The 288,358-nt window shown below is 43.0% G+C and overlaps 1 protein-coding gene across 13 annotated transcripts; it reads right to left on the bottom strand.

Annotated features, from left to right (window-relative positions):
* Positions 1–103,422: 103,422 nt before the first annotated feature.
* Positions 103,423–274,610, bottom strand: Agtpbp1 (ATP/GTP binding protein 1). 13 transcript variants are annotated; one of them, XR_005091536.1, is made up of 29 exons: positions 274,491–274,598; positions 259,263–259,327; positions 247,769–247,893; positions 243,275–243,342; positions 242,451–242,514; positions 241,555–241,701; positions 238,986–239,117; positions 236,033–236,126; positions 225,531–225,650; positions 224,579–224,616; positions 220,990–221,198; positions 219,013–219,190; positions 209,502–209,599; positions 205,367–205,483; positions 201,986–202,674; positions 196,868–196,951; positions 195,411–195,497; positions 195,181–195,329; positions 183,047–183,134; positions 169,528–169,672; positions 168,005–168,158; positions 166,780–166,960; positions 165,877–166,006; positions 158,512–158,643; positions 154,493–154,669; positions 151,342–151,502; positions 118,227–118,376; positions 116,939–117,050; positions 103,423–103,576 (listed from the first exon to the last, which is right to left on the bottom strand). XR_005091536.1 is itself a non-coding variant. In XM_037205672.1 (28 exons), the coding sequence occupies exons 3-28, from the start codon at positions 259,292–259,294 to the stop codon at positions 140,056–140,058; spliced, it is 3,777 nt and encodes a 1,258-aa protein (XP_037061567.1). In that variant the 5' UTR covers positions 259,295–259,327; positions 265,108–265,240; positions 274,491–274,597; the 3' UTR covers positions 139,520–140,055. The 13 variants fall into 13 exon arrangements, 9 of the variants coding, with proteins under 9 accessions (XP_037061567.1, XP_028718930.1, XP_028718905.2 ...); XR_003733793.2 differs by lacking the exon at positions 103,423–103,576 and having other exon boundaries at positions 116,617–117,050; XR_003733795.2 differs by lacking the exons at positions 103,423–103,576; positions 116,939–117,050; positions 118,227–118,376 and adding exons at positions 118,472–118,563; positions 145,721–145,866.
* Positions 274,611–288,358: the final 13,748 nt, after the last annotated feature.

Here is a 288,358-nt window from a genome sequence, read left to right as displayed (position 1 = left end):
AAAAAACCAAGCAGACTGGAATTGAGGGGAGGAAGAGAGCAGAGAGGAGAACGACGTGATGCCTCTGTGCCAAGCACTGCATCGAGTACTTGCCACTGATTGCCTCTTCCTAGTCTTAGAGTCGATACAGTTGGAATGCACCTTCCCTTGTTATGAGTGGCACTGGACAGCTCAGCAGTGGCTTCTTCACACTGGCCAGACACAAGGACTTATGTCCAGGGAACTGATGTTAGGAAGTGAGCAAGAGCAAATGAACAGGAGTGTAAGTGCCCAGAAGTGAGAAGCCAGTGTGCTTCTGTTACTGCTGTGGGAGGGGGCTCCATCCTGCTGGGGCCCCACATAAGAACTCAAGCAGCCGTTTTCAGCATTACAGTACCAGATGGTAGAGAACCTCAATATGTAAGCAGGATTCCCTCCAGGACATCATACAGCAGCCAGGTCATGCCCAGAGGGTGAAGCAAGCCTCTCACTGCCTGGAGAAAACTCTTTGGCTTCTAGAGAGTAGACCAGATATGTGAGATGGGAAGGGCCACACTGGTAGCCAGGATCACCTGAGATTGTCCATAACCAATCTTCCTTATTTGACACCAGGAAGAAAACCAGATGCAGAGGTGGAGTATCTCACTCAAAGTCCATAGCTAAAAGGCATGCCCCTGCTGGAATCTTTACCCTCATCCTGTCTCACATTCCTAACTGTTTATCTCACATGAGTAATACCAGAGATGCTAGCCCACATGTTCATGCAAGGTGACCTTCCTTATACATGCAGTCTTGACTGACAGACAGCAGTGTCTGAACTCTGCAGTGAGCTTTCTTCCACGGACACGCTCCCAAGACTGTGTTATAGCTGAACACCCTGCTGTCCTGAAGCAGTTTTCTCTGGATGCCCATAGGAGTTAGTGAAGTTCCTTTTCCTAATGGATGATGGCTGAGCTTCTTTTTATGGCCCAGCATTCTCGCTGTACTTCTTATGATCTAGGCGTCTGATACCTGATACCCAATGCCATCTACTTACAGGAAACACATACTCTCTCTCTACTATTGACAGCCCCTGCTGTGGGCTTTCTCTCTGAGTGGCTACCTTAAAAAATAAGCCATTATTAGGAAATAAATGGGTAGGCAATGTGTTACTAGGCAGTAGGCTAATAAATCTTGGCCTCCCTTTCCCAACTTTTTCTTCTGTCATATGGCTCCCATTGGCCTCAGTGCACAGCAAGGGAAATAATGCATCAGCTGATCAATTAGAGACTCAGTGGCCCTGTTCGGACATTCTACATTAAGCAAGAACTAATTGTCTGATTTCAGATGCTTTTTAAAACACATCTCGGTAATCAATAGGCCTGGAACAATGTTGAAATAGAAGAGTTTCATCTAATTGGAGGAGCCATGCATACATGTCCTGGTCATAGAGAGTCACTCCAGCCTGCCCTAGTGAGTTCTTCCTCGGTCACCACACCCCAGTCAGTGCTTCTCACCAAGCCTAACACCAGGAGCACAGTCCTCAAAGGAGCCCTCCAGGCTTGTATAGTTAGGTTAAGAGGGAAGAGACACCTGGCCTCTTAGAGCTTGAACAAAGGTTAACCACAGTTTAACAGGCAGGGCTGGAGGCTCTTCCCCACTCAAGAGAAAGCAAAAATCAATAACTGATGGTGCTTTTGTGGAACATGATAAAGTATTTTCCAGAAAGCTTGGGGGAAAAGTGCCAGAACATCTCAGAAGGCCCTGCAGGCTCCAGCCTCCCTCTTCATCCCCCCATACCTCCTCACCCTGGAGTCATCCTGCTTTTAGAGAACACTTCTAAGTCTAAGGTGCCCCATGTCTGGAGCCTCCTAGGCCTGACACCTGGTCTGTAACCCTTTGGGGATGGAAATGCACCAGAGACAAAACCAATCTGCAGAAACAGAAAGGTCTTGCTTTCCCTTCTTCCCAGGGCCCCACATAGACCCACAAGAGCTATCTGACCCCCCAGAAGCTGAACCTGCCAATCACCTAGACAGACATTGTCTCTAAGGCCACGTGCCCCCTGGTGATAAGTAATCACCACACAAGGAGGATAAGTGAGTTTATATTTGAAACTCAGGAAAGGATGGCACCACCATGTCCTGCTCAACTGCCTTGGAAGGAAGAAGAGACAGGATTTCCCTCCAAGGAGTCATTGCTCTGGTTCCATGGAGTCTGAGTGGGAGGGCCAAATGCTTTGATAGCTAAATGCTCCATCTCTTAAAATCCAAACACTTACATCTCTGCGCATGGCCCAAGTAATGAAGTCTGGATGAAAACTGATAGAATCTTGGTCTACACAGCCTTCGTAAGCAGAATCCTCTCAGCTTTTACTCCCCAAGACCCATCCTCTGAGGAAAAGCCAGGCAGACATGGATGAACAGTATCTGCAATCTGATGCCTTCTGTACATTTCTGAAAGAGGACAGCCACTTTCCCCACAAACAGAGAAAATCCATTTCCTAGAAGAGCAGTTTATTGTCTTTGGTCTTCCCTATCTCCTCTACCCAGACTCCTCACTGCATACAACTGCCAACCTTGCTCAGAGTCCAGTGGCCTTCACAGCTCCCATGGGAGGTCCTTGAGGTCTGGAGAGTGCATGTGACCACAGGTGTGAGAGGGGCAGCTCTGCCAGTGCTTACACAGGACCTCCCCAAGCCACACCCACTGCCAAGAAGTACCAGAAAGGTCTCATGAACATCACCGCAGTTAATCATCCTAACCCTCCCGCCAAGTACGTCACCAACCACAGCTGATAGAGGAGGATCACAGGGTGACAAAAAGTTAGACTGTTACCAACCACAGGTACTAGAGGAGGATCCCAGGGTGACAGGAAGTTAAACTGGCCAGAGTCACAGTGGGTGGTGGGATTTAGGAAATCAAAGCCCCTAGCTCTGGTTGCCATGACTGCAGTGTGAGGTGTGGCCACTGGTGATCTGGCACCATCTCTGGGCTCCCATGAAGAGGGTGCTGGGAAACACAGAAGGAGACCCTGACTTCAGCATTCACCATTGCCCTGTGTTCAGGCCCGCCTCCCGAGGTGACCCCTGCCATAGACAGGGAGTGGAAGTTCCATCCTTTGAAAGACGTTATTTAAGAATGTGTCTAAATTTACCACACATAGCTTCCTTCAAAGTCTCATGTGGGCACAAGGCTGGTTACAGGATCTACACATTTCCTTTCAGATTCCTTGGTCCAAAGCAGAAGCTTGGCTCTGGTGGCTTTGATTGGCATGCAGAGACTCAGTATCCTGTCGGATCACAGGCCCTGTCCTCAGTTTTCTTCAAAACAAAAGAACATCTTTATTTCATAAACACTTTCCTTATAAAATGTTCTGTTTGTTTTATGAAGCATATCAGTGACCTACTGGAAAAAGTTCTGTCTTCAACATGTGCCTAAGAGCTCCAAGCTGGGTGTTTGGAAACAGGCGTGTCAGATTAACGAGGGTTCGAGCTGGCTTTCTGTTGCTGTGATCACACCATGACCAAAGCCACTTGGGGAGGAAAGGGTTTATTTCATCTTATGCTCCCAGGTCATAGTTCATTACTGAGGGAAGTCATGGGAAGGAATGTTGTAGAATATTATTTTAAGATGTGTTACATTTGTTTATGCTGTGGAACATTAGTTTAATAATAAAGACATGTTGCTTTCCTTTACATTGCATTTGTTTAGCTGTGAAGCTGTGTTACTTTGCCTGCCTAAAACACCTGATGGTCTTGTAAAGAGCTGAATGGCCAATAGTGAGGCAGGAGAAAGGGTAGGTGGGGCTGGCAGGCAGAGAGAATATGTAGAAATCTGGGAGGAAATGAGGAAAGAGCAAAAGGTCAAGGAGTGAGAAAAGAAGGGGCCAGCCACCCAGCCACCCAGCCACCCAGCCAGACATGGAGTCAGAAGGAAAGAAAGGGTATACAGAAACAGAGAAAGGTAAAAGCCTGGGCACAAAAAGTAAGCAGGATAATTTAAGTTAAGAGAAGCTGGCAAGAAACAAGCCAAGCTAAGGCTGGGCACTTATAAGTAATAATAAGCCTCCGTGTATTTATTTGGGAGCTGGGTGGTGGGCCCCACAAAGAGCCAAAAGAGCAAAGAGTAAAAACAACCAACTACAAAGGAACTCAGGCACAACACTGAAGCAAGACTACGGAGGAATGCTGCTTACTGGCTTGCTCAGCTCGTATCCTTCTCATACAGCCAATCGCCTGCCCAGGGGTGATACCACCCTGAGCCCTCCTTCATCAAAGCAACTAAGAAATGCCCCACAGACATGCCCGCTGGCCATTCTGGTCCAGGCAATTCCTTCAGTTGTGTTCCCTCTCCCCAGGTGACCCTAGGCCTGCATCAAGTTGACAACTAACTGTGACAAGAGTCATCGGTGAATGAAGAAGGATCTTGTGGCTTCAGGGTATATCTAACTTTGAAAACAAGAGAATATAACAGCAAGCAAGCTTCTACTGAGGTCTATTTAATTTTTACATTTCTTTTATTGTTATTTTTGAGAACTTCATACATGAGTACTAGGTTTATATTATTTTCACCCTACCTGTAAAGTTAGCCAACTTGCGGTGACTGCTCCTTGAGTCATGGACCCTAAGCCAGTGTAACCCCTAGCTACATTCTAGACGCTTGCCCTTGTAGAGGTAAGTGTAGCCATCACTTCTCATGAAAGAAACTTCCTTCTGCAGCAGACACACACCATCACAGAAATCCACAACTGGTCAAAATGCAGAGCACAACTGACTGGGACGCCCACAGCAGACTGATGGGTTGACAGCACAGGCCCTGAACCTAGGTCATGGAAGAGGTAGCAGGAAGATTGCAGGAACCAGAGGACCAGGATGCCTGCTGTGAGCTGCTCATCAGCGACAGTCCTTGACCGCCTGAGGCTTGATTTACTGTCAAGTAGGGAAATTTTAAGACAACAGTAAGAGACCACACTGTCTCACAAGAGCAGAGGTGTCAGAAGTGGGGATTGTAAAACGTGTGTGCAGAATGACCTGCATTCTCTGGACAGTGAGTTCGGTCACAACTTTCATGTAAACGTCTGCAACTGTTTCCCAACATAGACCTGACACCCTTGGAAAGAACTCTGAGTTATTAGGTACACAGAAAACCTGATGGGGGAAGATGGGATATTTTATTTAGGCTTCATACAAATGGAACGCTTTAGAAGCCTGAGATATTATTTTTGATTAAACTTCTTAAAAATACAGAGAGCTAGATCAGTTTGTAATGGAAAGGTGATCTCTAGCTCACCTACCTGCCAAAGTATGCATTCCATGGGGACAGGGCACAGAGCTGATTTACCTGCCAAAGCATGCACTCCATGGGGACAGGGCACAGAGCTGATCTACCTGCCAAAGCATGCACTCCATGGGGACAGGGCCACAGAGCTGATCTACCTGCCAAAGCATGCACTCCATGGGGACAGGGCACAGAGCTGATCTACCTGCCAAAGCATGCACTCCATGGGGACAGGGCACAGAGCTGATCTACCTGCCAAAGCATGCACTCCATGGGGACAGGGCCACAGAGCTGATCTACCTGCCAAAGCATGCACTCCATGGGGACAGGGCACAGAGCTGATCTACCTGCCAAAGCATGCACTCCATGGGGACAGGGCCACAGAATTAGAAATCTGACCTTGCCTCTGCCTCAGTTGAGATTCATCCCAGAAGGTGAGCTCGTGTTTTCCCTCTCACACAAAAGCTGGAGTTTCTGGGGGGAAGAGACGGCTCAGCAGTTAAGAGCACTGAGGGCTCTTCCAGAGGACCAGGGTTCAATTCCTGACACCCACACAGTGGCTCCCAACCACCTGTAACTCCAGTTCCAGGGACTCTGATGTCTTCTTCTGGCTGCATGCACATGGTGCATGCACATACATTCAGGCAAAAACAAAACCAGCTATATACACAAAATTAATTTTTAAAGAAGCATGTCTCAGAATCCTGGAGCCCCTTTTGGTCGGAAGCACAAAGGCTTTTCTTATGCTGAGGCATCTGTCAACTGTCTACTCCTTTGCCTCATCCCCAAATCTTGAATTAACCCAAAGCCTCCATGTTCTTCCCTTTTCTCAACATCGGTTCATGAAACTACTAACATTTACTGAGCAGGGGCTACGTGCCAGAGGGCCTGACCCTGCCTGGGTCTGCAGAGTGGACAATGCTACCAGATGTCACACTGCCACCCGGGGCACCCCAAGCTGGCCTGACAGTCAGTTCCTTCTCAGCTGGCATTCTAACCCCACTGGGCTGCCATCTGGTGGTAGAGGCCCAGTGGGGTTAGACTCACCTGTGCCCTCCCAGGAAGGTCACTCTGGGGCATGTCTGTGTAACAAATGATTTCCCAAAGCTTTAAGTGGCCACTTTATTTAGTTCATGACTTTGTGATTCAAGAATTTGGGAATGGCTAAGTTTATTTTCCCTCAGCTTCCCATAGGGCTGAAGTTGGATGTTGATTCAGGCTTTGGACATGTGGAGACCCCACTGGGTGAATGTCCAAGATGCCTAGCATATGGCCTGCAGATGAGCCTAGGTGTTGCCGCGAGCTCAGCTGGACTGAGGACCCAGAAACAGTATGCATCTTCTCCCTCGTGACAGTCTGGTGACTGGATTTTCTCCATGTGGCTTCCTGCCTAGTGAGCATCCCAGGAGAACCAGAGACCAGCTGCATAGCCTCTTCCCTCTTTGTTGTGGATGCCAAGTAATGTCACATCTGCCACCACCTCTTGGTTTTTAGGAGAGTCGCATGAGGAGCCAGCCAGTATTTGAGGGGAGAGAAAAAAAGACCCAGCCTCTTGAAGGCAAGGTCATACTGTAAAATAGCACAGATGTTGGGGATATCAGTAGCCTGACTCCGATTCTGCAGAATACCTAGAGTCTCATGGTCTGGCACCACAGTGGATGGTTCTTTAGGTTCAAATCCTCAGAGATGAGAAAGTGAACAGCTCTTGCTAACTGAGCTGAGTCATGGGGCTCAGAGGCTGTAGCTCCCTAAACCACGCGTATCTTCCTGAAATTCCCTGGCCAGTCTCGGGGCTCTGCCATGGAAAAAGAACCGTCCTGAATCTCGCAGGTGTTTATGCCCCTTTTGATGGGAAATATTTTTTCCCTCTCTTGAGAGGACACAGGAATTCTTAAGTGAGTTGAGACATCAAACAAAACCAAGCTACATGCTGTTCTGAGGAGACACAGCTTCCTGCCAGTCACCGCCTCAGATCCGTCTTGAGACAGAAAGCTGGGATGGGAACAGGAGCATTGTCAAGTACGAGATCACAGGAGGAAGAGGAGACTAGAACAAGATGGCTGCGTCCACCACTGAGCGACCCTGTGGGACAGCCCATATGGCTTCCAATGCCTCCATGTTACGTAGGAGGGAGGAAACGCCTGACTTTGTAGTTTTCCTTGAATATTTGAGAAGCTGTAGGAAAACAGCCTTATCCTTGCTCTGCCCCCAACTGTAACATCAAAAGGAAGGCAGAGAATGTCCCTGTTCTGGTTTGTTTTGTGTTGCTATAACAAAGGATCTGAAAGTGTATACTTTATAAAGACGATGTTTATTTAGATCACAGTTCAGGAAGCATTCGTGGTATAGAACATCAATGGTGTGTGTGTGTGAGAGAGAGAGAGGAGAGAGAGAGACAGAGGGTGGGGGGAGAGAGAGGAGAGAGAGAGAGGAGACAGACAGACAGACAGGCAGACAGGCAGGCAGACAGACAGATAGACAGACAGAGACAAAAACAGACAGAGAAAGAGAAACCCCAGGGAGGGACCAGCTTCCCTCTCATAGCAACCTGTTCTCCTCTGAGAAGAAGTCATCTTCGGAGAGACCTAATCCAAATTTTTTGAGACTAGCATGAATTCTTTTACAGGACTGTGGTGACCAGTGACCTCCCTGTAGACTCCACCCCTCAAAGGTCTCCTCATCTTTGAATATCGTTAACTTAGGAGACCGAGATTTCACAAGATGGCGATTTTGGAGAAAGCATTCTCAGACCTTGGTAACTCCCAGAGCAACATGGCTTCTACATTTAGTGTCCCAGAGAACATGGGGTCACTCAGACATGTTGAGGGCCCCAGAAGTGCTCAGCTACTTGCAGCTCAGTGAGCAGGTGGTGCAGGCCAGAGTGAGGAGAGCTGTGGATGCTGATGACGTCTCATAGTGCTCTGCTCAGCTCCGCAACAGAGAAATAGTTGATTCAAAAATATAAATGGGAACAACACTGAGAATTTTCCATATAGAATAAAGAAATCTTTTCATCAAAGAAGGTTTGTTCCCCAGAGTATTTGAGGTAGTGGTCTATGCTAGAAACCTGCCTTCATAGGCAGGACCCTAAAAGTGTTTTCAGCTACAGCCCAGCATTCCTGTGGCTCCCCCATGCACAAGGGTCTTGACCAATCTGAGAACTCTTCCCTGTTCCAGCTCTGGCCAAACTTTCTTCCCTGCCTTGTTCTCATCCATCTTGGAGGCAGGCTCCTCCTTTCTCTCCTTCCTCAAGTCCTGATGTCAGGTGGTAGCTGTTGTCTGTTAGTCTGTGCTCTTGATGCACAACACTGTCAGATGTCCTTAGAAAAACAAGAACTGCAATCCTTCCCTTACCATTCCTGGTCTCACCTCCTATCCTTGCTCTTCCTGCCTGGACCAGGTTTTCCTTTCTTAGGGCGGATGAACTCAGGAGTTCTTGGGCTTTGTGTCAACCTTTCCTTCCAGCTCAGCCATGTCTATAGGACACTCTCACAATACACTCACACTCTTATGTTGGCACCAAGCAATTTTGATGAAAAGCAGATTGTCCCAAGTGTTGTAATAAAGTGATGCTCAGAAGATAAGGTGAGGGGTGGTGGGAAGGGACGAAGTCAACAGGAGTGACCCTCCATTGCTGGGGACAAGAAGCAAACGGCTGCCTTGCAGAGTTGCATGTGCTAGGTGGTCCAGTCCTGGTTTGTGTTAGTGAATTCGCTTTCTCAGACCACCAAATGGCCTCCTAATGTCCTGGGAGCTTTGAAAGAGTTCCAAAGGCTCCACAGTCTTCTTTCCTCAGTCCCTGGGAAGTCTGGACTTCAGGCCTTCTGTTGGCCAACAGCCAGAGGGTACCGACTTAGAAAGACTTAGCTGTGCAGATTCTGTAGTATGTGTTGGGATGACCTGGGGGTCACCACGTGCTTTCTGCCAACACTGTAAATTCAGATCCCTCGAACAGGCACGGAAGCCCTGCAGCATATACATGACAAACTTCCCCTCTTACTATACATCTTTCTAGTTTGTCTCTCAGTATGTTTCCATTTCTGTCAAGGTGTTGCCAGATACCTCTTAAAAGCTCATTTGGCACCTATTTATACAGAAGTTGTACACCTGAACCAACAGCTGTGGCTTCAGGCTATATCTTCATTGTTGAAAGAAACTGTATTTTGGATGGTCTCACTCCGTCCAGTTGGGAGTAAGCTATTTCCACTTGGCTTCTTACTGGACTATAAAAACATCAAAGACTAACAGAGGAAGAGGAGCAATAGGCAAAATGTCAAGAGCAGGGAAAACAGAATTAGAAAAACTTGGATCCTAGAGGAAAAAATTTTCTGGAGTGCAATAAGAAGCCAAGTGGAAATAGTTTACCCCCAGCTGACCCTCGGGCTGCTGTCCATTCACAGCCATCCATCTGTCCCCAGTCAGATGGAAATTAAGCTTAATCTGGACCTTAAGAAACATGGCCCAGACATTTTCCCTCTTCTACCTGTACAGTCGACTAGGGGAATGAGATCATAGAAGGGAAGACCTGCCACAGGAAGGTGACAGGTCAAGGACGTGGTGTGGAGCACCTCACTGACTGAGTGAGACTATCCAAAATACAGCTTCTTTCAATGATGAAGATACAGGCTTCATTCCAGCTCTTTGGAGAAAACCACAGTGTAGCTGGAGTTTTTTCTCCGGGTCCTGCCAAGCCTCGGCAGTCCGACAACCCACTTATAAAATAAACACACAGACGCTTTTATTATTTAAAAACTGTATGGCCATGGCAGGCTTCTTGCTAACTGTTCTTATATCTTAAATTAACCCATTTCTATAAATCTATACCTTGCCACGTGGCTCATGGCTTACTGGCATCTTTACATGCTGCTTGTCATGGCAGCGGCTGGCAGTGTCTCCCTCACTCAGCCTTCCACTTCCCAGAATTCTCCTCTCTCCTTGTTCTCCTATACTTCCTGCCTGGCCACTGGCCAATCCGTGTTTTATTTATACAGAACGATATCCACAGCACCACAGCTCATTAGTAATCTGGTTCCTTTCTCCATCTCCTTCACTCATCCGACTCCCCAGTCTTCAGTTTTTCTTGACCTAATTTCCCTCGGTTCCATTTAATTTCTCAAATCTATCTACCTCAAGGGCTAGGGATGGGGTATAGCTCAGGTGGTAAAGTGTCACATATATGAGACAGAAAATTATTGTTTTATTATTGTTGTTGTTGTTGTTTCTACTTTAAATGGGATTGGGATCAAATATCTATATGCATGCCTAATTTCTACTTCCAAGAGGGTCACAGACTGATAAACCCATCCTAAGTTGAAAATGTCACCAGTCAACAGGACCTCTACAGTCATGAATGCACAGCAGTTTTGTACAGTGATTGCCTGCACAAAATCAAAGCAGTCGATATTCTAACATGGAATGGTAAGGGATTCACAAGCTCCCACCAGCAACTGGGAAGCTGTAGACACTTGATAGCTTTCAGGGGAGGGAGATCAGTGTTCTTCAAAGGTATAGCCCCTGGTAGGTTGACTATACTCCTGCAGATAGACAACACCCAGGAGTCTATGGGCAGTACAAATTGGAATTGATAGGTTATGCAGGGGGTGGGGGGGGACCACAAAGTTTGGAGAATAGGAAGGTAAGGTGGATTTAGGAAGAGTTGGGGGTAGGGTGAAGATGAAATGCTCAAAACACATTTTATATAATTCTCAAGAATTAATGAAATTTGTTTTTAAATGTCTGCTATCTAAACATATCCAACATGTGTAACCTGCTGAACTCCAGCATGCTGGAGTGTCTCTGTTTCTCTAGTGCTTGTGTGGTGACTGGAAACTGGCCCTCCCTGTCAACACCCAACACCATGACAGCGTACACTAGGACCTACCACCAGATTTGGAGGTGATCTGGACTCAAAAGTCAAACTACAGTTTCTATTGAACGTGCACTTCATACGGCTGGAGTGGAGAAGACCCTGTTGTTTTGGGGTCTGTGGTGGGCAGCATACGAAATGGGACTCTCATGCCAAGGAAAAAAGAAAGGTGAAAAAGTGCCATTCCTATGCTGTAGAAGGCCTTCCCTGATGGCTGCCTGCCCAAGTCCCAACATCACTGTCAGTTTTCACTCCCTCAAACCCTGCCCTGGACAAATGCTGCGTTTGGACTTTAGCTTCATCCTATTTGCTCTCAAATCCACTTGGAATCTGGGCTCCCTACTTCCACCAGGAGATGGTGGGCTTCCCATCCAGTAAACCCCCCATGGGGTGATACATATAGTTCTATTGACCCACAGAATTCCCTTGGCAAAAATGTGCTTTACCAAGGAAGGAGTGGGTGCCGTCATATCTAAAGGCATCTAAAATACTTTACCTTAGTATATTGTGTTGCTGTGATGACATACTTTAGACTAGACAGGTTATAAAGAAAAGAACCTGACTGGTATTTTAAATCGATAACCCGACACTTAGGAGACCAAGGAAGATATATTTAAGGTCATCCTGGGCTACATAGTGATTCCAGGGCAGTGTAGGCTGTGAAGTAGAATCTTCTCTTAAAAACAAATGGGAAAATAAAAGCAAACCAGGCTCATGATTCTGGGAGACAAGAAAGCATTATCGTCAGGCTTGTAGTAAGGACCACGTGATGCTCCACAAGCAGAAAAAAAAAGAGAAGAAGGAAAGAGGAAGCAGAGAGAGAGAAGAGGCTAACCTGATTTATAGCGACCAGCTCTCAATATAACTGGCCTGCTCTTCTGGGGACTACATCAGGCCCTTCACTGAGACAGCCCCTGTGTCTAATCACATCTCAAAGGTCTTGGCACCATTTAAAATCATACACTAAAGGCCAGGTCTCCAATGCACAAACCAGGGAGGGGGGCAGGCCATATTCAAACCATGGTAAGGGCAGAAGACAATTCTGTTTGCATGAAACTTTCTTGTACAGGCAGCATGGAACACTGAGGGCTGGTTGATGTTCAGTCAGGGAACAGGCTTCCAATTCCATGTTATGTCACTTTACAAGTAAACTCCGGGTCTCATCACTCAACACTGAAAAACAAGAATGTCAACATATATCTCAAAACATGTGGCTCCTACATGATTGTGTGTCTGTAAAGGTTGTAATAGATAGAGGTAGACTTGCCTCACGGCACTTGCCTGTGAGATGAAGGAGGTGTCTCTACAGACAGAACCAACACTGCATTGGCTCACATGAAGAGAGGCTGAGTAATCCCATAGTATTGCTCAAACCAAGGAGCCTCAAGCTATAAAATAGAAGAGAGATAAAAGTCAATGATGCAGCCTCAGCCTGAGGCCAAAGGCCTGAAGCCTCATCATAGGCTGCAGATCCTTCAAAGGAGTCTGGAGTCTGCTGTCTACAGGTGACAGTGTGGGTCAAAACACCCACTTAAGAAGGACCTGCCTGTGCTTCCAGTGTGTCCTCTTCTTCTGCTTTCTTTCAGTAGACACACTGCTGCTCTCAATCCAGGACAGATCTCTCCTGTTCAGTCTTGATGCACAGGCCAATCTTCCCTGAAGATACCCCACATCTAGAACCAAGGTGTCAAGTTTTTTTTAACATACTTAGCTCTAGTCTAGTTGACAACCAACATTACCTGTCAGACTAGAAATGTCATATACGTTTTCTTTATCAAAACTCAATGGATCTTGTGCTAACTAGGGAGACCCTGAGAAATTTAATGCCAGATTCTAATTTAAGAAATACCCCAGGGGCTGTAGAGACAGCTCAGCAGTCAAGAGCACTGATTGCTCTTCTAGGGAATGTTTCCAGCACCCACACCATGGCTCACAACTGTCTGTAACTCTAGTCCCAGGGAATCCAAGGTCCTCTTCTGGCCTCTTCAGGCATTGCATGCACATGAAGCATTCACATATGTAGACAAACATTCATGCACATAAAACAAAAATTATAAATAAACGTTTAAAAACTACTCAAGTGGCCGGGCGTTGGTGGCGCACGCCTTTAATCCCAGCACTCGGGAGGCAGAGCCAGGCGGATCTCTGTGAGTTCGAGGCCAGCCTGGGCTACCAAGTGAGCTCCAAGAAAGGCGCAAAGCTACACAGAGAAACCCTGTCTCGGAAAACCAAAAAAAAAAAAAACTACTCAACTGGACTGAAAGTCCTCAAACAGCACAGAAAACTAACAGCTGCTTCAGATGATTGAGGATTAGCCTATGTTTCTATTTTACAGAATAAAATATTACAGAGAGAAAGGCACAAAAATGGCAAAAGAAACAGAAAAAAAGTGCTTCCCTTAGTAGGGGCATGGCATGCTGGTAATAAGCCAACACATGAAATAGCTCTTACTATTGTGTCTTTTAAACTACTTATATATTTCATAGTTGTAGAAAATCCATAGACTAGTTTCTATACACACAAAGACATCATTATACCTGTTATCTGAACTCAGTTAAAAATGGTGGAAAGTCTCAAAATGCTTCTTCGTGCTCCAGCAAACAGAAACATAAAAGCCATGAATCAGGAAGCTTGCCCATGAGCTTCTCCTGCACTGCTGTCCCTAAGTGTCACAGCAACATCACTACCATCCTTGTCCAAACTCTATCATCAACCCTTGGGTTCTGGACAAGCTGCTTGACTTCCAAGTGCCTTTTCTCATTATCTGTATTGTCAGTCCATTTAAAAAGTTTCTTGCTGGCCAGTGGTGGCACACGCCTTTAATCCCAGCACTCGGGAGGCAGAGCCAGGCAGATCTCTGTGAGTTCGAGGCCAGCCTGGGTTACAGCGTGAGATCCAGGACAGGCACCAAAACTACACAGAGAAACCCTGTCTCGAAAAACCAAAAAAAAAAAATTTCTTCCCCAATCATATAATTCCTTCATGGTAGCTGGCTATAAAGATGGAGATAGAAGATGAGTTTTTGATGACTGATTTGTTTTTATGTGTATAAGTGTTTACCTGCATGTGTGTCTGTGCATCATATGTGTGCAGTGCCTGCAGAGGCCAGAAGAGGGCATCAGATCCCCTGGAACTAGAGTTGTAGATGGTTGTGAGCTGCCACATGGGAAATTACACCAAACCCAGGTCTTCTGCAAGAACGACCATTGCTCTTAACCACTGAGCATCTCTCCAGGCCCAGAAAAAGGTTTGGAAGATATTTTCAGGACACCAGCACTGGGAGTGAATACAACTCAATGATCTGTGTCTGCACTGCTTTTCACAACCATTGTTGGGTATACCATGAGGGAGGGGGAAAGCAGACGAAGGGAGAGAGAGAAAAGAAGAGCCAGAGAGAGAGGAAAAGGGGAGAGGAAGAGCCAGATGAAGAAGGGGAGGAGAGAGAGAGAATGTGAGGTGTGTGTGTGTGTGTGTGTGTGTGTGTGTGTGTGTGTGTGTAAGACAGAGAGAGATTATGTGTCTATGTGTGTATGTGTATGTGTGTGGTTGTGTGTCTATGTATATGAGTGTGTCTGTCTGTGTCTGTTTTTATCAATCAATATGTGTGTGTGTGTGTGTGTGTTTCTGTCTATCTATGTAGTTCTGTGTGTCTGGGTATATTTATCTTTGTGTCTGTGTGCATGTATGTGTGTCTGTTTGTATCTGTATACTTGTGTTTGTGTGTGTCTATGCATATATGTATGTGTGTATACATATATGTATGTCTATATGTCATTGTCTATTTGTGTATTTCTGACTGTCTGTCCATCTGTGTACAGTTCCAGGTTTTTGCCATTCTGTTCCCTAAATCCTCGTGATATAAAACTGTCACTATTTGAGGACCTCAGACAACCCCTGTGTCTTGAGAAAAGATTCCAAGGCAGACACAGCACAACATTGTGGGGTCTGCAGATGGCTCATAAAACACAAACTGAGTCACTAACCCAGAGCCACAGCAAGAAAGAAATCGGCTTGAGTTGGGTGTTTCCCAACTCTTTTCGGGAAAACTAAGAACCTATGGCCACTGAGACTAAGGATCCCGTCTCCTTGTTTACTCCACATTGAGGATTCAGGAAATCTTCAGGACTTCCTGCATCTACAATGCAGAAATCATCCCAAATAATTTGAAGGAATAAGGAGCCCAATTTTCTTTCACACTGCATTACACCATTTAAGAATCTGTTCCATGGAATTTGAAAATTACTATGTGGACAAAATTTATAGAGGGAATGGTTATTTCAGAGGAGGCTCAAACATCTTAAAGGCATCATGAGAGCACTGTGTTTTTAAGTTAAGCGTCTTTGTTTAAAATCTTGTAAACCATGTTTTTTAGTCAAGTTTCCTTTATAAGACTAATGTTTTGCTGCTACAGCAAAGCTCATCCTGAAGTAATTCCTTCTCAGGTTTGCACCAGGATGCAGCCTTGCAGAACAGAACCATCCAGAGATGGAAGGGACCACTCTAACCAACCAAAGTCTCTCTCCACAAGGCTGGTCACATTCTTCCCTAAGGCAACTTCTCCAGTGTCTCCTCCCACTTCACAGTTACTCAGGGAACAGTGGGCCCTGGCTCCCTGGCTCCTTTAATAAACACATTCCTGAACTCTCTGCCCTTTTGTCAAGTTCAGTCTTCCCTGAGATGGCCCATCCGGCACAGCCCAGCTTGAGGTGTGGGCCACTAACAGCTTTAGCTCCTTTAAGTAGCTTTTGGGGAATATTCACCTTTATACAGAACACTAACAAGGTGGCTGTCAACTATCCATAACCCTTGTTCCAAGGGATCTAATGCCCTCTTCTGGCCTCAGCAGGCACTGCAGGCATGTGATACACACACACACACACACACACACACACACACACACACACACACACACAGGCAAAACATCCATCACATAAGATAACTAAACCGAAAAAGCAAAGCTCCACACCACAAAGAAAACAATTCCCAGAGTAAAGAGACACAGCCTTAAAGAAGAGGCAGGGGATCTTCATCAGCTGCACAGAGGATGGTCATGTGACCAGGGATTAATGCCAGACTGTAAGGTGGAACTCAGAAAGTCAGACAACAAAAGAGGAAAAATTTCAGTCAATAAGTGGGCAAATGTACTGAACTGACACCTTTCAGATGACACACACATGGCCAACAAATACATGAGAAAACCTTGACATTTTCATCCCTCAGGGAGACGCAAATCAAAATTGTTCTGATATTCCACCTCACCATAGTCATAAGGGCTATCATTGAGAAAAATTAGTAAATGTTGGCAAGGCTATGGGGCAAAGTTGGCCCTTAAACATTGTTGCTCAGCATGTAAATTAATGAAGCAGCTATAGAAGTTAGTATGGAGGTTGCTCAAAACTAATTACAATAGAACTCTTATGTGTACCTGCTTCTGGGTACAAACCCCCAAGAATCCAAGTCAGTTTACTATCAAACCTGCAAACATATTTATCACTGCCCTATTCATAATAGCCAAGTTATCAGCTTAGGGGCCCTTCAGTAGTTATGGTTGGGCCTTTATGGCTAAAGACAATGTCTACAATGGAGTTTCATTTGACCATAAAGAATCTAGCCATGTCATTTGCAAGAAAATGGATGGGCAGAGAAAAGTCAAATCTTGAGGGCCATCATCTCATGATTTCTTTAACATGCAGAATTGGGACGGGGTTGTTGAAAGTAAAAGAGGAGGTGATGATGTGGGGGTTGTGAGGATGAGAGAACTAGGAAGAAAGAGTAAATATGATCCAGGTATATTGCATTCACACATGGAAAGATCATAACAAAGCCCTGACTACACAATTAAATCACACTAATAAAAGCTCTATAGTCTGGAGATGGGAAACATTGCTTCTTACTAACAATTAAGGTCCAGACTCATTATGTTCGGCCAATAGACTTGCAACGTGTTTTACCCAACAGAACAGATAATCCCTTGGTCACATGCTCACTATGTTTTTAACTTATTAAAAGTTATACTTTGTCATTTCCCTTTCATTCTAAAGAATGGCAAAATATGAGCAAGGAGGGTAGCTTGGGTCATCTTTGCTCTCAAGTGGCCCCATGAAGATCCATGCAGAATGGGGTAAGACACAGAGCCCTGCTGGCAGATTCCATGAGCACCACCTCTCATTATCCCTTCTAACATCATACAACCTTGGAAGTCTTTATCTTTTATTAGGGAATTGGAAATTAAAAAAGTAATTGACTTTTATTGGAGTGAACATCATTCTGTAGTCCTTCAGGACTCCTATAACTCAAACATCCATATTCTTAAAATCAAAACAAGTTTTTGGACTTCAAACTCTAAGGAACTGACACTCCCATCCCCAACCCCATCCCACCTTACCACTCCCCACCCACCCCCATCTCCTCCCCAGCCCTCCCCACCTCAGCGAACCCTCCCATGCTCACCCTCTCCTTATGATGACCTGTACTGAAGGTAGGATGCCTTGAGGTCTGGTGGGCAAAGGAAAAGGCCAGAGGGTAAGGAGGACCTGCCGAGGGAAAGCTGCACAAATATGAGACGAGGAAGATTAAATTGTGTTGACATACTCCAAGTCACTGCTGCGTGACTCCGGGGAGTTGTTGGGATGTTTAAAGAGGTGCAGGCAGGGATCCTCACAAGGGGGGCTCAGAAGACTTTGTGATGCCATGGCTGATGCTGCACATCACATGACTGGTTCTTTCAGTATTGGCCAAATGAGAGCACTGGGAGAAGACAGGTGTGTCCCCTCTTTATCCATGCTGTGTCGTTTTCTCGGCTTTACCCAGCAGCAATGAGCAGGCAGCATAAAACACTGTTAGTCAAAGATGTCTTTTCCTTCTTGGTCTCTCAGAAAACAGCTGATTGGTAGCATCCTCTAAAGAAAGTTTTGTTGACTACCTCATGTCTGCCTTCCAGTTCTGTCTTTTCCTTCTAGTACCAGCTACTTCCCTTATAACACTTCAAGTCAATGCTGTCCTCACAGGAATGTGCCTCTATGAGGCTACCTGATGGTTTGAAATGTCAATAAGAATCTAACTTTCACAGTGGTGTGTGTGTGTGTGCGCGCGTGCGTGCGTGCGTGCGTGCGTGCGTGCGTGCGTGCGCGCCTGCCTGCCTGTCTGCCTGCCTGCCTCTTAATGATGAAGGCTTTGGAATCAGGGTACAGTATCTCAAACCTTTTTGAGGTTTTTTTTTTTTTTTTTTTTTTTTTTTGGTTTTTCGAGACAGGGTTTCTCTGTGTAGCTTTGCACCTTTCCTGGAGCTCACTTGGTAGCCCAGGCTGGCCTCGAACTCACAGAGATCCGCCTGGCTCTGCCTCCCGAGTGCTGGGATTAAAGGCGTGCGCCACCACCGCCCGGCACCTTTTTGAGTATTTAAGGATGGAGCTAAGACGGATTTTGCTCTTTTGGAAGCAATGGGAGTAACAGAGGACCACGAGAGACTCCAAATCCCCCGAGAACGATGCAACATTTGCAGCCTCAAGTCTTGGCATGTATGTTAAATTCTTGTAATTCTAACAGAAATCCAAGAACATCCAATTCCTCTGGTCCTTTATGGCACAAGCATCGCTGTTGGGGAAGTGCAGTAGACCCTCTGGAGACAGGGCTGTAAAATGAGCCCCTCTACAACTCTACACAATCATCTTTCTTCCTCTTTCACAGGAAAAAGAAAAACCACAAGGTCCCTCACAAGCATATGTGCTTATGTCTTCTCACAAAGAGGAAAAAGATTCTCGTTATGAACTCAATGGTAATAACGACCTTTGATACATTTTACTCAGAGCATATAATTGTCTCACTGACATGGTGGGGAGACAAACAGACAAGGAAACACAATATAATCTGTTGGGCCCACATGCTGCTATATGTCATATCTGAGCCCAGTCGCTTGGACTGATGGCAAAGTTACAGAGCAAAGCCAGATTTGAGGCCTATCTACACTTAGACAGCAGAAGAATAGAAGAGAACATGTTTGTAGGCCAAGCAGGTATGCTTAAGAAAAATGAGAAAGTATATTTGGATAAATGATCTATTATCTTTCCATCACACCAAAGACACTCAGGTCCCAAGGGAGAAGATGGCTTTTGACTCAACAAATTCAGGGGTTCCAGTCTGTCTGATCTGTGGGGGGCCCCGGTACCACGGTCAGTGGACATAGCAAAGAAAACTGCCTACCTCCTTCTGTCCCAGCAGCAAAGACAGAAAGACAGAGGGACAGAAAAGACGGAGAATCTAACACCCCTTTTGAGGGCTTGCTCCAGTGACCTGACTTCCTTCCACTAGACCACATCTCCCAATGGTCCCCTAAGCGGAGAGCAAATTTGTAGGGAGGGGGACACATTGAAGACTCATTAAGCCATTGGTCGAAGCCAGTGGAGTCAAAGCTTCCAAATCCTCCAGAGTTACGACTTAACTGTGCAGCTTCAGCAGCACTAATGTGGACATTGTTACAAACACAGAGTTTCTGGACTCAACCTGACCTCCTGAGACAGAACCTACCCTAAAGCAGATGTCCAGGTGAATCATGTATATGCTTATCATGCAGATGTAAAGCTTTTAAAGCCACATTGAATAAAAAAATATTTTAAGATCTATATTATATTCTTTGTTTTCTTGTGTTTTTGAGCTACTAACCTGCCCAAGAGTCTTCCTTGAATCCCTCTGATGATGATGAAATAAACCCCACACATGCTACCTCTGATTCCCAAATTCTCCACTATTCTCATTGTATCCCCCCAACTTCACTGTGGCCATCCTAACTGCAGAAGTGTAGAGAGAGACAGACTCTGGGTCTGACTGATTCCACTGTGTGCCTTCCTTTTTCAATGTATTCATAACAAAGTTTTGATTATTTAAAAATGTAGATAAAGATGAGAAAAATATTCTCATTTTAATTATACCAGTATAAAGTAGAAGAGATCGCATTGGCGAGGCAATTGGAAAGACAACACTTCAAATGAACTTTACTCCAATCTGCTAATCTGCTAATATCTACTGGCTTCTTCTCAGATTCCACCACTCTTGTGGGAAAAGACACATGTCCTGCAATTCATTCTCTCTCTCTCTCTCTCTCTCTCTCTCTCTCTCTCTCTCTCTCTCTCTCTCTCTCTCCCTCCCTCCCTCCCTCCCTCCCTCCCTCCCTCCCTCTCTCTCCTTTGCGGCCCCCTCTGTAACGTCTGCATCTTCTCAATGTCTGCAACACCATCCCAAGTCCATGTTCAAGTAAGTCTCTGTTTTTCTACTTATCTCAACTTCTCCTATCCTAGCAACAGGGAGGTGTCCCTGGTCCATGCTTTCCCCATGCACCTCCCTTGTGGTTCTGTCAACAGCAACAAGGGCAAGGCCTTCCCAGGGACACTTCCCAGGCATTCCTTCTATTGCAAATCACTCCCCTCCACTCTCAATAGGGAGTTTGAGGGTTATCAATAGGCTCAATGATTGTGATGATGAATATGGCCAATAAGGGAGGATCTAGACTCACTCAGGAGACACACCTCTGGGCATGATCATGAGGGATTAACTGGTTTAAGTTCATTTCTGAGAATGCCTGTAAGGAGTTATCTAGGTTAGGCAAACTGAAATAGAAAGACCTACTTTGATTGTATGCGGCACTACTCCTTTGCCTGGGGTCCTGGATGAAGATAAATGACAAACAGCTGCGTGCACACCATCGTCTCCCTTTGCTTTCTGACTGTGGATGCAATGTGACCAGCCACTGCAGGCTCCTACTGAATGACTGACACCATGATAGCCCGCACTCTGGACTGTTAGCAAACAAGCCCTCCTTAAGTTGCTTCTATCAACTGTTTTGTCCCAACTATGTGTAAAGTCACTAAGACAGTGGTGAAGCATGTACTTAGCATGTGTGAGGCTCTGCTTGAGAAAGTGGGGGAGATAGCGGGTGAGAGAGAGAAACAAAGACCACCAATAACAAAGCCTTTAGTCCAGACCTGTCTCCACACAGAGCAGTCCCGCTCCACAGTTGGTGAGCGCACACTCCCCTCCCTGTGTCATCTGCTCTGTGCACGCAGAAGCACAGCCAGCCCCCAACAGGAGCTCCAGTGGCGGCCATCAGCCGCACACTGAGAACTGGACTGCTTGTTGGATGTTTCTGCTTGGACCCAGCTCTCTATAGAGCTGCAATCAGCCTGACATAGGTTCAGGTGACTGATGTGGCGAATGGATCATGCCACAGGATGGTCAACTTCAGTCCCTCAGAGTCTAAAATACTGTGAGTCCAGTTAGTCTTGCCATCCTAATTAACAAATTAAGATTTTTAAAAAAAAAAAAAAAAAAAAAAAAAAAAAAAAAAACGACGCTTCTGCTCAACAGAGCAAGCATGAAGAGAATCACGAGTATCCAATGCTACCAGCATGTTCTGCTGAGAACAACGCAAAAATCACCCACGAATTGATTTCTCCTTAATCACAAAAAATGCAAGTAGTGTTAAAATACAAAAGCTAAACAGGGAGCATAGAAATATGAGATTACATATTGAAATGGGTTTTTTAATAAAATGAGCAGACTGGAGAGAAGGCTCAGTGGTTAAAAGGACTGGCTGGTTACCCAGAGGACCTAGGTTTAATCCCCAGAACCTACATGGCAGCTCACACTATCTGTAACTCCAGTTCTGGAGGATCTGCTGCCCTCATCTGGACTCTGAGGGTACCAGACACGTAAGTGGCACACAGACATACATGCAGGCAAAGCACCTATACACATAAAATAATAAAGTGAATATTTATTCCAAGTTTCATCCTTGAGAGAACTCTGGCATTCCTCTTGCCCTGGTGGGGAAACATTGTCCAGTGTGGACACTGGACAGCAGAGGGCTTGGAAGAGAAAAAAGTGCAAGGTTAACTTCACACACCCTCAAGCTGTCAACCTGGAGGCCCCTCCCACCTCACAGTACCGGGAAATAAAAACCAAAGCACAAAACTTCCATGATAAGCACCCAGGAGGGGTCTCAGAGCATCCCTGCCCTGGGGGGTAAGGAATGCTTATACACTGGAATGAAAAACCAAGTATATTGCAGATGGAGGGTGTCAGGCTTCTCACCAGAAGAGGAGAAGACTGTACATAAAGAAGAAAGCTGTCTTGATTCACCTGACAGGGACAGAGTTGGAAATATCAGTGTGAGTTCAGATTTAGTTACTATTACTATGCAGTGCTGTAGGCTCGTGTGTGTGTGTGTGTGTGTGTGTGTGTGTGTGTGTGAGAGAGAGAGAGAGAGAGAGAGAGAGAGAGAGAGAGAGAGAGAGAGAGAGAGGTCTGAGGAACAGCATTGAGCATTCACTAGCAATGGGTACCCTTCCCTTCACCCAACCTCCACCACTTACATCAACAGTCCTAACCCTCTGAGACTCCCAGGGACTGGAATCCCTCCTTGTTGATCTCTGAATGTCCTGCTCACCTCATCATCCCTTCCTGCATCCTGAGATGGTATGTAAATTTCTTCTCACCCACTCATCAGTAAGTTCCCGCTCTGTCTCGATCACTGTACACCATCTCTGCACACAGTTGTGGTGTTTGCATTAATGGAGAAGAGACTGTTCTTGACAGCTTCATCCTAATTCCTAGTCATCTTCAAGTCTTCCAGCCTCAGTTTGAGTGTTAACCGCGTCTCTGCATTCCAGATCATGGGAGCTGGCTCTTCTACTCACAACTTTCTCAAAAATCAAAAGAAACAGTGTTAACAATCTGCCACTTAAGCAGGAAGAGACACGGTGCTTTCAACCAAAACAAGTAATTACACTGATAGGAACACTACAAACTGGCAAGGCTTCCATCCTCTGATGGCTTTAGCAGGCTCAAGGTCTCACTGAGATTCTTCCTCCTCCACCTCTTTTTTTTTTTTTCTTTTTATTGTTTTCATTTGCAAACCCTAAGAACCCAGACCTGTCTCTTGAAACACAGACAAAACAGAATCTCAGAATGGAGGGCTGAGATGGAAAGGGGAGCTCAGGGGTTTGCCCCTGATGTTGGTGACTATGGTGGTCAATTTGGCTGGATTTGCACATAGGAGACACTTCTGGGCTTTTCCAGAGAATTTTAACTTGAGAGAAAAGCTCTTTGAACATAACATGAACTGTGGTTCCAGACTGAAAACAAAAAAGGAAAAATGAGGAAGCTCACAGACTGCCAGTGCTCAGCTTTCTGCTTCTAATTCTGACAGAGAATGGCTGTCCACTTTCCACCACCCTGATGTCCCGCATGTGGTAATATTCTATCTGTGCACCCCCAACAAAGCTTATCTGAGCATCAGAAGAAAAAGACAGCCACTATATTAAACATAGAAGTCAGGCAATGATAGCACACGCCTTTAATCCCAGCATTCGGGAAGCAGAGATCCATCTGGATCTCCGTGAGTTCAAGGCTACACTGGGAACAGAGCCAGGCGTGATGGCACATGCCTTAAATTCCACCACCACTTAACCATAAAGGTCTGGAGGTCTGTACAGAGAGACAGGAAGTGACAGAATTGGGCAGAAAGAGGAAGTGATGTAGCTGGGCAGGGAGAGGAAGTAAGAGGGCAGGAACAGAAAGGCATACAGGCATGAGTATACAGGAAATAGGTCCCTTTGGAGACTGAGGGCTGGTAAGGTGAGGTTGGCTGTGGCTTGTCCTATTCCTCTGATCTCTTGGTTTTAACCCCAATATCTGGCTCCGGGTTTTTTTTTTTTATTAATAAGACCGTTTAGCAATTCATCTTACACCTACATCCCCTCAAAACATCGACAAAAGCAATCCTTCCTTAAGTCTTCTGTGTCAGGGATTTTGTCACTGCAAGAGAAAAAGAACTAATGCAATGCTTGTAACCGTCTCTTCCAAAGGATCATTTTTGTGGTTTCAAAACAACCAGAAAGCTGCCACTCCAAAAAGACAAGCTTATTAATTACCCAGTGACAAATTCCTTCACCACTTGGTAGCAATCAAGAGGATGATGAAAGTTATTAATGCATCTCTGCTCTTCTCTCACCAAAATACATCTGCTGCCTCTCCAGGCTGAGGACAACAGCCCTTCTCTCCTTACAGAGTCCACTGACTGATGTCCTAGGCTCTTAGACTGGCGGGTATAAAGTGGAGAATGTGTATGCCAAGTACCTAAAGCTACCCTCAGAGCAGCCATGAGTACAGGTGAGACCCAGTGCAGTCACCTAGTCAACATATGAATGGATGGGTGAGCTGATCCTTTTGCCTGTCATTAAGTCAGATGGGCATAAAGAGTGTATTCAGGGGCAGAAAAAGAAATCACATTGGAAGAGAAAGGCTCCCATTGATTGATTCCATCGGAAGGAAAAGATTACATTGATTAAGAGTGGATGCATATCAGACAGTGAGTTGTTCGAGAGCTGGGAAAGTCCCACACTCACACTGTGAAGCAGAAAGAAGTGCATGTTAGGCTATGGTAATTCTCCTGACAGTTGCGAGATCAGGAGGGTGGCCTTGAGGCACAGAATAGCTCTCAATGTTTTAGAATAATCTCTAGAAGGAGGGAATTGGTCCTGAAAGCCAAACCCTTCTTATATGCAGTACCATCCAGCCACAGAGCTGAGACAGGAAGATAGATGGTTAAGCAGCACCCGTTAGGGAACATCAGCATTCAGACCTGCCTCTTGGGGACCAACGCAGCATCCTGACCGGGCATCTTAGTAAAGTCCCCTTGGAGAGAAAACCCCTCCCCTTCTCTCTTCCTTCCTTCCTTCCTCTCTCCCTCTCTCTCCCTCTTCCCCTCCCTCTCCCCTCCCCCTCCCTTTAATAATAAAACTTTCCACATGGACGCCATGTCTGCATGGTGTGAGCAGCTTTCCACCGCCAGGCTCGCGTCTCCCTTTCTCAACACTGTGGGACACCTTGACTCAAACCTGCCAAGGCCACCACGAGCCAGTTTACAACAGCAGCTGCTGCCTGTTTAGTCTCCTTTAAAGTTGTTAGTGGCCTTTTTTGTTTGTTTTAGATGCCAAACATGATTTCCATACAGAAATCTCCCAGACTCCTGTTTACTCTACAGTCCGCGTAGACTGAACAAGGTTGGCTGCCTGATGATGCCAGAGAAATTTCCCTTGATTTCGGTGCATTTAACTTTTTGGTTCCAACCCCAACATTAACCAGAGAAATCTCTTGGTCCTGCCGCAAATGGACATTTTTTTCCCCTCTTTGCCTTTTCCCCTTGTCCCATCCTAGTTGGTGGACAGGAAGTTATCTTTAGACTGCTTAACTTGAGGACCTTCAGCCTAGTTGTGGCTCATATCACTAATTATCTGTCCTTAAGAGCAACTCACATCTGAGGTCCAATTACTATTCACTATGCTCTAATGAGAACGTGGATCTCTTCAGTCTGTGCCCCTGAGATGACTTGACAGTGACTGAATTTTGACACTGTCTGACCCTGTATGAGCAGAGCCTGGCCCTCAGCTCTCACCCGCTCTCTGCCTCTAATCTCCCTCTCATCGTTATAATCTACTAGCTGCTCTTTACCACAAATTGGCTTAAGAGAAAAATGTAGAGTGTTGACACTATCACTCTTCTTATATAGAAGACTCTAGCGTTTAGCAAACTTAATTAGAATGCAGAAGCCAAGCCCTCGCACTAAGCCTGTTAAGCTACAGTGATTGAGTTTTGGACTCAGAGAAATCTCTCTTAGGTATTTAAGCGCTTTGGTTTCATGAGAAGGATTTAAGCACAAAGTGGCCTGTATATTTCCATTCAGTCACTCTGTGGTAAGCTTGATCACTTTAATGTTGCAGGCAATGGAGTCACTCGGGATGAGTAATGAGATGCATTCAAACAACAAAGCTTAAATCTATATCTGACCACAAAGTTTCCCAGACCCCAAGGGCCAGCTTCCTCTGCATTGTGGCCACACTGGCTCTCAGTTGCTGTTATAAAACATCGGTTTCACATAGTAAATAAGTTACAGCTTCACAGCATGGCCTAGAAAAGTGATTGATGGAGCAGCAGCAGAGTTCTTCTGGCTCTATGCTGGTCTGGAATTCAAGATGCCCGTTTCTTTGCAGCATGTTGGGAGTTTAGCAGTGACCAACCGGATGGTCATGCAATAATTCATGATAACTCTGATGAGGAGAGACTAGATTTCAGTAGAAAAGATTATTAGAAGGCCAATGGCAGCACAGATGTTCCCTTAGCTAACAAAGTTCTCCACAGAAAATTAGAAATACTTAGCCTTCTTAGTCCATTCTGTTGCTATGACTAAAGTCCACAGCCTACATAATTCATTAAAAGAAAATAGCTATTGGGCTCATGAGTCTGAAGGCTGTCAGCATGGAGTCGACACCCGTTGAAGGCCTTCATGCTACATCATTATACATATCACATGTTAAGGTTTCCTGGATGACTATGAGAACATGTCTGTTTGACTAAGATAGACCAGAGGGATGGTCGCACTTAAGTTCAACCTGCAAGCCAACAAGTTTATACATTATTACACACAAGAGGTTACACATAGAAATATGGGTGACCCCAAAACAGACGTGTCGCTAAAAATCCCCACTCTCACACGGATGAACCCTTCCTTTTAGCGGCATAGGTGGAGTCCCTCCAGTGACCATTGCAGCTGGGATAGAATTGCATTCTACTACAAGTGGCCTCTGCAGGGAGGGAGAGAATGGCTGGGTTCTCAGGCAAGGGTCTGTTGACTCTAAGTCTCTCCTTTGAGGGAACACCCACAGCCTGATCCTGCCGACTTCCTGTGGGTAATCCCAGCTGCTCTTGGTAAGATGGCAATGGCTGTAACTCTCAGAGGACAGTGTCCCACAGCGACAGCAGAGGGGCAGCAAACACAGCCAGCGCATGAGAGGAAGCACAAGGAACAGACTCACTGTGACAATCCACTCTGCAGACGAACATCTGCTCCTGAGATGATGGCAGTAACCCCTTTGCTCTGCCCTCAGGCCCTCATCATGAGGCCTCATCTCTAATGAGGGCCTGGCTCCCATCACAATTGCCCTGAGGATTATGATTCCAACACATAGAGCCAGAGAGCTGGCTCAGCAGTTAAGAGTGCCTGCTGCTCTATCAGAGGCCTGGGTTGGGCACCCAGCCTCCACATCAGGCAGCCCACAACTGCCTGTCACTCCAGCTCCAAGAGATCTGACACTCTCTTCTGGCCTCTGTAGCCACCTACACCCACATACACACATAGGTGCATAATTTAAAATAAAATAAAAATTAATTTTAAAGAAGATTCTGACGTAGATTTTTGAGAGTAGTACTCGAAGTGCATCAACAGTTAAAGGAAATCCACATCCATTCCCATTCAAGCCAGAGTGTCCAGATCAACAAGCAAATAAGAAAATTCCATGACTGGAATCTATCAAAGACACTATCATTTGAGACCTCTCAGCCAAAATGACCATGACATGTCTACAGGTGAAAAACATAGAACTGTGGGTCCAGGGCTAAATAGAGAAGAACTCAGTTACCTCACTTTAGAGGTACAGGTTTCTGGAAGTGTGTTCTAACCATAGGTTTGCACATTACATCAGATTAATGCTGTATTTAGAAAAGTCACCAACATCAGAACCTTTAATTATATGGATGTAATAAAAGCTTCACTTCTAGAGGAACAATGCCATTGAAACTCTTTTTCCTACAACTCTGATTCCATAGGCAAACAGGGCAGAATGCTGGCTTTTCTGCACCCTTGAACTGTGAGGAAGAGATGGTTACCTCTGTCTATGAGCCTTGGAATCTTTGGGCCAAACTATCCTGGAATGTGTCCTGATCTCATCATATCCCACATTCACTACCCCAGCTGTCCCTTCTGGCTAAAGAAAAATGACTGACTAGTTAATGACCTGAACTGGAGCAGAGGCAGGAAACCATGCCAATGACGAGGACCCCCATCTAATGGACATGGCAGTCGTATCAGAGCTGAATACCAGCCACACAGTGTGTGTGGATCCACAAGCCACAAACATTTCCTATCGAGTCTTTTTAGGGCTTGCTAGCTGCTGGAAGGGAAAGGACTCCATTGTGTCACTAATCGCCCGGCAAGGCTGAATTGATGTCCTTCAGGAAGGAGGGCACATCCCCAGCATCAGCCACAACCTACAAGCAGACACACTTCCAGACCAGAAAACCTCATCGGGAGACATGGGCTATGGGGAAAGAAAGGATCATATCCTGTATGCCAGGTCTAACAGGTAAGCTGTAACTGTCACTTCCCCAGTGGACTGGATTCCCTTCTGGAAGGGACAAGTTGTGTGACTCTCCAGTGGTCGTTCCTACCAAACTGCCACCACCGTTACAGGACAGAGAGTCATGTAGAGAGTCTGCCTTCTGACCTACAGAGCTGTTATAGACATACCCTAGCAACTAGAGAAATCACCACAAACTGTGTTCAGAATCTCAGAGACCCTACCATATGGAGAACAAGTGGGCTCTACTTACAGTCAGGCCCCAGAGTGCCCACTGGACAACCCCTTCCTGGGGTCTAGGAATCAGACTCAGGTTTACTAGCCGTCAGCCTAGATCTTTACCTTTGCAGTTCAAAGTTCCTAATACATATTGGCAGCCTCTTTGGAGACTAGGAGCAAGGAGCATTGTGCAAACTTGTGACAGGGTCTGTGCTCTGAGGCTGGCTCCCTTCTCTCGGGAGAATGCAGACACATGCTCCATCATTTGGTACGTCCTCATATTACTGTGCTTTTCAATTTTCTGTGTCTCATGATGTTTGGAGATCTTAAAAGTCTTGCTGGGCAGAGAAGACTCCCCTTTGCAGGGCAGGGAAGCTCTCAGAAACAGCAGACCAGGGGATGTCTTTTATGCACAAAGCTGTAAGTTATGAATCTAAGACTCCAAACACCCCATAAACTTACTCTCATGCACAGCAAACTTTCTATTGCCCTAAGTCAACCCAGAACTGGGCACCAGGGAACTAGAAAGCCTTCCTGGAATCCCTCAGTCAGTCCTAAATGGTTGGGGAAACCTCAGGGGGCTCAGGCCTGGGCCTTCCCCTCCCCTACCCAAGGCTCTGGTCTGAGCACCTTCTGGTGTGAGCCTCTCCAATGTGACTCACTTTATCTCTTCAGACCTAGCAGGAAGCAGGGCTGAGACCACTCTGAGCTCAATCAGGTTAACTGTTTGAATAGCTGTATAAAGTGGATAAAACTAAGGGACTCATTTACACTCCAAAATCTTAACTGCAGAGACGAGACTCAGAGGATTTAAAAAAGAACTGCCTTTTTTAACTTCTTTTACCAATATCCGTATCAATGGGATATAGTTAGGGTGTACAGATTACATGGGCTATATCCACTCACACCTTCTCATCTTCAAAGAGTTTGGATTTCTTCCTCTATGAAAAACTAAGAGAATCCTGGCAAACTTTCTTCACTCAGCATGGCCACCGTTGGTGCCAGATTCCAGACACTAAAATAAGCAACCAGCTGGAACCAGTTCCCATCCCTGGACGAGCACATTGAATCCAGGAGACTTGCTAAGAGATGCATTGACTCCATTCAGCATCAGGGCCTTCTCAGAGGAAGCTTCAGGCTTGGGCACTTCTGCAGACTAGACCTGACTAGCAAGTGAGCTTGTAGGCCTTGAGGCCTATTTGGATTTTTACAATCTTTAGCCCCAACCCAAGCATATTTAAAACTCCAGCTTCCCTTTTACATCTTAGAAAGTCACTTGCTTACAAATTTCTCCTAGTAGGAGGTTAGAAATCATTCAAGTTTCTCCATGTAAAAATAACAGTTTCAACTCTGGCTGACATAGACAGGAAAGAAAAGACAATTACCAAAAGACAATGGCTCCGTGGATAAGGGTTCTTGCCACAGAGCTTGATGACCTAAGTTTGATTCCCAGGACCTACATGGTGGAAAGAGAGACATAACTTTCACAAGTTGTTCTCTAACCGCCACATGTGCATATACACGTGTACACACACACACACACACACACACACACACACACACACACACACACACAAAAGAAATTAAAAAAAAAACCTTAGGGCCTGAGACTTAACTCAGTGGTAGAGCACCTGACTAACATGTATAAGGTCCTAGATTTGAACCCCAGTACACACACACATACAAACAAATAAACAAAAAAAACACAATGCCTAGATCTGGGCATGGTGGCACATATCTATAATCTTGGGAGGTTGAAGCAGGAGTTCAAGGTTTGCCTGGGCCATATGATGAGACCCTATTAAAAAAAAAAAAAGCAAGGTGTGGTAATGCATGCCTTTAATCTCAACACTTAGAAGGCAGATCTCTGTGAGTTTGAGGCCAGCCTGCTCTACATAGTAGCCCAGGACAGCCAAGGCTACAGAGAGACACTGTATTGAAGAAGCCAAAAGGAAGGAAGAAGGGAGGAAGGAGGGAGAAGAGAGGAGAGGAAAGCAGAGGAGAGCAGAGCAGAGCAGAGGAGAACAGAGGAGAGGAGAACAGAGGAGAGGAAAGCAGAGCAGAGGAGAGGAGAGCAGAGGAGAGGAGAGCAGAGCAGAGGAGAGGAGAACAGAGGAGAGGAGAGTTTGCAAAACTCCCCAAATATTTAGAATGGCTGGAAACAAAATTTAGGGATTCACAAACTAGGAAGTTATGATTCAGACTGCTGGAGAGGACTTCCCTGCCCACTGCCCAAGACAATAAACTGCAGTGCCCAGCAGGATTACCAGCCTGAGCCCGAGGACACCACATTCTGCCCTCACTCATGCTATGGAGTGAAGCTGGGTATAAAGGAATGATGATGGCCAGACACATTTTTTTTTAGTCCCTGAGAATATTACTTGAGTGTGACATATTATAAATTTAAATGATGCATGAGTAAGTTTTGTTGGTGCTGTGTGAGTGACAGATGCCATCGTCCTCTGTCACCCTGAGCATTCAGGAAAGCAACACAGAGCCACATCTGCACTGTGCTCAGTTCTCCTGGGGCTGAGACTCGGCTTTATCAAGTTCGGGTTGCCAGGTAATGACTTCCAGTTTTTCAGACTCAAAACATATGTCACTCCAGGGTGTCTTAGTTAACCATAAAAACTGATAGTGGTTGGTTCATATTGTAAGTTAAATAACTATTTATCAACCTGTGAGTGTTTAAAAAATAAAGCCACATATGTGCACCTTGATCTGTCCCCATAATCAGACCAAAAGGACTCCATACTGCCTCTGTAAAATCTGTTTCATTACCCTGCCTCTACTGCTCCAGCATGAAAGCCCCAGAGGCAGCCCGGTCATAAATGCCAACCTAAGCCATGGGCAGATCACAGCAGGGGCTGAACTCATCGTGGAAGGAGAATGGATGGAAGGAGCTGTGAGCTTGTGAAGAACTGCTTATGGGCCCCATTGTGCATGGGAATTATCTTTACTCTCAGCTACGACAATAAGACCCAGAGGAAGGAAGACCCAGCTTCAAATGTACCCAACAAAATATATTAGCATCTTTGCTGAAACTCAGAGGTTGGGCCAGCAGGATTCCCAGCGTGCACTGCAAGCACCCAGTTAGCTTGCTGTGGTGGTGACTCAGGACAATGCCCTGCACATCCAGCTATGATGCTTTGCCCCATCCCTCTGCTGAGCTCACACCGTGGACCTCGTCTCTGTCTCAGATCTCTTCTTCTTATGGTACAAAGAAACAGTTTCCAAATTTTGTAAGGAAAATTTAACATTTAACAGAATTTTGCTGTTCACAGTGCGGAGGCTTGGGAAATCCGAGATGAAGAAAGTGGCATAGGAGCTGAGGGGAGCTCAGTGGTTAGCGGCACCCCCACACAAGCACACATACAGACACACAGTGTTTTCAAGACAGCAGCAGATCACATGCCAATGAGGCCCTTTCCTTAGGAATGGCCTTCATGTGTTCTCGTGTGTCGTTAAGGGAAAGAGGGTGTCAGCACACTTCTCAGGGCTCTTCTGTGAGGACTACTTCCACAGTGACCTGTGAGTGATAAGGGTGACCTAGTTTCTGGCCACAAACCCCATCTGTTACTACCATCACCTTAGGGGATGGGCTTCAACACAAGCTTTTTAGGGCCATGAACATTGGTCATAGTACCCAATCAGACCATTACAGTTGTTATTCATACTTCTGGCAGAAGTTGTGGACCAATGCTTATTCCTCCAGCACACTTTTCAGTAAATACCAGAATAATGGCAATGTTAATCAACCTACAATGTTTTCCTATTAAAGCATTAGGAATAGATGCTGACATGTGATAATCTAATTAAAAGCAAAGGGTGTTCAAATAGATATTGTTGGCAGACAAAAAGAAAACTGTAATTCATTGACTAATACCTTCACATACCATTTTTGGCACAGAAGGAGAAAATTAATTAATGTTTGCCTTCACAAAGTTTAATTTTTGTCGGCCTCTGGTGAGTTCAGAATGGCTCAGGGGAAGAGACCGGTACATCACTTTCAGAGTAAATAAAGGAACAAAACCCCCTTGAGAAGCCTTGACCGGGTTGGCTGACTGTAAAGCAGGTGGTTTTGGAGACTCGAGATAAAACGACAGATGATATGTTTGGCCTAGCGGAGGGTCAATGTAAACTCGCCAAGGTGGAGGCCAGAGTTTACATGTGTGTGTTCATTTTTAAACATTTTTACTACATGACACAGTTTTTGTGCCGTTTTCCCTTTTAGATCTTACTTCTATTCTTCATGTTATACATGTGTGCGAGTATGGGTTTGTGCACATGAGTGCACAGTTCACAGGTGCCAAAAGATGGCATCAGATCTCCCGAGATTGGAGATACAGATGTTTGTGAACCACCTGGTTCCTGGGTGCTAGGAACCAAACTTAGGTCTTCGAGAAAAGCAGTAAGTACTCTTAGCTACTGAGCCATCTCACCAGCCCCCATGACATCTTATCATCCAAACATGACCCTGGCTCTGATGAGACCACAGTCTCCAGTGATGTGTGCAAATCAGAGACCAGAACGCATGCATATCTCCAACCCTGGCTTGACCTGAATGGGAACTAGTGCCTATATCAGATGCTTCTCACAGCAGCTATCAGCACGAATACAACGGTGGTTCTCACAGTTGCCACTTTTGCTTGTTTGAGACTATGAATATAAACCTTTTTTTTCTGAATAGAAGCATGTTCTAGGACATTGAGAGATGTGCTGTGGGATGGTCTATATGTCAAATCTGTTGCTCTGATTGGTCAATAAATAAAACACTGATTGGCCAGTGGCCAGGCAGGAAGTATAGGCGGGACTAACAGAGAGGAGAATTGAGAGAACAGCAAGGTGGGAGGAGTCACTGCCAGCCGCTGCCATGACAAGCAGCATGTGAAGATGCCAGTAAGCCACAAGCCACATGGCAAGGTATAGATTTATGGAAATGGATTGATTTAAGCTATAAGAACAGTTAGCAAGAAGCCTGCCACGGCCATACAGTTTGTAAGCAATATAAGTCTCTGTGTTTACTTGGTTGGGTCTGAGCGGCTGTGGGACTGGCGGGTGACAGAGATTTGTCCTGAGTGTGGGCAAGGCAGGAAAACTCTAGCTACAGAGATGTGCAAGTTAAGGCAAGAATCAAACAGGACCTGTCCTTGCCATGGCACGTGCACCTCAGAAGCTCACAGGCACGGTGAAATGGGGAAGGAGGCAAGTTCTGTAGGGTAAAGGGGAATTTTCCTGGGCCAAGAAGGAACTCCTAGCCTGGCTGCTGTGTCGGTCAGCAGGAGCCCTCCTGGCTCAACAGCCAGCATCGTCGCTCTGTTGATCCCACGATTTCACGGGTCCTGATGTCAGTGCAGCTGCTTGTCGCACTCCTCTAGCGAACTGTTCTTGACGAGGATGGTGCTTCCAGAGGAGCAGCTGTAACAGGCCCCAGACCTTAGCAGAACGGATGCCATGATGGAAATATAATTCAGACCTTGGAACCCAGCACATAGGCAGCACCACCTGCCAAAACAAGAACGGAGGCCTAATCCATCAAAGTCCTTGGTTCTGAGAACGTCCCTAAAAGTGCTTGTCCTGGTGGAAGCTCCGCCTCAGTGCCTTGGCAGAAAGGGGCTTCCTCACCACCAGGGGCACTCCCATAGCTAACTGACCTCTTATATCCAAGCTCTTGGAAGCCCTCCAGCTCCCTGCAGAAGTAGCTATAATTCACTTCCAGGGACATCAGTCCTCCAAGGACCCAGTGGCCTTAGACAAAGCCAAGGCTGACTCAGTAGCCTGGGGACCAGCCTCCAGCTCCTCTGGACCAACAGAATATATTTTGTTTCTGACACCCTCCTATCAGCCCTGTTTTCAACCAGAGGAGAGGGACGAACTCCTGAAAAGTGAGGCCACACAGGCAAAGGATGGATGGTTTTACTTAAATAACTGCCTCATCCTCCCTCAGGACCAGGCACTGCCCATCATTTCAGACATCCACCAGACCTTACACATAGGCCCCAAAGCCTTGTTCCACTTCTTAGAGCCCCTCTTTGACCCCATTCATCTTCGAGCTCATATTTCACAGGTCCACTCCTCCTGCCAGACATGTGCCAAGGCCAACCCACAGGGGCCCCTCCATATATGTCAGCCTTTGCACCAGCTTCGGGACACCAACTGGGCAAGGACTGGCAGGTTGATTTCACTCACATGTCTACCCATTTAAAAAAAAAACTCCTTTATCTCCTAACTCTGGTTGACACCTTTATAGGATGGATAGAAGCCTTCCCCGCCTCCAGGGAAAAGCAGATGTGGTGGCCCAAGTTCTTCTGGACCACATCATCTTTAGATTTGGCCTGCCACAGACCATACAAATGGACAATGGGCCAGCCTTCCCTTCCAGGGTCATGGAGCTCATGTTGGAAGCTCTCAGCATTTCCTGGAAACTTCACATTCCTTATCACCCACAATCCTCAGGAAAGGTTGAGAGTCAATTCATCAAACAACAACTCACCAAGCTCTCCATTGAACTCAGGTTCTCTTGGGTCTCCCTTCTCCCATTGCCCTTACCCACCTCTGGGCCACCCCATGCTCTCCTACAGGTTTGAGCCCTTCAAAAGGGCTCCTTTATGAAAGGAACATCCTCCTCAATCACCACCTCCTAGCCCAAACTCCCCCACTGGACAGGTACCTCCCCTACCTCTCTCTTCTGAGGTCCCTTCTCCATGCACATGCTGACAGCTATCTGCCTGGCCCCCAACCAACAGACCCAACTGCCCCTGAGCCTGCTCCACTCTTCCTGAGGGGCAGAATACTCCTCAAACAGCTAGTTCCTAAGTCTCTTGAGCTCCAATGGACAGGACTTTATACTGTGATCCTCACCACCACCTTGGCTGCCAAGCTCGTGGGATATCCATGCTGGTACCACCTCCCCAGGCTTACGTGGGCACCTATTCAGGATACATGATCTGTCCAGCAACCGGGACCCTCCACCCTCCAGTTTCCCAAGATGTTCCAATGAAGGGCCTATCTGCTCTTCTGCCTTGAGCATTCATCTTTACAGTACAACTAGGGCAGGTGTTAATAATCCATTTTTTCCTAGCAACTTGTCTTTTCTGCTTCCTCAAGAAACAAGTGCCTGAGTCTTCAGGATGGCAGTTAACTGGCTGCTGCTGTGTGAGCCCACTGACTCCTGACTCCACTTCCCGACATCATCCCATGCCCATAGGAAGCAGACAGATATGAACTGGCATTCATATACCCAAAGAGTCTAGAACGTTCTGGTGGAAGCTCCACCTCAGCCCTCTCCCCCATCTCTCTCTCCCCAAACCCTGCCTCATCTCAGAAAGACTGCTAAACATGGCTCCTCCCTCAGAGGTGCTCAAGACAACTCCTGCAGAGTATTTAAAGTGCCCTCCAGAAAATAGACAAGTGGTTTTTTGGTCTCTCTTTCCCATCTCCTCACTGGGGGGCCAGAAAATCATCCAAGAGCATTTTACCTATTAAACCAGTGCTTTTTCTTAATTTTGTTTGATTTGGTCTGATTTGGATTGCTGTGTCAGCAGAGAAGTGCTGTGGGATGGTCTGTATGTCAAATCTGTTGTTCTGATTGGTCAATAAATAAAACACTGATTAGCTAGTGTTTTATTTATTGACACTGCCAGCCGCCGCCATGACAAGCACCATGTGAAGATGCCAGTAAGCCACAAGCCACGTGGCAAGGTATAAATTTATGGAAATGGATTAATTTAAGCTATAAGAACAGTTAGCAAGAAGCCTGCCACAGCCATACAGTTTGTAAGCAATATAAGTCTCTGTGTTTACTTGGTTGGGTCTGAGTAGCTGTGGGACTGGCGGGTGAGAGAGATTTGTCTTGACTGTGGACAAGGCAGGAAAACTCTAGCTACAAATGGCGCCCAACATGTTGGCAAGAGTTTCCACCTAAAACCTGAGTAAAAAGATTCTAAAAGAGAGCTAAAAACAGTTCCTAGTTGTCTCTTTCAAGCTAGCAGTAGCCTGTGCGTTTGAGCTACTATGGTGGGTTCCTGGCCTGTGTGCTTGACCTGCAGTTTGGTGAGAATGAGGCCTCTGCAAATGGCACATTAAGCTGCGTGGTGGATTTAGCTAGTACAAAACAAAACAACAACAAAAAAAAGATGTTTCTGGGCTACACGCTGCTTTGATAGAAGCATAGACCCACTATTTCTGAGAATTGATGACTCCCAGAGCTGACAGAAAACGAACCACTGTCATGTTGGGAAGCTGAAGTGGGCGGAGCCAGCAGCCACAGTGCCGTTTCAGGCTTAAAAGGCTGCAGTTTAAAGTAATAAGTCAAGGTAATATAAAAAAAACAAGCCACGTAAAGATGGCTACCACACAGAGAATCTGGATTATGTTCTCTTTGATATTTGTAACTGAAGAAAAACATTTGATTGAAAAGCTGTTGAGTTATGCCAAAATGTATATTTTAAAGGTACCTTGACTTCAAAATTTGGATATAAGGATATGTTGCTTTGGAAAGGAGGCTCTGCTTTTGTTTCTACAGAAAGCCAGAGGCTATGGATTTGTTCCAGATTAAGATACATCAGGTTTGACCAGCCAAGACCCCCTGAAAGGTTTCCAATGACACCATGGCACAGATGATCCAACATCCAGAACCGGTTCAAGGCAACTGGTTCAGACAATACAGCCTCACGGACTACTCCATGATCCTAAAATTTTCTTTGTGCCCCCATAAGATACAGTGCCCCCCTCCAGCAAGAAGTAGTAAGAGAAGCTATGCCCAAATTCCCAAATATAGCAAGCTGGCTTTGGAGATGTGTAAAAGTTAAAACCTTCCTTTTTGAAAAAAAAAAATAGGGGAAGTGCTGTAGGATGGTCTGTATGTCAAAGCTGTTGCTCTGATTGGTCAATAAATAAAACACTGATTGGCCCATGGCTAGGCAGGAAGTATAGGCGGGACTAACAGAGAGGAGAAAAGAAAGAACAGGAAGGCAGAAGGAGTCACTGCCAGTTGCCGCCGTGACAAGCAGCATGTGAAGATGCCAATAAGCCACAAGCCACGTGGCAAGGTATAGATTTATGGAAATGGATTAATTTAAGATATAAGAACAGTTAGCAAGAAGCCTGCCATGGCCATACAGTTTGTAAGCAATATAAGTCTCTGTGTTTACTTGGTTGGGTCTGAGCAGCTGTGGGACTGGCAGGTGACAGAGATTTGTCCTGACTGTGGGCAAGGCAGGAAAACTCTAGCTACAGAGAAGCTTATTGGGGTGTAGAAACTTTCAGTACTACCTTTTAGTCTTCTGTAGTTCTGTTTCTGCTAACTGTTCTTGCTAACTGAGGTGTGTCAGCCCAGGATGTGGCTGTTGTACTTATAAACTCACCCCAAGAAAGGGTTGGGACGGCACTGGGGTCCTGAACACCCAGTGTAGCTGCTAATATAGACTTTCTATTGGCTTGAATTCATGTCCTGGAGGTCTTCTCTGGTGGATCACTCACAACAGGCTCTGAATGCTTGCCTCTAATCTCTTTTCCAGAAGCCCTGTTGCATTTGAAACACAGAAAAAATCCCTTGTTTTCTCCTAGAAACACATGCGTGGTTTCAATAGCAGGAATGCCTACAAGTAAATTCCAGAAAGGAACCTTCTACCACACCCACGGGACCATGTGCAGGAGAATGGTGAGCACTGTGTGAATCACTGAGGCAAACAGCTCTCCATAAACACTGTCCATTTTCCTACTAAGATCACAGCTTCTCTCTGTGGCCTTTCTCGGTCTTCTAGGACACACAGAGTGCCCCTGTGGCCTTCCTCTAGCCCCCAGGACACAGAGTGCCAGCAGTATTACGGAACACTCATGTTGAGAAGCCAGGAATAGAAGGAGTTTTGCATTCAGTGACAACTGAGTGGCACAAGACACCAATGCTTTTGACATTGAAGACCTCTTGTCCCCTTGTACCACTGAGAAAATCTTTACAACAAAAATGCAGCTTCGATTGGATTGTTAATTTGCTCAAATCACTGAGCATTTTCCATTCACTTGGCTCTGAGATAGACATGGGGCTGTGGGAAGTAGTTTTTAAAAGGTCTAACAAGTGTCCCAGTCTGGTGAAGAGTAGGGAGGCATGTTCTTCAAGTGGTACTGTAAAAATTCTCTATCTACTTTTTTCCAAGGGCTACAGAATAAATCCCTCACAACCAGAGAATTTTAGTAAAGGGAGAAAGGGATTAGAGATCATTCCAAGCTTAGGGGTTTAAGCAGTTTTCTTTGTATTTCAATTGTCATGACCATGTAGGCCTTCTAGAAAGTTCCTCCAGACTTTCAGTCATACAAAGACAAGGCAGTCCATGGTCACAGCCAGCCATCAAGGCATAACATTCTGCAACAATTGATTCTGCTAAGGAATAATCCTTCTTTTCACTGTGTGAATATATGTCACTATGATTGGTTTAATAAACAAGCTGAACAGGATAAAGTTAGTCAGGAAAAGCCAAACTGAGAATGGTGGGATGAGGAAGGGTGGAGTCACCAGCCAGACACAGAGGGAGCAGGAGATGAATGTGCCATGCTAATAAAGGTGCCACCCTGTGGCTAAGCCTAAATAAGGAATATGGGTTAACGTAAAGTGTAAGAGCTAGTTAGTGACAAGCCTGAGCTATTGGCCAATCATTTGAATTAATATTAAGCCTCTGAGTGATTATTTAAGAGCAGCTGTAGGACAGGAAAACTTCCACCTACATGATCCCAATTGCTACTTAGAAACTCTTTAATATGTCACACTCTCCTTCTCATTTGCACTATAGTGTTAATAGCTAATTGTCCAATTCTAGAAAGCAAAAATAGCCCCACAGACTTTGGCCAGCTCTTAGATGGGAATGAACCCTGAATGTTTGGGCAGAAGATCCCCAAGATGTGCTTCAGGAAGAAGGGGTGCGATGGTTTGTCATGGCGTGAACTTGGTCTTGTTTTTACAAGACCTGCCCAATCAGTCCCATCTCCACTGCCTTTCTAATGTTTCAAGGGGGCCTCTAAGCTTTCTGTACTGGAAGAAACTTATGTTCTTTGGGATTTTTTTGTACCAGCCAAGTAGAAGCAGAAATTGCAATCAGGTTTGATTTTTATCTCAGGCAAATAAAGTTTTATGACTGGAATTTCATGCCTGCCTGCCTTTACAGATCAAGATCCATCCCTACTACATTTTAATATTTTATTTCCCACTCTGTACTTTGTACAACTAAATAGTTAATTGCCTCAATAGCCTATCAATATGTCTTTCTTTAATTGTTAAACATGTGTTAATAATTCAAAAATTGGCTGGTGACCTCCCAGCACTCCTGTGGTTTCAGCCTCTGAGCTCTTTAAAGAGGGGCTGTCGCTCCTGAAGTCACCATCAACTAAAAGCCTCTTTCTAGAAGCATCTTACTTGCCAATAAGGTCTTGAGGTTAAATGGGAGGCAGAGTTCAAGGATTCTGGGACTCTGATTCAATTAGGGCAGATGAGTATAGGAAAGCCAGACATGTCACTCCAGAGTGCATCCACCCAGAGCTGAGGGACATCTTTTTTTATTATTCTTTTTTTTAACCTGAAGATCTTTGTCAATGAAGAAATCTCAGAAATTAGAGTTATACTAAACTTGCTACCCAGGTTAACTCCCATTTCAACGAGAAAGATGATAATAGATGGGCAGTGTAAGCAAGGGCAAAGAGAAGCCACCAACTTGACTGGTCTATGGATGGGAAGGTTTATTTTAGATAGGAGAAAGAGAATAGCCAGAGGCCTTTGGGGAAATCCAAAGCAGCCATGGCTACTTCTCTGGGGCAGAGAGGAGATGTGCAGACTGGCAAGACCCAGAGCTGTCTCTCTTAGGAGCAGAGAAAGGAGAGATACCAGGGAAAAAAAGAAAAGGGTGGGGCAGGGCAAGGGAATTCGGTGAACTGGAAGAGCCATGGAGTTTAGGCTAGCAGGGAGGGGGCGTGGGGGCCGGGTGGCTTTGGTATGCACCACAGGCACCTGGCAATAGAGAAGTGGCTCCTGGCAGACACAGCCTCACAGGTTCCTGAGAAGTGACGGGAGTGACCTGATGGGAAGAGGCTTGGGTATAGACTTCCTCGGTCTGTCTGTCTGTCTGTCTGTCTGTCTGTCTGTCTGTCTGTCTCTGGTGCCAGCATTAGAGTTGTTGGTCTGCAAGTTGCTGAAGGCCTTTTTGGTGGTTTGTGATAGAACCGAACCTTCTAGAATTCAAACTCTCCCATTAAAGGCTCCCAAGTCCTTGGCAAATGCATAGAATATAGACAACATCAGCAAACTTTCTCCTCATAGGTACAGAAATTGTGGACTGGAGTTTTTTCCAAGGGCAGCTGGTATGGGTAAGCAGATAGCTGGGCATGGGCCCATTGTCTCCTCAGCTCTTCACAGTGCACTGGACTGTGTTCCACACACCAAAAGCTGAATCTCAGGGCTTTTTGATTTTTTTTTTTTGCTTGCATCTAATTTTTCTCTGTGGCATTTTGGGAGCCCTCCAGTAACTGCACATCAGCAGGAAGATTATTTTAAGCTGAAAACTCTTGGTATTCATCAAGTTCTGAATATCATTAATTCCCATATGCTCTGGTGACTATTGAATGCTTGGCTTGTGTCTTCATCCTGGGATCATTTTCTTCTTCTGTCCCCTGCTAATTGGGCCAGTGTTGCCGCTGCAGGAAAGATGTTCTATGGATTTAGTGTTCTGCCAGTCTTAAATAACAATTGACAGTTGATATCTGGCTTCTATGCCTGCTGCATGGGTGGCTCTGGGCCAGTCTATTGTGTCCCCCAATATATTGTGCATCCTAATAAATTTATCTGGGGATAAGAGAACAGAGCCATGCGGGGTGGTAGTGGTGCACGCCTTTAATCTCAGCACTTGGGAGACAGAGACAGGCAGATCTCTGTGAGTTTAAGGCCAGCCTAGGCTACAGAGTGAGTTCCAGGAAAAGCACAAAGCTACACAGAAAAACCCTGGGGAGAGAGAGAGAGAGAGAGAGAGAGAGAGAGAGAGAGAGAGAGAGAGAGAGAGAGAGAACAGAGCCAGCCACTAAATTAGTCATAGAGGCCAAGTAGTGGTGACACACACACCTTTAATCATATCACTCGGGAGGCAGAGATCTATGTGAATCTTTGTGAGTTCAAGGCCACACTGAGAACAGAGCCAGGCATGGTGGCACACACCTTTAATCTCAGCACTTGGGAGGCAGAGGCAGGTGGATCTCTGTGAGTTCTGGTGTACAGAGTGAGTTCCAGGACAGCCAGGATTGTTTCACAGAGAAACTCTGTCTCAAAAAAAAAAATTCAGTCTGAGGATTTGTGGAAACAGGATCAGCTGAGGATTTGGTGAGGTGAGGCTGGCTGTGGCTTGTTCTGTCTCTCTGATCTCTCAGCTCAATATCTAGCTCCTGGGTTTTTTTTTATTATAAGACCTTTCAAGATTCATTTTATAGCTGGTGCCCAATGTGGGGCATGAACCCACAACCCTGAAATTAATTTATAGCTCTCATCAAATTACCACCTTTAAAGTTAGGGTATCCAGTGCCACTCATCTGTGATGACATTGCACTCCATAGAATGTTAGAAACAAGATTCTCTAGACGTTAATGACTAGGAGCACCGTCATCGGATGCTGAAGATTGCCAATATCAGTTGTGTTGTTGGCTGCTGAAATGGAGTGATGCCTAATTCTGGGGGTTTCTCCAAAAACTTGACTCTCACCAACTATAAGACTAGAGAAGTACACATCACAAAAGACCAGACTCCCATCAGGACACTGAAGACATTTCACAGGATTTGGTCTAGAGATAGCACCAACAGGGTGGCCGTTCCTCGTTGGGTCAGCAGAAAGACTATGAAGACCAGACAATAGAAGCATAGAGACATGGCAGTTTGCTTTTGAAGAAAAAGCACATGGTGAATCCTTGAAGGCCTGAGATATAAACCACCTTAGCCAGAGACAAAGTAGGCCAATGTTGAGCTTCTGGATGTGAGGCACAGTCCTTTGCCTCTGGTGTGGGCAAGACACGGTTCAGAGGGTGCAGCTGCAAAGCATTTTAGTTCTCCTATTGCAACCAACCAGGCCCTTTCCATGCTATGAGACACAGACATCTGAAGAAAACAGCTTTTAAAAAGTCACCGCCAACAGCATTTGCTTGTTAGTCCTTACCTATTTACAGGATCCGCAGAACAAACCCCAGGAGAGTGTCAGGGATGCAAGGGGAGAGCTCACCTCCAGATGAACCCAGGTGTGTTCTTCTAGGTGTCAGGGTTCAGTTCCTCCCTGCTTTAAAGTTTTGATTGCCTGGGAACCTACTGCTAAAATTAGCATCAGCTATTATTAGGCTGGCTTCTCTCTGTACTTGACAGCACCTCTAACTTTTTATCCTTGCTAAGTGAGTTTAATTACTTTTGTTTCTTTTATTTCAGTTACAAAGATGCTGTAGGAATGCATGAAGTCTAAGTTATCAATGCATTTTAAAACATGAAATGTGGTGCATTAACCCCATCCTATTTTCACTTCTTTCATTCATGCTGAGTACAAACAGCCTCCGCATTCGTGCCCGTGAAGCAAGTCTACCTGGTTGGACGGGTTGAATAGCTAGTTGCGGTTAGTGTGCCATGAGAATCCTAGCCAGCCAGGGAGGGGGATGAGTGAGGAAGATGACAGAAGGGGACACAAACTTCACTCAAGCCAATGTGGGTACTCACTGAAGCTAAAGGAAGCAGCCAGGGTCGGACAGGAGCCACCTCATCTGCACGGGAAGATTTCATTTCAAAGTCACTCATTTTAGAAACATTTAAAAACCCATGGCTGAAGGCCCCTGGGTGCATGCTGCTGCCCACAGTGTAGGACGTGTCTGAAGGAGTGGTGTTTCCGGGGTGGGATGGGGTGATTCCTCCCTCCACCAGTCATGTTCTCATTACTTACAGAATTTCTACTTGAAATGTTCTACAATTTACAGTCTGCCTGCCTTCTTTCCCATCTCCTTTCCTTTTCCCTTTAGATAGAGCCAAACACCACTGAGATGGAACTGTGGCTGGTCTCCATCACAGCCCTGTGGGTCTCAGGATCCTAAGCAGTCTGGACAATTTGTGACCCAAGCATCAGAAACAGCACTGGTGTCCAGTCGGGATGACTGCAAACGGAAGAGGTTCTTTTCCAAGGGCACAAGAGAACCATCCAACCCAACCAGCAAGCCCACAAAAAGTCACAAATTCCACAAATTCATTTAAAAGCATCAACCAAACTGGGGGAAAAGTAAAAGGTGATAAAGTCTCACATTCAGGCCATTCTGATTAGCCTTGATAAGTGACTGTGTCCCTTGAAAGGCATCTTTTAATGGTCCTGTCATTCTTTCAGCAAGTTTGCTCAGGTCTCCCCCACTTACACTGTGCATTCAGTGGCACAGAGGTGCTCCCGCCGAGGAGGAAGAGGACATCGTTGTCATTCCCCGAGCTGGATCTGGAACCTCTCACCCAGCACTTATCTGTAACAGAATGCATCCTTTTCTCCTGAGAAGTCACGAGTGCCGTCTCCCTTTCAAGGCACTCAAAGTGAGCAGAAATTGAATAATCTTTGCAATTTACTGTGGCTGTTTCCCCCTGGTATAGAATAAGGTCAGAAATGCAGGAACTCAGAGAATGAAGGAGGAGCCCAGCATCCTCTTCACTCTGTCTAACCATCCACCTTCAGGCCAGATGAAAGAAAAGTACACAGATAATCTGAATGACTTCTGGGAATTTGAGTCACTTACATGAAACAGATGGGGAAAATGCACTGGTATGAGGAGGAGCCAGAGGGAGGAGACTACCCACCCCACTGAGCTGGATGAAATGCAAGGCTCCTCAGGAAGCCTCCCCCTGTCCCTCTTATCCCTGACAGGCCCTCAGTATTTACAAAAGGCAGTCTCTCTTCTATATGGTTTTAGAACATGCTGCTTTGAAGAAGATGGAAGGGAAATCCAGATCTACAAATGTGACTACAGTTCTAGGATTTGGAGAACTAGTGTTTTTAACTAAGTTGATTACTCTAACCAAACTGAAAAGGATCTGTCAAATGTTCACCTGCCTTGGTGGGTGTGGTTCAGCCCTGGGCTCCCAGATCTCCACTTAACTCCTACCACCAGAAAGTTGGATCAAGGCTCTAAATTTGTCATGATGATGTCATGATGATAACTGCTGGTCCACGTTCTGTGACACAAAAGAAATTATTCTATCCGGTACCATGATGCCATCCAAATTCAGGAGGGAGCTCTTATACAGCACATGGCTGTTTCTGCACAGTGTTGACTTGTCCTCATGACCTCATGACCTTGCAGAGAGAGACATGCTCTGTCTCTGTCTGAGAGAAAAGTGGAAGGGAAGTCGCTTAAGAAGCCAAGAACTTGGGGCTCTACTTTATTAATCTTTAATTCAAATTCTCAGGAGCATTTGGTATAGCTAATTAAAAAGCCAACTGGTCAGCTCCCTAAAAATCACACTTGTCCTGCCAAACCTGCCTTTCCTTCACCATCCAAAACCTTCCTGTTATAGCTTTAAACATGTCATGTTTTGCTTCATGTCCTGCCTCTCATACAATCACAGTAATAACTGACATCAGGAGCAGAGTTCAACACACCCTTCCAAATGTCTTGTACACATTAACCCATTTACTGATCATTCAATACACACAACAGCCTGAGAAATAGGTAGTGTTCCCTGAGTGAAGTTCAGGGGAACTTAGCAGCCCTCCTGAGCTCCACAGCCACTCAGGGGTGGGACAAGGGTTTCAAGGGTTCTGGGGTGTGCCCTCCAACCACTACACTCCTGCCAGTTGTTATGATTATCCACATCACACTTGCTACCACCACGTCTAGATGCCTTTATGCTCTTTAGACATCACTACCTGCTTCCTGGAATGCAAGCCTTTTGAAGACTGTGTGACATTAAGTTTTAAATGAGTCCCCTTCACACTTCATTCGAAACTATAAAGTGGAAGGTTCCCGTGTCGACATCTGATCGTGCTCCTGGATTTAGATTATGTTTCTCCTACAAATTCACCTTTGCCCACTACTGGTCACTAAGCCCATCCTCTGCTCTACCCAGGGAACCTCCCAGAACCCTCCTTTGTTAGTAACAATCTCCATGATCTGGCATCACCATTGTCCTCACTTCCTCCTCTTGGGAAAGAACAGGCAGGGAGAATTGAGACCTAGCCTGCAGATGGAGAAAGCTGCTGCCATTATTAAGATGTATATGTTGACAGAGCTGTGGCCCTAGCATGTCTATTTCTGCAAGGTCATGAGGTCATGAGGACCAGTCTCTGACATTTCAAGCACAACCATCCCAAACTGTTGTGTCCCTTTCTAAAATCACCTTAGTGACCTTCTCCAGTAACCCACTGTGGTGGTCTGAGTGAGAACGGCTCCCATAGGCCCATACGCTTGAATGCTTGGTCCACAGTTGGTGGAACTGTTTGGGAAGGATTAGGAGGTGTGGCCTTGTTGGAGGAGGTGTGTCAGTCAGGGTGGGCTTTGAGGTTTCAAGAGCCCATGCCAGGCTCAGTCTCTCTGTCTTGAGGCTGCAGATCAGGATGAAGCTCTCAGCTACTGCTCCAGTGCCATGCCTGCCTGCCACCATGCTTCCCACCATGATGATCACGGACTGACTAATCTTCTGAAACAGTAAGTAAGCCCCCCTATTAAATGCTTTTTTTTTTCCCCTAAAAGTTGCCTTGGTCATGATTTCTCTTCACAGTACTAGAACAGCAAGTAAGATACCCGCCATTTGATATTAAGAAATTATCCATTACAGGGCTGGGGAGATGGCTCAGCAGCTATGAGCTGTATACCGTTCTTGCAGAGGATCCAAGTTCAATTCCAAGCACCGGTGTCAGGTGGCTTTCAACCACCTACAATGCCAGCTCCATAAAACCTAACACCTCTGGCTAGTTGCTGCACTCATGTGCATATAATTTACATATAATTCAAAATAAAATAAAATCTAAAGGGGAGAAATCATCCCTTAAGCTGATGGAATTTTTAGTCATTGTCCTATTTCTCTTGCACTGTAGGATGGAGAAGACATGGGATTCAGTCTAATTTAATCATCATGTTCTTCCCCTTATGAGAAAAAAAAGGACAGCTCAGGTCCTGACACTCCATGTGTGTTAGACCTCAGGCTCTGTGTGACTCTGGCAGTCACAGGCTAGTCCTAAAAGCTGTGTTCGCCATCCTTAGTCTTCCTCTGTCTTCAGAGGCTGGAAGCTGACACACCAGCTTTCCAGGACTCCGTTAGCCACAAGTCAAGGCCACTACAATGTGAGCAGAAATCCCAAGGAAAGGAAATGACTACTAGGGTAGAGCTCTTGCTCTGAGTCCACTTTACTACTTAAAATTCAGGTCCTAGAGAGGGGTGGTAGCAGCCACACTGAACTATAAAATGATAAGCAAGAAGAGGAAGGCCACACGGTGGGACAGGCATGCCAGATGAGGAAAGGAGCCTTTAGAGCCCCACACGGCCTGGACTGCACAGCCTTTACTTCCGTCAGCCAGACATGCGCACACCGGTTCTGCCAGTGCAGCAAGGCCTGCTGGTCTCAGATAAAATGGGAAGAGACTGAGCCCAGAGAAACCCTTTGCACCTGCCTCTCTCCCTAGAGGATAATTTCATTCTTCCAAAGTACAGACTTTGGACATCTTCCTTGACACTCCCTCGCTGTGTCCACATGCAACCCATCATTCCTTAGACATCTATCCATCCATCATCACCTCCAGTGCTGTGCTCAGCACTAATGTCCCTCATCACAGTGACCCCAGAAGCTCCCCTGCTTGTCTCCCTATTCATGTGCAGTCCTAGGTGCCACCAATTCCCTCAGAATAAACATAATCACACACACACACACACACACACACAATACACACATATACACATGCACCATAATATACACAAACACACATACATATACACATGCACCATAATACACACAAATACACACATGCACGCACATACATATACACATACACACACTACAACACAACACATACAATACCACACAACACAAACATACACAACACAATATACAAAGCAATATACACACATGTACACACACCCCTGTTTAAATTCTCCAGTGACCCTCTTTCATCCGATGGTCATGATGTAAATACTTTGCCGGTCTAAAACACCCTTAGGGCTTGTGCTCACCCCTCTGTGTGAGCTCAGCCTGTTCCACCTTCCTCAACATACAGCTGTCATGACCTTCATTTTAAGAACACAGTCTGAGCCGGGCGTTGGTGGCGCACGCCTTTAATCCCAGCACTCGGGAGGCAGAGCCAGGCGGATCTCTGTGAGTTCGAGGCCAGCCTGGGCTACCAAGTGAGCTCCAGGAAAGGCGCAAAGCTACACAGAGAAACCCTGTCTCGAAAAAACAAAATAAAAAAAAAAAAAAAAAAAAAAAAAAAGAACACAGTCTGCTTTCTCCTCCCATGACAGCGGTTCTCAACCATGGGTCATGACCCCTTTGGCAAACCTCTATCTCCAAAAATACTTACATTACAGTTCATAACAGTAGCAAAATTACAGTCATGGAGCAGCAGTGAAAGTAACTTTATGGTTGGGGTCAGCACGACGTGAGGAAGTGTGTTAAGGGTCTAAAGGGTCACAGCATTAGGAAGGACGAGAACCACTATCCTAGGAGGTCATCACAGACTCTCTCCTGTGGTTTCAACACTGGCCGGCTCCTCCTCCTCCACCACCACCCCCCTTCCTTCTCCTCCTCAGAGCATGGCCTTGGCCTCTCAGTCTCAGCAAATGGCTCCCCGACTCAGCTCTCCTCTTCCCAGAACTCCTGGCTGTGATCAGGCACCCAGTGGGATTACTTGTCTAATAAGTTCTGGGACAGTCTCTGCCTCTCACTGAACAGAGTTCACCCGTTAGGCACACTGGCCAACCAGTGAGCTCCAGAGACCTGCCTGTCTCTGCTCCCACAGCAATAGGTTACTGCACTTGTCTTCTATGTCAGTGTCAGGTCCTCAGGCCTCTGCTGTGGACCCTTCACCCACTGAGCCATGTGCCCATCCTCAAGGATGACATCCTCTCATTTCTCAGTGTCACAAGGTATGACACCGATACCCAGAATTCTCACTGCTGGATAATCTATTGCTCTACAAGACTTCTGATTGTAGGGGTCAAAAATAAGCCAATCAATCTCAACCTTATCATTTACCACTCTCAAAATAGCTCTTGCGTCTGAGGTTGATGAAGGACACAAGATCTTCCCCCTGTCTAGCAGCATGTCCTGGGAGGACTATCCCAGACCAACCCATGGGAAGGCTGTAATTCTGAGATTGAGAACACAGAAGACTTTGGATAGCTTAGGGTGCTAGAGTTGGCCTGAAGCAAATGAGTGACCCCATTCTCTGCTTGCATGAGTTGGATTCTGAGACCTGGGTCAATGCCAAGAGGCATAGTCTCCACTGGGCCAAGCTAGGTCCCCGAAACTTAGGTATAGTAAGTGCTTACCAGAGCCTGGCTTCTGAAGACTCCCTCCGTGATATGCTAGACACTGTCCTTTACCACCCCATGCCCTCATCAAGAGTCTGGCTTTGTAACCCTTTATAGAAGTCTATATTGGAAGAATATTGTGTTAATATTCCTTCTTTCCAAACACAACCAGTGTAACTAGGGCAATGTTTTCTGAAAGAACACCATGTCGGCTCTCTCAGTCACTGAGCCTGATTTGCCATGTCTGAGCCAAGTGGGTTTTTCACAACTGAGGGAGACTTCTTAACTTGAAGAATGTCTGGGGACCGGAGAGCTGTCTCAGTGGCTAAGAGCACTGCTGCTCCTGCAGAGGACCCAGGTTCAGTTCCCATCCCCCAGATGGTGGCTCACAATTGTCTGTAACTCCAGTTCCAGGGGATCCAGTGTCCTCTTCTGACCTCTGTGAGCACCAGGCACTCATGTGGTACAAATATACACATGTAGGCAAAACACTCAAGCACATCAAATAAACTAGCAAGACCGGTATACCATCATGCTTGTGAGAATAGACTCCACCCACACATCCTGCACCAGCCACCAAGCTCCCAATCAGACACCAGTGGACCAGTAAGTGGAAGGCTGTCTGACAGTCTGACAGACAGGAAGTCTCCTTCCTGATAGAAGGATGAGGAGAGAGAGAGAGAGAGAGGGAGAGAGAGAGAGAGAAGAAGGAGGAGGAGGAGGAGGAGGAGGAGGAGGAGGAGGAGGAGGAGGAGGAGAAGAAGAAGAAGAAGAAGAAGAAGAAGAAGAAGAAGAAGAAGAAGAAGAAGAAGAAGAAGAAGAAGAAGAAGAAGAAGAAGAAGAAGAAATAGCCATGCCATTCCAGTTGGCATGGAGATAAAGGACTTGAGAGCAGCCACAGGGCAGGGAGGGAGTTTTAGAGAAAGGATAAGGCTTGTGCTCAGGGCGAGGAAGCCCAAAAAGCTGGGAAGCCCAAAATGTTAAGGAAAGTGTGCTTAGAAAAGAGACAGAAGAGGGATCAGACTTATGAAGCTACGTGGCTGTGGCCTGCAAACTCCTGCACTGAGGTGGGATTCTGGGAAGGAAAAGTATAGCCTCTCATTAAAGGAATAATTGTTCTGCACATCTTTTTAGTATGACTTAAAGTGAGCCTATCTTCTTTGGGGTGTCCCTTGACCAGGTGAATGACCCAGCACATCTGGAATGTTAAGTCTCCACCTAAACCAGAGATTTTAGTCTCCTGACCAGGAGGTTTTTTGTTTGTTGTTTTTGTTTTTTAAATGAGCCTTTTTTGCTACTATAACAGAAATTTTAAAAACAAGAAATCAACATGTGACTCTTGGTGTGTTTGCCTATCTGGAGATATGCAAGCATTCCTATGTGCTACAGTACAAGTTCACTGTCTTAGAGATGGAATGCATTCCCTAGTTTAAATTTCTTGAAATTCTTCGAAGCAAAATAAAAAAAAAATAAGGCTGACTGTAGGAAGTAGCATTTGGAGATGCTCCACACAGGGGACCCATGGCTTGTGCTCAGGGGTGAGGACATTGCAGTGAACCAGCTGTGAGCCTCTTGTATGAGGCAATGGGAGTACACAAAGGCCCTGGCTCCCTCCTCTTCCCCCTCCCTCAGGAGCTGTGGGTTCTGAGCAGTGACTGTGAATCATGGGCACAACTGACAGAGGCCTCCAGGAAAAGAAAGCATGGAAATGATTGATATTTGGAAATCTTGACTAAAGAAATCGTAAGTGTGCCAGTCAGCATTGGAGAGTGGTCTTTCTAATAGTGACTATAGGACCCAAGATATGCCCTGATTTTGAGGCAATTAAACAGTGATGCTCAGAGGACCCCAGCCCAGGTGTGCATGATGGTATTTAACAGTAAGTATGCAATGAATGCAAATGTATTCACCGTAGAAATGCAGCAGCATTGGTCTTTAACCACCCTAATGGCTGTTTTACAAACGTAAATGACAACACAATATATTGAAGTTGTTTCCTGATTCCCCCCCCCCCAAAACGAATTGCAAACTTAAATGACTTAATCTGTAAAAGACCAAACTAGAAGTTACAGTGAGTAAGTTATATGGTCTGAGAGTGGAGTGTTGTGGGCTATCTGTGCACTGCGTGAAGGTGTACTGCTGTGATTGGTGTAATAAAAAGCTGAGTGGCCAATAGCTAGGCAGGAGGTGTAGGTGGGACTTCCAGGGAAAGAAAGGAAGAGAAGGAGGAATTTAGGCATGCAGGAGATGTGAGGAGACACAGAGAGGAAACAGGAGGTGCAAGATGAAGAGAGTTAATGTCACGTGATAGAACACAGATTAATATAAATGGGTTACTTTAAGTTATGTGAGCTAGTTAGGAACAAACCTAAGCTATAGGCCAAGCTTTCATAATTAATAAGAAGTCTCCATGTCATTATTTGGGAGCTGGCTGGCAGGAGAGAGAAAGACTCGTTATGGTGCGCGGTCTTCTGCTCTGGTAGCAGAGGCAGGAATTGCAGCAGTAACACACTGCCTAAAACCAAACACAGCCAAGCAAATGCAGAGTCTAGAGCAGCCTCCAAATGTACCAACACAGTAAGCGCATGCGCCACGCCTGAGGCCAGCAGCCAGGACAAACGACAACACAGAGGACAGTGAGGCGGCTCAGGTTCAGACTGGCTGAAAGAAGCAAGGTGAGGAGGCTGCCAGCACCGAGGGAGCCAGGCAGGGAGCCGCAAGTCCCAGGCCAACCTGGCTGCGTAGGAAGACAGAAGGAAATCAGGGCAAAGCTGTGCACCCCACACAAAAAATAGGTGGAGGGCTTGACTGGCAGCTCACAGGGACAGAGAGACAGACAGCCAATTGTTTTTGTTTTAAGAAATAATATCCCAAATGATCAGAATGTAAAATTTCTAAAATAGAAATAACTTTTTTTTCCCACATTGGCCATTTAGAAAAGAAATGCAAAAAATATTTCTAGAAAGAAATCCTATCAGCTCTTGGTAGGAGACCAATTGAAATCAATTTTTCAAATTGGATATTTGATACTAGATATTAAAAGGTAAAATCTTCACATTCCAGTTAAACATTGAAATTCCAAATTTTACCAAAATAGATAATAATATAACTTAATGATATTATATAATCATTAATGACATTATAGGCTATTCCTAAGAGGTGAATATTACTGAGTATATCGACATTTATTCAACAAAATACAGGGTAATTCCAAACTATATTGAGAAAGTATTCAAGGACTATTAAGTTTTAAGGCTGGATATAAAGTTATGGTCCTGTTATTTACTCAGTCTCAAGACAGTGAGTTCCTTTTTCTGCCCTGCCATCACTTCCTGGGATTAAAGGGGTGTGTGTTTCTCAAGCATAGGCATGAGATCTCAAGTGCTGGGACTAAAGGTGTGTGCCACAAGACCTGGCTCTGTTCCTAGTGTGGCCTTGAACTCAAAGAGATTTGTCTCACGAGTGATAGGATTAAGGGTGTGCACCACCACTGTCTGGCCTCTATGTCTAATCTAGTGGCTGTCTCTGTTCTTTGATCCCCAGGTAAGTTTTATTGGGGTATAATATATCACAACAAACAGTAATTTTTAATAATTAATTCATATTTAGATGTGTTTATATGTATATATGAATTGTTCTTGGCTTACAATGAGGTTACATCCAATAAACATACATTGGCTTCCAGAGCTCAGCAATACAGCACACTGGAGTGACAGGTGTTTCCTCTGGTGACTGAGTGTCCAACCTCGCACTAAAGTGACCCAGATTCAAAGTGTAGCCTCTGCTGACTGCATGGCTTTCGTACCATCACAAATGGAAAAAGCAAACCAACCAAACTGAGCTGGGGGTGGTCTTTGTGTGCATAGAAATGACGTAATATTTCAAGTGATGATTGTTCAAGACATTACCTTAAGATAGCATGTAACGTTTCGTAAGTTTTGAAACACTGAGGTTTATTAATAACATTTTACAAAGTTAAAGAGAAACAACAACCACAGGCTTAGGCTTCTTCCACCAAACTGAGAAGCTTCCATTGACTATTCCCATGGGGGATTCTGCCTCTCCCTCTCCCACATCTGCGTCCAGCTCTAAGTGACTCCCTTCTCATCTTGAAAGAATTATCTAGAACTCCAAGCTCACTCATTCAGTTTACTCCCTACCTCTCCCTTACTCAATATTCAATTAACATTGACTCATTTTAAGCCTTGCTATTTTAAAACCCACTCTGCTTACTCTGATTTTAATAGGAGCCTCCCTTTTGTCCTCCTGAGGCTTCACACTCATCTGAACACAGAGGGTGTTTGGGAATATCATCCACAAAGAAATGTGCACCCCTTTGGTATTTATTCTGGGAACTGCTAAGTGGACCAGGTAGAGGCTTCCACCTTACACCAAGGTGACCTACCTGCCTTGGGAAGCAGGGCAGGGCATGCTGTGACCCAAACATTAGCAACATAGCCATACTGAACTATTGTTTAGATGCAATCTACGCAGCTGTGGTCTGGGCCAGCACTGGCTCCTGAGATGGCTTACAAAAACAGCTTAACTGCCCTGGGTGCCAGTGATGTCATTTCCAAAGTGTCAACACAGTATCTAAGGTGACTTCTAAATCTGGAGCAGAATGTGTCCTTCTCAACCCAAATCACAGTGTTCTAGTAAAACACTCGAAGTAGGTCCCAGCCCAGAGCCACTACACAGGCTCTGTTCACACCTGCAAATCATTCCAATGTCCAATACACACTATGCATAATGGCTGTTTTTAGTAATTTCCTGTTATCCTGAAACAGAAGAGCAAAGACTTCAGGTGATACCATCTCAGTAAACTTTGGTTTGGATAAATCCCTATAACTCCCTGACCCCGTGATCCAGGACACAGCAATACTAACTCAAAACTCTGGAGAGGGGCTGAAGAGAAGGCTCCCTTACACAGGACCTGAGTTCAGTTCCCAGCATCTACCTGGTGACTCAACCATCTGTAATCCTAGTTCCAGGGATTCCAGTGCCCCCTCAGCCCTGTGCAGATGCTGAGTATACGTGCATACACATGCATACATGCAGACAAGACACTCATAGACATAAAACAAGAGTAACTTTTTTTTTAATGCTGGAGAGGAAGGGGAACTGGGTCACCAGACATCACCAGACAAACACACATCTGAGCAGCCACTTTGGGTGACTGTTTTCCACAAAACTAGGCAGATTACTTGACATGTGACCTAACATTTATGGGCATTTATGACAGAGAAATAGAAGTTTTGACATTCAAAAGCCTGCACATGGTGTTCTTAGCAGCTTTGCTTGTAATCGCCAAAAATAGGAGCAAGCTGTGGTTCCTGTGGTGGGGGATTGGTTAAACAGCTATGCCATGACATCCTGCCTGGTAGAAAAGGGACAAACTGTGGATACACACACACTAACCACAGAGAGCCAAGCTGAGCAGCAAAACAAACCACCTCAAAGGTTGCTTATGTGAGCCTGTACCATGTTGGTGAGATGGTATTACTGTAAGGAATGACGTAAGAATGTCGTAGTTTGTTTCTCTGTTGCTGTGATAAAACACTAACCAAAGGCAACTGGGGAGGAAAGATTTGACTTGGCATACAGGCCACACCCCATTACTGAGGGAAGACAAGGCAGGAACCTGGAGGCGGAAGCTGCAACAGAGACCTTGGAGGGAGCTGCTCACTGCCGTGGTCTCCATGGTTTGCTCAGCCTGCTTTCTCACAGAACCCAGAATCACCTGCCCAGGGGGACACCACCTACAGTGAGCTGGGCCTGCCCACATTAATCATTAATACCCTATAGACTTGCCTACAGGCCAAACTGATGGAGACAATTATTGCTTCTTCCCAGGTAGGTCTAGGTTTGTCCCAAGTGGGCAAAAAACTAATAACCATCAGGAAAGGCAAGAATATGGGCATCCTGGAGGGGACTGCCCTGTATCTTCACTATGGCAGTCACAAAATCACATGGCATAAAATCACATAGAGCACACACACACACACACACACACACACACACACACACACACACACAAATACACACGTAGACATAGTAAACAAGGGTGTGCAGATCTGATGAACCCCCCACCTAGTTACTACATTGTACTGCTATCAATTTCCTGGCTCTAATACCGTATCGCAATCATGCAAAGTCAGAAGGCGGTCGAAAGCGTGGGGCGGGGTGAACAATGCCTTGGGGAGCTGTGAGAGGCTCCAGGAAAAAGGCAGAAGGGCTTTTAACATCAGGCACGTTTTGTTCCCTGGATTGTTCTTAGTCGTGATTTCTCGCCTCCTGGGACAAACATTTACATTTAATCATAAGATCTGTTTATTCTTGTCAGGTGTCAGAACGTAACTACAGAACCCGATCTGGTCAGTGTACCCTGAATCTGGACATGGCCTCTGCCTTGCTTCCATGCTTTCCCAGATATGATCTACAGGACATGCCAGGCAATCGTGTTTAAATCGGTCTGTCTGAGAAAATTCTGGGAAAGGGCTGGCTGCTCTGTTAATATTTAGTACGTGCTTTTTGATGTTTATTTACATGTTTTTATGATCATGTTTTTCTGAATTCAACCTTCCTTAGATCATTGCTTTCTCTGTTTCATTCACGAACAAAAGTAAGTTTGTCTACAGCACTAGACTGTGGTCTGCCCCACTCTTTCAGGTCCTCAGATCCCAGGTCCAGCAGACAGACTCTGCACAGGTTGGCCCAAAGACAATGCAAGAACTGGGGGGAGGGGGTGGTACTAGCCAGACACATATGCCAAGTGAATTGGCCTCAATGTTAGTTTGTTGTTGCTTTTTTTTTTTGTCTAAAAAACTGTCTTATCGGAGGGAAATGCAAATCTTTCTTCTCCTATAGTCCACCAGTTTCCTGGAATCTTAATGACTCCTATTTTGTGTGTTGCCATGGGGATGTTTAAAGAGGTGAGAACTGTACAGCACACAAAGGATCTGATTCCCTCCCAGGGGCTGAAGTAGCATTTCCTCAGAGCAGCAGATGCCACCCATCTCCTAGCTGCCAGGCTTGGTCAATCTCAGAGGTCACCTGCAGACTGGGATGTCTGCAGGCTGACACTTTAGGAGCAGAGGTCAAGAGATGAAGGATGGGGGCGCATGAGAGGTGCCGCACCGGCCACCTCCTGCTGGCATGAAGCCGAGGTGCTCTTGACCCCCTCTCCTAAAGGACCCACAGACTTGAACCTCGGGTGCCCTCAGCAGTGACCTGCTCACAGTCTCATTCTTCTTGGCTCTTCCTGTTCCCCTGTCACCCTTTCCCCGATGGCCCGGATGAAGCCAGTGAGCCTCGTCTCCAGGTTGGCCTTGGTGAGGCCTGATTAGTGGAAGATTTTAAGTGGGTCCCAGGGACGTTTTTCCAGTGCTTGGAGTCTTGCTTTCCCTAATCGATGGCAAACTTAAACTGCATGAAACCTTGTGACAATTTAGCTAAATGTGCTTTTTAAGTATTTGTTTTTGGCTGATGATGATGACCATAGTGCAGGTTTCGGCATTCTGCAACATCTTTTTGCCTGGCCAACAACGTGGGCATTGCCCTTAAGCTGTGTGCTCAACACCTGGCTGAAATGCCTCATTAAATCAGACACACTCTGGGCTCCAGGGACAGCTCAGGGTCAAGAGCACTGGCTTCCACTCCCAGCACCCACATAAGGCGGCTCAGAATCTCTGTAGCTCTAGCTCCAGGTGATCCAACGCCATCTTCCGGCCTCTGTGGGCACTGCATACAGGAGAGCACAGATATCCAGGCAGGCAAACACATAAAAATAAATCTTTAAAAGCTAAAGGACACACTCGCAGGCCACATGTCTCGGGTGGGTATGGACCACAAGTACAGCCACAATCCCTGGAGAGTACAATGGAGATGAATGGTCCTACTGTCTGACACTGTAGCCATGGTAACGTCACATGTAGATGACTCGCCTATCTGAGGATGGATATAACACACCTATTATACTGCCTGGAGGAAAACACAGGCCGTACAGCCTTAAGGATCACAGAGAATGGGCTGCAGATTCCCCGCCACGTGCTGCTACTGTTTTAGAGTTTACTCCATCTGTTATTAAAAGGTGTACCATGAAGCAGTGTGCCGTGTACACAGGCTGCCTCCTGCATGCCTGTGTCTACCATGTCTCTAGCCTAGATCTGGAAGCCATGTCAAGTGGTTGCCCTCACCGCAAGAATGTCAGCACATCAGTGAAACTGACTGAGGACTTGCTTCTCAGAACAGTCCTTCATTAAATGACACTTTACTGTGTTTATGCTGTGGTGTGAGAGGCAAAGAGGACACGATCAAAGGGCCAAGTGTTGAGTTCCTAAAAGGCATCGTGTGAGTCAGTCAACTGGAAGCAAATTCTGGTAGAGCAACGTAAGTGGCAGGGTCCTGAAAGCCAGTCTCAGTATGAGCCACCTAGATGACTTTTTAAAGTACTTTACTTCTTTGAGAATTCTATGCAATGTATTTTGATCGTGTTCACCCCTCCTCCTCCTCGATGGATCCACAACTTAGAAGGTTTACAGCCTCCTCTCGCTTCCGTTTGCTCTCTGCTTCATGCTTGCAGTGATGTCCTAGCTTCCAGGCCATGCCCCCATGCTGCCACCTATGCCATGCCCGCACCCTCCACAATGAACGCTTATCCCCCCTGGAACCACTAACCAAAGTAAATTCTTCCATAAATTTCTTTGGGTGATGGTGTTTTCACAGCCACATAGAGGTAACTAATACATTGTTCTTGTAGGAAGTATAGCCCTGGGGAATCCATGTGGGAATCCAGAGGTGGAGGCTGGGGCTTCCTTTGACTCCAGCTGACTAGCTGGTCAGCAGAGAGCATGGGTTTCACCCAGAGTGACCAGTCCCGCACTGGCTAGCTGTGGATACCATGGTCCTCTGACTAATCAAAAGGTGACAACCCTAGGTGTCACACCCCCCACCCCCCACCCCCCACCCCCGCTGTCTCAGTACTGGAAGCCTTTGCTTCACTGTAGCCCTTTGCTCCTTCTCCCTGTCACAGCCAGCCAGTGTAATCAAACAGCCACTATGGGGAACTTTCGACATTTATTCTCACTCCCAAGCAGTTAAACCCAGTGTCTACCTAGAAAATCACAGCACATAGGATGGACAAAACAAACTGGAAAATGGGAGGCAAAGTTGGAAGAACACATTGTATGTGCTCAAGATTTCCTATAGCCAGATCCCAAGATGGTGCAATGCTGGAAGAAAAATAGGACAATGGAACAGGATAGAGACACTGGGAACAGATCATATGGTTGCTAAAACAATGGAACAGGGTAGAGACTCCGGGAGCAGAGCACATGGATGCTAGAACAATGGAACAGGACAGAGACTCTGGGAACAGAGCACATGGATGCTAGAACAATGGAACAGGACAGAGACTCTGGAAACAGAGCACATGGATGCTAGAACAATGGAACAGGACAGAGACTCTGAGAACAGAGCACATGGATGCTAGAACAATGGAACAGGGTAGAAACTCTGAGAACAGAGCACATGGATGCTAGAACAATGGAACAGGACAGAGACTCTGGGAACAGAGCACATGGATGCTAGAACAATGGAACAGGACAGAGACTCTGGGAACAGAGCACATGGATGCTAGAACAATGGAACAGGATAGAGACACCAGGAACAGAGCACATGGCCACTAGAACAATGGAACAGGACAGAGACTCCGGGAACAGAGCACATGAATGCTAGAACAATGGAACAGGGTAGAGACTCCGGCAATAGAGCACATGGACGCTAGAACAATGGAACAGGACAGAGACTCTGGGAACAGAGCACATAGACACTAGAACAATGGAACAGAACAGAGACTCTGGGAACAGAGCACATGGACACTAGAACAATAGAACAGGGTAGAGACACCAGGAACAGAGGACATGGACGCTAGAACAATAGAACAGGGTAGAGACACCAGGAACAGAGGACATGGATGCTAGAACAATGGAACAGGATAGAGACTCCAGGAACAGAGCACATGGATGCTAGAACAATGGAACAGGGTAGAGACTCCGGGAACAGAGCACATGGATGCTAGAACAATGGAACAGGACAGAGACTCTGGAAACAGAGCACATAGACACTAGAACAATGGAACAGAACAGAGACTCTGGGAACAGAGCACATGGACGCTAGAACAATGGAACAGGACAGAGACTCTGGGAACAGAGCACATGGATGCTAGAACAATGGAACAGGGTAGAGACACCAGGAACAGAGGACATGGATGTGACCCATAGCTTTCAGCCCAACCCACAATAGAAAGAAAGTCAACAAGCTGTTCAAGAACTATTGGATCTATACAAGCCAAAGCAAACAATTTAGTTGAAACCTTAACTTAAAGTGGACCAGGGGTCACAGATGAAACATGAAGCTATAAAACATCAAGGGGGGAATCCTGTGGTCTTGGTTTGAGGAACAGTTCTTTGGATGAGATACCCCAAAAGTGAGTACAAGAAGAATTGTTAAATTAACCATGGTTGTAATTTAAAACTTTTGCTCTCTGGAAACCACTATTAAGAGAATGGAGACACAGAGATTTGTTTGTCACAGTACGCAAAACTCCAGACTACAGAGAGAGTTCCAAAGCCAACAACCAGAAAAGGGAAACACTGAGAAAGGATGTGCACATTCCATCTTCAGCAAAGACAGAGACGGTCCCCTGCATCAATAATTAGTGGGGAAACGTCAATCAAAACTGTAACTAAATGCCCTGTGCACCTGTTATAATGGCTAAAACTCAAAGTCTGCCTAGATCAACTATTGAGCAGACACAGAAGAACCAGAATGCTTGCATACTATTGATAGAAAATTTTAAATGGGCAATCAATTTGGAAAATCTAGGAAGCCTCTTTTAAAAATTAAATATGCAGAGCATGGTGGCCCATGCCTTTAATCCCAGTACTTAGGAGGCAAAGGCAGGAAGATCTCTGTGAGTTCGAAACAAACCTGGTCTATACAATGAGGTCACTCTGGGCTACATAGTGAGACTATGTCTCCAAAGACGAAGAGGAGGAGGAGGGAAAAGAAAAGAAAAAAGCTAAATGCAAGATCCAGCTGTTCCATTCCTAAATATTTACCCTGGAGAGACCTGAGTGAGTGTGTTCATAGCATTCCTATTTGTAAGAGCCAAAGACCAGAGGAAGGCTGTGTGTCCTCCTGAGAGCTGACTATTAGATAAACAAACTGTAGTATACCCATACAGTGGAAACCATTAAGCATTTAAAAGGACAATTGGTGCATACTCTAACATTAATGATTCTCAGAATAATGAGAATACATACACACACACACACACACACACACACACACACACACACACACACCACTGTATGTCTAACTATTAGGACTGAAAGGCCTGAAACATTCACACTCCACTTTTGTACAGAAGGCAGAAGGAACCTTGACCAGCACTTGGCCTCTCCTCTAGAGTTGAGGAAGTTGAGGTGGCTTTTCCAAAATCATGTAGCTCAATGGTGGCCATTCGGGAACGGAAACCTAGAATTCCTGACTTCTGCCTTTGAGAGCTGAGTTTGTCTGGACACTCAACAAACACTAATGGTACTTCTTCCTCTGGAAAACTGGGCAGAATTACTCTGGGGATGGTTTATCTGAGGTCCTTCTGAGCAGCAGAGAGGCTGGAGAGTGTGCCTCACCAGAAGACAGGAAGAATGTAGGGATCATAGCCTTTCCTTCCTGATCTCAGGATGAGAAATTGGCCAAGGGAGCTCAGCTGAGTGTAAATAAGATTTCCATTTCTGATGAGACAGAAGGCCTCGGATTTCCTGGGCATCTCTGATAAAGGTCTTCTTAGGAGAGTCTGCCTTGGCCAAGCATGTATTTGTCAACAGTCAAGTCTCAGTCAGCTCTACAAGGTTCTGCAGGTGTAAAAGACTTCCAGAAGCATCTCTATGGTACAGAGAATGTCAACAATAGTTTTTTCTAATGGAGGGCATGTGCTTAGCATGAGCTAAGGGGACTTAGGCTCATAACTGACCCAACTCTCATGGTAGCATTACAGATGACAATAATGCTGGCTTGTTTACAATCACATATGAGATGCTTGAGACTCTGAGAAGCAATGGTGCATATCTCTCTCTGTGTGTGTGTGTGTGTGCGTGCGTGCGCGTGCGTGTGTGTGCGTGTGCGTGCGCGTGCGTGTGTGTATGTGTACAGAGGCCATAGGACCACACTGAGTGTCCTGTTCTATCACCCTCCACCTCATTCCCTGGAGACAGGGTCTCTCACTGAATCTGAACTAAGCTGGCAGGCTCACAAGCCCCAGCGATCTTCCAATATGCCCTCCCCAACCTCAGGGCCCCAGTGCTGTGACTCCAGGCAAGTGCAGCACATGCCCAGCTTTTTCATGTGGGTGCTGGGATCTGAGCATCCACTGAGCCATCTCTCTGGTATCTAGTGCCACACAGCCATTTCCTCTGAGGGATGTACAAAGGCAGGATGTGTCCCACGTGATGCTTTCACTCCACTCCTGGGCTGGATGGGTGTCAGGAGAAAATCCTCTCACATCGACTCTGCCTTGGCAGGAACGAGTCAACTCACTGAGTTGTCTCCTGTGACTTTCAGGGTGAACAGTTGGTATCTAGTTCTTCTGGGGCATGGACATGGGCAAGGCAGAAGTGAAAGGTTTTCTGTGCCTGAACCCTTGACCTCTGAGCTCTGGGAACATCTTTCTTGAGAGGATGGTATCTGAACACCTTGTTCTTGAGCCTGCATCAGTTGGCCTGGGCAGGTGAGGGCTGGTCACTCAAGCACTGCACGCTCACACTCGTGTATCAACCACCCCAAGGATACCCTAGACCTCAAGGCTCAGGGACAGTCCCTGATGAGCAGAGATATGTATATTGCCACACATTGGAGCTGGAGGAATACAGCTCCAACCACAGCACAGGACAGCCAATGTCTCTTGCCTAGCTTCTGTAGGACATTCTTATGGGAGCTCCCTTCTTTACTAATTTTAAACTTTAGTCTTTAACCTTTTACCCTAGTCAACAGTCCCTGTGAGTATAACACACTCTGGATTCTGGCAAATCATCAGACATGAGTGTGATTCTGACAAGCCCCATACAGCCTTCCCCAGTTCCAGACAGTCAGCCTCAGCCCAGATGACCTCTGAGAGCTAACTGCCTTGTCCTTTTTCCTAATTCTTTATGTTATGTACCTTCTTAGTGCACTCCAATCTACAAAAGCACTCCCCTGCCTCGGAGCTCTGATATGACCCCCACATAACAATAATATTAAAGAAGAAGTCATGAATTTTAAAACGGGGCAGGGGTGGCGGGCACAGAAGATGAGGAAGTGATACAGATGCAGTGGTCATGTATACAGCTCTCAAAAATAAAGTTATTAAATAAAAATAAAAAGATACGTGAAAGCAGAGAAGAGGGTGTGATTCATCTCAGGTAACGTATTGCGACATCTGCTGGGTAAGCCCCAGCACCCGTAATCTTCCCTCCTCCCCTAGTCTAGAACCTGTATACAGCAAACAGGCACCAAGGTAGCTAAAGAATAAGTGTCTTGGTCTTCGACACAGCTTGCAGTGATCATGTGACTAAGTACTGGTCACTGGCATGAAATAAACATGTGACATGGGACTCCTGGGAAACAGCTTGAAAGGAGTATGAACATGGCCAGGAATGGCCAGCTTCTCTCTCCGTAAGAGGAAGTCACGTCCCAAAGATGGTAGAGCAGAGACTGAGGACATCCCTGCCAGTTGTGAGCTGTCTTGACATTTCTCATGAGAAGCCAGTGGCACCAGTGTTTTGAACTACTGTTCTTCTGGGCTCTCTGGCACACACAGCTGGGCCTTTCTGAACCAAAGCAGGCTGTGCCACTACCTCCTGAGGGATTGACCAGGGCTCCCCCATCAGTCTGTCCTTTGCCTCTGCAGCAAAGCAAGCATGAGTCATTTAAAAGCTTCTATTCTGAATACTGCCCTCTCCATTTCCTATAAACCCAATTAGCAAGAGAACAATTGGATTTTTTCAAGTCCCTCAAAATGTTCCCTTCAGATGTTCTTGGTATTAAATAGAAACAGAATTTAAATGGCATCAACGAAACACACAGATGTGATGTGGTGATATGTTACATAATGGAGAGAGAGGAGAACGCGGGACACAGGAGCCCAGTGACTGTGGCCAAGGCGGCAAGGCAGCCCAGAACAGACTGACAGGTCTGCCTCTGGCTGCTAGCTGCCTTCTCACACACAGTCCGCTTCTGGTTCAGGCTTATCATCCCTGTTCTGACAGAGAGTGGCATGCACATGGAGGGAACACAGCCTCCCTGTTCTGAGCACCATGGCTGACAGTGAGTCCTTTTCACTGTCCAGCCAGCTCCTTACTGAGCCTTCTGTCTGCACCAGGCACTCTGCCAACACTTGGATTTCTCTTCTGTCTTTACAGCAGTCCTGTGAAGTATGACTGTCCCCTCCATTGCTTCACCAATAACTAAATGAGCCAGAAAGAAATTAAATCACATCCTCAAATTCCTCACCAACCAAGAGGTAGACTGGGGATTTGAACTCAGCACTTGTAACTCCAGAGTCCATGCACTCAGACACACAGCACTGTGAATGGTAGGTACTGTGTAAGGCAAAAAAGAAGGAAGAGGAAGAGGTGGGGGAGGAGAAACAGGAGGAACAGGAGGAGGAAGTAGAGGGAGGAATGGGGAGGAAAGAAGAGAAACCAACCAGTACTTGACTAGCACACTCTATTCACACAGAGGGCCAGGGATGTGTTCAGTCGGTAAGGCTGGCCAGGGTAAACCCCAGGATGCAAACTTCTGCCTATGTTTGCTTGTGTTCTCCACAGACACACAGCACCTCTGAGCCTCACATCTACATGACAAGTGGAAAGAAGAAAGGAGAACACAAAAGCATCCCCTCAAGTTCCTAGCAGACAGGCTCTCATGGCCACTAATAGCTGCAAGGGATTCTGGGTAAGTGGATGTTTATAGGGCTTCTGTTGGTAAGGTTGGGAGCTGGAGCTTGGGTGATGTGGTAGATAATCTGCATTACAACCTTGAAACTGATTTCTCAAGCCCACCAGCTTCTTCATAGTTTCCAGTACCCTGCCCACAGCCTCACCAAATAAGTCCTCTCACCCTGGTTCCAGCCTTCCTCTCCTGCCAGCCACAACAGAGGGTTCCCAGCACCACACCACGCCCACTAGACTTTTAGAGAAACCATCAAAGAATTTACAACCTAGGCTTCATTTCTAGGGCTTTGGTGAGGCTTAACTTTTACAACTAGAGTTTGGAAAGAATGTTCCAGAACACAACCTTTCTCCAGCTGAGTGTGAGCCACCACCCCCCAGGAGGCTTTCCTCAGTTGTCCTATTTTGCCAACTAGTGGTTGATTCCTAAGCCACGTTTTCAACTCAAGTGGCTGTCGTGACCTAGATATTCCTTCAAGCATCTTGGAGACACCATAAAAGATACAGGGATACTTCAACACAGAGTGAAGAACATACAAACCTAATGTGGTCAAGTCTCTTAGCAGGAAGTACATCCCTTGATGTAGGAAGCGGCCAACAAGAGTCAGACCCTAAAATGACAGTAGGGGCGTCAGACTGGCTGAGCCTTTGGACTCCAGGAGTCAGACTGATCTTCGTGGTCTCCTTTGCTCTCCTTCTACAGCAGCAAAGTGAGTTATGGGGGCCGGGGCTCCCAGCAAGTGGAACGGGAGTCAACCCAGGTGGGAGCTCGGCTTGCGTTTAGGAAAGTGTGGGGAACTCATCTGTAGTTGGTTAGGATAAAATTCTAGATGGTTCTTCTGGGTGCCAATTTAGAAATTCAAAAGGCAAATCCCCTAAGAGAAGGTGCTTCTTGGAAGCCTTGTGAGAGACGGGTAATAGCTTGGAGCTGCAGCTCAGAGCTTAAAAGTCAGAGGTGTTGTCAGGAAAAAGCAGGCTACAGTTATACCTGTAAACAAAACAAAATAAACCTGCCTCTCCTTCAAGTGGGAGGATCAGACTATGGGAAGAAGAAGTTTTACTGAAAAGACAGTACTACTTCAAAATTTAACAATCTTAGCCTAATGGTTTGAGAATCCGAAAGTTCTTTTTAGAAGGCATTGAAGGTCCTATGCACACTAAATCCGATTAAAATTCACGCTACACACATACATGTTGAAATCACAAGGACTATCGGGGGAAATGTTAATAGATAAATAAGTTCTCTTTTTAATTACTTGGAAGTAACAAGCCATATGCAGTGGATTGATTACAAAAAGTATCTGTAGCCACTCTATCATATTACTTCCCAAGAGATGAAGTCTATTTCCCTCCCCTAAAATCCAGGCTGGGGTCCCTAGTTAAGAGAACATTTCAAGAGAAAGCGTGTAGATCCAAGTCTAGTCAGGGACCTTTCCCATTCCCACTTTCCATGAGAAGTACCTCTACCAGGAAGGAGCAGGGCTGCAATAGCCTCCATAGGATGGGCAAGCCTAAAGACAGGGAAGAGTCTGTCCCAGCTGAAGGCACTCCAGGTCAGCTTCCAGGTAGCCAGCCACTAATATGGAGGATGACCAGGCAAGACCAGCCGAGCTGTCTGCCTGCCCATCCTTTGCTTCTGGCCTCTTCCTTTCCGTTCTTAAAGACATCTTTAGGATGTAAAACCACACTTTCCTTGCACATCCTCTAAAAACATACCACACCATAATTTGTCAACTCCTTGTCTTAAACCAGTAAGCCCTGGATGGTTGGCTATGACACAGAAAACCGCTATACCGTGTGGTCTTTTCACTGACCCGGGTGTCCTGTTCACCTGCACACAGATGAAGCATGAGGATTGTCTCCTCCAGGAGGGAAGTCTGATGGCTAACAGAAACAAAAAGGCCACTGATAAGCTTTCAGTTTCAAACCGATTTTCTCACTTTCTTTAATAAAATAATAGCCTAGACAAGAGTCTTTGTGGCTAGGAAGGTATTTCTAAACGTCAACTAATGCTGGTATTACTGGACTCTAGGAGGTAACACCAGTACACAGGCTCCAAAGACAGCCAGGTGGGACTTCGGTGGGACTTCTGGAGGTAACAGGAGCTAGTGTCCCACGGCAGAAGCCGTAAGGGGTTGGGACGGTTGACTCAGCCCTGTCTTCCGTACTGTACTTAGGACCATCCTTCTGAGGAGACCGAGGGAGGAAAGGAGTTGATCTGAGTCATGCCTTCAGGTGATGAGTGGAATTTAAATACCGGCACTGGACTCTGCCTTCTGGACTGGACTAAATTTAGCTTTTCCTTGTTTCTCAGTGAGTTGTAACATTCACAGGAAAATAGATCAATTGTATGGACTGTTATTTATTGGGGGTTTACTGTGTCCCCTTAAAACATATTTCCTACCTGGAAACAAGGTCTTCACAAGGACTACTGGGCGGGATGAGGCTGCTGGGTGGGTATTGATCAATATGACTGGTATCCTAATAAGAAGAGAAGACAGGTGCACAGGAAGAAGAGGCCACAGATGAATGAGGGTCAGGATCAGGACTGGGTAAGCCATTAGCCAAGAAATGCCAAGATTCCTAGACACACAAGAAGCGAAGAGAAAGACAGTCTCCTAGGTCTGCTCAGAGAACACAGCTCTGCTAACACCCCGGCTCCTGACTTCCAGCCTCCATAACCATGAGAAAATCAGTTTCCACTGTTTACTCTCCCAGGTCCTAGAGCTCTATTCCAGCAGCCCAGTGGGGCAGACACAGAGTCCACTTTATTAAAGGGGAAATACTTACACCTTTGATTGATTTGAGTTGATGTAACAATGGTTGTGTCAACACTGCTTGAGTCTCACTTGTAAAATTCAAAGCAGCCCCTGAGTGTCCCCTGAATGGTGATGGGGAGGGGAGGGGGAATGGGTTTGGAGGCCTCAGCGGAAGCATATTCTGGTGGTTCTAAAGACTTCTGTCATGGCTTTGGATTTCACAAGAAAGGCTGGTAGGAGGTGCTTGGTTAGAACAGCGACCTTTTATGGTTTTAGCTTGAGGGCACTAAAATCACCCTGAGAATACGATGGAAACGAAGACCCCATGCTGGCTTGTTTGTCCGTTGACAACTTGACACAACCTAGAGTCATCTGGGAGGGGCCCTCGGCCGGCGACTGCCTCCATCACATTGGCCTGTAGGCAAGTCTGTGGGGCATATTCCTGATTCATCACTGATGTGAGAGGACCCAGCTTACCAGAGGCAGCGCCTCCCCTGGACAGGTGGTCCTGGGTTCTATAAGAAAGCAGGCTGAGCAATGCGGAGCAAGCCAGTAAGCAGCACCCCTTGGCCCCTGCCTCAGTTCCTGCCTTGGCTCCCTTGGATAACAGACTACAACTTGTAAGCCAAATAAACCCTTTCCTCCCCCAAATCGGCTTTGGCGAGTATTTTATCAAAGCAAGAGAGAAACAAACCAGGACAGCGTCTGATCCTCGTCCTTAGAAAATAAAATTTAAGAACATATATTGTTGAGTCCACTCGACCTGTTAAATGGTTCTGAGGGGATGGGTGTGGAATTGGGAAATGATAGCTGTGAAATATAGATGTAGATGAAGAAAAAGACAGAGACACAGGATAGCTTCGGGATGGCTCTCAGACATGAGTTTTATTACTCACAGCCTTTATATACCTGAAGCAAGGGGGGGGGGCAAAAAGACCTCCCCCTTTGAAGAACATCACAGTTCAAGGTACAAAGTATAATCAAATGTAAACACCTTAGTACTCAACACATCTGGTGACCACACCTTATGGCAAAGCATCCTGTAAATAGGCCTTGAAGTACAAGACACCTGGTAACCACATCTTTGGCCAAAACATCCTATCATGCAGCCTTGCAGGGGAAAAGGAGCTCTGACTCTCTGACCTTGAGTCAAGATGAAAAGAAGCCACAAGCTGGGGTCTCTGTGGGCCCCACAATATATCTTAGGGCCAAGGGTGTTACTGAGTGGTAGAGCATATGTCTTACATGTCTTACATGCACAAGGCCTCTAGTATGGAAAGAAGAATGGAGAGAAGGGAAGGAGGATGGAAGGGAGAGGAGGAGGGAGAGAGAGGGGGGAGGGGGTCTTTAAAAAGCAGATTTTAGAAAAGAGAACATTAAGAAAACAAACTAAAAAAAATTTTAAAGGTAAAGACATCAATCACAGCAGAAGCCATGGAGGGACCCCAAATTTCAGGTGTCACGAAACTCCTCACCTATGAGGCCCCAGAGAAAGGAGAATGCTGAAACTCTTCCCTGGCTCTCTCACGCTCAAAGGCGGACCCAGACAAGATTCTGGGAGCTTGGCTCCCCCTGGTGGCCACTCACATACTCACATTCAAGTATCTAACAATGGCACCCAGCCAGGAGCCCCCATTTCTGCACCATAACTGGGCACAGCATCAGTAGCTCAGGGCAAATACCACACTTATTGTGAACCTGACTCAGGGGTAATAAATGTGAAAGCAGAGTGCAGATGCAGGACACCCACAGGAAATGGCAACTGCATTTTATGTCTTAAATTTCAAACCGGAAGAGAAAAAACATTCCAATCCAAAAATCTGGAAACAGGGCTCCCCCCACCCCTGAAATCTATTTCAGAAGAAAGCAAGACAAAATTGTAGAATACAGAGATGAGTTGGGTAGAGCTCAGGGGGATTGAAGCCATTTGGAAAAGCTCTTTGGAAAGAAATTCTGAGTAGATTTTTAGAGGAATAACTTGAGAAATTTAAATTTAAAAAAAAAACAGATTTTAAAATTCATTGGATTATTTAAATCAGCCAGTATCTATCACAAATAAATTGCTTTATTCTTCTCACCCCATTCCATGGCTTAAGTTATAAAATGGAAGTAAATGAACCCCAGAATTCAGTCCCCCTATACCTAATCAATTTCTATTGTTTGCAAGCATCTGTGTACTTGTACTAAAATGGTTCCACGATGTCACAAAGATCTATGTGGCAGGCAAGTCCTTTGCACTTGTTAGCTGTGATGATCCAAATAACCCTACAAGGTAGGTATTATTAATCACTCTTGTCGGCTGAACATCTGAAACAGTAAAATAATTAAACAAACATTAAGATTTGGAATAAGGATTAGTATTTTCCCAAAGCCAAACCTCTGTGTAATCATCTCTACTGCTTCTCGGAAGAAAGGGGAACAGGTCTTAAATGTCTGTTTAACACAATGAAGATAATGCTGGGACTGAGAAATAACATTTATGTAGGGACAGGGCATTTTGCTGGAGTCAATAGAATATTTTAAAGCCGGGTTTATAATGACAGATGCACAGCTCGGTAAAGTTATCCAAGCCACCCAGTCTAACTTTGTACTTAATATAGATAAAGATGCAATATGCAAATTCCATATCAATAAACAAATAAAGATGGGATGCACAAGAAGAAATAATAGTATACCAAGCCTAAAAGTAATGTTAGAGATTACAACAAGATACAGGAACTGGAGATGTGTGGGTAGGATGGCTTCCCCACAGGCTGGGAATAGATGGCAGGTAGCTGTGTCAAGGAAGTATCAGCACCATGCAGACCCAGAGCATTCTCCCCATGATGGCCTTGGTGCCTCCAGGCCCTCCTGTGACTGAGTCTCTCTCCCACCAGTGGCAACTCGTCCATCAGCATTTAGAACAGCTCTGATTCCCCCTTCCTACCAAGACTTGTTTGCAGAACTTTTATTTACACTAGTGTATAAGTGGCTGGTTCATATCTAAACAGTTCTTTTTAAAAGGGGATTGTATGATTTTTGAGGCTAAAATTACGTCATTAAACCCCGAAATACTGGGTTTTCAGGGTGATTCCATGGGTAAGGCACTTGCTGCTAAGCCTGATGACCTGACTTCCATCCCCAGAACCCACATGGTGGAAACAGAACCTATTTCTTCACTTTGTCCTCTGACCTCCACACGGCTGATGGACACATGCAAATGAATAAATAATAAAGCAAGAAAAAATTAAGCTTAAATGTTTCACCAGATGTCCACACCATTTTAAAATCAAAAAGCAAAATTTCAATTCATTATCATCATAACCTCCTGGCCATTTCCCCATGCTTAACCTCCCTTCCTTTTCTTCTCAGCCATGTAGCTCTGCTGACACAAGCCTCAGCTAATTCATAAAGTCTCCCAACTCCAAATAACTTGGGTATACCAGATATTATTTATGTCTCACCAGTTTTGGGGTAGCCTGAAGTTGTAACAAAGTGTTTATCGCTGCTATTCTGTTCATTCTCCGTACCCCAGCTCCCAGCATTGTGTGCCCTGCACCCCTGAGACACAAATACCAGTTTACTTTCGGCCCCGACTCCTGCTGTACCATTCTTGACAGGAGAGCAATCTCATGCTATTGGATGTAGCCCACTCAAGGGCCTCTGTTGGCATGTGGTGGCATTAGACAGCAGAGCTATGATGTGGGTACCCAGCATACAGTGCAGTGTGTTAAAGCAGGCGAATGTGATACTCTGTTAAGGTCCCAAATCATTGTGGCCTTCTAACCCTGGTCCCACGAAGGAAATCTGAACTAAATCTGGGAATCTGATCTAGACAAGGCCTTCTGCCCAGAAGGGCTACCTCACAAATTGCTTTCCTGTGACAAATGCAAACAGAGCCAAAGAATTATGTTTAATCTTGATAGACAAACCATCCAAGCACTTTGCAGCATGTTTCCAAGAGTGAATCACACTTGAATCAGCGTACAGCCTCCAGTGACCTGTCCCACTCCAGGGAAACCTTAAATCACCCTGGCTGCCAGAGCCAGGGAGATCAGTCTGACATTGCTTCACATATCCTGAGCACAGGGCAGGATCAGAGCTGGCAAGAGAGGTGATTTAAAAGAATTTATATCAAGGTGCAATTATCAGACAAATGTGCCAATTAATTTCTGAAAACCAGCATGCTCTAAGTGACCCTCCTTGAGTATCTGACTTGCCTTCAAAGCTTTCTCAGCCCACTTTTCAATAGGCTGCTCTAGGGCAGCACTTTAAAATTCAGCCACATTTTCTTGCCAGGACAGAGAAGCAATAAAAATCTGTTGATTTCATTTCTATCTCCAGGGAGTCTAAAGACTTAAAAATATAAAATGCAGCCCTACATCTGAGCTGACTGCTGGACAGTAGGATTTCATAGAAGCATTTGTTGATTTTTCAGCCCCTACTTCTACCACAATCCAGCTTTCATGCAAAGCCCCTGCTCAGATCCCCATGTGTTATGGAGTATTTGTCTACACTGTAAAGATGTGTCTCTGCCTAAGGCACCTTCTGATTGGTTTAATAAAGAGTTAAATGGCCAATAGCTAGGCAGGAGAAGATAGGAGGGACTTTCGGGCAGAGAGAGAGAATCTGGGAGGGGGAATCTAGGCATGTGATTTCTCCAACAGACTTGGAGCAAGACAGATGTGCTGTACTAAGAAGAGGTAACTGAGCCTCATGGCAGAATGTAAATTTTAAAAAATATGGGTTAATTGAGTTATAAGAGCTAGTTGAGAAAAGGCCTCAGCTAAGGCCAAGCTTTCATAATTAATAATAATCTCGGGGTCATTATTGGCAGGTTGGGGGTTGAAAAATAGTCTGACAAGAAAGCTTGCTACAAATGGCATCCAATGTGGAGGCACAAATATCCAAACACAGGGCCTGAGAAAGCTAAAAAAATTTCTGAACAAGGAGCCAGAGCCTAGTCCTACAGTCTCTCAGGAGGACCCATGCCCAGTGAAGCCACTAGCTGTTACCTGTGGGCTTGAGCCAGCTGCCGGCACAAAATCTCACGGTAGATGGACTGGCCCTTTAAGATTTGGCTCTGGTAGAGATGGCCCCTATCCCTCACCACAGGCCTAGGTGAACCAACCCTGAGGGCATGCATGTAGGAGAGTTGACTCCACCCCTTCGCCTGAGGTGGGTAGCCCCAGAGGCCTGGACTGACCAGCTTGGCTACCATCCAGGTCCACAGCTGAGCCTTGGGTTGACCCACCCTAGCATCTACCCCATCCTGGACCTGCTGGAGTGGGTAAAGGGATCGGTCCTGTGGAACAAAAGACCTCCAAATATCCCAGAGGAGTTCTGGTGAGGGTCCAGTGATGATGGTGTACCAGAAACCAGAGGCCTTAAACCAGATCAGTGGCTCATTGCAATAAACACTTGCCAGTAAAACTGATGGGGAAAAGAGATATGCTATATGGCAGACTGAAGTCTCCATTGCCACCAGAATGAATGAAGAGGTTTTGGTGAAGCAGGAAAGAGAAGAAGCAGAGAGATTTTTCTGTTGAAGTGGCTTTTTGTTTTGTTTTGCTTTTGTTCACTTGCTTGCATACTTTGATTTGTTTCCTTGTTGGTGGTGGGGGACGTGGTATGGGTGAGGGGAGGAAATGGTGGGACGAGGAGGTGAAAAGAACTGGGGTGCATGATGTAAAACTTCCAAAGAGTCAATAAAGTAGTAAAAAAGAAAAAAAGATGTGGTTCCTGTGGTCAGAAAACACTGCAGACACACAGAAAATCAGGTCCAGCCTGAGAAAACCTCTAAACAGATGCAGCAGATCTGAGTATGCTTAGGTGCTCAGAGAAACAAAAAGATAATGGGTATAGATACCCAAAATAAATACATAGTTTAGTTTAAAAATAATGAAGTCTTTAAAGAGAGAGTAAAGTAATATAAAAAATGAGCCAAGGAAAGATGGGAAATACACAGGGTGTCTGGATCCTGTATGTTGCTTTGTTGATTTTAAATTTTTTTAAATGCTAACGAACAAAAAACAATAGCTACTGAGAAACACTGGATTATAGAAACTGCTAAATTAAACCTACCTATATATTTTAAGAACATCTTAACTTTAGAATGGAAGTCAGGAAATGTGTTGCATTGGGGGAAAGGTTTTGCTTTTGTTTCCACAGGAAACTTATTCAAAATTAATAAAGACCAGATTTAATTGGGGGAGAGCTCCTGAAAATCTTGGCTACAGACATGAAGGAAAAAAAACTACAAAACAGGTGATATATAAGCTGATCCCTTGACATGGGAACAGCTCTGAGACTGGGTAAGATATGGTAAATCTTGTTGGCCACAGAGTCCTCATGACTTATTATTACATGTCATTCTTTCATATGGCATGGATAGAGGTCTGGTTAAACTGTACAAACAGACTTATAAAGTTAACAGATGCTGTTTACCTGCTCAAGCATAGAACAAAAACCAATCATCTTTAGCTAATTTGTGCATACTGCACATTCCATACTTGTGTTAACACAGATATATATGTTACCTTTAAAAGTTTGTGTGTTTTCAGAAAAAAAGGACCAGACACCAATGAAAACAAGTAGTCTGGGTGATCCAGCCTCTCAGGATACATCCAGAACAACTTCAAAGCTACTAGTTGAGATGATCCAGCCTGACAGACTACTCTAACCAGAACTTCAGATAAGCCTTGCACTTTCCTATCACACAGAGACGAAACAAAAAAATAATACAGTTAGCTCTACCAGGACTTGACCATTGTCCCAATTTTCTCAAGGTCCCCTAGAGATGCCATCAGTCCCAGACAACAAGAAGACATCTAGAGAATATGATGTCCACATTACCAAGAGGTGGGGTGGATGGTTTTTAGTCATTCAATGGATTATGGATGTTTATCATCATTTAGGGGGGTTGGTTACAAGTTGTTGTTAGTCATGATCAGAGAGAAAACTGAGTAAAGAAGATCTTGAGATTTAGGGTTCTTCTTCTAAAAAGAAAAAGGGGGATACAGAAATGGTAGGATAAAAGGGTAGATTGTTGAATCTACTTTTAAACTAAAAAAACCAACTACTAGTCTTAAATATTTTACATTGGTTTGGATTTCTATATATTGATAAACTTTAAGGTTATTTTTGTTATACTGTATATATGTTTCTACTCTTGTTTGAGATATTGTATCTGTGTAGCTCATTTAAAAATGTAATGTATAATTAAGAAACACAGGTTAGTAGTTAGTCATCTATAACAATCAAATCTGTGGCTATGTTAGGTATGTTTTCAAGGTCAAACATAGATATATTTTAGAGAGATGGGTGGTCTTCAAACACTTCAGAGACCTACAGAATATGACATTTAAAATGTTTTAATAACATAAGGCTTTTCATGACAGCGATACATGTCTGCTCTTGGCAGTACCAATTTAAAGATGATAGGCATCAAAGAATCTTCATATGGGGTTTGCTTTCACTGTGGCAAAGCTAGCCATTGGGCAAGAAACTGCCCTTGCCTCAACTGCTGACAGTTTCTGTCCAAACTGGACCAGCAGGACACAAAGAAAAGTGACTGCCAAACTTTGCCAAGACAGGGTAGTCCTTCAGAAATTCCTGCTTTACAGAAAATTCTGTCAGATATTCTAGACCTGTAGGCTAAAGATGGATGCCCCAATGTTACAGAGGAACCCTGGGTGACTATCCAGGCAGCCAGCTGTCTGTTGTTTCTATAGTTTTGGAAGTTGTTTGCTCTGCACTTCCTGCTTACTCAGGTAATATTTATCCTTCTTGGGTCTTTGATGGGGTTGAAGACTAGATAGTTATAGTTACAGTTTTCCTTGTTACCAAATTCAGAAAAGAAATTACAAAAGAGATGAAAAGTTTTTAGGTTGAGAGACATAAAAGCTTAATTTGTTTATCCAAGATATCTTAAGGTCTAAAAAGATATTTTTAGGATGATAATATAAGTTATAATGGAAAGTGGTTTAGGTATAAAACTTTAGACTTGCTGGGTGGTGGTGGCACACGTCTTTAATCCCAGCACTTGGGAGGCAGAGCCAGGAGGATCTCTGTGAGTTTGAGGCCAGCCTGGGCTACAGAGAGAAATCTAGGACAAGCACCAAAACTACACAGAGAAACCTGGTCTCGAAAAACAACAACAACAAAAGCAAAAAACAAAACCAAACAAACAAAAACTTTAGACTTATCAAGATAAGATAGATAATACAGTAATTTCTCCAAATTTGCCAAATATAAATGGACTGGAAATTATAAATGTAATTCTTACTTGATAATTTTTCTTATTATGTATAGTTTTACTTTATTAGAGTTAAAAATCTTTCCTTTTTATTTAGACAAAAAAAGGGAAATGTTGTAGGATATTTGTATACTATTTGAAGATGTTTTGCTATGATTGCAATAATAAAAAGCTGAATGGCCAATAACTAGGCAGGAGAGATAGGCATGACTTCCAGGTACAGAAATAGAATTCCAGAAAGAAGAAGGGTAGAGTCACCAGCCAAAGATGGAGAGGAAATAGGAGATACAAGATGGAAGAGAGGTAACGCCATGTGGCAGAATGTAGATGAATATAAATGGGCTAATTTAAGTTATAAGAGCTAGTTGAGACAAGCCTAAGCTAAAGGCCAAGCTTTCATAATTAACAATAAGTCTCAGTGTTGCTATTTGTGAGCTGGAAGCCCAAAGAAAAATTGGACTCCACTGTGGCTTGTTCTCCCTCTTTGGATGGAGTTTGCATTTGTATGCTGTTTCCTGGGTGGCTTGCATGCTTTGGCTACAATCACCATTCTTTAAATTACCTACTAGAAGATCTTTTTCTCTAAGACTTTAGTGTGTGTGTGTGTGTGTGTGTGTGTGTGTGTGTGTGTGTGTGTACATTAACAAGTGTGCATATATGTGGCATCTCACCAAGAACCCTCTCATCAAGACACTGATAAGACAACTAAGTGCCTGTCCCTATGCTGAGACGCACAGCCTAGCAAGCCATGCAACCTGGAGCCAGGCAGACCTTCCACAGCAGGCGGGTCCTGCACAAAAGAGCACCTTGATGGTCTTTGCCAGACACTGCAGGTTAGAGTCTAACTGAGGAGATTACAGCAGGAGACAGAAGACTGCTAGCAACTAAGGGTAAGCAGGGTGGGGGCACTTATCCTTAGAAAAGTGGGTGCTGGGAGGAAGGGTGGATCAGAAGATGGGAAACACGAGCAGAGTAAGATCGAAATAGGTGAAGTGGAGAGGTCATCCACTGTAGTGCTGAGTGGTCAGCGTGAGGAAAAGCGCAGAGGAAGCCTGCTCAGTGGAAGAGGCAGCCAGCATCAGGACGGGGAAGCTGACTGACTCAGACCTGCATGGAGCAGGGGCCGGGGCGGTAATATGTGACATCACCTTCCAGATGAGGAAATGTCTCTGGGTGAACAACAGTAAGGTGCTGTCATGTGTTGCAAGCTCAAAGGGACCCTAGAGAGGGCCACCTGCTGGCACCCGCAGCTTCTGTGGAGAGAGGCAGCCAGCCCTCCAAACACCTTCCAGCGTGAGGTTTGCCCTAACCACAGTCTCTGAGTTCTCAGCCCGCTGAGGCATGAAGCTGAGACCTATTAAAGGTTACGGGTCTTGAGAGCTAGAGGAGGGTTTCCAGCACCAGGCCGAGGTACGTTTGAAGTACAGGAGAAAACCCACTGCCTCTCATGGGTGATTACCAAGTGGACCAGACTCCCGAACAGGCCAGCCTACCAGGTCTCTTGTCTTCCAGGTCCTTGCAGACTTTAAGGGGCCCCTAAGTCCTAAACATCCTGCTATTTCCTCACCACATCCGTCTGCTGTAAACCAGCATTTGTCTATGAGAGTGGAATACCCCAAGAAGCCCTGTCGTAAGATCAATCTGACAGGTCCCCGCCTACTAAACTCTAGCCTGGAAGAGGGAGTGGTAATAACTCACACAGGCCGCTGTATGCTGAACGCACTTCCAGCCTAGCCTGAGAGCAGGGCATGAAACAGGAGCTGTAAAAGACAGCCGAGTCACCAGTGGCCCACACTAAAGTGACACCAAGAGAGGTATCTGTCCCTCTTCATGGAGAGCAAAAGAAATCCATAGATTTCGTGGCCCAGGCGTTACCCAAGCGCCTCTTTCCTTTGGCAAACACTCAGCAAGTCACGCAAATCAACCTTCCGGTCAGAGGGTCCTGCGTGCCTGTGGATTTGTGTTACTCCCAATCCCTGAGGAAGATCTGGCATCAAACAGTTGGTCAGCATCACTGTTCCAGAATCTGCTTACATGATGCGTGGGCTGCACAAGGCAGCGGGGCACCGATTAGCTCATCTCTAATTATACAGGATTTACATTAGACAGCAAGTTTATTTTGGAATGCTGCATTAAGACGCCAGCAGTGGTGAGGATGAGGGGGCGGAGCTCTGGCTTGGCCTTTAGAATATAATGGCTTGTTGTTGCCATGGAAACCAGCACCCTGTGAATTCTCAGGCGCCTTTTTCTATAATTATAAGAGATCTGATCAGGGGGGTGGGGATGGGATAATTTTTTCCCTTTATAAATTGTATTCAGCGACTGAAAATAGAAGGGCCCAGAGAAGGAAGTCTATTATTAACCACCCGAAATGCATCCTTCAAGTTCTGGGTGTGCGCAGAATGCCAGGACGCAGCCGGGACCAACTCCTTTGGTGCTGTACACCAGGGAGACAGGCACAGCTGGATGTGGCCACTGAGAGAGAGACTCGGCCGAATTTGAGGCGCCTGCTCTAGTTCACCCCTGAGAAACTTTCAGTTTGCAAGATTTTCCTTTGTTAAGGGATTGTGAGGGTCAGAGCTAAGGCCTGGAAGCTAGCCCACACGCATGCATACTTTTAGATCATTTAAATAGACCAAAGACAGTAAAGAGCAGAGAAAGGCCATATACTCAATGAGGTCACATGGGGAAGAGGAACACTGAGGTCAGGTGACCTCCCGCCCCCAAGTCTGTCTTCTTCAGTGTAGAAGTAATCAATCGTCTTATTAAATAAGAAACACAGAGCGAATGTAAAGATAAAAGCCCAAGAGGTCAGAGCTAAGAGCCTTACCATTCCTGCTTCAGCGATCCTCTTCAGCCAAGAGAGACCTACTTCCTGTGTGTTTGTCTTTATATAGACTTCCTGTTCTGCCTTCTCATTGGTTGTAAACGCAACCACATGACCTCCTAGTCATTGCCTGTCTGTACAGACCTCTAGGTCTTCTATGGCATTGAGATTAAAGGAGTATGTCTCCAATGCTGGCTGTATCCTTGACCACACAGAGATCTACCTAGTTCTGCCTATCAAGTGCTGGGATTAAAGGTGTGCACCATGAACGCCCAGCTCCTCTATGGCTTGCTATTAGCTCTGACCCCCAGGCAACTTTATTTATTAACACACAAATAAAATCACATTTCAGTACAAATAAAATATCACCATACTTCAGGGTTAAGTTCAAATAGAGGGCAAGAGACATACATAAGCAAGCAGCCCTGGTAAGATGTGGGCCCTCCCATCATTGGTCCATCAGTGTCTAGGTTCCCAAACTCTCCTGAAAGGTTGCCTGAAGCTGACAGGATTATGTGAGGTGTCTTTTCCTGAGGCACACACGCCCTCTGGCTGACACCAGCTTCAGCCTTCTCCCAGCTCTGTCCTGGGGACTTCAACAGTGTGACAGACAGAGGGGTACAAACATCTCCAGAGTGCCTTCCCTCATGCCAGGACCTTCCTTCCTCTCCAGTCTTCCTCTCTCCTTCATTCCCAGATCTGAAGTTCAGGTAGGATCCCACTCTAGCCAGCAGACCTGGAGCAGATAGATTTTTTTTTAAGGAGGAGGTAATGTCATCCACAGCTGGGCTCACTCAGGAAAAGCTAAGCTAGCTGTGGGACAAAACCGTCATCCTTATCAGAATCCAACCTCCCATTTCAGGCTCGCACTGGGAACGGAAGAGCTGGTGCTTGCAACAATGTTAACTTTCACCTGCCGAGTGTCTAAACACTTCCAAACATTTTGTTGAGGTTGTATGTAGTTTCCCTGGAGTGAGCACTTTCTGCATTAGTTGATTAGTAAGGAAGTCCTGGCATTATGGAAAGTGTTTTTTTTTTCCTAAGGGCTTTTCTTTTTAAATGGGTTATAGGCTTTTAAAACCGAAGCAAGCAGTATGAAGTACAGCTGTGTACATTAAGGGTACTGACACTAAAGTCACAGAAGCTATTTCTAAAGCTATTCAAATACTGCATCTAAAAAGAGTTCATCCAATTGCCCTCAAAAGGCAGGAAATGAGAGAGAAGAATAGAGACTGCCCCATGCTGTTCATGACCACAGTACCCTGTGGCTTCCAGTTAATAGTCTACTCCATAGTATCCGCTGCTGGGTGGGGTTCATGTGGCTACAAGTGATGGAAGCTGAAGATAATTACTAAAACAAGATTAAACTTGTTTGTCTCTTGTTGAGCATGGTAGCACATGCCTGTAATCCTAGCACTTGGGAGGTTGAGGCAAAAGAACGACATGTTCAAGTCTAGCCTAGAATATATAGGGACATTCTGTCTCAAAAATAAATAAATAAGGGCTGGAGAGATTGCTCAGTGGTAAGACCACCTGGGTTCAGTACACAGCACCCACATGGAGACTTACAACTGTCTGGAACTCTAGTTCCCAGGGATCCAACATCCTATTCTAGCCTCCAAAGACACCAGCACACATGTGGTATACTTACATACATGTAGGTGCTCACATATATACATCAAATAAAAATTATATATATAGCATATATATCATGTGTATATATATATTGGTTGTAGTATTAAGGCAACTCCACATAGTTAAAAGGGAGGTTTATTTTGTGGGGTAACTTACAAGTAAAGGGATAGGTTACAGGGTCCAGGAGAAGTGTAACGCAGTCCAGCGTTGTTCTCTAGAGAACTCTGCTCAGTCCACCTCCAGCATCCAGGATCCAGGAACCAAGAGAGCCAGCACATCCAGATCTCCGGTCTTCAGGATTCCTCTCTTGGCCCTGCCTTGTAGGCATGACAGTTACCAAAGCCTCAATGGGGGTAGTACTTCCAGGTCAAAGCTGGAACAGCTACCCACTACATATATACATATGTACATGTATACATACATGTATCATATATACATACATGCCTCATATATACATGCACTCTAGATATATAGCATACAGAGAGGATGTGGGGAATCCTCAGAGACCCAGCTCACTACCCTGTCTTCTCCAAGACTTGGTCTCATCCTCATGATCCACCACTGTAGCTAGAGCACTGCCCTCACAGCTGTGTCCTCTTCCACACAGCAAATCTATACACCCCCAAGAGTCAGAACACAGTCACATGACCACCTTAGCAAGCAATAGAGTTTTCATTAGGTCCCTGGCCCATAGCTGCCGGGTACCACCCATCTGGTCTCTTTAAATCATCTGGTTACCTTGTATAAATCTGGATCTTTTACTCCAGTAATCAAAGAGGTTTTACAAAAACGACCTTTCAGGCCAAGTCAGCATCTCTCTTTTGAAAGATTGGGAATCAAATGTGTCCATTTATGGAATCCAAAGGAAGTTACCCAACTAGAAGAGAAAGGAGTGCATAGAGAAGTCGCCCCTTCTACTCCAGCCTTAACAAAACACCAGTGAGGACCCACCAAGGCGCATGCCTTTGATCCCAGCACTGGGGAAGCAGAGGCAGGCAGATCTCTGAGTTAGAGCAAGTTCCAGGACAGCCAGGGCTAAACAGAGAAACGTGTGTCTCAAAAATCAGGTAGGTAGGTAGGTAGGTAGGTAGGTAGGTAGGTAGGTAAGGGTAAGGTAGGTAGGTAGGTAGATAGATAGATAGATAGATAGATAGATAGATAGATAGATAAAATAGAACAGTGTGGAACTAGAGGTCCCTTTGCTTGGAAGCCTAGGTATGGTGGTATTGTGTTCCCCAAAATATTGTGTACCTTAATAAACTTATCTGGGGTCAGAGAACAGAAAAGCCACTACTTAGGCAGTGATAGCACATGCCTTTAATCCTAGCATTCCAGAGGCAGAAATCCATCTGGGATCTCTGTGAGTTCAAGGCCACATTGGAAACAGCCAGGCATGGTGACTCACACCTTTAATCCCAGGAAGCAAGCCTTTAATCCTAGGGAGTGATGGTAGAAAGCAAAAAGGTATATAAGGCCTGAGGACCAGAAACTAGAGGCATTTGGCTGGTTAAGCATTTGGCTGGTTAAACATTTGGCTGGTTAAGCATTCGGCTGGTTAAACTTTCAGGCTTTGAAGCAGCACAGTTTAGCTGGGATTCATTCTGGATGAGGACTCAGAGGTTTCCAGTCTGAGGAAACAGGACCAGCTGAGGAACTGGTGAGGTGAGATAGCTGTGGCTTGTTCTGTCTCTCTGACCTTCCAGTATTCACCCCAATAACTGGCCTCGGGTTTGGTTTTATTAATAAGAACTTTCAAGATTCCTGCTACACCTAGGGATCAGATGTCAGACATCTAGCCTATATCCAGAGTTGCCTTGGCTGGAAGAGGCCACCTTCCACTTTTTTTAGTACATGGTGAAAGCAAGGTTGACTCATAGCCACAGCATGAGTTTCCTTTTAAAAGATTCTAGAAAGACCAGAACTAAACCTAAAAAGAAAGAGCCATATGTCCTGGCCACATGATTAGGAACTAAGGGCTTCCGGGGAGCTTCTAAGTTCCCCTTAGACCAAGTTAGTACGTTACAGAAAATAAATGAAAAAAAAAATGCACAAGGAATCACCATTTGGTTTCTAGTATCAGTTGGTCCATCCAGCCTAGGAAGAGTTATGAGCTCATTGCGTGGCGATAGGGGCACTTGGGAAAGACTTCCTACCTGCAAGCAGCCACCCGTTCTAAGACCCTGGAGCTGGATCAACACAGGGGTAGCAGTCAGCTGAAGCACGATTGGAGTAAGAGCATGCAATCAAGATCCTGGAGCAGACCCACAAGGGCATCTACAGAGGGAACCAGTGACTGAAAAGGAGCAGAGAGCAGAGATGTCCATGATTTCAACACAAGGAGGGACTCCATGACCTACCACAATGAAGATGAAGGAAACAGAATCATAGTTGGGAAGAAATACCACCTGGACTTCAGCCTGAACTCCCCTCAGGTCCCAGGTCCTTGTGATCTGTCACAGGGCGTGGTGTGGAAGCGTATAGAGGAATACACAACAGAGCAGACTCTCAAAGGTGAGAGTGGACAATAACCAAAACCCCACCCTGTGCATCTTTTTTCAGGCAGGCTTTACACTGCTTCTAGAGGCACTAAACACACAGCCTTTCTTGAGGGGCCTTGTCAGTGCAGGTGGTTTGGTTGGATTCCTAAGGAGAAGGCAGGTGTTTGGCATTGCTTCTTACCAGAAAGCCTCCTGTGGCAAGATAATCTAGTAAAGTTTAAGGTGGCAGAGCTGGGGTTTAATAGCTATCTATTGGAGATTTTCCTAGCAGTTCAGGATGCCAACATCACCTCTTGGGACCAGAGACAAGTCCCATTCTTCTGACTAGTGGCTGGAGCCCTGGAGTTGGATCCTTGCTGCTGCAGGTTGCAGAGAGGAGAAGTACTCCTAATGTCCCCAAGCCTGCTGCTCTCCCGCCAGCTGCCTAACACCAAGACTAACGCAAAGCAGACTAACTGGAAAGGGGTGAGTTAGAGCATCAATGCTGGCACCAACTTAGGAGCTGGGGCAGTGGCTCAGCCCATAAGACGCTGGGCACAGGGCTCACCTGTAACCCCAGAGCTAGTGAGACAGAGACAGGAGGATCCCTGGAGATTCCTGGCCAGCCAGTCTCGTCAAAACAGCAAGTGCCAGGTTCAATGAGAAACAATCCAAAAACACAAGTAGAGAGTGATTGAGAAAGACACCCAACATCAGCCTCTGGCTTCCACACTCGTGCTCACAGCTACACACAGAGAGAAGTTAGGTCTTATTAGAAAGATGTTGGTTTATATTATTGAGGCCTATCACAGACACCTCTCTCTCTCTCTCTCTCTCTCTCTCTCTCTCTCTCTCTCTCTCTCACACACACACACACACACACACACACACACACATACACACACATACTCTCTTTCACACATACATGCATACACACACATACACACACACACACACACCTTTCTTGCTAATAGCATGTTTAAACCATGAATGAGACAATTTGGCCACTTTCAATCCAAAGCCACTTAAGAGAGACACTGACTGAAGCTGTCTCTAGGACAAAGTCAGGAAACAGCAGAGGGACCCTTCGATCCAGCTCAGTCAGATGTTCAAGGGTGGATACACAGGTATGTCCTGATGGGACAAGCCAGCTGAAGCACGTGAATGAAGAGAAAAGCTGTAGCTGGCTGAGCTGATGAACAGAGTATATCTCCATGACAACAGTCATCTGCAAAGCTCCATGACTGATTTCACAACAAAGCACAGCTGTCACTCACATGGCCTTGCTCACTTGTTTCTAGAGCCTCAGTGTATCTCTTCAACCAAAGACGGCTGTCTGCCTACAGGTCCAGATCACAGGTGTGTGAACCTTGTGCTTCATCTGAGAAGACAGTATTTCCATTGTGTGTAGACAGAGCAGAAGGGACCAGATAGGCCAGAGGGAGATCCCACCCTGACAAGCCTGTTAGTTCCTTTGCATAATGCTGCCTTCATAGGGCAGAATGGCTATACATTGTGTCTGTAATACAGAAATGGCCTTAGTTCAAATCCCAGCTCTAGAGGTTTTGGGACAACAGCAGTAACCTCTGTAATGGGTGGGGAAGACTGGGGTTTAGTTTCTGGAGGTTTATCCTTGAGTTGAATCAGCCTCCTTCCTCCAAGATTCTGTGACCCACCCAAAGAAGGCAATTAACAAGAGGCAACCATAACTCACAACGAGTAAAATACCTTACTCTGGAAAATTCACAAAGCATAGTGGACATGCAGACCAGCAGTGTGGGTTCATCGTGAAGAGGAAGTTACTGTTGTCTGGAATATCCAGAGAGACTTCAGATGAGAGACTGCAGTGTGGGGGTGGGAGGGGCTATGTGAGAAGGTGCACACTGAGTTCCGCATTGTGTCTATGCTTAGAGAGTCATCCCCGTCAGCACCTTTGTATGTAACTGTGCTTTCCTGGATGTGCATCACATACAACAGTCAGGTGTGCTCAGCCTGTGGACATTGCTTATGCAACCTTGGGATAAAGGATGGAACACAGGCATGCTGCCCTCTGCTTTACAGAGCATCAACCCAACCTACAGCCTATGGGGCAGGACACAGGCTTCTCAGCACATTCAAGAACAACACAATTGAGTTATAAAAAACATCATTAAAATTCTCATAATTCCTTAATAAGGATGCACGCACACACACAGGATTGTGTTGACCCATAATCATGGATCTCTTCATCACGACCACCTGGAACTTCATGTTAAGATTCCCCTTCCCTTTTGTTTTGTCCTGATGCACACATGTGAGCATCACCCCAGACAAAGCAGTGTTTAGGTTTTCCCACTGAGACCTCTGACATAACCTGAGCATGCTTCACATATTCTTTAGATGTTTTTACACAGTGTTTTGTTTTTTAAATGAATCCATGAAGACATACAATATTACATGTTTAATAACCACATTTCATTACTAGTAGCATGTAAATGATTTCTGACATGCTGCTACTGGAAGCATGAGCATCTTGTGTATGTGTAGATATACATTCATGTGTATGTCTATAACTAATCTGAACCATGATAAGCTAAGACCTGAAATGGTTTTTGCCTCAGGGGAGAATTGCTGAGTTATAAGGCATGCTACCTTCTACTTTAAGAGAACATGCTTCTAAAATTATTTTAATAGAATTGAGAAGAGCTTTTCAGATGTCAAAACAGATGCTATGAAATAATATAGAAAGATGAGATAAAAGAAAGTTGGTTATTAATCCAAAATTTGACAAGCATTTAAAAAGCCTAATCTCACTTATGAATATAGATGTAAAACTCATAAATGAAATATAAGCAATTCAAACTTAAAAGTGCATAATAACACACCATTACCAAGATGCCTTTACTCTGGGGATGCAAGCCTGAAAATTAAGAAAAATGCATGTAATTTACGAAATGAGTCAAAACATAAAAATAGATGAACGTCTGTCTTAATCTGAACAGAAAAGACACTGAGAATATTCAGAATTGATTCCTCTTTTAAAAGCCCCTTCATGAACCAATACTAGAAACACAGGTTCCTAACAGGATGAAAAATATCCGCATTAACTAAATTAAGAATAAGAAAAGATTACTTCAAATGTACTCAGATGAGCTCTGGGGTTTCTAGTCCATATACTTTTAAAGAAAATGAGGTATGAATGTTATAACAACACGAAAGTTAGAAAAGTTGCTTTTGTAGAATTCCAAATGACTTTTCACTTAGACAAAGTAAGACTACAATCTGGCCTCATGAAGTCAGTACTGATTGGCACTGTGGAAAGTCCACAGTGATGCCTGTTAGCATGCACAGCTGACAAGGACACCCACCCCACAGAACTGGTACCCAGTCTGCACTAGTGCAAGAGAGCACGTGGAAGAAGGCATTGGTGAACCACACTGTCTCAAAGACACTAGCTTTTGGCACAAGCAGCATGGAATGGTTAAAGGAGAGACCAACTTCACCTCCCAGCTCTGAGAGGTAACATAGACATCCTAGGGAGTGAGACTACCACTCACCTCACCTCTTTCCCTTCGTCTTAGTCTTCCTCCTTTTTCTCTGCAAATGCTGACGTCTGAGTTCATATGCTTGAACTGCACGCGGGTCTAACGTTATTGTAGATACACCTTTGTTGCTGGTCTAACGTTACTGTAGATACACCTGTGCTGTTGTCTAACGTTACTGTAGATACACCTTTGTTGCTGGTCTAACGTTACTGTAGATACACCTGTGCTGTTGTCTAACGTTACTGTAGATACACCTTTGTTGCTGTTGTCTAACGTTACTGTAGATACACCTTTGTTGCTGGTCTAACGTTACTGTAGATACACCTTTGTTGCTGGTCTAACGTTACTGTAGATACACCTTTGCTGTCTGTCTAACGTTACTGTAGATACACCTTTGCTGGTCTAACGTTACTGTAGATACACCTTTGCTGTTGTCTAACGTTACTGTAGATACACCTTTGCTGTTGTCTAACGTTATTGTAGATACACCTTTGCTGTTGTCTAACGTTACTGTAGATACACCTTTGTTGCTGGTCTAACGTTACTGTAGATACACCTTTGCTGTTGGTCTAACGTTACTGTGGATACACCTTTGCTGTTGCAGGCCAGCTTTCAGCAGCTCAGGAACTGAAGGGGAGGCTTGGAGTCAGCGAACTAATTACTCACATAATTGACTTTTTTAATCTGAGGGAGTAAAACTTAATTCTCTGGGGCCAGTGAAAAAGGGAAACACACACATACACACACACACACACACACACACACACACACGCACGCACACACACACACACGCGCACACACACACATACACACCTTCAGCATGTCAGGGTCCCTCTCATTTATTTCTTTCCTAACCTCTTTCTTTCTGCCTCTTTCTCGATGTTTTCCTTCTATATAGCTTTATTTTTTCCTTACAGCTTATATACCACAACAAAATCTTTCAAACAGTATAAAAATTACAATGTCGTTACATTCTACTTTTTTGTTATTTTTTTGGTTACATTTTATTTTTAAAGTGAATGGTTATGATGAATACAAGTAACAAGCAATACGTTTCTCATTTCCCTTACAGGTGAAAAACAAATTATCACCAAGGACCCACAATACATTCATGTCTAAGCAACTTGTTATAAATTAACAAAGTGTAAGCAAGCAACATATTTTTCTCAGCCAGTTCTTTTACTGGCAGGCTATATTTTTGCTGTCTTTTACAAAGAAAGGATCAATCACTTTATTATTTATCTCAAAAATAATCTTATAAAAAAATCTTAAAAGAATATAAATCTAAACTTTTATACTGAAAAACAATCAGTCATTTCCACTTTAAATCTTCAGGTTGCATAGCCACCCATCAACAGTTTTTTCTGTTTGTTTTGTTTTTTGTTTGTTTGTTTTATTAAATTATGTCAGGAAGCTGAGGACAGAAATGGGTACAAGGAATTAAGCATCACCTTTGATCACCAGCCCATCCTAGCAGGAAAGGAACAACAGCCAGCAGTAGCCAGGCTGCCATGGGTTTTGTTCCCTAACCTCAATGAGTTCCTCGCTCAATTATCCCTCGCTCAATTATTAAAAGTGTGCCTCTATAAACTTTAAATTGTTCCCCAAGATTTTCTACATCAAATCCATTAGCAAAAACATCTTAACCTAATTTTACTAACAATTCTACATGTCTAAATTCTTTCTAAGGGTGATGGTTGAATCATCTGCTCCAGCAGCAATGCTTGGAAAAAGCCAATCACTACTATTGTAAGTACCAGTAACACTGCCCAGTGAAGGGCTAGAAACCCCAAGAGTTTTCATACAACCCACAGGTTATGAGGGATGTGGTCAGTGTGAGGGCAATAAGCAGAACTGTGCTCCATAACAATATGAGGTCCTGGGGGCTCTGCCTCTCCATGGCTCACTCAGGCTGGTTTTGCTGACTGCCCAGCCACATCCTATGCATTCCAAAGCTGTTTGCTGTTCTTCTAGCATGGCCCCGGCAAATTTTCACCTCTTGTTCTCATATATAGATACTGCATTTTATAGCTTGAGTTTTCCTGCCTTTCCTGCCCACAGTCAGGACAAATCTCTGTCACCCGCCAGTCCCACAGGCACTCAGACCCAACCAAGTAAACACAGAGACTTATATTGCTTACAAACTGTATGGCTGTGGCAGGCTTCTTGCTAACTGTTCTTATAGCTTAAATTAATCCATTTCTATAAATCTATACCTTGCCACGTGGCTCGTGGCTTACCGGCATCTTCACATGCTGTTTGTCAGGGTGCCAGCTGTCAGTGACTCCTTCTGCCTTCCTGTTCTTTCTTTTCTCCTCTCTGTTAGTCCCGCCTATACTTCCTGCCTAGCCACTGGCCAATCAGTGTTTTATTTATTGACCAATCAGAGCAATTTGGCATACCATCCCACAGCAGCGTTTTTTATTTCCCGCCTATTTAAAACAGAAAGTAGCCTGTCTACTTATCCACCTAACTACTGAAACAAGACAATTCACCTATGGTGCAGCCAGGGAAAGACATGCCATTGCCAACAGGCAAGGCTTTCCTAAGTGGCTTTCTCCAGCAGCACTAGCCATGAGCAGCCATTGTGCCAAGGATTGAGAATATTTTTGCCCCACATACATGCCCACAGGACAATCTGAAGAAGGCAGTTCCTCAATTAACATTATCCCAGATACACCTGGGTTTGTGTCAAGTTGACAAAAATAAAAATTAAATAGCCAGCACTGTCAGCAAAGGAACACACTGGACAATTAACGAAATGGTGTGCCAAACCTATGTCTGAAAAAAATTAAGTGATGCCCCAAACCAACAACATGGAAGGGACCGTCTTCAAGATGTGAACAAACAATATGAAAGAAGTGGGGGAGGAAGAAGCTGCTAAGAGCAGAAAACGGAGCTCAGGGCTTCTGAGGGAAAGTGGCCTCACATCTGTGCACTGGGTGGTCCCCATGGGCCTCTCTCACCCGTGGCTAACTAGTTTATAAAAGCTATTATTTTGGAAGCTCTAGAAAAACAAACAAAAAGAAAGAAACCTAGTTGACTCTGAGCTTGTTTTAGCATATATAGCTGTGTAAACGCCTTTCCTTAAAAGGTAAGATCCGGGGCTGGTGTTTATTTCTCTTCACAACCAGCAACTAGTGAGATACTGAAGTAGAAGGCCATTCTGTCTTGTGCATGCATCGTTCTGTAGATTGAAGAAGGAGCCTCTACATGAAGCATGTTGAGATACAATGCATGATTGCAATCATGTGTTTAGCATGTCTCAAATGTTTTAAAATGCTTATCTGACCTATTCACATTTTTCTGAGATCTCTCTCTCTCTCTCTCTCTCCCCCCCCGCCCCGCCCCCATCTCCGTGTGTGTGTGTGTGTGTGTGTGTGTGTTGCTTGGAGCCCTATGCAAAGCTTTACCATACTAGGCAAACACTCTACCACTGAGCCCCACGTCCAGCCCAGAAGAACAGTTCATTAAAATGCTACCTTCCAGTCAGGACTCCCTAAGTCAAAACTGAGTGCTTCTGGTGATGTGCTGGGTGTCTGTGCTCAAATCACTTTAGAGCTTTGCCAATACTCCATGACAGATTAAAGTCTCTTATTATGTTGCAAGTATATAAAATCAAGACTCAGTAGGGCTGGAGAAATGACTCAGCAGTAAATAGTTCTGGCTGCTTTTCCAGAGACCCAGTTTCCACTCCCAGCACTCACGTGGCAGCTCACAACCATCTATAACTCCGGCTCCAGGAGATCCAGTGCCCTCTTCTGGCTCAGTGGGGACCACACACATGGTGCACAGACATACATGCAGGCCAAACACACATCTCCATAAAATATTATTTTTATTTCAAAAAGAATTAATGATATTTTAAGTCTAATAAATTACTTATATCTTATGATATTGAACTTGTTCTCCTCCTTTTAAGGACAATTTTCCTTGAACTTTAACTAAAGTGTATGTAATATTTTAGAACAGGACTGCAGCCATTTTGTGCAGAAACACTGGCACTTCATAAGAACTGTTCAGGTTGCTCACACTATCTTTGAATGGATCATGTAGCATGAATCTTAAAGCGTCTTGTTAATAAGATCAAACCTGAGCCAGGTATTGGGGTGAATGCTGGAAGATCAGAGAAGCAGAACAAGCCACAGCCACCTCACCTTGCCAGTTCCTTAGCTGATCCTGTTTCCTCAGACTGGAAGCTTCTGAGTCCTCATCCGAATGGCTCTCAGCTGAACTGCTGCTCAAAAGCCTAAAAGCTTAACCAGCCAAATACTACTAGTTTCTGGTTTTCATGCCTTATATATGTTTCTGCTTTCTGCCATCACTCCCTGGGATTACAGGCTCACTTCTTGGGATTAAAGGCGTGAGACACTGTGCTTGGCTGTATCCTTGAACACACAGAGATCCAGGTAGATCTCTGTCTCTGGAATGCTAGGATTAAAGGCATGTGCTACCACTGCCTATCCTGTATGTTTAATATTGTGGCTGTTCTGTTCTGTGACCCCAGATTAGTTTATTAGCGTGCACAATATTTTGGGGAACACAACACCACTACAGGATCAGATAAAATCTTAATTATAAAGATGATGCTGCCTAGATGCTAATTCCATTGCCTCTGGGACATGTGTTTTTCACAGGGCAGTTAACCTGCCAATTGCTCGAACACGCATGAACTCCATCACGAGTTGTGTGCTCCATTGGCACTATGTGCACTGAGTTTAACTATTATTCAGATGTCTTTTAAAGATTACACTCCAGCCAGCACTGGAACAAAAATCATAACCTATTCATGAAGATATGAAAGCAGAACAGCAGAGTACAAATTTGAGGCAAACCCTCTTCATAGAAGAGTGAGCAGCAGGGTGACCTTTCTTAAGAATAAGCAAGTGTTAAATGAGATTGCAGGAATAAGATGCCTGCAATCATAAAATAACATACTGTAAAAATAATTCAGGTCCAGAAAAGCATAAAGAAAGTAAAAGCCACTGCACAGAGTCCCAAATATGATAGAAACTGATTGAAGCATATACAGTTAATGTGTGCCAGCTGCCCAGTGATGCTTCCAAGATTCCCCTGAGGCCTGAAACTAAGAGGGATGTTCTAAAACTGTGATAAAAGAGCAGCAGTCAGGCCAGGTGGGGTGGGCACAGCAGTCAGGCCAGGTGGGGTGGGCACAGCTACAGCCAGGCCAGGTGGGGTGGGCACAGCAGTCAGGCCAGGTGGGGTGGGCACAGCTGCAGTCAGGCCAGGTGGGGTGGGCACAGCAGCCAGGCCAGGTGGGGTGGGCACAGCTGCAGTCAGGCCAGGTGGGGTGGGCACAGCTGCAGTCAGGCCAGGTGGGGTGGGCACAGCTGCAGTCAGGCCAGGTGGGGTGGGCACAGCTGCGGCCAGGCCAGGTGGGGTGGGCACAGCTGCAGTCAGGCCAGGTGGGGTGGGCACAGCTGCAGCCAGGCCAGGTGGGGTGGGCACAGCTGCAGCCAGGCCAGGTGGGGTGGGCACAGCTGCTCTCTCCCCAGCAGTAATAGTGGAGATGATAGAGGATTGCGGTTGCACTCACTCAGACCCAGACATAAGAAAAGAACATCTTAAGACAGGTTTGGTGGCAGTCAGAGGGGTTTGCATGCTGGAACCCAGGGAAGCCTTCCAAGGGATGTCTAGACGCTGCAGCTGTAGGACACAGGCTCTGCAGATCTACTTACCTGAAATTTGGCCCTTCGGGTGCCTTGTGAAGAGAAATCCCAGGTCTTCGACCCCATAGTGATGAGGGCGATGTGACATGTTTTCCCTGCCCTATTCTATCTCCTTGGGCTCACAGCTACACTACACATCCCTGCTTCTCAGCAAGGGGCTGTCCTGCTGTGCTGGGCGCTGAGCTGTGATTTGAGAGCCATGGGAAGGCAGTGCTTCTTGATCTCACCTGAAAGATCCCGCCTTTGACTCTCCATTCTCCCTTCCTCTTCCAGGGGACACTTGAAGGCCAGGTGCTAAAGACAGTGCCACAGAACAGTGGCCAGAGTCTGATTCTGAGTCCCTACATGAGTGGACTCAGACTCTCTTCCTGATGGGCTGTACTGAGAAAGAGCTCCTAGCTACTGGTCATAGCAACAAGCACCACTAACCCCTGCTGGTGTGCCCAACCACATATTACAGAAAATGAAAGCAGTCCATCCAAGGAATAGAACCAAGAACAGGGTGGGTAGATGAAGCTGTTTTTTTTTTTTCCCTCATACTCAATATTTAGCTTTACAACAGTGTGTTGACATCATTTAAATGAAGATATAAATGACTGGTTTAAAAGGGAGGTGTAGGCAAGCAAGAAAAACAGACACAAACATGGATGATCAGAGAATGCGTGACCAGTGACTTGCTTTGCTTGTTTGACTGGGGGTATGGTGTCCCACGAGGGGTAGAAAGCTCAGGAATAGACTCTCCTTTCTTTCTCTTTTTCAGATGTAAGAAGATATTTTAAACTGTAAATGGTAGAGAGCTGAAATTCAGGACTGTGCCAGCTCATGCAGATCCTTTGTACAGATATTTTCAAAGCGCCTTCTTCTGGAGCCATTCTGGAAACTGTCTTTCATATACTCACCTTGTTAAAATGAGACACTTGGCTGACATCTGGTGGATAAGTGTCAAAATAAATTGTCAAGTGCAGATTTCATATCTGCAAAGCAATATCCCCTCCTTCCACGCACTTTGCTCTGTACACATCCTGTGCAGCTCACACTTCGGGATCTTCCTTCCTGGAGTATCCACTGACTGTCCCAGACTCACAGATCCAGGTCCCGTGTGTGTGGTTGTGTGTGGTTGTGTGTGTGTGTGTGTGTGTGTGTGTGTGTGTGTGTGTGTGTATTTTCCTGTTCAAAACATTTCTCCCCTCAAAACAATAATTCTCTAATTTTTGTTTTTAACTTGTGTGCATGTGTGCGTAGGCACATCCACAACGGGCGTGTGAGGTGAGGGGCAGCTTTCAGGAGTCAGTTCTCTCCTTGCACTGTGGGTTTCAGAGACTGAGCCCATTCATCAGCTGGAGCAGTAAACGCTTTCTACTTACGGTGAGCTCTCTTCCCCACCCTCTCCCCTTCCTTTGAAGATCTAAAGCTTCCGTTGCCACAAACATCTGCTTAGGACTTCACTTACCCAGGGCTAACTCCAACCTCCAGCCTGTGGCTGATGTAAATGAAATGTACTGTTTTCCCCTCCATGCACATGGCACAGGCCATGGCTCAGCCCAGTTTTTGGTATGAAGCTGTTGTATGAAGTGCTTGCGGGTAATCAAAGATAGGTTCTTGCCCTGGCTCTGAGCCACACCATGAAGACCCCACCCTGAGTATCACAGTCTGCTGGCTTAGAACTCATGTTTCCATGGCTGCCCAGACCATCCCCAAGCCCTAAAACTCAGGCAGAGGACAAAAAACACTAGCTGTGTTTTGAGTTTTGAAAAAATTTTCAGATAGTATGATTTAATCCAGAAATACAATGAAGAAGATGAAGAGGCCAGGCTGGGGTGGCTTCAAAGATAAAAAGTGTTATGAGAGTCTTATCACTTGTTTTAATTAATGTTCAGTAACATAGCTTAACATACACGTATTTGTTACTTACACAAGTACCTGGCAACTTACAGAGGACAGATTTATCTTGGCTCATGGTGAGAAAGGCATAGTGAAGTTCATGGCAGCAGGGATGTGTGCTGGATGCTGCTCACTCATATCCTGAAGACTCAGGAAGCAGAGGGAGCAGGACCAGAACAGGAGTCGGCCATCACCGACTTTAAAGGTCCATCCTGAGTGGCCTACTTCTGCCAGAAAGGCCTCATCCCTTTAAAGGGGGCACCACAACCCTCTAAACCAGAGCCACCAATGGGGAGGGGCAAACATTCAAACACGAGACTGTAGGGGGACATTTCAGATTCAAGCCCTAATAATACAGTTATGAGAGATTCAGACAGTGAGGACATCTGAAGTCCACAGGAAAATGACCTGAGTCTCTTTCATGCTTTTGCAACTTAGCCCACACGGCTGATCGCCAGAGATCTGTACCCCGCCCAGGGAAGATCAGTGACCTTGTTAAACAACCAGCACAGAAGGAAAAAAAGAACGCTTCAGTCTCCTAAAAATACCTCTGCATCAGACATTGGGATGCTTTGGGAATGGTGTTGGGAAGGAACAATGGCCCAAATCATAAAGTGGAATGCTGGTACCTGCTCTGCTGCCGTGTCCTGGGTCACAGGTGTGTTAGCATCAGATCAAGTGTAAAAGTCAAGACTACGTAAGCATGGAAGTGAACCATAAGTGCATGTGTCTTGGTCCCTCTAGAATTAAGTTGTTAATAGTATGCTCAATTCATTTTCATAGAACTTGTATCAGGGTTCCAGGTTTCCAACAGGATAAATCAAAGAATACCAAATCAAAGAACCATTTAAAAGTCCACCCAGAAACCATGGGGAACTGTATTGTTCTTTGAGCTAATCTTATGGAAGCTGGACACTGGGAACACAGGGTTTGAAGGGCACAGTACAGAAGAAATGATGCAGACTGGAAAGAGTCATTTTGCGAGATGAAGTCTGCCATCAGTCGGGAGAAGGAAGCCGAGTCCACACAGAGCCAGGAGAAGACACAAGCCAACTTCAGGGTCTTCCTTTCTGTTGGCTGAGGCCAAGAGGCAGCCAGAAGGCAAGGAGGCTCATTGGTTCAGCCCATCTTCACCATGGAACAAGAGCACAAAGTAGAGGTGGGAGGCCAGGGCACTACCAAAGCCCTTAACATTCTCCCACCACAACTTCAGAGAACTCGGGGAGCCAGGGCGATCAGCAGATGGACACATAGCACCCCCAGCTCACTCTGCACCCATGCTCTTTTCCAGCCTTTTATCACTGGGTGCCAATGAGTATTCTTAATAACCCATCTGAAAGCAAAGATACTGGTAATGGTTTAGTAAATACATTTACAGCATCAAGATACAGCCATGACTTGCAAATAGTAAACAGTGGCAAGGAAAAGTCAAGACTCCACTACTTAAAAAAAAGACTATGAGACTTCCAGGTAAGGTGGCAGATTACAAACCATTTCAGAACCATTGGCTGACTATAGCTTGGGAAATAAAAGAACATGAATATTTTGCCCTTCCATACAATTTTTAAGATTTTTTTTTCAATTTCAAAAAAAAAAAAAACAAATGTTTTGTTGTGTATTTTTCAGTTTGGGTCATGGTTAGGAGTCATTGCTACAGCAATGCAGTTAAGATCTGTCACCTTCACAGCTATATTTTAAGGAAATACAATTGTATCAAATTTAGCCCTCACATTATATATATATATATATATATATATATATATATATATATATATATATATATATATCTTGTTTAGCTTGAATAATATTCCTATTGTTTATGAGAGAAAATCCATTCATCTGTCAATGAACATGTAGATGATTTGCATATCTTGGCTATCTTGAACAGGCTGCAGTGAGCACAGGGATTTGTTACTTTCTGAGGTGCTGATATCCTCTTTTAGGAGGGTTGGGTCACGTGGTATTCTCTTTTCAACTTCTTTACAAACTGCCATATTGTTTTCCAGCATGGCTGAAGAAAACACTACTGTGGTTGATGTATTGTGCACCCCAATAAACTTATCTGGGGGTCAGAGAACAGAAGAGCCACTATATTAAACAGGTTTAGGCAGTGGTAGCACACGCCTTTAATCCTAACATTCAGGAAGCAAAGATCCATCTGGATCTCTGTGAGTTCAATGCCACATTGGAAACAGCCAGGCATGGTGACTCACGCCTTTAATCCCAGGAAATGATGGCAGGAAGCAGAAAGGTATATAAGGCATGAGGACTAGGAACTTGGCTGGTTAAGCTTTTAGGCTTTTAGCAGCAGTTCAGCTGAGATCCGTTCCGATGAGGACTCACAGGCTTCCAGTTTGAGGAAACAGGATCAGATGAGAAGTTGACAAGGTGAGGTTGGCTGTTGCTTGTTTTGCTTCTCTGATCTTCCAGCATTCACCCCAATACCTGGCTCCAGGTTTGTTTTTTATCAATAAGACCTTTTAAGATTCATGCTACATACTACTTTAAGGTTAAGGCTTGCTTTCCATGTATTACAAAGAGAGGTGCAGATCAATAGGATGAGACCCACCACTCAAGACAACCAACTCAAATGTACTTTTTCTCTCTCAGATTTGACTGAATTAAAGAAATCCAAATTATAAAAACAAATCCATGAACAATTCCCATAAGCCAGAACATTGCCACTAGAAGTCTAGACAGTGATGAACTTAGAGATAAAACAGGAGGGAAGCAATTGCTGTCAAACTCTGCAGATCTGTAGATGCCATCTGCCCGAAGCCAGCAAAGAGGAGTATCCTCAGATAGTGAGGCATGCTGCCCAGAAGCCTGAGGAATCTTGGGCCAGCTCAAGAGCCAGACAAGAGGCCTTTAGGGCTGAAAGCCTACAATTGGTTCTTCTCAAAATTGTGCTTCTTCTGAGGTGGCAGCCAAGAGTGGGTGCTGGGGCCACCACTGCTGACTTTTAAAAGGGACACCTGTCACCTTGTGACTCTGAAAACAGATCACTCCACACCTGCTTTGTCACCCACAGCCAAGGAGGAGCTCACCAGGGGAACTGGGGACCATGGGCTCCAGGTGGGCCAATCACAAGTGAGAAGTGTGTTCTTACCCAAGGAGTCCAGCAACAGCCATAGATAGCATCGGGCACTATGGCTGGGTGACAGTGGTATTGTATTTCCACAGGGTTGTGATCGTGCGTCTGTGAAATCCTTCACAAAGCTTTATAAGAACTAGAGCCCTCTCTCTTGATGGAGACCCACTTACCTGGCTTAGGGTTCCCTCCAGTCTCACTCGGCTCCTTCTTCTAACGTTTTCAAATAATATTAAATTATTACATATTTATAGACAGTATTGTGGTGTCTGAAACTTCTGTTGATGTGCACACGCAGACACACACACACAAATGTATCTCTTTTAATGTTATTATTAAATATTAACGCATAAATTTTCAGAATAAGTGGATTTGATATCTTACTTTTGTACTTTTGAAAAATAATAAAGCCAGGTGTGTTGGCTCATACCCACAACCCCACAATCCCAGATGTGTGGGCTCACACCTGCAATCCCACAACCCCACAATCCCAGATGTGTGGGCTCACACCTGCAATCCCACAACCCCACAATCCCAGGTGTGTGGGCTCACACCTGCAATCCCACAATTCCACAATCCCAGGTATGTGAGCTCACACCTGCAATCCCAGTACTCAGGAGACTGTGGTAGATTACCATAAGTTCCAGGCTATCCTAAGCTACACAGTGAGTCAAGGCCAGCCTGAGATACATACCAAAACACTGTCTTTAAAAATCATGTTTGTTGTACCCCTAAAGACCAGAAGAGTTTTGTACCCTGGAGTTGGAGTTATAGAAGGTTGTGAGATGCCCGGTGTGGTTGCTGGGAATCAAACTTGGATCACCTGGAAGAATAACATGTGCTCTTAACAGAGCCCTCACTGCAGCCCCTCATGATAATCTATGTAAGGAGCATGTACACCTTTAGTAAGTATCAGATGTCAATTACACTAAGCACAACCTAGAGGGTAAGGATCCCTGGAGCTCTGAGGAAAGAGCCAGATGGGACATCAGATGGAAGGCCATTGGCATAATGGGCAACTTACCCCGAGCCCAGCCTCCACATGCACACCACAGTCACAAAGACCAGGACAGTGCGAGCAAGAGTGAGTGTGCTGAGCCCAGCTGTTAGCACCCAGGTATCCGTGAGCACACAACCATGGCTGCAAAGACCTCAGAGTAGCACTGGGAGGCAGCATGTGACACCCCGAGGTGGCTCTCCCTAGAGCTCACTCTGACACTTTTAAAGACTCAACAGAACACGGAAGGCATCATGTCTTCCATGCCATGCCAGCAGACCATGTTGTTGGTTATTTTTCTTTGGGGGACCCACTACCCAGCTTTCAAATAAATCACACAGAGACTTATTTTTTCATATATAAAGCCCTGCCTTAGCTTGTCTTATTCCTAGCCAGCTTTTCTTAACTTAAATTATCCTATCTTTTGCCTCTGGGCTTTACCTTTCTCTATTTCTTTTCTTTTACTTTTTTCTCTGTGGCTGGCTGTGTAGCTGGGTGGCTGGCCCCTGGAGTCTTCCTCTCTTTTTCCTTTTCTTGCTCCTTGATCTCTCTTGCTTCCCGAGTCCTCTTTTTCTCCTCCTATTTATCCTCTCTGCCTGCGAGTCCTGCCTATCCTTTCTCCTGCCTTCGTATTGGTCATTCAGCTATTTATTTATTAGATCATCAGGTATTTTAGACAGGCAAAGTAACACAGTGTCGTCACAGAGTTAAACAAATGCATCATAAAAGAATGCAACACATCTTTGCATTATTAAACAAATGTTCCATGGCATAAACAAATGTAACACATCTGTGGTGATATTTTTATTTGTGCTTTAACAAATAAAGATTTCCTGAAGATGTGAGGGCGGAACTAGCCACTAGATAACCATAGAGGCTAGGCAGTGGTGGTGCATACCTTTAACCCCAGCACTTGGGAGGAGGAAGCAGGAAGATCAGGAGTTCAAGGCTACCCTGAGCTGCACAAGATTGATCCAGTCTAAAAGAGAAACAGAGCCAGGCAGTGGTGGCACACACCTTTGATCCCAACCCTTGGAATCTCATGCCTTTAATCCCAGCATTAGGGAGGTGGAGACAGGAAGCGACATGGCTGGGTGGAGAGAGGAATATAAGGCAGGAGGAGACAGGAGCTTGGCTCCCTTTCAGGCTGAGGATTTGGTAGAGGTAAGAAGTCTCTCTAGTGGCTGGCTCCTTTACTGAACTTTCAGCATTTACTCTGCTATCTAGCTCTGGTTTTTATTATTAAAACCAATCAGGATTTGTGTTACACACATCTTAAAATAATATTTCACAACAAAACTTGAGTTCAGCATGTGTGTATACACAGCTCTTGGTCCTGCATCAGCTCACAACTTGCAGAAAGCATCCTTGGTAACCATCATCACAACCCACATGGGCCATTCTTAGAAAAATGAGGGTCAGGGGACATGATAGAGGGTGATTCTGGGAAACCCAAAGAAGTGGCATCAGGGAAACACAGATCTTCCTGCAGACCTAAAAGCTGGAACTCAGACATTTCTGAAATCCTGGTATCAGGTAAGAGAACCCTGACCTATTTGTCCGTCTGTCTCATCTGTTCTCTCTCCAGCACGCTGCTCTTCAGCTCTGTCCCTGCATTAGAAGGAAGGAGGAAAAGACACACACACACACACATACACACACACATGTATGTATATATATAATAGGCATTTATATATAAAAAGGATTGCATGTACAAAAGTATATAGACATTTATATATATATTAAGGATTATAGATGTGTCTATGCATATGTATATCTTTGCATATGTTACCATATATCCTTCTGTAAATTACCATTTATCTTTAAATATGTATCTTTGTTAAGTCTTACTCAATCTCTTCATAATTCGTATCCCTCAGTAGTTACTTTGTGTACCTCACCCTTTGTTTCTCCACCTGCTAGCTCACTGGATGTCTCCAGTCATACAGGGAGCTGGGACTGCACTGCAATGGAGAAATGCTGATATCAGGGACTCAGAGCTCCAGGGACTTGAGGCCATGTGCCAGGGACACATCACTGGGCCTGAGTCACTGAAAATGAGGGAGGGAACCAGGCCCCCCAGAGAGGCTGCCTATTGAGTGACCCACAGGCACACAAACCTATCCTTCCCTGAGACATTGTAATCTTAGGTCTATGGCCACAGGAACCTAAGAAACAAATTCCGACTAGCTTTGTAATAAACTTTTGTGAACAGGGAGAACCCTATACCCTAGGATTCTCTTCCTGTGTTCAACAAGACTTGTGTAGGAATGTGGGAGCAGAGGCAAGGCAGCAGCTGAGCCATATAGCATCGCCTCTCTCCTGCTCCCTCCATGCATGAGACAACAACCAGACCAGGAACAGCTCCATGTTCCTCCACCATTTCACTTCACCCGGGGCCAGATGTGTGTGTTCAGCTTCATGATGAAGGTCTGAGAAGGGTGAAGATTATGAGATCTGATAGACTTCACCACGCCCCTGTAGTGGTAGCCATTCCAGCTTGGATCTGGAAGTTCCAACCCCCATTGAGACTCTGGCAACTGTCACGCCTAGAGGCGGGGCCAGGGGAGGTGCCTGGAGACCAGATAGCTGGATGGGCCAGCACTCTCTCTGTGCGCTCTCTCTGTGCCAGGACGCTGAACGGTGAAGGTAGACTATGCAGAGCTCCGGAGAACACCGCTAGACTGCGATACACCTTCCCCAGACCCTGCGACCTACCTTTCACTTAATTTGTGAGTTACGCCATTAAATAAATACCCTTTTAACTACTTGGAGTGGCCAAAATAATTTCTCCAATATCTGGCGCCCAACGTGGGGCACAAACCCATGACCCTGGGATTAAGAGTCCCATGCTCTACGGACTGAGCTAGCCGGGGCGCCTCCCCTGGCCCCGCCTCGTAGGCATGATAGTTGCCAGAGTCTCAATGGGGGTTGGAACTTCCAGATCCAAGCTGGAATGGCTACCCACTACACACCCCCATGGGCTTCTGCTTAGGAATCCAGCCTGCCTTATTCACCTCTTCCCAAACACCTGCCAAGGGTAAAGCTCCCATGTCAGGTGTAAACACAGCTACACACAGCCTGCTCCAACAGCAGCCATGGCTACCACCCATGCGCACACACCACCCCAGGGGTCCAGCGTCTCTGTCTCCTTAGCAACCGTTTAAGTTTCATTTCTTAAGAAGCTATACAAATGACTGAGAGTTGCCCTTTTCTGTTCTTGTAAAACAAAGGTTTCTGGTGAATAGACCAGAACAGCCCGATGACAGAATGGTGGGAAGAAACAAGCTATAGAGCCACTGGAAGGCACAAGGCACCAAGTGAAAGAGGCTTGATTACAGCGGCCACCGTGGATGGTTCCGACCATCCAGTACTCTGGAAAAAGCAAAGTTATGGAGAAGAAAGGCCAAGGTTTGCTAGGGATTGAGAAGAGCAGGGGTGAACAGGAAGTGCGCAGCGCGGCTGTGGGGCAGGGAAACCACGTGACACCTTAACAGGAGCTGCAGGTCATTCCACAGACCGGGGGAGGTGCAGCACAACCACAGACCACTGCAGAGAAGGGTGAGGGGAGAGGGTGTGGGGGGAGGCAGGCGTGGATTTCAGGAAAATCTAGATCCTACAAAAAAAGAGAGACTAAGTTACTCTCTCGTCATGACGGAAGAAAAGCTGGATACAGCCAGCATTGCTGGCTCTGAATTTATGGTTTTCCCAAGGAGGAAAAAAAAGAAAAAGAAAAGCTATCAGTAGAGAAAACTGCAACCACTGTCTCCAGACAAGCTACGGTAAGCGTCACACTCCAATCTCAGGCCAAACTGACAGTGTACTCCACCCCACCCCCAACCCCTCCCTAACTTCTCACCACACCCTGGGGACCCTGTCACCTAACCTGCAGCGCTCCTGGCCAACGGAGCAGATCCCTCAGGGACCACAACTGCAGACAGAAAACTGTCTCAGCACCCATGCCCTTGAGAAACTCAGCAGAAGGGAGTTGCATACGGACAACTGAAGGAGCTGTTCTTCAGCAGTGACGTTGGAAGACCACAGGGCGGGACACGCGTGCCCTGAGAAAGGCGAGGAACACAATGTGGGCAGCTGCGACTAGGACTCCACTGTGCATCTAAGGACAGGACGTGTGGAGTACGACCATGTGGACCTTTCAGGCCAGTGGGTCAGCAGGCTGGGCTGACACACCTGTCGTGGAGTCGGGGGACTGGAAGACTGAGTGGGAGACGGAGCCTCTACAGAGTGAGTCTGTGCTGGCCATCCAAAGCCTCACAGTGACTGCTCTTCCCACACAGCTGAACCCCGGCAGGTCTGCAGCCAGAACACAGAATGCTTCAAAGCAGCTTTGTTGGTGCTAACAATAAGCTGAACTTCAACGTGGAGGGAATTCTGGCTCAGTCGGGTGGAAGCCGTGCTGTGTAGCACAGGTGGCACTCCTGTCTACACGAGCCCTGAAGGTCCCTCTGCCCACAGCTGTGGCCAGCAGAGCAGCCCCGAGGGCACAGGCCACAAGGACATAGTATGTAGAAGCTACCTCTATGGAAAGCTCAGAAGAGCCACTTTGAATTAATAAAAAAGAACAAAGATCCATTTGAGGATTCTGTAAGTGAGAACACTTGAAACAACTTTTGAAAGCAGAGTCCAGTCCTGGCCTTGCAGCTCAGGGGCTGCTAGCTAGCCACTGGCTAGAGTGAAATTGTGTTCTTTGGTGATGTTAAAAATGATTTAAGAATGGAAAGGTAACCCGGGTCGCCTTTTGCCAGCAGGTCCAAAGGACAGTAACTGAAGGAAAGATGAGAATTTACAGCTGCTGTGGTTTGAATACAGTCCAGGCCCTCCCAGGTTCAAGTTGAAACCGGCTGTGACAGTGGTGTGTGAGGGGCGGGGCCTGGTGGTTAGGAAGCTGTCGGTGGACACCTGCTATCATAGCTCCTCCACGGGCTGGAAGTGTTTGCTTGAGCCCAGGGGTTCTAGGACATGAGGGGGACACAGTGAGACCTCCACCTCATGAAAAAACAAACAACAAACCCCCGATGATTCAGCAACAGCAGCTCGGGTGGTCTGAATGAGATGCCCCATATTCTTGGGCATTTAAACACTGGCTCCACAGTTGGTGGTGCTGTTTGGGGAAGCTTAGGAGGCGTGAATCCTGAAGGAAGTTTGTCACTGTGGGCTGACTGTGAAAAGCATCCCACCACCCCCCAGCTCAGCTCTCTGGGTCCTGTTTGCAGCTGGAGACGCATGCTCGCTCTCCATCCTGCACCAAGCCTGTGCTGCCAGGCTTCCTGCCCCACTTGCAGGCTGAGTGTCTGGTGTCTTCAGCAATAGGGGCTTGCCACATATTTATGGTAAGGGCAAGGGCAATGGTGATATCTTGTGTTGTTTTGGTTTCCTCTGGGTCTTCCTGATCCATAATTCAGGGAGGTAACCCATGCCTTGTGTTTCAATTTTCATTTAATAACCCACAATTTCTGGGGGCATCACTGTCCAGCCATGAAGGGTAATTTTGTGCAAACTTTTTTTAAACAGTTGTTTACGGCTTCATTTGATTGCATTTGCACATGTACCACATAGTCTTTATCCCTTCATCCAGTAGTAGCTTAGCTATTGTGACTTTATGCAAAACATATATATATATATTCTCTGTGCAGCCATACACAGCCTCGGTTTTCCCCTCTTCAGACTGCTGTGACAGTAGCATTTTTCATTTCTGCAGAAAGTGACAGCTGTTTTATCCCACTCAAGCCCTCTGGACACCCATGCACCTTTGCTGAGGTCTTACACATGAACACCAGCTCATTTGACATCACGGTTACCTGGGTTGTTGCCAAGATGACTTTTAAACAAAGACAAAGAGCAGGGTAAGTTTGAGGCTAAAAAGGAAATCACCAGGTCACGAGATACTCCATCTACAGTGCTCTTTTCTGTGCAGCTTTGTGCTCAGGTCAGATGGGCTAAGCAAAGGAACTAAAATGTGTTGTGATCATTTGTTGTATACTCAGTACATATGGAACTGCACTTAATCTACACAGCAACCAGCTGAAATAACACAGAACTAACTAACTCTATCAGACAAGATAACTATAGCTTAGAAGAAACAAGGGGTTCATGCAGGAGATCTAAAGCAGAGCCACTCAATCCACATCTAGCTGAGACTCCCCTATGCTTTCTTCTGATATGTCTCCTCAGCAGGATCCCCGAGTCCATCTTTGGCCACAGCCAAGGATACCCACAGGCTGTCGTGTGGCACAGCAAAAGAGCAGAAGCCTCTGGTGGACACTAACTGAGTACTTCCTGTGTGCAGGCACCAACCTGGGTTCTGGGAACACGGAGATGAGTTAGCAAAAGCCATTGCTTCAGGTTTTAGTTGAGGATGCTGCCTGAGGTACATAAGAGATAAGATAAACCCTGGGACTGGGTGGCCACAGGATCCAAGAGACTCATATTTTAAATGAGAACTGGAAATGCTGACCCTGTAAGCACAAAGAAAGATGTGGGTAAAAATTAGGACGGTGGTGGAGAAGAAAGCCTGAGGCTCTCATCCCCTAAACTCAGCAATATTTCACAAAGACCTTTTGTGAAAACCCAGAAACTTAATTAAAAAAATCCTCCAAGACTGATAAAAAGGAAATAATAAAAGAAATAGTGAGTTTTTCTCTGTCAACAATTATTTTTTAAATTAAATGGATTGAATTCTCCAGTGTAAAAGTCTAACTGTGGACTAGGTTAAAGACAAATTATTATTATTATTATTATTATTATTTGTTTTGTTTTGTTTTGTTTTTCTGAGACAGGGTTTCTCTGTGTAATTTTGCTGCCTGTCCTGGATCTCACTCTGTAGACCAGGCTGGCCTCAAACTCACAGAGATCTGCCTGGCTCTGCCTCCCGAGTGCTGGGATTAAAGGCGTGCGCCACCACCACTCAGCTAAAGACAAATTCTTTAAAGATACAAGCATTTGCTGCCAATCCTCACTTGACACTTAAGAACCAGAAACTGATGAAGAAGAGTGGAGTACTTACAGTGGACAAAACAGACTTCAGGTCAAACCATCACAACAAATAAGGGACATAAGATAAAAGAATCAATCTAGCAGGAAGATATAACAATTAAAACATAAATGCACCCAACATCGGAGCACACAAACACATAAAGCAAATGATGGCAGAGCTGAGCGGAGACTTCAGGGCCTCACTTTCAGTAATGGGTGAAACATCAGGTCTACAGTGTTGCCGCTACAGTGAAGGGCAGGAGGCTTGCCCTGCACGTGCTGGGAAGATGGGCTAGTCCACTGGCAGCAGCAGAACACAATTCTTCTCCAGCTCTCACGGACTGTCTCCTTGATACATTAAGTATTAAATCACAAAACAAATCTTCACAAGCTAAGACTGGAATACGACCAAGCACATCCCCAGGCACAGTGCAGAAAACAAACAAAAATCAGAAGGAAAATGGGAAGACATACAAATATGTGAAAATTAAACAAAATGCCATTAGAGAGCCACGTACCAGAGAGGAATCAAGAAGGAGGTTAGAAAGCACCCCTCAACAAATGAAAACAGAACACAGGAAACCAAAACTCATGGGAGCCAGCACAAACAGCACTGGGAAGGACCCTGGCTGCAATAAATGCCCACATCCAAGAAGAAAGATCTCAAATAAACAATCTAATTTTACATCTGAAGGAACTGAAGAATGAGGGAAAAGCTAAGTCTGGTGTTAGCAGAAAGCAGGAAATAAGGATGAGGTCAAAGACAAACAAAATAGAAAACAGACTGTGAAAAAGATTGATGAAGGCAAGAGTTGGTTTTTTTTTTTTTTTTTTTTTTTTTTTTTGAAAAAACAAAATTGGCAAGCACTTGGCTAAACTAATTAGGAAAAAAAAAAAAAGACAGAAATAAATAAGCCAGCAGTGAAAAAGTTGACATCACACTAACACCACGGGAATCAGGAGGATCGCTAGACGGCATCGCACAAACAAATCCACAAAACAACAGGAATGGCCGGTTCTTGTTCCCAGGAGCAAGCCTTGAAGGGATGACCTGCACAGAACTGTACGTAGATGAGCACTGAATCAGGATTCAGAACCTGGGCTGACAAAGCCCAGACCAGGCTGCCTACCTTTGAATTCTACCAGACATTTAACCCTTTCTGAGCAGCTGAGGAAGAGGGGCATTTCCGGGCCAATTCTCTGAGGCCTGCAGTAGCCTGGTACCAAAGTGCAAGGAAAGAAAACAGCTGACCAGCATTCCTAATGAATGCAATTTGAAAATCCCCAACAAAACACTAACACATGAAATCTAACAGCACTTTAAAAAGATCCTTCACAGGGCCAGTGAGACGGCTCAGTGGATAAAGACATTGGCTGCTAAGCCTGACGGCCCGAGTTCAATCCTGATGACCCACATGGTGTGAGGAGAGGACCAGCTCCTGTAACTCATCCCCTGACCCCTACATGTGCACCATAGCTCATACGTATGTGCACAGGACACACGCAAACACGACAAATAAATAGATAAATAAATGCAATTTTAAAACTTTTTTAATGTTAATAAAAAGATCATATACCATAATCAGGTGGACTTTTTTCTTCTGAGGTGCAAGGATGATCCAATATATAAAAATTAATTAATATAGTATACCACTAATAGAAAAATAATTAAAAATTCATATAGTCATCATAATTGATACAGAAAAAGCATTTGAGATCATTTAACATTCTTTCATAATTAAAATAAGACTCCCAAAATACTAGGAACAAAAGTTAAAAAAACAAACAAACACACAACTCAGCACTGTAAAGGCCATATATGAAAGGCCACAGATATCACACCCAGTGTGCAAACCAAGGCACTGAAACTATGGTGAGGGCAAGACAAGGATGCCCAGTGGCCCTGGTTCTACTGAGCCCAGTGCTGGAGCCACAGCACAGCCACTTAGCAAAGGACTGTGAAGACGGCTTCCAGGAGAGAGGGAAAAGGTAAGAGCTGCTCCTACACATGGAGCTAACAGCCCGCCAGCTCCTCACAGCAACAGGAAGGTGAGACTGACAGAGTTGTGGCTCCAGCAAGGGGACTCCATCCCTCACATTCGAGAGGTTAGTAGCCGTGGTCACAACATTCTCTCAGAACCATTCTCCCTACCCTGAGGGTGGCTGTCTTCTGTGTCTCCATCTGGCTGTCCCTCTGGTCATGTCTGATTGGAAGATACTCTAAAGAGCTCGCTTTAGCTTAATTACCAAGGTCCCTACACTCTGGACCACTCCATGCGTGGGCCTCACAGGAAGGCTCAAGAGGACATTACAGATGCTCACGGCAGGACACCACTAGCAAGTGCAGTGTAAGAACCTTAGGTAGTGGTGGTGTGTGAATGGCGTACCACCAGACACTCAAGTCAACATGCCCACATTAGGTGTGGAGAGACGGCTCAGCAGTTAAGAACACAGGCTGCTCTTGCATAGGACCTGGGTCGCATTCTCAGTACCTACATGGAGACTCAACTATCTATACCTCTGGTTCCAAGGGATCCAGTGTCCTCTTCTGGCTTCCATGATCACTGCACACAAGTAGTACAAGTATACCATACATGCAAGCAAAAAAATATACACATAAAATTAAGATAAATCTTTCCTTTAAAAGTCCTCATTAGGACCAAGCTCAGAGAATCCTATTGAAGAGAGGGAGGAAGGATTGTACAAGCCAGGGGGGGTCAAAGTCATCACAATAAAACCCATAGAAACAACTAACCTGGGCTCACAGGAGTTCACAGACTCTGGACTGACAGATAGGGAACCTGCACAGGACCAACATAGGCCCTCTACATATGTGTGACAGTTGTGTAGCTTAGTCTACTTGCAGGACTCCTAACAGTAGGAACAGGTATAAGTGGACGTTTCCTGTTCTGAATGCCCAGTCCCAAATAACTGACTCAGACGCTGAATATGAATTATAAATGCTTGGCCAGTAGTTCAGACTTATTACTAACTAGCTCTTACATTTACGTTAACCCATATCCCTTATTTATGCTCTGCCACATGACAGCACCTTTATTAGCATGGCACATTCATCTCCTGCTCCCTCTGCATCTGACTGCAACTCCTGACTCTGCCCTTCTTCCCATCATCCTTAGTTTGGTCATCCCACTTATACTTCCTGCCTGGCTACTGCCAGTGTTTTATTAAACCAATTTGAGTGATAAATCTTTACAGTGTATAAGAAGATTATTCCACAGCAAGCAGGGATGGTCCCTAATGCTTTGGCTGGCTTCTGGGACCCTATTTCTCATACTGGATTGCCTTGCCCAGCCTAAATACAAAGTGGGGGAGCTTAGCCCTATCTCAACTTGATATGCCATGTTTTGTTGACACCCATGGGAGGCCTGCTCCTTTCTGAACAGAAACAGAGGAGGAGTGGATGGGGGGCAGAGGAGAGGTAGGGGGAGGGAATGGAAAGAGAAGATGGAGGAGAAACTACAGTTGGGGTATAAATAAATTAATAAATCTAATTAATAAAAAACTCCTCGCCGGGCGGTGGTGGCGCACACCTTTAATCCCAGCACTCGGGAGGCAGAGCCAGGCGGATCTCTGTGAGTTCGAGGCCAGCCTGGGCTACCAAGTGAGTTCCAGGAAAAGGCACAAAGCTACACAGAGAAACCCTGTCTCGAAAAACCAAAAAAAAAAAAAAAAAAAAAAAAAAATCCTCATTAGACTCACACTGTAACCATTTTCACAATTACATCATCAAGAATTTTTTTTATCAATTTTTTAATGTAGGATGTGTCTTCAGTGAAACAAAATGGAATGAAATTTCTAAGAAAAAAAACCAAACAGTAAATGGTAAAGCCAAAACTGACACCAATCTGACTTGATCATACAAGAACAGCTCTGGGGACAGACATGGAGACACCAACCAACCAAACTCACAGACTGAAGTCCTGGCTCTTGCACATGACTATTCCTAGGGACACAACCTTTGAAGAGATCATTTAAGTTACACAGGGGAACATGGGCCTCAAAAAGAGCTGTGCAGAAGGGTGAGAAGCCAGGGAGAGAAGCCCTGCCCTCAGACACTGGATCTGCTGGCATGCGGTTCTGGAGTTCCAGCCCCTAGAACCACAGATGGTACACTTCTGTCCTTTGAGCCACTTGGTGTGCAGCGCTGTTATCCAAGATAACGGACAGAAGCCACCTAAGATTGATTTGGGCTGTTTGAGTGCATCAGAACCGAGAAAACACAGCTAAGTTCACAGCAGTCGGTGGTGCTAACTCAGCTAGGCAGTGGAGTGCCCGACCCAAGTGGAGGCTGAGGTAAAGTTCCAAAGGCTAGAGACCGACTTCTGCCAGCAGGGCCCCACAGTAGAGCCGCCAGGCAGGGACATTTGCCCATAAACCACAACAACTTCAATATGACAGCGCTGGCAAGACGCCGCAGGAGGGAAATGGCAAAAGAGAGGAGATTAGTGAGGGGCAGAGAGAGGCAGCAGGAGAGGGTGGAGGAATAGCCGGTGCTCTTTATTCTTGATCCCCTTCGGGGAGGAGCTACCATAGATTGAGGGAACATAAGAGAGAGTACAGCTTTGGAGGACTGCCTTCATATCTCCAGGGGCTGCTGCGAATACTCTGGCACTCTGTACACACTGTCATCCCTCTAGGGATCCGCTGACCTCCTTTGAGGAAGGGTTTGCATTGCCAGCCCTTGCCTACTCATCATGGCATGCTTCCCTGGGAGGCATTCAAAGGAAACCATACTGGATTCCTGCAAAATCCTTGGATTCCATTTTTAGGAGGCTTTCTGGATTAGTCATAGGGTTGGGGGTTTGCATGTTTATCCTAACCATAGAATCCTAGTTTTTCTACCAAGGAAACTTCTAGCTCTGATTTCCAAGGGCCGGGGAGGTGAACTGATTTACAGACAACTCAGCTGTCTCCGTGGAAAATGGATTCCCCAAAGCAGGGATCAGTGTTCCCTGGAGTGCCACCAATAGCCCCTGTGTCTGGCTGTTTTCTGTGGGCAGAAGCACGTCACATGGAGGGGGTTGCCGTGCTGCAGAGTGGAGGCACCTGTATGGTGACTGGTGCCCAGATCTGGTGCCATTGATCACCAGCGAGAGAAGAGAGCTTCTACAGCACACAGAGACAGAGCCTCCTACCACAGCTGAGGAAACCATGTTCTGGAAGATGAGATGAACTCCCAGCCTCCTGGGAGCACTGGTGCGGTGGCTGGGGGCAGGCTCCCTTTACCTTCAGTTGGAGACTCCGAGACACGGTACGGGGAGGTCGAGCGGGACATCAGTCCCTTGTCTGTTTCCACTGGACTCTGAGAACTCCAGGCGGCCGCCTCCTTTCCAGATCCCTGACGTCAGAGGGTTGAAGCACAGGGCAGGCAGCGGGACCCGCCTGTACCTCGTTTGCCACTGGTTCTCCAAAACATGGTGTCACTGAAAGAGTGTGTGAAACAGGATGCCAATACACAGTCTTCCTAGAGGAAAGAGTGCTTACAGACAGAAGGGGCATGGAGAGGCCATTGGTGTGTGGACTAGCTAGCCTTTTATTACACGGAGGAGGCAAGCTTACAGTTCAAATGCTTTAAGGTCTTTGTTTTTAAAGATTTATTTATAATTTATGTGTGTGGATGTTTTGCCTGCAGGCATATCTGTGCACCACATGCATGCCTGTAGAGGCCAGAAGAAAGCATCGAATCCCCTGGAACTGGAGTCACAGACAGTTGTCAGCTGTTATATGGGTGCTGGGAGTTGAACCTGAGACATCTGGAAGAGCACCCAGTGCTCTTAACCACTGAGCCATCTCTCCAGTCCCTGCTTTTGGAGTATGCAGAAAGTGTGGTAAGGGTAAATGTTGGACCAATGAATGTAGATCAACAAGGGACAGACAAGGTAATCCTTTGCCTCTGTCCTCGGGAAACTTCCAGAGGGGCCCCATGCAGGCCCCCACAGCAAATTCAGTTCAGATCTTTCCTGCGATTGTAAAGATATTTTCCATTTTTTAATGTGGGAAAATTTTTTCTCTTTTAACTAGTTTCTCCCTTTAAGATATCTGATATCTTAATTGACTTACCAAGTCTGCATAGAACAGAAGTCCGAGGGAATTTAAAAGTGGCTACCTAGAGTGGTTGCAGTCCGAGATGGGAATCCAGAGGTGGGGGGAGGAAGAGAGGGAGAGAGAGAGAGTACCTACTACCTACCAGGAGGAGAGAAAAAAGCTAAAAGCTAAAGTCCAGCCATTTGCTCCGGCCCGAGCCGCTTCAGGCCTGAGCCAGGGGTCTGTACACCCACAAGCAGTCTAACCGCTCATAGCTCTGGCCCCTTTAAGCTCCGGCCACGTGAGTTGGAGATCTGGCTGCAAGCAGCAGCTCCAGCTGCATGTAGCAGGTCCACTTGTAGCTCCGTCCAGGCCTGGGGGCCTGTAACCCCTGGCCTGTAAGGCCACCAAAGGTTTTTTAAAGAATTATTGCCCCAAGTTGGGTGCCAATTGTAGATGAATTTCTAAACAGTCTTATTAAATAAGAAACACAGAGCCAATTACAGTGGTGCAAGCCATAGAGATCAGAGCAATAGCCACCAACTAACCTTAGCTCACCACCTCGCCTTAGCTTCCCAAGAGAGCCTCTTCCTGTCTAACCTGCACCTTTATTGCCTTCCTGTTCTGCCTTCTCATTGGCTCTAAGCCCAGACACATTACTTCCTCATCACTGCCTATCTATACAGACCTCCAGGTCTCTATGGTTGGTACTGGGATTAAAGGTGTGTATCACCACGCTTGGTTGTGTCCTTGACCACACAGAGACCCTGCCTGCCATGTGATCGGATTAAGGGCATGTGCTACCACCGCCTGACTTCTGTTTATGGCTATGACTTCTGATCTCCAGGCAAACTTTACTTATTAACATACAAATAAAATATCACATTTCAGCACAAATATAATATCACCACAGTATGATATAAGTGAGCCCATGAATAAGCAATCCTTTCTTGAGTGGGAATTATGTGGCTAATAGTGCCAGGCCACATGAAGCCCTTGGGCTGATGGAAGAGACAGAAGGCAGAAGAAATGATGCGTAAGTGAGCAAAGTCCCTGCTGTCACTTATGAATCCCATGCTGTGGACTCTAGCTTGAAGGCCATCAAGGAGCTGAGCCAAGTAGCCCCCACTACACAGTTCATTCGGGTTCAGAGTTTGCAGAGCATACACCCTGACCTCCTTGGGCAGAGCAGCAGGCCTCCCATGCCCTGCAACTCTCTTGGTCCAGAAGTCAGGCAAGAGTTCAAAGGCTCAGCTCCACTGCATCGAGGGCCTTTCCAGGGCACTCCAGAGACTAGAGAGGCTCAGTGGCAGGAGGGCTAGGCTGGCAGGGAAGCCAGGTCTGCAATCTGAGCACCTCTTAGCTATCACTCCCAATGTGTGGCTTCACGTGATGTGGCAGACTCCAGACAAGTTTAGGGTGGCTACATTTCTCCCGTGGTACCTGTGTTCCCACTCAAGAGTATGAAGCTATATCCTCTTCCACCCTGACCTCAATGCACTGCAGTGATGATCCATGAGTCTGTAGTCACCTGACTCAAAGGGATGGGCCCCTTCTTCCCTCTCTCTGTGAAGGGAAGTGCTTCTGCCACAAGAGACAGTGCCACGGCCACCATTGTAAATTATACTCTACTCAACACCACAAAGCCAAACTAAACCACTGGCTTCTGGAACCACTGGCCATAGGTCAAACATGACCACCCTCTCTCCTGACTAGATGTAGTTCATCCTTCAAGGCCCACCACACACACCACCTCTTCCATGAAGCCCACATGCAGCGAACAGGGTGTGCTTCCTGTTCGGGCCTTCTGCCACATTCTAGAAGCTGTACTCAGGTACACGCTCACTCCTCTCCTGGCCCATCTGTGTCTGTCCTGACATGGATAGTCCTGGCCATCCAGGCGCATGCTCCCCACCTCCCTGAAGGTCCTGTGTCTGGGTTGGCCTGACTCATAGTATATTTGAATCCCATAAATTGGCCAGGCATGCACCCTGGAGAGCCTTTAATCAGGGTAATATGTACAAGGGATATGTCTACCAACAAAGTATGTCCCTAAAGTGTTTAGTGGCCTTTAATCACTTACCCAGTTGGCAGGCTGTAGAGAAAGCTGGATAAGCAACATCATCATTTACACTGTCCAGGCTCATATTTCCATAGCTCTAAAATAGATACTATGAAACCAGATTCTCAGTCTACTCTTGGCTGAACACACTCTGCGGTGGGGCCTCCAGGAGTCCTGACACCTCTCTTCCATCTAGCAGTGCAATCCTGTGCCAACTATAGCTGCCTGACCTTCTAGACCGATGTCATCAAACTACAACCCAGGAAACTGAATCTGGCCTACCCCTGTTTGAGCCCAGTATGACCAGAATACAAACACACTCACTCCATACCTGTTGTCTGTGGCTGCTTGCACACGGCAGCAGCAGAGTTGAGTCATATGCTATAGAGATCATCTGGCTACACAGCCTTAAATGTCAGTTATGTGACCTTCACAAAATTTCCCCCAAGTCTGCTGCAAATACACCAAGTGTGCACACAATTGCCCATCTAGAGATCCACAGCCAAGGAGATGTGTCAGCTGGCAAGTCCCACCTCCACAGGAGCTCAGAGGAGGGACAGGAAGGCTCCAGAGATCCCCTAAGAGGTCCCCATCATCGCTGTCACATATACATCAAGAGGACTGGAAGAGCTGGTATAGCTGGAGAGCTTCTCTCCAGCTCCCGCCAAGCCCCAACAGTCCCGCAGCCCACTTATAAAATAAACACACAGACTCTTTTATTATTTAAACTGTTTGGCCTAATGACTCAGGTTTCCTGCTATCTAGTTCCTATATCTCAAATTAACCCATTTCTATTAGTCTATAAGTTGCCGCATGGCTCCTGGCTTACTGGTACCTTACATCTCACTTGTCATGGCAGTGGCTGGCAGCATCTCTCTGCCTCCGCTTTCCACCTCCCTGCATTCTCCTCCTTCTTGTCCCTCCTACTCTATCCCTCCTGCCTGGCTACTGGCCAATCAGCGTTTTATTTATCAATCAATCATAGTAATATATATTTACAGCATACAGGACATCCCACAGCAAGCTGGAGAGATGGATCCACTGTGGCTCTTGTGGCTCCTGCAGAGGTCCCAGGTTTGAATCCCAGCACCTACATGTGGCCTACAACCATCTATAACTCCAGTTCCAGAGGATCTGACACGCTCTTCTGGCCTCCATGTACAGCAGGCATACATGAGCTGCACAGACATACATGCCAGCAAAACACTCATACACACACAAAAATAAAAGTAAATCTTTTCTTCTTAGTGAGAGAAAGAGACTGGGTTCCTCCTGGACCCTCTAGGCCACCCCAGCTTCTGCCTCAACCCTTTCCTGTTGAGATAATTGAGACCCAATGTTGGGGAATATTATTTTAAGGTGTGTTACTTTTGTTTATTTTGCATTTGTTTACCTTTGTGAAACTGTGATACTTTGCCTGTAAAACACCTGATGCTCTAATAAGGAACTAAATAGCCAATAGCAAAGCAGGAGAAAGGATAGGCGGGGCTGGCAAGCAGAGAAAATAAATGGGAGGAGAAATCTGGGAGGAAAAGGAAGAAGGAGGAGGATCCCAGGGGCTAGTCACCCAGCTACACAGCAAGTCCCAGAGTAAAAAAGAGAGGTATATAGGAATAGAGAAAGATAAAAGCCCAGAGGCAAAAGATAAATGGGGATAATTTTAAGTTAAGGAAAGCTGGCTAGAAACAAGCCAATCTAAGGCTGGGCATTTATAATTAAATATAAGCCTCTGTGTGTGATTTATTTGGGAGCTTGGTAGCAGGCCCTCAAAAGAGCAACACCAACCCCTTCTCTTGAATCAACCAAGAGCTAGGGTTGGAATAATATCCAAGGGAAACCCAGAGAGGTAAAAACAGGGTAAGACATGAGAGAGCTCAGATGGACTTGCTTACACAGAGGACTAGGTTGCTATTGGAAAGTAACTGTCACCCCAGCCAGCTCAACAAGGCCTGCCTTTGGGTCCACAGCCCACAGCCTCCCATCAGTCACATAGCAACAATCTTGGCTGGCCCAAATGCTGGGTCCCCACTCAGCATGATATTCAGGTACATCATACAACATCCTCTTTCTCTCAGATCCTACCTTACCAGATCAAGTTGGCATCCTTGTCCTATGATCTCTTGGGTGTGGTCCAGTGCATCCCTTCCCCATAATGAACTACCTGCCGGGTGACTCCTCAAAAGGAACATTTCTATATTCACCCATCTTCAGGGGAGAGAAGCAGACCTTCCCCTGAGCTCCAGAAATGCTTAGGTAGGTTTCTGTTCCAGGTGTCACACTTAGAGTCTTTTTCTTAAAGACAAATTTTGTAGACGCCAGACCATTGAAGAACTCTCAATAGGATGAGTTCCAAGAATCAATATGTTGCCTGATCACTTTGTAATGTCAAAAACATCATTTAAATTGTCTGTGTCTCTATTTTCTCAAAGTGGAATATAATTCTAACCTCACAAGTGCTAGGTATCATGACTGGCATGGGAAGAACAGGGTTTGAATAGATGAGGGAAACAGCACTCCCACCACCAATATGAGAGTCATCTCTCACGTGCCCCTTTTGGAACAGAGCTGGATTTCTCCCTGTTATCCTAATTCACTTCATTTACCCATTTTATACCATGTAAACACCTCTCATTTTAGTCCATTCTCAAGGCAGCAATGAGAAGAAAGAGACATTGCCGAGAGTTGGATGTGCACCTGGTTATGTTCTATTGAAATATAAAATTTTCAGGATAGTCCACATCAGTGCTTTCTTATCTCCATCCAAAATAAGTCCCATGTATTGAGCTGAATTTACATCTATCGATCAAATGCATATGTGCCTGATTTGCATAAGAAAATGGCTGAACAGGAAGATTTCAATGCCAGGGCGAGTCTGCCACAAGCACTTCCTTTAACCTGCAGACTCATTTGAGCTCTTAACCTTGGTTTTCCCAGCTACAGCAATAGGGAATTGGACTAGATTCTGTCTGTCTACTTTAGAAGATGTATAGTTTGAGAAAATGGTTAAGGATCCTACAATTTGGAACCAGTTTAATCACTGAAGAACAAAGCTTGCAGCTTCCTAGGAACCAGAATCCAACCTTTAGTTTGATTTATTTGTAATGCAATCCTCCCCATTGCTATTCCATTCCCTAGCTGCATCCAGACAACACTTCCTCTGGAGCTACAAGAACTGGGCATTTCTCTAATAAACTTAAACTCAAAAACTGGCACTTCTGGTCACATACCACCAAGTCAAATCTATGAAATAACACTAATAATCTATGAAGAAACCCAAAACAGGTGATGTCATCTTGAATCTAACCCTAACCCTCAGGCATCTCATTATGTAAGCCAATAAGTTCTCCCACCTCCCTTTACAGTGGTGTGCTTACAAAGAAAGCTGGTTGACTAGATCTAGACTGACTGGAGTCCAGCACCTGACATTCAAGAGGTACCTGCCAGTCAATACCATCTTGCTAGTCATATTCTACCCAGGGCTCATGGCCATACTCTACCCAGGGCTCATGGCCACACTCTACTCAGGCGTCATAGACACACTCTATCTAGGGCTCATGGCCATACTCTACCCAGGAATCATGGCCACACTCTACTCAGGCGTCACAGCCACACTTTATCTAGGGCTCATGGCCATACTCTACCCAGGGATCAAGTGAGTTTCTCTGGAGACAAAGGCTCTGTCTTCTTCCTTTTGAACTCACCTATGGCACAAACTACTCAGCACACAAAACTCTTTTCTTGAGCTGATAGAACATTTTGGATAACTGAGAATCAAGACAAATCTTTTTATTTGAGATGTTAAGTCTTTCCCTACACAAAGATCTGACTGGAGCTGCCTTGAACCTCCATCAACCAGCAAGTCAGCATTTATGATGTGGTCTATCCATCTACCCACCCAATGGAACATCATTCAACAAGAGAAGAATCACATGACATATGGGTGGACCTCTAAAATGTTTTGCTAAGCAAAACAGGAAAGTGTTCTGTGGTCCCATTTGTATCAATGTTCAGAAAAGGTAAATCTACTGGGACCGGGTAGAGCAATGGTCACTGGGGTGTAGGAAACAGGGACAGACTTAACAGTAAGTGTGTGTGAGACACAGAAGAGGGACAAAAATGGTCCAGTACTGACCATGTTTGTACAAGTTGTATATTTACTTTTCAAAAACTCATTGAGGGGCTGGAGAATCAAGCTAAGGAGTTAAGACACTGACTGCTCTTCCAGAGAACCTGGGTTCAATCCCCAGCACCTACATGATGGATTACAACCATCTCTAACTCTGGTTCCAAGGGATCTAATGCCCTCTTCTGGCTTCCATGTACACTGTACAAATGTGATACACATACATATATGCAGTCAAACATCTATTAACATAAAATAAAAAAGTAAATAAGTCTTTTGAAAAAAATCATTGGATTGTGTACTTGAAGTGGGTAAATTATATGCTGTGTAAAAATATAACTGAATAAAATACTTTGAATTCTCAAATTCACAGGCCTGGCCTATGGCTGCCCATCAATGGCAAGAGCACACACGAGGCACATGTGAAGCCCTCTATTCTACCCTAACACCAAAAATTTTAAATTACTTTAAAAAGTAGAAATCATAAAAAAATATATCCAAAATCCTTCTCAGATCATAGGAATGTACCCTTTATCTCTTAATTGCTGGAGGTTTTACATTTTAGATGCACAAGTTTCAGGTGTGGGCTGAGTCCATAAATCCTGCAAGACTGACCCGGAAGCTTTGGGGGTTTTTGATGGTGACATCTCCACTCTTAACCACCTGCGGGTACTCCCACTTGTGTGTGCCAGGTTTTTCTTGAGAGTGTTTCTCTTTCCAGAGCTTCCTGAAAGAGAAGACAGAGACTCAGAGCAGCATGACAACCTCAGCTAGCAATTCTGTCTGTCTGTAGCAATAGGAGGAGCCCTGTGTTTGCACGCTGTGTGGAATTCTGGGCGCGTGTGTGTCATTTGGGAAGCTCTGGTGGCCTACTGCCAACCACCTCCAAACAGAGCAGCTACTCAAGCCCAGGGCCAATGAGTCAAGTTTGTGTTTACAGAGGAAATGAATACTTAGAGCAGATCAAAGGTCCAATGTGATAATTAGAAACACGCCCTTCACTGTTCAGCTGCCAAGGATCCCTCCCTACAAGATGCAGGAAAGTCACCAGGCACTGGTTTAAACCAGCCCCACACTCCATCCCAAGGCATTGGATTGGCTTTTGTTTCTCTGTTGTGGAATCACACAAATGTTTCACTTCGCCCTATTTGTTCTTCTCAGTTTGCCGGCCTCTCCACATCCTTTCAGACACCCCCAGTGCCTTTTATCTGGTGTGGGTCTCCTACCCAGAGCTCTCACTGCCTGCTAATAGAACACTCTCTGTGCTCCCCTTTGCCCTTAGATCCCAGCGTGGGCCTGCCTACCCCACCACACAGCAGCTGTGTGTACGGTCACACAGCATCCTTCAGCATCCTCTTCGCTGCTGCCAACATACTCTAGTCCCTTAATTCATACCTACACTGGCCTCTTAATCCACAGAGCAAAGAGCAGCACCCTGCTTGACTGGTCCCTCCAGTTCTCACCAGTGCCTGCCCTGTCTCAAACCCCTTTTGTGTATGACTCTGTCCCTCACCTTAGAAAGCAGGAAAGGGACCACAGTGCAACATCACCTGACTTACGTGTATGAGATCCACAAATTCCACCAGCTCGGACCCACCTGCAAGGCACACATATCTCTGCACATTGGGTCCTGACTGATGAAACTTTTTCTATACTTCTCTAAAATCTCCATGGGCTAGATGGAGGTGAGACAGGAGAGCCCAGAGCACTGGATGCAATTTCCTTCCTCCTTGATCAACTCCTTTCCACGTCTAAAACCCCCTCTCTCCTTTGCAGGCTCTCCCAGCAGACTCAAGTTAGCCAGGCACATGTGGCCACAAACGTGCAGACTGAGATGAGGAAGTGGAGGGCTGTGGGGACCTGAATTGGGGTTCAGGTCGTCTGACTTGACAACATTACCCACCTGTCGTCTGTACACACACTCGAGTCCCCATTTTGTCACCATGATCTGTCTCCACAACAGTTCTTGGAGAGTCCCACCTCTACTCTTCTGGCTTTTCACATTTCTGAGCCATCTCCTGATCTTGCCAACTTCCTTGTCGCTTTTAGGGCTCTGCATTGACAGAAGAGTGAAGAGTTTGTCTTTTATAAAAGTAGCAGGATACAAAAATCAACATAAAGTAACTTTTCAAAATATAACGAACTTACAGTGCAGAAGCCAGGGAGGTGACCCCATTCGAGTGGTTTTTAAAAGACTAAGCATCAGTCTAACCAGGGTGTCAGAGGCATTGGAAGACAGACTAGGAAAATAGTTTATGAAAATGACCTGCAGGTTCAATGTAATCCCCACCAGCGAAACTTCCAGAGAACACAGGGGATGCCCTTCAAACAGATGCAGGCAAGAGCTTTCTGGGAAGGACTCTAGCAGCACAGGGAACAACCCCAGGAACAGACAAGTGGGATTGCATGGAACTAAAAACTCTACAGAACAAAGGAACAACAACCAGAGTAAAGAGACAGTGTGCTGATTGTTTTTATCAACTCGACACAAGCCAGAGTCATCTGGGAACAGGGAACCTCAATGGAGAAAATGCCTCCATCAGACTGGCCTACAGGCAAGTCTGTGAGGCATTTTCTTGATTAATAATTGATGTGGAAGGGTCCAGCCCACTGTGGGTAGTGCCACGCCTGGGAAGGTGGTCCTGGGTTCTATAAGAAAGTAGGCTAAGCAAGCCAGTGAGCAAGCCAGTGAGCAAGCCAGTGAGCAAGCCAGTGAGCAAGCCAGTGAGCAAGCCAGTGAGCAAGCCAGTGAGCAAGCCAGTGAGCAGGATTTCTCTGTGGTCTCTGCTTCAGTTCCTACTGCCAGGTTCTTCCCTAGAGCTCCCAACTGGCCTGATTTCCCGGTGATGGACTGTAAACTGTAAGGTAAAATATTCCCTTCTCCTTTTCAGGTTGCTTTGTCATAGTGTTTATTACACCAGTGGAAAGTTAACTAGTCTGCAGGTGAGGAAGAAATTGTGACAAGAAATTAATATTTAGGCTCTAAAAAGAAATTCAAAATTTAAGTAACCCCTCCCCAAATCATCCAACTAATAAGTGGGCTAATGAACTGAAGAGTCAAGGAAGAAAAACAGATGGACAGTACATATTTATAAAAATGTTCAACATCCTAAACCATCAGAACAATGCAAATTAAAACTGCTTTGAGGTTATATCTCACCCAGTCACAGTGGCTATTACAGAAAAAGAAGAAAGAAAGAAGTGAAATGAAAAATACAATGAATATTGGAAAGGACTTGGACAAGGAGGATCCCCAGATACTGCTGGTGGGAGTGCAAAATAGTTCTGCCAGTGTATGGACACCAACTCTGATATTCTCAAAAGACAAATGTACAAGTACTGCATAATTTAACTATTCCAGCCCTTGGCATAGACCCAAAGGACTCTAAATCAGCACACTACAGGAGCACTTGTCCACGATGTCTATTCTACACGTCTGTTTTAAAAGATGAGTCAACTTGGAGAGATACTCAGTTAAAATAAAAAAACAGGTAAGGCACGGGTAGCTTCGGGGAGATACTGTGTCCGGAGTAGAGCCTTTTGGGTTGTTTACTATGTGTTCAGGGTTTGGGAGTTGGGGTTAGTTGTGATGGTGGGGTGTGTGTGTGTGTGTGTGTGTGTGTGTGTGTGTGTGTGTGTGTGTGTATACATGCAAGTGGAGGGGCAGAAGTCACCCACAGGTATTGTCCATCTTGTTTCTGAGAGGTGTCTCCCACTGGCCTGAAACTTACCAACTAGGCTGGCTGGTCAGTAAACTCCAGAGACCTTCTTGTTTCTGCCCTCCCAACACTGCTGTTAAAAGTGTGTGCCACTGAGTCCAGCTTTCCCTCATGGGGCTTTGGCGTCATACTCAGGACCTCTGCCAGCACTTTTCTGACTGAGCCATCACCCTAGTAAATTTGGGGGGTGCATATATGTACACATGTGTACACACGTGGAGGCCAGAATACACCCTTGAGTGCCACTCCTCCCAAGGTGCTATCCTCCTTGTTTGTTTTTTAAATCTATTTTGGTCTCTCTGAACCTGGAACTCAGCAATTAGTCTAGGCTGGGTACAACTTGAGCCTCAGGGAAACTCCACCTCTGGCTCCCTAGCACTGGGATTATAAGAGCACGTCACTATGTATGTAAACATTTCTGTGTGGGTGCTGGGGATCAAACTCGGGTCCTCGTGTTCACATGCTTTACTGACTGAGCCATTGCCACAGTCCCTAGGAATGCTTTGCAATCGCTTATTGCTTTTATAAGTAGAAAACTTAAAAGGCCATTTCCACATGGTGCCTGAAAAGACACAACCTTTCCCCCAGCACAAACTAACGAAGGCAGCTGTTGCCAGGTTGGGGGGGGGGGGACAACACAATTGGAGTTACGTTTCCATTTCTTGGGGAACCAAGATTGGTAGGACATACCCACAAGGCCACTTTTTAGGAACTAAGGAGTTAACCGAGTGTACAACCCTAGGCTTCCCGGAAACTAAAGCACAGGCTGCTTTGATCTCTTGCTCAGACACGGAAGCCTTTGATTGAAAGTGTGCCGTCAGGTCTGTCTCTCCACAAACAAATGGAATGTTCTGCACTGCCAGCATTTGGGGACACACAGTTTGCTTCTTATGAAGAAAAATAAACTATCATAACAACCAAGATGTAATGGATAAAACATGCTTGTGTTGGAGGCCCTCCCTCTGCCCAAACCACAGAATTGAGGCAGGCAGGACTGGCAGGCAGTGATGGGAACCAGACATTAGCCAGCAGCCACAGGAAACCCAGGAGATCTGAGTGTGGCTGTGCTGCCTGTGAGTACCCCCTCATCTGGTCATGTCAATGCCACTCCTGAAGAACATGCATGCCCCGTTTATTTCGGTGGTGACAATGAGTGGCAGCATCCAATTCCCTCTGTGCATCTGGTCATGACTCCAGCAAGTCAGGTTCACCCCTAGCCTAGGACATCCATAGGTCTTTGTGGACCGGAAGAGGAGATCACCCCCACACGTGATTCCCTACCCACTTCCTAGGACAACTGCTGCAGCGATGGCTTTCATAAAGTGTGGTCAGATCCCACACCTCAGCACGAGCGTCAGAGGAGCCATGGGAGACATGCAGCTGACACCCCTCCCCAAAAGCCTATCAGTGAGAGCAGTCACATGCTACACCTCTCTGCAAGACCAGTGTTTAGTTGGTCCACAAGCACCTCCCCAACAAGCCAGGGTCTGTCTGGAAGGAGGAAGGGGAGGCAGGCTGCTATTGAAGATGGGAGTGCTTACCAGAGCTCCCTTACCACAGACTTCCTCAGAGCCCCCCAGGGCACCTACAGAGGTTCCCTTACTGTGATGATTTGAAAGAAAATGGCCCCCAAATGAGCGGCACTATTAGGAGGTGTGGCCTTGTTGGAGGAAGTGTGTCACTGTGGGATGGGCTTTGAGGTCTTTTTCTCAAGCATTGCTCAGTATGACAGTTAGTCAACTTCCTGTTGCCTGCACAATGCAGCACTCTCAGCTCCAGCAGCATGTCAGCCTGCCTGCTGCCATGCTCCCCTTCATAATCATAGTGGGCTGAACCTCTGAAAGTGCAAGCGAGCCTCCTCAGCTAATGTTTCCTTTACAAGAGTTACCATGGTCACGGTGTCTCTTCACAGCAATAGTAAACCCTGACTAAGACACTGACCATGGACTTCCCATAGCCCCAGGGTGCTATGGTCTTCACTGACAGTATCCCTTCCAAAATTCATGTTGAAACTTAACCCTACTGCAGTGGAATTAAAGATGGGACTAAGTCCCAGAGGCTCTGCCTCCCTGAGTGTGATCAGCACCATTGTGTAAAGGTTCCGAAGAGGCCTCTCTTGCCCTCCCTCCCTGCCTCCCTCTGACCTGGGTGTCACCCCTAGCTCTCTGCCTTATGACCTCGAGACAGAGCCTCTTGCTGAATCAGAAGCTCACATTTGCAGCTTGGCTGGCTGACCAGGCAGCTCTGGGAATCTTCCTGTCCCCAAGCCCTAGTGCTAGGCTCTGCCACACGCAACCATGCCTGGCATGTCACATGAGTGTTGGAGATTTGAACTCAGCCTTCTACTTTTTTGTGCTAGGCCTGGCACACAGCTACTGTCATAGTTTTCTAAAGAGAGACGAATAAAGGAACAACCACAGGGAGAGCCATACTGTCCTTCTACACATTGCCTTAATCGTCTCCTCTATGCTTCCTTCATAGTGGGTCAGACTTACCCTGCAGACCCTTGTCACAGTTAAAAATGGGGAACAATTAAGTCCGGCCACAGAGCGAAAACAAAATTAGGAAGGGAGTTAGCATTTGCCTGGCTTCTAGCACAGGTGGTACACTGTACAGCTTTCATTTACAATCTTGTTCACACCACAGTCTTCCAATGCAGGTGTCAATTTCAGCCCCACTCAGCACCATAACTGATCAGTGTTACAGATGAGGCAATGGACAATCAGAGAGGTTCAGTAACTCGTCTAAGATGCACAGCCTTCTATAATCCTTCTTTTTGTCTCTCCAGCGTAAGGTACCTTCCCCATCTCTGCACATCCTTGCTGACCCAGGCTCCTCATACAAGAGTCTCATTTCTGTTTGACAAGCCATAGGGCAGAAAGCTGCTCCAGGCAGTTTTAGCTACAGAGATCCTTGGAATGAGACCCCTAAAACTCTCCTTTTCTGTATGATATCAACTCAGAGATACAGAGATGAGAAGTTCTTGGTTGTGCATGCTGGTGTGTCTGGACATTTCTCTCAGCATGTAACATCATTGTCCTTCCAGACTTCTGGAAGAGCCCCACAAACCCTTTGAACTGTTATCTTCCCCAAACACTATGGATTGTGTGTGCTTAGTGCTTTGGAGAGGTGCTCTGTGACAAGAGACACAATACAGTGGGTTGACATGGGATGCTGGTGGGAGCACACAGAGGCAGACACCCACACATACACACACACACACACACACACACACACACACACACACACAGCTCGGGTACAGCACAAACATCCTAGCTCAGCACAAAGCCACTTTTCTGCCTCCTGCCCAGGTTGATCAGTAAGCTGCCACCTAGCCTTTCCAGTTAGGAGACTCAGAACTTCCTGCTCAAAGAAGCAGCATGGGTGAATTCTCTCCATTTTATAAGGGAGGTGAGTGGGCCTGCTCCAGCCTGAAGCAAGGATGAAGTCTTGCCTCTTGGTATTACTTCCTATGAGAGAAGCAAAGATCTCCTGTGAAGCCAAATCTCCCAGAAGCACATCACATGGTATCTGTGTTCTTTGCCCTGTGATGCTGGTCTCCAATATAGTAGGGATGGCAAATGGAACCTTCTAAAGGACAGCCTAAAGAGAGAGTAGGTCACAGGACTCCATTCTCACTGATGATCATTGATGATGTCAGTTTCCCAGGAATGGATTAACTCCTGTGAGATCTAGTTGTTATAAAAGTAAGCCAGTCCTTCCCAGTCTCTTCACACATCACTCACACATGTGCCTCTCCGTGTGCAACCCCTTCCTCATACTCTTCTACCACAGCCAGGGCAATCTTTTATAGACCCTAATACCTGTGCCACACTGTTTGGACTTTCTAGCCACCAGAATCATGAATCAACTAAACCTCTTTGTTGTATAAAGAACCCAGACTCAAGCATTATGTTGTAGCGACACCAAATTAACTAACACAGATGGACACAAAGTCCTATGACTAAGTCTCAATGTCACCCATTAGGACTCCTTTCTAGTTTCAAAAATCCATATATAGCATGTGTCTACAGGAAAAATATCAAGACCAAATGGGAGCAGCAATACTAGAATCTCTAATTAGAATACAAGCAGCAAACCCAAGGGTTTCTACTCTTCCCTGTCCTTGGTCAGACCCAGTTATTTCAGCTTTCTCTGAGCATTGCCAGGCCTGTGGGCAGCAATAAGTGGTGTGCTGTGGATATTGTTCTATATAAATAAAACACTGATGGCCAGTGACCAGGCAGGAAGTAGGTGGGACAAGGAGGGAGGAGAATTCTGGGAAGCGGAAGGCTGAGGGCAGAGACACTGCAGCCACCGCCAGGAGAAGCAGCATGTGAAGACGCCAGTAAGCCACCAGCCACGTGGCAAGGTATAGATTTATAGAAATGGGTTAATTTAAGATATAAGAACAGTTAGCAAGAAGCCTGCCACGGCCATACAGCTTATAAGTGATATAAGCGTCTGAGTGATTATTTTATAAGTGGATTGTGGGACTGCGGGGCTTGGGGAACCTGGAGAGAAGTCCTCCAGCAACAGTGGTGGGCAGTAGACAAGCATGCTCTTACTCTGTGAAAGGTAACAGAGACCCCAGCCTGGCATTCAGTTCTAGTGCCCAGGCAAGTCCTAGGGCACCCAATAGGAGGCAGCATAACTGAAGATCACCCATGGGCCACTGGCTTGTCCCAAGGTTCAGAGGACGAGGAGCCCATGGCTGGAAGGATAGTGAGCATCCTCATCTCTCTGCATCCTGACATAAGCTAGGAGCTAACCTTCCCTCCTTATGTTATTCTATATTGACCCATGTACCTGCACTGCATCTGACTCTATCAAGCCTCACCCTTTCTCCAGAACCCATCAGCACTGTAACCCATAATTCCTTTGCCCATCTACCTGAGCAGTGCTTGGCCCTGGGGTGGGAGCATGAGACAGTTTTTGTATAATGTCTTATCAAATCTCCCCTTTCCTTCTTTTGATGATACTTTGTGCTTGTGTGATAGAATGAACTGCAGTCCAGCTTATGCCTCATCTTCCCTCCTCTAGTCTTGGCTTGAGTATCCATGAATGCATACAGGGAGGGGTACAGCTCTGAGTCCTCCTTCTTCAGGGCAGTGGTCCTCCAGATGCTGGTTTGAGGATGAGGGGGCGAGAGATGAACAGTGTCACTCCCATTCTTTGGGTCCTAACATAGTCCTTGCCCTTTCATGTGTCTTTCTTGGGCTAAGAGTGTGGGACAAGAAGTGTCCCCATCTGCAAGTCTTCCGGTTGACTATGACAGGTGTTGACAAGGTAATTCAGGGAGTGTATGTGTGGAGTCCTCTGTGCTGCACAGTGTCCTCAGATGGTACCTCCAGCATCAGCTTCATGGCATACAAAGGCTGGCTCAGGCATGGCCACTGAATTTGAGTGATTGGAGATCACTCCGGTTTCAGATCAGCCTCCTGCCCTAGAACTCCTCCTACCAACCCCATGTCTCTATCTCACTTTACCTAGGGTCCTGGGCTCAGAACAGCCTTGTCATTGGCGGTCCTCTGTGTACAAAGGACACAAGTAAGACACCCTTGGTAAAAAAACGTGGGGGAGAATCCAACCAAAGACGACCAAGATCACTCCGGCAAATGGAGCCCGCAACAGTCTATCACTGGTTTCCATCTCAGGTGAACAGACTATCTGTGCCTTCCCAGGTTCAACTAGAGTTTGATGAGGAAGAGGAGTGCATGGATGCTCTTAACTGAAGAGCGGCAGCTAGCAGGCAGATCTTATCATCCTCTACTCCCAGGGCAGTTTCTGTGTCTCTTCTAGGAATAGAAAAATCAAGTCATTTCAGCAACAGGAAAAAAAAGCTTCCTTTTTGATAGAACTGAAAACAATAGAAAGTACAACTTCTGACAAAGGACAGAAACATCAAAACTAATGGTTGTGATGGTGCGTGTGTGTGTTGGGGGAGGTGCATGAGTACATGTACTCATGTATGGTAAGAGGAAGCAGTCTGTCCTATAATACTTTAAAAAACACTCAGACTCTTCAACAGAGTCTGGACAATGACTTGACATGCTGTGCCCTTTAAAATATGCACTACCCACAGATGACCAATGAAACAGTTCTACTACTGGGTCCAGTGAGCCCTGATTTTTCATTTCACATGAGCTGTCATCTCACTGCTCTCCCATGTCACCACTTAAAAGTTTATTACTAGGCAGAGGGAGTCTGCGTTTGGGTGGGTGGAGGGTTTGCAATTACATCTTAAGGCTCTTCCCAGAGCTATAAAGCCAAAGCTATAAATGGCACCATGGGCCACACAACTGTCAACAGAATACAAGACAAGCCTGACATTAGTCACCCTGCTCAGTCCAAATGGACCTGCCAGCAGAGCGCACATCAGAAAGGGTCTGATGGGGTTGGGGCAGGACCAGAGAGAGTCCAGAGGCTGGCTCACCTTGACGAGTGCCTGGACCCCTCTCGGATTGGATTTCTTCATTTGAGAAGATAATGGGAAGTGACCTCAGAGGCCCTCAGCACTACATCTTCGACAGAAGGACAAGGTAAAGTTCTATAATATTGAGTGGAATAATTGAAATGGAGACAAAGGGGTTGCTACCCACAGTCACACCGTTTACCAAACTGTTGTTTCCCACCCAACGTTCTATGGATGTAATTAAATCCATATAAGCTGGACACCACGCTCGCCATTTCACAGATGTGAAAATTCACACAGGGTGATCCAGTGGCTTTCCCAACTGGCTAAGTGCTGAAGAAGCAGGATAGTAGACTGGGGTCGGATCTGATCCAAAGGATGTCCAAGCTCTCACCACCACAGCCACTGCTCCCTAGGCTTTGTTTTTCTTTGTTTGTTGTTCTTCCAGACAACCAAGTGTTTGTCATGTAAATCTCACTATCACCTTTGTGTCACCCAAGGCTTTTCCTTTTCAATGCTGCCCTAGAAGTTACTTAATCCAGGCTCCACTTATTCAACAGTGTAAGAGATTTTCCAGGGGCTCAGCAGGCCTGCTTCCCTCCTGGGGAGATCTCTGAAGGGAGGATGTCTTTTCTCAGAGAGTGAAATCCACTTTGACCAATGTAAGGAAATGTGTCTGGAGACCACAGTAGCCAGGCACAAAAGACTCTCCAGTGTTCACGGAGTTTTAGGAACTCTTAACTCAAAATTAAGAGGCAATTTTAAGGCAGTTTAAAGCAATGCATAGACTACAGACTAGTTCTTGCTTTCCTTCCTCTTTTTTCATAACTGTAACTGTGGAAACAGAATGAGCCTCTAAGTTCAACCATTTTCTTGCAGGCAGCAGCTGCATCTTGGGGCTCTGTAACCTCATAAGCCATGGTAACGGCTGGTGATTTAATTAAGTGAACATTTACTCCTCTGCCCAATGCAAGCTAACCTGTGAGAGCACTAAGCCTAACAAGAGCTACTTTCATCAACAGTGCCCGACATGGACACAGTCAAAGGAGGCCAGATGCAAACGTCTAGGTTTCAGAGGTTTGAGAATGGGGTTTCACAGCCCATCACTGTAGGCCTGTGGCAGCAGGATGCTGTGGTGAAAAAGCCATGGCAGAGCAAAGCTGTTCACCTCCTGATTGCCAACAAACAGGAGGGGAGGGGAGGAGGAGGGAGGGAGGGAGGTCACTTATGTAGACTATCATATCATCTGCAAACAGTGAACGTTCGACTTCTTCCTTTCCAATTTGTATCACCTTGATCTCATTTTGTTGTCTTTTTGCTCCAGTAGAACTTTGAGTACTATATTAAATAGATATGGGGAGAGTGGACAGCCTTGTTCCTGATTTCAGTAGAATCGCTTTGAGTTTCTCTCCATTTAATTTGATATTGGCTGTTGGCTTGCGGTAAATTGCCTTTATTATGTTTAGGTATGTTCCTTGTATTCCTGACCTCTCCAAGATCTTTATTATGAAGGGGTGTTGGATTTTGTTGAAGGCTTTTTCAGTATCTAATGAGACAGATGATCATGTGGAATCCACAATAACAACCCCAGATTAGACTACTAGCAATAGTGGAGAGGGTGCCTGAATTGGCCTACCCCAGTAGCCAGATTGGTGACTACCCCAACTGTCATCATAGAGCCTTCATCCAGTAACTGATGGAAGCAAATGCAGAGATCCACAGCCAAGCACCAAGCTGAGCTCCAGGAGTCACGTTGAAGAGAGAAAAGAGGGATTGCATGAGCAAGTTGGGAGGGGGGTCAAGATCATGATGGGGAAATCTACAGAGAAAAATGAACCAAGCTCGTAGGAACTCATGAACTCTACTGTGGTGCCTGCATGAGACTGGACTAGACCCTCTGTATACAAAAGACAGTTGTGTAGCTTGGTCTGTTTGAGGGGCCCCGGGCAGTAGGATCAAGATCTATCCCTGGTTCATGAGCTGGCTTTTCGGAGCCCTTTCCCTAAGGTGGAAAGCCTTGCACAGCCTTGATGCAGGGGGGAGGGGCTTAGTCCTTCCTCAACTGAATGTACCAGGCTCTGCTGACTCCCCATAGGAGCCCTGCCAACTGTCTGCAATTCAGTCATTGTTACAATACATTGGATTCTCCTGTCTGAGCCCATGAGTGTTCCTGCATGTTTGACTACTTACCTCTCAGGTTCCACTCAGAGACCATATTGTAGCTCCAGGACCATCAATTGATTCTAGATGCTAGGGTTCACAGCCAGACTCTACACAGGTACCTCTCCAGTGCACCCTCACCAAAGGTTTAATGGGACATGCTTAACATGAGGTATTTCCTCTAAAGGGGAACACTCAACAACTCAACAAAGCTGGTCAGTGGTATCGTAGCACATAGAACCCTTTAGACTTATAAACAAATACATGAGAGGTATTTATCCTCAAACTGTACATTTACCAACTTTTCCCTGATCCATGAACCTTTTCCCAATAACCACTTTTTCTTTATCTGAATCTAGACACAGGGTACTTTTCTACAACAACATTTCTGGTGGGTATATTGGGGGACTTGCTTGTGTGGTGTCTAACTATCATTTGTGCACACAAAAAGACATATAATGAGAGGGAGATCCATGCGCTCTGCCTGAGAAGACTGCCAAGTTTCAGGGCCACATTGAGGACCTGAAGCACACATACCACTGCTTCATGGGACTTCATTCCTCCTTCAGTGAAAGAGTAGGCCCAGCTCCTACAGGTTGTTACTCTGTGGCAGTGTTCTGTAGTGCTGTCAATATTTAACTGATTTCCTAACATCCATTAGCTGTGTGACTTTTACCTGATTTCTGCATTTTTGAAGTGGGGATAATGCTCATCATAAATCTGTCATGAAGATTAGTCATTATATATATACATATATATGTATGTATGTATATGTACATATGCATTTATTTCCATGCATATCTTACAGATCAGTGCCCACAATACAATGGGCACTCTGGAAACTTGAACCTTTGTAAATATCAAAGCAGAATGCCTTCTTTTCTTCACGCTCAGTCCAGGACTGATTGGCAGGCTCAGTGTTTCCTTCATTTCATAAATTTCTCTGTAAGATTCCCATATCAAATGAAAACAGAAACAGAAGCTGGTAGAGTCCACTGTCCTGCCATTGATTGCTTGGGCATGCATGAGTGGCACCTGATCAGAATGGCTCCAGATATTACTGTTGCCTCTCCAGCTCTTCTCCATGGCACTCACACTCACATGTGTAGTACTCATACACGTGTTAACTCAGGAGATGGTGTGGGCTAAGCTCAGCCTGTCAATGAATACAACATCCTATGCCCATACAAACACAAAGCCTGCAAGAAAGCTCAGGTCATCTTTCTCTTTTTCTGTGATATAAAGATGTTTCTGTAACTCTCATTGAACTTGAAAAACTAGGTAATTTTGAATTTCTAGCTTGGCCTTGCCACTCAAAGGTGACACTGAAGCTACAGAATAAACCTCTCTTGTAAAGTCACAAATTCTTTAAAGAAAGTGAAACACAACTTGACAACTTTGTTATAGCAAAGATACTTTGGGTAAGAATGTTGGACAAAATGCTTCCTCTCTTTCCCCACTGGCAGAAATAAAAGCTGCTTTCATAAGCATAAAAAAATACAAGGACAACAAGAAAAGACAGATGGAAAAAGGCTTGTATTAAACCATTACCTATTTTGATAAACATAAAAAGACTCAATGATCTCTTCCATTTAAAAAAAAAAAAAGATAAATGGTTAGAAACAAACACTGGGTGCGCTGTCTTGTGACCAATTTTCCATGAACAGTAATCTGGAAAATGCATGAACCATTCCACAGGCTAGAAGGAAAATGTTCCCACTGAGACCTGTCACAAAGGACTCAGGGGACTATTCCATCCACACCAAATACTTCGTCAGTGCCCCACCTCACTTCCTTAGGAGCCCTATGGTATGTGGTGATAAACATGCAGATTGTTTCAGGATGCCTAAACTATTAACAAAGCCCAACAGTACGGGCTCACCTTGCAAAGAGGGGCACAGATCACAGGCCTCCTAAGGTGTAAGGTGACAGATCAGCACTAACAGTCCAAGGCTCTGCTTGATTCTATACTAGCAAGGCCATGTCTGTAACATGGCCTTCCAGTCTCTTCACAGGCAAAATGGAAATTCAGCAGGAAAAGGTAGTTGGCACCAACCCTTATGACCCAAGTTTGTTTCCTGGGACCCACACACTGAGAGAACCCACTCCTGTAAGTTGTCCTGACACCAGTATGTGCACAGTGGCACACACATAAACTCCCCCCCCCCCACACACACACACAGGGAATAAATGGAAAATGGTATCTGCTGAATTGTGGTTTTATGTTACTGGACTGAGGTCATTATGAAAGCTGCACTCCATAAAGGGCTGTTCAAATGTTCATCTATGAATCCTGTGTGGACAACAGAGACAGAGATGTGGTCATGTTATGTCCCCCAATATATCGTGCACCCTAATAAACTTATCTGGGGTCAGAGAACAGAACAGCCACTAGACAGACATAGAGGCCAGAAAATGGTGGCATACATGCCTTTAATCCTAGCATTCTGAAGGTAGAGATCTGTCTGGATCTCTGTGAGTTCAAAGCCACACTGGAAACAACCAGGCATGGTGACTCACGCCTTTAATCCCAGGAAGTGATGGCAGGAAGCAGAAAGGTATATAAGGCATGAGAACCAGGAACTATAGTCTGGCTAAGCTTTTAGGCTTTTAGCAGCAGTTCAGCTGAGATTCATTCCAGATGAGGACTCAGAGGCTTCTGAAAGTTTGAGGAAACAGGATCGGCTGAGAAGTTGTTGAGGTGAGGAAGCTGTGGCTGGTTCTGTCTCTCTGATCTTTCAGCATTCACCCCAATAGCTGGCTCTGTTTTTTTTGTTTTTTTTTTTTTTTATTATTATTACTAATAAGACCTTTTAAGATTCATGCTACACAGAAATGTACTGTTCTCGCCAGAGAATAGATGAAAATAGCTTTGGACTGGGCAAATGAGTAATATTTGCCCAGGCTGAAGAACTTCAACTCCTATTCTGTCTTTGCCTAATTAAAGTAACTCAATAAAGATATCTTTGATCCTGCTTCCTCCCTGGATTCAGCTTACCATAACTCATCACTTAAAGAGATGCTTGATTTCAATATTAGTATCTAATTTTCAAAACTTACTACTGTGTGTGTGTGTGTGTGTACATGCACATGTGTGTAGAGGTCAGAAGATAATTTGACCATGTAGATTCCAGGAATCAAATCCAGGTGTCAGGCATGGTGATCAGCTGAATCGCCAGGCCCATAGTTAACAACACACATGCCTGGCATCACTGGAACTCCGTCAGGCCCAGCAACTGCTTCCGGTAGACAGCAAATGATTAGTTTACTGATTCATCTGTGACAAACCCTGCAGGCCTGTGTCAGATAGACCTCACTCTTGACTCTTGGGATATATACTCTAGGTGTACCCCCTTCTTCTGGAAGGACCTTGAAATACTGGCTTTCCAGATAGGTTTCACATATACCTTTGTAACTGACACACTTTCCTAGAAATAGAACATCCTGCTTATGTAGCTTAAACAACACAGAACTGCTGAAACCATGTTTCATGGACAGCTCCATATGCAGATGAGTGCTAAGACACCATCTCAGGCTTTCTCCCGTCATGGTGGCTGCCACTAGCTCTGTCCGCCAAGGAAGTTCTGATGTTCCTTCTGCTTAGACTGGCTTAGACCACAGCCCACCAAAGCCCCAGTCCCTGTGATCGACACTAGGAATGTGCCACGTGGTACTCTCAGGTCATGTGCTTCTTCACTACTGAAGGTGTGAGACCAGCACATAACACATGAACACACGGGACTGGAACACTGGCTAAGCACAGGGAAGCACGGGCATTCAGGGCAACTGCATGTCTACTCTATCCTATAAAAGGTTTGGGTTCAGCACACTGGTAACAGGGATTTGTTTCAGATATTTTTGTTTTGCTTGGCTTTTTAGGAGAGAAAGGAAAAGACTGGCAAAGGCAGCAAGCCCTAGACACTCTTCCGTACACTGAATATATGACAGTCCTTGCTGGGGATACAGAGCAGTAGGAGAGTGCTTGCCTACTATGTGCAAGGTTGTAGGCTCAATCTCAGGACTGCAAAATACAGTTTAGAACAAAACAATGATAACCATTTAAAAAGGACTTCAAATTTTGAAATTTATCTACATGAAATGATAAAATTTAATCATTATTTCATTTGATCTGCATTTTCAAAGGACAACTAAACCATGAACTGTCAACCCTTCCTAAGCAAAGGCACTGCGAGTAGAACAGACAATGACTCTAGTGCCTAGCACAGGAGTCTAAAATCCCCCACTGACTGCACCTTTAACGATCCACAGCAAAGCCAGTCTGCTTCCCAAGGTTCAGACCAAGCCTAATCCAAGTGTGTCTGAGCCTTCGATGTTGAGACACAACACCACGATTCTATAAACATACTGCTGTGCACTATAGTTACCTTGGGCTGCATGTGGCCAGGAGCCTCAAGCTAAGCACCCTTGCAAATCTTTCCTATATTAATTTTCAATGACAAGCATCTTTGCCTGTTAGTTTCTCCACACTTGCAAAGCCAAGGGTTTTTATGTGATTGAAAAGTACATTGCCGAGTCAGAAAAAGCCACACGCCTTACTAGCCTGTGAGGTGAGGGAAAGGCTGCCATTGGGTGCCACTCAGATTTGGATACTGCAGTGAGCAACCACTAACCGAAAACAAGCATACCCAAGTCCTATCAATGACTAGTCCAGATAAATGACGAGCTATGACAGGGTTAGGGGCCAGAAGGGTCCACACGCAAAGGAGGCTTGTAAGGTGCAGAGGCAGAATGAATGGTCCTGGCACACTGAAAGTCACCTACCACACACCTGGTAGAGGTGTGTGTGTGTGTCAATAGTGGAAAACAAGTCCATGTGGCACTTCAAGAACTAAACTTTCAAAGTACTTATTTTCATTAAAAGAACAGAATTTTCCTCTAGATTCCCTTTATGTCATGAGATATAAATATATTTTAATCAGAGAAATAGTTTAAGAAATTCACTGTATGAAGTAGACATGTATTCTAATCACACTATTTCTTCAGTAGGTTTTTCCTAATGCAAAAACTAGTTATGCATACAGTTACCAAACAGTCATCAAAATAAAAGAATAATACTTATTTTTAAATTCATATTTATAATTATTAAACCATATATATGAAGGGGATTAACAAGGATGCACTCATTGCTATTATTTCTTTCTGAATCATGCACAAGAAACTTGCATGAGTGCATTTCCTGTGTCACCCACTTCAGTATATACATGCATCATCTTAATGTGGAGATTAGAGACTTAGGATAGCAGATCCATGGCTGTGGGCATGCCACTAGAAGCACACTTCCAGGTTACTTATTCCCAAGCAGGACACCAACCAATGTTTCTACGAAGACTTAACGAGGTGGCAGAGCTTCCTCCTAGTTCAAACACTGACTACAGTACAAAGACACTGAACCATGCGGTTTTGTCTTCCACTTCTATAAACACATCCATTCAAGAGAGATCATTCAACTTTTAACATTCCTTCTTCTCTGGGCAAAGGCAAAGAACTGACTCTCCTCTGTGGTAGGAACATGAGGCCAGCTGTCAGGAGAGCTGCCTAAGTAACACTCTGGCCTTTGCTGGCCTCTGTGCATCAAGTTCCCTTATTCCACAAAGCATTCAATCCAAAGTCTCCCTGGTGCTAGTAAACCATGATGCTGAAAGAGCATATGAGATGACACTAGTGAGTGGCTGTGTGGCCTTGCATCACCATCACCTGTGAATCTGTAGGTCCTCTCTCAGGTCCATAGGGACCACCTAATCAGCAATGTGTGTGAGGCCCTCCAGGTAGTTATGATGCACACTGACACTGAGAATGACTGGATTAAACCAAACTATTCTTAGCAAGTTCAAAGTTCCAGATGCAGGTGAATTAGTGTCCACTGTCCATGCCAGGCCTCACCACTGCAGCTGGGGCCTATGTACAACAAGTCCTGGGTCCACTGTCCATGCCAGGCCAAACCACTGCAGCCGAGGAACTGTGTACAACAAGCCCTGGGTCCACTGTCCATGCCAGGCCTCACCACTGCAGCCGAGGAACTGTGTACAACAAGTCCTGGGTCCACTGTCCATGCCAGGTGCTGTGGATATTGTTCTATATAAATAAAACACTGATGGCCAATGACCAGGCAGGAGGTAGGTGGGACAAGGAGAGAGGAGAATTCTGGGAAGCGAAAGGCTGAGGGAGAGACACTGCAGCGACCGCCAGGAGAAGAGCATGTAGAGACGCCGGTAAGCCACCAGCCACGTGGCAAGCTATAGATTTATAAAAATGGGTTAATTTAAGATAAAAGAACAGTTAGCGAGAAGCCTGCCACGGCCATACAGTTTATAAGTGATATAAGCGTCTGAGTGATTATTTTATAAATGGATTGTGGGACTGTGGGGCTTGGGGAATCTGGAGAGAAGCTCTCAAGCTACACCAGGCCTCACCACTGCAGCCGAGAAACTGTGTACAAGTCCTGGGTCCACTGTCCATGCCAGGCCTCACCACTGCAGCCAGGACACTGTGTATAGCAAGTATCCAAACATTTTTGGAACTACTGACAAAAGTGAGGCCCACAGACAGGTAAAACTTAGGGCAATTTTAGAGACTAATAAATGATACAATGATACCTTCAAGTAGGAAAGTTAGGATATGGATTTATTTTTTATTTTTCAAAAAATTATGAAAATAGTAACTTTTTAACCATAAAACCTTTCTTTTCCAGTTGGCAACTACTTAAGAAAAGGTAACTCGGGTATACAAGATGTTAAGAGATGCACTTCATCTATATGCTGTAAGTGTTCACGGTGAGATTTTATAATCTAAGCAATAAATTATTGACACTTGCTTTTTATATATATTGGTGTTTAAGTTTTTAATTTCTAATTTAGCAAAAGCCAAGAACATTATACATTGTGGGCACAGTGTGAGTATATTCTCTGAAAGTACAATTATAACAAAACATGCAATAAAAGTTATTTACAATGATGAATGATTAAATAGTATCTTATTAAATCCTTGTGGTGATTTGAAAGAAAATGGCCCCCAAAGGGAGTGGCAATATTAGGAGGTATGGCCTTGTTGGAGTAGGTGTGGTCTTATTGGAGGAAGTGTGTCACTGTTGGGACAGGAGTTGGGGTTTCTTTTTCTCAAGCTTTCCTCAGTGTGATTGTCAGTTGACTTCCTGTTACCTGCAAGATGTAGGACACGGGGCTACCTCTCCAGCACCATGCCTGCCTGCACATGGCCATGATCCCTGCTATGATGGATCGAACCTCTGAACTGTGAGTCCCCTCAATTAAATGTTTTCTTCATTAGAATTGCCAGGATCATGGAGTCTCCTCACAGCAATAGTAAACCCTAGACAAAAGCTGGTACCAGGAGTTGGGTATTACTGTGATAGGCCTGACTATGCTTTTGTTTAGAATAATACGGACTAAAGTACTTTAGGTTAGGAAAGCAGTGGAATGCTCTTTAAGCACTGCTTAATAGGGCATACTAGTAGGAACATGGGAGACAACAGTGTTGATAATGGTTTGAAATATCAGGAGCTAGCTCAAGAGGTTTCAGAGAAGAATTTTAGTATGTTACCTAGAAATCATTCTTGTGATATTTTAATGAAGAAAGAGTCTGCCTGTGGCTAAAGTGAAGAGTTTCGGATTAATTTCATTGGCAGATGAAATCTCAAAACAACCTAGTGTAGACTCTGTCATGTGGTTATTAGTGGTAACTCATTTAGATTTATAATGAAAGGAGCAAGCTGAGCAAGGAGAAATATTTGAGAAAAGGGGCACCAGAAAGTGGAATGGATCCTCTGTTCAAGGAGATAAAAGGATTAAGAAGTGGAATAAAGGGAGTGGTGACCTCAGGCGATGGTGGCACACACCTTTAGTCCTAGCAGAGGCACAGGCAAGCAGATCTCTCTGAGTTCAAGGCCAGTCTGGTCTACAGAGCAAGTTTCAGGACAGCCAAGTGAAAAAGGGGGCCATGTTCTAACCCCAGCAAGCAGAACTTGGCAGCTTTGGCCATCTGATTCCGCTGTTAAGAGTTAAGGATAGAAGAAATGAGTTAGCATCCTGTGGTTCTGATTAGCTAAGACTGAAGAATTAGCTGTGATTAACAAGATATCAGAACTGCTGAAGTGAAACCTTTAAGTTACTGGGACAATTGATGCTGGACAACTGGAGCTAAGAAATTAGTGGTGATTGAGAAGAGACCAGCATCACTGAGGTGAAATCTTCTGGTAGTGGTGATTGAGAAGAGACCAGCATCACTGAGGTGAAATCTTCTGGGAAGTGTTTCCTGAGAGCACAGAGAAGCTATGTTCCAGAGGTGGCCATATTTATACCTCGTGCTAGCAGCCAGACTTGGTAATGTGTAAGTGTCACACAGGTGGTACTGGTTTTGAAGGCATGAAGGGGTCATGGAGAGCTGCTGAGGCTTGGCACTGTGAGAGGCCAGAAGATATTTGGTGAAGATGCAGCCTCAGCGGCAGTTGAAGACCCAAGACTGAAGGAGTCATGCAGAGAAGTTGAGGCTTGGCTCCATGAAGAAAGCCTATGAGATGATATTAGTGAAGTGCAGCCCAGGGTCAGCAGAGACCCCAGAGTTTTGGAGATGCCAGTGCCACGGGATGACCACCAAGAACAGCAGCAGTGGAGTGGAGCCAGCTGGGTCCTAGAAGATGAGCTGTCTGTGCTGCAGAGGGCAGAACAGGGGAAGTGACCCAAGCCATTTGGAAGAGTTCAGAAGATTGTGAGTGGATCCCAGATATTGTATGGTTGGAATTTTGTAATTACCCAAGACATTAGAGATGCCAGAGTCATGGGACACCTGTTGAAGAGAGCTGCTAGCAGGGACTGGAACCAACCCAAGAAAAAGAAGTGTGTTGCAGTCAACAAAGCTGAATTGAATTGGAGAGCTGAAGAACATTTTGATATCAGACATGGAGATGAAGAATTTTTGTTGTTGTTTTTGGTTTTTTTAGAGACAGGTTTTCTCTGTGTAGTTTTGATACCTGTCCTGGATCTCACTTTGTAGACCAGGCTGGCCTTGAAATCACAGAGATCCACTTGGCTCTGCCTCTTGAGTGCTGGGATTAAAGGCGTGCACCATCATCACCCAGCAAGATGCAGAATTTGCCCAGATGGTTTTCGGTCTTAATTTGGTCTTGCATTTCCTCATTATGCTCTCTTCCTACATTTTGAAATGATAATGTATATCCTGTGCCATTATATGTTGGATATATGATCTGCTTTTTTATTTTGATTTTTTACAGGTGATAACAGTTAAGAGATTGTCATGCATCTCAGAAGAGACTTTGGACTTTAAAACAATTTTTGAGACTTTTATGGAAATTTTTGAAGTTGGACTGAATGCATTTTTGTGCTATGATATGGTTATAAGCCTTTGGGAGACAGGGAGTAGGAGGTGGTGGTTTGAAAGAAAATGGCCCCCAAAGGGAGAGGCACTATTTTTAGGAGGTATGGTCTTGTTGGAGTAGGTGTGGAGGAAGTATGTCACTGTGGGGACAGGCTTTGAGGTTTCTTTTTCTCAAGTTTTCCTCAGTGCAATTGTCAGTCGATTTCTGTGGTGATATTTTGTTTGAGATCTAACAAATAAAGTTTGCCTGAAGACCAGAGTGCAGAGCTAAGCCACTAGTTAACCATAGAGGCCAGGTAGTGGTGGCACACATCTTTAACCCCAGCACTTGTGAGGTGGAGACAGGAAGTGATATGGCTGGGCAGAGAGAGGAATATAAGGTGGGCGGTTGGTGAGGTAAGAGTGCAGTGGCTGGCTCCTTTGTCTCTGATCTTTCAGCATTTACCCATATATCTGACTTCGGGTTTTTATAATTAAGATCAATTAGGATTCATGCTACAGACTTCCTGTTACCTGCAAGAAGTAGTAAACTCAGCTATTCCTGTCTGCATGCTGCCATGCTCCCTGCCATGATGGACTGAACCTCTGAACCATAAGTGAGCCCCCTGAATTAAATGTTTTATGAGTTGCTGTGGTCATGGTGTCTCCTTACAGAATCGTCATGCTCCTTCCAGAATTTGACAGCCGGGGAGCAGGAATGGCTTGATGTCACAGTCTACCTTACTTTATTTTCTGAGACTGAGAAGTAGACGATTTGGAGAAGAAACAAAACTTTTTTGTTTTATTTTATTTTGAGACAGGGTCCATGTAGCCCAGGCTAGCCTTGACTCTGGATCCTTCTGTCTCTACTTCCCCAAGTGCTGGTGTATATCACCAGCATGGCCAACCTCTTTTTACAGTATCTATACTATATTTTTAACATGGCTCCCAAGATACCAAAGAGAACCTATATTATCTTAAATAAGATGATTTTAAAAAAGCATTGATTTGGGAAAATGCATAAAATCCAAAGTATACTTTAATAATTTATTTTCCATTTTAAAAGGTTTAGAAATGGCTCTAACTTAGGAATAACCAAAGGAGATATGCGGCAGCACCTAGGTACCTGAATAGAGCTGGCTAATGTGCAGTCTTTGGAAGTCTTGTTTTAATAGCAAAACTTAGCTCTTAAAGTAAGTATCTAGTTGCTGAGTTTGTTTTATTTGGTGATGACAGTTACCCCTGCCACAGGATGGCCAACCCTCAGCAAAATGTCACTGTGAGGAACAGTTTGAATTGACTGCAGTCACCTAGAGCTCCTGTTAGTATTGGCATGCTCTAAATAAACCGCCTCACAAGCCCAGGCACACAATTCAGCTCATGCACAGGACAGCAGCTTATGTCCTTGACCACAGGGAGGGTCTTGCAGTCCATCCATAAGGCACAAGTCTGAGAGCTGGGCTGTGTAGGAAAAGCCCCAATCAAGGGTGACACAGGGTGTTTCTATACGCTCTTCACACTAAAAACCTGAGCTGGCTAGAAAGATGACAAAATAAATGCAATATTTGATACAGTTTTTATTTAACTTGATAAATGTAGAATGGGATGGTTTCAAGGCAAATTCTGGATTATTAGAGCCACAATCCACAGTTCACATGATTCTGAAGAGCAGTCTTATCTTCAGTAACTACCCACCTCCACACAAGCATGTCTAGAGAAATCCACGAACAAGTATATTAGTTTTCCACACTCTACTTTAGATTTTGTGTCTGGACATACTTCAAATGTATCTACTTGACATAGGTGCCACAGGAGACAAAAAGTCATGCAATGACACTTGGGTTCTTTTTTTAAAAGTAAATCTATCATTTGATAATTCAATGCTATATAAAGTACATTGAATCTCTAAAATAAAACAAATGCCAATTATATCATGAGTTAATAATATATTTATTGTCTTGAAACCAAACAGGCCCAAGTTCCTTCTTGTCTTCGAGTCAGTTGTCTAAAAGCTTGTCCCTCTCAAATTTCCTATGTAATGAAAACCAAGACATTTCATTTCTTCTTAGCAATTAACAAAGATGGCAGACAGTTCAAGGCAGGTGTGCTCTTGATACCTCGGAGTCGGAAAGGGCTTCTTCTTGGGCAGAAGGCTCATAATCGCCTGTGTTTTCCGCTAATTCAACCTCTAATTCGTCATTGCTTTCTGCACTGTAATCAACTTCTTCAAGGAATCGAGGTTCATCTTCATCCAAAACATAAGTGGTAGGGCTGCAGCCAAAGCACAGAACACACAAGGCTTCATGAGACCCAAGGCTCGGATACAAGGCCACTTCACATGCATCACCTTGACCTCAGTATCTATACATGTAGCTTGTATTAACTTGGAGGTCTTATCCAAATGAACAAGGTGAGAGGTTTATAATGGTTGAAGGCCACCTGTCCCGGCAGTGAGGGGAGAAACAGTAGTCTTTAGTGACATTGCAAGTGTCCACACACAGCACATCATTGGGCAGAAAGAAAGTGGATTCTCTCAATGGTTACTTCAAGGATTTCATTAACACACACATTTTGAAGATTTATTTTAAAGTTCTACTTTAATCCCTGTAAGTCAGGCAACAGACAATTCCAACAGGCTGTGTGAGAAACTGTGGCACCTAACTGCCTCCTGGAGGAATGAGTTAAAACCATTGACATCTAGAGTGATTCACTGCTTGCTGTGAAATAGTCACAGCCACAGCCGACAATGTCCATAGATCCAGAATGAAAATCAAATACTCAACCTCCAGACTATTTCCCACTGAGAGAATAAGATGTTTGTTTAAAGCACCAAGTGCACTTATGCACTTCTTTATGTAGTGTGTGAGGGATGGAAACAACTCTTCCATTGCTGCTTCCCAGTGGTGGGAATTCACACACTCACATCAAGGAAACACTACAGGACAATTAGTTGTGACCAAACCAACCTAACTTTCATACACACGTTTGCTAAACAGGCCACTTCTAAAAATCGATTTCTGATAGGTGAAGCAACTAAAAGCTATAAAACTAGACAAAAGAGAAAATAATCTGTTCAAATGAGGAGAAGCACAGGGCCAACTGGCCTTGGAGATGAGAGAACCCACAGCTGAGCACGAAATTCCAGGCCAACACACTGGAGCAGAGAAGGAAAGCAAGTGGATCCTACAGTTGCAGTTCTGAGAGGAGAGTAGATCCTGTCTGCAAAAGCACTTTCTTCCTCCAGTGAGCTTTACGTACCCTTTCAAAAGTAAGAAGTGTGTGTGTGTGTGTGTGTGTGTGTGTGTGTGTGTGTTGGGGGTGGGGACTGCAAGCCATCTTATTCTGACACACAACAGATTTTCTCTTAGAAGTTCAGAGCTTTCTTGCCCAGTAGCAGTGGCACACACCTTTCGTCTTAGCACTTGGGAGGCAGAGACAGGTAGATCTCTGAATTCAAGGCCAGCCTGGTCTATAGAACAAATTCCAGGATGGTTAAAGCTACAGAGAGAAACCTTGTCTTGAAACAAACCAACAAACAAAAAATAAGTTCAAAACTTACACTTTATACCAAAGTCCAGATAAGATGCTGACTGGCTTGGAAAATGAATAAGACTTAACGGACCCAACATTTACAAGGACAATTCCCAATTTTTATTATGAAATTTAAATACATAGTTAAAAATGTCATAGCTAGGTCTTCATGGGTAGAAAGATTGTAAAAAAAATTGTTTTTGAAATGACTGTTACTATCTTTCTTGCTTTTGAAATATAATAATCCATTCACCCTTGACCTCAGTGTTTTAGACACTCCTAAAAGTTTCAGGTGAGTCTTAAGAGGCTGAGACATGAATAAAGTGAAGTGAAGAGAACAGGCAACCTCTTGGCAATCCTTGCTTAGTCCTTGCTGCAGACTGAGAGTCAGGAAGGAGCATGGCAATGCTAGCAGACAGGCTGCTAGAGGGCAGGCAACAGGGCAGCTCCAGAGAGATGAATGAGGCGCAGAGGCAGAAGCAGGGCTTCGCAAGAGGGAGCAAGGCAGCAGAACCCCCATGAAAGCCGCAGTGCTGAAGAGACCTAGAGCCAGCAGATGCAGCTCACTGGCTACTGGCAGAGCAGAGACTAGACCAGGTTAGTTGCAAGGAGCAGGGTCAGAATAAGAATTGATTGTATGTGTAAAGGTGGGTACCAAAGTTCACTAACTGGAAATCAAAAACAGGTCTGCAGGCCAGTCTTCTTAAAGCTGCACACCAGTGAGAAGACAGAACAAGAGAGGGCCAGAATAAGGACAGCAAGGACTTGGGAGCCTCAGACCAGGAGGGCAAGCTCCAGGGAAGAACACCAAGAGGTGGGCAGGGCTGCACCAGGAGCTGCTTCCCTCCTGGCAAGTCTTGGCTCACTCATCAGTTTGACATGAATAAACCAAACCTGGTTTGTTCACCAAGAACTCTGTTCATGGTGTCATCTGTTCTTGTAAAGAGAATGGAGAGAGAGGGAAATGAAGCCACTCCTCTTAGTCTACACCTGTAGCTCACCATGATCATTCAGACTCTTGTCTCTCCAGATCCTGAGAATACTTTGCTCCTAGGCTCACACTGGGACAGGGCCACCAGTGCCAGCACTACAACACTATCAAGACTGAAAGGAGACAAGGGAGTCTGCCAGTGACGGCATGCAGAGATGAGAGCACAGAGATGTCTATGAACCAGGCATAGGAAGCACATACCCCAGCCCTCACAACATAATTCATACTACCATTTCACTAGCTGCCTCTGCTGCTCTCAACTGGGGAGAGAACTCTGACTCTTCCATTCTGGTTTGCTCTCTCTCCTCCCTGTTGCTGCTCCATACAGAGCATGTGGTCCTTGTGTCTCAAAAATAAATGCTGATAAAGGTGCTCTTGGTTCCTAGCTCTCCATCTGTGCATGCCCTCCCTATTTTTAATGTGCATTCTCATACACTCCAAATGCAAACATGTAACCTCACCAAAATCCTCTTGTACATACATGGAGTGGCTGGAGACATTACATGGCTATCTCACCTGTACCACAAATACTGCACATTGAAAAGTCACTGTTTCTAAATCTGTTCCTCTTCTGTATTCTCATATCCATTCACTCAGGAAGTTACACAACAAAATTCTCCAGAAGAAAGTTAGCCTTAATCTCCAGACTATGCCACACCCTACCTGTTCTTTGACAAGCCTTGACCACACTTGTTTTCTCTGCACAAAATGGACTTCCCATTTTCTTCTCCCAATGGCTCATGTTTCTTGCAAAAGGACAGCTTGACCTCATCCTCAGTTCTCCTAAACACCTTGGGATGAGTTCCCTCTCTCCACATTTCCTTTGCACTCTACACAGGCATTGCATCTGATCACCATTTGCAGCTGAAGCCACCCATTTCCATGCCTGTTTTCTCAACACTAAGCCAAAGATCAGGTGTAGCTGAAAGTTTTTCTGAAAAGAGGAAATGCTGTGGAATAATGCTTTTGTACACTGCTTTAATAAAATGCTGACCTGTCAGTAGCCAGGCAGGAAGTAGAGGCGAGATAAGTAGACAAGGAGAATGCTGGAAGAGGAGGAAAGCTGAGTCAGGAGACACCAGCCTGCCGTCCAGGGAGCAGCATGTAATGGCACACAGGTAAAGCCACAGAACACATGGTGACATACAGATTAACAGAAATGGGCTGAGTTTAAATGTAAGAACTAGTCAGTGGTAGGCCTGAGCTAATGGCTGAGCAGTTTTAATTAATATAAGCATCTATGTGTTTACTTGGGTCTGAACAGTTGCAGGACTGGGCGGGACACAGGAATTTTATAGAGCATGAGACTCTTAATTTCAGGGACCTGGGTTTGAGCCCCACATTGGGCGCCATTTGTAGCTGAAAGTTTTTCTGTGTCCTGTCTTGTCTGCAACCACTCAGATCCAAGTAAACTCATATAGGTTTATATTAATTAAAATGGCTTGGCCAGGCCGGGCGGTGGTGGCGCACGCCTTTAATCCCAGCACTCGGGAGGCAGAGGCAGGCGGATCTCTGTGAGTTCGAGGCCAGCCTGGACTACCAAGTGAGCTCCAGGAAAGGCGCAAAGCTACACAGTGAAACCCTGTCTCGGAAAAACCAAAAAAAAAAAAAAAAAAAAAAATGGCTTGGCCATTATCTCAGGCCTACCTCTGACTAGCTCTTACACTTAAACTCAGCCCATTTCTGTTAATCTATATGTTGCCACGTATCCCGTGGCTTTACCTATGTGCCATTACATGCTGCTCCCTGGATGGCAGACTGGCGTCTCCTGACTCAGCCTTCCTCTTCCCAAAATTTTCCTTGTCTGCTTATTCCGCCTATACTTCCTGCCTGGTTACTGGCCAATCAGCGTTTTATTAAACCAGTGTACAAAAGCATTATTCCCCAGTAGTCAGGAACTGTGACTTACCCATCTAAATACCTCCTGTGGCCCCAGAAAGGTCTAGCGGCACTTTTCAGATACTTCAATAAATGTTTGCTGTATACTTTATGAATGTAAGAATGTGATGTCAAAATCCTACCTACCGCAGCCCTCCCCTTCTCAGACACCAACAGGCACTCTACTGAAACCTGCTGATTCTCTCCCTAACAGGCTTCTAGGAGCCAGGGTTTCTTACCTGGACAAGTGAGTTTACATTAAAGGTGATATTTACCACTGGCCATTCCTCCTATTCCCCACTCATTGCTACTTCCTGCCTGGGAATCAGAGCTCAGCTGCAGGTTTGTGTTGTAGTGATACCTACTTGCACCGTGAGGACCCTGACTCCTCTATGCAGAGCCCCACTATACTGACTGTCTCTGGTGATAAGGCCTAGACTAAAGCTCACTGCACTGTGTCTGTCCACCTGCCATGGCCTTCAAGTCTTCTACTCAATATTCCCAACAATCCATCTCCATTCCCACTGGGCCTACATCTAAGACCTTTCAGTAAGTGAAGTGGCTGTCAAGATCATCAATGTTCATATCATCCCCTCACACTATTTTACTTTAGTGGGAAAGATTTAAGGCACAAGGCCAACCACACCAATTCATTTTTGTCCATTGAATTCTAGTGTATGTTCTGTGTACTTTACAACTTAGGAAGAATCTTCACATATATTACCTAACACACACACAACCACCTTCCTCTTCATAGGAAATGTATGTGTGTCACTCTGAAATGACTACGACATACTTACAAGCATGTGCAAGCACACACAGAGGAGGTCGGTGGAGCTACTGTACAATGCAGCTACCCAAAGGACATCTATTTGGAAAAAGAGAGAGAGAAAGAAAGAAAGAAAAAAGGAAGGAAGAAAGAAGGAAAGAAAGGGAGAAAGAAAGCCACTAAGCTCCAGCTGTGAACCAAAAGCCAATCCTCAGAGAAGAGAGCCAGATGGTCAGTCACCCAGTACCCATCATGCACAGAGCCACAACACTTCAAGCGGCACCATCTGGGATTTTACTTGTACACTCAGAGAATATCAGCTACAACAAAGACCGTGGGGTTTCGAGGAGACCTTCTGCAGGAATCATCACATGATGACACTCAGCAGTTCTGGGCTACAGTTGTACAGTGGGAACTAGCTCCAATTGTTATAAGCAAAACACTAGCATCTCTGTGACAACCAAGCACGAAAGAAATTCAGAATGGGCAGATGACCTGGGGACCCCAAAAGCCCCTGGGGTAGTAGGCTGGGAGGAAGAGGCACACACAGCGGAGTCCACACTCATGGCTTATTGCAGTGAAAGGATACAGAGCAAAGTCGGCAAGGGAAAGTGCGGGGCAAAGTCCAGTGGGAAGCAGGGCAAAGAAGGCAGCTGCCAGGGGCGGGTGTCATCAGAGCGCCAGCAATTTCAAAGGACTGCAGGGGAAAGCCGGAGTTCAGAGCTGCCATGTTTCCTGAAAAAAGGGAGTTGCAGAGAGGTGACCCCAACATTCGACAGTTTTCCTAGAGGCATTTGACAAACCCTTAAATGACAATGCAGGAGGCTAAGCAGCTCCAAGAGCAACGCAGACAGACGCAAAAGCCAGAGGAGGGGCGCTCTGGCAGTCCTGTGATGCCAGGGATGCAGGGGTCCTGGGGGGCCTTCCTTCCACTGTGAAGGGAGAGCAGGGGTCCTGGGGGGCCTTCCTTCACTGTGAAGGGAGAGCAGGGGTCCTGGGGGGGCCTTCCTTCCACTGTGAAGGGAGAGCAGGGGTCCTGGGGGGGCCTTCCTTCCACTGTGAAGGGAGAGCAGGGGTCCTGGGGGGGCCTTCCTTCCACTGTGAAGGGAGAGCAGGGGTCCTGGGGGGCCTTCCTTCACTGTGAAGGGAGAGCAGGGGTCCTGGGGGGCCTTCACTGTGAAGGGAGAGCAGGGGTCCTGGGGGGCCTTCCTTCCACTGTGAAGGGAGAGCAGGGGTCCTGGGGGGGCCTTCCTTCACTGTGAAGGGAGAGCAGGGGTGAACCAGGAGTCAACTAAATTTCACACATTTTTTTTTTTTAACATTACCTCAAGCCAGCTGGGTAGCTCACTGGGTTGGGGAACCAAGCCCTACTCCTTGGAGCTCAGTCAAGGACAAAGGAATCCTCTCATCTTTACATGACACCCAGCTGGCATCTGAGTAAATTGCCAGACATGCTAAGAAACACAACTAAAGAAAAACCCAATAGAAACAGCTCTAGTGTGTTAGTTACCACATAGGAACACTAAAATAACTGTGATCCCAACAAAAGGAACAAAATGAGAAAACGTAGTAACTGAAATAATCTACTTCCAGCACACACACACACACACACACACACACACACACACACACACACACACACACACCAGTTTAAGAGCACACGATAGCACCCTAACCTGCAGCAGAAGCAGAGGAGCCCAGCTGGGGGCTGGCGCATCCTCCACTTCCAGCACTCAGAAGCTAAAGCAGCAGGACTGTCAAGTTTGAGTCCAGCCTGGGCTACAGAAAGAGACTCTCAACAGGGAGGAAAGACCAGCAGTGGGGTAAAAAGTAAATCTTCATCAATAATAACTGACGAAAGCAGTTATAAGCACAATATGGCTTAAAGTATGAACAGTTCAATTAAATACAAGACAATAGTATGAAAAGTGGGAAGATCATAAAATTAATGTGTCCTAAGGTCTCTGCATTTGCAGTCTATGAGGTAGCAGACATAGTAATTTATATTGTGCACTAATAAACCAAGGGTCCATTATGCACTGATAAACCTCTAGGGTACCAATGAAAGAGTAACAAAAGAAAAAGAACAAGCTTATGCAGAGACAAAAGTGGAATAACAAAAAATTCACCTCTAAGACAAGGTTTAAAAAAAGCATTAAATAATATAGAACACCAGATGTAAAAAACAAAAACTAAAACTCTTCAATTTTATCAGTAATTCACTAAATGGAAACAGAATGAATATACCATTATATGAAGACAAGAGACCAGGTTATAAAGCATACAGTTATATTCTGCACACAAATTCACATCCTAAGTAAGAACACAGAAGAGCTGAGACTCAGGACTATGTCTGTGCTGCTGATGGAGGGGTGAGGTGGCTGTGCCAAGTAGGAAGAACACTTCCATTAAGAGCCTTAACTAGACACTTCATGGCCACTGAAATGGCACAACTCAAAAGTGCTATGGGATACAACCTGAAAACATATAAAGCACTGAGCAGCTCCAGCATGAGTCCTGTTGATTATTAACTGCATTAGAAACAATTCAATTTTCCAAGGTCTGGGCTCTACATATGAAAACAGCTGAAAAACAGATAATCACACTTCTGAACATCTCTCATTACAGCACACACATACCTTTGAAGTGTTAGTGACTGTTACATGTTTTAAAACATACAACTACCACTTCCTCTCCATAAAAGCCATGATCACCATTATAGGGAAAAACTTTTTTTCCTTTGATACTTTTTCTTTTGTTTTTTGGGGGTTTTGGTTTGTTTGCTTGCTTGTTTGTTTGTTTGTTTGTTTTAGCACTAAGGTCCATTGGCCCCAAATTAGTGTATTTCACATTGCTAATTTTGTTTATGTTTAGCTGTTATTTCTTTACCAAGCCTCACTTATTCTATGCCAAGTCCTGATTTAAAACTTATCAACATGTCCAAATAACTCTATGAGGGGGTCCCTGCAGGTGTCATCTAGGGAAGCAAACATCACAAAGAGATAAGAATGAAAACCTGGTGCAGACTGACTTTGTCAACCTGGACCAGACGTTGGAGAATCTAATGTCAGGCAGTTCATTGTTAGCATGTTTAAAACAGCACAATTTGGAAAAAAGTTTCCAGGCAACAATCAGTCCAATCAGTCCAATTCCAGGTGCACAATAAAGCATACAATCTGTGTATGAGCATGTATACGTGATGTGCGTGTGTGCAAATATGCATGCAGGTGTGTGTCATGAGCCTTCCTCTACTGCTCTCCACTGTAGTTTTAAGACAGAGGTGCAAGCTCACTGACAGAGCTGGGCTGGATGGCTAGACAAGCTTCCTCTCTCTGTGGCCCATGCTGGGATTATGGGCACATGCCTGCTAAGCCTGGTTATTATGAGTGCTGGGGATCTGAACTCAGGACTCAGCCTTGCATACAAAGCACTTTACCAACTGAGAATCTCCCCAGACTGGGTTTTTAATAATCATTTTAATTGATTTTTCTGCATACTTTTAAATAACATAACTAGTATGTTATCTCACAAATGTATTGATTCTTCCAACATCCAGCAGCTCCCTCAAATAATCTTTTCTGTGTCTTCTAACCTTACCACAAGGCAGCTCCAACACTTTCCATCAGAACTTATAACTGATGCTTGAACATCAGGGCTCATCAACAGACCATAATTAGCCAGGAAACAGAAACACTGCCAGGCACTGACATCACAAGAATTGTTTTCTCAAGAGGCATTGGAAAGGCAAGGAAGGCAAAGCAAGGGAGATCAAATATGCAGAGGGTCAGAAGTAAGGACGACAATGCCGATTCTCACTGTTACTCAAGTGAGCTAGAAATTTTAAACCAAGGTTATATCTCTGCTGCAGATTAGATTCAAAGGTAATTCTGAGGGTATTTGGATTGTCTGTGGATGCACACATGTATATAAGGGTACCCGGGGGTATAATTACCTGAATACAGAGACTGGCCTATGGCAAAGAAGCAATAAATAAAACTAGCGCTACACATTGATAAAAATGCTACTTTAACCCGCAAATCATCAGATCAGCCTGGAAACAGTGGCTAATTCTAACCTCAGGAAAAACTATGCACAAAGACAGGCCTGAGGTCCCCTGCTCCCGAGGGGAAAGGCAAAGGGACAACGTGGGCGTGCATAAACACACAAAAGTGTGTGAGGGGAAACAGGGCGGTTCTGAGCACCAAGATAAACTAACGGTAGTTGTAATTAAAGTGAATTAAATTTTAAATTAGAAGTCCAACACACAATACATCTAAAAATGAATAAATTAAAAGTTTGATGAGAAAGAAGACATGGGCATAGTTGTAAGGTAATCCCAATGAAAAAACTTAATTATTCACAGGGAAAAGCTACATTTGCAATGGGAAACTTCAGCAAACCATCTTAACAGGTGACCAGAGGGAAGGTTCTGAGCAACGGGAGAAAGCTAAATTACACAGTACACCAGGATGCCACAAGAAGTCAGCGTCTGTGATATTCTTGCCTAGTCTGTATGGCCTAAGAACAGTATGAGATGGAGGCAAATTCAGACTGAGGACCTGCAAACCACAGAAGCATTAGGATACAAAAGCCAAGGGGAAAGCCAAAAGTTTGGGTAAAACTAATCTGAGACAGAGAGAGAAGAATGGTAGCCTGGGAGAGAAGTAGCTGAGTTTTAACAGCAGAAAAAGGGTGAAAATACACTGTAAAATCAGCCCATCTCAACTGCAGACTGCTAGAGAAAATACCCATCTCAACTGCAGACTGCTAGAGAAAATACCCCATCTCAACTGCAGACTGCTAGAGAAAATACCCATCTCAACTGCAGACTGCTAGAGAAAATACCCCATCTCAACTGCAGACTGTTGGATGTTTTTATACACATAGTGGTGAGAATCAGATATGCTCCACCTGTTCTTATGCTACATTCTCTCAAGAGAGTCTGATACATATGAACTCCACATGATACAAAATCAAAAACAACAACAAGAAGTTATACTGAAATACATTTTGAAATGTTAAATATATGATATGGCAGTACTTATCAGTATAATTCTTCTGAACAGACACTTTTCAAAATATATATTTCTTCCTTTTGAAAGAATGAGTTTGTTGGAGGGAAGGGAAAATGGTGATCATCTGTGTAGATCACTAATAACCAAAGCTGGTCCTCGGAACTATCTGAGGCGAGTATCCTCCCTCCATGGACAGTGGTAACAGTGTCAGTTCAAGTAAGTGTCTGACTTCAGGGAAAGCTGACCACGTTTTTTATTAGCACTGTGTGGGCATGCATGAGAACTGAGGAGGAGTCAGGACTCTGTGTCCACCTTACCTGGGTTCTGGGAACTGAACTCAGGTCATCAGGCTTGCATGGCAAATGCTTTACCCACAGAGTCATCCCACCTGCCCAAGAACACCATGGTCAACTCTGCATTTGCTTCCACTACGGTTTAGCCAGTACTTTAAAGAACAATGGCTGCCAGTGATCACTGTCTAATTACCTCATCCACAAAGAGCCCAGTTCCTGTCTCACTTCACTTGACAGTGCTGTGCTGATTCACATCATGACAGTGCCCTGACAAACTAACACAATGACAACTGGTACCCAGTAACAGAAGTCATCAAGGTTCTAGAGAACGGGACTATTCTTACCCCGCAACACACACCACAGAACAGAAGGCTGAAGTCTGACACTATAACTAAGAATATTCACACTCAACTGTCTACACTTATAAATGGTTCAAATGTCATGTACAGTGAATTTTAAAAGAAAATATTATTTTAAGAAACATTTGACAGAAATAAATTGTCAAATATGTGCTTAATTCAGGTGTTTCCAACATATAATCAGGTTACCAAACAGCCATCTGACATATGTAAACATCAATAAAATAAAATCTTTCGAAATATAAAACATGACTCCAAGTCTTAATTTAGAAATGATCTAAATGCAGTATTTCTCCACTGCTTGTTTTTGAGTAAAAAGTGAAGTGTTACAGTTATAAAAGCAACATTCAAAACAGAAGGCTCTTTCATTGCATTCTTATTCAAACATTAACAATAAAAGAATCTATAATTATAATTAAAAACAACTATTAAACATGTAACCCTAACCATATTAACCGTAAATGTGCTCTTGACTATCAAGATGGCCATGCTCAACCAACGACTATTCATGAGATCTTACATAGGGAAAAAAGAATGGCCTACCTAGTTACTTTACAGCTTGATTCAATTAAGTCATTTTCAAAGTCAAGCATGTTGGAGGGCAGATTATATTCCATTGGAGAAGTCAGTCTTTTCAAACGCAATAAACCAACACAAAATTTTGCTCCCATTTCTTCCAATTCTCGAGTCCCAATCTGTAAGCCCTAGAAATAAACACACAGATTCTCAGAACCTTTGCTCTCCTTTGGCTGCAACTCATTCCAGTCATATCGAAAGAATTTTTAAACTACATTACTGTGGAAGTAGCACATTACACTGTGAAGTTGTAGGGATATGAAATCATTTTAGATCATAAAGGAAACTGTTCTAAAGTACAGCATCTTATTGTTGTTCTTTGGTGTTGTTTGAGAGACAGGGTCTTGCCATTTGCCCCAAATTTGCCTCTTCCTTCCCCTACTCCCCAACCCCACATACTAGAATTACTGGATTGCTACAGTATCTGGCTCTAAAAGAATATCCTAAAACATGGACTCAGTTCTGGCTTCTGAGGGACTGTCAACCCTGAACTTGGTATTGAAACACCCAGTCCCACTGACCATGATGACAATCTGAGGTAACAGAATAAATGAACAGGGGATTTCTGACTAACATTGCTCTTGCTCATGTGTGAAGCTGTATTCCAACCACATCTTCCTAACACTCCTTGTGGGCCATGGCTCTGACTGTCAAAGCGTTATGCACTTCTGTGTTGTTTGCCAGTTGTTACAATAAAACCCACAGCCTGATACTGGAGTGAAAGCTGAAAGATCAAAGAAGCAGAGCAAGACACAGCCACCACCTCTGACCTCACCGACACCTCAGCCTCAAAGAGCTCCTCTAGTTGAAAGTGACTCTTCTGCCGAAAAGCCTTTGTTCCTGTCTCCTCACGCCTTATGTACTTTTCTCCACCCTGCCATATTACTTCCTAGGATTAAAGGGGTGTGTGCTTCCCAAGCAAAGGCATGATCTCTCAAGTGCTGGAATTAAAGGCATGTGCCACCACTGTCTGGCTCTGTTTCTCTCCTAGACTGAGTCAATCTCATGTAGTCCAGGGTGGCTTTGAACTCACACAGATCCATGTGGATCTCTGCCTCTTGAGTGCTAGGATTAAAGGTGTGTGCCACCACTATGTTAATCTAGTGGCTTGTTCTGTCCTCTGATCTTCAGCCAAAGTTTATTAGGGTACACAATATATCACCACACTTCTGAACATTACCTTATAGACACTTGGTAAAAAGAAATGAAAGTACCTGAATAAGAGAAAATAAATTCAACAGAAGTAGTAAATCATTTCCTATGTTCCACGTCAAGTGAGAGTGCCTATTTCAATTTTTCAACTCCATCAAAAAGAAAATTACACATGGTTCCCATCACCTTCTTTAACTGCTTCCCAAGCATAAGGTTATCAAACATTAAATGTCACCACATAAAACCACAAATATTGATTGCAAACTATGTTGCTTATCATTTATTTTCCAGATACAAGATGAACGAACCTCTAGAACGACTGAAGGCCTTCCAGCACTGGAAGCTGTCGGTGTGGGTGAGAGCAGACCCTAGCAAGGTCTGCAAGCCGACTGACTTCAGGAAGCAGCCACGCGAACCCACTGCGTGTGGAAAGCGGGCACAGCCAGCAGAGCAGCACGTTCGTTCCCAGTGAGCCACCTGTCCTCCGGACCCACCCATCCAACATTTAAAACCTAGTTTAGGAAAACATTTCTCTCCATAGGGTTTTAACCAATGAGAATCTCATTAACTAAATCAAATAAAAAAGAGAAATGGAAACTTATTTGGTATTCAATTTGTTTTTAAAAGTTGACATGTTTATACACTGAGAAACAAATGGGTCTGGTGGGATAACTCATCCAGTACAGGCATTTGCCACCAGCTGACCACCGAAGTTCAATGACTAAGACCTACTTGGTAGTAGAAGAAAACTAACTCCCACAGATTGTCCTCTGGCCTCCACATCACTCACACACACACACACACACACACACACACACACACACACACACACACACAACCATGTACATACATGCACAAAAAGTCACACACTCAAAAAATCTAAATATAACTAGTTACTAATGTACTTATTTTAAATTCATAAAAATACTTAATATTGATGTTATTTTTTATGATAGTGTGGTTCTTGTGTAGCTCCTTATGAATTATTAATTAAATGTATGATCCATTGTGCCAATGTGCTTTCCTTAAAATTATGGATATGAATAGAGTTAAATAACTAAAATTTCTTAAAGATTCCTAAGCAAGTGATTTAGTTTACAGAAACTAAAAGCAACAAATAGCAGGGTCAGGAAGATGGTTCAGTGGGTAAAAGTGAGTTATCTTCAAGCACAAAGACCTGAGTTCAAATCCCACCACAGCTGTGTGCCTGGGGCAGGTGAGAGGAACAGGTGAGGTGGGCTCTAGGACCTCACTGGCTGGACAGCCAAGGGCAAGTTACTGTGCTTGAATGGGAAGGTTTGTGTGTTTGTCAGTGAGGTCCTGTGTCAGGAGAATAAAGTGGAGAGTAACAGAGCAGCAGTTCTCGACCTGGGGGTCGAAGAACCCTTCCACAGGGCTCACCTAAGACCACTGGAGAGCACGGAGATTTGCATTACAATTCCTAACAGTAGCCACATTACAGTTATGAAGTAGCAATGAATAATTTACAACTGGGGGTCACCACAACACGAAGAACTGTGTTAAAGGGCCGCACCGTTAGGAAGGTTGAGGACCACTGAGTTAGAGGAAGACATCCCACATCTTCTTCTGGCATCCATGCACATACACACCCACATACATGCACCCCTTACTCTCACCCAGAAACTCACTGTCAATACTGTGTCACACGATCCCATTACTAAATGTTACACATCCAGCTCAGTTAAGACAAATGTACATTTAACAAGTACTTGAAAAGCATGAGAGCACATATGAAGGAAGATCAACTCTTCACATCTAAACCCCTGTGGCAGGAGAGCTAGCCCTGTGGTTGAGTGCTTACTGCTCTTGCACAGGACCAGTGCTCACGTGGCACAGCTGACACTGCCTGGAACTTCAGCTCCAGAGCCTCTGGCATCGCACTCGTGAGCACATGCCCACATAGACACGAAAGCCTAAATACAGGTACACATCTTCAACTGCTTACCTTGTATCTCCCCTGATCGCAGCCACATAGAGTGCTCTCCATGGTATAGCTCCTTTGAACTCCTATTTCCCGCCACACTACAACCCGAGCCGTGGACTCTTTGGATTTTTCCACTACAAAACTACAGCTGCTCATGCAGAATGCTGGAGCGATGTGGCTCAGGATCTTAGGCAGAGTCTGTAGAGGTGAAATCGTAACCCAGAGGTTACACTTCAAACGCTGCTTTGTTCTTAAGTGTCTGTGCCCTCCCTTACTTAGCCTTAACTTTCCTGCTGTTCCCAATGGTAACCAGTGAGGAAACACATTATAGTAGCAAGCAATGTACAAAGTTTACATTTAAAAGCATTGACAACAAACACAGTTAAAAATATACGGAAAGGGACGTGAGAGATGGCTTCACAGTTAGGAGCACTTGGTGCTCATGCAGAGGACTTGAGTTCAGTTCCTAAAACCTACACTGGTTATTGTCTGTAACTGAAGCTCCAGGGGATCTGACACTCTCTTCTGGCTCCTTTGGGCACCCACATGTATATGTGAAAACTCACACACAGACACACACACATAGACACACACAAGTAAGTATTACGTAAATAAAATATGAAAAAAAAATGCTTAAAATTTAAAAACAAAATCACCCAGAAAAGGTCAACTGATTTTTGTTGTTGTTGTTTGTTTTTGTTTTTTGAGAAAGGTTTTCTCTGTGTAGCTTTGGAGCCTGTTCTGGAACTTGCTCTGTAGACCAGGCTGGCCTCAAACTCACAGACATCTGTCCGCCTCTGCCTCCTGAGTGCTGGGACTAAAGGCGTGTGCCACCACTGCCTGGGTTAACTGATTTAACACTAAAAGTCAATGACCTCAAGACTTAAAAAAAGCCCAACCAATGAAATCATAATCTAAGCAGTACCGATACTTTTTCAAACTTAAAATTATTCTCAAGTTCACCTGAAAATGTAAACATGTGAGCAAACTCTGAAAAATCATCACAGACCAAAAAAAAAAAAAAAGAAAGAAAGAAAAAAGAAAAAGGCTATGTCTAAAGAAACAATCCCACACATGTCTCTGTGGCCTGTGTGTCTAAAGTAATCCAGATGGGGATAGTAATGCAGGAAATACACTGAGGGTTCAGAAACAAAACCAAAAGCATTAATGTTACTACTAGAAAGAACCAATCATCACTAACATTGGCTCAGCTGTTTTCAGTGAGAATGACCTGAAGTCACTCTTCACCAGTGAAATTAAACATGGAAGCAACTTTAAAAAGTCAATGGGCTGAGGATGTGGTTTAGGAGTCCAGCACCTGTTCAGCATGCAGAAGGCCCTGGATTCTAAGCCCAGCACCATAAAAAAGAGAAAAAAAATGCAACAATTACCAGTTTTAAATTACTATACACAAGAAAAAAACTAGAAAATGTTTATAATACATATAAAGCATTCTTATTTTTAAAATAGTAATAATTAGATGAATATTACAAAAGCTAGAAATGTAAGAAAGGAGTATTCCCAAAAGATAGTGTAATGTGCAAACATGAAAGCCTCAGCCTCACTTCCAACTGTCACTACATAAACTAAAATAACCAGGCACTGTTTTCCCATCTCTGAGTTCCACTGATACAGTTCATCAATGTGGCCTAATCTAGCAGAACTCTGAACCATCTAAAGGCTGTGCCTGTTCAATGCTGACACGTTAAACAATGCGGATTCTGCAGCTCTCCTTCACAGTGTTGTAGGCTCTGCTTCTCTGGGATTAATTTCTTTGTACTGCCTTCTCTTTCAGAATACTTAATCCTGAGAACCTTCAGGCGGCTGGAGATGGCTCAGCAGCTAAGAGCACTTGTTCTTTCAGGCAACCTGGGTTCAGTTCCCAGCACCCACCTGGCAGTTCACAATTGTCTGTTGTGGTGGTATTGTGTTCCCCGAAATATTGTGCATGCTAATAAACTTATCTGGGGTCAGAGACAGAACAGCCACAATATTAAACATAGAGGATAGGTAGGTAGTGGTAGCACAAGCCTTTAATCCCAGCACTTGGGAGGCAGAGCTAGGCAGAAATCCATGTGTTCAAGGATACAGCCAAGCATGGTGACTCACGCCTTTAATCCTAGAAAGTGAGCCTTTAATCCCAGGGAGTGGAGGTAGAAGGCAGAAAGATATATAAGGCGTGAGGACCAGGAACTAGAAGCATTTGGCCTGGCTAAGAATTTGGCCTGGTTAAGCATTCAGGCTTTTGAGCAGTAATTCAGCTGAGAGCCATTCTGGATGAGGACTCAGAGGCCTCCAGTCTGAGGAAACAAGACCAGAAGAGGATCTGGCGAAGTGAGGTAGCTGTGGCTTGTTCTGTCTCTCTGATCTTCCAGAATTCACCCCAATACCTGGTCTGGGTTTGATCTTATTAATAAGAACTTTTTAAGATTCCTGCTACAGTCTGTAACTCAGTTTTAGTGTTTCTGATGCCCTCTTCCGGCCTCTGCAAGCACTGCACATGTATGATGCAGACACACATGCAGGCGAAACATCCACACATAAAATCAATCTTTTAAAAATATTTTTTAGGGGCTGGAAAGATGGCTCAGCGGGCACTGGCTGTTCTTCCAGAGGTCTTGAGTTCAATTCCCGGCAACCACATGGTGGCTCCCAACCATCTGTAATGAGATCTGGTGCCCTCTTCTGGCACTCATGCAGAACACTGTATACATAATAAATAAATCTTTAAAATATATATATATATATATATATATTTTAAAGTTTACTGACTAGTAGCTTCGTGGAAAAGGTGTTTATGAGGCAGATATTGGCTACCTTCAGTGTCTAACACAGCCCTACTTCACTTCACACTTCTTGATAGTTAAGAGGGAGATGCATTTTGATATGCAATGTGGTCTTTAAAATGATCATGAAACTCACAGCTATTTCTCATGGAAGAATTAGTAATTTCCTATAGGCAATCAATGATCTACTGAGAGGTCGCAGACATATGAGGGAAAAGTTCTTAATTCCAACTGCAATTAGATCCAGAAGTATTTGGGGATAAAACTAATAAAATATCACATCTATGTAGAGAAATTTTATTAATAAAGACTCAACGAAATAGACAAGCAATGTTCATGGATACAAATGTCCTTAAGTAATTTTCTCAAACTTAATTTAGATTCAACACTATTCTGATTCAAATCTCAAAGTTAATCTACAAATGAATATCTCAGAATTCACAAGGAATAAACAGACGAACAACAAATAAACAACCCCCCCACACAAACAACAAAAAACCCAGCCAACAAAGGTTTTAAAGGAGTAAGAAAACTTGTCAGAATTCAGCATTACTAAAATGATGAGGCACACAGGCAAAGAAACTGGAATGCCTGTAATGACTGAGATCCTTCTAGCACACACAAGCACAGAATATACATGTATCAACCCTACTGTTTTGTAAATAAATTGTGCTGACACAATTGATATCCATGGACAAAATAAGATTGCACCTTATGGTAGTGTGAATGTAACTGACCCCCATCATCTCATAGGAAGTGGCACTATTAGGAGGTGTGGCTTTGTTGTAGTGGGTGTGGCCTTGTTGGAGGAAGTGTGTCACTGTAGGAGAGGGCTTTGAGGTTACCTATGCTCAGGATACCACCCAGTGTCTCAGTTGACTTCCTGTTGCCTACAAGAGGTAAGATTCTCAGCTACCTCTCCAGTACCATATCTGCCTGCATGACACCACGCTCCCCACCATGATGATAAATTAAATGTTTTCCTTTATAAGAGTTGCCATGATTATGGTGTCTCTTCACAGCAATAAAAACCCTAACTAAGACACATCTCCATACTAAATACAAAAATAAATTCCCAATGGATAGCAAAGATCAATATGAAAGCAAACCTAAAAACAAAAAACAAAAAAAAAACTTTAAAACCAAAGTAGTAAGATGCAAACATCAAATCTGATCAATTCATGTGTACTGAATTTTCTTATAGCTTACATGCATTTGAAATTCAAATATTCATGAACTGTCTGTAATAATTACCCTGTATCCCATGTCTTCCACAACATCACAGGAAGCTGCATTGTCATGGGTATGCCACACTGTCTCTTTGATGCTGCAGCCATACATAAATACATTCTTTTTCCGAGAATGGCCATGGTAATCACAATACACCTTAAAAAGATCATATGTTTTAACAATTAAAGCCTTACCCTTGACTGTAAGCTCTGGCTTTATACAGTTTCATTCCATGTACAAAATCATTTTTCCTAGAAACAGTTTTGGGGTTACTGTGTTCAGAATTGTAAAAGAATGCTTTATTATGATTTTTACTTTAGTAATTTTAGGATGAATTAAAACTAAACTGTTGCCAAACTAAAATTTTTAATCTTCAGACTCATATATTACCAAATAAATGCAGATAATACCAAGCCACTCAATAGCTCTGTCTTCTTTGGTCTTTTAATTTAGAAAAAAAATCATCATTTAATAAGAAATAAATCCGGCTTTGTTAAAGATTTATAATTAATGTTTGAATTGCTAAATCCTTAAAGATCTCACATCAAACTGAAAATTCCACTATTTCTTCCGTATCTCCTACTCAACACTTCCCCCCACCCCCTGAGAAAAGGTTTCTCTGTGTAACAGCCCTGGCTATCCAGGAATCTGTCACCACTTACCTAATTTAAAAGAACATGAAAATGCTTTCATGAGAAAAAAATTCACAAAACTTTTAAAATCTTAAGAGGATCATTTCTAAAAATGAAAAAAATAACATGTTAATTTTTCTCTTTCCCAATGCAAGATTAGTTAATTTAGACACTGATTTAAAGAAAGGAACACTGTAGCCAGACCTGGTGATACATGTATTTGATCCCAGCACTCAGGAGGCAGAGGGAGGCCAGCCTGGTCTACAGAGTGCATTCCAGGACAGCCAGAGCTACAGAAAGAAACCCTGTCCCCCGTCAGAAAAAAAAAAAAAAAGAAAAGAAACATTGCAATCAAAAGCTGGTGGCTGGTGAGGACAGACACATATACGAGGCCCAAGGCAGCCCACCGTGCCTGCTGTGTTTGCAGGTGTACCCTGAGGCACATGTTTCACAGCTACAGTCAGGAACATATATGCACTGCCATGAAATCTGGAAGATGTACACTGTTACCTTTGTGCTGGTCACACAACAAGTTAATGTCTAAAGCACGTAAGTCACCATTACTAATATTCATAAAGAAAAAGTAAAAGGTTTATACAAATTATAAACAACAAGAATAAATTATTGACACTATAATCATTATAAAGATAACAGAAAAAATATTTTGAAATTAACACCTAGCTTTTATAATCAGAAAATAACATATAAGGTACTAAGTCACAGGATTCCAGAAAGTTGTGACTAGAGGCGACCTATCTGTGAGCCCAGGAGAGACAGAAGCTGCAGCCCAAAGAGAAGCCTCTGGAAATCTACATAGTAAGTGAGAGAAAGGGTTCTGGAAAAAAAGCAGAATGGGGGAAAAAATGAGAAGCAGCAAGAGAAACACAGCAGAATAACAGTCCCTAGCGGCTGAGGTGTAGAAGAGGCCTCCAAATGAAGACCTGGCAGTCCTGCCCCCAGAATAAGGCCATGGGCCTCAAGGCTCAAATACAGTCATGGGTTTTGGTAAGATGGTAATTCCTTTGCCAAATGGGTCCCTAGTGGCTGGAAATCCCATTTTGTCACAATATGAGATTGATAGGGTAGCAGCCAACAGCCATCCTGAGGTGCCACCTTGAGACCAAATGTGATTTTAAAATAGAGCTCCCCTTGGACCTGAGACCAGCCACCAAGCACAAGTGAGGAAGCAGAGGGCACTGTGGACAGAAGTAGGGCGGGCCTGATGGGAGGAAGGAGACAGGCCGCTGAGTGCAGAAGGAGAGACAGCAGTGCCTTCGGTGGCCAGATGTGCATCTCCTCAACTGAGAATAACCGAAATTTGGTAGCTCTGAGGCCTGCAGGTACAGCCAAGGGTCCGTTGTTCACTGCTATAGAGCTGGAGAAGTCCAGGCCGTACTTCCAGACCACAGCACAGGCCTCAGTAGTGTGATGAGTACTCAGGTGGTCTTCAAAGTCTGAACCCAGGCCCTCCGTCTGCATTGACCTCAGTGCTGGGACTGCTTCACACACTCCCAAGGCATTTAGGAGACACTCCTGAGCTAAAACATTAGCCATCCAAGGAAGTAGGACCAGAAGCCTTAGGAGGGTGACAGTCTTCTCGCCCATACAAAGCAAAGCTAAAAATGGCAGCAGAGGCCCCTGGCTTACCAAGAAGGAATGCTCCCCCAGTGAGGACAGCTCTGGAGGACAGCAGACACTTGTCCAATACAGACTCGGCAGCATAAACCACAGGAGAGACAAAAATGGGCTGCAGTTCAACTCCCCTTTCTAGGCATACAAGTGGCACTCTCCAGTCCTCAAGGGCCCAGACAGAAGCAGCTCCAGCAGCAGGTCTTTTTATTCCTGTGACCTTTCTTTTCTCCTCTGGTAACCCCTGCCCCTCTATCTACACGTGTGACAGGAGGCATTTACTTCTGGGCTCTTCTCTTCTGCTGTGTGCTGCCTCTTCCACCCTTTCCACAGTCCACAGCACTGACCTCAACATTTTTTAAAGCTCTTGTATTTCTTATTTCCTTCTTACACTTACCTACTTTTGATTTTTAATTTTCTTGTAATTGGGAAGTCTCCTCCCTTTTTCCTTTATCTTTCTAATCTCTAACTATTTTTTAATCTCTGCACCTTTCTTCTCTTTGCTAACCTGTCTCCTTCCCTTATTTCATTCATTTACTATTTCCACACTTATCCTAGATAATTTGTAACTTAGAGAACACATCACATCCATCTTCAAGTTTATGGCATCTCATGTATTAGTGGGCTGCCACTGACGTCAACAGTGTTACTGGAGCCTGCACCTACCAATGCTACTAAGATGGCAGTAGGCTTTCTTCCGGATGAGACTGGGGATGGGGCTTCAATAGTAAGATGATCAATAAAAGGATTCCCCACAAGCCAGAAGACACAGCCAACCCAGCAGATACTCAAAGTGCAACAGAGAAACCCAAGACAAGAAAATGCTTAGCAACGTGACTTCCTGAAAAGATTACAGCTCCTTCACTTCTGAGTTCAAAGACACTTGGAATATATAGAACACAGGGTAAAGATTTCAAGATGCTGGTAAGGTGAACACAGACATAAAAGAGGGCATCGACAAGCAGGCAAGTTCAGTCCACTCCCTGAAGAGGAGTATCAGCTGCACCAAGAGTCAGCCAAACCACTGAGAAAACCAGTAACTCGCATGAGAAAGTGAGCAAAATTTGGGATTTAGGGGAAAAAATGCTATGTTAAAAATGAAAAACTCAGTGACTCAAATAAAAATCACCAAAAACTTGACCAACATAAGAAAGAGAATGGAGACTAGAGGACAAGGCTGACGAGGAAAAAAATCAGTATGAGCTCACCACCTCAAAACTGTGAGACATGATCAAGAGACCAAACTGAAGCCTCCAGGGGACAGAAAGAGCTGACCTAAGACTAAAGGCATAAAGAGTCTTTTCAATGGGATTAGAGCTGAGAATTTCCAAACCTGGAGGAATCAACATTCAAAAACAAGAGGCATTTGGAATCCCAAACATACATGAACAAAGAACTTCCCCAATACTTATTGTAGTCACGACATTGAAAATACAATGCAACAAAGCAATCTTAAAAGCTGTAAGGAAAACGCATCAACTCACCTTCACAGGCAGAAACATTAGAAGAACAGCCAATTTATCATCAGCAATCCCCACGATACATTTGAAACCCTGAGTAACTGCCAGTCAACCTCTATCTAGCAAAGCTATCTTTTCAAAACTGAAGGGTAAACAAGAACGTTTCATGACAAGCACAAACTAAAGCAGTTCATAACTACCAAAACAACATAAGAGAACACCACACGGGGGAAGAAGAAAGAGTCACAATCATGACAACACAGGAAAGAGCACATTTAATGACAGAAGAGATGAAGGAGGGCTAGAAAGGAGTCATTTCCAACACAGTAGCAAACCAGCAAACTTCAGATACCAGAAGGAGAGAGCATACAAAAAAATATTAATACAAACAATCAGGGGAAAGAGACAACAAAATTATAGCAACTGATAAAATCTCTCATTCACAACCTTAGATGTAAATGGCCTCAGCCCACCAATACAGACAGAGCAGCTGGCAGGGTTAAAAAAGATGAAAGGCAGACATTACTACAGATTCCAATGAAACACGGAGAATCATATTCAAGCTAGAAAATCTAGAAGAAATGGATAAATTCCTAGACACATGTGACCTAACAAAATTAAATAAAGATGATTTAAACAGAACTACAACAATGCAGATTGGAGCAGTAATTAAAAAAAAAAAAAAAAAAAAAAAAAAAAAAAAAAAAAAAAAAACCTTCCAAAACAGAGAGGCAGGATGAGAGTAGAAAGCCAGCCCCACCATAGCACCAAAACTGGATACAGACATCACACCTGCAGGCCAATTTCCCAGATGAACACACTTGCAAAATTAATCACTAAAATCCTTACAAAACAAATTCAAGAACATGTTACCATCAGTCACCATGACTGAGCTGGTCCAGCTCATTGAGTCACATAGCACATAAATGACTTGAGGGCAAAAATTACAAAGCCTCCAGCAGGTTGAACACCCCTTCACAAGAATCCTAAAGAAACTAGGAATTAGCAGCACCAGTAGGTTGTATAAAACAAGCCTGAAATCAATATTACACTAAATAGGGAAAAACTGAGAGCATTTCCCCCAAACTTTGGAACAAGGCAAGGGTGCCCATTCCATTCTATTCAACAAAGTGCTCAGAGACATGGCTAAAACAATTAAACAAGAGAAAGAAAAGACACACAAGTAGGAAAAGAAGTCAAATTACTCCTATTAGAGAAGAAAAAAAAAGTTCTCCTGTACTGTACTTAGAAGAACCTAAGACTACTAGAAAACTCTTATGACCTTTTAACAGTCATCATCATACAAAACCAAAGCAGCAAGTCAGTAGTTTCTCCAGGTCTCAATTATTAATTTGCCAAGAAAATAAGTAGGAAACTACCTCATTCATAGAAACTTCAAAAGTAAGTAAGTAAGTAAGTAAGTAAATAAATAAATAAATAAATAAATAAATAAATAAATAAAATACCTGAGAATAAGCCTGATTATTCCTAGGAAAGATTAGGAGGTATGGCTTGTTGAAGGAGATGTGCCACTAGGGATAGACTTTGAGGTTTTAAAGGCCTACATCATTCCCAGTTAGCTTCCTCTGCCTCATGGTTGTCTCAAGATGTGACCTCTCAGCCACTGCTCCAGTGCCATGTCTGCCTGCTGCCATGCTCTCCACTAGGGTCATGGACTCTAACCCTCTGGAACTTTAAGCCCCAAATAAACTGCCTTCTAAAACTGGTCTGGATCATGATGTTTTATCATAGCAATAGAAAAGTAACCAAGACAACAACCTTCTTAACAATGGTCTAGAGAATCTGGGTTTCCACATTTCTAGAAAGACAAATCTACATCTGACATCTGGCACAGAATTCATCAAAACAGATTAAAGGCCTGAATGAGACCTGAAACTTTCAAAGTGGTAGAAGAAAGCACTTCAAGAAGCAGGTGTAGGCAAGGTTATTCTGAAAAGGACTCATAGTACAGGACATAATTCCAATTGGCAAACGGGATTACATAAAATTAATGTGTCTGCATGAAAAAGGAGAGAGCCTTCATAAAAGGAAAAAGCTGGGTTGGAGGGAAAGCTCAAGAGCACCAGTTGCTCTTCTGAGAGGGTCTGGGCTCAATCCCCAGCACCCATGCTGGGCTGCTCACAACCACCTGTAAATCTAGCTCCAAGGAACCCAGGCCCCTTCAGACCTGCTCAGGCACCTGAACAGGTGTTCATACAAACATATAACTTTTTTTTATTTGTTCAAGTTTTTAAAATTATTTTATTTAATGTATATAGATGTTTTACCTGCCTGTACATATATACACCAAGTGTGGGCCTGGTGCCTGCAAAGGCCAGAAGATGTTGGATGCCCTGAAATGGGCGTTACAGATCATTTTGAGCAGCCATGTGGATTCTGGGACTTGAACTGGATCCTCTGGAAGAGGAGCCAGTGCTCTTAATCACTGAGCCATCTCTCCAGCCCTGATTCTTGTTTTCGTTTTTGTTTGTGTGGGGAGTAGAGTGGGGAGAGGAATCTTTTGTCAACTACACATCAGAGGATTAGTATCTAAACACTATAAAGAATTTTAAAAAAATTAAACACTGAAAAATAAAATCACCCACTCAGTAAATGGTATAATAAACCAAAAAGACACTTCTCAAAGGAGAAATACAAATGGCTGGAAAAGGTGTCTGGGGACCCACAAAGTAGAGTGAGAGAACCAATTCCTACAAGTTGCCTTTGACCTTCACACCTGCACTGTGGACAGGACTGCTAACTCTCACACATGGAAAACAAACAAACATATGTAATTTTTTAAAAAAGTATTTAGCATCCTTAGTCACCAGAGAAATGTAAATTAAAACTTCTCTGAGATTTTTATCTCATGCCAACCAGAGTAGCTATCATTAAAAAACAAGTAACAGAGCCGGGCGGTGGTGGCGCACGCCTTTAATCCCAGCACTCGGGAGGCAGAGCCAGGCGGATCTCTGTGAGTTCGAGGCCAGCCTGGGCTACCAAGTGAGTTCCAGGAAAGGCGCAAAGCTACACAGAGAAACCCTGTCTCAAAAAACCAAAAAAAAAAAAAAAAAAAAAAAAAACAAGTAACAAACGCTGACAGGGAGGGAGGGAAGAAGAACCCCATTCACTGTTCAGAAATAATAAGCATCTGCAGTAGCTATGGAAATCAGTATGGGCATTCCTCAAAAAAACTAAAAACAGAGATACTGTATGATCCAGCTATACTACTCTAAATCAACACTCTTGGATGAGAATTTTAATGCATCTGTAGAAACAGATGCAACTGGAAATCATTACATTAAGTCCAATCAACTAAACACAGAAAAACAAATTCTGGTATACATGGAACCTAGGTTTAACTGTGTGCATAGAAGTATGATTAATATGTACGCACATATGCAGGTCACAATTTAGAGAGGGAGATGGAACACAGGTAATATGAGACAGCAGAAAAGAGGACCCACTGAGGGAAGTACTAGAACATGCTGAAGGTGAGAAGTGAGGACAGGGAAGGCCTCGGGGAGGGAACAAAGAAGAAGGTATAGTAACACAGAGGTCTGAATATGTAGCTTTGCATGCTAATCTAAAAACATAACATTAAAATATACTGTCATTAATCAATAAACACATTTGCATGTACAAGGCAAACAAATACAGCCACGTACCAGGGGCAAGCGCTTCACTGCGGCCAGGTACTGAAGCAGTCCCTTTGCATGGTAAATCGTAGGGTGTAAATCTGGGTTTGGACTTTGCCACTGTCTGTTCAAATCCTCTCCACTTAAAGAGCAGCGGTGACTACACACATCAACAAAGACAGGAAATACAAGTGCCACAGACCGTCAATAACTTATTCCAGTAAGTACTCAAGGAAATGCAGATAGCACTCAACTAAACATACATAGTATTCATTAAGTAAGCACACATCCATCATTTGCTATGTGTAAAATCTTATGTCACATTTATGTAACAATGATTTCAAATTTAAAATAAGCTTTTTTAAGTTACAAAAAAACAAAATTGTCAATTCTAGGCTTTTCTTCTGTACTTTATAAAATGTATTAATGGACACATTCTCTATTGATTAACTAGTGATCATTTGCTATACTAATTCTATATGCTGAATGCATTAGTTGTCTTGTACAGTGCTATCTGAGCCCTCCATCTGAGAAAGGCAAATTTCTCAAAATTATGTAGTCTTGAAACATGGAAATACACTTCCATCTGTTCATAAGAGCCATATTCTAATGTCTTCAAGCACAATACAATCTACAGTTACACTACTAACAAAAGAGGCAAAAACTGATGTATTAAAGACCTTTCTCATACCTGACATAGCCTCCTAAAACAATTCAAGAAAGATTTTATGAAATTACATTCTCATGGAATCATAACACTAACACGCGCATTTAAAAGTTTATCTTTGATGAATTACTCACCAAACTTGCTTCTAGAAAAAAGCAAATCATCAAATCCATTTTCTGAATTAACTTGAACACTATTAGGTCAATAAATGTATATACAGCCACCATAACAACCTATGACATTCCTGTAATTACTGCTTAACTTACTTTCCATTGATGACACCATCTGGATTTAGCATAGGGACAATTTTAAAAATGTAGGACTCCCGTAAGCTCTGGGCAGTAGGGCTATTGCTCATGAGGTACTCCAGTGTTCCTTTCATGACCCAGCTTGCGTTAGTTTCTCCAGGATGGACCCGAGCAGACAAAAAAATGTAAGGGCGATTTCCTAAAGTACACATAAAATCTCAAGTAAATGAACAGCTACTAAAAGTTTGAATGACATCTCACTTTGGGGTCCAGAACTCTCCTCAGTTGTGAATTCCAATGTAAACTCAGGGAAACTCACTATGCATACACAACATACACACTCTCCACAAGGTGCTACGGAGAAGACAACAGAAAATGCAAGCAAACTGTCACATGCAGGAACTTGTACTATGAATATACACAGTGTAATAATGTACAGTGTTGGAACCACTTGCTTATTTTCTTTTTTTTTTTTTCTTTTTTTTTTTTTTCTTTTTTTTTTTTTTTTGTGGTTTTTCGAGACAGGGTTTCTCTGTGTAGCTTTGCGCCTTTCCTGGAGCTCACTTGGTAGCCCAGGCTGGCCTCAAACTCACAGAGATCCGCCTGGCTCTGCCTCCCGAGTGCTGGGATTAAAGGCGTGCGCCACCAACGCCCGGCTCCACTTGCTTATTTTCTAATGATTTATCCAACTTGAAAAAAATACTTCTTGAGTGGGAACAGTTTTACAAAGAATATCACCTGGGAAAGTTTAAAATATAAAATTATATTTCATAAACTCATGGAAAAAAGGAAAATATTAACAATTCAAAATCTGAGCCTGGCAGAGGTGGCACATGCCTTTAATCCCAGCACTCGGGAGGCACAGCCAGGTGGATCTCTGTGAGTTCAAGGCCAGCCTGGTCTACAGAGCGAGATCTAGGACAGGCACCAAAGCTACACAGAGAAACCCTATCTTGAAAAAACAAAAAACAAACAAACAACAAGAACAAAAATACTGTGGTTTTTGCTTCAGCATGATTTCTAGACATAAGAACTAAAAACCATGACCATCAAAGGATCCCTGAGAGGGAATCTCAGGTGACTGTCACTTTCCAGAGGAGACAACTGAGGCAGAGGTGGGTCCATGACTAGGAGGAGGCCAAGACTAGAGTCCCAGTCTTCTCGTGGCTGCTCTTAGTGTTATAAAATACACAGAAAGCAAATGCAAGTGAGCATGACAGGTGAGTGAGGAAGAGAGACTTACTGAACTGGCAGACATGTTCATAGTAACTGGACTCTGGCATCGCTGTGATGGTCACCAGGGGACAGCTGTTTCCAGACAAGGTTTCACACAGCACGTCTCTTCTAAAATAAATTTGCTGAGGATTGTGTGCTGATTCCAATTTTTGAAGATGCATCTTGACAAAAATTTAAAAGCAAAGTCTATAATCATTTCAAAACTCCCTACTGATAGATAGATAGACAGATATATAATTAATGCATCTAGAGATCCACAGAACCAGAAGTAAACCTGACTCCTAAGACTCTTCTTGAAAACCCTCCAGGCCAAATAAACACAAACATTAACCTGTGTGGGACAGGAGAAAGGTGCTGTCTGCTAGATACACAGCAGAGCAGCAGGGTTTCCTAAGTGCAATCAATATTCTAAATGATTTCACATAAGCTCAGCTCAGGCTTTGCTGCCATTCTGAGCTGTGAAAAAGCTTTTGGTTTGCAAAGCATTTAGAATGTTGGAATTATAACTGAAGTCACATAATAGCAAGCTAAAAGTACATAACACAAATTATGAACAATTACTTCTGATTTCAAGATTAGTTGCATATGTAATAATGAATATGTATGTATATACATATACAATATGCACACATACTCAGTCCAGAAAGGTTTCTAACGCCAGCCCTCCGCTGAGACACAGAGGTGACCAGCCCACCAACACCCTTGCCATTATAACAGTACTCTGCTGTGAGGGTAAATCTACCACAGCTGGCTCTCTGCTCACTTGATTTTGCTTGTTGAGTTTTGTTGTACTATGTAAACATTCAGCAATCTCACAGCTTATATCCATATTCTAAGGAACTAGAGCCTCAGATTACAGAAGGAACCTAGTTCTTATGCCAAAAAATTAATTTTCCCACAGAAAAATTCAAAATGTGGCCATACTTTCTCACTGTTACATTTTTCTACAAGATTTAGTGCTTTTAGTTAAGCAAACTAAAATCCCATTTAGTCAAACAAAAAGTTTGAAGAATCATCAATTTCTATAAATGATAAGTGAAATGCGTAATTTTCCTTCCAACTTCTTTTTTAAACTATTTTTCATTTGTGGAAGCATGGGAGTGGGCGTGTGTGCACTCACGTGGACACCGTGAAAGCAAACACGGCCACGTGCTGTCAAGCGGCCACTGCTCCTCTATCTTGACTTTCCATTTTCTTTTCTGAGGCAGGGTCTTGAGCCACACACCCAGGATCCAGCAGCTTTTGCCCCGTGCTGGAGTTCGGGAGCTCACTGGACCACGTCTGTCTGTCCTGTGTGGGTGCTACAGATCCACACCTGGGCCTCCTGTCGATGCAGCGAGCACTTCTCCCTGAGCCACCCCCGGGCTCTCACAGCTACTTCATCACCACATCTCCACCCCTAACATTTGTTCATCCCTGAACCTTCCAGTTCTATTCATTTATTTAACCAGAAGCAACTTATCTCCAATTATCTAATACTTACTCATAATACAAAGTGATATTCATAAGTTTACAATCAGTATCTCTCACCTGCAGAGTTGAATATGTATATGGATAGTGATAGGCAAAATAGCAAACATCATCTTTATGTGGAAAGTTCACAGTGAATGTGATTGTATAGTAGGACTTTCCCTTCTGTCCACCTGCAGCAACTGAACTTCTTGAGAAGTGATTTCTGCAATTAAAAAGCATAAAGCACTTTATTTCCCATGCATAGATGTTCTGATACTCCTTGGTTAATTTTATTAAGTAGAATTTCAAAGAGAAAGAAAAAAAACCCAGTGGATAGCCAGTTTAACTGAAATGCTGTATTCATTAGACACTGTCATGTTTTCTATTTTCTATTGCCATGATAAGACACCATGACCAAGGCAACCTACAGAAGTGAGAGTTTATTTGGGGGTTCCAGTTTCAGGTTAGAGTCCATCTCGCTATGGCTATCATAGCAGGAACATAGTATCAGGCAGGCAGGCATGGTGCTAAAGCAGATGCTCAGAGTTAACGCCTGGATATGGTGATATTTTATTTGTACTGAAATGTAATTTTAATTTTATGTTAATAAAGTTGCCCTGGGGTCAGAGCTATTAGAGCCATAGCAAGAGCATGGTGGTTAGAAGAGCTAGGTAGATTTCTGTGTGTTCAGGGATACAGCCAGTATTGGAGACATACGCCTTTAAGACCTGGAGGGCGGTACTTACAGGCAGTGATGAGGCAGTCATGTGGTTGGTTTACAACCAATGAGAAGGTAGAACAGAAAGACTATTTAAACACAGACAAACAGGAAGTAGCTCTCTCTCTCGGGGAAGTTAGGAGCACTGCAGGAGGCAAGATTTTATCTCTGAGCTCTGACCTCTTGGCTTTCTCTTTTACATTGGCTCTGTGTTTCTTATTTTAATAAGACGATTGGTTACATCTACATCTGGCGCCCAACGTGACAAGAATCCATTAAAAACTGCTTGGGGCCGACTCCCTAGCCGGAGCAGCCGGCTCCCTAGCCCCGGCCCAGGTCTGCTTGGCCTCAGGCCGGACTGTGAGCTGCTTGTTTAAAGCCAGTGGTACAAACAACTCAGGCCTGCCCTGCTAAACAGGGCCCCTGCTTGTAAATTCAAGCCTTGACTCGGCTCAAGAGGGAACAAGTGGCTGGCTTTAAGCTTTAGCCAGCTACCCCTTCACTTTCACTTTCGCTTTCACTTTCGCTTTTGCTGTCTCTCTCTCTCTCTCTCTCTCTCTCTCTCTCTCTCTCTCTCTCTCTCTCTCTCTCTCTGGATTCACGCCTAGGACACTAGGTGGCTCTTTTGAAATTCGCTGGGATTTCTACTGTTCTACGCAGATTTGGTAAGTCATAAAGGAAACTATTTAAAAGACAATTTTTTTCCACATTTAAAAAAAAATGGGTTTCCTGTGTACATTGGAAGAATGGGTTTTGTTTGAAATTTTAGGCAGTCTGACAATGGAACAACTATATGAAAAGATTAGTATTATGGGAATTATGCAGTTTATCACCATGCTTATTCTCATTTTACTATTTAAAAAGATAGTCGATTTAAGTGCCAGGATAACAGCTTTAGAAAAACCTGTTAATTTTAACAGTGAAGTTGGTTCAAGTTTGGATCATAAGGTTACAGAAAGAAAGCCTGTTTTCACACAGTCACCCTTAATCTATCCTGTAACCGTACAGCAGATGCCTGATCAAATGGCTACACAAAATATCTGGGCTCCAATTGAACTGATGGATTTTAAAAGGTTTAAGGAGGCAATAGTATCTTATGGCATGCATTCCCCATATGTAAAGCAAATGTTAAACTCTTGGTCAACATATAATAGGATTATACCACAGGACTGGCGGGACCTTGCACAAGCTGTTCTGGAACCTAGCCAGAGACTTCAATTTCTAACGTGGTTTAAGGAGGAAGCTAGAAACGTAGAAAACCAATGGAGGGATAAAGGAATACAAGTTTGTCAGGATCAGCTTATTGGAGAAGGCCAATATGCTTCAATACAAACACAATGTTTATATGATGTTCAAACCCTAATTTTATGTCGAATGGCAGCCTTGAATGCATGGGACAGAGTTGAGGAACCAGGAAAAAAACCTGAGTCATTCACAAAGGTTATGCAAGGCCCAAAAGAATCTTTCACAGATTTTTTAGAAAGACTGGCTTCAGCAGTAAACAGAATGGTCTCAGGATCAGAAGCTAGTAAGGCAATAATTGAAGCTTTGGCATTTGAGAATGCGAATGCAGCATGCAAAAGAATAATCAGGCCGTTAAGGGCAAGATCTGCACCTTTGGAAGATTGGATTAGAGAAACAATTAATATTGAGGTTGATGAGCATGATGATACGTGGGTAGGAGAAGTAATTTCAAAAGGTTTGAGGAGTGTTAGATGTTTTGGGTGTGGAAAGCAAGGACATTTTAAAAGGGACTGTAAACAGGTCATTCCTAGAAGCAATGTTTCTTCAAGGAACAATGGCAACAGAATGCCCCTTCCTTCTGGAGTATGCAGAAGGTGTGGTAAGGGAAAACACTGGACCAACGAATGTAGATCAACAAAGGACAGACAGGGTAATCCTTTGCCTCAGTTTTCGGGAAACTCCCGGAGGGGCCTCATGCAGGCCCCCATAGCAAAACCAGTTCAAACCTTTCCTGCAGCTGTAGAGGAAATCCCTGCTCTGAGCGATTAAATAACCAAATGACTATTGGAATAAATCATGCTGGTCAGGATGATGAAACAGAGAGAATAGAAAATTCAGGAGAAAACATAAAGAAAATTTTTTGGCAAACTTCTATTAATGAACAGAGACCAAAATTAATGATAAAAATAAATGGTGTTTTGTTGTCTGGTCTGGTAGACACAGGTGCGGACATTACCATAATTGCACCAGAATTTTGGCATCCAGCTTGGCCTCTTCAGGAGGTAAACGTTCAACTGTTAGGAATTGGGACATTATCTCAGGTGAAACAGAGTGCAAGATGGCTGGAATGTATAGGTCCAGAAGGACAGAGAGGAAAATTAAAACCATATGTGGCTAACATAGCTATGAACCTGTGGGGTCGAGACTTGTTGCAACAATGGAATACTCAGATTAAAATCCCTCCAATCTCAGAAACAAATCATAAACTAGCACATGTTTCTGAGAGAAATATTAGAAGGCATTATTTTGAGTGGTCACCAGCCATCCATATTATACAAGAACGAGGCACAACAACTGATAATCTTCCAAAAATACCAACAGCTCTACCTTTAAAATGGTTAACAGACAAGCCTGTATGGGTTCAGCAATGGCCTTTAACAACAGAGTAACTCCAGGCTTTAGAAGAGCTGGTAGAAGAACAGTTAAATACTCAGCATATTGAACAGTCAACCAGCCCTTGGAATTCTCCTGTATTTGTTATTAAAAAGAAATCTGGTAAATGGAGAATAGTAACAGACATTAGAGCAATTAACAAAGTAATTCAGCCGATGGGCTCTCTACAATCTGGAATTCCTTTGCCTACTCTGTTACCAAAAGGATGGCCTCTCATAGTTATTGATTTAAAAGACTGTTTCTTTTAAATACCCTTACAAGAAAAAGACAAAGATTTGCTTTCACAGTGCCTACTTATAATAATTCTCAACCGGTTAAAAGATTTCAATGGAGGGTCCTCCCACAGGGAATGTTAAATAGCCCAACTCTGTGCCAATATTTTGTACAACAGCCATTGGAAGTGATACGTAAAAAATTTCCTAAATCTATAATTTATCATTATATGGATGATATTTTATTAGCTGACTCAAATGCAGATCCTTTAGAAAGAATGTTTGAAGAAGTAAAGAAAATTTTGCCTTGCTGGGGATTACAAATTGCTCCTGAAAAGATACAAAGAGGAGATTCTATTAATTATTTAGGATATAAAATAGAGCTACAAAAAATTAGACCCCAAAAGGTGCAAATTCGGAGAGATAGACTACAGACTCTTAATGACTTTCAAAGATTATTTGGAGATATTTCTCATCTACGAACTATTGTTGGGGTAAAAAATGATGAACTGACTAATTTGTTCAAAACCTTAGAAGGTGACAAGGACTTAAATAGTCCAAGAGAATTATCACCTGAAGCTGAGAAAGAATTGGCCTTGGTAGAAAAGAAAGTACATGAAGGGCACGTGGATCGTATTGATCCAAAGCTGGATTGCATTTTGGTTATTTTACCTTCTAGGCATTCCCCTACTGGAATATTAATGCAGAGGGAAGATATTATATTGGAATGGATATTTTTACCAAATAAACCAAATAAAAAATTAAAAACTTACGGGGAAAAAATCTCTGACTTGATTTGGAAAGGAAAATTGAGACTTTGTCAATTAGCAGGAATAGAACCAGCAGAAATTGTCGCACCTTTAACTAAGGAGGACATTGAAAAATTATGGACAGAAAGTGAACCTTGGCAAAGAGCTTGCAGTAATTTTTTGGGAGAAATTAACAGCAAATATCCCAAAAGCAACAGAATTGATTTTATAAAGAAAGCTGAATGGATCTTGCCTCGAATTGTACGGCAAAAACCCATATCTGGAGTTCGTACATTTTATACAGATGCCAACAAACAAGGAAAGGCAGGTTACAAATCAGAAAATTTAAGTAAAGTGGTTCAAAGTCCTTATAATTCAGTGCAAAAATCAGAATTGTATGCTATTCTGTTGGTATTAATGGATTTTTCAGAACCTCTCAACATAGTAACTGACTCTCAGTATGCTGAAAGAGTGGTATTACATATTGAGACTGCAGAATTTATCCCTGATGCTTCAGAATTAACTTCACTATTTATTCAATTACAAGATACAATCAGGAAAAGGAGTCATCCTTTATATATAACTCACATCCGATCTCATACTGGTCTGCCAGGCCCTTTAGCACAAGGCAATGATGAGATTGATAAATTATTGATAGGAAATGTGCTGGAGGCCTCAGAATTTCATAAAAAACATCATGTCAATAGTAAAGGTTTAAAAAAGGATTTTTCCATAACCTGGCAACAAGCCAAAGAAATAGTAAAGAAATGTCCTACTTGTTCCTTCTATAATCAAACGCCATTACCAGCAGGATGTAACCCAAAGGGTACTCAGAGGAATGAAATCTGGCAGATGGACGTGTTTCACTTTGCAGAATTTGGAAAATTGAAATATGTACACCACACCATTGATACTTATTCAGGATTTCAATGGGCAACTGCTTTGAGTTCTGAAAAAGCTGATTCGGTAATCACTCATTTGCTAGAAGTTATGGCCATCATGGGTATACCTGCACAAATCAAAACTGACAATGCTCCATCATATGTCTCTGTTAAAATGAAACAGTTTTTTGCTTATTACAATATAAAGCATATTACAGGCATACCACATAATCCTACAGGTCAAGCAGTTATAGAAAGATCAAACAGAACTCTAAAGGATATGCTAAATAAACAGAAAGGAGTAACAAAAACCCCCAGAAATAGACTGCATAATGCTCTATTAACTTTGAATTTTCTGAATGCCAATGAGAAAGGAACAACAGCTGCAGAGAGACATTGGATAATAGAAAAAACTACAGAATTAAATCAGCCTATATACTTTAAGGATGTGCTGACCTCAGAATGGAAACCAGGGTATGTATTACATTGGGGACGAGGTTTTGCTTTTGTTTCTACAGGAGAAGATAAGCTGTGGGTACCATCAAAATTGATAAAGGTTCGATTTGAACAAGAGAAACCTCTTAGAGGAGGTGATAGTTCATCAACCAGCATGAACATCTAATTTAAACTAACTTGTACCTGTAACACATGTCTTTTCATTTAATCAGATAATAACTTGCCAAAAAGGAACATCCCCAAAATTAGTCTTGGGGAAAGGTTTTTGTTTTTGTCTTTTAGGAAGATGAAGGTTAAGGAATCTGAAGAACACAAGACAAATGAGACAACTGAAGAAAAGGGACCAATCATCAATCCCAGGAAACAGAGTGAAACGGCGTATGGGTATATATTATCTAAAAAATTTTATGTCTTCTTAAATGTTTGTTTCTGCTTTTCTCTAAAGATTTAACACTATTGGTCTTCTAATAGTCCCAGTTTAATTAAAATTTAAAGCTGACTTTGGAGTTGGAGAATGGCTCTCTCCTTCTTTAAACTCAAGCATGTTGTTAAAAGGAAAATGCAAACTCCCTGTATCATGCCAGAAAGAGCCATTTTCTGCTATGGGACAGGACAAAAGCCAAATTAATTAAGGGACTATTCTATTACTAATCTCAACTCTTTGATTCTATTCTGATTCTTTAAACTTTTCTTAAAGTATAAATTTTATATCAAAGTTTACAAGATTAATATATACATATACATTTTAAACTTTGTTAAGATATGAATGGTCATATAGATTACTAATTCTAGAAAAAAAGCTTCAATTAGCTGCATATATATGTCTTTGTGTTCGAGTCTCTTATCAGTTTTCTGCAGGAAATCATGGCCAGGCCTAACATCAACTGAAATCTCCAGGAAGAAGATGGGGCCCCACAACAACAAACACAACAACAAACACAACAACAACAATTCCATGTGGACAATAATAATATCACTAAGCTGACAAACATCACCTACAGATCAGCTTTGAACTACAAGGTGCTCAGAGCAATTTTGAGATGACTAGCTGAGATGATCCAGTCTCAAAGACTACTTGAATAAGGACTTGAGATAAACCCTGAACTTTGGCTTTATACACAGACTGGATAATAATGAAGGATATAGTTACCTTTCCTAGAATTTGACAATTAACCTAAAATTTTTCTTTCAGAATAAAGATAACTTCGCCCATACCCAGCAGGAAACAATTTTAAGAATACGACGCCCACATTGCCAAAGAAGTGGTGTGGGGCAGGTGGTTTTTTGGTTCTTTTAACGGGTTTTGGGTCTGGGATAATTTTCATTATTTAGGGGGGTTTGGTTACAAGTTGTTGTCAAGGGTTAGGAAAAAGGCTAAGCAAAGGAGATTAGATTTAAGGTTCTTTTTTTAAAAAAAAAAAAAGAAAGAAAAGAAAAGAAAAAGACAATTACTAGTTTTAAATACTTTACATTATTACCAACTATTAGGATATAAAGAAATGAAAGTTAGTAGTTAGACATTACAATAGAAATTGTAGTCATATTAGATATGTTTTAAAAATTGAGCAGATGTATTTTAGACAGGTCATCTTCAAACCCTTCAGAGATCTACAGAATATGGCATTTAAAATGTTTTAATAACTTAGAAATTTTTCTTTTTTGAGACATGTCGGCTCCTGGCAGTACCAATCTACTTCAGAGAAAATATGGGCATTGAAGAAACTGCATATGGTGTTAACTTTAATTGTGGCAAAAGTTAGCCACTGGGCAACAAAGTATCCTCAAATCAACAGGACAAAATGGACAGACAGAACATGAAACAAAGGACTACCGATTCCTGCCAAAACAAGTGTGGTTATGGCTTTATCAGAAGGCATCTTCTGAGGCCAGGACAATATGGCACCATCCCTGAAGTGGCCTTCACAATCTGGAAAAGGTACAGTGTCCTTTTCTTCGAAGACAGCTGAACAGGCAGTGGGCCGATGGCTTCTGTTGTGCATTGGAACAGCAACTGAAAGCTCACGCCTCTCAATAGTAGACTGGCATTTAATAGAGGGATGTGGAGAAGAAGAGGATGCTGAGATGAAGCCATATATACACAGCCGAGAAGAATGGACAGCTGAATTCAAAAATCGTCAACAATTTCCAGAATTTAAAATCCTGAATCATGACATGACACTAGTGGAATTCAGGTGTTTCTGGTACATGGACTGCTCTCACCCAATGTGAGGTTGAACTGTTGACCTTGTGTACAACCTACTCCACAAATGAGTCTGTCAGATACAATAAGCCTATAGGCTGAAGATGATGCCCCAACACTGTGGAGAAACCTCAGGTGACTGTCCAGGCAGCTGGCTGTTTCTGTCAACTCACAAAATTTTTGGAAGTTGCTTTTGTGCACTTCTTGTTTTTATTTTTGTTAGCTAATATTATTTCCTTCTTGGGTCTCTGAGGGAGTTGAAGATTAGTTAGTTATAGTTGAAGATTAATTAGGATAGAAAGTGAATTAGATACATTTTGGACTTACTAAAATAGGATAGATAAGGGAATTATTTTCTCTGATTTGTCAAATACAAACGGACTAGACATCGTTTAGGTATTTGTTACTTGTATATATTGTATATAGTTATTGTACTTTTGTATATAGTTTTTCTTTTGTTAGTTATAACCTTTTGCCTTTTTTCTTTTTATTAAAATAGAAAAGGGGAAATATGGTGATATTTTATTTGTACTGAAATGTAATTTTAATTTTATGTTAATAAAGTTGCCCTGGGGTCAGAGCTATTAGAGCCATAGCAAGAGCATGGTGGTTAGAAGAGCTAGGTAGATTTCTGTGTGTTCAGGGATACAGCCAGTATTGGAGACATACGCCTTTAAGACCTGGAGGGCGGTACTTACAGGCAGTGATGAGGCAGTCATGTGGTTGGGTTTACAACCAATGAGAAGGTAGAACAGAAAGACTATTTAAACACAGACAAACAGGAAGTAGCTCTCTCTCTCGGGGAAGTTAGGAGCACTGCAGGAGGTAAGATTTTATCTCTGAGCTCTGACCTCTTGGCTTTCTCTTTTACATTGGCTCTGTGTTTCTTATTTTAATAAGACGATTGGTTACATCTACACCTGGATCCACAAGCACGAGTCAGGGAAAGAGTATATTGGGGATAGTGTGGGCTTTTGAAACCTCAAAGCCTGCTCCCAGTGATACACCTCCTCCAACAAGGCCACACCTCCTAACCCTTCCCTAATAGTTCCACCAACTAAGGACCAAGTGTTCAAACATATGAGCCTTCGGGGGCCATGCCCCCCCCCAAACCATCACAGACACAGTGAGAAGGCCATGCAGTCTATGCCATCATCTAGCAGTACTGCTGCTCTCTTCTCTAGACTGAACATAGCACATAAAGCTCATTCCCTCCACGCCAGTGATTCCCTGCTTATTCTTTAGATTCCATGCTGTTACTAGATTTTGACACTGCTCCTCAATGGCAGCCCCTCCATCAGCTAACAGGCTCAGGACCATGGTCATGGCACACAGCAGCAGCACTTCACCACAATTAGTGTTAAAATCACAAAAGGGGAATAGCCAAAAAGGATGCTGCTTCTGACACTTCCTAATGTGGGACGAGGGAGAGCTGCACCACCACAGCTGCAGTGCTCTTGCCAAAAATAAACCTAAACTTGATTAAGCTTTTATATCTAATTGACAATGTGCAAGAGATCAGTCAGATACATTTGTTAATAGCAAAGATGCAATCAGCAAGACAAACATAAAACTCTTATATGAGAAGCAAACCAGTTTAACAGAGCACTCAGAGAGAAAGGGAAGCCTATTGATAAGAAAAAAAAAACATTTAAGAAACACATTAATACAGACTGAATGTGATGTGTGATGAGCAAGGGGGATCAGCAGCAGCCATCAGACACTTTTAACATAGAATACCTTGAAGGTTATTTTTTTTCCAATGACTGCTCTTTTATGCCAGTAGTCCCAGAAATAAATCACTTTCCAGTCTTTTATACTTAAAAAATGCAATGTGTCATCTTTCATCAAATCTAAAAAAAAGTACCAAGCAACTTTATATGACACCTGGGACAAACTGAACACTGACTAGATTACATTAAAGACTTTTCTTAATTTTTCTGATGTATGATAATGGCAAGGTGGTCTTTGTGTTTTAGTGGTAAGTATTTCTGGACAAAATATGGTATCTGACAATTGCTTTAAAAATTCAGCATGGGGCCCCGCAAGATGGCTCAGTTGGTAAAGGTCCCTGCTGTCAAGGCTGATGACACAAAGTCAATGCCCAGAACCACATCTTAGAAGGGAAGAACCAAATCCCAACATCTGTCCTTTGGCCTCCACACTCAAGCAGTGGCAGGTACACCCACCTTCCAACACCCACCCCACAGTGTAAATAAATAAACAATAAGGAACTTTTATAAGTCAACATGGAAGTAGAGGTTCTAAAATGCACAAACAGAACTGCTTTTTTTGTTTGTTTGTTTACCACATGACAGTAACTGTTCAAAGTGAGCAGTAGACACATGGGGCATCACCCTGTTCATGGCTTTTACAAGTTTTAAAGTCTTTATAGTATTGCTGACATTGGCATTTAAAGACACTCTCTCAACTTAATTCCTAAAGTTCTAAAACTCTTGAAAAAACAGGGCTCACAGGTCATTTATTCCCACACTTAACATATTCACACTAGTCTTCATTAACTCCATCTCTGTGTCTTGAGTGGACAGACAATGGCAAGTGCTAAGAGCTAAGGAACACACAAAACAGGTCCAAGAAGGAGCCTGACAGCTGCTTCTTCCCTGAGGTGACAGCTAAATGGAGAGGCGTTTATGCCATCATACAGTAGTTCCATGAAAGTTACAGGCTATGAACAATCATACATACTTGTTGACAGAAGACAACTTGGTTCTATTTATAGCTAACACAACAGTCTCCAGTCCTTATTGAATGCATGCTTCTGGAAACCAACCCCAACAACGCATACAAAATAAAAAGTAGTTAACCAATGAATGCTAAACTGCACTGAATTCCAGTCTGACCTGGAAGCAACCAGAGAAAAAGCAAAAATTAAACAAAACAAAAAACTCCTGTTATCACTCCTTATACAGAACAGAAAAAGCCAATCCTGTTATGGTCACACACTTTGCATGTAAAAGGAACTGAAATATAGAGAAGCGTGTGTGGTGATTATGTGTTCCCCAAAATATTGTACACCCCAATAAAGTTATCTGGAAGATCAGAGAAGCAGAACAAGCCACAGCTAACCTCACCTGGCCAATTTTTCAGCCGATCCTGTTTCCTTAAATTGGAAGCCTCTGAGTCCTCATCCAAACTGCTGCTAAAAGCCTAAAAGCTTAACCAGGCTCTAGTTCCTGGTCCTCACACCTTATATAACTTTCTGCCTCCTGACATCATCACTTCCTGGTATTAAAGGCATGTGTCACCATGCCTGGCTGTTTCCAGTGTGACATTCAACTCACAGATATCCAGACAGATCTCTGCCTTTGGAATGTTGGGATTAAAGGTGTGTGTACCACCACTTTCTGGCCTCTATATCTAGTGGCTGTTCTGTTCTCTGACCCCAGATAAGTTTATTAGGGTACACAATATATTGGGGAACACAATATCACCAAGAGCATGGATGTTTTAATATTTAATAGCCTGAGCAAGTCTTCCAAAACCTTGCCCACCACTACCCAGGTCAGTCCTCTTTCACTCCAACAGTCTAACAGACAGGGAGGTCCAGGAGCACCTTTCTACTGAGTTGTTACTAAAAGCACTACAAGCTCTGTGAAGTGCAGATCAAAGTACGCATTTCCTTTGTTTCTGCTCTTCCTTTATTTGCTACTTACTTTGCTAACAAATGGGGATGGATAGAACCTTACTGAGATGAAGCCTGTTTCTTTCCCAAAAAGTAACAGCATTTAAGACCTAGGTTTTTCCAAAGACATGGAAGAAACTGTTAAATCTCTGTAAATTCTAGATGTCATCATCTTCTGACAAAGCTAAAAAGGATGAGACATCAGTGCTAGTTAAGGACAACATTAAAAGTCAAAATCCACTCTATGGAAAACTCAAGATTAACAGGACAGAAACCAGCATCCAACAGAGATAAAAACCAAGGTCAAAATTATGAACACAAAACCTTGTGTGACTGATGGGAAATGATCATTAAAAACTAGAATGTCTAATGTTTATTGTAGACACAGAGGATTTCAAATCTGAGCACTTCCTCTTCTGTTTAACATTTATGTTCTAATAGAAGACCACAGGAAAACTGGAATCTCATGTGGATCTCCAACTAAACAGGCTGAGCTATCAGGCCGCTCGTAGTCAAGGGTATCCTCTAAGAGTACAAAGATGGTATTCTATCAGTAAAAAAAAAAACAGGAAGGGGCAGAATCCATGCTGTGGAAGTGCAAGTCTGTGCCCCAGTTTGAGAGGCTAGACAGAATTATAAGTCAGATATTTACATGGTTTAGTTTAATCTGAAAGTATGTGTGCATTAGTAAAATATTTGTGAAAAGACAGCAACAAACTGTAATCATGGGTCCTTCTACCAAGGAAAGGTGTGACTTACTAAACAGCCTTTCCAATTGTAAAATAGTAAATCACACCTTCTAGTTTTCCAAACTCAGGAACACACATACACAACCAAAGTGGTCTCAGGTGTCCTGCACAAGCACATCAAAATCAAGAGGTCATGAGGAAACTGGACTTTGTGATGAATGATGTGAAGAACTGCTGACAACTATAGGGACACAGGAGTCATGTGTTTTTAATGTGTTTTATAGGAAATAAAATAAGCATTATAAAAATATAGTGGAGGGTACCTGGAACATTTTACAAACAGAATTAGAGTAAAATTGGAAGCAAAGACTTTAAGAATTCTAGATAGTTTAGAAGCGAAGCTGCAGTCACAAATAGGACATCTATATCATACACACCACCTACCCTCCCACACAGGTTCAGGGACCACTGCAGAAGAGAAAGAAGAAAAGATTCTAAAGTCTAGAGGTCAGGGAGGACCAGTTGGACTTCCAGATAGAAGAGAACTGCTGTGCTCATGAACTCACAGCAGCTGAGGTTGCCTGCACATGACCAAGCCACTCAACATGGTTAACAAGCCTCCACGCCAGCCAGGGGAGCAGTGAATCGCTGACAGCTTCTAGAGGAGAGAGAGTTGGTTCTCTTTAGAGGTGGCCCCTGGCAGGTCAACCATGCTCCAATGGATGGCCACATACACAGGTATATGGACATCACACATTGGACTCCATGAGTTATTTTAAAAAGTGGAGGAAGAGGAAAACAAAGAAGAGGAAAAGGAGGAAGAGACGAAGTGTTAGAGAGACAAGAGTGGAGTTGAGAGGAGTTGGAGGAAGGAGTGGGGTTGACCAGGATAAAATACATTGTATGAAATCCCCAAAGAGTTCATATTAGGGTTTCTATTGCTGTGATCAAACACCATGACCAAAGCAGCTTGGGGAGGAAAGGGTTCATATGGCTCACACTTCCACAGCACTCTTCATCATCAAAGGGAATCAGGAAGGAACTCAAACAGGACAGAAACCTGGAGGCAAGAGCTGATGCAGAGGCCATGGAGGATGCTGCTTACTGGCTTGTTCATCATGCTTTGCTCAGCCTGCTTTCTTAGAGAACCCAAGACCACCAGCCCAGGATGGCACCACCCGCAATGGGCTGGGCCCTCCCACATCATCACTAATTAAGAAAATGTACAACAGGCTTGCCTATAGCCCAGTCTTGTGGAGGCATTTTTTCAACTGAGGCTCCCTCTTTCCAATGACTCTAGCTTGAATCTAGTTGATATAAAACTAGCCACCACACATACTAAGTCTGTTTTCATTGTTACACTGAAACAGAATGGAATATGCCCTTTTATGAACTTCTCTAAGAATACTTACTTGTAGTAACAAATGTCAGTACCCATACGAATCCACCATGGTCTGGCATTTAGAGCTTCCTGAACTGAATACATAAGTGGCTGCATACCTTTGAAAGAAAAGGAAAGAAAATATTAAGAATTATTGATGTAAAAATGAATCTTGCATTTCTAAAAAGCACTAAAAATTTAGGAAAGCTGAGGTACACTGCATTTAATTATTTTAGGATGTATTAAAGAAATCTGAGAGATTTCTTAAATTATACTTTAAGCAATAATAACCCCCTTTTAAATTTTAAATAAAATGGAATAACTTTAGAGTGAATGACTACCAATTTTTCCTGTTAAATTGTATGTATTCAAGCTGGGTGGTGGTGGCGGCGGCGGCGGCGGCGGCGAACGCCTTTAATCCCAGCACTCGGGAGGCAGAGGAAGAGGATCTCTCTGAGTTCGAGGCCAGCCTGGTCTACAGAGTGAATTCCAGGGCAGCTAGGGCTGTTACACAGAGAAACCCTGTCTCAAAAAACCAAAAAAGTAACATAATCAAACATATATAAAGACATTTTAAGAATCGAGGGAGATGGCTCTAAAGGTAAAACTTGTCACCCAAATATGAGGCTCTGTGTCCCAGTCCCCAGAACCCATGTAGAAGCTGGGTGCAGTAGCACATGTCTGTGAGCCAATGCTCTTAGATGATGGAAGGAAGCTCATCAGCTAGCCTGGCTGAGGCAGCAACCCATAACAAAGAAAAGACCCTGCCTTAAACAAAGGTAAAGACTAGAACCTGAGACCATCCTGACCCCAACACAGGCACCACAGTGTACATGCACATGCGCGCACACACACACACACACACACACACACACACACACACACACACACACACACTGGCATACACAAACATACACACAATGAGCAATCCCTCCTCTAATTCTCCAGAGTCTCATCTGCAGTGAGAAAGGCCAAAAAAAATCCATGTTTGTTTTCACTTCTTCTCCACGTAAGTGTTAACACAGGGTGGTATCTGGCTAGTTTGATGTCAGTTTGAGACAAGCTAGCGTCATCTGACAGAAGGGAGTCTGGCGCCCACCATCTACAGGAACCCCAACTGACAAAATTCCTACATAAGATCTGGCTGTAGAGCATCTTCTTAAATAGTGGTTGATGAGGTATGGCCCAGCCCATGGTGGGTAGTGCCATCCCTGAGCTGGTGGTCCTGGGTTCTATAAGAAAGCAGGTTGAGCAAGCTATGGGGAGCAAGTCAGTAAGCAGCACCCCTCCACAGCCTCTGTATCAGCTCCTGCCTCCAGGACCCTGCCCTATTTGAGTTCCCATCCTGACTTCCTTCAGCAATAAACTGTGATGTGGAAGTGTAAGCTGAATAAACCCTTTCTTCCTCAAGTTGTTTTTTTGGTCATGGTGTTTCATCACAGCAACAGAAACTCTAACTAAAACAGTGGGAACTGATAATGAAAATAGAGTTAAATATACAATGTACTTTCCTAGATATTCTGAGAAATTTGCTTTTCACATGAGTTTAAAGTTGCATTACTTGGCCAGGCATAGTGGTGCACTCCTTTGATTCCAGCGCTGGAGAGACAGAGACATGTGGATATCTGCATTCCAGGCTAGCACAGTCAACACAGTGAGACATTACCTCCCCCTTCCCTCCAAATAAAAACCATAAAACCATCTTATTTCATTCCCGATACAGTAGACTTTTTAACTGGGATTGAATTAAATTCATGTGTTATTTCAGAAATATTGACAGCTTTTACTGAGATCTAGTTTGACTTTATATTCTACTTTCAGTACGTAATGATTTTCCTGGTATAGGAATATTTCATTAAATATATTTGCATTTTATAAAGTTTTTTTCTTTCCCTTTCTAACTGGCTCTTTCAAAGCTGTTTGTTCACACACACACACACACACACACACACACACACACACACACACCATCCCACAGCTGCTTTGCTGCCTCCTGGATCTCTGAGGTGAGTAACCCTATTGTGTGCTCCTTATCCACCTAGCTCCTCATATGGAAGTTACCATTAATTTCTATTTTCGTTGCCTTTCAGGAAATCACAACCTCAAACATTGATGGTGAATATACTGCTAAGAATAAGCAACTGTTTTCTCATAATTTTAATCAAAATGTTATATACTGATCAGTCCAATATTGGCCAAATTTCTCAAATCAATTCTATCATGCATAATACAAGAGATAGTGAATAATCTCTACGTGCCAGACACTGCTGATTTTAGATATATAAAAACAGTCACTATTCCCTCCCAGCCACCTGCCCTAGATGGTGAGCACTATTAACTCTGTAACTTGAATAATTTCACAAGGACTGTGACTGCATTTAAAATTCAGAATCATTTCACTTAGGGTCTTTCAGTACCCATGTGACAGCATGACGTGACTCCCTCTCACACCACTGACAGGCACACTGGATGCTGGAGACTTCTCACTGTGAGCTAGCTTAGTTCCGAGAAACGACTGTTCTTTTAGCATTAACTTGTTAAATTGGCTATTATTTAGAATCCTGCACCTAGATTCTTAAGTTTCTTCTTTTTTTAGACTTATTGTTTTTTTTTAAATTATGTGTATGTGCATTTGAGTGCAGGAAAGCATCAGAGGCAGAGGTGTAGGGTTCCCTGGAGCTGAAGTCACAGTCAGTTGTAAGCCACTTGACACAGATGGTGATGATCCAACTGCAGTCTTCTGCAAAAGCAGTATGCACTCTTAACCACGGGGCCACCTCTCCAGTCCCTGCAGTTGGCTCTTTCAAAAGTAAAGTACAGATTTCACACGAGGTTCAGAAGAGTAAGCTTGAACCCATTTGGTTATTTCCATCATTTGCTAAAATAAACAAAAGTATGATTTATTTTACAAGGTTAAAAACCTAATGTGTTCTTTTCTCTCTTGTTTGTTTGTTTGGTTGGTTTGGTTTCCTAAAGCAGGATCCCAAGCTGGTCTAAATTCACTACATAGCTGAAGCTGGCCTTGAACTCCTGATTCTTCTACTTTCCACTTCCCAGGAGCTGAGATGTAGAAATGCACCACTATGCTTAGCTTTCAATTTTTCAGTAGTTTACAGCCTGTTTAAATTTCTACTTTGGGACACTGGAGAGACGGCTCAGCAGTTGAGAGAACTGACTGCTCTTCTCAAGGACCAGGGTTTGATTCCCAGCACCCACATGGCAGCTCACAACTGTCTGTAACTCTGGTTCTAAAAGATCCAGCACCTTCTTCCAACCAGCAGTACCTGACATGCATGTTGTGTACATACATACATGTAGGCAAGACACCCAATTACATACAATTAAAAACTTTTAAATCTACTTTGGGGGACTGGTTAGATGGCTCAGTGGGAAGGAGAACTTTTACACAAGAAATCAACAAGAAAATGATTAAGGTAAAAAAAAAAATCAGCTTTTGGAAATCATGTAATAGTCTTAAATATCTTTTTAAAAAAGAAAAAATTTGAAACTGATGTTAGAAATTATTTAGCACAATCTGTCGAGCATGCTAGCTACCAGCCATATAAGGCTATTAGAATTAAATATTTAAAAATTTGAGTTATTCTGTAGAACTATACTCATTGCTAATGCTTAATAAAAGCCCCTTTATATAATACATTTCATTTTAGCAGAAGACTAGCTGACCCAGACTTGTAAACTGACGTATTCTTTGAAATAAGAAATAACTGAAAGTAAGTATCCAATGTAAGAAACTGGAGAAGGAAGTAAATTAAAGGGAAGGAAGAGAATTAATTAAAGCAAATGCTGAAATATTTAGATCAAAATAAAGCAAAACATAGAAGTACAATGTTTAGAAAAAAGTAGACCCGTATGTGTGTGTGGTGTGTGTGTAGTGTGTGTGGTGTGTATGTGTGGTGTGTGTGATGGCTCAGTGGGAAGGAGAATCTTTACACAAGCATGAGAACGTGAGTTCAAATCCTCAGAACACACGTAAAAAGTTGGGTCTGGCTGTCTACATGTGTGCCTATGACCCCAGCCCTGAATGGACAGAGGGCATCCCTGGGACTTACTGTTGGCTAGCCCAGCTCCAGGTTCAGTGAGAATCCTGTCTCAAGGGAAGAAAGCAAAGAATAATAGGGCAGGATAACCTCTGCACCCACCCACACCACACACACACACACACACACACACACACACACACACACACACACACACACCACTACCACCCTACACACATACCACACACATTCATATACACCCACTCACTCATGCATGTGTGCACACACACACTACACATACACACCACACACTACATACACACACACATACACACACACACACACACACGCACACGCACACACACACCACACATACAGGTAGCAATGAGTATAGTTCTACAGAATAACTCAAATTTTTAAATATTTAATTCTAATAGCCTTATATGGCTGGTAGCTAGCATGCTTGACAGATTGTTCTAAATAATTTCTAATATCAGTTTCAAATTTTTTTCTTTTTTAAAAAGATATTTAAGACTATTACATGATTTCCAAAAGCTGATACATTTTTTACCTTAATCATTTCCTTGTTGATTTCTAACAATAGTTTAAATCACAATAAAACCTGCAGTTACCTTCTTATATCAGTAAGTTTTCCAGTGATAGAATGTAAGCTTCCTTACTGTTTCATGAATACCAAGGTAACCTCCTGCGCCTCTTCAAGCAGACAGTAAGGACTGAAAAGCAGCTGCACTTCCTAGCTAAGATTCTGTCAGTGCAGCTCACTGGGAAGCCAAGGTAAGTGCCCCCAAGATGCTTCCAGGGTCCAGTTCAAATATTTCCTTTACATCTTTGCCAAAAAGTACAACCTATATGAAACATGTTCGTCTCACATTTGCAGCCCAACATTTTTAGTTTACCATTTTTATCTTTATTTCATCTTTTTGATGCAAGAAGACAGGCTTTTTTCCTCTCACGCCCCTAACAGTCTCTTACATGTCTAAGATGCTGCTCCACTTTATTCTGAGCCTTATCCTGCTATTTAACTTCAGGTTTTGGTAGGGATGGCCTACTTTCTAGAGTGCTTCATCAGCTATCTTCTTATTTTTGCTGGACCCTGCAGAAGCTCCATCATTTCTCCAGTGTCTTTCTCTTTCTTAAACTTTACTTTCAGACTGCTGGAGTACATCCTAAATATTCCTCAATGTGGGACCCTCAAAAATCCAAAGCCAAGTTTGCCTACACTGTTCATAATCTTTATGTTCTTGCTTGTTGTAACTTCTTGCTGCGTCAGATTCTATTTTAATAATAGCTGTTGTTTCTGTAGGTCTCCATGACAACTTCACTGAATAAAGGTTGTGGCATCTCAGGGACTGCAGCCTGTGAACTGCACGTGTCTCTCAACTATTCTGTTATTTTTTTTTTAACCATTAAATTTCTCTGACATTAATGTTACCACTTCCGCTTTATTTTGTTTGCATTTACCTTGTTTATCTTGGTGAAATCATTCGTCCCAAGTGTTCTGCACTGGAGGAACACACAGCACTGACCCACCTCAGCCCCTCCAGACCACTTCCTTTCTACTATTTATCAACACTTGTTTCCACTTTAACTTCTAATTTTTCCTGGTTCAGATGATTTCTTCTTAATCTGGCATTGCTCATCCTTTAATGGTCTAGATTAGCTGTTATTTTTCCAAGGTTCTATCAAAGTAACAATTAAGCCATCAGACCAAGACCAGTTTCACATCTCCCATATCCTCTCCTTTAAAAGAATGCTACTGGACATCTTGTGTCCATTCTTAGTTCCGTATCTTGACATCTCCTCAAAGAGAACTTAAATAGCATATTTCCTGAATTCTTACACAGACTGTATCGTGTGCTGGCAGTAACAAATGACAGATTCTACAAAAGACATCTGTCTGTCTCCAGGCTTCTAGGGTTACAAATGACAAGTCCAGTATTAGGCTGACCTTCTATATTCTATAGTTAAACAACACAGTAGTTATAAGCACACAACCTGCTACCAGGGCTTCAATCCCAGCTCTGCCACATAACAGATGCACGCCTTTTGAGAGACTGCTAAGCACTGTCTGCTCCACTACCTCTTAGTAAGTAGCCTGCGTTGAAATATACCAAGACCTGCACAAGGCGAATACTCTGTGACTGTTACCTGCCCACAGTGCTGACATTTCCTTTTAAGGGAAACGTACTGAGGCTCTTGGTATGTGAAAACTCAGCAGTTTCACTGATAGATATAAGTCACGTCTAATTTCCTGACCCTCACTGAGCCACTGCAACTCAGTGAGCCATTTAAATCTCTAGTTTCATCCTCCCTCAGACACATAAAATGCATCGTAACAGCTAACTACAGGAAGGAGAAAAAGGTTCAGGTTGAGGTTAAGGGGTACTTTAGACTTATCTAAAATGCTCTAATGTCTTTTTCAAAGAATGTATTCTGATATTACTTTTTAAAATATACTATTAATTCTGATTTTAAAAAAAGAAAGCAATATGTAGAAGTTCTGACTGAATATATTTGGAAAGAAAAATAGGCTGCAACACCAAGAATCAATCTAATGAGGTAACTTGGATTCTATCAGCTATAATCTACTCAACATACTACAGAAAGGTTGTATTTCTAGTAACTTATTTATTCATTAGTCAAAAGGATAAACCCTTTTATTTGCATGAAAAAAATATTAACAAACTGTCCATTTTGTCATCAGAACATAAGATGGCAAAATATTAAGTTGCCATGGTAACATCCCATGGCACTGGCCTTTAATAAAAACCAATAAAGGCCCGAGTCAGTAAAACCACAAACATGAAGGGAGGTAAGGTGTTTCTGGCTCCAACAATCACATGCCCTCACTCACGGATGAAGACAAAGCAGTTTAAAGTAGAGAAGGGACAACCCTGAGGCATCTCACAGGGACTGACAGCTGGTGCCACATCAGGTATTACACTAAAGACAAGAGGAAGCCACTGGAATCAATCTTTCCGTATTCTCTCACCAACAGAGGAATACATTCAATAAATAATACCAAATTAGATACTACCCGGACTCTTAGTGCGAGCAATCTGTTACCTGTAAGTCCAGAAACAGGCAAAGATACAGGAGCCAAAAGGAGACAACAATGTAGATCAAAGTAGTTATCAGGCCAAAACATACTAAATAAGACAAAGAAGTGTTTAAAAGAAAACTCTTGTGTGTGTGTGTGTGTGTGTGTGTGTGTGTGTGTGTGTGTGTGTGTGTGTATAAGTACCAGCAGGCCATGGTGTGCATGTGGAAGTCTGAAGACAACTGTCAGGAGCTGGTTCTCATGGGACAGACCGCAGGTCAGGCTTGCTCACCAAGTGCTCTACTCACTGAGCCATCTCTTTTCTGTAAGAGTCAGACTTCACAGTGAAAGTCCAGCAATGTTTATTATTTATGCAATGAGGAACAGACTACAGGAAACAAGGAGAATAAACACTCTATTGGTGGCAGACTTCAACACAGATCTCTCAATTCAATAATCATTTGAGTGTATGGAAGAACTGAAAGACTGAAAATGTGGCTTTGAGCTAAACTTTTTTATTGATTTAAAAAAGTCTAAATTAAATGAGGAACCAAGGACTAGAAGGTATTTCATGTGTTAATGACAATTTCATGATCCTAACAGTAATGAGACAGTGACACATAAAAAGCCGTGAGCTGTAGAAAACAGATACAAAGCAATCCATAGTGATGGAGCACCACTTCAGCAGGTCACCATCTTAACACAGTGATTTCAAAATAAAACTTTTAGGAGGAGTTGACAGCCGTGGGGATGGCTTGGTGGGTAAGGTGCTTGCCTTACGAGCCTGAGCCCTGAGCTTGGACTATAGAGCCCTCACAGGAGCCAGATGCAGAAGCCTAACGTTCTTAACCCCAGCACGTCCCCACCAGGAGATGGGAAGGAGAAAAGAGGAGGATTTCTGGAAGCTCTTGAGCTCGGTGGTCCACTGTACACAGCTATAAACAAGAGAGATCCTGACGCAAACAAGATGGAAGACAAGGATGGACACCTAAGTTGTCCTCTGACCTCAACATTCAAGTCATAGCATGCATGCACCTGCACTCATACACATACACACAGATACACACACATCACATATACACACAACACACACATCATATAGACAAATATACTCACACAACACACCCACACCATACACACACATATACATACATAATACAAACACATATGCTCACATAACATACACAAAAAGTCAAGAATCTTAAACTAGACTAGGGTCTTTGATAAATACCTTGTGCATGCTCATTCTATGCTACCAGCATGATCGTCACAGTCCTCACATTCTCTGCACCAATTAACAAACACTTAACATCTACTATGAGCCATGGTATTAATGTAGAGAACAGTCCTCTGTTCCAATCTCAAAGAATTCACATACATGTTGAGACAGCAGGGAAAGTATCAGTAACACAACTAAATAACACACAGCCCAAACAGCAGCAGAAGGGAAGGTCACAGAGACACTGAACACTTGCTAGTAGATAACCCCCAGCCAAACTCCGGGGAGGGGGGGGAGTAGATCCCCAGCTGTGTAGTGTTGCCTGTTCCCAAGCAGGTTTGATTTTCACAAGAAGGTATTTAGAACCCTCTTGAACTTGAGAGTTTGATGCAGGGAGAGAGTCAAACAGAAGCCTGAAACTAAAGCTGGTGTATTAAATGTAGAACTGCCACCTAGTGGCAATTTGAGAAAATCTATTTCAAGTAACAGATAAGCAGCGTGTAGAGATAGTGACACAGATTCTCAAATTTAGTAACGCAAAGAGCATTATTCTCAGAAATATATTGTAAAACTGCTTTAGAACCATTAGTGAGAAAACTACTGAATAGTTAGGGACTAGAGAAATGAAAGCAATGACCAGACTCCCTACCCTGGAGATCCCTGCTAAAGAACACCTCTACCTACTGAGTCCACTTCCGAGTGCCCAGCCCTCAGCATCCTCTAGACAAAATGCCCAAGCTTCCCCTCAAGAGGGGAAAAGCGCACGCCTTTAGCCCCAGCGCTCGGGAGGCAGAGGCAGGAGGAGCTCTGAAGTGTGAACCAGTCTCGTCTACACAGCGAGTTCCAAGACAGCCATGGCTATGCGGAGAAACTCTGTTTTGAAAATACAAACAAAATAAAACAAGCAAAAATAGAAAACAAAAACAAACAAAAAAGAAAAATATTAAAATCAGGGAGGGATTCAAAATTAAGCTGTAATAAAGAGGAAATTTAAAATGTTCTGATCATCTACAAAAACAAATTAAGGAAGTAAGAAAAGTACTAATTTACAGGGAGGTAAAGGTCAAAATTAAGGAAAACTTCTAAAGGAAATGAATAAGCCAGCATCTGTGTATTTTATATAAAAATAAAATATTTTAAATACATAAAAAGAACTGCCCAAGCACAAAAATGTGAATACACTGCAGTTTCTGTTCACAATTCTGCACTAATGGCAATGTAAATGTCACAGACACAGGAAAATGTTACATATCAACACTGTACAAAACTGAACAGCCAGAGAGCAGAGCAGCAGCCACTAGGAACTTCTTACCTCTCCAAATCCTCAGACTGAATGGAGATCCTGTCTCCACACACCTTATATTCCTGTCTACACCTCCCAAGTGCTGGGATCAAAGGCATGCACCACCACCGCCCAGCTGTTTCTCTTTTAGACTGGTTTAATCTCATGTAGCCCAGGGTGGACTTAAACTCTTGATCTTCCTCCTTCCAAGTGCAGGGATTAAAGGTGTGTGCCACCACTGCCTGTCCTCTATGGCTAACTAGTGGCTAGCTCCACCCTCTGATCTCCAGGCAAGCTTTATTTGTCAGAACACAAACAAAATATTACACAACAAGGTCACATTCTGGTGATGGGCATGCCATCGTGACCCCATCCAGTCCCATCTGATCTCAGAGGCTAAACTGATTTGTCTAGTACTTGGATAGATACAAACGTCACATTCGGTGATTGTGTTCTGCACTATCACAAGTATTCTTGGTGATTTTAGTGTATAACACTAAAGATGTAGTATCCTAGACTACATCAGGAATATTCCTCTCACCAGCCATGCAAACCAATGTAACTATTGATGTTTTAGTCAAAATATACCCATTTACTTTTACAAGACTATCTGAAGATTAGATAAGACTTCGCATCTTTGAAAAGTATTTATAACCATATCAGATATTACACTATTAATCATCCCATTACTTCATTAGATAAATGACAAAGCTTTTATCTCATACAAGTGAGTAATTCTAGAGTACACCGTTTCCTACTTCTACATAAAGGACAACTGGCAATAACCACTTCTGCTCTCAAAACCTTTCAATTCCAGAACTGTCTCTTTCAAGAGCATCTTCTCCAGATGCTCTAACAACTAAGGGAAGTGACTGCAGGCAGGGAATGCAGTATCTCTCATGCTCTTGTTGAAAGTTTTCTGATCTCCCTAACTAATGATTGAGACCACTATCATTTTGTAATATATTTCTCCTCAATCTGTTATAAAGGGATGTTTTGTATGTTAGTGTGTATGTGTGTGTGCGTGCGCGAGCGTGCGCGCGCGCGTGCATGTTTGTGTGTGCATGCTATTTAAAAAACTTGCTATTGTTAGATTTGAAATGTGAAGTTCTGACTTTTACATGCAAATGTTAAGTTTATGTGATTACCTTAGATTTGTACTTAAGGCACTGAACACAGCAGCCTTAAATGACACTCTACCCTTCAGATTTCTCCTTCCAAACACAAGAGATCTATTTTGAAAAGAAAATTATTCAGAGAGAAGCAGCAAGGAAGGCAATAAACAAAATACTCTTCCTCAACACTGTCAATAAACTGCAGTAAGAATTCATTCTGTGTGCCGGGCGGTGGTGGCGCACGCCTTTAATCCCAGTACTCGGGAGGCAGAGCCAGGCAGATCTCTGTGAGTTCGAGGCCAGCCTGGGCTACCAAGTGAGCTCCAGGAAAGGCGCAAAGCTACGCAGAGAAACCCTGTCTCGAAAAACCAAAAAAAAAAGAATTCATTCTATGATGGACAGAAACTGATCAAGAACAGAAACATGTCCAGTAGCAGGTATTCAGTGAATACAAGGTAAGCAAAATGTGAGTTCTTTGTGGGTAGCTAAGCAAGATCTTGACAAAGAAGGGCCAAGACACAGCTACCATTACAGAAAATGAAACTGAGGCTATCAGCACAGACCTTGCAAACAGAAACCACGACACACAGGAACAGTGAGCTACTGACACCTGGGAAGAAATGGACCCACTAGGAAAAGCAGAGGCTACTGCAGCTCACGCCCCATGCAGCAGAGCACCAACAGTCCTCAACTGCGAAGGAAATGATTCCAGGCTACAAGACAGCCAACGAAAGAAATTCTAAAGCTCAGATGGTTTCACTAGAAAATTCCATCATGCCTTGCAGAATTAACACTAGTTCTACACAAGGACTTCCAGAAAATGGAAGGAAGACATGCCATGTTGTAACAAGTCAGTATTGTCCTGATACCAAAAGTGGATATGGTGAGGGGAGCTGGGCAGAGGGAAGTACAGCTTCCTATGCACAAGTGTAAAAAAATTTTTCTTTGTTTTTTTCTCTTCTAGAGCTGAGGACAGAATCCAGAACTTTGTGGACTGAGCCATCACTGAATTGCAGCCCTAGCCTAAACTGTAGGCTCACCCATCCTGCTCCACATTTTCTTTCTTAGGCAGGACTGGGATGACAGGCCATGACAGACATGCAGCACTGGGCTCAGCTTAAAATGCAAACATTTTTAACAAACATTAGCAATTCTATGATTCATTCTATAAATGAAACAAGGCTGGTTTAATATCCTAAAATCAAACCTATGCAGCATATTAACACGCTAAGTAAAGAAGAAACCCCTGACGATGTTTGCAATTGTGCTCCATTTGGGTGAGATCAACAACAGCTACCGCAGGGCTGTTACATGAGGGTAGCTCTTCTGAGCAGCCAACCATAGTTTAAGCTATTTCAAACTGTGCATGATAAATGGCTGAGGTCTGGAAACCAGAGACTGAGTATATCTAAGGTGGTGCCTCCATGCTGATTTCTGGTCCTACAGGTAACTAACAGCCTGCCCCTCAGAGGAGAGAGCAAGAGCCTCACCATAATTAAACTGGCTGTTGGACTTCTCACAGTTGATGATGTTGAACCTGTACGCAACGCCGGGCCGCATCCCACTGACTTCGAAGTAGAACCACTGGTGATAATGGTTGCTGTTTATGTCCGAGTTCAGAATGAGGTCATACTCGCTTCTACAACACAAGACAAAGACAGCTGACGGCAAGTCAGGAGTGTCTGTGCGCACACAAAATGAGGACGTTTAAATGGCTTACTTTCTAATTTGAATTACTTTGCGCAGATTCCCAGATTCAAATTTTGAGTTAAACTTCAAAATATCTCCTTCTTCTGGAGTGGCATAGCTAAATAAATATTTTAAAATAAACATATTAAAATATATCACACTTAAACAGATAAGCAAAGACTAAAACTAGAGGACAGATCAAAAATACACACTGCTTCCCTCCTTCCTTTTAAAGCAAAGAATATAGCAAATACAACAAAGAAAAAATGTGACTTCCATTTATACTCATTATAATTACAAGAGACTTGCTCCTACATTTGTACCCATAATAAAGACTTTGCCTTGCTGAATAAATGTCTTTTCTAAAATACTGATTATTACATAGGGAAAAAAGATTTATTTTTAAAACTGCCTGGTAAGTAGCCCTAATTCTAACAAACCATGCAGTTTTTGCTTTTAGCTAACATGGATAGGTAGGGGCTTTACCTATCATGTGGTTGAGCACCCATACACCAGGCACTCTGTCTGCCTGACCCTGCTCCTCTGAAGAGTCTCATCTAAAACAAGGACTAGGAAACTCCTAGAAGCTCAGCATTTCTGTCCATAGTCACATCTGTTAGGAACAAGCTGGACAAGCCCAAACTTGGGGTTCCACATCTAACATGGAAGCATGAACAATGAAATAACTACATGCTTAATAAGGTATATTATTCTTTCCTTGTGTAAGAAGATTTGAAAGTCAGGAACAGTGACACATGCCTCCTGAACCAGAAGTATTTTAAGTTGGAGGTCAGCCTGGGCGACACTGTGAGTTCATGTCAGCCTAAGCTACAATGGGAGACTCTGCCATAAACAACAACAAAGAATATTCCAGATTCAGTCCCACCTTTGATAGAGCTTTTACTCACATCTACCAATTATCATTTTTAAAAGCTTGTCTCCTCCAATCATAATAGGTAAAATGTCAAATTTCCTCAAAGTAGTTAATACAGTAAGGAGAGGAGAGACTCAAAGAGAGCTGACTGAATTTCTTATTTGAGTACTTACAATTTTTATTTGTTTACTACAGTTAAATCCTGACACACACTATCAGTGATAATTCAAAGGTAACAAATGGCTGGCTTGCCAAGCCACAAGGCCAGGGTGGGAACTCCAGTGACTGGTCCAGTGCCACAGTAGTAAAGGACAGCATTTCTTGTGAAAATCCCACTTATAAGTAGAGGTACTTTCATTTTTCCAAAATCACGGTATTAGCTTATATCCTTTAAATTTCACCGAAAAACAAAGGCTTATGCTATCTTTCAACTTAAAAAAATGAACAAGAGTTATCATGATCATCACATACCTACCTGTTAAAGGATGAAAACAGCAACAATAAAATATGGGGAAAATATGATAAAAAGATAATTATTTTATCTTTTTAAAATAATACTAATATTTTGTTATAAAAACTAAAACTTAATAAAAGGTTTTAGAGATCAGACTCACTTAGGGTTGTCTAAGTCATACACCACCCGGTCAATGATATCATTCTGGTGAATCAGCCTCTCAATATCTTGGGCAATTTTTGTCCTGAAATCATAAAAGACAAATGACAAAAGTTCAAAGTAAGTTTGGAGTGAAAGTGTATAAAATAATAATTGTGTAAAATAAAAATAATCATTCCTTTACTTGTATACAAAAAAATAACACACACAAAAATAAAAATCAGTATATATCAAAGCTTGAGCTTTAAAAACTAACCACATAAAAGACAGCCATGGCAAAACCTTGTAAAGGCAGAGGGTGGGAGGGAAGCTAGCCTAGAATATCTATTAGGCCTCTCCATCAGAAAGCCTATGGACTAACCATTAGACAAGTAATTCTGTGTGCATATTTGGAGATAGAACAGAACCAGAGAGTTAAGACACCCTTCAAGGTTTTAAAACTCATCTAGCTAGGGATTTAGCCCAAGAATCCAACTAGCAGTTATGTTATGGAATATCAGTTTAAGATATGTTACATTCATTTATGCTGTGGAATATTTATTTAATGATGTAAAAATGTGTTGCATTCTTTTATGTGGCATTTGTGTAACTCTGTAAAGCTGTGTTACTTTGCCTGTCTGAAACACCTGATTGGTCTAATAAAGAGCTGCACAGCCAATAGGTAGGTGGGACTGGCAGGCAGAGAGAGTAACCAGGAGTTCGAAATCTAGGGAAGAGAGTGAGGAACAAGAAAAGGAGGAGAGAAGGACGCCAGGGGACAGCCACGCAGCCACCCAGCCAGAATCCCCTTCCTGTGTGGGGAGAAAAAAACTGGGAAGGAGGGAAGCACCAGGAGAAACCAAGGCACAGCTGGGACAGGAGTTCAGACCTCAGGGCAGATGCTGACTCCAGGCTAACTGGCCACCAAGGACTGATGGCATTAATGCAAAGCCATCTCTCAAAGCAATTTTAAGATTTATTGTTATTTTTAAATTGTGTGTGTGTAAGAACCAAATGTGACAAATCTCCCTGGAGCTAGAGGTACTAGTAGCTGTAAACCACCATTGGTGCTGGGGACTGAAGTTGGGCCTTTGCAAGAGTAGCATGTGTTCTAACCACTGACCCATCTGTCCAGTCCCTATAATGAGTTCTTAAGGAAGAAATCCACTATGTGGATTTATTTAACTTCTAACTTTGTTCACGTCAGCTAAAGACAAACAATAGAAATTAGAACTGTGGTTATAGATCTATGAAAAGCAGTGTGAGAAAATTTGCCAAAATGGTTCCAATAAAATTTCAAGAATACACTGAACCCAAACTTGAAGACTTTTTAATCTAGAAAATTTGAAACTACCCCCTACATAAAGATGCTTTTCTGTACTTAAAGAAAGTTAACAACATCATTAATCCTGAAGTGCCTCCCAAAGACCGTAGTTAAAGGCTTGTCACCAACTGGGCTGCCATTCAGAGACTGGAGAACCACTGGAGGGAGGGCCTTGTGGAAGGAAGTTAGGTCATGGGGAAACACCTAAGAGGATACTAAGAACCCCACCCCTTCCTCTCCACCCCTTCCAGCTCTCCTTCCCTGCTACCATGAGGTGAATGGTCTGTTTTATCTGCACTCCCTGCCACTTTGTTCTGCCTTTTCATAGGCCCCACAGCACAGTCCACCAACCACACTCAGACCTCTGAAAACACATGCCAGAATATGCCTTTTCTCTGTATTGGTGGTTGATCACAGACATCTGTCACAATGATGGAAAGCTGTGACAACAATATAACCTAAAGCTCTAAATATGCATAGAACTCATCCTAAATGAAGACCCAGGCATTATGAAGAAAATATTAAAAGGTGTGACACTTAAACATAAAAAGAAACTAAAACATGAGAAAAGTATAAGGTAAAAATTTCTTTATCTACTCAATAGTTAAACATAATTTACTTTTCAATTTATTCTATAGAAAAATAACTCAGTGCATATAAAATAGTCTATAAGGAAAAGGAGCAGTCTGTTAGTTACTCTTCCTGTTGCTGGAATAAGGCAGTTTGAGGAGGGAAGGGTTTCTCGTGGTTTACAGTTCAGGGGTCACTGTCTATCAGGACAGAAAAAGCACAGCAGCAGGAAGCGAGGCCAGGCTGCCACCCTGCAACTGCAGTCAGGAAGCAGGAAATGAAAGCTGCTGCTCAGCTCTCTCTTCAGCCCCAGGCCTTGGAAGGGCTGAGAGTTCTCAATGCAGTTATCTAATCTCTCACAGATATGCCCAGAGGCTAATTTCATGTAAATGTGTCTCACAGGCAAACCCAAAAGCTAACCAAACTGAGATAATCCCTCCAAAGCAGGCTAACTCCTGGGTGGCTCTTTTTATATTTTATTTTTTGGAGGTGGGGGATGTGGCTGGAGGGGTGAATGCACATGTGTGTTTCTACATATGGGCGCACCCATATATGCAAATACCCATGCATATGCATCTGGGTATATGAAGAGTCTCAGGGCTAACACTGGGAATCTTCCTTGATGTTCTCCCCACCTTATTCAATGAGAGCTTACCAATACAGCTAGTCTAGCTAGCCCAGCTTGCTCTAGGGATCTCCTGTCTCCTCCTTCTGAGTACTGGAATTACGAGCAGGCCACCACCCCACTCAGCAGTTATGTGGGTGCTAGAGATCTCAACTCCAGTTCTTGAATTTCCATGGCAAGTACTTTAACCACTGAACCACTTTCTCCGCCTCTCCTAAGAGATTCTAGACCCTATCAGGTTGACAATATTTGCCATCACATTTAGTTTCAAAGATTAAGTTATAGTTCTGTTTTGTGACCCAGTTAGTTTAACCAAGACCATCTATATAACTATTGGATTGGAAGTGTCCACTGGAGCCTGCTGGGTCAGTAGTAGGTACACAACTGAGGGTGATGTTGTCTCCACTCTCTAAATCTATCAGTAGCAAATAGCTCAGCTGTGTCTTGCCCAGATGACATCTACAAGTCCTGCTTCCTACCCTCTGACCTCACATTATTTCTGCCTCCTTTTCCACAATGTCCCCTGAGCCTGAGGAAGAGACTGGGAGGAGCAAGCAGCAGGAGAGGCCTCACAGGAAGAAGGAAACAGACTGCCTGAGAACTCACAGCTGTTGCATTGCCTGATAAAATGAAATGAAAAATATACCACTTACAGTTTTACTGTTACTTTATCATCTACATTGAGTAGATATGCATATGAATCTTGACATTTTCTTTTGCAATTGGGTCAGAGACTTTTCAACAGAATTTATTTATTCTATACTGAATTTTATTTTTAAAAAAATTAGGATCAGTAATTTCACACTACAAAGGCTGTAACAATACAAGAGAACTCTAAATAACACCAAAGCATTCCACAGGATAATTTTTTAAGCAAGGATTTCACTATGCTGCCACGGCTACCCTGGCTCAGCCTCCCAAGTGGCTGGGACCACACAGGCATGTGCCATCATGCCTAACTTACTAAGTAAGGAATGGGTTGCTTTTTTTTTTTCTGAAAGTGACTAAACATTAATTAATTTGATATCTTTCCTTTGTAATGTTACTAGATTCTGACAGGGAACAACATTGGCAAACGACCCATAGAACATCTATCACCTGCTCTACACAGGCTGACAGAAAAGAGGCAGCTGACACGAGCACACTGAAGCCAACGTCTTCAGTGCACTTCAGGAAGCAAGCTTTCTGGGACCTTTATAAACAGCTGGTAGATAGCCATATCTGACTTTTCTGACATGAATGTAAAACTTTAAAGCCTTAAGACTACCTAGCTATAAGGGTCAGCAAATATTTCCTATAAAGGAAAGGACAATGCATATTTTAGGCTTTGAAAGGCACAGGATTTCTGTCACACTCACTCACTTCTGTCACTAGAGGAGAATCACTCAGGTGTCAAGTGAAGCATTAAGTGGTACTAGACATTGCAGGTAAAATGCACCGCTGTGGCTAAAGACATTGTACTCTAGGATGCTCAGAGGCAGACAGCCAGGCCTCCTCCTTCCCAGTGTATGTCCTACTTGCAATAAGAGTGTATCAAAAACTGATGAGATATCATTTTTTAAGTCACCAAAACCAGTTCAGACACACTAAACAGATTTTACACAGGTTTTTTTATGTGCTGAGTATGCACTGGCTGGTGCTAGCAACAATTTCTATGTTTTATTTTTTTTTTGGCACACTAAAAATCACTTACTTCACTTGGTGCTTTTATGAATACCAAATTCTCACACTCTTTATTTCCAGCTACATTTTCAAACAAAATAATGCATCCTTATTGCTTCATCTATAGCCTATTTTAAAACCATGTTTAAACCAAGTATGAATAAAAAAAAATTACTAAATACTGCTAAGACAGTATTTATTCAAATATCATTAAATAATCTTTCAAATTCTTAGGTGCAATCTAAACCAAATTTCTACATTGTATCAGGTTCCTATTATTCTTTCATTTAAATAAGTAACACGCTTACAGAATACAGTAAGCCTATATCATGTGCTCTTTGCACTTGCTGAGAACTATCAGAGAAAGAAGGTAAGTAGGCCCCTTGTCTCAGACTCAAGCATGTTTATCTCAAGTTTCCTCAGAGATCCCCTGTCCTGGAGCAGGCTGATTCCAGGCCCTGTGACAAGAAGAAAGGAGACTAGCAAACAGCTCAAGGGTAGTGAGAACTGCACACTTGAGAACAGCTGTAGGGACATATTCCAACAGGTCACTACTACTTACCCCAGACTATAAAATGCCTGCAGTCACCAGAAAGAGGACACTACCTGGGACTCTAAACTGGTCCTACAGCTCACTGTTTCAACAGGGCTTCTCTGGCCATTTCTGTTGGATTTCTAAGTGCCTGATTTGATGTTCTATTATCTTTCTGCTACTTGCTATGTGTTTGTTCTTGTATACACCTAATGAACTTACTTACTCAAAATCCAAAGTATAGCAATCATAGATCATTCTCCAGACACAACTATCAACAGGGACAATTTCAGAGCAACCAAAGCATCCTACCAGTGTATCTTAATTCACAGTAGTATTTTCCTAGAGACCCCAAACAGAATTTTTAAGTATGCCTTACATTTTGACAATGGTCTTACTTAGGAGGAAGAAGAAGTCTGCAACTCACCTTTGTACACCATAAGGCCTTTCTAAAATAGGCTCTTTGAATGGAGGTGGAATGTGACCAAAATAATCAGGATAAGCCACCTCTGAATATTCTGGAACAGACTTGGTATTTTTCACAATCTCAATGTAGAGGTCTGAGTCATGGAGTGTTGGTCCATCGGGGACGTCAACAGAGGCGGGCTGTTCTGCTGATGAGTTGGACTCACTGTCGTCGTCATCCTCAGTTTCGACTCCAGTACAACACAGTTTCCCAAGCTGTACTGCCCGCCCTTCAAACAGAGTACTTCCACATGTTGCCACATGTGGACACGCTTTCGTGCATGAGAGGACAGTGAGAGGGAGACCACAGTCCTTCCTTATTCCTGCAGTCAAGCCTGGGGCTACTTGTGAAGGAATATTCTGCAATGTGATTCGGTCTAAGGCCTTCACAATGTCACTGCTGAATGTGTGAACTGAAGAAGCAGTTCTGTTCTGACCACCCAGCTGCTGTGGCAGTGTCCTGTCACTGCCTTTGGCTTCGTCCTTGGCTTCTTCTCCCTTAGGAGACACTTTCTCCTTCATCACAGCTCCTCTCTTTACACTACCTGAATTCCCAGACGCTTCCTCTCCAGCTGTAGGGACAACAATAGGGCCTCGAACTTTCCCCTCAAACACAAAAGGTTTGGGTTCTTTAGAGATTAATTCATAGTCCTGTTTAAGAAAAAAGTAAGTTTAATCTGTTATCTGTCAGTATTAAAATATGCTAATAAAAGTAAGATCATATTTGTTTCACATGCTCCTTCAGAAACCTAACATCTTTTTCTGACCTCCATGGGCTCCCGACATGCATGTGGTGCACATAACAAACATGCAGGCAAACACTCATACACATTAAAAACACACACACACACAGAGAGAGAGAGAGAGAGAGAGAGAGAGAGAGAGAGAGAGAGAGAGAGAGAGAGAGAGACTGGGAGACAGTGCAACAACAGATGCCTGCTTAGTGGGCAAGAGAACCGGAGTCCAATCCTCTTTTGCCCTGCAAAAAGAGACTTCTTTTTGCTGCCTAAAAATGACATTCATTTCACTTCCAGCCAGCAACTGAATAAGCAAGGTTTATACATCTGGGAACAAAGTGGATATTGGTCAGGATGCAGACACATCTAGCTGTCATAGATTTCAATGGTTAATATTGAAAGCAACTAATTTTACATATTCTTAATGTCATATGATATTCCAGGAACTGATTCAATGATGGCTGAATAAGATTCTTTCAAACACTATTAAGAGAATCAATAAACTTTTATAATCCTCAATAATATATCATTAAATATTTCTTCTTACTATTCAGGCATACACTTCAAACTCTAAAACTTAAAATGAGAAAGACAATCAAGTATGAGAACAACTCTTGGCAATAAATCCAGTTATGTAAATAAAAACAAAGTGCTATTTCCCTAACATATAGGACTAAAATAATTAACACCTATAACTTAATGGCAAAATACACAACACACTAATAAGTGCATATTGCCTTACTTACCTGAAGTAGCATAGTTCAGGAGCTCTGACTCTCAGATAGATATGTCTTTACTTGCTACATTTAACTCAGACCCAAATTAGAACCAAACATGCTAAGGAAATAACCAAGAACAAGCTGGCCACCCGTTTACATTGTTACATCACTGGAGGCTGTACAGGAGCCCATCAAGCCTAGCTAGGTGGTAAACTAGGATTAGGACATGGGAATCTAAATACAGATGTGTATCACAATTTGGAAAGGAGAAGTAGCTTGGAAAATCTAAATCAGTGGTTCTCAACCTTCCTAATGCTGTGACCCTTTAATACAGTTGCTCATGTTGCAGTGACCCCAACCATAACATTATTTCCTTGCTACTTCCTAACTGTAATTTTCTACTGTTAGGAACTGTAATGTAAATAGCTGATATGCAGGATATCTGATATGCAACCCCTGTGAAAGGGTCGTTCGACCCCCAAAGAAGTTGTGATCCACAGGTTGAGACCCCCGATCTAAATCCTAACCTGACACCCATTATAAAAAAATTATAAAAATTACTCTACTGTACTCCCACACTAAAGCTATAACTTGTATAGCATTATATATCCCTATATGCATATAACTATAGGAAAATAGGTGAAGTCATTATATTCTAGCTAATCAATTCCTACCCAAAACCACTATAACATTACTTGACTGCTTTGATTTAGAAAGTATTCATCTTCAAATGGTTCAAGTGAAACCAAATACATTAAAAAAGATTAACTCAACAGCTGTTCTAGGTTAAATGGAAGAAAAACTTACTCACTCTATATTCTTCACCAAATGCTCTTCCTAGCTCCCTCTCCTTCCCTCACTGCTTCCCAGTTGACCTCCCCTGCTCACCCCAACTCCTTTCTCCCTGACTCCTGACCTCCTTCTACTCTCAGTTTCAAAGTTCCAATGAGCTTCAAACCTACAAGAAGGACAAAGAATGAGGAGACAAGAGGTTAACTTTCACTGTACTCCAAGGCTCCTAAGTTTACTCCCAAAGACAAAAGAAAAACTGGCAAATAGTTCTCATTTATGTCTCATTTATAAACTCACTGTAATCTGTCTTTAATCAACTGTAATTAAGGATATGGGATTTGGAGAGCAACAACATTTATAGCAAAAGCTACTCAAGTCTTTGAGGTTAGCTAGCCCAAACACATACTTTTTGGCCTTGATTTCACTGTGTAAACCGAGCTGGCAGTCTGAACTCACAGAGATCTACTTGGATCTGTTTTCCTGGTGCTGAGATTAAAGGTGCATGCCACCATGCCCAGCCAAACTTAGACACTTTAAAATCAGACTTAAGAACCCAGCACAGTCAAAACAGAGAAAACAAAAAACTACATCTACTAACTGCCAACAATTCAGTCAACATGGTGTGTTGTATAACCCAAGCTGAATCACTCTGTCACAGTAAATGAGAATAAGAAATGCTAAGAATAACTGCACTGTACTGTCGGGGCGGCAGGCTGCCCGCTCTGTCCTGACTGCTGCTGTGTTACAGGGGTACCAAGGGAAGGGTAGAGCTGCACAACTCTTCAGCACTACGAACACAAGGAAGACTGCGGTGTGCTTTTATAATGCCATTTTAAGAATGTAAGACAAAATTTTAAAAAGCAAGCCAAAGTGCTGAACCGAAGTGATTATAAAATGTAAAAACTAGCCCAATGCTCTCTCTTTTTACAGGTCATCAACTCAGCTTGAAATGTCAATATTACGGTCCCATATCATCCAGGAAACCAAGACGAATGCCATTTTTTTCAGAAATGAAAAATGGCAATTACGTGCATAAAGGAGAAAAAATGAACCTTTTATTAAAACCAGGTAAGACCAAACGTTCTATATTTATACCTGAAAATCATCAACAAGCTCAGGAAAGAGGTGTTCATACATTTTTAGTTCTTCTATTGTTCGTCCTGGCACTTGTTGTGGTTTTAATTTGTTAATATCTGTTTCAATATCATCATTCTGAAATAATAAAACATGTCATTAGTATAAAAATACAAAAATGTTAGAGACTATATTTTATATTTGAAATGTTCCAAAATATTATTACTTACGGTTAGTAAATAATTACTAATAAAGTTTATATTCAATTTAATTGTAAATCAGTTCTTTTAATTAATTGGAGATTATCATTGGTGCTGATTTTGTTGTTTGGTCATGGTTAATCTTAATGTAACAGACAAGAGTTTTCAGGCTCGTCAAGACAAAATAAAAATAAAAATACAAAAAATAAAGATCACATATGCTCTCTTCAATGTCCCTATCATTCTGCTGTAAAGTAAAACTCAAGAAAATTAAATTGAAAGCATTTATATAGAACAAAAATGGTAACAAAGTAGCTAACATTCGATGGCATGCACTAAACTCCCTTATGTAAGTCATTCTGTACAACACTATAAAGTAGAGATGCTTATTTTATCTCCACCATCTGACTGAGGATGAGGAGTGATGTGCACCAAATGTTAAGGAGCTTACAATTAGACAACCTGGAATGTAAAGCTAGTTAAAGAGGTTCCAAAGTATACATTATATAGCCAGTGTGATTTTTTTTTTCAGGTACAAGTGCCCAAAATGTGCCTTTAAGGAAAAAGAAAAGGGGGGGGATAAACCCCAACTATGTCCTCAAACAAAAAAGACATGTCATCAATTTTGTCCCTAAATTCTTTATCTTGTATTTTTGAGTCTCACTATGTAACCCTGGCTGTCCTCTTTAAGCTCTTTAAAGAGTTGATGTGCCTCATGACAGGAAGGCAAGTGTTAGTTCACCTAGGACCCACAGTACCCTCTAAGATCCTTAACAGCTTACCTCTCACAAACTCATAACTTTCACAGATGGGTAAGGAGGTACAGAAAGACCAGTTACTAATTTTCAAGTGGGTCTCATTTTTAATTTCCTATTTATCATATTGTCATAAACTACTTCATTTCCATCCTAAAGCAAATTTATTTTATTATGTTTAAATCCTTCATGTATAGTACCTAATATATATGAACATTAACTAGTAATCTTAAGGAAAAATATATGATATTTCTCAAGATTATATGTTTGGGAATTTGCTTTTATTTATATAATCAATAAATAAAATTTTGTAATTCCCATTAATAAGAAATTTGTTTTATTTGCATATCATCACTAACATATAATTATTACTCTGTGAGTATATAATTTCACTTAAGTTTTTATCTATGAACAAATAATGTTTTAATTTTCTTGATGAACATGTAATCATCCAAAGTAAAAAATACCAAGTTATTTCTTCTTGCAGGGCACACGCCTTTAATCCTATCTCTTGGGAGGCAGAGGCAGGTGGATCTCTGAGTTCCAGGCCAGCCAGGACTGCACAGAGGCATATGGCTCGCTGTTAGGAACGACCACTCTAGCATTAGAAAGGGAAAGAGTGTGCGGACTCGTGCTGGTGAGGAAAGGCGGTCTGGAAGCCGACCACCAACCACAGCAGAGCAGCCCCAGGTTTCCCACTGCAGCACAGCCGTTCTCGAAGAACCTGTGGATCCTCCCTAGAGGCGAGCAAAACTGAGGCTGCCCAAGTGCAACAGCCAACCTAAGTCAGAGGCAGAGGCTCGTGCAGCTGCAGCTCGAAGTCTTGGCCAATGCATCATGGACTTGAAGAGGACATTTCAGTAAAACACATAGCAGTGGTGAGGAAGTGGACCCTCCACCACACTGCCTGGCCCCTTGCATACATAGCCTTCTGTGCCTTGTCTACACTGCTGTGAGGATTTGATGGTTATAGTGCATGAAAAGCTTGGATTGGCACACGGTTAAGTGTTCAATAAATACTATTTTTTCATTCATAACCATAAATGTTTTGTTAAGGTGAAGTAGACAATATGTGAGCAATCACTGTCCCTGTTAACTCAGTGGAAAATGGACACCAACAATTGTTTTTCAAAGATACCCCTGTCAAGAGCAAAGAAATTTATGGAAATGTTTCAGATGAATGGACCAAGTGAGAGACAAGGAAACGCAGTATATGAGGCTAGATCCAGCAGCAGAGAGGGTAAAAATCCTCACAAAGGACATTACAAGAGCAAATGATAAACTGGACACAGATGGCAAGTTGGTAGAACATCAATAGTTGTCCTGCAGTTATGGTGTATGTTCATGAGTGAAGGTCCAAAAGAGCTGACGTATCTAACCCACTCTCAAATACCTGTTTTTGAGCATGTGCATACATGCACACAGTTTTCTAGCAGCCAAATCAGTCACTGTTCAAATTCTCCTAACTCCCTAATCTTTATACTCTTAACCATCACAGGTATTTTTAATTAGAACTATGAGAAGTAAAGAATCAACTATACCAAGTATACTTCAATGTTTATTACTAAAATATTAGTAGAAATTCATATGCTAATCTCATGAATTTCACTACCCCAAAGTACCCTGCAAAAACTCCCAAATGCATTTCAACACCCCTCCTCTTCCCTGAGAATGTTATTCACATCTGGGAACCTACCAATTCCATTGCTTATGTTAGGTCCAAACACCCAGTTACACAAGAATTATCTTAACATCAAAGTCTGCCCTATTTTTCTTTGTGATCACATCAGTGGTAATGAAATTAGTTCTGTATTATTATTAAGATACCTCTCCAAGTATTCTAGACTCTGGAAAGTCAAATACATAGTGTGCCCCAATTTTAAGGTAGTATTCCAAGATATTTTTAAGTATTATTTATTTTTAATTCATGTATATGAATGTTTTGTCTGCCTGAATATATGTGCTCTGCATGTGTGCCTGGTACTTGCAGAGGCCATAAGCAGTGTCAAGTGTGGTGATATTGTGTTCCCCAATATATTGTGCACCTAATAAACTTATATGGGATCAGAAAAGAGAACAGGCACTAGATAGACATAGAGACCAGAAAATGGTGGTCTTTAATTATATCACTTGGGAGGCAGATATCCATGTGGATCTCTGAGAGTTCAAGACCACACTAGGAACAGAGTCAGGTGTAGTGACACACACCTTTAATCCCAGGAAGTGATGGCAGGAAGCAGAAAGGTATACAAGGCGTGAGGACCAGGAACTAGAGCCTGGTTAAGATTTTAGGTTTTTGGCAGCAGTTCAGCTGAGATCCATTCAGGTGAAGACTCAGAAGCTTTCAGTCTGAGGAAACAAGATCAGCTGAGGAACTGTAGAGGTGAGGTGGCTGTGGCTTGTTCTGTTTCTCTGATCTTTCAGCATTCACCCCAATACCTGGCTCCAGGTTTGTTTTTATTAACAAGACCTTTTAGAAATTCGTCTCTAGTCAAGTCCCATGGAGCTAGAGTTACAAACTTTTATGAACTGCCAAGTGGATGCTAAGCATTAAATCTGGTCCTCTGCAAGAGCAGCAAGCACTCTTCAGTGCTGAGCCACCATCTCTCCAACCCCAATAGTCCAATACAAGAAAGAAAGAAAAAACAGAATCAGGCAGAGGTAAAATTAGCTCTCCCCTTAAAGCAGGCAGTAAGCAAGTTAAGCAGCTGACAATCAAAGAGACCACTTTTCTGAAGATGCTGTAATGACTCCTCTGCACCAAATAAAATAGAGAAGAGTCTCTGAGCTTCCAGACATAGCACAACACTGAGAGCACACCAGCCTCTTCAGCTGAACAACTCAGGTATAAGCAACAGCTTTACATTTCCTCTTAAGAATTGTGACATCATCACTAAGCACCTCTGTTACAGACTATATTTTTACAGCCCCACAAGATTGCTGACAGAAGGAATAAACTGCCACAGCAGTCACAAGCCGCTCTCCTTAGAGCCCTTATGTTTCCAAAGCTAAGTCAGAAAGCTTAAAATCTTTTTCTTCAGGGCCAATGGCCAGTACATTAGGGCTGTTTTCTAACCAATAGATTCAGCTACAATAGAAAGACGTGGATAAAACATTTTATCTATAGTCTTATGCATCAACAAATCTATTTTAAAGCTGAGATATACAATTTATAAAGTTTACTAATGATAATGTACCAACCTTAAAATTTTGATCTAGGTCATCTTCATTTTCTACTTCATTTTCAGCTTCTAAATCAGCATCGTCATTGTCGTCACTTTCATCCACCACATCATCCACTGTGATACAAAAGACATGTCAGTCAGAGGCAAGGACCTACGAGGCAGACGCGCACAGTGTGCACAAAGCATCCAACCGCCAAGGAAAGGCAAGGAGATTTCTTTTATAATTGAATTATCATGTTCATCTACTCAACAAATTTTTTTCTTTCTTTTTTTTGTTCTTCAACAATTTCATATTAGGTTTTGTTTTTGTTTTCTGTTTCCTTTTTCGATTCCTTACTTAAAATATCTATAAATATATCTCAACCCTAGAAACCAGAGAAAGTATGTGGAAGGGCCCTAAAACTTGGAAAACTACAAATTAATTGTTTTACTACTGATGTTCTCAGTTACAAATCTAATAATGTCCTATGTTACAGTAGCCCAAATGAAGTATTCTGATTCACTTCATTCCTTGGCAATTATTTATTTCACTGACCATGTGCCACATACTGTGTTACAAACTAGGAACTTTTTAAAGATATAATTACTGCCCTAAAGGAGGAATGCCAGGCAGACAGTAAATGGCCACAAACGACACAGGGCCAAGGGATGACTATTGAGCACTTCACAGGGCAGCACCTGAAGGAGACCCAGGGGCTGCACAGTGAGGCTCTAAGAGGAAGTATAACAAAGTGAGATGATCGTTTTGATGTCTAGTCTCTTGAGTTCCTTATATATTCTGGATATCAGTCCTCTGTCAGATGTGGGGTTGGTGAAGACCTTTTCCCATTCTGTAGTCTGTTGTTTTGCCTTGTTGACCGTATCCTTTGCTCTACAGAAGCTTCTCAGTTTCTTTCAAGAGGTCTCATTGATTGACTGTTTCTCTCAGTGTCTGTGCTACTGGTGTTATATTTAGGAAGTGATCTCCTATGCCAATGCGTTCAAGACTACTTCCTACTTTCTCTTCTAGCAGGTTCAGAGTAGCTGGATTTATGTTGAGGTCCTTGATCCATTTGGACTTAAGTTTTGTGCATGGTGACAGATATAGATCTATTTGCAGCCTTCTCCAGGTTGATATCCAGTTATGCCAGCACCATTTGTTGAAGATGCTTTCTTTTTTCCATTGTACACTTTTGGCTTCTTTGTCAAAAATTATATGTTCATAGATGTGCGGATTAATGTCAGGGTCTTCAGTTCGATTCCATTGGTCCACATGTCGGTTTTTATGCCAATACCAAGCTGTTTTTTTATTACTGTAGCTCCATAGTAGAGCTTGAAGTCAGGGATTGTGATGCCTCCAGAGGTTGTTTTATTGTACAGGATTCTTTTGGCTATCCTGGGTTTTTTGTTTTTCCATATGAAGTTGAGTAGTATTCTTTCCAGGTCTGTGAAGAATTGTGTTGGTATTTTGATGGGGATTGCATTGAATCTGTAGATTGCTTTTGGTAAAATTGCCACAGTCCAATTAAGAAATGGGCTATAGAACTAAACAGAAAATTCTCAACAGAGGAAACTCAAGTAGCTGAAAGACATTTAAGGAATTGCTCAACATCCCTAATCATCATGGAAATGCAAATCAAAACAACTCTGAGATACTACCTTATGCCTGTCAGAATGGCTAAGATCAAAAACACTGAAGACACCTTATGCTGGAGAGGATGTGGAACTAGGGGAACTCTCCTCCACTGCTGGTGGGAATGCAAGCTTGTACAACCACTTTGGAAATCAATATGGCGCTTTCTTAGAAAATTGGGAATCAATCTCCCCCAAAATCCAACTATACCACTCTTGGGCATATACCCAAGGAATGCTTAATCATACCACAAGAGCACTTGCTCAGCTATGTTCATATCAGCATTGTTTGTAATAGCCAAAACATGGAAACAACCTAGATGCCCTTCAACTGAAGAATGCATAAATAAAATGTGGCACATATACACAATGGAATACTACTCAGCAGAGAAAAATGACATCATGAGGTTTGTAGGCAAATGGATAGTTCTAGAAAAAATCACCCTGAGTGAGGTAACCCAAACTCAGAAAGACAAATATGGTATGTACTCACTCATAGGAGAATACTAGATGTGGAACAAGGATGACTGGACTGCTACTCACATCACCAGGGAGGCTACCTGGAAAACAGGACCCCAAGAAAGACATGGGGATCGTCCAATGACAGAAGTGGCTTAGATCTACATGAACAGCCTAGACATGAGTGGGAGTAATGAAGGGTGAGGGTAGAGGGAAAGAGAGCCTGTGGGAGTGGGAGATCCCAGCTGGATCAAGAACAGAGAGGGAGAACAGGGAATAGGAGACCATGGTAAATGAAGACCACATGAGAAAAGGAAGAAACAAAGAGCTAGAGAGGCCCACAGAAATCCACAAAGATACCCCCACAAAAGACTGCTGGCAATGGTCGAGAGACAGCCCGAACTGACCTACTCTGGTGATGGGATGGTCAAACACCCTAATAGTTGTGCCAGAAACCCTATCTAACGACTGAGGGATCTGGATGCAGAGATCCACAGCTAGTCCCAAATGGAGCTCTGGGAGTCTAATGAGCGAGAAAGAGGAGGGTTTATATGAGCGAGAATTGTTGAAACCAAGGTTGGATAAAGCACAGAGACAAATAGCCAAACGAATGGAAACACATAAACTATGAACCAAAGGCTGAGGGGCCCCCAACTGGATCAGGCCCTCTGAATGGGTAAGACAGTTGATTGGCTTGATCTGTTTGGGAGGCATCCAGGCAGTGGGACTGGGTCCTGTGCTCAGTGCATGAGTTGGCTGTTTGAAACCTGGGGTTTATGCAGGGACGCTTGGCTCAGTCTGGGAGGAGGGGACTGGACCTGCCTGGACTGAGTCTACCAGTTTGATCTCAGTCCTACAGGAAGGCTTTGCCCTGGAGGAGGTGGGAATGGTGAGTGGGCTGGGGGGAAGGGGAGGGGGGCAGGAGCGGGGAGAACAAGGGAATCCGTGGCTGATATATAGAACTGAATGATACTGTAAAATAAAATAAAAGGAAAAAAAAGAATGCTATTTTTAAAAAAAAGAAAGTGAGATGATAGGATATTGGGAAAATTAATATGACTGACATGTAGAGTGTGCTTGGGAAATTTAAATAAACAAGTGAGATGGGATGGATATTACACTGTCTGCCAAGTCAGTTAGATTTTAAACCTACAGAACATAACCACAAGATTTCCAAGAAAAGAATGGCTTGATATAACTTGCATTTTCTGGCAGGTATAAGAGGAGAACATATGAGTGAAGTAACACCAATCAAGAGGGACAGTTAAGGCTAAGGGAATGAAAGAAACAGCTTGAAGAAACACTCACAGAGTTCCATGTAAAAGGATATGGAGCATAACTATGGAGAGACAGGAGTAAAGCACCAGGCTGCTCACAGAGTAATGGCACTTTCAACCCAAAACATTCTTCAGGAAAAAATGCACTAAATTCAACAAAGGCCTATTGCAAACAGAAAAAATACCTGATTCAATAGTGTGGGAAATCAGAGTTTAGAAATGCAGAAAAAAAATGTTTTTAATTTGAGGCCAAATGTTCCAAGTATTTTCCTTTAGGTACATGCTCCAAATGTGAAACATCATACAGCTTCAGAACACCTGACACTTTCTTACAGCATTGCATTGCTAAGAATTAACTATACCTTCAGCATACAATCAAAACCAGTGGCTATAAATCAAAGCTGTCATCTGCTTTCTTGTATATATTAACCACAGCAATGCAGGAAACACTTCTACATATCTTTCTGATAGCTAGTAAGATGATAGCATCACTGGAATACCACCATTAAAGGAAAAGGACTCAAACTATAAACAAAGGAATTGTTTTCACTATGCCTATAAATAAGGTCCAATCCCCCTCTATGTGTTGTATGTATTAGATCTCTAAAGCTAATCTCTAAGGCTAGCCTACAGGTGTGGATATATCTTTGTATAGAGATACATTTTTTAGGCGTTTAGGTATGTGATATGCAGTGTGTATAAAAGTTTGATTTTATAAACATGCAGACACAGATTAGGAAAACAACTATATTTTATTCATTTTCCTTGTACCTGGTGCTTTTAAATTTTCTGTCATGGTTTCCTGGGTAACACTGTAATGATATCCTCCACAATTCATCCATCTAGCCTTCTCAACAAGTAAGTCCTTTCTTTTTCTATCTTACTGACCTACATGATTTGAGATATATCTTTTAATATCTCATTACTATTTCTGAGGTACAGTATAGACAAAAGTTTGTAACACTGTTCAAAATAACTGCCAATTTCCTTAATAAATTTTATCTGGAATCTCTTCATGGTATTTACTGAAATAACTGGTTGGTTTCCATTTTTTGACCTACTAATAATAAACTTCACCCATTTTAATATTACAGTGAACTTCGTTTCTTAAAAATAACCAGGATGTCTTACACAAATAAACACTGCCCGGTTCAATCTGCTCTACTGTAAGATTTGTACACTTGTTTTGATTAGTGAGATTTAGCTGCGTGCTGTCTCCGGTAACCCTTACCAGGTTTTGCTTTCAGCCCATGCTAACTTCTAGACTTTTCTTTTTTTTCTATGCTCTGGAAAATAAAGCATGGGAAAATTCCTTGAAAGTTGAGAGAACTAATCTATGATGTCATCAACAGTCGATATCACCAAACAAACTTGACGACATACTCCATTTCAGGTTTTTTATTATTCCAGTCAGTTTTAATCAATTATATGTCCCTAAAATACTATTTCAATTATATATTCAAATTGTTTTAATTAATTATATGTCCCTAAAGTACTATTTCAATTATATTTCAATTAAATGTATTGTAAATAATCAATTAAAATGTATTAAGAGTGTTCTCTGTAGCGTGACTTTGATTTACATCATCTCCTCGTTTAACTTGCCAGGTACTCAGAGGCACACTTACTCATCTACTGACTACTTCACTGATCACAGCCTTGACTTCACCCTGCCGTGCAGCATATGTGTGGTCCTGTCTCATGCTCACTTCCTTCTGGGTCTGTACTCTGTAATAGTGCTCCTTATACACATTTTCTATTTTCCTGTCAAGCTTTCCACACCACTTCTTTAACTCTCCAGTAAGTATCTGCTCTTTCACACAGTGTAAGAGTCCTGATCTTTTAATACAATGTTGTTGTGGTTGCTTTTGACTTTTTGTTTGAGACAGTATCTCGTTGTGTAGGTCTAGCTGGCCCAGAACCCACTGTGTACACCTGGCCGGCATCAAATGAACCCACTGTGTATAGCTGGCCGGCATCAAATGCAGAGATCTGCCTATCTTCTGCCTCCCAAGTGCTGGTAATAAAGGTCCTACCACAGCAGCCTTTAATAAGAATATTTTATCTCTTTAGATTTACTATCAAAACTGACATGCTTGCTCATGTTTCACAGTCAGATCTCTAAAAGGTTTGTTATTCATCTCTGAAACTCCCTTGCTTTTACATAGCAGTGGTGGGTTCATTCAAGAGAAACAAAGGCCCCCAAAGTTTTACCCAGAATGACACAGGGGCAGTCTCTGATGTTAGCCTGTGTGGTCCTAGGGGCCAATGGGGCCAAGCTGAACACCTCTTGTTGAGTATGTTACAAATGAAAATGTACATTTCTTCAAGTGCCATTTTAGAAATGCAAGAATTATATTGGGAAATCTATCAACATGAAATTTATTTGTTCATGTACAAGGCTCTGCTTATGGTAATATTATGAGCCTTGTACCAAAACTGGTTGTTATGTCATAATATTAATGCAGTGACTATTAGGTATTACAGAGTGGGCAAGTTCTAGCATTTAATACAACTGTTCTTCTGTGGGGCCCTCTGCATTCTCAACATCTGAATTCATCACTTGACAGGCTGGATCAATACTTCATTCATCACTTAAGGAAGGGCACATAATATATACAGCTCTACACCCACATATCTAAGAACACACCACCTTCAAGATGGAAGCTAGTGAAGGTTTAGAAACCTCAGATCAGAACTTTTTCCTTCAGATCTTCATAGATGGTACTTCACTATCTTTTGGCACTCAAGAAGGCCAGTCCTGAGTCTAGCTCTACCCACTCAGCAAATAATAAATGTACCCTATAATCGTCATACAATTTATAAAGGATACTAAAGAGAAAATAGGGGTTAAAACTGTAGTTGTGATAGAGATCTATTCCATTTTGTCCCTGGGTCATGACAGTTGCCAAATCCCCTGGGATTTCCTGGGTGGCAGGAATGTCTTCTGCTCTAATGAAGAAACCCTAGGTAGCTTCAAGATGGAGGCTGGTGACATGACTAAACAAAGGGCTGGGGATTTCAACCCTGTTTCTCAGCCTCTGAGGAGGGAAGGAGGACCTACAAACTAATTAGTCATCAACAATCAATGGTTTAATCAATCATGCCTATTTGATGAAACCTCCATAAACTTTCTAAAGAATGTGGCTCAGAGAGCTTCCGGGGTAGTGAACACATCAAGATGTTAGGAGGAGGATGTGCTTGCAGAGAGCGTGAATCCTATGCTGCACTTCCTTCTGACTATACCTGAATTGTAACCTTTATAACAAACAATGTACACAGTGTTCCTGGCTGGTGTGAGCTGTCCTAGCACAAATCTATATCTAGCAAATGATCAATACTGACAGTGTTGTGGAAACTCCCTAACAACTTTATAGTCACTCCAAAAGAGAGGAAGCCTGGGCATACAACAGGTATCTAATGTGGAAGTCTTGTGAGATGGAGCTCTAGTTCTATGGTGTCCATACTAAGTCAGGTAGTTGGGAAATGGACTAAAATGACAACATTCATCTAATCATCCAAAAGTGGAGAATTTTTTGATATAATGCCCAAGAAACAGTCCAGACCTATTCCAGAGGAACTCCCATGTTAGCTAAGGAAGGCTAAAATATAATTCTGACACACTAGAAAGGAATGGAAAACAGAATAAGGACATCCTCCTTGGCCAAGGAGTCTACAGAAACTTCCCATCCCATTTGAATGAAGGCTTGTGAGTTAACAACTAAACACATTTCTAGTTTAGTGATTCATCAAATCTGAGAAACATACAGAAAAGGATCCCACAGAAAAATATCACCTTTCTCATTTTTTCCCATGCCTGGTGAATTCACTACACTGCAGGTGAACTTTCACTATCCCTTAATCTGGACTCTGACTAAACATCACTCTGAGAATGTATTCTACTTGCTCCCTGCTGTTACTTCCTGTTGCATCATAGAAGAGCTTCCCCAGCCTTCCACCAGCCAGAACCACCATTTAACACCTACAGTGCACACCTCGTCATTCCTACATTTAGAGGGGGAAAGAAAGATGTCCAAAACTCCAATTAATGCACCACTGGAGCCAGAGACACTGCACTGGAGAGGAAGAAGACTGTGCTGGTCCTCGGCCTTCCTCTACCACATCAGGGTAACTGCTTCCTAAAGTCTCCTCTTGCCCACCTGTCAGAATCCTACAAATGTCCTCACTTTCAAAGTCTGTGAGAAATTTCAGAAGACCAGAAAGAAGGAATCATAAAACTATTTCACTCAGCTATCTTACTCAGAACTTTCTAGACTCAATCTTGTTGACTTTTAAACTTTGTATTTTTTTTAATTTTAATACACACACACACACACACACACACACACACACTCCTGTAGAGGTCAGGGGATAACTTGCCAGACTCCATCTTCTTCCACCATGTGTGTCCTGAGGATTGAACTCAATTCATCAGGCTTGGTATAACATGCCATTACCTACAAGCTATTTCATCAGCCTGACTTTTGAAAGAAGTTTCTAAATGATTCATTTTGGATTTTATGTCAACTAAATCTGTGTTTAGATAATTCATTTTTTTAATTAATAATAATATACCTTATTTAATAAATCCATATTAAGGATTAAAAACTAATGATTACTTGAAAACTTTTAAAACATTTATTTCAAGTATTTTGTAAATAATAAAAAAATTTAAAAATTTCTTCAAAGATATAATTAATTAGAAAACAGAATTCTATGAATATCCATGTAAGCATTGCAGCTCGGATAGAAAGTTATCCTGGTAGTCAGGAGCCAAGGAATACCACAAAGTCATGATAAGCATAGCAGCTTACAGCTCTGCTTGAGAGAAAGATTTCCCCAAAGCAAGCATAACAGCTCTGCTCCAGCAGGGGAGGAGGATCTGCCCAGCGAAGTTCCCTCTCTCTGCTCTCTGTTCTCTGCTCAGGTCCTGGGAATGTAACAACTCTGCTCTGTCAGGGGAAAGCTTCCCCTGCAATCGTGTTACAGTTCTCTATATCTGAGCTCCACTCTGGCAAAAATGCCACACCAAAACAAACCTGACTCAAGAGATTTATCGGGAAGGAAGAATCTAGGAGGGTGGCTGCCTCAGGTGAGCAACAGCAGCAAACTGAACAAGGTTCAGACCTTATGTAGGATTTCATCGGAGATCGAGACAGGGTTTCTCTGTGTAGCTTTGCGCCTTTCCTGGAACTTGCTTTGTAGCCCAGGCTGGACTCAAACTCACAGAGGTCCTCCTGCCTCTGCCTCCCGAGTGCTGGGATTAAAGGCGAGCGCCACCACTGCCCAGCAGGATCAGTGGATTTTGTGGTGTGGTTCTGGGGCAAGCTCAGGGATTGCTGCAATTTCAAGCCCTAGAACTGAGGTCAAGTCAGGATCAGGGTTTTTTTTCTTTGGCGCAGGTCTCAGGTCAGGGGCAGAGCATTTTTTCCTTGGCCCTTTTTACCCTACAATCCATAACTACTTCTCTTTTCCACTTTAGTAAATACCACCAAAAACAAAAACCACTTTGGAAAGTTTCAATTCTTCCTTACTACATACCTACAGTGTTACACTAAAAATGAAAAGCAGCCTACCTCAAATAATTTCACTCTTCTTCCAAGTAAATTATTTGTTCAATTCTTGCTAATTTTGGTGATTAGGTTTTTAACTTATGGGAGGAAAAATCAGGCCGGCAATGGGACTCAGTGGGATTGCCTGATCTTATGTTTGGTCCCTGGGACCCATGTGGTGAAAGGAAAGAACCAACTTCTGAAGGTTGTCCTTTGACCTTCACATGTTCACTGTAGCATGAGCATAAATGCATGAGGCACACACAATACACATACACACCCATATCATCATCATCACCATCATCATAATATGCAATAAATTCTTTTAAAGCTACACAGGTAATCCTAAACATAATGAATGACCTAAGCATCTGATGTCACCATCTTACACTCTGAAAGCTTACACTGATGGTTGACTAATTTCTTGTGTTTCACAACTCACTTTGACATACATGCAATGTATGTATGTATGTATTAGACTTCAGTTTCTTACATCTAAAGAAATGCTTATTGACTAAAGTAAATGTGGGGATTTATCATGGTCACATTAAGGCCTCTTGTTGAGGAATCAGACACAAGTTTAAAATAACTATGTCAATGGAGTTCCATAGCAGCCTAAGGCCCCTACCTTCAGGGGGTAAGCTGTAGAGCTGAGCCACAGGTCCAGTCACAGGGATCACTGGCAACTGGAAGTGGAAAGAACTTTTGATGGTTGGGAGTGGCAAGCGGTTTTTGGGGAAACACTTCCTCATTATCAGACTCGAGGTGTTGACAAGAGGATCAAGAGTCCTGACTGCCAAGCATTCCTGTTCAAACAAGGATATGTGAGTCAGTGAACAGCTCAACACCGTATATTCAAAATGTAACATAATAAAGATTGCCTAGCCACAAACATCACACAAATACTATAACACAATGCAGTTAGAAAACGGCTTTCCTCTCCAGAAGTATCTGTACTCAGGAGTCACATGTGACTGGTTCAGTAGGATTTTTTTCCTTAAATGTTCACTAGGCAAAATTTAGTAATTACTGTGGTGATATATTGTGTAAACTAATAAAATTTACCTGAAGATCAGAGAACAAAACAAGCCACTAGATTAAAAATAGAGGCCAGGGAGTGGTGGCATACACCTTTAATCCTAGCACTCAGGAGGCAGAGATCTGTCTGGCTCTCTGTGAGTTCAAAGCCATCATGGACTACATGAGATTGACTCATTCTAAGAGAGAAATAGAGCCAAGTAGTGGTGGTACACACCTTTAATCCTAGCACTAAGATGGCTGGACAGAGAAAGGTATATAAGGCATCAGGTGACAGGAACTAAAGACTTTTCGGTAGAAGCATCCCTTTCAGCTAGAGGCGTTTTGGGCTGAAGTCTTTCAGGTGAGAACACAACAACATCCAAACAAAGGATTTATGGAGTGGGTGAGGTGAGAGGTGGCTGTGGCTTGTTCCTTTGTCTCTCTGATCTTTCAGCATTTACCCCAATATCTGGCTGTGGGTTTTTTATCATAAGACCTTTTAACATTTGTGTTACAACTTATCTTGGACAATGAAAATCACCAAGTGGAGTCACTCAGACACTTTGTCTAGGGCATGAAGAAGAATAAGAAGTACTGAGAACCAAGGTGTAAGAATAAAATGCCTCTCAAGACCAGGTCCTTCGTCTCCTGTAGACAACAGTGGGAGCAGACCCCACTTCAGCTCCTAGAGGCAGGCTGGTTGGCCAATGTCAAATGCAGGGGATTTGACAACACTGTCAGTGACAACTTCCCTCTCAGGGGTACTTTGACATTCTTCACAATCTTCAACATACAACTGACTTAGTTAAATAGACAAATTAAGGTTCAAAAAATGTTAGACCATCTAATTCATTATCATATATCAAATACCTATTACTGTGTATATTCAGATAGTAAAAACAGGTATATAGGATTATTCTAGAAAAATGGAAACACTCAGAATAAACACATCAAGTGTTTAGATACTTTAACCACTGTCATGCAGAAAGGTTGTTTATTGTGTGGAAAACCAAGAGAATGCAACTTGAACAAGTGTCTGGTCATTTCAAAGGACAGTACCATTATCCCCTCTAATGACAGTCTTCTACAGGGTCACTGGCATGATGTCAGGGATGTGTGCAGGTAAGATGCCTAGCAGAGCTAGCAGGCTACTTGTAGTTTCCATTTCTCTATATACCCTCTATATTGAAAAATGGCCATGGCCACAGCCCTATCCAGCAGGAAGACATTCCCAGTGTTTACAGCAGAACTGCTCCACCAGCTAGAGAATCCTTAGATACCTTGTGAGAGCATACAAAACTAAGTCAATCTAGTCACCCATGCAACACAGCTATACAGAACCCCTCCCACTGTGTACACGGTTTACACAGCTACAGTGTGAGACTCATGCTCTAGACAGAAGCACTTGCCACTCTCTGCAGGCATCTCTGAGGTCACATGTGAAAATCAATCGGGATTATTGGTTTTACAAAATTTGAAAATACATGTACACTTTCCTGAGTACTGGCATATTAATTCATTTTTCTTAAGAACCAAAACAATATCATTAGTACATAAGTAGAATCATGAAAGCCAAGTAGCTTACTTGTGAGGTGTTATACAGAATTTTCATCCCATTTGCATCAATGAATGCTTTTCTTCCCAACTTGATGTTTGTGACACTTTTTAAGCTCTGTAAAATTCCTTTCCGAATGAGCATGTTTCTATGCCGATTATCATGGCGGTGCCAATCTACATAAATTGTTAAAAGTACTTGAACATATCCTCTGTCTACCGCTCTCCTGGCATTTGTTTCTTTAACAAGAGAAAATTGGGAAAGGTTATTTTATAAATGACAGAAGAAAGTTTTAAAATGAAGCAAACAAAAAGTAGAGTATCAGTATTGTGATCAATTCTCAGCCTTTGAAAAACAACCACCACATATTTAATAATTTTCTAACAAAATAATTATGGCAAGTACCAGAAATCATTACAGTTTCTAGACACATTCTTGCCTAATTATTTGACCATGATTTAACAACTGAACTCTCCTTCCTAGCTGGGCTTGGTAGTGCACACCTGTAATTCCAGCACCCACGAGGTGAAGGCAAAGACCACAACGAAAAAAGGAGTGTGTTTACTAGGACAAGGTCTGTAATTGTTTTTCAATGTTATACTAACTTTAAAACACCATCTATTTTGAAACTTATAATATGTGGGCCTTTTCATAAGACAGAAGCATAAAGCCTTTACTGACTAGCTACAAACATGACTTGTTAAAGCAATTGTCACTCTTGCTTATTCTCATGACAAACTCTGTGTTCCCATTAAAATTAACCCCACTGGATTTTAGCTCTTATTACTTATAAAATTTATTTTCCCAGTAGAATTAACTGTTCTAGTTATCCTACAATTGTGCAGATATCCACTCCTTAAAACACAAAATTTAAAATACAACTTGTTTTGTATAAAATGTAAGAAATAGTATGAGATTAGAAAATAGTTCTTTCTGGTTACTAAAATCTTAACATAAAAAAACTATACGTTTTCAGAAATTGGTCAAAATTTTAATGGAATACAACTATAAGAAACCCATAAATTTGAACTGACTTCCTTACACTTAAGATTACTACCCAAAAGAACACGTCTACTAAAACAGCAGCCATGGAATGCCACTGCAGCAACACAGTCTACGAGGACCGCAAGAGCAGAGGAGTGGGAACCAATCCACCTGTGGTTGCTTAGTTACAAACAAATTCTAATCTCTTCTTAACCTCAAATTTACCCACTAAGCGAGCTTGGCTTATGTTATAGACCCTAAGATGGTACTGACTTTAACTGCCTAGAAGGATCATTAGTTTCTACACATGCTCAAGTAGACTAAATCATAACACTAAGATACAGAGTTATTCTCTTTCAGAATTATAACTCTGACATTAGAGAGGTGCTCATCAGAGGAGGTTCTTTTCTTATGAAAGCATTTTTAAAAGCTCTATTGTAAACTGGATGTGTAGGACATGCCTGATATCAGCACCTGGGTGGTGGAAACAGAAGGATTGCTTGCCTGGGCTACTACAACAAGACCTTGTCTCAGACAAGAGAGAAAAATAAAGCCAAACAAAGAAGATCCTCTACTGTATCTACAATAGCTAGTTTTCTGCAAGGCTGTTGTTATTTATATTATCAATTCAATTGCTTGCTTTGACCAACAAAATATTCTTGTATTTTAGACTAGAGATCTAACTCAGTTGATAGAGTGCTTGCCAGCAGGCACAGAGTCCTGGGGTTCAGCCCCTAAGCACCACATAAACTGGGCAAGCTGGTGTACACCTGTAATCTCAGCACTCAGGAAGTGGGAGCAGGAAGACCAGAAGTTCAAAGTTATCCTTTTCTACATCACAAATTCAGGCCAGCCTGGGATAGATCAGACACTGTCTCAAAACCAACAAGAACAACAAAGAAGTATTTTAAGTGAATACACACTTTTGTTTACACCACCTGAAATGCACAAGCCTTTAGTAGCTATGAATAAGACTTAATTAAAAATTTTATGGTCACGGCAATATTTACAACTTTGTTTCTGCTGTAATCTACAACAGTCTAAATGATAATTAGAGGAAATGTTTATATTTTAAAAGGAAATGCCAAATAAAGAATTCATTATAATTCAAACATAGGTGCTGAACTGGCCCTTAAAAAATGATGAGAGATATCTACAATCTGCACTGAGCACAATTAAAACAAATAAATAAAAGGGTTTTATTTATAAACTCGTGGTACAAACTTGCTGGGAGTCTGTCTGTCCTTCCCTCTCAAAGCACAAAACCTCAAGTTTTCCATTAAGCTGCATCATCTGATGTGCGACCCGGTAAGAGCCCTGGGCTTCACACTCTTGTTACACTTGTTACTCCTATACTATACACATTATTTCAGAGAACAAATTTATCCTCTAATGTAAGTGGTTGCCCCACAATAAGCAAGTTTTAACATAAGAGAGGATGCTCCAAAATGCTCTGGTCCATTTCAAACTATGCAGCCTGCTACTAAATACTATTATCCATTATTAAGTGTTCTATGTTGTGTAGTGTAATTTGAAGAGATATTAAATACAAAGTACTCATCAGATGCTTTGCTTCATCATGTATGACCCTGATCTACAGTTTATCACATCACAGATAAAAGTAGTTACCCCACTAAGACCCTTCCATTCTATCCCAAGGGTGAAAGTGTAAATGAGAATTCTGATAAACAACAAAAAAATGTATTTTTAAACTTAATTTTACTCTTTTTTTTTTTAAGACAGGATCTTACTATATAGCCATGACTGACCTGAAACTCACTATGTAGATCAAGTTAGCCTTGAACCTGCCATCAATCCCCCTGCCTCTGCTTCCCACCTACTGGGATAACAGGTGCTTGCCACTGTGCCAGCAAGATCACACTTTTAATTGATCATGTTACTATTAAAAAATATAGCCATGGAAACTTAGTACACAAGGTGGCCCACCCCTGACAAGTTTCTGACCAACTGCCTGTTATGTACAGGGAAAGGGGACATATAAAAAGCCATCAGCAGAAATGTTAAGACTAAATGTCAAGATTAAATGTTAATTAAGCAACTGATCATATGGGAGAATACTATGAAACTGTTCAAAGACATGCTGAGCCTGTTGGTGAGAAAACCCTTAACACATGTAGCACTTGCTCTCCAACAGCATCAGAAGACACATCTCTTCCTGTGCTTCAGCTCTGAAGACAGAGTGAGCTCTGTGCAGATGGATTTATCACCGCTATAAATTTATATCATATCACTTTTTAAATGGTATAAACTTGAACTTATAGTAAAAACAAAATTTCTAATAAAAGTCATTTATGTTATATGAAGCTGATATGCATTATAATGACATGCTTATTGAGCTAGAGTTTATTCTATCCATTTGGATAATTTATTCAAGCACATCATTATCATTTTTCTAACTTACTGACATAAGCATAAAGCCTTGCCATTAAGAGAACATAAGTAAATGTCATATAAGCATCACTTTTCTGAGAAATGAATCTAATATGATATCTATAACTTTGATTACAAGAAACTAATTTAACTCTATACACTAAATCTAATTTCTAGCTTCTTGAACATAGATATATATTTAGAGTATTTTAATTACTATTATTTCTAATATTTAAAAACTTACTTGATTTTAGCAATGCAGCAAGAGTGTCTAAAGCAACCCTGTCAACACAACAAGAAAACACAAACAACAACAAAACTAGTGAAATGAATCTACAATAAATGCATGCAATCTTGTCAAATATTATCTTGTCTATTATCCATTCCAAAATGCATTTACTCTTGCAACAGCACTGATTATTTGCTGTTTCACTTGTGTGCATCTCTCCCCTCAGCTCAAAATTAGATAAGATTAAAATACTCAAAGTACTTGTAAAATTTTAATAGGATTAACACTAAGTCTTTATGTCAGAAATTAGATAAATGAAACCAATTACAGTATCTGCATTTGACCTTTTGAGAGTACACAAGCAGCAAAGTGAAGATTCAGGGGCCCTGGTTACTAAGAATTAAATAAGAACAAGTTGTAACAATCTAATTCAGACCTACAGAGTCTACAGGCATCTCTAACTTTCTTACATAATAGTTTTTCAGTGCCATGTGCTACAATCCTTAGACATAAGGGTAACTGTAAACTGTGCAACTTAGAAACAAACCTAATTATTACCCCTTCAAAGGACATAGAAAGAGCCCTAAAAGTTGAAGGTACATACATTTTCTTGAACATACTCAGTTACACAGTGATATCAGCTGCCAATAATCAGCCATAAAGACACATTACCTACCACTGCACGGAGCCTGTAAATCAAATAGTTTATAAAAAGTGAGTTGCTAGGGAGAAAATGTCCCTCAATTTCAACTGCAAAACTATAAGCCTACATAATATAATATCTCCTTGTAAGATGTTAACAACTAAAATTTTCACTAAAAATATGTGTGTATCAAGATTAAGCATTTCACTCACCATTAAGCATTTGTTGAATGCCTACTACACATTCCTTCATGGATAGAAATTAAACATACATCACTTTAACAGATAATTTTATAATCTACATTATGTAATATAATGTACACACCTATGAAAAAATATGTAAGAAATTAAAACTCCGGTGATGAAGTAGCAGGTCCATGTGTTGTGGTAAAGGAGAAGCAGTGACCACATGAAGAGATGCACAGAGTGTAAGCGATCAGAAGGTCTGCAATGGATGAATACTGACTCACAGTTAAACCTGGAAACAGTCATTCACAACTACACCAGAAATGGATGGTTCATAGATATGGAAGCTATAAAATCTAAACTAAACGACAGTATGCCTAAAACCACATAAAAAAATTCTATAAGGAGAATAACATAAGCCATTTGTTGATAAAGGGAATTACAAAATCAAAAAGGTGCCCTTTAAAGAAATCAACAAGGGCTACTAGTGAGCTGTGTGGCCACTGCAATGCTCCCAAGGGCAGGCAGGGACATACAGGGTGACTAGGCAGCAGAAGCAGGCAACTAGAAAGAACTTTCTGTTTGGGCAAAGACCCCTAAGCACATCACATACTCAGGTACAGAGCATCTAGCATGGGGAGGTGCTGGTGCTGCTGCTGGGCACCTACAGTTAAATCACAAGGCTAGGCTCTCCTTTGGGACACCAAGGTTGCTGGGACCATTCAGTGGGATCTGCATGTCACTGATCTGCAGTCTTGCTGTGGTGGACAAGTCTAAGACATGTCTATCTGGAAGACAGAACAAAGACACATCTTGGAACTAAAAAAGACTGACTGATGCTGTGCTGGCAATGCCTAAAAGCAAGTCATGCATTACTGAAGCTCATAGAGTCTGCCTGCTAGAAAGGGTTCCTGTCTGATGTGTTGGGGCTACATGTCAGTGATTCTTATAGGAGACTATGCAGAGGTTCACCAACCAGCACCATCTTACCCTCAAAAACAGGGGACACACTGCAGTCCTCTTTCTAGAATGGAGAAATACAAGGAGATTCTGTAAGAAGACCCCAGAGCTTAAAAACACGATGGTCTGCAAGTCTGGCAGCCTTCTGGAATGCTGGAAATTCCCACTCTGTGGAGCTATCACATTATAAAGAGTATAACTACAGTAACATGAACTAAAACATGTTTGTTCTCACATGTTTTCACATATTTAGCTTATCTTCTTATAACCTTAAAAGTAACCAAAGCAATCTGTGAGCCTGTAGACATAGACACTCAAAACTCTGTCTACCAAGCCTAAAAGGAGGAAGCACACCTGCATGGACCAATTGTTCTCAAGTGTACACTTCCTGAGGATGGACAGTATGCTGTCAGACAGGTGTGTCATACCACAGGGTGAAATCAAAGAGAACTAGTAACTCTTCCCTCTGTGGCACTTTGTCTAACTCTTATTATGTTATAAATCCCTCTACACAGTGCTAATACTGCTGGAGGGTACAGATCCATGGTAGAGCACCTGGTCTCCATATACAAGGCCTGGGGTTCAATCCCTGGTGTGTGTGGGGGGGTTGAGACAAATATATATATATATCTTTGAGCATTTAACAATAAAAGTTGCAAGACCCATTGAATGAGAGGCATTCTTTACATCAAAGAGTAGATACCACTGTGCATTTCTTGCATTTTTTGGGGGTGGGGGTCAAGACAGGGTTTCTCTGAGTAGTTTTGGTGCCTGTCTTGGAACTCACTCTGTAGACCAGGCTGGCCTCGAACTCACAGAGATCCTCCTGGCTCTGCCTCTTGAGTGCTGGGATTAAAGGCGTGCACTGCTGACGCCTGGCTTTCTTGCATTTTCAATATAACATTCTCTCTATCAAACTTTTTACTACAGATACTCTCATGACCACCTAAAATACCAACCTCAGATACAAGTGCACAGAGAGAAGTCAGTCTATAAAAGAAATTTCAAGGAACAAGGCAAAATGAAGACAGCTGACTACATGCTGACAAAAGACCAGAACTTGGATTCCACAAGTCTAACCTCAGCATCTAACCTTATTCAGGAAAAGAGGGTCAGTGAAGACATAATCAGTTAAGAGGAAGTCATGCTGCAGGTAGGTGGGCTCTTACAACAGCTTGACTGCTGTCCTTACAGAAGACCAAGTAAGACAAGCACACATGGAGAAAACCATCTACTGAGGATAAAAGCAAAAGACACAAAGCTACAAGTGCCCAGGACTGCTGAAAACTTGCCAATAAACCATCAAAACTAGTTAGAAGGCAGGAGGAAAGCTCTCTCCATGGTTTCAGAAGAGAACCTACTGCTGAGAAACTGAGATGGTACTTCCAGGCTCTTGAACTGTGAAACAGTAAACACCTGTCATTCCAGTCAACAATTCAGCCTGGGAAACTAACAAAACACAATGAACACAACTACTTATTGACTTCCATTCTCTCATATTTAGCTAACTCTTTAAGTGAGATTGTGTGTGTGTGTGTGTGTGTGTGTGTGTGTGTGTGTGTGTGTGTGTGTACACGTGGGTGTATATGCATCTGTCTTCAGTGGCCAGAAAAGGGAAACAGATTCCCTGAAGCTGGAGTTACAGGCAGTTGTGAACCTCTGGACATGGGTGCTGGGAACTAGACCTGAGCCTCTTCAAAAGCAGGGAGTGCATGCTAACCACTAAGCTGTCTCTGCAACCCCTCTAGCTAACTCTTCCCTCAAAACTGTAAAATTCTTAAGAAAGTCTTCCTCCCAACCGGCAGCTGTTTACAACATGCTTGAACCAAATAAAGGTGTTCCTGAAAGTCTTTAGTCTAAAACTAACATTTTTTGTTGATGATTATTCTTCATGTTGGAAAGTTGAACTAGGAACACAGTTCTCTCCAACACCCATGGTGCTGAGCTGACTCCACAGCTGCATTAAATAAAGAAATTATCAACTCCAATCTTGAAAACTTATTATATATTATTATAGTATATAACAATGTAACTTATACCTTACTATAAACTTCAGCATAAAACTCTGAAACTCTATGACACTGATAGCCAGTAACAATTTCTAAAAAGAATCCTTACTAAACTTACATGATAATATAAATTTATGAGAGTTACAAAAATATTTTAAATGAATGATTCATATTGGGTTAACTGATTAAAGTTTCTCGCTTTCAAAATATTTATACTCTCTCCTAGAGTTTTCCAATTTTATATTTTCCACCCAGAAGAATAAAACAAGAACACAACAGGTAGCCAGCCCACAAGCAATGAGGAAAGAACAGTTTGTTTAGCTATTGATGAAGTTAGCACAATGACCTTCAACGTGATGTGGGCCCTAAATCAACCCAACTGCTCTCCTTGTAAGAGGGAAGATAAATCCACAAGAACACTGGAGAATACAGCTATAACTTTCTGGATTGCCTGCCTTCTGGACTAACAGTTTAAACCTAAAACCAGAAAAAGAAAAAAATCCTAAAGGGAAGCTTCAGGCTGCAGACATTAGTTTCCTCTGACCCTTTTGCTTTTATTTGTTTTGGTTTTTGTTGTTGTTGTTGTTGTTTTGGTTTTTCAAGACAGGGTTTCTCTGTGTAGCTTTGCGCCTTTCCTGGAACTCACTTGGTAGCCTAAGCTGGCCTCAAACTCACAGAGATCCACTTGGCTCTGCCTCCCGAGTGCCCCACCACTGCCTGGCCCCTTTCCCTTTTAAATAGGGCATTACTTAAGAAGGAAGAACAATAGAAAGTCCCAAATGTTGTTGTTAACTAGTGTAGAAAAGGTCAGATTTCTTAAAAAAAAAAAAAAAAAAAGACAATAAGGACATTAATGTTTGGCTATTGAATGGTTTAAAATAAATATAATCTTTTTAAGAAGTACTTTTAAAAATACAAGCAGATCCCTCCTGTTCCCATTCCCCCTACTCCCCATTCCCAGTTTACCCAGGAGATCTCTTATTTCCCCTTCCCAGGAAAATCCATGTATCCCTCTTTGGGCCTCCTTGTTATTTAGCTTCTCTGGGGCTGCGGATTGTAGCATGGTTATCCTTTACAATTCATATCCACTTACGAGTGAGTACATACCATGTTTGTCTTTCTGGGTATGGATTACCTCACTCGGGATGATTTTTTCTAGTTCCATCCATTTGTCTGAAAATTTCATGTCATTGTTTTTTACCACTGAGGAATACTCTATTATGTAAATGTACCACATTTTCTTCATCCGTTCTTCAGTTGAGAGGCATCTAGGTTGTTTCCAGGTTCTGGCTATTACAAATAACACAGCTATGAATATAGTTGAGCAAGTGTCCTTGTGGTATTATGAGTAAGCATACTTTGGGTATATGCCCAACACTGGTATAGCTGGATCTTGAGATAAGATTGATTCCCAATTTTCTGAGAAACTGCGATACTGATTTCCAAAGTGGCTATACACTTTTACACTCCCACCAGCAGTGGAGGAGTGTTCTCCTTGCTCCACATCCTAACATAAGCTGTCATCAGTGTTTTTGATCTTAGTCATTCTGACAGGTGTAAGATGGTATCTCAGTCGTTTTGATTTGCATTTCCCTAATAGCTAAGGATGTTGAACAGTTCTCTAAGTGTATCTCAGCCATTTGAGATTCCTCTGTTGAGAATTCTCTGTTTAGCTCTGTAACCCATTTTTAAATTGGATTATTTGGTACTTTGATGTCTAGTTTCTTGAGTTCTTTATATATTTGGAGATCAGCCCTCTGTCAGATGTAGGATTGGTGATGTTTTCCCGTTCTGTAGGTTGATGTTTGCTTATTGACTGGGTCCATTGCCTTACAGAAGCTTTTCAGTTTCAGGAGGTCCCATTTGTTAATTGTTGTCCTCAGTGTCTGTACTACTGGTATTATATTCAAGAAATTGTCTCCTGTGCTAATTCGTTCAAGGCTACTTCCCATTTTCTCTTCTATCAGGTTCAGTGTAACTGGATTTATGTTGAGGTCTTTGATCCACTTGGACTTGAGTTTTGTGCTGGGTGAGAGATAGAGATCTATTTGCATTCTTCTACATGCCGGCATCTAGTTATGCCAGAACCATTTGTTGAAGATACTTTTTTCCATTGTATAATTTTGGTTACTTTGTCAAAAATCAAGTGTTCATAGGTGTGTGGATTTACATCAGGGTCTTCTATTTGATTCCACTGATCTACCTTTCTGTTTTTATACCAATACCAAGCTGTTTTTATTAATATAGCTCTATAATAGAGCTTGAAGTCGGGGACGGTGATACCTACAAGAGTTCCTTTATTATACAGGATTGTTTTAACTATCCTGGGTTTTTTGTTTTTCCATATTTAGTTGAATATTGTTCTTTTGAGGTCTGTGAAGAATTGTGTTGGAATTTTAATGGGGATCGTATTGAATCTGTAGATTGCTTTTGGTAAGATTGTCATTTTTACTATGTTAATCCTACCAATCCATGAGCATGGGAGATCTTTCCATTTTCTGATATCTTCTCCAATTTTGTTCTTCGAAGACTTAAAGTTCCTGTCACACAGATCTTTACTTGTTTGGTTAGAGGTTGGGTTAAGCGGGTTAGGGGCAGGACAGAGGAAGAGAGTAATGAAAGTGGTATCTTGGTTGGAGGCAATGACGAGGGGGTTAGGGAGAAACGCTGTTGCCAGGGAAATTCACAAGGATGACCCAGCTAAGACTCCTGGCAACAGTGGAGAGGGGGCTTGAACTGGCCTTCTCCTGTAATCAGATTGGTGACTACCCTAATTGTCTTCAGAGAGTCTTTATCCAGTAACTGATGGAAGCAGATGTCGAGATCCACAGCCAAGCACTGGGGGTCAAGGTCATGACAGGGTTGAGGGGGTGGTGGCACAGAGAGAGCTGACCTGAGCTCATGGGAGCTCATAAACACTGGAGCAACAGCTAAGGATCCTGCATGGGACCAACCTAGGCCCTCTGAATGTGTGTGACAGTTGTGTAGCTTGGTCTGTTTGTGGGGCTCCTATCAGTGGGATCATGACCTGTCTCTGGCACATGAGCTGGCTCTTTGGAACCTATTTCTCATGCTGGGTTGCCTTGCCCAGCTTTGATGCAGGGGGAGCAGCTTGATCCTGCCTCAACTTGATGTGCCATGCATTGTTGACTTCCATGGGAGGCCTGCCCCTTTCTGAACAGAGACAGATGGTGGGATGGGAGTATAGATAGGAGTAGGGGGAAGGGAACAGAAGGAAAGGAGGGAGGGGAAACTACACTCAGTATGTAAAATAAAAAGAAGAAGAAGAAGAAAACAAAGCAGAGGCACAGCCCACAGCCCATGATGACTTAAGAGGTAACGTCACTCACTGATAAGCCCAGTTACCTGAGTTAAAATCTCAGAACCCACACTGTGGAAACAGAGGCCTATTCCTACAAGTTGTTCCCTAACTACACACACACACACACACACACAAATAAATAAGTGGAAAAAATTTAAAGAAAATAAAAAGGCAAGCAGAGGGCTAGGGAGAGGCCTCAGTACATCAAAGCACAGGCAGTATAAGCCTAACCCTCAAGCTTGACTCCTGGAACACACACACAAAAACTCTACCAGTGGTGTGCACCATAACCTCAGCTCTCCTACAGCACAAAGGGAGGTGAAGACTGAAGAACTGGCCAGAGGCTTGCTGGCAAGCTAGCCAAGAGGACAGTGCAGCAGCAAGATCAACAAGAAAGGCCATGCCTCAACAAGGTGGGAGGCAAGGACCAGCTCCCCAGAGTTGTCTTCTGAACACCACAGCATGCTATGGCAGCAACACATGTATACATAGATACACAGACACACACACAGACACATACACATACACGTACACACTAATTTAAATAACACAGGGAAAAATGAATAACAGGATAATTTAGATAACTACATTCCTTTCTCAAAGTTTTAGGGCTATTGTTCTACAATGGAAACATCTGGAAATATCCCATGTGTTCCACTGTAACAACACTTTTCATTGGTTGACTTGTGTGCTGTACTCTGAACCCAGGACTGGCTGGGCAGTCTCTCTAGCACCACTGGCCTACACATCAACTCAAATATAATTTTGAAGTGTTCTATTTCTCCTATGAACATTTTATATTAAATGGGGTAACATGGACACAACAGAATCATGTAGCTATTACATAGGAAGGTCATAGTCCTTACACTGAAGTATACCAAAGATAAATGATGAACTTTACATATTAAAGGGGAAATGACATATAAATTAAAAACAGGTCTTGGAATACAGCTCACAAGTACAACACTTGCCTAGTATATACAAAGTCATGGGTTCAATCCCCAGAACCATTAAAAAAAGAGTGCTGTGTGTATACATTATACACTTTAGAATCATCTAGAACTCATCCACACCCAGGTTCCCACATTGCTAAACTAAACAAAATATTATATTCATAGATATATTCATCTTTGTAATTTATAATGAAGATACCAATACTAACTATCTCTATACCCAGAAAAGACAAGAATGGCAGGTGAAGTAACTAACTCTAGACTGTGGAGCCAGTGAGTGAGTGGGCAAAACTCCCCTCCAGGTCATCTGCCCCCGCAGCCCACTGCACTACACTTACTATGTTAAGTGGGTTTCCCCAGCTGTGATACATTTTGTTTTGTTACATTTTACCAGGTATTTTTGGACTGTGCATGATGTTTACATAATGCAGGGCCACCCTACCAAATACTAAAACTAATAATTATACATACAAGTAATCTCCCCAAATATTTTGGCCTATTTATGTATGTATGTATGTATGTATGTATGTATGTATGTATGTATTTATTTATTTCCTTAGAGAGAGGCTCTCCCAATGTCCCAGGCTAGCCTCCAACTAGCAATCTTCCTGTCATGAGTCTCCCACATGCTAGAACAGGTGCCCACCACCACTTTCCGTTATTTTGACCTTTATTAAGAAAACAACAAAAAGAAAAGATCCAAATACTCTGCACCCTCTTTGTTAAAAAACAGAATCTGAAGGTTGGAGAGATGGATCAGCAGTTAAGAGTAGATACTGGTATTACAGAGGACCAGAGTTTGGTTCCCAGTAACCATATCATGTGACTTACAACTGTAACTCCAGCTCCATGTGGATCACCTCTGGCCTCCAACAGTACCTGCATGCATGCATATATATGCATAATTAAAAATAATATAATAAAATATTAGAAGAATAAATTTCAAATACTTCATGTTGACATGTTCATCTTTATAAACTTTTCGTAGCTAAAACTAAGAAGACGTGTTCTTAAATATTTCTTTTTATTTTTAATTATGTGCATAGAGTAGTATGGGCAGTTTAATACAGTGCCTACAGAGGCTAAAAGATGGCGTTGGATTCTCTGGAGCTAGAGTTACAGAAGGTGCTGAGCTGGCCAACATGGGTGCTGGGAACCAAACTCAGGACCTCTTCAAGAGAAAGTCACATGGGCTGGAGAGATGGCTCAGGGTTTAAGAGCACTAGCTGTTCTTACAGAGGTCCTGAGTTCATTCCCAGCAACCAAATGGTGGCTCTCAACCATCTGTAATGAGATCTGGTGCCCTCTTCATGCATGCAAACAGAACACCGTATACATAAAAAATAAATAAATAAATCTTTAAAAAAAAAAAAAAAAAGGAGCAAGCCACACTCTTAACCTCAAGCTGAGCTACCTCTCCAACCCCAATGGTCACTAAATTTTAATTGTTTTATATACAAGTATGTGTATCTATGTGACTATATGCTATATGTGTGCAGTGCAGATACACACAGCAGCCAGAAGAGGGGTCAGAGTCTCTGAAGATGGCATTATAAGTGGTTGCGAACCACCTGACATGGGTGCTGGGAACCAACTCAAGTCTTCTGGAAGAACAAGAAGCAGTGAGCTCTCACTTGCACTGGCAGTCCTCACTTTACAATCCCTAATCAAATAACAGATCCAGGCAGTGGGAAGAATGAATACTGCATCATGAAACAGCAATGGAAGGAATATTCTGATGAACAGATACCTCAGCACAGTGACCATAAATGATGCACAAGTACCCACCGCCACCATCACCTCTTAAACGTTTAATCTTAAAAAGTAAATGTAGGCAAGCTGTAAGTACACATAAAAGACATACCTGTATGCCAAGACCTATACATACAGTCACCTAATCCAGAACATGACATATTTTAAACATCACACAGACCCTTCAATAAACACAACAGAAAAATGGGCTGTTTGTTGTTTTTAAAGAATTATGAGGGCCAGGCGGTGGTGGCACATGCCTTTAATACAAGTACTTGGGAGGCAAACATAGGAGGATCTCTGTATTCACGGCCAGCATGGTCAACCGAGTGACTTCCAGGACAGCTAGGACTACAAAGAGAAACCCTGTCTTGAAAAAACAAACAAACAACAAAAAATATTAATAATACCTATTATTATGAGATACAATCAACAAATAAAATTTATTTGAATGGTGATACTAATAAGTCAAGTATTAAGAAGGTATTTTTTCAGCAGTCAGAAAACAAGAAATGAAATTAAGAACCACTATTAATATTGCTGGGCACAAAAATGAAACTGTGGCAACATAAGAAGTTTATACCTGATAGTAATCAAACTAAAGAATCTATAGACAAAATGCAATGGCAGATATAATATATGGACGGTGAGAAGGATGAAATAACAATGGCATAATGCTGGCTACTGCTGAGCTTGGGAGTTCATGGAACTACTCTACGTCTCTGGGAAGTTGCAAATTCCCATAAGATTCTGGGAAACAATGGGTGTAACCTGCTTATTTCTCATCTCAACAAATCCATGTAAAACTGTGACTCTGCAACAACCCAACAACATGGAGATTATTTTCTAGTAGGTCATTATCCTGTTGATATCTCTGTAGCAGTGACACTATTTTCCCACCCTTATTTAACAGAGGTATATGCTGAAGTCGTCTATTCATTTACTTAGAGAAATGATCATACCATAGGGAATCCCTATGACTTACTCAACAGTCTCCACTAGAACATGCAAACAGCACTGTGGCAGTATCATAAAGAACAGGACAATGACACAGTATGAGCCTTGCTGTGTGAGTTTTATAAACCCCTCAATACGACTACACTAAGCATAACCCCTAGCACAGAGTGCTTCATTTCTGATGGTAGAGGACCTATAAATTAATGGAAACACATACACACAATAAAACATATACTCATACACCCATACATAACCCAAGAGGAGAAGATAAAAATAACAACACAATTTGGGCAAAATAGAAATGCATAATTTAAGACATGTCAGGTAACCTTGTGAAGGAGGATAAACAGTCTTTAGAGGGTTAGCAAGTCAGATGAGGACTACAGTAGGCACTCAACAAAGGTCTCAGTGAATGATACTCTGTAAATGGCCTATTCTTACAGTATCTAGGAGCACATCAAAACTGACATGTCTAAAAAATGTATCCTTAGCAAACTGAAAGTTTCTAATTTAAAGATTAAGCTTTTAATTAAGAACATCTTTGCCATTATAAAAAAAAAAAAAAACAACTACTTAAGAACTAGAGACTCCAAATACAACTGTCTTCAACTGCTTATATATGTATCAAGGCAACAACACTCAGAATGACTAAGGACATACGTCTACTCACATCAAAACATTTACTCACTTCATAAGACTCGAATTCTTCTTACTGAATGGTCCAATGATTTTAAACATCAGCTCCACAACTCCATTTTTACCTAAAGATACTGAGTTCACAGCTGAGAAACAAGAAAAAGATACAAAGTGATTTGAGCCTTAGTGATAAATGCAAAAACATTCCTAAGTATTTAGTCAATATGAATGCAAGCTGTCCAGTACACTGTGAAGGTCTGCTGTAGGGTTTGAGGGGATTGTTTGGTATTTTGCTTTATGTTTATGGGAAGCTGGAAGCAACTAGCATTCTGAAAAGAGTCATTATGAGATGACACCAGGAAGTGAGTGTGGGGAATAAGAGACAAGCATTGGCTCTGCTCTAAGAAAACTGAGCACAGCAGGAAAGGCAGAGACTATAAATCATGACGACATCATTGTCCAGATGCAGGAAGAGTTGTAGGCTGTTTATTCCACTGGGCATCCCCACTTAGGAGTGAGACAGAGAGGGACTTCTGGGGAAAATGATGCCTGATCCCACTCAATGTGAACAGGAGTTAGCGCTAAAAGGAGCGAGGTGGTGTTAAGAAGGTGGACGTTTCTGTAACGGCTCAGCAGATAGGTACAGCATGGACAACGTCAGAACGACAATCACAGGTGTGAACAGTTACATGTGACACAGGGCCTGAAAATGGGAAGGGGAGAAAAGACACACAAGGGCCTTCTTGTTGAGACCTCAGCTGCAGGAACTGCCCAAGCAGAAACAAGTCAGATGTGCATTTCAAACAGCCAGGGCAGCGCTCAGAGCACTCTGCAGAGTCCCACCTAGTGAGATAGACCCAGGGTCTTTACTAAAGCAGCCTCTGAGTATACAACAATGACAGTTTTGTTATGCTACAGAGAATGGGCAGTGAGAAAACTGTGCCAGCATTTTAAATTCTGAACAAATGTTACTTTAAAGAAATGACACATTAATTGGGTGTGGTAGTTGGCTGCCTTTAATCCCAGCACTCAGGAAACAGAGGCAGGTGGATCTCTCTAAGTTTGAAATCAGACTGGTCTACACAGTGAGTTCTAGGATACATAGGGAGACCCTGTCTCAAAAACAAACACACACACATACAAAGTTACACATAAGCCATTTGTCAGCCTCCTAGTGGACTGACTAAAACCGCAGTTCCTCTGTCCCATGGGAACTCCAGTCTCCACTTTACACCTGGGTCAGCTTCCTGTCTTATTTTTACCGTCTTCTTCTCTTGGTTGGCTGCTGTATTTAAAATTATTTCATTTTTAATTCAGATCAGGTTTTAATTTTTCAATCAATTTTCCTCTTTCCTAATTAATGTGTTTTTTGCTTTTTGTTTGTTTTTGTTTTTCAACACAGGGTTTTAGTTTCTCTGTGTAGCCCTGGCTGTCCTGGAACTCGCTCTATAGACTAAGATGGCCTTGAACTCAAGAGATTCACCTGCCTCTGCCTCCCAACTGCTGGGATCTAAATCAAGTTTTTCTTTTGACCCTTTCCTAACTCGTCCCTCAATTTTACTATTAATGTCTATCCTTAACTTTGTTGATTAACTATCAAATTCTTTGTTTATGTTCCTCTTAGTCATGTAAGTGTTCATTTGTTTCTGAGCATACCCTCAATTGTCAGCATGCACAATGTGTATACACACATACTTTGTGCTGCATCAATATTTTTTCATGATATACAAATGGTGTATAATTCATTTCTAATTTGTGTGTGTGTGTGTGTGTGTGTGTGTGTGTGTGTGTGTGTGTGTGTGGACATGAGTACACATATGGAGGCCAGAAGTCTATGTCAAGTCTTTTTCTATTGTTCTACATTTTTGAGATAGGTCTCTCATTGTATCTAGAGTTCAGTGATTCATTCAAACAGGCTGGCCAGCAAGCTCCAGAGAGCCCCCATCACCTCCTCCCCTGTGCTAGTGTTACAGGCGAAGGACACTGGGGCCAGAGCTCGGGTCCTTATGCCTGTACAACAAGCCCATTACTAACTGATCCATCTTCCTATGGTTCACGCTCTAACTGAGATTTCACAGTCAGAAAACACAGGAAATGTTTACCTCGTAGGTTTGGAGACCTAATATAGCAAAGGGAGAGTATGTGGGGGAGGTGATTGGAAGTCATCTCTCTAACTTCCTCAGAGGCCCGGCACTGTTCTTTGTGTGCTCTGCTGCCTCGCCATCAAGGAATAAGTCAATGCCGCTGGTAAGACTATGTGCCTTTCTTCTCCCTTTCATCTGTGAACACCTAGAGTATCTTATGTCTGTTTTCTGTTGCTGTGAACAAAACACCCTGCCAAAAGCAACTTATGGGGAAAAGGTTTTATTTAAAACCATTTCAGCACAGGTTTATTTAAAACCTGTCCATCACAGCAGGGAGTCAAGGCAGCAAAAGCCTGCAGTAACTGGTCATATAAACCATAATCAGGAATAGAGAGCAATGGACACACGCATGCATGCTTGCTCTCGCCTCCCTTTCTCCACTCGCACACCGTCTAGAATCCTCTGCCTAGAGAACAGACCCACTCACAAGGGGAGGGTCTTCCCACCTTCATTAACTCAACCAAGGTAGTCACCCACAGAAATGCCCATAGGCAAGCTGATCTAGACTATCCCTTATTGAGACCCTCTTTCCCAGGATAGTCTCCATTTCTCAAGTTGACAGTTACAGCTATGGCCCAGACAGAAGCATTTCCCAGCTCCAATACCCCATACTCTTCGACTGCAGCCTTTCCCACAGGCTCTCCTCTCACCCCAGTCCTTTTCAAATGAAAGGAACTGGTGACAATTCTCAAGATTTTGTCACCTTCCCTTCTTACTGCAAACCACTTTTTTGACTTATGAGTCATATTAAAGCTTACTTTCCACAAATTTTAGAGATTTATTGACTTTAGATAGTTTTTGAACTTCATTTTGTGTAATTTCACAACCCTGAGTAAATCACAGCCACCCTTAAGTACTCACAGTTGGTAGAATACACTCGCAAGAGCTGAAGACAAGGTAGAACCAGGCGATAGTTCTGAAAGTGCTGCTTGACCAAATTTAGAGTTACATTCAGTGCCCCATTAACTCTAGCTTTCACTCCAAATTTTTTATCTGTTTAAAAAAAATTTATTCACATAAAACTTTTGAACAAATATAAGTTGAAAAGCAATGAAGATGAAGAATATAACTCAATGGTAGAGGGCTTGCCTAGAATTGCCAGGCAAAACAGCAGTGACATATTAAATCATATCAGAAGCAAAGTTGGCATGAAATAATCAAAGTGATAATCACCTGTGTATAATTTCTAACACCCTTCACCTTCTGAAACACATCCCACAACAACATGGCAGGAGAACAAGACAGGGGAGGGCTGGAGCAGCCCACCATATATGGTCCCATGCAAGGAGAAGGTAACTGATGTGCGCTCCAGTGAGTCCAACTCTACACACCTCCCACAATACAGGTAGGAAGAGGAGTAAATAATCTAAATATCCAGTACCAGTATTATTTAATGTGAACATATTATTTTCATACTTATAAAATAATATACAAATTAATAAAAAATTAATGTCTTAAAATAGAAAATAATGCGGCAAATATATCAAACAGATTTCTAAGAGGGGAGTTAGAATGGCTTAACAGTTAGAAGTGCTTACTACTTTTCCAGGGGACCCAAGTTCAGCTCCCAGGACCCATAGCAAGCACCTTACAACTACATGTCAGTCCAGTTCCTGGGAGAGCTGAAAACTCTGGCCTCCGCAGGCATCTGCATTCATGTACACACACACACACACACACACACACACACACACACACACACACACGCTACAATGATAAACTAAATCTTTTAAAAATTTATGAGGAAACAGAAGAGCTCTTGTGGTAACTCAGTACATGGTATGGCACATGACAACCAAGTCAAGGCAGTTCACATTTCCATCTCCTTAAATACTTTATTTTTAATTTCTGAGTAAAATAATATTTATATATATATTTATAGAATACAGGGTGATATCTTAGTACACATATATTTAATATGTGTAATTCAGGGTAATGGACATTTCTACCTATTAGCATTACTTTGTCTACAGAGAATAGAAGTTCTGGATTTTTATTCTCACAAAGAGATTACAACAATAAAAAAAAATTAAGTAACAAGATCTGAAGAATATTAAGAAACAGGACCAGCAGAAGTAAGTCATTAACAACACAAATTTTTATGCAGAAAAAATTAGATATTCCTAAGGGAAAGTAACTTTTATTTCATAAGAAAAAAAAAACAGAAAATCACTCAAGAAATTACTGTACAACCTGAATGAATGACATAAGAACAGAGAAGTTATACAAATACTAACGGGAAAAGCCCAATTTAAGATGCAGAATAAAAAGATGACCTAGAACTAAAGTGGAAGAAACAGATACATCGATATCTTAATTTCATGAAAAGTAAAAGATAATTTGGTTGTAATTAGAGAGGAAGAATGTGCTATCACATTTACCAATAAATAAAACTTTGTTTCTCATTTTCTACAAAAATATCAGAAAAGGAATTCATGGATCTCAAGTACGGAAGTTAAAGAATAAGATAGATATGTTTAGTCTCAGGGTCATCACACAGCTGCATTCTTATAAATGCTATCTGTTAAAAGTACAAGCTAAACACCTGCTACGTGAAGACATACATGCCTACATGTATGCATTGCATGTTCACATCAAGACTCCTCAAAGTGAAGACAATGTATAGACAGCTCTACACTGAGTTTAGGTTCCACTCAAGGAATTTTCTGTTCCCCTAAGTAAGCAGCCTCTCCTGGTCCTGGGCCTGCCCTCTCCTTATTCACTGTGCTTTTTGCATTTCACATGTCTCTCTGCAGCCTGGACCCTCACAGCTTTTCACATCTGCTTTGGTCTTTGTAAATAGGAAGTTTCCAGAGCACTCAACTGCACACAGTACAAATGTGACTATCAGTGAAAATGCTGTCACAGCAACATGCTCACTTACCCACACTTCCATACACTGCACCCACAACCCTCCTTCTAACTTCACCAGAACACACATCATATTCACTTTCTACATGTATATGTATGTACACATATACACATATGCATATGCAGATATGCACACACATATATATGCATATGGGTACACACAAGCACTAAGACACTGTGATAATGGCATTCTTCCCCTTCTATACCACATTCAAAACAACTCTTTATGAATCTTGGATCCCCGGTTCTTGCTGGTTAACTGTAAAAATATTCCACTGTTATTAAACCCAAGAAAAGTAGTGCTTTGCATTTCAAAATTTAAGCAGTTTAAGACAAAGATTCCCTGGGCAGTGGTTGCATATTCCTTTAATCCCAGCACTTGGGAAGCAGAGGCAGGTGGATCTCTGTGAGTTCGAGGACAGCCTAGTCTACAGAGTGAGTTCCAGGACAGCCAAAGCTACACAGAGAAACTATGTCTCAAAAAAACAAAACAAGATTAAAAGTTACAAAGATAGTTAGATGGTTCTATATTCAATAATCATAAAAAGGGAACTCTTACCTTTTGGTCCAATCTTTGCAAGAATGGAATGAGTCTGCACCATTAGTTCCTCATGTGGGGGAGATTCTTTGCTGGCATTCATAAGCAGTTGTAACAATATTTGTGATCCACCCTTGGCAACTAAGAAACTTGCTCTTCGACCTCCACCTAAAATTTTTAAAAAATATTGCAAATAGCATATCTTCCCACAGTGGACATCATGATTAGTTAGCCCTCAAGAAATGTTCAATCCAGTCATTTACTTCTAAAACTAAATGCTATCAAAGTCATATTTTTGTTTGGTTACAGGGTCTCCTTATACAGCCCAAACCAGCCTTAAAATGTGTGAACCAGATTCTGCACCAGTCTTACAGACATGGCCACCATATTCAGCTCCCACTTTGTTTTGTTTCACTTACGTATCTAAAATGCAGCATACAAAAAATAAACACAATGATATCAAAGTTCTAGGGTCACGGCGCTGTATAAGTAGGCAAGGAAGATTTGAGCAGTATCTGAAGGTGTCAAAAATAATGCATTGCAGTGGAGAGATGGCTTCCTGTGCAATCCTAAGGCAATCTCAGCCACCTAATGTAATAAGCTGAGCACAGTCTCATAGCACTGTGGACAAAGACAGGATGATCAATGGGACTTGCCACCTAACAGCCTAGCTGAAAACCTTAAGCTCCAGGTTCAGACTCTCCTCAAAGAAATAAGGCAGAGTAAGAAAGTCCAATACTCAGTGCCTTCTTCTAGCATACACATATTCCCCACTCCCTCAGACAGGAAGTAACAACAAGAACATGACATTTCATTTCCAAAATTTTAATATCAAGAAACTTTAAATGAAGTTCATAGGACACAAAGCTGGTCACTATTTATAAACACAAATCAAATCAAAGTAAATCAAAACTCACCAGAAGATACCAGCTCGACAAGAATGCTTAAGATATTAAGTATAGTTTGAAGATCTTTCGTATTCTGAAACAAATAGTTGATTTGCAGTTGATTTGTTTTATTAAAACACTCATTTTTTTATTTCAAATGTTTTAACCTGCTGGTAACTACCTATGTCTAACAAATGACCTTTCTAATTTCTCTAGGCACAATTGTAAAGACTTCTACTATACTCTTATTCTCTCCTTCTACCATGTGGGTCCTGGGAATTAAACTGAGGTCATCAGACTTGGCCGTAAGTGCTTTAACATGCTCAGCACCCACGTTAAGCAGCTCACAGGCACCTTGAACTCTAGCTGCAGGGAAATCTAACACCTCTAGCCTCCATGGGCACCTGCACTTATACACATACACACAGACACATACATATAATTAAAATAATAAAAATAAGCTCTTTGTTAATAAAAAAAAAAAAAAAACTAAAATTTAAGGCCAGCCAGATGGCTCTGCAGGTAAAGGTACTTGCTGCACAGCCTGAAGACCTGACTCTGATCCTCAGAACCCACATAAAGGTGGGAGGAGAGAACCGACTCCACAAAATTGTCCTCTAGCGTCCACATGTGACATGGCAGGTATGCCCTCCTACACATACAGAATAAATGTTTAAAAACATCTGAGATTAAAATTTAGGTATTATAATCATTGGAAAATATATGCTTACATAATACATAGTAGTGCATTCACACGTGTATGTTCCCTTCAGTATCCCTCCTGCTGTGTGTGTTAATAACTCCAACCACCCTCCTGTGGCAGTTACGTCACTAAGGCTGTAGTGGCGGCATACCTCCAATGTTGACAACAGAACTTCAATGCCAGTAGAACCTTTGGTTGTCATTTCCCTCCTTGTTTTTTCTGAAAGGTAAAAAAAAAAAAAAAAAAAAAAAAAAAAAAAAATTCTTTAAATGTGAACCAAAAAAAAAAAAAACCATAACAATTTGTTACATATAGCTAACACCATAAACAATTTAAGCTGACTCTTGGATGTTCATCCCTTTAACACTATAATTCTATTCTGTGAATGGGATTTCCATTTCCAATTAACAAGACTTTCTCTTCTTAAATATAATGTACTATGATAAGTCCCTGTCAATCCTTCCAAAAAATCTTAAAATTAGAAATGGCATCGAGATGTAATGGAGGTAGAAATTGCAAGGGCAGGCCTTTTTACATTATGAACAAAACTGAAAAACAGCTCATCAAAATGAGTGACAGCAGACACCTCAGGCCATTTTCAAACATTTCTATTGTATTTAATGTAGATCAAAATTCTGAATCACATAAATGAGCCACCCAAGGAAGGACTGTCCTGTGAGAAGCTGAAGACGCCAGCATTCAAATGACTGTCCTTTCCACGGGATGGGAACTGTGCAAACACTTGGTTTTACTCAGGGGCCCCTGCATCTTCTTCACAGTTCAATTCAGAGAGAGATAATTAAATAACAAATAAAGAACCAACCATTCCTAGTCCGTGTATTTCACCCACATTATCTCTGCTCGTGGTCTGAATCAAGTCATTCAGTGAATGAGTGAGGCAGACAAGGTGACCCTGCCGCTGCAGAACCAGAGCTTATGGCCTCTACTGACTCTGCAGACCTCTCAGAGCAACACATCATTGCTTTCAGAGGTTTGAAGCCCTTATACTTTTTCAGACTCGGATATTAATGTCAGAACTCTGTTAATTCAGGGGACCAAGATATTAATCTCAATATTTTGAGGTCTAAAAAATGAAAGACAAAGGATCCACTCTCGATGTTGTATAAATTCTACAATTAAGCTTCTAAGACAGGAAGGCTAAATTCCATGTTTCATATGGAGATAATCAAGGGAGTTTAGGAGCAGAGGGCTGCATGAGAGGAAAATATCCACTGGAGGGGTAGGAAAGACCGCTACACCTTTCCGTAAGGATTTCAAGTCTGTTACATTCATCTCTCCTTTTACTGCCTTCTTTAGTGTTGTTGTTTTTTTAATTTAATTACATTCTACTTAAACTGAATTTAAGTTCTGAGTGTCTTCTATCAGAATTAAGTTCCACTTCCTATGTGGCCTATGTTTGCTCAGGGCAGATGATCTCACATAGGAATTATTAGAGGGACAAATATATGTAAAGGTTTCAGGTTAACACTGTTTGTGACAGTTACCATGCACGCTAAAAAAGGATACAGTTCAGTCCATGTGATGTCACAACTTAAAGGAACCGTGTGCCTTTCAAACCAGACATCTCCATAAATGGTATGAAGACATGAGACACCCCTCATGTCTGCTCACTGCTATATTTTGCTAATGCTCAACAGCATGGCAAACTCACCTACAGGCATATTGTGTTCATAAATTGAAATTCTTTTTTTAAGTATATATTCCTTTGGCAATCTAAACTATCTTTTATCTTTTACTCGGCCCAGCTGTCACCACCAATAAATATTACGTCTTATAAGAAAACAAAATATTGTTTGAAGGAGCCATCCTTGTTATAGAAAGCAAGGCTGGTGCCTCAGTACAGTCAAGTCACTTTTGATGCTAGTGTTACAGATATCCTCAGAAGACACAGAGCTCTGCATCACTAATGAGCCACATCCTGTCAGCATCAAACAGTGAAAATCTCTGTGCCTGTGAACACAGTCCAAGGCAGCCTCTATCTCCTCACCAACTTCTAACCATAATCTTGGGATTCTAGACACTAAATGAAAACAAAGTGTTAAACTAACAATTTTCCACTCTACTCCAGGTTTTCCCATGATCTTGGCAGCCTTTGACATTCATATGGAAAATTCATTTAAATACCATAGTTTTGTGCTACAAGCCACAGGAATATGTGGAAATTCAGCTGAATATAGCAAAGTTATACCTGGAAGAATCAAGGAATTCTTCCAGAGTAACCCAAATCTCAAAGTGTATTTGGTATTATTTGGCTTTTAATATATCAGCTGTTTCCTGCTATGAATTTCTTGTGTGCTTTCATGCCTTCCCCAAGAACTTATAAGAGTGTATTTTATCTGATATACTTCTCTATTATCCAAAGCCAAACAGCAGACAGGACAAAGCATTTCAGACCAACCACTGAGTCTCCTGAATTAAGGTAAACACCTTTATGGAGATACTGTCTGTCTCCTAAACCTAAGTACATAGCTTTGTTTCTTATGCAAATTAAGCTCAGACTCTCCTTTCTTATACAGCCTTAGTGGTATTTATACTAACATTATAGACTCCTAACATTTTACCTAACCACTCCTAGGAATATAGTTTGAGCACATAAATTCCCTTTTTCTGATATATTAACTGATTTTAGCTTAGTTGACCTCCTCCCTTAACCACTCCCCTTTGAGGTTGTAAAAGAGAGCCTGAAGGTCATTGCCTGAGGAAAACTCTTATCTGCCTTTATGACCCTGTAAGAATTTAAGCCTGGTGACCTTGCCTTAGCCAGAGCACTGCTACTACTTGGGTATATAACTGTAAACCTCAGACACTTGGGGAACTAGATTGGAGGACTGGATGGAGAACTAGAAGGACAAGATAATGGATGAGGAGGAGCCTGATGGGGAAGTACTAGGTGAGTAAGAATGAGATGAGAAAGACCAAGATGGGGCAGAACTAAGATGAAAGAATTAAGATAGCACTTAGAGGGAACAGCAGAAAGAGGTAGAAAGAATCAGGCAAGAAAGGAGCTAAGTATGAGAGCAGAAAAGAAGCTGTGTAGAGGGAGAACTGACTCAGAAGAATAAAGTATATGGACTGAAGAGATTCGTGTGCGTAGATTTATTAGTGAACCCCTCAGATTAACCCACCACCAGTAGCGTCTCTTCTGGAACTCTGGAAGGCTATCGAGGAGCTGGACCCCAATAGCTTTAGATAGTTTTGCCAGGCAGTAGTGGCACACTCCTTTAATCCCAGCATTTGGGAAGCAGAGCCAGGTGGATCTCTGTGAGGTCAAGGCCAGCCTGGTCTACAAAGCAAGTTCCAGGACAGCCAGAGTGGTAGCACATAGAAACAGTCTGTCTCAAAAAAAAAAAAAAAAAAAAAAAAAAAAAAAAAAAAAAAAACCAAAAAGACATGAAGATTAAAAAATAAACACCAGTTTCTTGGCCTCCTTACAACAAAATTCATCCCTGTGCTCCAATCTGTCAGCCTTCAATAAGTGTTTTCAGGATCGGGATGGTGTATGAAGATGGAGATCCCAGAAACATGAACACCTGCTAAGGAAACTTGCAAGCAGAAAGCAGAGTCCCACAGGGAAGAAGTCAGATGGGCTACAGCTGGGAACACTCAAGGGACACTCAGGATGATCCCAGCCCTCAAGAGCTCACATCACACTAACACGTGTCCCATATGTCAGGAACGGAGCAACAGAATTTAGTAGATTACCTGGATGGGAATAAACACTGTTCATCACTGTGTACTGGATGCAAGTGGGTTTCTGTGGGTCTTACTGTGGCTCACAGCTAAGAGTCTTAGTCTCAGAAGAGCCTTCAGGCTTAAACTTGTGAGCAATACTAGAACTGCTGAGACCTGGGGAAGAAACTATTATGGGTGTGGTTTTACAAGGGCTAGTGATGCTGTGTCAGATGGGATTGTAAAATTATGATCTTCTTTGGAAATTGGGTACAAAGTATGTCTCAGTGCTGAGTGATGACTATGCTGGACTGAGATGCCTGTGAGGCATTACTGAGTGGAGAGTGCAGGGGGACGCCCACGCATGCAGGCATTCTTGGCTTCCCGGCTGTTGTGAAGTGAGCAAACTGACTCCCCACACTCATCCCACCATGGCATGTAGCCTCCTGAAGGGCTAGAGACAGCAGTGCCAGCTGACCATGAACGGTGGCCTCTGAAGCACAGCCAAAATACATATTTCATCCATAATCTGTTTCTCAGGCATCTGATCAGGGATCAAATCTAAACAACTGCGTGGAAAATCAATTATCTCCAAAGTCATTCTGTTTCCTACTTCCATAAACCAATCTGAGAAAGGTCCATTTTTACAGAAAACCATTCAGTTATCAAAAATTGGAATGTTCTTCATATCAAAAATCAGAACATTCTTAGTATCTACTTTTTTTCTAAAGATTTATTTATTATGTATACAATGTTCTGCCTGCCTATATGCCTGCAGGCCAGAAGAGGGCACCAGATCTCATTACAGATGGTTGTGAGCCACCATGTGGTTGCTGGGAATTGAACTCAGGACCTCTGGAAGAACAGTCAGTGCTTTTAACCACCGAGCCCCCTTAGTATCTACTTTTAAAGAATTGAAAAAGTATTCCAAAAACAAGATGGAATCCCAGCTTACCTTGACTTTGAGCCAAATGAAGAATTTTGGATGTAACATATCTGACAGTATCTGACTCTGTGGAATCCGTATTGATCTTCTCCAGCTGGGCCAGGAGTCCCACAACCCGAGAACTATTGGCAAGGCTAAAAAGAACATTACTCTCCATTAGTGTGGATTCTGTGTCAACAGCAAAGAGAATGTTGCTCAGAGAGAGCATTATTTAAGCATTAACCACGTCATGTCACAGCCCTTCACTGTCTTTTATAACACTGTTAAATTCTGATTGGAAAACACACTCTATTTCAGAAAATCACAAACAACAAATATACACATGCAAATACGCAACAAATATTCACCACTCTGGGAATCTTCTACTGCACCTGGAAAGTTTTCTACTTTCCAAGGCTTTGTACTTTCTCTGCTCTTCTCAAAACTGAAAATCCCTTTCTCCTGCCCCATTCCAACTCATCCTTTTTACATAACAGTTGTAAACAAATAAGAATGCTCCACCAGCCGCTCCCTAAAGCTATCTGACCCCCCCTCTGTGCTCTCACTGATTATGCAAACATGTACACACTTGTCTCATCTGACCCTCTCGCTCACTCGCTCTCGTTCCTCATTTGATTATGTACACATCATCTGGTTCTACTCTTGCCAACAGACTATAATCAAGACCCCCAAGCCAGGTGCAGTGGCATGTTCCTGTAAAGGCAGAACTTGGAAGGCTGAGGCAAAGGAGCTACTCCGGGTTCCAGGCCACACTGGGTACAGAGTAAGATGCCATCTCAAAAAAATAAAATAGAAAAATCTGCCTCTCACACACAAGTCAAACAAGTATTTACATGAATGATTCAGTTTTCAGGAAGTAGAAAGTGACCTGGGGGGAAGCAGGGCAGAGGAATCATCAGAGGAGGAGTGCAACTGCCAGCAGTCTCCATGAGCACCTCACTGAAAAAGTGCCATTGAAAGGCAACAGACAGAAGTAAGGTAGTGAGCCCCAAAGACTGCAGCAGAAGGGAGTCACAACCACCAAAGCTCCAAGACAAGTACATGCCTGCTGGACTCAGAGATGGCAGTCGCTAGAATAGCTACAACAGCCTGCAAGGAGAGCAGTCAGGGCCGAGCATGGACACAGGAGCCAGCACAGGAAGACTCCCCATTCAGAGTCAGGAAGTCACTCGGACGACTTGGGGTTTTCCAGTTCTTTGGTCTGGTTTGGGGTTTTGGCAGAAAAGCAATGTATTCTCTTTCCTTAAAGAGCTCTCTTTTGAGAACCAACTCCACAGAGTGGTTCACTGACATTCTCACACACCACAGCTTGTGTGCACCCCACAAACACATCATACACACAATAATAACACAAATTGTAAAGCTCTCTTTGGCTGGTCTGTTGGATTGTGTCTGATCTGATTTACCATCTGTGAAGAAGAATGGCCCCCATAGGCTCAAATGTTTGAATACTTGGTCCCCATACGTGGACCTCTTTGGGAAGGATTAGGAACTGTCGCGCTGTTGGAGGAGATGTGTCATTGTGGGCAGACCTTGAGGTTTCAAAAGACTTGCACCATTCTCGGTGTGCTCTTGGCCTCCTGGTTGGGGTTCAAAATGTGGGCTCTCAGCTGCTGTTCCGGCTGCCTGAACCTGCTACCTCCACTCTGCCACCATGGACCTATGCAACCGCAAGCTCAAAAACAAAACAAAACAACAACAAAAAAAAAAAAAAAAAACTTTCTTCTATAAGTTGCCTTCGTTCTAGTGTTTTATCACAACAACAGAACCCTAAGGCACTATCTGACAGGGCTATACAAATGACTCTGTCTCAAAAATGAAGAAAGAGGAGGATGAGGTGAATGAGGAGGGGGATGATGATAACAATGATGACAATAGCGACACCATCTATCCCTTCCTTTTTACTGGATCACATCCACCAGCACACACATCAGCTAGGGTCTTTTGCCAGCTGTCCCCATATGTGGCTGCAAACTGTATCTGTTCGCTCCCTTTCTTTACACATGGTGCCTGTGTAAACCCCTGGTCTACCTTCTGGAAATCAGAAATGCCCTGCATTTCATTTCACTAACTCCTTAAGCAAGTCACACACCCACAAGTGGATTTTAAAGAAAATATATCTGAATGTGCCTGTGATAATTTTAAATGTCAACTTACCACAACCTATAGCTATCTGGGAAGAGTTGTAATAGGGAATTGTCTAGGTCGGGTTGGCCAGTGGCCATGTATGTGGGGACTGTCAACTGATGTAGGAGGACCTAACCCATTTTGGGTGGCACCATTTCATGGGCTGAGCCCTGAGCTCTCTAAGCATAAAGTTAGCAGAATACAAGCAAATAAATAAGCAGGCAGCATGGGAGCATTTGTTTCTTTCAAGCTCCTGCTGCGGTGACTCCACTACATTTATGGACTGTAACCTTGAACTCTAAGCTAAGAGAAACTCTTTCCTCTGTGTTGCTTTTTATAAGGATATTTCATGACAAGAACAGAAGTGAAATCGGCCAATGCCCAAAGGAAGAGAACTCAAGTATCTATGCTTAGTCCCGTGACTGCCACACTAGATATGACCATGTATCTAAGTTCTAGCCAAATGAAATGTAAGCACACATGAGACAGGCAACTTACCTATATCTTCCCGTGTCCACTAGTTATAGAACTGAGAAAATGCTTAGGTACGGACAGAGGCGACACACCAGGAAGAGCAGAGCCGCTCTACCACCCTTGAGCTACCCACCCTTAAGCATGGCAGCAGCACATGTGAACCTGTGCTCCTACTGCATTCTGGGTTTCTCCTCTACCAGCTCGGCCTACACCTCACCTCACACAATGCTTTCCCAGTGACACTGTACTCTTTCTATAAATTAAATGTTTGTATGTTTATGTATACCTTTTTACATTTATCGAGGAGAGTATGTATGGAGGTCAGAGGACAACTTGAAGGAATTGGTTCTATCCTTTCACTATGTGGGTCCCCAGGTTCAAACTTAAGTTGTCAACCTTGGTACCAACTGCCTTTACCTCCTCACCCAGCTCACCAGCCTAATACTTATATGTAATTACATCAATTACCAGAGCAGTAAAATGGCACAAAATAATGTAAAAACTTTAACAGAACACAAAAACAGATTATAAACAAAGATAATCTCCTCTCCATTGTAATACTCTTAAACACATGTAAGCTTGGAAGAATGATCTACATGTTCCAAATGCTACCCTACCATTTATCTATAGGTCAACCAAGGTTAACAAAATTAACTCCTCTGGGAGAATTGCATCACCTATTTCCAAAGGCAGTGTCTAGTGCTTTCCTTTGCACACTCATGATGTTCTGCAATTTCAATTTCCATTTCCTCCCCACACTACATACTCTACACCCCCCACCCCACCTTCTGTCAGCCCAGAGCCAGAAAGAGCCTGGAATATACAGGGATTGATGTAGTCGATCACAGTGCTTCCCGATCACCTGCAGCTGACAACTGTTCTCTGCAAACATGACGACACCTACTCATCGTTTGAGATGTGCTTCTTGGTGTCCACTCAGCTCTCCGAAGTCTGCCGCCAGTAAGGAAAGTCAACAGCACTGGCACCCAGCAGCATCTCCTCAATCGCCTCACCCTAAGTGCCTGAGGCAGCATATCCCACCAACCACCAGCAAGCAGCATATCCTCGATGTCACACACAAGGCAAGCAAATGCAGACAACCAGATTCCTGGCAAGCTGTCCCCACCTGCCTTGCTGCTATCCCCTGCTCTCAGCCCACTGCAGATGCTGCGGTGGCAATCCAGCCAATCTGCTGCCTCACAGCCTCTCAATGTTACCTGTGCTCCTCAAGAATAACCCCCACCAGACCCTGAACGAGGACATTCAAAGCAGTACACAGGGGAGAGGGGGTTAGCTAAACGAAGATAACAACCACAAATGGATAGATGGGGTGCACATACTTCCACAGCTAAAACTGTCCTGAGCATTGTATTCTTTTCCCCCATTTTTTATTCCTTCATAGTTTCATATATGTATATAATAAATTCTAGTCATTTTCACAACCCTCCCATTCCCCTCTCATCCCTTTCCTGCAAAACCCTTCTTCCTCTCAACAAGTCCACCCTCCTGCCTTCATGTCTCCTGTGTGTGGCCCACCAAGTTTAATCAGAATTGCCTGATTGCAAGAGCATGCATGGGTGGGAGGCTATTTACTTGAGCATGGGCAACTTCTGAGTGGCTAAATCACTGAAGAAAACTATATCCTCCTTCAGCCACCATTAACTGCAATCGTTCCTCAGAAAGAGGTAGGGCCTGATGGTTCCTTCCCATCTGTGACAAAATGTTGAGAGCCCAATTCTATGCACATCTTGTGAAGATAACAACAGCTGTAGTGAGTTCACGAGTACAACAGCTATGTCATGTAAAAAGGTACATCTCCCCATCCTCTGGTGCTTACATTCTTTGTACCTCTTCTTTTATGATGTTCCTTGAGCCTTGGAGGTGATGCAGAGTCGAATTTGGAGCTATGTCACCATCCCTTCCTTATTCTCTGTGGTCTGGCTAGCTTGGGGTTTCTGCAGCAGCTGCCACTCCTGGCAGTTAAGTAAGCTCTGATGAAGACTAAGTGTTGCACTAATCTCAAACGTGAATGCAGCCGGCAGCAGTGTGTCTATTCTTATTTTACTTGGTTTACTGTGGCAAGAGTGCCTTACTGCCTGATGGCTGTCTTCCAAGCAAGAAGGTGGTCAGAAAGATGGTCAAAATGCAAAGACAAAAGCATCTACTGTGTGATGGGTATTTTAACCACAAATGAACTACTTAAGTTCCTGCTTTTTTTTTTTAAATCATAATGGAACACAGCATGGTCTTCAAGGCTTTATTAATTTTAATGGCATGTAGTATACCGAGAATGAACCATTCGTGCCTTATTTCTTTAAAGAGCTACTTCAACACTGGGCATGTGTCTCAGTTGATAGAGTGCTTGCCTAATGTGACCCTAGATTCAATATGCAGGTCCATAAAACCAGGTGTGATGGTGCACACCTGCAATCTCAGACTGTACCTGGGAAGTGGAAGCATGAGGATCAGAAGTTCAAGGTCACCCTTGGCCACACAGTGAGTCTAATGAGGACTTTGACTATCTGAGTCTCTGTTTAAAAACAACAACAAATAAAAGCTATTTTGTCTATAAATGTCCATAATTAGTACCCCATCCCTCACTGTAAAATCTAGATAAATATGTCCATTTTCTATTAAATATCCTCAAAGTTTTAAATAAAACAAACTCACAGTTTTTAATAAAGATTATTGCCTTGGAGCAACCACAGAAACCAGAGAAGTATAAAGAGACCATCAGGGAGCCCTCAAGAGGTGCAGGATATAAGTGACTTAAGAGAGAAATGGGAGGAAAAGGGGAGGGCTTATATTACAGAAGGGAAGGATGGTCAACCTAGAAAGAGAGAGGGCTGGATGAGGGGAAAATAACAATAATGATGGCTGTGGATATCTGTATAAATAAAATGCTTACTGGCCAGTAGCCAGGCAGGAAGTATAGGCAGGACAAGCAGAGAAGAGAATTCTGGGGACAGGAAGGTTGAGTCAGGAGATGCTGCCAACTGCCAGCCACCACCATGAGTACCAACATGTAAGATACTGGTAAGCCATGAGCCATGTGACAAGGTATAGATTTATAGAAATGGGTTAATTTAAGATGTAAGAACTAGATAGCTAGAAGCCTGAGCCACCAGACCAAACACTTTAAATAATATAAGAGTCTGTGTGTTTATTTTATAAGTGGGCTGTGGGACTGCCAGGGCTTGGCAGGAGCTGGAGAGAAGCTCTCCAGCTACAAATGATGTCTGAAAAAGCCATCATTGTATTATTATGTATTTATCTAAAATTACATATAAGTCTATGTTTGTACATAAACATATAGTTTAAATAAAATTTTCCCGCCTGGGCTGACAATACTCCTCCCCAAAATAAACTAACAAAAATCCCCATACCAAGTATGAGAAGCCCCCTTTGGGCTGTTAGTCAAGGGAGCTCAAGAGACTCCCAAAACGTAACGTGCTATTGCTGTTGCCCTGGCTGTGTCCCAGAGGTGGAAGATGAATCCCCATTGTTGAAGACATACTGTACTTTAGACACAGGGCCCAGAGGATCTGAGCTAGAACTGAACTGAAAGCCCCTCCCTGAGGACCAGCTCTCATGGTACCAAGAAGGTGCCATACAAGCCTCCTAGGGAGGAAATCAACCAATAGTCCTATCCAGTTATGATGCCTACAAGTCACAACAGCAACCAGCATGGCACAATAACTCTGTGTGTGTGTGTGTGTGTGTGTGTGTGTGTGTGTGTGTGTGTGTGTGTGTCTCGAATCTTGGTGGTAACTACAGCTCTCTAATTGGACTTAAGGCACTTTCAACACAAGGGAAATCATGCCTAGTATTGGAAACCTGGCCAACACTCAGGGCTAGTGAGGTCATGGATCTTGGAGAACATACTACCCTCATTTTACTAAACCAGCTTAATTTCTAACCACATTCTAAATATTCATCCTTTTACCCACAGATAAGAGTCACTCTCATCCCTCATCAAAAAAATTCACTTTGCAACAGATGGAGACCATTAAAGAAAGCCACATCTGATCAAAATGCAGAGAACAGGTGGCACCCACCCCAACTGATACATCTACAACACAACTCTGGTACCCAAGACTCAGGGAACACTATGGAATAGGAGGTGGAAAGACTCCAGCAGAACAGGAAGTGTACTGTAAGGTTGTGTCTTCTATAAATGACAGAGAAGCTACCTAATACCCATGAAGGCTCATCAACATGGCTGCCTAAAGAAGACCTGAGCAAGACAATACCAACAGACAAGCAACATGGCAGGGGAAATCTCACGGAGCTCCAACCCTAGACAAAGAACTCCAAGAGACATGATAACACGGAAAGGAGAACTCTCCTGGGGCCCCAACTGTAGACAAAGTTCTATGGCAACTCAGGATGGCTGAGAGTAGGAGGGGCAAGCAGCCTTGCCCTGGAAGGACCCCTCAACTGGTTATCCGATCCCAAGCAGTCAACCCTGAAAACGTGCGTGCGTGCGTGTGTGCGCGTGTGTGCGTGCGTGTGTGTGTGTGTGTGTGTGTGTGTGTGTGTGTGTGTATGTGTGTGTAACATTATATGGACTAAACAGGCTATATTTACATATTTAGGAATATATGTCAACAATTTTTAAAAAAGAGGCTATGAATTTGACAGAGAACAAGGTGGGGTTACATGGAAGGGGTTGGAGGAATGAACGAAAAGAGGAAAAATTATGTAATTGAACTATATTTTAATTTTTAAAATAAACTATATTTTAAAATAACAGAATAAAAGAAATATTTCCTTGAAGGAAAAGTAGACTAAAAGTAAGACAATGAGGGTCTAAGAGATTGCCCAGCCGTTAGAGAATACTGGTTGCCTTTCCAGAGGACCTGGGATTGATTCCCAGAGTCCAAAGAACAGCTCACAACTGTCTTTAACTCCAGTTCAGAAAATTCAATGCCCTCTTCTCACCTTGGAGGACACCAGGCACTCACACAGTACAGAGACAGACACACAGACAAACACTCATACATACACATAAAATAAAACTTTTTAAATAAAGATAATAAATATATATGTTAATTCTAATTGTTTTTAAAAGCCAGAGTGGCTATGTTAACATCAGAAAAATAGACTTGAGAGAAAAACTACAACCAGGAGTAAAGGACATTTTGTAATGCTCAATCCTTGATACATCTTAAAAGACATAATTCTTTCAAAATTTATGAAGCAAAATTTACAGAACATATGAAAAAGCAAATTTATGGAGATCCCAATATCAACAGACAGAAGCTAGAGAGCAATGAAGTATCTGAGTACAGCACACATCAATGTGACAGCTGCTCACAGGGTTCTAGCAGCAGGATATGCACTCAAGGGCAACACAGACCTCGAAAGCTCCACGGGAAAGCGCAGCTAAACAATGGCAAAAGAACTCAATCAGACAGTGTGTCTTCTCATCCACAAATAAACTAAAATAATGTCAGCTAAAACCACTGAAAATTCCTCACATGCCTAGAAATTAACACTTTACAGCACAGAGCAAAGAAAAATTTTAAACAGAATTAAAAATAATCTTGAGGGAGCTGGAGAAATGGCTCAGCAGTTAAGGGCACTGGCTGCTCTTCCGGAGGTCATGAGTTCAGGTACCAGCCAACATGGCAGCCCACAGTCATCTATAACTATAGTCCCATGGGATCAGATGGCCTCCTCTGGTGTGCAGACTACATGCAGACAAAACATCCATGTACATAAAATGTATACATGAAAAATGAATTTTTTAAAGTAATCTTGAACTGAATAAAAACAAAACATCAGAATTAATCAGATATGCAATGCAGTGATTAAAGAGAAAATTAACAGCAACAAATGCCCAATCAGAACAGAAAATATTGTTAGACAGTGGTGGCTCACACCTTTAATCCCTTCGGAGCAGCACTTTGGAGGCAGAGGTAGGAGGATCTCTGAGTTCAGAAGACAACCTGATCTACAGAAGGAATTCCAATACAGCCATAGCTACACAGAGAAACCCTGTCTCAAAAAACAAAACAAAACAAAACAAAAACAAAAAACCCAAACAAAGCAAAAAATCACTAAAACCAGAAGGTTGGCTTTTTGAGAAACTCAAGAATAAACTTCCAGCCAAACTGTTCAAGAAAAGAGAAAGAGGGAGAGAGAGAAAATGCACAAATTATCAGAAAAAAAACAGGAAACCTCCCTAGCTTTTATAAATATTAAAAGAGAATCACTTTGAACAATTTTATAGAAGAAATGAACCTGCCTCAAACAAGAAAGAAAGCACTAACACTAAAGTGTGTCCTCTAACCTGAGCACTATAGCACATGCATGCCTACACTCAGCACATACAAACATGCTCACATAATATGTAGATGCACAGTCATGAGTGCTAAGTAGATTCACCTCATCATCATGAAATAAATTATAAAATAAGAAGCCGGGCGGTGGTGGCACACACCTTTAATCCCAGCACTCGGAAGGCAGAGCCAGGCGGATCTCTGTGAGTTCGAGGCCAGCCTGGGCTACCAAGTGAGTCCCAGGAAAGGCACAAAGCTACACAGAGAAACCCTGTCTCAAAAAACAAAAAAAAAAATTATAAAATAAGAGAAAAGCATCTACAAAGCCTCTGGAGATATGGAAAGTACAAAACACATTTCATATATTTCAAAGAAGAAATAATTCAAAACCCCTGAGACTATTATTTCCCCCATTCAGACCTTTGGAGGATACATTTTTTTTTTTGAGTTCTCAATCTCATTATGCTGTATCGACATTCTAAGACTTCCTAGGACCTCACAGATACCCAAATCTGTGCACAGTCAACTTCCTCATGTAAACTCACATACACTCAGTATCATCTCTAGATCACTTAAAATACCTAATATGATATAAATCATGTGTGGATCTTTATTGTAATCTATAGTTAGGAAACAATGACAAGAAAAATGTCTGCACATGCTCAGTGCAGACACAAACAATGTATTTTCAGGTCTTTTGAATGCACAATTCACTGAATCCACGAGTGCAGAGGCTGTTGCACTGAGCAGCAGCTGAAGGTCCTGAGCCTTTTCCATCTCAACCCACCCTGCTGCACTCAGCTCTTACTCCCAGAGCAGTGTGCAAGTGCTGTGAGCGTGTGCCTTCAATGATGGTCTCCACTGTGGAAATGGGGGACAGGGACAGCTGGAAGTCACTGGGTAAGTTTCACAAGTGTATTGTCTAACAGCTTTACTCCTTGACTACGCGCTCCAACCACCATAATGGTCTACCCAAGTGCAAGGGAGACAATGACATGAACTTGACGCTCTAAAACCATGAGCCAAAATACATGCTTTCTCTTTGAGTTGTCTGTCAGGTGTTTTGACCATAGCGATGCAAGAACTAATGCAATAAGTATTAATAGAAATTATAAATTGCTTTAAAGCAGTAAAATTGTATAGTGGCTGACTAGCCTAAAACAACAATAAATATCTAAAACAATTTATTTCAGGAAGCAAAAACAAACTGACATGAGAAGCCTAGGGTTTACAGGCTGTATGAGCAGTGTTCTAGAAATTAGACAATTAACTAATTAGTGGAAAACAGGCTAGTTATTTGACCTGTTCAGAAAAGAACAGCTTGGGGCCAGATGGCTCAGCACGTAAAGGACTTGTCACACAAGCCTAGTGACTTGAGTTCAGTCTCCAGATCCCACATAAAGGAAATGACTTACTCCCAAAAGTTGTCCTCTGATCTCCACATGCACAATATGGCATACATACACACACACACACACACACACACACACACACACACACACATATCGGGCATATGCACATGAAGGAAGGAAAGAAAGAAGGAGAGAGAAAGGCAGGGAAGGAGGGAGGAAGCTTCTTTTTTAATATTAAAAAAATTATCCTAACCACCTTCCTGTAGAAACTATACAGTTAGTGAAATAATACAATTTATTATGGTATAATTATGTTAAATAACTAGAAAACCTAACAATTTAATAAATATTATCTCATAAGTTGTACATTTTTCACTTCATAACATACTATCTATAAGAGTAAAACTATATACATGAAAACATAAACTACAATATTGCCTGCAAAGTAGAAGCCTTGATTATCATTACTGTTAGCAAGATGTCATTTACTTTCTCAGCAAGGTATTACTTAGCCATTGACACCATACAACATTAACATTAAGATAATTTTATAGAGGAGAAAATGGGCACAACAGAGTTAATCTGTTTCAAGGCTGTATAGCTAATCTAGAGTCAGTAAGGTCTGTCTGACTTTTAAGTGGAAGAAACAAAACCAACAAAAATGACAAAGTGCTTTCTAAAACTCAAGGTTTTTTTTTGTTTTGTTTTGTTTTTTAAGACAAGGTTTCTCTGTTTAACAGTCCTAGCTGTCCTGGAACTCACTTTGTGAACTAGGCTGGCCTCGAACTCACAGAGATCCGCCTGCCTGTGCCTCCCAAGTATTAGGATTAAAGGTATACGCCACCACTGCCTGGCCCTAAAACTCAAGATACTTGAAGTTTCCTGTAAAGGTCCAGGAAGCATCTATTTTAGGGTTATGGGCCATGTAGCTACCAACAACACATAAATTAACAGATAGGGCTGTGTCCCAATAAAATGTCAATGATGTGCAGAGTCTTGGGTTTCCTATCATTTCACACGTCAAGATGTACTACACTTTAAACCATGTAAAACCACTCCTAGCTCACTAGACATACTGAAGTGAGCCAGGCTTAGCCACTGGGCTATATACTAGCTAAGTCTTTAACTGAAAAGTTAACTATTGGTAAAATATGCACAACATGCCACTACACAACATACATATTTAATCAGTCCCAATAAGTACACTGTATATTATTTGCACATCACACATATCAATATTCACACATATCAAGGCTGTGGTACCTTTTCTCTCCTACCACTTTTAGCTTGCTCATCTTGAGTTACTTCGTTCCAGCATTGCAGATAATCTGAAAGAAAAATGTTAATACTATCAGGCGCCTAACACAATTCTGTTTTCTATGCATCAGGCGTTATAAAAGCCATGTAACTGGGAGGTTATAACACTGGAAAATAAGGAAGCAAGTCTATGTAGCCGAGTCCATCACTGCAGTTGCCATATATGACTACTAAGGTATCTAAAAGCAGCACAGAAAATGTTATCAAAATTCTAGAGCTACAAAAATGCAGAAACCAAACATCACATTTATTTAGTGGTCTGATCAAAGTGTACCCACAGGCTCATGCATTTGAACACTCGGTCCCCAGCTGTGGCACTGTTTGGGGAGGTTACAGAACCTTTAGGAAGTACAACCTTGATGAAGGAATTATGTGGGGAGGGGGGTGGCTATAACCCTGTCCTACTTCCTGTTCCTTGTTCCCACTCCTCTTCCCCTCCCCTGTCAGCTTCCTGCTCCAGCCTGCACGCCCTCTGGAACCCTCCAGAACTGTAAGCCAACATAAACTCTCTTCCTGAAGCTGTTTTTGATTGTGGTAATATATCGCTTTAACTGAAAAGTAGCTCATACAGTCATCTACTTCTACTTCTTCTGAGACAGTGAGTGCATGTGCATCTTTAATACTCAGCCAACCATAACATCCCATGATTAGTGCACTTGCTGACGACTACTCACACAACAGCACCAAACTGGTAAATATTGTGAATATTTCTATATGAAAACATTTCTAATAATGAGCTGTTTAAACAAAGAGCTTCCCTAACATCACCTTAGTTAATGTTTTCATCTCTAGAAAGTCCTCACTATTTAAACAACCTTCCATCTTGACTTGCAGTTTTTATAATTTTCAGATGTACTTTAAAACTAGTCACCAAAAAATATCCTAGACATCTTTTAATTTTATATGCCAATGCTTAATGAGACTCAATTTGGTTGCATCACTAGAAAACAAAACAACTACAATGAATCTAAAAAGTTAATCAATTTATACATATTTAATAATGCTATATTTCAAAGAAAACATGCAAAAAGGAATATTTTAATGTTTCATTCAAAAGATACAAATACAAGTCTTTTTAATAAAACATAAAATGTTTTCTTTGTTAAATAAATCATATATATATATTTAAGATTTAAAAAAATCATGTGGACCACTTTTGAAGTCATTGAGAAATTTAAAGTTGTAATTATTTTTTCCCTTTAGTTATTTCTCTAGGTAGTTAACTATATGAATTCAGAGTAACTTTTTCCAGTTTCCAGGATAAATAAGACAGTACACACCCAAAGGTGGCAGAAAGCCTCATATGGGCTTTCAAAATCAGCTGCCCCATTCACAAGGGCTCTCCTTTCCAGGTTCAAGCTGGCCGCAGTGACACACCCGCAGTCCCAGTGCTCAAAAGATGGAAGCAGGAGGATTGGGGTTCAAGACCACTGTTACAGCCTGGACATGAGTGGGAGCAACGAAGGGCGAGGATCGAGGAAAAGAGAGCGGGAGATCCTAGCTGGATCAAGAAAAGAGAGGGAGAACAAGGAATAGGAGACCATGGTAAGTGAAGACCACATGAGACAAGGAAGAAACAAAGAGCTAAAGAGGCCCACAGAAATCTACAAAGATACCCCCACAAAAGACTGCTGGCAATGGTCGAGAGACAGCCGGGACTGACCTACTCTGGTGATGGGATGGCCAAACACCCTAATAGTTGTGCCATAAACCCCATCCAAGGACTGAGGAATCTGGATGCAGACATCCACGGCTAGGCCCCGGGTGGAGCGCTGGGAGTCTAATTAGTGAGAAAGAGGAGGGTTTATATGAGCGAGAATTGTTGGAACCAAGGTTGGATAAAGCACAGGGACAAATAACCAAATGAATGGAAACACATGGACTCTGAACCAAAGGCTGAGGGGCCCCCAACTGGATCAGGCCCTCTGAATAGGTGAGACAGTTGATTGGCTTGATCTGTTTGGGAGGCATCCAGGCAGTGGTACTAGGTCCTGGGCTCACTGCATGAGATAGCTGTTTGAAACCTGGGACTTATGCAGGGACGCTTGGCTCAATCTGGGAGGAGGGGACTGGACCTGCCTGGACTGAGTCTATCAGGTCGATCCCAGGCCTCGGAGGAGACCTTGATCTGGAGGAGGTGGGAATGGGAGGGGTGTTGGGGGGAGGGAGGGGGGCAGGAAGGGAGAGAACAAGGGAATCTGTGGCTATTATGTAGAACCGAATAGTATTGTAAAATAAATAATAATAATAATAATAATAATAATAATAATAATAATAAAAAGATAAAAAATACATATATTAAAAAAAAAAAGACCACTGTTACATAAAGGGGCCACAGCCTGTGCCACCAGACCTAGCCTCAAACAAACAGAAACCACCCAGGGCTGGAAGGTGTGGCTCCAGAAACTCCAGACCCAGGGTGCACAAGGTAAACTAACCAGGTGAGCCTGCAATCCCAGCTCTCAGCGGGTGGGCAGAAAACCCTGCCTGTAAAGCAATAAACAAAGGATTCCTTCAACTGTGTTAGCAGCAAGTCCTGTGAAAGGTTAACTGTGGTGATATTTTGTGTATGCTCTAACAATAAAGCTTGCCTGAAGACCAGAGGACAAAGCCAGCCACTAGTTAGCCATAGAGGCCAGGCAGTGGTGGCACACACTTTAATCCCAGCCCTTGGGAGGTGGAGACAGGAAGTGATGTGGCTGGGTGGAGAAAGGAGTGTAAGGCAGGAGGAGACAGGAGTCAGTCCCCTTTCAGCTGAGGATTTTGAGGAGATAAGAACTAGTGGCTGGCTGTTCTGCTTCTCTGGTCTTTCAGCTTTCACCCTGATATCTGGCTCTGGGTTGTTATTAATAAGACCAATTAGAATTTGTGCTACATCTAACCATGTGTTTTTGTTTTTCAATTTTCCTGAGATGAAGTTCCCACTAAGTAGTCCAGGTGGCCTGGACCTCCAACCTCCTGGCTCACCCAAAGGCTGGGTGGAATTCAAGTGTACATTCCACACATCACTCTTACTGTGAACCTGGACTTGGAGGTCTTTATAAAGAGGGGCACAAAGACTGAGAACTGCAGATGATATCAAGGAAACTGCTTTTATTTTCTGGACACAACAGGGCAGTTGTACATATGAACTCAAAACCACTGTGACAGTGTGCTGGGAGAGGGAGAGTCAGCTGTCTTTAATGTTGTGACCCCTCACAGCTCAATCACATGCCTGGGTAGCTGATCAACACAAACTGGACTCAATGGGGATAGGGGGTGGCGGGTGAAGAAATTTCAAACCTGGATGGGAAGGGATGGAAGAGTAGAGAGGGTGATTACAGGAAGGGTTGGGAGAGGGTATTAATATGTTCAAAATACATGGTATGAAATTCTCAAAGAATAAAATATTATTCAGGCCAGGCATGGTGGGTCACACCTTTAATCCCAGCACTGGGGAGGCAGAGGCAGGCGGATCTCTGAGAGTTCAAAGGCCAGCCTGTTCTACAGAGTGAGTTCCAGAACAGCCAGAGCTACATAGTGAGACTCTGTCTTAAAAACAAAACAAACAAAAAACTAAACTGTAAAAATATTAGTCAAAAAAAGATTCAAACTGACAGTTTACAATAAAATACTTTACTTAACTTCAGGAATGTCTCTACTCTCCTTATTAGGCTGTAAAGAAAGTTATGTTGTTTCAACAACAAAAAGAAAACTAAGAGGAGAAAGAGAGTGGGTAGTCTGCCCAGAAGAGGCCAGAACTGGGGACCAGTGATTCCACAATGTCAGTGATAGCTAAACTAGCCGCAACAGACTGCCTGTCTCCCATACCATCATGCCCACCACTGTGGAAAATGCTTAATAACCAGGCATCCAACCCAGACAAACTTCATTGAAGACACTGATACCTCAAGCAATTCTGCTATGGCCTACATGGTGGTGTGACCACCAAGGTGACAGTAATGGGGAAACAGCCTTCTGAAACAAACTGAGGTCACGAGGGTAGGCCCCTCAAGCACGGTGGTTAGTACCCTCGTTAAAATGAGTGTGTGCGCGTGTATTTAAAAAAATAAACTGACTTGTTTATTCGCCAGCTATAGAAACTGCCAATGCCTTGTGAACTTCCCAGCTTTCAAACTATGAGCAAAAATGTATGCTGTTAAAAGCTACCCAGTTGCCGGGAGGTGGTGGCGCACGCCTTTAATCCCAGCACTCAAGAGGCAGAGCCAGGCGGATCTCTGTGAGTTCGAGGCCAGCCTGGTCTACAGCGCGAGATCCAGGACAGCCAGAGCTACACAGAGAAACCCTGTCTCGGGGGAAAAAAAACACACACACACACACACAAAACAAAAAAAAAAAAGCTACCCAGTTTATTACAGAAGCCCAAGTGGAACAACAATTTGTTTTTATTTTAAAACTTAAATTAGCATACACAGTATTAGGTTTCATCCAGGCATTTGTAAACAAAATTTGTTTTTGTTGACTCTCCCCCCTCACCCCTTCTCCCCTACGCACACCGCTGTATCCTCCACCCATCCGTAGCTCCTCCCCTCCTTCCTATGTGTCTTACTGCCTCCCTGCCTCCTCGAGACCACCCCCATTGTCATCTCCTTTCTAGTCCCCGGCCTATGCCCACACTGGCCCCACTTACACCCACACAGACAAGAATAATACGCTAGGGTTTCCATATGAAAAAGATCCGGGACCAGAGAGATGGCTCAGGAGTTAAGAGAATTTGCTCTTGCAGACAGAGGAAATGAATTCAGGTCTAGCACTTACATGACGGCTTACAATTACCTATAATTCCAGTTACAGGGGCTCCAACACCCTCCTCTGACCGCCACAAGCACCAAGCTCACACATGGTACACTTACACATACATAAGCAAAATACTCATACACATAAATAAGTATTTTATATGTTTAAATACTTTCTAGATCCATCCATTTTCCTTCAAATTTCACTTTCATTTTCCACTGAGTAAAATCTATTTATACATATACACATTTATTATCCATTCATCTGCTGATGGACATCTAGACAGGTTCCATTTCCCTGCTATTGTAAATAATGGAGCAATGAGTAGGGAAATGCAGGTGTCTCTGTGGTAAGAATCAGAGTCCTCTGTGTTCATTCCCAGAAGTACATCTTGGTCATATAACATTTCCATTTTTAATAATTTCCATAATGGGGGTACTAGTTTACACTCCACCGGGCGGTGGTGGCACACACCTTTAATACCAGCACTCGTGAGGCAGAGGCAGGAGATCTCTGTGAGTTCAAGGCCAGCCTGGTCTACAAATCGAGTTCCAGGAAAGGCGCAAAGCTACACAGAGAAACCCTGTCTCAAAAAACAAAAAGAATTCCTCTTTCCACACATCCTCACCATCATTTCTTGTCTATTTTCTTTTTTAAAAAATTATTCACCTGGAGCTGGAGAGTTGGCTCAGCAGTTAAGAGGACCAAGATTGACCCTAACAGCTATCTACAGCTTCAGTCCTAGGGTCTGATGCCCTCTCTGGCTTCCAGAGGCTCCTGAATGCTCCTCCACATACATGATACACAGATGTGCATACAGGCAAAACAAACATACTCATAAAAATAAAAATATTACTTTTTTAAAAAGTAAAAACTTGCCAGGTGGTGGTGCACATTTTTAATCCCAACACCCAGAGGGCAGCAGCAGGTGGATTTCTGAGTTCAAGGCCAGCCTGGTCTACAGAGTAAGGTCCAGGACAGCCAGGACCACAAAGAGAAATCCTGTCTTTAAAAATTGAAAACAAAAAACAAACAAACAAAAACCTTTATTTACTTATTGGGGGTGAGGTGTGCATGCCACAGCATACAAGTGGATGGCAGAAGATGACCTTCAGACGTCAGTGTTCTTCCACTCAGGTTCTAAGGCAGAGAGAGTCTCTATGTCTCTTTTCTTGATGACAGACATTCTGCTTGGAGTGAGATGAAATAGCAAAGGAATCTTTGGGTTATTTTTAACTTATGTATATATGCTATGCACACATGTATATACGCATGTTCTCATGTATAGGCATACTGTGTGTACATGTGTAACTTGAGAAAGATTTAGATGGAAAGTCAGGCAAAGACTGACTGACTCCACAGACAAACTATGGTTTGTCTGCAACAGAATAATCAGAGGTCTTAGGGTTTTGTCCAAAGGTTTTTCAATCTGGGATCTAAAGAGGTTACTTTGAAAGATCAGAAATTTGTTTAATTTAAAAGCTTTTAAGGACCGGGCAGTGGTGGCACACACCTCTAATCCCAGCACTCAGGAGGCAGAGGCAGGTGGATCTTTGTGAGTTCGAGGCCAGCCTGGTCTACAGATCAAGATCCAGGAAAGGCACAAAGCTACACAGAGAAACCCTGTCTCAAAGAAGAAAAAAAAAAAAAAGCTTTTAAAAATGTTTCATGCACCAAGCAATGGTGGTCCTCACAGTAAATACAAACAGCAATATTTGACTAGAACTTGGTTGTGAGGGTAGTCCACAGCAGAACAGCACTCATTTGGTTAGAGGCTGTGTTATACAGGAGGAAGATGAAGGCTTCACTACCCTCGTTACCATCCCAACTCCCCTAACGCAATACAACTGCTTTTAGGGACAAATAAACTACAAGTGTAACAAGAACTGGGGGGATTCTAATTCTAATTTAAAAAAAAAAACTGCTTCTATTTTACAACCCACTGCACCGACTCCCATGCTCGGCTACAAGGTGAACATCCATAACCTACAAACTGACACCTTTCAGGCATTAGAATTTTGGATTTGGGAATACTCCCAGTTTTGGTTTGTGAAGTCCATGCAAATATTCCCTTCCAAAAAAATAAAACAAAAGCTCCAAAATCTGAAATTGTGCTGGTCCAGAGCATTTCAAATAAGGGTGAGTTCCACAGAACTGTACTAACTACAAGGAAACTAGAGTGTTCTGTGTCCCTGGTTTAGTTGTTTGTTATAGCCTTAACTATTAGATACTAACATCTGTAGTTTATAAATATGCTTAATAATGTGCAGTTCTAAGGATGAAGTATGAGGAGAACCAGCAAGCCAGTCTGGGACATGAACAGTGAAGACCTTGGACATCACTGCACTAGAGAACAAAAACCACACCACACAAGTCCATCTTTACAATCAAACCAGTCCCCATCCAGTTACACCCACAGTGTCGGCCCCATTTTACACCTGTAATGTAGAAGACTTCCAATTTCTACACAGCCTCACCACATCTGCTGTTCTCCAGCTTCATGATGAAAGCCATCCTATGTGAGGAATAGTCTGTAATACTGATTGCATTTCCCTAGTGATTAACTCTACTGAGAATCTTCTCATGTGCTTACTGACCACTTAAGAATCTTTGGAGAAATGTCCATTCAGGTCTTTTTCCTATTTTTAGATTGAGTTATATATATATATGTATTATATTGAGTTATTTTCCACTTCTTGACTTATATCTGAAATGATCCAACAGATACTTTATGCCAATGTTCATACCAGGATTATTCACAATAACCAAAGGTAGAAACAACCCAAGTGTTCACTAACTGATGAATGTAGGAGTAAACTATGGTGTATTTAAAACAGAGTATTACTCATTCATAAAAATAAGCTTTTGCTATAGCTACAACATGAATGAACTTTTAAATATTATGTCAATTAATTAAAGACCCAGGAACAAGACATAAAACCACAGAATTTTATTCACTATCTAATCATGTGGTAATGATTAGCTAGTGAATAAAATCACAGGCAACAAAACAAACAAGCTGACGACATAAAATTTAAGAAAAATTGGACTGGAGCGATGGCTCTTGCAGAAGACCAGGATTCAGTTTCCAGAACCTACATAATGGCTCACAACCATCCATAACTCCAGTTCCAGGGGATCTGACGCCCTCTTCTGGCCTCTGTAAGCACAGCATGCACACGGTGCACTGACATACATGTAGGCAAAACACCTGTACACATAAAATGAAAATAAATCTTGTTTTAACTTTTAAGAAATCGCATGCATAGCAAAGTCAACAATCAACAAAATAAAGTCAGCTTATGGATTGGGAGAAAATATCTGCCAGACATACATGTGGTAAGGGATATAAATAAATAAATAACCTAATTTAAAAATTAACCAATAACCTAAATTAAAATTTCTATAAAGACATAAAATTTGATTTATTTATTGGTTGACCAAAAGGCTGATTTATTAAAAGGTATTCACATCACTCATTCTGATACTGCAAACCACATTATCACTTCATATCTTTATTAGAAGCTATCAGTAAAAAGACAGCACCATAAGGGTCACAAAAGTATAATGGGACCATAAGAAGGAAGAACTTCCAACAGGCCTTGGGGTAATGAGCCACATGTGGCATGAAAGCAGAAGGAAGACTGGGGAGGAGAGGGCACCAACAAGAGGGAGCCAGGCCTAGGGAAGGGCATGGAAGGGGAGAGCAGGAACAAAGAACGATGATGCGTGTTTGAGAACGCCATAATGAAACCAGCAATTCACCTCCTAGTTTAGATAGTTTATATATACATGTATATGTGGAGACAAGACAAACAGGCTTGCACATCATTTCATGTTCCCACCACTTCCAGACTCTAAGAAGGGCTGGTGTCATCACTGTTAACAGGCAGAACTGATACACACCACAACAGGCCTAATGCTGTGTCCACAATTAAGTGCACACAGACCCAACAGCCTCTTCAGCCAATGGTTTCCTTATTTTGAGATGATAATGTGGCCCCAGAAAGGAGGCTGTAGACGCAATCTCATAATCAGGCAGGCTTCTTCATCACAAGACAACACTTTCCTTCCTTTCTTCACTCTGATTCCAGGCTAATGTTTTGGGAGTCGCGCCCTAAAATAAAGCTCAATAGGGCCAGCAAGATGGCTCAGTGCATAAAGTTACTTGTGGTCAAGCCTGACAACCTGAGCTCAATACCTAGGCCCTACAAGATAGAAGTAGAAAACCAACTACTGAAAGTTTGTCCTCTGACCTCCCTGCATGCACATGCATGCTCATGCACACAGGTATACACACATACATACACACATACATACACACACATACACACGCACACACACGCACTCACTCACACACATGTGCACACTTACAATATGTAAATGTACATTTTAAAAGATAAATTTCAATCTAGAATCTCTTCAGATGTCCAACCATACTGCAAAGCTCTTAATATCTGTGCCAGATATATGATTCACTGCCCTTCATTTCCAAGTTCATCCTTTTTGTCAGTTTTGTGGAAATGTGCCTTGTATATATATATTTCCTTAACCAGCTGGCATGATGCTAAGCTTTACCAGGAAAGACACTGCAGGAGAGGGGATTGAACTTGCTAGCTCCAGGATGTTCACTTGGTCTCCACAGGCAAGGCAACTGAAGGGTCCACTGCTGAAGCAAGGCTGGTGCTGTGGGACCGTCTGTGAATATGTGTTGCTACTATTAGTTAATAACGAAGCTGTTTTGCCCTATGGTAAGGCAGGATAAGAGGCAGGCGGGAAATCCAAGAGAGAGAGAGATACAAGGAGGAAGAGCAGAGTCAGAGCAGATGCCAGTCCACCACCCAAGGAACAACATATCAACAGACCAGAAACACCACGGTCACATGGCAAAAGACAACTTAATAGAAATGGGCTGAATTAGCTTGTAAGAGTTAATTAAAGATAAACCTGAGCCATAGACCAAACAGTTTGTAATTAATATAAGCCTCTGTGTGTTTACTTGGAGGACTGGGTGGGACAGGAATATTTCCGGCTACAAGGCTGGTCTCTCTAACAAAGGTCCCTGTGACATACACAGCTTCCACAAAAACTCAAGCAGAGTGCCTCTACTGAGTCACCTCCCATTAGCAGCATTCTCCAAAATTCTGAAGTGTAGACTCCAGCAAGCCGCACACCAAGTCCTTTTCAGCCCATACTGCTCTCACCTGGGGATAGAAAAGCATGCAGGAATGGAAGAAAATGCTGTGGTCTAATGTTCCTATATTCCTCAGAATTAATCTCTACTCTCTTTTTTTTTTTAATACATATCTGTACATCCCCAAACAAGTCCTTCAACTATTTAACAGCCAATAGTAAACCCTCTCTACTGAGGATAGATCTACAAATGACCCTTCCCATTTTCTTTTTATAAATATTTTTGTAGGGATGAGTGGGTGATAGAATGCCATCAGAGTCAAGATAAACCTACAAAAAAGATCTTAGGCAACACTAACCATGTATAGCCAAGGTTAAGATCTGCTACTGTTGGCTGTAATCTTGGGTCAGCCTAATAAATATTCTAAATATAAAACTAATCTATTTTAGAATACTGTCTTTCTGCTATGCCAAGTCTCCATTTGAAATTTAGTCTACAATTTACAAGCACTCAACTGGTTGTAATATGGGTGGGGAGGTGTTAACAGTGACTATGGAGAATGTGGAGAAACTGGACCCTTCCACGCTGCAGGTGGGAATCTAAGAGTGTGGCTGCTTTGCAAGCAGTCTAACAACCCCTCAAAACTGAAAACAATGAGCATGTGGCTCAATCAGCCCACTCTTTCTTTAATCCTATTTTACTTATTACTGTGTGTCTATGACGTGGGGGGGTGTGCGCGTGGGTACCACACTGTGAGGGCCAGAGCAGTCGTCCCTTTCCTTCTACTTTTACATGGTCCTGGGAGTTGATTTTAGGTTCCCAGGTTTGTGCAGCAAACACCTTTTACCTGTTGAGCTATCTTTCCAGGGTTCTGATTTTTGCATGAAAAGTCAGGTGTTATCTTTGTCACAAATATAACTATCGTTTGTTTACTTGAAGAGAAAGTAGACTTACTCTGTTCATTTCTGTGAAAACCTCTGCTAAGACACCCAAGTTTGAACATTCGTAGTTCCATTCAAATGGTGTTTCATGAAAAAAAAGAGGTTAATTCAAGCTCTCAATTCCATTATGGAACTCCTTTGCCTTGAGACAGCCATCAGCTATTCAGTACATGGTGGCAACGTTTCATGGATACTACTCATGTGTCATACAGAATAAGGTCTCAAACTGGCCAGTGGCTCAGCAGGTAAAGGCACTTGCCACCAAGTCTGACAACCTGAGTTCAGTTGCCAGGAACCACATGGTGGAAGGAGAGAACTGACATCATTGTCCTCTGCCTCCACATGCATACCACAGCACAGATACAAAGTAATATTTCTTTAAATCAGAACTTTGTAAAACTCATATCCACCATCATATTTCAACCCAAACCACTACTACTAATTTCTCATGGAACAAGCATATTAACAATGTGACTTCTATTGGGCCTAAGAGAAGAGGTCTGCAATCCCATCAAACAAGTTAATGAAAGTGTGCCAAAATAAAAGTACAAAAGTGATCTGGCTGGCCCTGGGTTCAATCTCCAGTACTAGGACCCAAAAATGTGACTTTCTTTGGTACTGTACAATAAAATGTGCCACCATTTGGAAGATGTGCCCAACTCAGTGAATCAATATTTAATACTTGACCAACAAATTGTTACAAATTCAAATGTGCATGAGATCCATTTAGAGCTCACAACAATGCATTTAAGTACAAATGAGCATGGAAAAAATCAGATAGGATTTCAGATTCCATGTTGCAACTAACCTTTAAGAAAGAACCACGTGTTGAGATTTGATGATATAGCAAACAAAAATATCCACAATTATCCCCTCCGCTTTATAACCAGTAACTATATCTGGCTGGATTTTCTCCATATATATACTTCCACCTGAACATACTGCAATAGATTGAATGCTGAAGCAGAAATAACCTGATTGTATTATTTGATATTAAAGATTTATACAAATTAAGTCTGGGGTATAAGTCAGCGGGAAAGGCCTTCCTTGCCTAGTACACTCCAAAAACAAAGGGGTGGGAGTAGGGTAGGAGAGGAGGGAAAGGAAAGAAGAGATGGAGAAAAGGCATGAAAATTTACAAACATGTAAAACGCTACCACTCTTCTCACCAGGTCTGTTGTCATGTGTGGTTTGTTTTTTTTTTTTTCCATTTTAAAACATGCTGTTTATATTAACATGTAATGTGTTTAAGGCTACCATTATAAGTAAATTAACAAAAAATATTTAATTGTAACCTACAAAAAAGTACTACAATGATTTCTAAGAATGTGAAAGGAATCTTGAGATCAAGTTTGAAAATATCTGATTTAAGAACAGACTTTAAATATAAGCTGCACAACTCTAATCTAAAATTCCAAAATCCCAAACCCTCTGAACACCAACATGACACCACAAACGGAAAATTCACAGCTGACCTCATTTGCCATATTGCAGACAAAATGTAGGCACACTAAAAGCATATAAAATCACATTCTACACATACACACACACACACACACACACACACACACACACACACACCATGTTCAGATTTGGGTACCATCTTCGAAATATCTCACTAGATGTATAAAAGTATTCCAAAACCTAAAACACCTGCGGGCCTCAAGAATATCAGAAAAGAGATATTCAAACTGCCTCAAATCCTTGTAAACCAAGAACAAGAATAGGAAATTATTAATGGGGGTAACCCATTTTCCTAGGAAAATTACATGAAAGCTGAAAATGAACACAATGTCAAATCAAAGTATCATTTTATGTAACATCGATAAAGACAAAACAGAATGTGTAGACAAGAATTACTTTGCATATGCTAGAAACATCTATGTGCCCACTAGCATTTGGATAATGCATCCAATAGCATTTGGATAATGCATCCGATAGCAACATACGACAGAGAAACAGTCAATAGCTGGAAAACAGGTGATTAAAATAGCAGCCACCACTAACATGAGGGAGACACTCCAAAGTTCTGTCAAAGGGGACAGTCAAGGATACTCCGTTCTCCAGCACGGTCCCAGGGCAGCCTGCTCAGGGTGTACCTGTTCTATTTAAGACTTACATGGTTCCAAGAAACAACAGTGAGACTACACGCCCACAGCCTCAAAGAAGAAAATACATCATGGGAATTAATCTGTGCTAATGCTGCCCAACCAGCCTGAAGTCTTTCTTTGCTGATTAACTGAGGGAAAGTAGTAGCAAGAACAGTCATGCCTAGTGAGCACTTCCTACAAACTACACACTGTGAAAAAGCACTACGCCTCTATGAACTTATTTCATGTTTGAGATCATCCGAAGGGTATAAACACCATCATCTCCATTTTTGGCATGGAGAGAGTTGAATAGAGGATAAACAACTTGCCTACAGCAAGCCAGGGCACAAATTCAGCCTCTCTGGCTGAGCCCCAACTCCTTAGCCACAGCACTACAGTCCACAAGCACCGTAACCTACAAAACATCAAGTTTAAAACTCAGCACCCGCCCTCAGCCACTTCTGGCATTCACCTTGATACCCACTGCTTAATGAAAGATCCTAAACAATGTGCAAGAGGCTCACAATTACCATTCACTACTGCTTTAACTTTTAGGTGCTAAAAGATTCAGGCTATTAGAGTAGACTTTGAAAATGACTAATGTGAAAGAAGCTTAAAGACAAAATCCAAATGTAAGGTTACATTAATACAAATGTAATACAATTTGTATTTGTAATACAAATTTAATACAAATTAAAATATTTCACACATCATGGACCGCCTTATAACTCTGCTAATGTGGATCAATCACTACACAGCAATGTTGCCAGACTTCTCTATAGAGAATGCTTCAGTTCAAGGGGAACAGCAACATGGTTCTGCAAGCAGCGGCACCTGCCCATGACCACCTGAGTTCCATCCCCTGCACCCAAAAGGTCAAAGACAGAACCAAAACTCTCAAGTCCTCTGACCTACACCTAAACACACACACACACACACACACACACACACACACACACACACACACACGGAAAAAAAGGGGTACCTCAATACAAATAACTGGAAAAGCATTATAAAAATTGCTGCCCCAAGGCTGAAGAGGTGGCTCAGTAGTGACAGGCAAAGGCTATACTGTTCTTCCAGAGGACCTGGGTGGGGCTGATTCCCAACACCCACGTGGCGGCTCACAACAAAAGTAACTCCAGTCCCAAGGAATCTGATGCCCTCTTTTGACCTCCTCTGGCATCAAGTACACACGTGGAGAACATATATACATTCAGGCAAACACTCATACACATATACATAATAAATCCTAAAAAAAATTTCAACTGCTACCACAAAAGCTTAAGTTACATTAATACATTTCACATTCTGGTCAAACACAAAAAGCGTCTGTTCTAGAATTCAACGAAGATTACAATTTTAAACACTGATCCATCAATTCAAAGCAAAACTCCACGGTCACCCAAAATGAACGTGTAACCTCACTGTAGAATATGACTCAGGAGAAGTGGAACGGGAAACCGATCAAATCGGGAGAAATCCGGATAGACTAAGGCACCGCCAAGTGTCTCCGTTAGGGCTTACAGATCTCCAGGACTTTGGTTTTGACATTTGGCCTATGTTTTAAAATCTGTGCCGTTCAAGGTGCCTTAAATAAACCATTTCTTTTTTGGTCAACTAGACCGAAAACATTCCAAAACACAATTACAAAAATAACTTCCTATGTCAGGAAAGCGAGGGAGAACTGTGAGAGTAACTCAGAGGCTGGCCACTCTCCCCTGCGGACTACAAACTGCCTGCCGTGCACCGGATGAGCACCGTTACTATTCCGAACACCTGGAGAGAGGGCTCGCCACAGAGAACCCGCAATGCCAGCGGGATCGCCGCCGTTACCTCACACACCGAACGAGCCCAGCGAGGTACCGCAGACGAGCTTTGGACTGTCAACGTCCACCCCGACTACCCGGGGAGGTGTTGAAACTGCCTTCGGCAGCGCTAAACTGTCAACGAGGAGCCAATCAAAGCGTCCCGGGGCGCGGCAGGGCGGAGGCCGGGGAGTGGCTGGCAGCGGAGCGCGGCGGGGAGCGCACGGGGCGGCGATGGCCGGGGCTCGCTCGACAGTCAGCCTCCCCGCCTCGGAGCGCGCCTCGCCCCCGCCAGGTGAGCTGAGGCGCCGCCGGGAGCCGGCCGGCGGGACGCACGGACGGCGGAGACGCTCACCGGCTCGGCGTGGGCGCTGGCGGGGGGCTGCGCTCGGCCTCCGCGCCCGCGGCTCCCGGGGCGCACGGCGGGTCCCTGGCCGCCCGCCGCCCGGTGTTTTCATACAAACCCCAGTGGCAGGAGAGACGGAGGTGGCGAAGACGGCTGCGGAACCTGCCCGCATCCCGGGCAACGTCAGCGCGGCGCCCCGCCCAACTCACGCCTCGGGCAGCCGGCTCGCGTGCGCCCGCAAGGCGCGTGCGCGTGAGGGCGGGGCGCTCCCAGGGAGGGGCGGGACGAGTAAGGCGGACGGGTACGGGGCGCGTGCCCGCGGGTGGGGGCGGGGCGCATGAAAAGAGAGGGCTCCGGGCGCATGCCCGAGGGTGCGGGCGGGGCGCGTGGGAGGGAGGGCACAGGCCGCGTGCGCGCGGGAGGGGGCGGGGCACTCGCCGGGGCCGGACCTGCAGAGGGGGAGGGGTGGGTCCCGAAACTCGGAGTGGGGCAGGGCGAGAAGGGGCAGGGCCGCGGGCCGGGGCTTCGGGCTGTGCGCGCCCCAGCCTTTGGGTGCCTGTGGGCCACGCTCCAGCCTTTGGGTGCCTGTGGGCCAGTGGAACTGAGCTCGCCCGCTAGCGGGTCTTCAGATAGCCTTCTTTCTTCATTCCCAACCAGAACCGTAGGCCCACCGTTGCCAACCACCCACGCTGCCAGGGGGCTTCATTGAGGCTCAGGGCAAGGGTTGTCTTAGTTCTCCAGATCCCATCAAACCTTAAGGACACAGTGGGTAAGGCTAGCCCTTTCCTGATCCCAAGGAGACCCAGAACAGGCTGGGAAAGCAATGCCACCTGGCTTCTGCAAACTGCACCCCTGATCAAACCCGTATAAATGAGATATTTGATGGTACTGTGAACAAAACGCCATGCCGATTAGTTTCTAAACATTGTTCCAATCTATAGCCTCGAAAACATTGTTGCGAAGTTGCTAGCTAAAGGCAAAGACGTGTGGGAGAAATCTTGGAAATACGCTTGTGTTTTCACTGTGTTTAAATGCTCCGAGATACATTGTTAATGAAGATATCATTTGCCTTTTTAAGGAATGTAAGTCATGCTTGCTGTTTATGGTAGTTAAGAGACGTAAAACCACGGTAGGATAGGGGACTAAACTGAGCCCTTTCGGGGTTTTATTTTGTTCTTAATGTTTTATTTAAGCAAAATTTAGCAGGTTCCTGAAGGCGATTCAAAACGTAATTCAAGGTGTGAAACTATTTCATGCAGTTTGCTAGTGGCAGAGGTCTTTACTAAGAAGATGAGACTGCCATTTTATTAAATGTTATCGTTTTCCCGTGGGAGCACAAAGTGATAGAATTAAAAATATCTTTAAACCACTCCACACCCCAAACTTCCCAATCTGAAAACGTGATTATCTAAGAGTATTTTAAGATTTCAAAATTTCTAAACATTAGTATTCATATTCAAAGAACATGTTTCTAAATAAATCAACTTGCAATATAGAAAGACATAAATGTGAATGTGTGTCTGTTAGAATTTGAATTTATCTTTAGCAAAGTACTGTTAATGGTGAGAACAAAGGCTCAGAAAACTAGCCCTACAGCTAGGTAAATAGTGTCATTTGACTTTGCAATGATTGCAGCCACGTAAATGAGTGACAGATGTTTGGCTATTATAAGAACTTGGAACACACATACACACCTAGAGAATGATGTGAGTTCCTGGCCTCAGCTACTACAGTCTTAAACACACGTTAACACAAGAGTTTGACACAAAGTTTGAGCACTCGGGAAGTAACAGGCTTCTTCTCCAAACACCACCAGCTCCAGCTGTTTCATAACCTGCAGCTGTCTCCAAACCCTCATTAAGAGCACCATGCAGGAATAGATCATCTCCACTGTGTTAGACACCATCTCTTCCCAGAACAGCTCTTTTGAAGGCACATCTCAGTCTTTCGTTCCTCCAATTCCCTTCCCAGAGTCTGTTTTCACCCTAACTGAACAATAGCTGAATTTAAATAATTTTGAAACCTCACTCATTTTGTGGTGAATGTGCTTCATCTATCAACTATATTATCTGTGAATTGTGTTCCGAGTCTCTCAATGAATACATACACCGAAAGTGAAGAAAATCCTCTTTGTGCGGCAGTAAACTCTAAGGTAATATATAAACTAAATATACATAATCAGAGGGTGGGATAGCTCAGTGGTAGAGCACATGCTTTGTGTGTCTAAGATCCCAAGTTCAATGCCAAGCACCACAAAAAATAAATGTTAAAAAAAATCAAATGTAGCTGGTCAGTAGTGACACACGCCCTTAATCCCAGCACTCAGGAAGCAGAGCCAGGCAGATCTCTGTGAGTTCGAGGCCAGCCTGGTCTACAGAGTGAGATCCAGGACAGGCACCAAAACTACAGAGAAACCCTGTCTTGAAAAACCAAAAAAAAAAAAAAAATCAAATGTAGGTCAGTGTAAGTATATGATAATATTCACTTACCTGGAATTCTTCAGTCAACCTGATACCTCATAGGTATTTCATAAAATTTTGTTTATTTCAACTTTAATAGTGTAAAGAGAGCGAAGCTCGCTCTTGCTAATTTACCTCTAAATGTTTGATAAAGTGGCTTACAAAATGCAAAAAACGTAATTATGGAACTGTATCTAGAAGATTTAGAACAACCACAGGCCTCACCAAAAGTCTGCAATGGCTATGTGAAACAGAAATGTTAAGGAAGCAAGGTTGGTCCTGACAATCCTGACCCAAAAGAAAGGTCCTCTGGAGTTGCAGGATTATTGTAGTTCTTCATCATATTCAACATGAATAATTCACTGAGCACCTGTACAAGTCAGAGGCAATTATCTGGAGATCTTTGGGGAAATTAAGCAAATAATTACACTAGACAAAATATCTAACAACTGCCCTGTGTCAGTCTAAACTTTAGACTCTAAAGGGTTTACTACAAATAGGTCATGGAACAGAAATGCAAGGTGAATAACTTGAGCTGAACCTAATTAAATGTGGCCAAGCTGGGAAATGGAAGAAACAGCCCTTGCGTGGCACATAGTGGAATGGTTCTAGTTGCAAAAACTCCTGCTGTGTCAAGTGCTTTCCATTTGGTAGCTGCAAATGACATGGTATCTGGAGCCAGAAAACTTAGTCCATGCCTATCAACTATACCTTTACTCTCCTCATTTGTAGAATGCAATTTGAATGTCCCTGATATTGGTTGAAGTATTAAGGCAACTCCACGTAGTTAAAAGGGAGGTTTATTTTGTGGGGTAAACTTACAAGTAAAGGGATAGGTAACAGGGTCCGGGAGAGGTGAAGTGCAGGCCAGTGGTGTTCTCTGGAGAACTCTGCTTGATCTACCTCCAGTGTCCAGGATCCAGGAACCAAGAGAGCCGGCACATCTGGATCTCAAGTCTTAAGGTCTCCAGTCTTAGCCCTGCCTCATAAGCATGACAGTTACCGGAAGCCTCAATGGGGGTAGTACCTCCAGGTCAAAGCTGGAACAGCTACCCCCTACATCCTGACAACTAAAATCTTAAGCAAGTTATACCTGTGGTCCAAGAAAACAACTGGGAAACTGAGATCCGTATAAGAATTCTTCATATATATATTAAAGGCCCAGATCGCTCAGTGGTAAGGGCACCTGCCACCAAGCCTGAGGCTCTGAATCCAGTCCTTCGAACCCAAATGATGGAAGGAAGAGAACCAGCTGCAAGTTATCCTCTGACTGCCTCATGTGCCCTGTAGGAAAGGTGATGAACTGTGTGGATGCATAATTCTACATGGAGTATCAAAATAGTATTTATTAGAACAGAATTCTGTGAAGTATACTGTAAGATGAATTGCTAAATGGTCTTATTAATAAAAAAAAAAAAAACTGGAGCCAGATATTGGGGTGAAAACCTGAGAGATCAGAGGAATAGGAAAAGCCACAACCACAACCTCACCTCACCGACACCTCAGTCTCCAAAGAGAACTACTTCCTATATACCCATGCCTTCTGTTCTGCCATCTCATTTCCTCTCTCTGCACAGCTACATCACTTCCTCTTCCTGCCCAGCTCTGTCATTTCCTATCTGTCTGTACAGACCTCCAAACCTTTATGGTTAGTGCTGGGATTAAAGGTATATACCGCCACACCTGGCTCTGTTCCCAGTATCGCCTTGAACTCACAGAGATCCAAATGGATCTCTGCCTCCTGAGTGATAGGATTAAAGGCATGTGCTACCATTGCCTGACCTCTATGTTTACTATAGTGGCTGGCTTTTTCCTCTGATCCTCAGATAAACTTTATTAGGGTGCACAATATATTGGGGTCACAATGTATCACCACAGTATACTATTTTATTTTCTAAGAAAAATACTATTGTATTTCTACAATTTGCTAGGGCCAGAATGTGTAAGTGCTATCAATTTTCTATATTTTGTATGTCTTTAATGTGTTTAAAATTAACATACAAGTTACTAAAAAATAAATGAAATTGAAAACAAAAACTACAGAGGGTTCCGTCCAAGTTCTATGGTCATCAAGGCCCACAGGTTCTAGATTGCCCTTACTGTGCTCACTGAGGTGTGTGGTCTCTGTGCTTGCACAGAGTCTCACTGTGTAGCCCTGGCTGACCTAGAACTCACAGTGTAGACCAGGCTGGCTTTGAACTAACAGAGATAAGCCTTCACATTCTGAGTGCTGGGATTACAGGTGTGGTACCATGCCCATCTCTCTTTCCATTCTTAACAATATAACATTTTGTTATAAAAAGAAAAGATAGGTTCATAGAAAGGAACTGACACAAAATTATAATTCAGAATGAACTTTTTGAGGAGAGGGCCTCACAACCATGGACAGCCATAATCATGATCAGCCTTGAGGTGAGAGAGCAAATAGGAGGCTGAGAATATCTCATAGGCAACAGGATCTGGAGAGGCTCATGCATCAGGCGAGATAGATAGCTCCACGATAGGAGAGAGAGGCTCTACAGTGGGGGAGAGAGAGCCCCATTATAGGAGGGGCTCTGCTGTAGGAGAGAGCCACTGTGTAGGGACCCTGAGGGGAAAAACAGACCCCTCAGTTGCAGAGAACAAGGGGGTTTCTGAGTCTTACAGGTTTTTAGGGGTAGGCAAACTACACTGTGTGATCTAGCCTGACTTCATGCCAAGGGGCACAGAGACAAGCACTAGATAGGACTAGAAACTTATCTGTCTGTTGCAAGGGGGAGGGGCTACAAGGCCACTGCAGGTGTTTTACCAAGTCTACTACAGAGGGAAGTCTGGGGTTCGAAGCAGCATAATTTCAGAGACAGAACAAAGCAGCTAAGTCTGTGAGACAGTTATAATTCAAAAGATTAAGAACATGAACATGGGTGATGGCTGGCTCCTTTAATCTCAGCACTCACAATGAGGCAGAAGCAGACAGATCTCTTTGAGTTCAAGGTCAGGCTGGTCTACATAGAGAGCTCCAGGTCAGCAAAAAAAGAACATAAATTAAGAGGAATTCACAAACGGTATAAAAACATATTCATGATATTTCATTATGTAAATGAGGACATTATCATGATACAATATTTATAAAAATCTGTCTTTACAGTTGATTGGCTTGATCAGTTTGGGAGGCAACTAGGCAGTGGGACAAAGTCCTGTGCTCATTGCATGAATTGGCTGATTGAAAACTGGAGCTTATGCAGGGACACTTGGCTTAGTCTGGGAGGAAGGGACTGGACCTCCCTGGACTGAGTCTACCAGGTTGATCGCAGTCCTTGGGGGAGGATTTGCCCTGGAGGAGGTGGGAATGGGGGGTAGGCTGGAGGTAAGGGGAGGGCGTGGGAGGGGGGAGAATAGGGGAACCCATGGCTGATATGTAGAATTGAATGGTATTGTAAAATAAAATAAAAGAGAAAAAAACTGTCTTTATCTGTTAAAGGCTTGGAAGAATATATATTAGAAGTTTTAACAATAGTTATCAATTAATGGTATCATTATAGGTCATTTACAATTTTTTATTCCTTAATGTTTTTATATTTTCTGCAAAATGCATATAGTATTTAAGCAAGAAAAATGAAAGTTCTTTGTTTATCACTAATAACTTTGAAAGCTGCTGAGTGGATTAAAAAGTATAAAGTATGTAAAAATAAACGATAATCATGAAGCATTTTCAAACGTGAATTCTTGAATCTCTCAAGCAGTCACAGAACCAAGGTAGCAAAAGGCCAAACTGACCCAAAGGCAAACCCTGGAAAATCCCATCTATTCAGCTATCTTTTCTATCACAATCTTATACTGAAACCTGCCCAGAGAAAAATTTAGATTTTTTTAAATTCTAAAGAAAAGGCATTCTAAATTGGCATATTTAGCTTCAGGGTTTTACTAAAGAATCAAACTGTCATAGATTTTCTTTTTTTTTTTTTTAAACAGGGTCTCCTGTAGCCCAGAGTGGATACAGACTATGTAGTCAGGGATGACCACAAATTTCCAATCCTCCTGCCTGCCTCACCCTCTTATTGCTAGGACTTCAGGTGTAGGCTGCCATGCTTATGTAGTGCTGGTCATCAAGCCCAGGTTTTTATGTATGCTAGGTAAACACTTTACCACATTATTTACAAATTTAGACAAAATATCCTTTCAGGAACACACCTATCCTTTCAGAATTAGACTATATATATTGGTTTGGTTTAGTTGGTTTTTTGAGACAGGGTTTCTCTGTGTAGTTTTGGTGCCTGTCCTGGATCTTGCTCTGTAGACCAGGCTGGCCTTGAACTCACAGAGATCTGCCTGGCTCTGCCTCTCCAGTGCTGGAATTAAAGGTGTGCACCACTACTGCCCAGCATTTAGACCATGTCTTGATTTTTCTCATCATAATGGGATAGCTATTTCAGGATTACTCAGATCAGTGGGAGGACTTTTTATTCTATAGCTGTGTCAGTCACCAGGTCTGTAAGCCAGACCTTGGAGAGGGCACACTATAACTAACTGGTTGGCAAATACTTCACTACAGTGTAGTGTCAGTGAAATCTGACAGAAATATGTTTCAGGAGCTTCCTGGAAATCAACTTGGTAGGGTGCTAGGAAAAGATGTTGATGGTGGGGACATAAGGCATTTCACTGGAGATACTTCACTGGGAAACTGCCTGGAAGGAGTGCTAATCAGGGTCACTGTATTATATACACAAGTGTTGCAGAAGCTACCTCTGCAGATAGATTAGGGGTCTTGGCTGTTGTCAGATTACCATCTCGACAGCAGTGTTCACCAAAGTGAGCCTTAGTAACAGTGAACCTGCACTATTGAGTTCATACATACCTGCCATCTTGTCCACAGCAGTTCTAAGCATTTAAGCTCACATGGAAAGTGATCCTAGCAGTTGGGAGCCAAGGAATACCACAAAGTCACCATAAGTGTAGCAGCTTACAGCTGTGCTCCAGGGAAAGGTTTCCCCAATGTAACAACTCTACTCTGCCAAGGAAAGGTTTCTGCAGTGAAAGTGTTACAGTTCTGCTCCACCCTGCTTCCGCTAAGATGCAAGTTGTTATGTCTCTTTCCCCTCCATTCCAGAAAAAAAAAAAAAAACATTTGTCACTCAAACCTCATTTAAGAGATTTATTGGGTGGTGTGGAATAATGCTTTTGTATACTGGTTTAATAAAACACTGGTTAGCCAGTAGCCAGGCAGGAAGTATAGGTGGGATAATCAAACAAGGAGAATTCTGGGAAGAGGAAGGCTAAGTCAAGAGACATCAGCCTGTTGTCCATGGAGCAACATGTAATAACACACAGGTAAAGCCACAGAAAACTTGGTAACATATAGATTAACAGAAATGGGCTGAGTTTAATTATAAGAGCTAATCGGTAGTAAGCCTGAACTAATGGCCATACAGTTCGTAATTAATATAAGCCTCTGTGTGTTTATTTGGGTCTGAGTGGCTGAGGACCAGGCAGGACACAGAAAAACTTTCACCTACAATTGGGAGGGAAGAATCCAGGAGGGTGGCTGCCTCTGCCAGAGTGGAAAGAGGCAGCTCCCAACTGAACAGATACAAGGTTTATGTAGGGCTTCTTAGGGGCAGATTTTTTCCAGAGTGAAGATTTTCAGGGTGGGAAATGGTCATATTTCAATCCCTGAACTTAGACAAGCTCAGAGATTGGCTGGATTTCATGCTCAAGGATTGGTTGGCTTTCCTGCCAGGGATTGTTTGGTTTTCATGCTGAGTTGGTCAGGGGCAGAGTGCATTTCATTGACTCTGGTTTCAGGGCCAAAGAGTGTTTTTTGGCTCTGGTTCCATGGTCAGGGTATGTTTCTTTGGCTGGCCCTTTTACCCTACAGTAGCCACATTTTGTGTGGATAGGTCCTTTGGAATGGTGATGGCTGGGCAAAGAGACTGATGATCTCTATGGATGATCAGCCTGGCCATTACCTGCCTCCACTGCAGTACATGCCCTTTGATAAGCCTTCATATGAAATACAGCTTATCAGTGCCCATTCAAGAGAGACCATCCATCCACACACCTCTTTCCCTAAGTCTCTTGTCACCAGACTTTCTGTCTCAATCCCTCCATGCCTCTGACCCCCCCAGGATAAACAATTTGTAACTGTGTGTGAGTGAAGTGGCATTGAGCCGTCCTTCTGGCCAGCTCTAACACTGGACACAGACAAACAAATTGTTAACTGTTCTTCCCACTGGAAGGTTTCCCTTCACTGGTGTCCTTTGGGGCTGCAATCCAGCAGTGCTGCCATCTACTTGTGAATGGCACCGCAACTTGTTCATACTTGCTTGTAAAGCAACTACACATTTCTCTTTCTCATGCAGTGTCTTAGACATAATGTGTTGCTGGAGGGCTTCTCTCCAGGTTCCCCAAGCCCCGCAGTCCCACAATCCACTTATAAAATAATCACTCAGACGCTTATATTACTTATAAACTGTATGGCCGTGGCAGGCTTCTTGCTAACTGTTCTTATATCTTAAATTAACCCATTTTTATAAATCTATACCTTGTCACGTGGCTGGTGGCTTACCAGAGTCTTTACATGCTGCTTGTCCTGGCGGTGGCTGCAGTCTCTCCCTCCTCAGCCTTCTGCTTCCCAGAATTCTCCTCTCTCCTTGTCCCACCTACTTCCTGCCTGGCAACCTACTTCCTGCCTGGTCACTGGCCATCAGTGTTTTATTTATATAGAGCAATATCCACAGCACTTCCCCTTTTTTTCTTTTTTTAAAAAGGAAGGTTTTAACTTTAACATGGTAAAATTACATATAACAAAACAATTACCGAGCAAGAATTATAGTTACAATATTAAAGAAGATGTCCTATCTATCTTATATTTGTGAGTTTAAGTTTTTATATCTAACTTATCTTTTATCATAACTGAGGAAATTACAACTATCTAGTTTTCAACCACATCAAAGACCTGAGAAGGAACATAATGTTACCTGAAAGCTCACACCTCTCAATAGTAGACTGGCATTTAATAGAGGGATGTGGAGAAGAAGGCGATGTTGAGATGAAGCCATATATACACAGCCAAAAAGAATGGACAGCTGAATTAAAAAACTGTCAAAAATTTCCAGAATTTAAAATCCTGAATCATGACAGGACACTAGTGGAATTCAGGTGTTTCTGGTATGTGGACTGCTCTCACCCAATGTGAGGTTGAACTGTTGACCTTGTGTACATCCTACTTCACAAATGAGTCTGTCAGATACACTAAGCCTATAGGCTGAAGATGATGCCCCAACACTGCAGAGAAACCTCAGGTGACTGCCCAGGCAGCTGGCTGTTTCTGTCAACTCACAAATTTTTTGGAAGCTGCTTGCATGCACTTCCTGTTTTTATTTTTGTTAGCTAATATTATACCCTTCTTGGGTCTCTGAGGGAGTTGAAGATTAGTTAGTTATGGTTGAAGATTAGTTAGTTATAGTTGAAAATTAATTAGGATAGAAAGTGCATTAGATACATCTTGGATTTACCAAAATAGGATAGATAATGGAATTATTTTCTCTGATTTGTCAAATACCTGTTTAGGTATTTATTACTTGTATATATTGTATATAGTTATTGTACTTTTATATATAGTTTTTCTTTTGTTAGTTATAACCTTTTGCTTTTTTTTTCTTTTTATTAAAATAGAAAAGGGGAAATGTGGTGGTATTCTAATTGTACTGAAATGTGATTTTGATTGTATGTTAATAAATAAAGTTACCCGGGGGTCAGAGCTATTAGAGCCATAGCAAGAGTGTGGCGGTGGTGGCACACGCCTTTAATCCCATAGATCGCTGTGTGTTCAGTGATACAGCCAGCATTGGAGACATATGCCTTTAAGACCTGGGGGGCTGTACATACAGACAGTGACGAGGCAGTCATGTGTTTGGGTTTACAACCAATGAGAAGGCAGAACAAAATACTATAAAAAGACGGACAGACAGGATATAGCTCTCTTTCGGGAAGCTGGGACACCACAGGAGGAAGGGTGAGATTTTAGCTCTGAGCTCTGACCTCTTGGCTTTCTCTTTTACATTGGTTCTGTGTTTCTTATTTAATAAGACTGTTGGTTACATCTACAATACTGTCTCTAAAACACCTAGGTATTGTCTAAAATGTTCCCAGCCTTCCTTCTGTAAGAATCCTCTTTTCCAAACAACTCTGTGTGGTGATATTTTATTTGTGCAACCCAATAAAGTTTATTTGAGGATCAGAGGAAAGGGGCAGCCACTATATTAAACACATAAGTCAGGCAATGGTAGCACACACCTTTAATCCTATCATTCAGGAGGCAGGGATCTGTCTGGATCTCTGTGATTTCAAGGCCACACTGGATTTCAAGGCCAAACTGGAAACAGAGCCAGGCATAGTGGCACTTGCCTTGAATTCCAACACAGTTACCATAAAGGTTTGGAGATCTGTACAGACAGACAGGAAGAGACAGAGCTGAGTAGGAAGAGGAAGTAATGTAGCTGGATAGAGAGAGCAAATGAGATAGCAGAACAGCAAGGCATATAGGCGTAGATATACAGGAAGTAGGTCTCTTTGGAAACTGAGGGTTGGTAAAGTGAGGTTGGCTTGTGGCTTTTTCCTATTCCTCTGATCTCTCAGGTTTAAACCCCAATATTTGGCTTTGGGTTTTTTTTATTTAATAAGACCATTTAGCAATTCATCTACAACTCTGAACTTCGAATCCTAGGATTCTTGCCAACCTACAGCAAACTCAACTAGACTTAAATTCTAGAACACCTGTGAAATACTTGCACAACTCCCTTTTACATTGTTTGGAATTCAGAATGACTCATCTACATACAGACTCTTTACAAGAAATGCATTCAAGAACGTGTGATGTCACAATAAAAATTTTGTATATTGCTGTTCCTTTTGTTTCTTGCTAGAGAATTTCTAAAACTTTTTCAGTCTTCTAAATGCTGTCTTTTTGTATGCTAATGAGATAGTGGGTAGCTGGTGGCTTCTGGATACCCTCCAAAGGAAGCCTGGTTATTGGAGGACCAACCAGACAAAGGGTTGGAACTTTTCTGCCTTCCCACACACAGCTTTGGAGTGAGACTGAAGGTAGAGTTGTTTGGTCATCAGTGGCCATTGTAAGGGAAATTAAGGGCCAATGTAAGGGTACAAAAACCCAAAGGATAAGGTTCAAAAGGCTGCCTACCTGCTGAACATGGGCAAGTGTACAATAGTGTAACCATAAAAAGTAGAGGCTCCACACTTTGCCCTCACTTTGTCTCTTCCATGGGGCTGTTCCTGGGTTCTCATAATAATGAGTAGTATAGTTTGGATCTGGAAGTCTTTCAGAGGCTCATAAGTTGGAGTCTTTGTTCCCCAGTTGGTGGCACTATTGGGAGATAGAGGAAACTTTGGGAGATGGAGCCACACTAGAGGAAGTAGGTTACTGGAAAAATATACTGGGACTCTATTCCTGTCTTGATAATATACCTAGATCATGTTTATGGTTTTCCTGAAACTACAATAATCATAAATTGTCACTACTTCTGGACTGGTTCTGATGAAAGACTCCCAGGGGAGATCTTCCTTCAGGAGAGACCCCAAACCCAAGGAACACACCGAAACCACAGATCAGATGCAAACAGCAAGAGGGTTTATTAGATACACAGGTACCCGGGGCCAAGTCTCTCGGAGGACTTGCAGGCCTTCCTAGGGCAAAGGGGACCTTTTATAGGATCCCAGGGGCAGAGGCGCGGTTACAGAAGCGAGAAGCATAGTTACAGGGCTCTTATTGGTTGTTTCAAAGAAGGCCAGGGTGAACTTGGGTCGTATTCTTAATTATCAGAAGTTTGATGTGTGGCTGACTTGGCCTTGCCCAGGGTATAGTGGGTGTTTTTCCAGCCCAGCTGCTTATTCCTCAAGGCCAGGGGGCCAGCCATAAAATATCCTGATTTGACTCAACTGTTTTTCTCCCAAGGCCGCCGACCACAGTTATCTCTCTCCCAAGGCCGGATGGCTGGCCATAGTTATCTCTCTCAAGGCCGGATGGCCAGCCAGCCACAGCTGTGAACTCCTGTTTTTCTGATTCCTTCAGAATGGCGTTTCTTAGGCTAAGTTATTGGGACCGGGTGGGGGGGGCGCATTTCATCGGCCCAACGCCCCATGTCCTCATGATGGAGTGGGGGTCTTTCACTGAGAGACAGATTAGTTAGTTGTCCCTGGCTCCGCTGAGAGCAGGCAAATCCCAGGAGTTCAGGTATTTACCGACAACAGTGACAAGTTGCAGGCATTCCTTTGAGCAGTGATGGGCTTGTTGCTTACCAGCCTTTTCCCCATGATGAGTCATCATTCTTGGAAGCCAGATGGACAGTTTTTAAATAATGCTGTACTCATTTGGCTATAGTGAAATTGGACCTGAACAGTTACACTCAAATGAACAGTTCTACTTCCTATGATAAAGTAACCCCCCCACCCCATTTTTTTTAAAAGATCATATAAGACAATTACCATCTTGTACAGAACAATACATGTCTGTGTTTCCTAGGCAACACCAACATCAGCTATTGGATTAAAACAGAAGGTAATGGGTCACCTTCTAAGGAGTGCAAAACCAATAAGCACAGTTAGAAGATAAGAAAAGTGAAGAGAGCATTAATACTCAAAGTAAGAAGAGCAGTAGGGGTCATTTTCAAAGCAGTGTCTCTCCTCAAACAAAGAAAGTGACTGAATTGTACTGGAGAAATTATGTGCATAACACAAATATTTATAAAGACTTGTCAGTCAGTGTAGAGACAGCATATTCTTGGAGATATGAGCTTCTTTCTTACTTTCTATGTGCAAAAACCGTGAATGGTATCCAAACACAACACACACACACACACACACACACACACACACTCCCTGTACCTTTTACTTCCCAGGAATATACTCTTGTTACCCCACATACCATGCTGGGTTTTTATTTTTGCTGTTTTGGTTTTTTGAGACAGGGTTTCTTTGTGTAGCCCTGGCTGTTCTGGAAATTGCTCCATAGACCAGATTGGTCTCAACTTCAGAAATTCACCTTCCTCTGCCTCCTGAGTTCGGAGACTAAAGGTGTGCATCATCACCACCTGGCTCTTCATGTTTTTATGGTAACAGAACAAAAAAATCATAAATTGAAGGACTTTTTAAAAAATCTATTGATTGGGGTCTAGAGAGATGACTTGGTGATTAAGAGCACTGGCTGCTCATGGAGAGAGGACCTGGGTCCTGTTCCCAGCATCTACAAGCCAGCTCAAAACTATCTGTTACGCCTCTTCTGGCCCTCACAGGCACTGTACACATTTGATGCACTTACATAAGCATAGACAGAACACCAGTATACTTAAAATAAAAATAAATAATTTTTAAATATGTTTTTTTTTTCCTGAGACAGGGTTTCTCTGTGTAGATTAAAGGCGTGCGCCACCACCGCCTGGCTTAAATGTGTTTTTAAAAAAAGCAACTGGGTATCTCTGACTAGTTCAAATCAGTTTTAACTGGAACCAAGAACAACTTGAAAAAAAGTTGAAGT

The sequence above is a fragment of the Peromyscus leucopus genome, chromosome 5 (assembly GCF_004664715.2).
Source record: "Peromyscus leucopus breed LL Stock chromosome 5, UCI_PerLeu_2.1, whole genome shotgun sequence".
In the NCBI taxonomy this organism is placed as follows: Eukaryota; Metazoa; Chordata; class Mammalia; order Rodentia; family Cricetidae; genus Peromyscus; species Peromyscus leucopus.
The sequence above is the reverse complement of the archived record's forward strand: the minus strand, read 5'-3'. Positions and strand labels throughout refer to the sequence as shown.

What these genes read in the sequence shown, in the direction of transcription:
- Agtpbp1 (XM_028863097.2), bottom strand. Translation starts at nt 259,294, where the DNA reads ATGAGCAAGCTAAAAGTGGTAGGAGAGAAAAG. An exon ending in AAGAATTCGAGTCTTATGAA is followed by an intron (nt 225,651 to 236,032) that starts GTGAGTAAATGT and finishes CATCCATTGCAG; the next exon opens with ACCTTCTGATCGCTTACACT. An exon ending in GCGATCAGGGGAGATACAAG is followed by an intron (nt 151,503 to 154,492) that starts GTAAGCAGTTGA and finishes GTTTATTTCTAG; the next exon opens with GGCTTACAGATTGGGACTCG.